The 288,358-nt window shown below is 40.9% G+C and overlaps 2 protein-coding genes across 3 annotated transcripts; both read right to left on the bottom strand.

The window, feature by feature from the left end:
- Window positions 1-16,782: 16,782 nt before the first annotated feature.
- On the bottom strand, window positions 16,783-34,100 carry ZNF518B (zinc finger protein 518B). Of its 2 annotated transcripts, XM_033427873.2 has the most exons (3): window positions 33,990-34,100; window positions 20,671-23,520; window positions 16,783-20,571 (listed from the first exon to the last, which is right to left on the bottom strand). In XM_033427873.2, exons 2-3 carry the CDS (start codon window positions 23,344-23,346, stop codon window positions 20,101-20,103), a joined length of 3,147 nt encoding a protein of 1,048 aa, XP_033283764.1. In that variant the 5' UTR covers window positions 23,347-23,520; window positions 33,990-34,100; the 3' UTR covers window positions 16,783-20,100. The 2 variants fall into 2 exon arrangements, with proteins under 2 accessions (XP_033283764.1, XP_004269684.1); XM_004269636.3 differs by having other exon boundaries at window positions 16,783-23,520.
- A 36,022-nt stretch (window positions 34,101-70,122) lies between these two features.
- On the bottom strand, window positions 70,123-238,566 carry CLNK (cytokine dependent hematopoietic cell linker). The gene is made up of 18 exons (XM_033427875.2): window positions 238,412-238,566; window positions 172,096-172,167; window positions 160,291-160,319; window positions 150,504-150,541; window positions 137,859-138,000; window positions 136,495-136,592; window positions 130,524-130,569; window positions 116,234-116,259; window positions 116,000-116,019; window positions 114,801-114,911; window positions 106,714-106,741; window positions 102,103-102,121; window positions 100,168-100,249; window positions 96,152-96,192; window positions 87,876-88,009; window positions 83,569-83,646; window positions 79,229-79,384; window positions 70,123-71,500 (listed from the first exon to the last, which is right to left on the bottom strand). Exons 1-18 carry the CDS (start codon window positions 238,486-238,488, stop codon window positions 71,354-71,356), a joined length of 1,344 nt encoding a protein of 447 aa, XP_033283766.2. The 5' UTR covers window positions 238,489-238,566; the 3' UTR covers window positions 70,123-71,353.
- Window positions 238,567-288,358: the final 49,792 nt, after the last annotated feature.

Raw genomic sequence — 288,358 nt, 5'->3', positions numbered from 1 at the left:
AATGTAAATTGGTACATCACTATGGAAAACAGTATACAGGCTTCATAAAAAACTAAAACTAGAGCTACCATATGATCTAGTAATCCCACCCCTGAGCATATATCTGGAGAAAACTATAATTTGAAGAGATACATGCACCCAAATGTTCACTGCAGCACTGTTTACAACAGCCAGGACATGGAAGCAACCTAAATGTCCATCGACAGATGAATGGATAAAGAAGATATGGTATATACACACCGTGGAATATTACTCAGCCGTAAAAAATGAAATAATGTCATTTGCAGCAACATGGATGGACCTAGAGATTATCATACTAAGCAAAGTAAGTCAGAAAGAGAAAGACAAATATCATATGATATCACTTACGTGTGGACTCTAAAATACGACACAAATGAACTTATCTACGAAACAGAAACAGACTCACAGACACAGAGAACAGACTTGTGGTTGCCCGGGGGCATGGAGTGATGGGAAGCGAAGGATTGGGAGTTTGGGATGAGCAGATGCTAACTAGTATATATAGGATGGATAAACAACAAAGTCCTACTGTACAGCACAGGGAACTATATTCAATATCTTGTGATAAACCATAATGGAAACAAATATGAAAAAGAATGTATATATGTATAACTGAGCACTTTGTTGTACAGTAGAAATTAACACATTGTCAATCAGCTGTACTTCAATAAAACTTTTTAAAAATATTAATTATAAAAGTAAATGAAAAATAAAAATATGAAGATAAAATTTTAAGTTATTTAAATGCAGGAAAATATTTAATTTAAAAATATAATTGAATCTTTTTTTTAATGAAAATAAAACTAACTACAAATCTAATATTCAACATCCATTTAGTCACCAAAGCATAGCATGTGTACCATGCTTCACACACGTCACGTTTAGATCCATATATACTAAAATATAGGAGCAAAATGAATTGTTTAATGTTGGGAAATGTTTTTCAGACACCATGTTTAACTCTAAGTGCCGTGGTAATTTGTGAATACCTCTGGGATCACATGCATAATGAGAAGCAATAAAATGGATGTTCTACAATCCTAGGAACTGGTTGGTTGTTATGAAAGAATTTACTACATTCCTGCTTTCTGAGCAGAAGAATTAGATAAGCTATCCAAGTGCATCCACAGCTCAAATCGTCCACATCATCTCAAGTAGTCTCCGAAGCAATAACCCACAGACCTGGCATTCAGACCAACCATCTTCTGTTCTTAGAACATAAGCAGGAGATGAGGCATCTTCCCTGGGGCCTGAATGGTGTTGGTCATGAGAATGGACATTGAAAGTTACGGGTTACACTTTGCCAGCTTGGGTTCCAAGTGACTGAGGTTCCCGCTTGTTCTGTGAATAAATTCATGCACATTTTGTGTTTGTGATATTTGAGGCTCCCTGAAATCCAGGTCCTAGTGAAGGCGCCCTCTTGTCTGGTTCTGAGGGTGGTCCTGGTGGGGTCAGAAAGACGTGTGGGCCTGCAGGAGAGGAACCAGGTGGGTGGGTGTTGCCTGCAGTCACCCAGATGTCCTGACCGGTGGTAGGAAGGAAGGGGATGGAGAAAAGGTCTTCACTGTTGTTCACTCCAGGCACTGGTCATGAGTGAGAGGTGATTTCATGTCAATTCATGTCTCTCCAGAACCACAGGCAGCCCGGCCAACACACCTTACCCAGGCTTGAGACCTCTTGTGTTTAGGATCCAGGATGATTCTTCATCCCAGCTGAGATCAGCTGGTAATTTAGCCCATGCTGGGAGGGTAAAAAATAATTCCTTGTCCTTATGGGAAGCCTCCTTTGGCCTTACTGTTTCTTTAAAGCAAAACTCAGCGTTTCAGTGCCTCACAAGGGGCCCCTCAACTCCATGCTGCTTCAGTAAGAACTTTACCGACATTTTGGTGGTAAGAAGGAAAGGGGTTTACAATCTAAGTAACATGACAGGGACTTCCCTGGTGGTCCAGTGGTTAAGAATCCGCCTTCCAATGCAGGTGACGAGGGACTGATCCCTGGTCAGGGAACTAAGACCCCACATGCTGCGGGGCAACTAAGCCCACGCGCCACAACTAGAGAGAAGCCTGCATGCGTGCTGCTACTGAGACCCGACGCAGCCACAAATAAATAAATAAATGCTAAAAAAAAAAAAAAAAAAAAGCTGATCTCTGAAGTAGTGAAACTTAAAAAAAAATAACGTGACAAACTTCACACAAACACCCCTTTAAGTCTTTCTATTCTTTCTCCCCAAATTCTCTCCCAAACCAGCCATCCTACCTCTTCCTTAACACCAAGCCCTCCTCCCCTCCCCTCCTCCAATCCCCTCTTCTTCCCCTGCTCTCACCATAACCCCTTCTAAGTAAAGCAGTTCGTATCCCCTTAGCTCTGGTTTGCATCTTCCCAGGCATCACCCAGCCCAGCACACACAGGAATTTCCCTGGGGTTCACTGTCCTTAGAAAATAGGGATTGGGGTAAATGAAGAAGGGGCTCTGAGACAGGCTCCCAGGACATGCGGATTCTAGTTGCGGTGAATTCTCAATCCCTCCTTCTTTCACCTGATACAGATTATGATCCACGAAGCCAGAGCAGGAGACATAGGACGCCCGGTCTCCAGTTTGGGAGTGGGCCGTCACCCAGAGGAGAATGAAGTTAAAATAATGGCATTCATGTACCCAGCCCACTTCCTCAAACTCCTGTTTCTCCTCGTGTTCACCTGTGTTCTGGAGTCCGTGGCTCACAGGGGTACCTGAGAAGTGATGCTTGGATCACCCTAAGAGGTTAGACCACCCTAACTAAACTCTATCACCCAAGAACTTTGTCCAAGAGCTTAACTATTTGGTTTGGGTTTTGAGCTGATTCTCCCCTAATCTGCATTTCTTGTCTTCATGGAGAAGAGCAAGCAAGGAAAAGTGTTTTGTGGGCTACAGGTGAAGGAAGGAGATTTATTTATGGAATGTTAGCACCTCTCCAGCCACACTGCAGTGAACGCTCCATCTAGAGCTGGACGACTCCGGAGAAGATTCTAATTCCTTCCTGGCAGTTGAGATAGCTGCTAGTGTGAAATATACTTCAAATCAATGTCTTTATTGCATCAGGTATTTTTATCTCAAATGAGCCGACATTAAGATCTGGAAATAAACACATGCTTTAAGACAATGTTTATCTACAGAAAATCTCGAGAGAATAAATCCACCCTCTAGCAGCTGAGTAGCATACTGTCTGTTTTTCAAACGTGTAATCACTTTTCCACCACTGGGCATTTTTCATGCTGTTTCTGCTGTCTAGAACATTCTTCACGAACTCTACCCTTTGTTAAAATTCATTTCAGCCCTTTGAAATATCTTCTCAGCCCTTCCTTCTTGTTTCTGGGGAAAACTGTTTCCACATTCCTCCACTCATCCAGAGATAAGAAGAGAGTGGTTTCCCTCTCTCTTTTTTTTTTGGCTGTACCACTCAGCTTGCAGGATCTTAGTTCCCCAACTAGGGATAGAACCCGGGCCCAGGGCAGTGAAAGCACGGAGTCATAACCACTGGACCTCCAGGGAATTCTCAAGGGTGTTTTTCTCCATGTCCTTTGGTCAGTCTCCTTTCTGCAGCTGACCTAACTGTTCGTGATCCGCTCTCAAATTGCCCCTAATTTGGGTGTGCACATCAGTATCTGTCCCTAAGGACTCAAAAATTGGTAAAAAAAAAAATAAAATGATGACAAAGGAGTCCCCTTTGGGGAAACACTGGATAAGTACTGTTCGTTGAATGAATAAGTGAATCACCAACCTCTGCCATCACAGTTTTGCAGCAGCCACTGGCCCTCCCACAGAGCCCTCTGCCCACTAACCCATAGGCCTGAACCAGGTGTGTCCAGCCTCAGTACTCAGTCCTCGTGTGGCCAGAGACTCACAGTATAAGTCTGGGCCTGGATAGTGAAGAAAAGTGAAAGAGTAACAACAAGTTTTAATTTAATGTGTTAGAAATGTCTAATGAGCTGTTGGATTAATACAAAGAGCGGTTTTATTAGCGTTGCTCTTCATACTCTGAGAATAATGTCTACAAAATCCTTGAGTGCCTCCAAATGCACTTTCCCCTGTAAATTTAAACAAGAACAAAAACAGGATGCTAAGAGAATTGACAGACGGCCCCCAAATCACACAGTGGAACCACATTTGGAAAATACAAGCTAATGGAATTATGAAGTGTAAAAATAGGCTAAAAGAGGAATTAAACTGTGTCAAGGATCTTGGGGACAAACATATCCAGCCCCTCATATTACAGATGAAATATTAAAGAACGAGAATAAGGAAGGGACTTGTAAAAGTTGTACAGCTATTGGTATGAGAGCAGGGAAAAAACCCATCACAGTCGGTAGACCAAAAGGAGGACATAATTGCCTCAGATTTTGTTCCCCGTGGGCACATGTGCAGTCTGACTAATAAGCCCAAGTAATGGTAGTGACACATCCAATTAATACAGCGCAGAAGTTTGACATGAACACCTTCAAGTGGATCCTTAGTCGCCTGGTCCTGCATCCATAGTTAGCTCACCTGGACCACGTTAATTAGAACTCTGTAGAGTGTGGTCTTACAGAGCTGATGTCTGGAGCAAGGTTTACTCTCACGGTGAAATTTTGTCTTCTTGTCAAAAGGAAAAACCCAGAAGGCAAGTTCCTCTGTTCCTTCTCTGGAACCAGAGGAGGTGGATGAGGAAGAAAACTGGGGACCCTTGGAGGAGGTGACGGTACCAGAAAGGACACAGGGAGCCATCCTTTATATCCCAGCTAAGCCACTCAGGTCGTGCAGTTCATAAGCCACTAATCCTTCTGAAACACATAATATATCTATTTTACAGCTAACAAAACAGTGGCTGGTAGAGTTTTGCCAAGTGCCCAGGAAATGATGGGAGGGAGTGGCCAAAAGAACACCCTCTCCTGTGTATCGAGCTATTGATGGGATCAGGGCCCTGCTTGGGTTTCTTGCTCCTGGTGCAGTGCTCTTTCTTCTAGAAGGTATGCGGCGATGAAAAAAAATGTGATTCATGAATAATACACCAAAGGATACTTTCAGGGAAAAGGCCAAAGAGAGTTGGAAAAGGCCCTCCCTATAAGTTTATTCATTGTGTGTCGACAACAGGATGCAAAGGAAGCAGCCTTAGGAGTCTGTCCCTTGCTGTTCCTGTATTGGGAATGGTGGTCTCGTTCTAGGTATCTGTGTACCTCATTTGCTTGCTTTTTTTCAGATCTCTGCTCAAATGTCACCTCCTCAGAGAGGCCTTCCCTGAACACCATATATAAAATAATTCACTCCCTTCTCCCTGATTCCTCTGCAAACATTACCCTGTTCTAATTTCAGGTGCAGAGCTGCTAGGAAGAAGGAGAGATTAAGTAAACAAATCGATGCATGTATTGCCCATATCTGCTCACAGGATGTGAGCACCATGAGGGTATGAACTTCACCACTGGATCCTCAGCTTAGCAATGCTTGGGACTTAGTAGGCGCTCAGTAAGTAGCCTTGAATAAATGAATGAAAATTGAAACCGGTTCATGGGATTTAGAGACTTCCACTGTGCTCTCTCGGAGGAGAGAGCTCCCCATACCTATTCTTGTCTCTTTGCCCATGGCGTTATTTCTCTCCTGGTTTCCTTTTCATACATTAGCTGCTGTTCCTCAACCTCCTTCACTGGATCTATTTCCTCACCCACCTCTAATATGTGTGATAAGTGCTTTACATTGTTACCCCCATTTAATATTACCCAAACTCATAGAGTTATGTAACAGATTATCCTGATTTTGCCTGCAAGGGACCTGGTCAAGTTGTTTGAACTGTCTAAGCCTCAAAGTCACAAAACTCCTCAGTGGCAGGCTAGGCTTAAGTCTTGACAGTGTTTGTAGCACGTTCTTGGGTTGGTATCGATGCAGGTCACGGTCTCAGCACAGTGACTGGGACGTTGGAGACTTGATAAGTGTTGACTCTTTAGTTACCACTGTTGGGCAGGGTTGGGGGTGTGCATCAGGATGGATCCTGGCAGGAAACAGATGGCATAGTTAAGAGTATGATCGAGGAGACTTGACTAAAGGAGCAGGGAGGTGGTGATTACCAGAACTCAGAGGGAGGTGCAGTTGTAGGCGGGGCCTCCAATAGATTTGAACTTTAAGACCTCAGTCCCTTCTAAGGCCTTGGAGAGTGAGGCTAGCAGTGTGTTCCACATGATCATAGGCTTTTGTAAACGTTTCAAAAGTGGGATATTTAAACCACAGTTGGCTAAGATCTCTGTCTCTTTCCACTTGGACTTTGCCTTCATCACATTTCCCTTCCTGTTGGGTGGAGTGTTTTAAATTTAGCTAAGGAGCTGTTGAGTCTAGTGTATGTTTAATTGGTGAAATGCATACCTATATCTCACCAGACCCAGTCACTTCCACGGACAGTTATTATAAGCATTGCCATATAGAAAAGGCCTCCAGAAGAACTCCTGGCACCTTTGGTGATAAGTCACCCAGCTATTGTGACACAAAGTCGCAAGACCATGGCCATATTGCCATAGAATGTGTCCTATGGATGGACCCTCACCACCAGAAGCATGTGGTTGGTGAAAGGGACAGAGGGAATTTGAAATGTACAAAGCCAGATGCTAGTCTGTGAAAATTCTTCCAGCCAACAGACATGTAAAATTATAAGCGAGGGTTCAGTTTGCATTGACCGCCCCCGCCCCGGTCTAAACAGAAATATTCTCCTATCAGAAATAAATTCCATTTCACTCTAGTCCCATTAAAAAAAAAAAAAGTTTGGCATGTTAATAATGCTTTGATGACAGTATTCAAACAGCTAAAAAATAGATCAAATTATTTTTCTGGCTTTTTCTATTGAAAATACTACGAAGGTAATGAAATTTCACGGTAATAAAGAGAAGGCAGATGAAAACTTACAGAAGAGGTATTGTGGAGGTATGTACGTGTCGACTGAAAAAAAACCACTCAACCTAAAAGTTGAGAATTATGTTTTATTTGGCGGGCAAAACTGAGGACTTCGGCCAGGAATACAGTCTCTCAAATGTCTCTGACTGCTCCAAAGAGGCAAGAGGGGAGCCAGGATATAGAGGAGTTTGTAACAAAAACCAGGTAATCAGAACATCAACAGATTACTGTTAATTTGAGAAAAACCAGACATCTCAAGTTAATGAATCTATTGCTTTTCTACATATGGGAAGATGCAAGAGTCTGGGCTTTCTGAAATCATGCCTTTGATCTGCAGTTCAGCTATCTGGGGCCAGTATCCTGCTTTTCTCCGTCCTGAATCCCCTCAGGGTGCACAGTTGGGGGTGGCTACAGTGGGCTGCAGGCTTGTTGGCTGCAACATCCTTTGCTTACTGGATTGCTGGCAACGTTTTTCATCCATATAGACTTTTTGAAATTTGTGTTACCTTTAAGACTTTTTTAAGATTTGAAAGTTGTAATTTCTCTTCTCATTCTAAAAAGATAATCATTTTACACCTAATTTAGTACTCTTTTCTTAAGGAGTGTCCAAAATTTGCGTAAACTTCTACCCTACAAAACTAGTTCTGCCCCTGGCTGTGGCTTTGGGAAGAAAATCATAGGCACTTCTAAAGGGGAACTTGGCAGTGAGGGAGCTGGAGGAATATATACTCTGACCTCTTTATCCCGTAACCCAAATGCAAGCCAGAGGGTAAGGGAGTCCAGTTATTTCCATCCATAGAGCTCAGCCCCTCTGGACACAAAGCAGGATAGTGGAGGGGCAAACCGGAATATTTCTAGCACAGTGGGAAACCTCGCGTTGTCTCTGAGCGCTATTTTAGCGAAGACCCTTCCTGGCAGTCTTCCTCCGCGCCTGCCCCCCACTCACTCCTCCCTGCTGGAAAAGAAATGATTTATGCAGTGAGTGAATTCGGGAGAAGGAATAAAGCGGAGGGAGGGGGATCAGCACCTCTGGGTTCTCTTTCACTGGTACCCGCCTGCCTACTGAGGGGCGTGTCCTGTGTGCTCTCAGGCAAAAACGCCAGCCGTTACCCAGCTGTGCCAGCGAATGGCAGGTGTCTGCCTAATCCGGGGGCGACACAGCAGAAAGCTCATCGAGAAACGATTTTTTTTTTTTTTTTTTTTTTGGTACGCGGGCCTCTCACTGTTGTGTCCTCTCCCGTTGCAGAGCACAGGCTCCGGACGCGCAGGCTCAGCGGCCATGGCTCACGGGCCCAGCCGCTCTGCGGCATGTGGGATCTTCCCGGACCGGGGCACGAACCCGTGTCCCCTGCATCGGCAGGGGGACTCTCAACCACTGCGCCACCAGGGAAGCCCGAGAAACGGGTTTTGACGTACAGAAAGTGGCAAGGTCCCTTCCAGCTCTACCCAATGATGATAATAATAATGGTAATGATAAATAGCATTATTATGATGATCTAGTTCACCCCCGACATTTTACAGGTGAAAAATGTATCTTAGGGCTTCCCTGGTGGCGCAGTGGTTGAGAGTCCGCCTGCCGATGCAGGGGACACGGGTTCGTGCCCCGGTCCGGGGAGATCCGTCCGGAGCCTGTGCTCCGCAACGGGAGACGCCACAACAGTGAGAGACCCACGTACCGAAAAAAAAAAGTATCTTGCTCTTAAAATAAATGTCCCATTTAAATATTTACTATGGCTAAGCTTTTTAGTATTTTTAGCTTTCCTTCAAATCTCAATTTTAATTGTATTTGAACATACAGATAACTTCCAGTTTTAGGGAACGCGGGTGTGAATTACCAGCAAATATAACTGCCAACAATGTCTTCTTTCATTTAATTTGAGAAACCTCTGAGTTCTAAAGCATAATTTCCGGGGAGTTCCCTGGCGGTCCAGTGGTTAGGACTCCGCGCTTTCACTGCTGACAGCTCGGGTTCAATCCCTGTTCGGGAAACTAACATCCCAGAGGCCTCATGGTGCAGCCCAAAAAAAAAAAAAAATCATAATTTCCTTTCATGGATTTCTTAGTGAAATGTCTACCAAAAGGAATAAAGAGGGGAAAGAATCATTCCCTTTTCCTTCTAAATATAATATGCATCCCCTTCAAAGACAGCAATTTGTATGATATTGAGACGGGAAAAAATGAAGGGACTTGCCAGGTTTATGATTTCTAAAACAAAGGGTAAAAGCGAAATTTGTTTTTCAAAGGGACGAATTCCTTCTGTTCCTCAAAAAAGTTCAGAGACAAATTAAGAACAACAACAACAGCGACAAGGAGGGCAGGTCCTGGCTGGAGTGTGGGTAGGGGATGGTGACTCTAGTGCCTTCTCTTTGGCCCTGAAGCACCTGCCGGACTCCCTAGGGATTTTTTTTTTAAAAATAAATTTATTATTTATTTTTGGCTGCGTTGGGTCTTTGTTGCGCGCGGGCTTTCTCTAGTTGCAGCGAGCGGGGGTTACTCTTCGTTAAGGTGCGTGGGCTTCTCATTGTGGTGGCTTCTCTTGTTGCGGAGCACAGGCTCTAGGCACGCGGGCTTCAGTAGTTGTGGCACGCGGGCTCAGCAGTTGTGGCTCACGGGCTTTAGAGCGCAGGCTCAGTAGCTGTGGCGCACGGGCTCAGTTGCTCCCTGGCGTGTGGGATCTGCCAGGGCTCGAACCCGTGTCCCCTGCGTTGGCAGGCGGATTCTTAACCGCTGCACCACCAGGGAAGTCCAACTCTCTAGGGATTTTTAAAACCATGAGATGAGCTTGGGGATCTCCAAGAGCAGCCCAGCCACACAATGCTGGTTCTAGGAGTTCATTATAAAGTATTATTCAAAACCCCTAGGTGAGACAGGTCCGTGATTCAAATTACCTTAGTAGGAGCCTCCAGGACCAAAATCCTTAGGGCGGGGGTGGGGGTGGGGGACTGGGAGGCATGAGGCACAGATTTCTTAGGATCAGCCTGTCTGCATTGCTGAGATCTCAGGGAGCTGGCTGCTCCACAATCAGATTCACTATTCATCCTTTAATGTTTGAGACGAAATCGAGGAATTTATGGTTGGATCTATTGTGCTTAAAAAGTGGTAAATTGCAACGTTAGGCATACAGTTGCTTTCTGTATCATTTCATAGAATAAATAAGAATGTTTGAGCAGCAAGGCTCTAAACTGCTTGAACCGACAGCTGTTGCTTGTTCTGTTTTTATAAAAGAGAACTTTAGGCTTTCAAAGCGTGGTCTCTGGAACAACAGCATTGGCTCGGGGAGACTTGCTGTGTAAGATTCTTTATTTTAGTGAGATCCTTTTTGATTTGTATGAACAGGATACCAAACTACAGAGTTCAAATCACAAGCTTACTCTTCACCAGGCCCTGAGAAGTCTTGCCCTCAGTCACAGCTAGCCTGTAAACCAGCCATAAGTTGACGGCACAGTGAGTCAGCTTTCAGGAGGAGTTCTGAGCAAGCTCTTAACCAACTGGACCACAACAGCATCGTGGGTCACCTCTTTGCAACCTGAATTTCTCTCTGTGACTCAGGGCCCAGCTTGTCCAGCCTAAGGACCCTCTCCTTTAACTCCCCGCTGTCTTCCTCCCTGCTGGCTCCTCCCTCCCCACCCCTGGTTTATATTACCATTAATTATAACCCTGCATATGCTGCCTTCTCTGATAATGTAGAGGAAGTCTCTCCCACGCTGGACCTGTGAGCACTTTTCCCTCTTTCATATTCTAAGAGCAGTAGCAATGCCATGGCAACGCCTAATCCCTAACATCGGATGGGGGTGTGATTGATGAGAGAATCAGAGCAGGTGTTCTTGAAAAAGGAAACAAAGAATGAGCTGGGTGAAAGAAATGAAGGGGCAGTGTACTAGACCAGTGCTTTTCAGACTGTCATATGCATAAGTCACCCAGGGACTTGCAGACTCTGATTCAGGAGGTCAGGGATGGTACCAGAGATTCCATAGCCCTTACAAGGTATCAAGTGATGCGGATGCTACTGGTCCAAGGACCAGAGTCTGAGTAGTAAGTTTTAGGCAATGTGAGGGCAAGAATCTTGCTCTGATAGTCACTGTGATATCAGGATCACGTGAGTCTTCCCCAGAAAAGATGTTTAACAGATAAGTACATAAACACTTACTGAATTAAACACTTGTATCTGAGACACCACACTGGGTGCTTGAATTCTCATAATAATCCTGCAAGATATAAAATGTTAGTTTAGGCTGTAAAATTGGGGCTAATGCTATATGCATTGATGCACAGAGAGGTTGAGTTACTTGCTCAAAGTCACACAGTTATCGTGGTAAATTGTTGCTTACAAATATTCCAGGCTCTCCCCGATATTTCCTAATCTCCCTTGCAGTTACGTGAAGCTGTTGAACTAATTCCACCCAATGGACCTCTGGGGACATGGCATGTGTCACCTCCTAGCTGAGGCAATTGAGAGCCAGCCCTCTCTCCTCTACTCCTCTCTCCTCTATTTTGTACTCTGCCATCTGAAACATATGGTCCCCAAGGTAAGGTGAGCAGGAATGCTGCCCAACCTGCAGTGGACTTCACATGAGGATACACATATCTTTGCTGAATTTAAACCAGTACAAATTTGAGTTTGTTATCCAATTATCCCAACTAGTGTAGGCTTGGTATTGCTATCAGCAAAAAAATTATATTTTGTATAATAGGTTTTTTGTCTGGGACCCTAGGTCCCCTAAAGGTGAGCATATTCCAAATACAGTCTAGATTAGGCAAGCCACAGTACTGCCAGTGGGTTGAGCCTGGATAATATCAGGTGCTGGGACAGTGAAAAATGAATGGCCACTGCCATGAGAAACATCTGAAGACATGAACACTTTAACAATAGCAGCACAGTGACTGTCCCCTACAACTTGGTGAAGGTTCATTCCCTGAAAAGCACCATTTCCTTTCTAGCTCTGTTCTTAACCCATATAAAGACATGTCCTCAAGCATGGCCAGGATGAATAAAACCTTGTTTTTTGAGGTTTCATGGGCTCCATTCATGAACTGAATGAAATCTTTTTAGAACAATTTAATGCACACCTTCTCAAGTGATTGACTTTACCACCTCTGTTAAATCATTCCGTAAATGGGGAATGCACTTTCTGTACACAATGGCACATGGATTTGTGTGTCCCATGTAATAATATAAGATGCATCATTCTACTTGCATTTAAACATCAAAAGGACATGACTACTGTTTACATTTTTCTAGGAATATGGAATTAAACAGAAAGGAGTAGCACAGTCAACTTAATAAGAAATGGAAAACCTGAAAACGTATATAATCATTACAGACATCAAGTCAGTATTGAGACTTTCCAAACTTCTCCTCTCCCATCCATGTTTTCCTTCTCTGCTAAAGATGCCTGTCCAAGATGTTTTTACTGGTGAGATGGCTTACCACTTCAAGGACCAACTGATCTCTCTCCTCTGAGACAATTTGCGTCAAATGGAGAAATAGGGAAAGTGACACAACCCATTCTATAATAGTAAAAATGGTATAAGGACAGTAATTGTAGAGGAAATTACAGACCAATATCACTCATATAATGCTTCTAATATTAAATCTGTAAACTCAGCAGTATATACATGTAAATAGAATCCCAGGGATACGAGGAAGATTTAACATGAGAAAAATGTCATAATACATGACATTAGGATTTTAAAGAAAAATTAACTCAAACATGTTATATAAATTTAGTTTTGGAAAAAATCCCTATGGTTAGAAGGGAATTGCCTTAAGCTGATAAAATGTACCTTCCAAAAACCTAAGGCAAAAATTATGTTTTAAATGGAATGTTGAAACTCTAAAGAACTTTTGTCACTTCCCACGTCTTTCTTTTAAGCTTCAATCTATTGTTTACGTAGAAAATACAAGGATCTCAATCTTAATTTTTAGTTTCTTATTACGTAGGTTAGGACTTTTCTTAGACTGTTGAATAGAAGAGGTGAGAGGAGCATTCCTATTAGAGCTGATGTATAGGAACCCAACTGATTTTTAAAATATTGAATTTGCACTTGGCAATTTTGCTAACCTCTTAGAATTCTCTTTCTTTCTTCCTCCTTCATGGCTGATTATGCAAACTATAGTTCTTATTGTTACTGTGACTGAGAACTTTTCTCAAAAAGAAAGGGAATAAATGATAAAACATTATTGTCCGGCACAACTTTATTTCTATTACATTTTCAAACCAATTATCAGACTAAATGGTAGTCACATGTTACCACTGATGCCAATCTTCCTCAAATGCATCTGTAAGATCCATGCTTTTCCAATCAAAATCTCGACAGGGATTGGTGGGCTGATTTTAAAATGCACATGAAATAGCAAAGGGCCAAGAATAGCCTTAGAATATCTTCTAGGAAGAGTCTTCTCATTTTGTATATACCTCTGTCAATGGTAAACCGTCTCATTCGAATTAACTTTGAAGATCACAAGAAACAGTGTGATGCAGCAGCACAGAGACCCCGCCATAGAAACACACAGATATGGAACCTGCATATATGGAGGGAGTGTTACACGCAGGGAGACAAGCATAGACTCCCAATAATGGGTGTTAGGACGACTGAGTTAGTAATTCACCTGGAACTGACTTTTCTGAGTATATGAATCTAATAGGATTCAGGTATTGTTTCATATTAAAAAAATTGGACCTAGATCCTTTTGAAAAAGATTTTTACAAACTCTATAACTGACAGCTTGTATTTTATTATGTCCACTATTGTATGGAAGTTTATTTTTAATATTAAATTTATTATCTTTTTGACCTCAAGGTAGGATAGACTATCTTTTTGACTTCAAGGTAAGGAAGAATTTCTAAAATAAAGCACGAGAAGCACCAAACCTAAAGGAAACCATTTTTTTTTCTTTATGGATTTTTAGGAGTGTCTATATTTTCTTTTAAAAGTTTAAAATAAATAGTTCAATGGTAAGGAATACCAGCAGTTCATACACGGAAAATGAAAATGTCCATAAACATTTGCAAAAGTATACTATCTCACTAGGGATCAGGGAACTGCAAACAAAAGCAATACACTGCTTTTTCAAGTTTAGATATTGCCCAATAGTATGTTGAGGTTCCTGTTTCTCCATACCTTCACCAACTCTTAGCAGACTGTTACCATTTCACAACCATCAGATTGGCAGGTTGCCTTCCGCATAAGCAGCTGCCCTTCACACACCTCCAGCACTCACCCTACAATCCAGCAGGTCAGAAATCATCAGTGGTTGATAGGCTGTTCTTTTCTTCTGTGCACAGTGGGGCTGCATAGCCCCTTTGGAAGGTTGTGTGACCACTTCTGGGCAGTGGGTTATGAGGGGAAGTGTTGTGCCTTGTTTTCCACCCATGCAAGACCCTCTCCTGTTTTTTCCTTGTCATGGTGATGGAGAAGCCCAAGTGGTTCAGATGGTGCAGCTACAAGAGAGGCCCCTCCCGCAGACTGGGTCCCTGACAGACCGTGGATACAGTGTGAATGAGAAATAAACGTTTGTTTGGTTGACCAACTAAGGTTGCAAAGTAAATAATAACCTCAAAAAGTCACATGTGCAACCATTTCTTTCAGGTATAGATAGATCTAGAAATCAAACTGCTTGCTGGGCGTTAATACAGAACCTGGCGCAGAACTGGCATTCCCTAAAAGTGAGTGAAACCTAGCCTAGCCTACCCTAGTTTTATTTATTTATTTTATAGATTGATTGATTGATTGCTGCATTTGGTCTTTGTTCCTGTGTACGGGCTTTCTGTAGTTGCAGTGTGCGGGCTTCTCATTGCGGTGGCTTCTCTTGTTGCCGAGCACAGGCTCTAGGCGTGCGGGCTTCAGTAGTTGTGGCATGTGGGTTCAGTAGTTGTGGCTCACGAGCTCTAGAGCGCAGGCTCAGTAGTTGTGGCACACGGGCTTAGTTGCTCTGTGGCATGTGGGATCTTCCCAGACCAGGGATGGAACCTGTGTCCCCTGCATTGGCAGGTGGATTCTTAACCACTGCGCCACCAGGGAAGTCCTGCCCTAGTTTTAGAGACACATAAATGAAACCCGATCCTTCTGATCAAGAAAACCAGACAAGTAGGCTAATATTTACAATACAGTATGTTTTCCCTTGTCCTGTCCTATTCAATAAACACTAGGCACATATGGGTAATGAACGCTTGGAAATGTGGCTAGGGTGACTGAAGAACTGAATTTTTAATTTATTAAAAAAAATTTTGGGGGGGCCTCACCACGCAGCTTGTGGGATCTTAGTTCCCCGACCTGGGATTGAACCCATTCCCCCCTGCAGTAGAAGCACAGAATCCTAACCACTGGACCGCCAGGGAATTCCCTGAATTTCTAATTTAATTAAAAAAACTGAGGCAGTGTAAATTCTTTCCACTGAACACAACTTAAGTGTTTTGGTGGGACTACATCTCATTTTAACTGAAAATTTAGCATCAGAATTGAAAAATGCTTTAAGTTTAAAATATATACCGGATTTCTGAAGACTTTAAAAAAGTGTGTATATAGAATATATATATATATATTATATACACACTCTGTTTTTAGAGAAAATATCAATAGATTTTATGTTGAGATTGAAAAATGCTTAAATAGTATTTTAGATGTATTGGGTCAAATAAAACATTTGATCTCATCTGCTCTTTTTACTCTGTTATGTGGCTAGTAGGAAGTCAAGATTACATATATGGATATTATTTCTCTTGGACAGCACTGCTCTAAGACTAACTCCAAATACGGTGTCTCATCCCAATGAATATGCCTGATACACGTTGGAACCTCAGGAAAGCAACGCATGCTGAGCCTCACCTGTGGCAAGAAAAGGCTCTATATATTGTAAAGCAAAGAGCTTTACAGATACCCTTTGTATCAGCTTTACTGATACAAAGGGTATCAGTGCTTCCTGCCAAAACACGGTCCTATCCATTACTTTACTCATCTTCATGTAAACCTGGTGAATCAGGTGTTGTTAACCTTTCCGAGCTTAAGTTTTCTTAACGATAAAAGGTGGATTAGTGACTGCTATTTCCCAGCTCTTTGGCCTTGAAGTCAGTTTCTGCCCCTCCCCTATTCTAGTCACACTATAGCCAGCCCTGAAGTCCAGGCCGATACAAATCCCCCTTTAGGCTTCTGCTGCCTTCTTTGATTGCTACTCCCCTAAATAACCAGCCAAAGGTGACAAGTTGTTAGACTAGATCTATAGGATTAGAGGATGACTCATCTCAACTCAGATACTAAATAAGCCAAATTGGTGAATTTCAGCAATTCCTATCATCTCCTCTTTATCTTTTCCTTAGGGTTTGCCAATATTCAACTGAAGTCTAAGGCTCTTCTTTTTTGGACTCCTTGGGTGCTGGGAATGAGATGAGGGACTGAATGCCCCTCTCCAAATATCCTCATACTCTTTCTTCTGAAGTATGTGTAGAATCAGATTTAAACAATCAATGGTATTTGGATAGATGGCATTAGCCATGCAATTACACTCAAATGGCCCAGCAGGCTCACTGACTACTTGGAAACTCTTCCACCCAAGCCCCACTTAGTTGAGAGGCTACACATGGAGGGCAGGACCCACACACATTCTCTGAATGACATGACCATGGCATGAAAATCGCCACTGCTGCCCAAACCAGCATCTCATCTCTTGTGAATGTAAGCCAAAGCAAAACAAAGTTACCTGGCCTCATTTCAGGGTATGCTTAGTTAACCAGCAGTGCATCAAATTCAAAATATACCTTTATGGAATTCAAAGCGCCTGTATTATGTAGGATGATGCCTTTATGTGGTTCAGAAATACATCACACAAGACAGGCTGTATAATTAATAGCCAACTTGCTTAACATTTGAAATGAAAGAACAGAGAAAATTTTATAGTTGCTTTATTTAACAAAATTTATGCCAACTTCTCTATCTATATACATACGTGTTTCAAAATCAGAGCAGCAGACACACAAACTGTTAATGCAGGACTTTTTAATAATGCTTAAAACATGTTATGCAATGTTTTGTTTTCTGCTCATACTGACGTTAACAGATTCAAAAGTTATTCCAAAGGCTGAGTGGCATCACGTCTTCATTTTCTGGGGTGGCTTAAGAAAGAGGGATGGAACTTTTGAGGGTTAATACATTGTGTTCAGTTTAGCTTAACCAAGAGCACTTGGCCCATGAGTGGGGCTCACAAAGTGTTTTGGACTGGGGATAAAAACTTGAGTAAAACAGAATCTATTTTGAGTATACTTTTTAAAAAAAAATTCACTGTCATATCATAAATATAACAATGTTGTCTCATTTCTTATCCCCCAAAGAAAACCTATTTTAAAAAATAAGTTAGAAATGATTTTAGTAGTAAGTACTATGAGTAACATTTACTGAGTAGAGACCCTTCAAAATCAAGGTAAGAAAGAGTAGACAAATACTCAACACAGTTCTGCCCCTACCTTCTCCAATTTTGTTCGTTTCATGACATTAAGCTACATGTTAACAAGCTATTTTCTAAAGTTCTTTATATAGGGAAGACAGCCATTTTTTGCTTTCTCATTTTTTTTTTATGACTTCCAGGAGGCCTCTGAATTCCTTACAAAGTACTGTAGTTCTGGAAATCTCAAAAAGCCTAGCTACATATTCTACTCACAAAATTTTCCTCTGTACAAGTACATAAGCTGAGTTTTAGGTAATACTTGAAAAACAGTTGATGCTGCAAAGTGTAAATGTTTCATGTTGACACTTAACACTCTGACCTGATTCATGGTTATCTTTCCTGAAAGGTCATGGTCTAGCCTTTCAGGAAAGATGCTACTAAGCAGTGAGGTATAGAAGGAGAAAAATAATAAAGCACAGCCTTTTCTTCACCTCTCAACACCTTAAGAGCCTTCTTTCATGATGGGGGCTGGGGTGGGGAGTGAATAACAGATCTACGCATGGATAAAACTTAAGAATGCTCTCCTTTATGTACTGAAGCGGTACACACAATCCAGTTCCCAAAAAGCACCATCTAGAAATGCACCGGGACTAAATACCGTACTGCAATGATCCACCGGGGTTTCTACTCCCATTTGTTCATATAAATCAGACCCATCACTTACTGTGCTTTCATTTTCTAAAAATGAGATCAGACCATTATAAAAATGTACTTCCAAAATAAATTATTTCTAGAATATAAAATGTTTTATATTTTTCCAGCCCACGTAACTTCATTATAAAATAGGAAATCAGAAAATTAGCTACTGCAAGTTTTCATATGGTAAAAAATATATGTGTACACATATATATATACACATATAAAAAACCCAAGTTTTAAATTTCAATAAAAACTAACCAATTAATCAACTTAATGATCATGTATTAAACTATACACAAGCCACGTTGAATATCTGTAATGAGAACCAACTACAAAGAATTACAATCTGATGTATCAGAGGATAATCTAAGGCTTTGCCACGTGGAAAGAAAAATCAGGAAGTCTCTTAACTGACTACCCAACACAACAGAAATCTCACTCACGCCTTTCTCAGATGTAACAGCCCCCAGTTTCATTCGCTGCCCTCAATTCCCTAAGGAAGGAGTCTTTAAAAGGGAGGAAAACACGTGAGTTGGGGCTGCTTTGTAGCTGTGCTGTGTGTGCTCTGCGTTATGGTTGGTTCCCCGCTGGGTGGGCAAGGGAGGCCTAGAACCCAGCCTGAGCTGCTTTTGTCAAGCCATCCATCTGCCCAAGCAGCCGCAACGGTGCAGAGGGTGGGCTTTTTTCTAGTGCACAGGAAGGTGCTGTGGAGACCAGCACCAGTCCTGACTCCTGCTGGCGGAGGGGTAGCTGGAGTGTTCTCGGAGCTGCTTCCCAGGGAAGGTGAGCAACAGGGAAAGCCTGACTGCGGCTGAGATAAATTAGAAGCAGGTTGGTAGCACTGATGAAAACCAGGGACAGTGTTCCTATAAGCTTAACAGAGGTGGTGGGAGGTGTTCATTTTGTTGATTCTTGCCTGTTTTTAGTATTTTCATCAGGGAAAACCTTAAGGGGCCTCAAGCAAGGGAAAGGGACAGGTGAGCAGGGAAGCTATCTCATTTCACAGGAGGGCCTGTTCAGAAAACCCACCAAGGGAGAGCAGGATAAGACCTGGCAGGGGTGGGGAACAGTGTCTGTGATCCACTGGTGATGAAGGAAGAAAGAAAACAGTGTGCAAGTTCCACCCGTGGTCTGCGATGAGTTCCCAAATGAAAACTGATAGTCTCATTAAAGCTACAACTTTCGTCACAATCCTATCTATCTTGATTTGTCTCCCCAAACTTTATCTCTGTTGAAAGATGCCTGTTCATTCACATTTTAAATTGATGACTTACTTGACTTTTGTGAGAGTGGTAAGGGCAAACAGGAGATAATTTTAGATATTCTCCCTCTGTGACCCTTTCTTCTCCTTTTTTTCCCCCCAAAAGGCACATTCCCTCCCCAGCTGTCATAAATCAAGGTATTTAAAAATAAAGCAAAAGCCTGAAAATGTTCCTTTCTTCCCCTAACAACACCTGCTGTTGTAGTAAATTCAGGCCAACCTTTGGAATTATTCTTTAAAAGGGTCAACAAAAGCCCAACTCTCTGTGCTACAGAGAACACTTAGCAACACTGCAGAGTGGGTGAGGGATTTAAAAGAAGGGCCACTTTTCTATAACCAAACTTAAGATAACTAACAAAGTAGAAAATATACTTTCCATTATGTACCAAATATTCAGGAGATGAGTTAATGCAAAAAAAAAAATAAGTGGATGTGTACACCAAGACCTGGGTTTAATTCTTCAGTAGCATTTTGTTATATAAAGAGCATGTGTAAAACATTCTAAACTTGCCCCTCCGAATGGATTAAAATGATTTTTATCTATGCAGAAAAAGGTTGCTGACCAAAGGGAAGTCTCAGATCCCACTGAAAATCTGTTCAAAGTTTCCCTTCGCCCCAGACAAATGCACACACGTGAATCTGTGTGCACTTCCTCGGGGGCCACAGACACCTTCTGATGTCCACTCACCAGGCTCAGACGCCAGGCTCTCCACATTCCCAGGAAGACCTGAAGACTGAACCAACCTCCCATCCCTGCAGTCTGTATTATCCTAGAGTCAGGGAGGGACACAAAACCAAGCAAACCAAACCAGAATCAATTAAAAGTAAGAAAAACAATTTTCTTCCAAGAGCAATTTTTCACTTATTTGCCCTTGGAAGAAAGAACATCCCAATCTCTAGTTGCTTCTATTAAATGCCGTTGGCCATGACTCATCCACTCTTCCTGGTCTTCGTAGAGCCGTCCACAAAACCAGCACTTAAATATACACTGTGATGAGTCATCGGGCAAGGAATCCACCACCTGGTAGTTGTTTTTATGAACTTTTTTAAGTTTCATTTTCAACATCATTTGCCTTTTTATCTGATTGGCTTCCTCCACATTCTGGTAGGTCAGCCGGACATGATGCCGCCTGATGCCTAACTGACACCTAGTCCTCTCTGATAGGACCACTTTGAGGACGTTGCCTTTGTACTTGTTTATTACCTTCATCACATTGGATACTTCTGGTGAGTCGACATCAGGATGGTTTAACACGATGACAGGCTGGTTCCGACGGGGGCATTTGATCAACTGGTCTGGTTTAGCTGCTATCAGTCGAAGTTGTCTTGCAACCTGAAAAATGGAAGGATCCTTGAAACAGCGGCTGGGATCAGCCTGAATTTTGCTTTTCTTCTTGGATGAGTTGACCTGTTTGGTTTTATTTTTACTTACAGGAAGACTTCTGGAAAACAGTTTCCCTTGCTTACTTATTTCACTGCTTCCTTGCTGTCCATGCAGGAGTCCAGTTTTTTTAACCATGGTGCTACAATTTGCACTCTCTTTTCTTGATTTAGCCCAAAGAGATAGATCATGATTCTGGGACATGTCTACCGGCCCACTTTCACTTGTCCAAGACTGTAAGTCCAAGTCTGTCTGTTTCACTGGGCAGAACGGAATGGGTTTTATTAACTGTGTCTCACTGCAGGGGATGCTGACAGGTGCTTCACATGTAGCCTCTATAACGTGGGAATTCTCAGAGGAATTAAGAACCCTCAGCACAGCCCCCTTCGGGATCAATACTGGAGGAGCCAAATGTGGCTTCCTGGCTACTCCGCTTTCGGTTTTCCCACTGCTGCCTTCTACAAGGTGCGGATATATCTGCTGATGAGTAAGCTGTCCATTAATACCAACGTCATCCTGAGGTTCCGGGAGAGTACCTGCAGAATAGCCAGTGCTGGTAAATGACACGTTAATTTCCTGAATACCTTCAGAGGCAGCTTTCGAAGTGACCTTAGATGCCTTCCCTACAGAACGACGATGTGCATTACTTGCAGCCAAAGATGAAGGCTTGCCACAGGATTCAATTAGCTGGGCTATCTTTCTGCGCAAGAGTTCAATTGACTTTATTTTGGACGTTGAACTATTCCACTTAATGCCCTCAGGGACGTTTTCAGATCCGGAGCTCAGAGAAAACACTGATGAGATGACTGGGCCTTCGAAGGAGTCATTAGCCTTTACAGAATTCTTTAAATCCAAAGGTTTATCCCCAGACTGTTGAGGTCTGATTCCATCTTCTCCCGTTACATTTATGTGTAAATACTCACTTTTATGTTGAGAGGAAATCTGGCCAGTATTTGAAACTGCCTTGTGTTCCTGTGTCTGGTTATCTTTCAGCTTCCTATTAGGGGGAACCATTTTTACAGGAAAACTGATCTCATTTCTAGATTCCACGTCCTTTTTACTTAGGGGCAGTGAGTCCTTTTCTCCAGAGAAGGAAATGGTTGCAGGCGATGCAGCAAGAGGAAATAACTGCTGTGAGTCACTGTGTAAATTTCTTCTATCTTCAGTAAAAGAAAAGGCAGCTTTATATGGAAAAGAGTTTGACGTAGTTCCAAGACCACTTAAAATACCATTTTTTATTAGAGATGATGGAGAATGACCTTTTAAGGCAATGGAAGGAAGAGCAGTTCTTTGTGGATATGTATAACCTTTTTTCTGCAAACCCTCAACTCTATCAGGGTTGAGAAAGGATCCTCCACCACTGCACACGCTAGAATTTGAGGTGAAAAAGTCATAAGACCTTACCCACTTCACGTTTTTAAGTTGTTTCTGAACTGATGATTGAAGATTATTGATGCCTGCAAGTTTTCCAACATTCCCTTCGATCATCAGTGACTTTGTTTGTTCTGCAGAAGCCATTTTTTCCTGTTCGCCTGAATCTTTCTCTTTAGTCACATGTTCAGAATTACCTCCATCACCCTCACCAGCGGCAAGGCAATTACTTTCTTCCAGAGGAAACAGTTTCAGCACAAGCTGCTGTGTTCCATTGACAACCTTCACATCTATCAACTGGGCTAAACAGTTTGCAGGGATGATTAGTTCCGCTGGTGCCACAACCGTTAATGGCATTCCCGGCTGAACAGGCTCTTTTGCAGGGGATAACACTTCCACCTCCACACTTTTGTTCTCAAACAGGTTGACTTCACTGGGCTCTGACAGCGTCACTTTATTTGGAATGCACACGACATCTTTTTGGTGCTCCTTTGATTCAGGTAATAACATTATGTTGTGCATTCTGTCTTTATTTGAATGGAGGGAGAATGCTGAAAGCTGATCTGACAAGTTATTTTGAAACGCAGTCCTTGGACTGGAAGCTTTTAAAAGCTCTGGGTTTTGCTTGGAGGCACTGATTCTTTTTGGCTCCAGCTTGGCAATGGTTTTGGGCAGCCGTTTTCCACCAGCCTTCTCGTGGACTCTCTTCCTGTGTTTGACAATGTAGTCATTTCTAATAGCACCATAGTCACAATACTCACATTGATAAGGGAAAATGCCTGTGTGTTTCACCAAGTGCCTCTGAAACTCCCCTTTAGTGTAGGAAATGTAGCTGCAGTGAGAACAAATGAATTTAATCTCTTCATGTTGAAGCGTGTGCTTTTTGTACTGCAGAGGGTCCTTCGTGGAAAATCGACATTTATCACAATAGTATTTGCCTGGCTTAAAGTTCCTTACCCTAAATTTGTTATTGACAGAACTTGAGATGGTTTCTGGTTTATTTCCTATGTGAGTAGCACTGTGATTATTCACAAAATGGAAATGGGGAGGGGCCACACCTAGGCTGCATTTGAAGCAAACATATTTGTCCTCCTTTTGGCTTTGGCCAGTATCCTTTTTCAGATCCTGAAGCGGAATCTTGTACACACTTTTACACTTTACGCATGTAGCAACGGTCATCGTGGCAGCCTCTGCCTCAGAGACGTGATACAAAAGAGTCTGAGCTTCTTGTCTATCTGGGCGAGTCGCTCGATTAGCATTAGGCTGTTTGGGCGACATGGTCAAGGAACTGTGTCCGTCATCCACTTGTGTGGTCCATAACTGCTGCCCACTATCCTTCATCTTCTTCATCTGCATTTCTAAAAGGAGGCCACTGAAACCCAGAAGGGCGTGACAAAACTCGTAGGAAGCACCCTTCAGTACACTTTGTGGCTGGCTTCCCAGGGACGCATTATCTTTTTCACAAACCACCAGAGTAGGTCATGATCCCCAAATATGGCTGTTTCCAATTCTCTGATACTCCAGGCAACACTAAAGGGGAAAAAATGGTATCACAAAGCATCATTAATACATGAACTTAAGGTTTAGCTAACGTATTTCCAAATTTACCCTAATATTTCAGTGATCTTGGGGATTTTATGCTAAATCTTGACCTACTATCTTGAAACACAGTGATACACAGTACAACAGAACTGGCAAATAACCAGCCTAAACTGAAAACATTTTCAAAGTCCGCCCCTCTAAAAGTCATTACTTTAGGCCAACCATAAACATAGATATACTGGGGTAATCATGGCAGTCATTCAGAATAGCCTTTGCTGAGTGAGTTATTTTTAAGGGTCACTGAGAGCATTCTAGCAACTTCACAGGTATAATTTCATAACAGCCTCACTAAAACCTTAGGAGGCTGGCATTTTAGTTTCTAAACACACAAGTTAACCAGTGGTAGAGCCAGGGTTCCCGCTCAGGTGTCCATTTGTTTCTATGTTATGGGGTGGATCCCAACTCTCTCTCTCATGTGCCCCATTTGCTTTCACAAGTGGTAAGAAGACAATACTATCCTGACAATACTAGGTAGACAAATACTTATTCCTTCAACATCTTACTGAGCATCTATCAGGTGTCAGGCACTGTTCTAGGCGCTACAGGGCAGTGACCAGAAGCAAATCCGTCCCTCCCCTCACAATGGTACAGAGAGGGAAGACAAACTGTGCATTTATTTGGCAGATGGTGGCAAGTGACTGGGGAAAACAAACCATAAAGCCAGGCAAGGGGGACAGGGTGTAACTATGTGATGAAGTTGTAGGGCTGGGGCGTGGAGAGTCAGAAAGGGCCTGAAGAGAAGCTGATGTTGGAGCAGAGACCTCGGGGCAGCCTGGGAGGAGGGCGTTTCAAGCTGAGGGAGGGGGAAGCTCTGTGGGAAGTGGGCCTGGAGCACTTGAGTAACTGCAAGGAGGCTGAGGCTGGGGGGCAATGAGCAAGGAAGGGCGGAGGGTACTGGTCAGGGGAAGATCTATGGTGCAGCATCATAAGGATGTGGCTTCTCCCCACGTGAGGAGGAGACCCGGGGAGAGACTGGAGCAGCAACAGAACATGACATGATCTGATCTATATTCCAGCCACTGCCTCCGGCGGCTACAGGGACCGGAGTCTCAGAGGGTGAAACCATGGCAGCAAGGACACAGGGGAGGGAGAAAGGCGGCCTGGAATGCAGCTCCTGTTTTCTAGAGCCAATACCACAATATGTGTAATGCAGTGATTTGTACATAAAGATAGGTAATTATCTGTAACTATGTATTCTTTTTTCAGAATACACAGAACTAAACAAAAACCATTCCAGTTTGGGACCTGCTAAAAGCCTTTCTTTTATGACCTTAAAAAAACCACTTTCAACCTGTTGAGCCTCAGTTTTTTCATCTGGCAATAAGAATTACGGATACTTATCCAACCTCTTCCACAGTCCTGCCATGATGACTAAGACGCTAAAGAATACAAGACAACACTTTTAAAATTTTAAAACACTTCCCTGAATGTCAAGAGGCGCACAGAGGCCTCAGTAAGTGCTTGTTCAACGATGGGCAGCGATACGAATGGGAATTAGCAGCTTCCTTCTGGCACCCTGCTAACAGGCCAAGAGCTGTACAAAGTAAGTCTGAAAGGCCGACCTGGGGGAGCAGAAGGTCTTGCTGTGGGGTGGAGAGAAACAATTATTGCGTATCCAGATCTAGCATACAACCTGCCTTTAAAAACATTTTTGGAAAGCACCGTAAGAACGTACCACATTGATGACAATCTTTATTTTCTTTTGCAGTAGTATCTTTTCCTATTTTGCTTTTGCAAAAGACAGTTGCCTCCTTTCAAAAACAACTCCCAGCATGCAATCACAAGCACCTAGGGACACAATCAGACTTGCCCCACCCCAAGTGTGTATGTAATACACACCAAGCGGGCAGAGGCCTGTGGGGTTGCAAGGTGCAAACCTATCCCCTCAATGTTCAAACACATACCTATGCAGGGGGACTGTGCACAGGACAGGACATGTGGATGCCTCAAACTGCAAACTGACAGGCATGGGCAAAGACAAGGACGGTCATTTTCCTCTGTACTCCTGGTACATATACAGCAGGCAGAGCTTTCAAATGAGTCACTGGGAGAAGCTGACGCACTTCACTTTCTGGATTTGTAAACTGGCTTTAGTGAAAGGAGACAGAAGTGATATCCAGAACTTCTGCACTAATGAAGTGACCTCAAGCCAGCCACCCATTTGTATCTGCTCACTCATCTGTGCTCACATAGATGAATGCTTAGCCCTGAAGTTGCAGACTTTTTATCATCTAAAAATGCTACTATTGTCAACATGTTCAAGTGGGCATCTCCGTCCTGCTAAAATAGAAGAAGCAATGGCTGCAACCAGAGCCTAAGAAAACCACTGGCCCAAGGAATGCAGAGGCTGAAAAGCAGCTTTAAGGGGATCTGGTCCAGTGGTTCCTGAATCTGGAGGAGCTGCAGAATCAGAGCTAAAATAGACATTCTTGGGCTTCATCCCAAAGCTCATGAATCTAAATCTTAGTGGGAGAGGGAAGGAGAAGAGACATTTATGGTTTGTAAAAGGACTCCATATGATTCTGATGAGAAGCCAGCATCAGAAATCACTGGTTGAAACTTCCAGCAACACTTCAATCCTTTAAAACATCTTCATCAGTTGGTCATGCAGTTGATGCTCTACTACTACCATGAGCCAAACTCATTCTCTCTTCGGGCAGCTAATTTTATTTTCACATAGTTGTTACTGGCCAGAATTTACCCTTAAATAAAACTGAAACCAACCTTCTTGTAACTTCCTTATATCCTGACCTTGGAGCTACAAACAACTTAATCCCTGATAGACCAGTCATTAATCTGCTCCTTTCCTGTCTCAATTCTGTTCACAAGAGGTGCGTACCAGCCGATATGTACACATCTGATCTACCAGCCTCATAATCCTGAGGGAGAAGAAGAGAAGAGGAAGAAGAAGAAGAGAAAAGAAGGAAGAGAAGAAGAGGTAAGAAGGGAAAGAGGGAGGGAGGGAAAAAGAAAAGAGGGGGAGGAAAGAAAAGAAAGTAACTTACTTGCCTGGTACAACCTGCTTACCAGCTCTTTTAAAAAAAAAAATCACAAAAGGCAGTTTTGCCATTTTCTCTCCAAATCCTTTTAAAACTTGGAGGTGTCATTCCTCCTGGAACTGAAGACTTGCAATCTCAGACTGAACGATAAAATCACATACCTTAGCAAGAAGAGGAGAGCATCCTGCTGCAGGAGAACTCTCTCTAGAGAACTAACCAAGCCCGCTTGGTGCCTCGGTAATGCAGAAGCCTCCTGGTGGTGCTTCTGCAAAACCATCTCAGCAGTTATTTTGAATTAGGAATCCACAGAAACAAGTGTCAATATGAAGCATGAGGCTGTGATTAGCAAATGCAGTTTAAGAGGGAGGCAAGACACTAGGCCATGACCCAATTACGTCACCTGTTTGAAAGTGCCTTCTTGGCTTTTAAACCATTCTCAAAATAACGCATGTTTCTACCTTGGTACTTCCCTCCGTCCAGGTGACAAAGATGTCAGGCTTCTTCAAAACAAGCAGACAAAGGTCTCTTTGGCCACTGCAACATGTGGAGCTAGTTGTGGGTGAAAAAGATCTCAGATGTAGCACCCCAAGACAGCGGTAAATGGACGCAGTGGCACATAAGAACTCAGATGGCTTTGATGTTGGCATTTATACTTGGACACACCTGAGTAAATGGGCTCCCAAGACCTTGTTCCCTCCATACACCTTTCTCTCCCTGGTTCACATTCATGTACAACCACCTGTGAAGCTGGGTCCCCTTGGCAGATTACTGTCCAGTGGACTGATGACCAAGGATTACATGAAACACTGTAGATAAAGGGCCGTGTGTGTGCGAGGTGCTGGGGGCACTAATCAATCAGGATTAACACCAGTGTCGGTGATCACCTACCTTCCACACTCACAACACCTGTTACAAAACCTCTGCATCTGACCTCCTAGAACTAGAGATGTACATTTTTTAAAGTTCATTTAGGAAGGTTCTCGAAAACACAGAAAATACTTAATATTATTAACTCTGGACACAATAATAAAATAGCTACTTAATGTTAAGTTGTCTGCTTTTAAACAGCAAAAAGTGAGCTTTTTAACGCAGAATTATCTCCAGCATCAGACAAAGGCGGCTTCCACACACAGAGAGGAGGGGCACAATGTGTGACAAATGTGCTTCCTCTAGACTGAGTCTTGTCTTTTCTGGGGAAAAAGCCTAAGGGCAGCATCCACTACTGGTGGGTTTTCCTTCTGCCTCTGAGCTTACCTGACCTGGCTTCTTAAAAATTTATCATGGGGACAGATGGAGAAAAACAGTTTGTTAGAAACCAGTGACATTTAGGGCTATAAAAATCATGAAGGTTGTGTAAGTTTTTATTAAAAAGGAAGCATTTGACTTCTAAATACCGAAAACATCAAGTGCTCAACAGAATCAGAAGAGCAGTAAGCAGGAAAATAGTGTTTAAAGCTACAGATTGCGGAGTCAGATTACAGGGTTTCAGATCCCAGCCCCATTGCCTTCTAGATGTCTGACCTGGAGCAAACCGTCTGAATCCTCACCTGTAAACCAGACAATAACAGCACCTACCTCACAAGGTTGTCGTGAGGATTAAATGGGACAGTGTGACTATAAGTGCTTATATAAGTTACTTACACATAAAACTATTAAGAGTATTCTTCTCCCTTTTTTATGAAGAAAATAGAAGAAATAATGCCTATCACATAATTAGTCCAAGGGGCTAAAATACAGGCTTCTTTGCTGCCTGGGAATTGCTTTTTCTGGAATACACAGTGAATCTCATTTTATAATTTTAATTATAGTTGCTTGGCTGTACAGTCTAAAAGATAATTTACCTCTAGGGCCAAACCATCCACCTTGCCTTAGTGGCAAAGGGGCCAACAGGTGATTATAATCACCATGGAAAAGATGCTTTAACTACAAGAGTGCTCATTACAACTTAGGTTTACATATAATCTACTGATAGTTACCGAACGACCTTTTCCTCTCCAAGCCCAGTTGAACTGTGAATTATCCCTGTAGCAAATAAGTGTGTCCCCACACCAGATGTTAATGAGAAAAGTTTAAAAAAAGTGGCTGGACAATTGAATCATGTGCATGCTACATGGATCATCACATCCAGCTTTTGTTCATGAGAGATGCCCAGCAAACTCAGCAAATTTTAGTTGACTGACTGTATCTTTTGGACATTGAAGCAAATTTAGGAAGCTCTTCCAGAAATCTTTGCATTGTGGCTTCTACCATATCCACGGCTAGGGCAGGAATGTATAGCTGCTCCACCCATGAGGAGCAGAGGGAAAATGGAGTTGGCAGGTTTGTCGTTTAAACTCTGATTCTGCCCCTTATTTGCTGGGTCCTTAAGCAAGTGATTTCTCTCTACTTATCGTCAGGAAAGGAAATAGGCTTTAATATCATCAAACTTAGAGGGTAATCAGGAGAAGCAAACTAGGATCATGCATGCAAAGTCCTCAGTCTGGTGGCACATGCACTCCAAAATTCTCTCTGCTCCTTTTGTCTATTTAGCCACAGATAGCAAAGGCTAGTCTAACTAACGTTTCCTAGTAACCAAAATTTTAAAACATTCTACCCCTAAATGACCATTAGCATGTAAACGAGTGATACCTGATCAGTGAAACAATGCAACATTAGGTATGTAAACTGCCAACGTTTCTCCAGTTAAGTTAGTATTTAAGAAGAAACGGTTGCCTCACTCAGCGAGAACTTTTCCAGACAATTACAAAGAATCAGAATTGAACTGAATGGTAAATAGATCTAAACAATGAAAAACATCAATGAAGTATTTTCTTTTTGCTAATCTATCTTGCACTTGAAATGACTGAACTGAAAACTGATGGCCGTCTTGATGGCAAAAAATACTTCCAAATGTTGCTGACAAATGTACACCTTTGAGATCTTAGATTTCCTTCTGAAACCAAGTGTAATGCTTGCAGCACACAAAGAGGCAAGAAGGCTGAACAAGAGCCCCTGTTCTGATTCCTCAGCTTTCCAGATGAAAAGTGCAATAGAGTGAAAAGAGCAATCACCTTGGGGTCTCAGGAGCAAGGTTTGAAACCAACGTTTTTGACTTAGAAGCCGTGTCATTCTGGACTCAACCTCTTTGAGCCTGAGTTTCCTCACTTGTAAAATGGGAATAATGCCTGATTTACATGGCTGATGTGAGGAAATGGTATAATGCAGCTAGCAGGTAGCCTTATGCTCGGCAGGCAAACTACATGTTTTGACAACAAATAAGTCAACATTTTTCTGTTTAAGATTCCTTCCAATGTAGAAGAGTCCAGTAATCCCAGAGAAGCAGAATCTTAGTTTAACAAACGAGCCTAATGAGATAAAGGTCTCTCTGGCTGAGTGCTCTGGCTGGAGGTGAGGATCTTCTCTCCCACCCTCCAGTCTACAAAGGGAGTTACCTTGGGACTGAATGACACTTCTGAGCACGTGAACTGGAACTACACCAGAGAACAAAGGAAGTTATTATTATAGCTTTTTTTTAATAGTTTAAATAAGAGACAACATTTCTAAAGAAAGAACATGACTAGTGCTAGAGTTTTTAAAGTCTAAAACTTACAGTTCTATACATGGAAAAAAATTTAAGAGGCAAATATGCTCTTGTTAGCATTTTTGAAAAAAGGTAAAAACAAGGTAGTACTACAAAAGCAATATTACAAAATTCTATGTTATTAAACACACCTAGTAACTTCAGGCCTCTAAAGGTGATAAAAATGAAGGACAAATGTGTCTTTGTACTACCCCCCCACTTTTGCCTTAAAATCAAAATTTTGTAGAAGAAATGGAGCAAGAGTTTAATAAAAACTATAATTAAACAAAGAAGAATTGAGATAATTCTAAATCAGTGATTCTTAACCTTGGCTGAATTAAGGTAATCAACTTGTCATAATATGTTCAGGATGTTAAACTTATTTAAAGAGGTCCCTATGATGTTTAGTCACCCTCCTGCACAGAGAATTTACCTGGGGAGCTTTAAAAATAATGATGCCTGGGCTCCACTGTGTTGGGTGGAAGGCTTTGGGAGTTTTAAAAGCTTCCCAGGTGGTTCTAATGTGCAGCCAAGGTTGAGAATCACTACCGGACATTACAGGTAGAGAGGAGCATATGGGGGAATGGCCAGGGCCATTATCAGCACTCCTATGCAATCTTTTATATACCAATCCAATCCACCCTTGGGTGCCTGGAGGGGAGGCAAGGCCACTGCCTTGAACTGTAATGGTGTGAGCAGGCAGGGAGACTCTGGCTCCTACCCTTGCTTATTAGCCATTTGACCTTGGAAACATCATCACTGATGCTGTCTGTGGAGTGTGTAAGGGCAGTAACCACTCTGCAGATTCTTGGAAACTGAAATGCGCCTGGCATGGTGTGAGTACAATGGGCATGAGCCAGGGCTGTTTACCCGACACCCGCCGCAGGCTGCTGTCTCTAAGGAGTGTGATCAGGAGATGGAGAGAGGGGAACGGGTGGTTTCAGTAAAGTGGTAAATGCTACACTAGTGACCTGATCGGGATGCTCTCAGTGGCTGGCTGTGTTGCCAATCCTGGAGCACCATGGCCCAAGTCAGGTGGAAGGGGTGTGTGAGAAGGCAGATTCATACATTACATCCATTACTCCTCAAAGTACCAATTACCTCCAATTACCTGCTTCTTGTAAGATCTGGAGATACTGTCGCTTTTCTGAGGTCATGGAGTTGGTCAGCTGGCATCTAGACTAAATTCTGTGTTTTCTGCTACCCTGCTGTGTGAGGGCTGTGAACTGCAGTCATAGTTGGGCACTGTTCTTACTGCCTGCCCGGAGCCACTGAGCTGCTGACTGAGTCAAAAGCACGGAGAGTCCCATGGGCTCTTCCTTCTCTTCTCAGGCACCGAGTCCCAGCCGGTGTCAACCTCAGGCCCTGGCATAGGCTTCTACGCTCAGAACCCTGGGAGGCAGCAAGGCAGCGCACAAAGGGCCCTGCAACAGAAGCCAGACACTTGGGTTTAAGTGTTGGGCCCGTGTAGCCTTGGTTTCTTCATGCACTTTTCTAGAAAATAAGGGGAATGAGCCCCCAAAGTGCTTCTCAAGCAAGGGAGCTTAAAAGAAAAGGGAAGAAAGGCTTCCCAGGACTCAGGTGAATGAATGAATCAGATTGTCCTTTTGCTGGGGTGGGCTCAGGGCCTGTGCCTTAAATTCTTCGCAGGTGATTCTGATGCCTCCCCACTCCCCACCCTATGATGAGGATGTCTCCATCTGGGGGGCTCTAGCCACTTTCACTCCCAGGATGGAACATGGAGATTGTAGCTGGCCAAGTCTGAATATGTGAACAAAGAAAATGCAGTCTATGCCCGGCAGCTTGAGAACAATCAAGACTGAGAAACATCACCGGTGAGGACCCTGTTTATCACAGTCAACAGCACAGGGCTTGGTCACACAAGGCACTCAATGAGCACTGGCTGAATGGAGTCAATGAATGAAAGAAACATCAGCCTTCCTGGCGACAATAACAATGTTCTTTGTTCTTTTTTTTCCTCTTAAACTGGTCCAGATCCCCTTCCTTTAAAGCAAATAGACCAGTAGACAGATGTGTGTTTTTTAATTGCTATTACTGGATTTTTAAAAATCAGGGAGGAGGCCCAATAAATAAAATAATGCCCTCCTTTGTCTGTTTTCACAACGCACCTTACAATGAATGTTTAACAGCACAACAAAACTGGATACCTACAAAAGTGTTATTTTACAAGGCTATGTTAGATCCAAGATTAAGAAAGAAAAAAAAATTAAAAAATGCATCCTAGGTTAAAGATAACGTCGATATAACTTAAAAAAGCCAAACATTTGTATTCTACCTAAATAGACTATATTGGGATATTGGTTTTTAAATCGCCAATTGCTGGGCCAGTATCTCCTGCTGTGCACACACATCAGGGGTTGGAATGAACTTTGCATACCTGACTCAGACAGAGATAAAGAAATACATTCTGATTCTCTCTGCTCTTTTATAGGAAGTACTGCCTGCTCCTGGAGACCACGGTTTTCTCACTCTTGGTGACTTCAATTCTAAGCTTAAGGGATAATGTTTAAGGGATCCAACACAACAGTTGAGCTGTGTAGACGTTTATTTTTAATCAGGACACAGTGCTCAGTATTTCACTTTCTAATTTTTCATGTTAGGTTGATCAACTGTTCATTATCCCAGTTTTTAAAATCAAGCGTATTTTCACGGGATACACGGAATAACCAACATATATAGAGGAATTTAAGTGTTTTATTTCATTCTCTCCTTTGGCTTTCCCTTTCCGATTTAGGCATTTTCATTCTTTTGCACCCTGCGTGGTTTCCTGGCCTCAAACTGCCCAAGGACCCCAAGGCAACAAGATAAAAGGGCAGCTGAGATGGGGGAGATCCCACAAAGAGTGACATCAGCATTTAGAACCGAGTCACACCTTCATCATTATCCTCCCTTTACACCCTCACCACCAAAAGATGGACAAGCCCATCCCCGGGCACATGCCCCAAAACTCCCAAGGAAAGACAATGCCAGTCTGGTTTTCAAGTTTATTGTTGGCACACACACCGACGGTACACGTTATCCAAGGCCGTCCACGTCTCACAGCGCGGCTGCTAGGAAGGGAAGGCGCGGATACAGTGGGTTTACAGCCTCGTCCCCAGGGGTCGTCCGGGCCCCTTCCAGGGATCGCAGGGGTTTCTTCTAACCACTGAAAACCGGACCACGTCAACGCTGACCTCCTAGGCCCTCAGGAGGCTTTAAAAATGGCCTCCTGACGACACTTCCTGCTCGGAGCCGACCGGTAGGAACTCTCCCAGGAGATGCATCATTTAAAACGCTGGGGGCGGGCGGAGGAGGCCGGGCTCGGCGGCTCCACACCGGCCGTCCCGCAGCCCGGACGCCGCCGCCAAGGGTCACGACCCGGCGCATTCGGGGCGAGCCTACAGGGTCGCGGCCGCGGCACAAAGGCGGTCGAGCGGGGGTCGCCGGCTGCGCACCCGCCGCCACCCCCGGACCCCGAGGTCCGTACTCCCTGTCCCCGGCCCGGCGAGAGCCCCCCTGCCGGGCGTCCCCTCCCCCCACCCCCGGCCCGGCGCCCCCTCCCCTCCCCTCCAGGCCGCCGCCCTCTCTTCCGCACCCAGCCCGGGGCCCGCTGCCGAGACCCGTCTGCCCCGGGGCCTCCTGCCAAGACGCCGGCCGGCGGCTCGGGCACGCGGGGCCGAGTCCCGCACCACCTGGCCCCGGCTGCCTGCCCGGCGCGGCCTCGTCCTGTCCTTGCCCCGCACGGCCCCGCGCCACCCCTCCGCACCCCGGCCCCGCCCGGCCCCGCCTGCCCCGCGCACGCGGACCCGGCACCCTAGTCCTCCCACTCAGCCACTCACCGAGCCGGGTCCGGGTCCCGGGAAGGGGCGTCTACACCGCCGGCCGCAGGCCACCGCTGCCGCCTCCGCGGCCGCCCGCTGTAGGTCCCTACTCGGGGGGCGGAGCCTGGCGGCGCCGCGCGTGCGCAGTGTGCGTGCAGAGGCTCGGCTGGAGCGCAGCTGGCGCCCGAGGTCCCTAAAGCTGCGCCCGCCCTCACCAGGTTTCAGCGCGGCGCGGAGCCCAAGACCCAGCCGAGCCCTGGTCCTGGACTCAGAGCTCGCCCGAACGCGTCCACATCCACTGCGCACAATGTCCATGCTTGGCCTGGATGTCCGCAAGCTCCGGGGCCTCCCTGCAAAAGAACTGATTCTGCTTCCATTGTTGGCCCAGCAGAGCGGTGGTGGGCCCCTGCTGTGTGCCCGCGCTGGGTCCAAGCGGAGGGGGTCTTTGCTCCCTGCCCTTGTGGAGCTTAAAGTCCAGTAGAAAAGGAGCTCAGATCTCCAGCGTCCAAATTCTTTCTCTTTTGAAAGCAGCAGTGAACGAAATGACCTTGAAGACTCAGGTTCGAATCCCAACTCTCCTGACTCCTTTACAAGCCTGCGCGACCTTGGGCGAGGAAGTCCTCTGACCTCTCGGAGTCTCAATATTTTCACTTTTAAAGGTGGGGGAAGATCAGACCTGAAGCCCAGAGCCTTATTTACCACGTAGGTTGTTTCGAGGGTCAGACGAGACAGTGATTGTGGGAGAACCTGGAGATGGAGTGAGCTTACGTAATGCCACCATTTTCTCTTGCTTCTTGGACTCTAGTACCGTGTGTGGGGGGAACCACTCCCCCCTGCTCACTTTCGACCTTCCAGAAGGAAAATATACCTAGAATAGACCCCTCCCTAAGGAAAGAAGTGGACCGCATTGCTAGAGTCCCCCTACTCAGTGACTCGGATGCCGCTCCCTACAAAATGCAATTTCTTCCTATTAAGAATAGATTATGGCAGAGGAGAGAAGTTTCTTCAGGAAAAACAGCCAAAAGTTTATTTCAAGGCTCCGGAAGGAGCAAGGCTGGTTTCCAGCACCTTCCTGTCGGAGGCCAGAGGTCAGGGTGCATAGACATGGGCCAGATGCAGGAAGGAGATGCAGGGCTGGGACAGTTTTTCAACACGGAGAAGTGGAGTTCAGGATGACAGTGCCAGCCACAGGACCAGCAGTGGACAAAAATGCCCACCACTGAAATAACAAGAGCTGGGCAGAGAGAATGACAACCCAGGGATGGAACACCGACACCAGGTCTAACCCCTGTGCTATGCTGCCATAGTCATTGCTGATAAGGGCGCTTCCTGGTTCTCTATCTCCTAGGGCTCAGAGAAGCTAGTGGAGCTCTTCTCGGAAAATTACACTTATGTCCAGTTCATAACAGAGAGAATGGAGCAGAGAGTTCAAAGTCACCCTCAAGAGTGCGGTGGGTTTGGGAAGGGCATTGAGAATCTAAAATGGCCACTGCCTGAAAATCTCTGGTGGCAAAATGAGCCAAATCAGAAAAACTGTTAATTTTAAGCGTTAGAAAAATTTTTCTTGAAATTTAGCCCAAATCATTGCCTCTCCGTGTAACATACACTCATGCATTACAGTTCTGCCCTCTTGAGTCACATAGAACTGACAAAAGAGTACCTCTGGATCTCCTGGAAATGCCTCTGGAGTTAGAGCTGGTTATACATTTCGAGCACACACAAGTTGTGAGCTTGCTCCCTAACCTGGCTGAACCTCAGTTTCTCCCATAAAATTCAGTGAAGAATAGGACCTACCTCACAAGCAATTGTCAGCATTAAACAGCAGAAGGCAGGTCCAGGCTTAGCATAGTTCTGACAGATTTATATTTCTCAGGAGCCCAATCAGTGAGGTACAATGCTTTGTGGAGGGTCTGGAAATGGGGTGTTTACAGCCTGGAAAAGGGCCAAGCAGGGAGGGATAGAAGCCACTCCTGTAGAAACCCTTGAAGTCCTATACTTAGGGCTACCCTTCCTGTCTTCTTCCCCATCCTCCAGCTTAGTTTGCCTAAATCCCTTTTCAGTGTTCCATGGATCACCCTCTGTTATAGGTTGGGTTATATCCCCTCAAAAGATATTAAAGCCCAGTGAATGGAAATGGGAATTCACACCTGTGAATGCAACTGATTTGGAAATAGGGTCTTCGCAGAGGTAGTTAAGGTGACATCATTAGGTGGGCCCTAATCCTATAAGATTGGTATCCTTAAAAGAAGAGAAGAGATTCAGAGGAGAAGGTCATATGAAAACAGAGACACACAGGGAGAAAAGGGCCAGGTGAAGACAAGCCAAGATTGGGGTTATGCTGCCATAAGCTAATGAATGCCTAGGGCTATCAGAGCTGAAAAAAAAAACCAAGAAAGCATCTTCCATATAGATTGCAGAAGGACCCCGGCCCTGCAGACTGCTAGTCTCCAGAACTGTGATACAATAAATTTGTTTGTTATAGCAGTCCTAAGAAACTAATACAAGCTCCCAGATATGATTGCCTAACATATAGGAGAGAGGAGGGAAGACATGTGAACAAGACCAGGCATTGAGGGTAAGGGCTGGCAGCTTACTTATTCATTCAACAAACATTTGTTGAGTGCCTATTTAGTGCAGGTGCAGGCTACATCTGAGGATAGAGTAAGGAAAAAGATAAGGCTCTGCTTTCTGGGAGCATTCATTTTGTTGGGGGCTGTAGATCTCAAACAGTTAATGGAATATATAATTAATATTAGGGAGTGCTAGAGGCCGGCGGGGGTGAAATAAAACTGGGTGGGGTGATGTGGAAGGGAGTGCAAAGCAAGAGAGAGGATGGTATGAAAGGCTCAATGAAAGAGGCTCTGAAATTGAACTCTAAGCCATGAGTAGGGCCCAGCACAGGAGGATGGAAAAGAGCTTTACACACAGGGAAGAGCATGGGCAAAGACCCTGAGATGGGCACAGGCTGGGGGTGTTTGAGAAAGAAGGAAGGGCGGTGTAGATTTACATCATCCTAGGCGCTTACAAACCCTGGGATCTTAGGGAGCCATTAACTCAGATTCTGCCAGTGTCTCAGAGAAAGGTACCTGACCCCATTTTGCCTTGGAAAAGGGCCAGGTCTCTAACAGCCGGGTCAGGAACTTCGTGCTAGTGTTTGAGGAGGAGGGGTGAGGACAAAGACATGTAAATTCCAGGCACATAAAGGCCATGAATAAACAGGAGACCCAAGGAAGCGGCTTTTCTGTTTTTGAACATTTTGAAATATTTCAAAAATGTCTAGTAAGTTTGAGCCTTAGTTTTAGTTTGTTCATCTGTTAAAGTGGGACAAAGGCCTCCTTGCCCAAAGTCTCCAAGCACAAATACCCAAATTCAGCTATCCTCCCAGTCCTGGGGCGCAGGGAGTGGAGGCTGCAGAGTCGAATCCCGGTCCCATTACTCATCTGTAACGGCTGTGTGGCATTGGGCAACTTACTGCGGGTCTCTGAGACGCTTATCTCAACTCTAAGGGAGTAACTGGGGCAACCATTGATGGAGGTTGTCGGGGCGAAGGGCGCCTGGGGTTAGGCTCAGATCCCAGCCGCCTCGTGCTTACCTGTGGCGCTGCCTCCTTCCCCAGCGCTGCCGGCTTCCACGGCCTTCGCCGCCGCCTCCGGAGCCGCGGTACACCGCGGTGGGCTAGGCCAGGAGCTGCGAGCAGCGCAACGGTCATGCGCGGTCGGTAGAGCCTTGGGAGGCCGCCGGGACGTCGCCCCCGCCCCGCCCCGCCCCGCCCCGCCCAGCCCGCCAGCGCCCCGTGCTGCAGTACTGCCGGCGGCCTGTGGAGTCGCTGCTCTGTGGCTCCGCATGTGTAGAGCTCTACCCCGCGCCGGCGCACGGGCGGCCCAGCGCTCTGCAGGCCGTCGGGGAAGTAGCCCGGGCGCCTCCGGACCGCGGACCGCCCTCCCCCCTGACCCCACTCCTGAGAGAATCGCGCTGTGCTGCTTTGCTTTTGTTTCTTTAGTGTCGCGGGAGTGGGAGCGTCAGCGTCGGGGGCTGGACGAGATCTCCGAGGACTCGATGTAGCGCTAGGCGCCGGCCTTAGTGAGGCCTCCCTTGAGTTCTCCCGACAGAGGTTTGCAGCAATCGCAACATTTGCATTTAAACAAATGCAAATGTCGCCCTGGAAGATCCAGAATGCCTCGGGGTTAAAGGCATTCCTGATGAGCCCTCCACCCCCCACATTTGGTAGACTTACAAATAAATAAGTGTGCGCCGCCGCCTCTGGGCCGTAAGTCCCACCAGGACACGCGTGCCGGGTGTTTTGCAGGTTGTTGAGGCACTGGGCACAAAACAGGCCCGTCTTCCAACACGAAGCTGGGTGGAGTCGTCAGCGTCCCCGGCCTAGATCAGCCCTAGGCAAAGCAAGGTGCAGAGGCGGGCTGGTCCCTAGGGGAGGGGATGGGTACAGAAAGGGAGGGGGGGGCAGGTGAGAAACGTTCAGAGCAATCGGACAGGGCTGCACTGTCCGAGCGGGTGACCCGCGGAACAGGGTAAAGTAATTCGGGTGGGCTGTACTCTCAGACTCAGCGCATGGTCGCTCGTGGCTCAGGCTGCGTTCTAGCCAGACGCAGTAGACGCCCGGAGTTTCAAAAAGGATAGGGGTGGAGGATGAGCTCACCATACTGCAGCATCCAGAGTGCTGCTTCCACAAAGCAGATGGGGTCGAGTCACTCCTCAGCTGCAAAGTTCTTGCGGGACCCTCCACTCCTGCACAGCCTCCAGCAGCATCTCTTACCCGCTCCTCAGCCTTTGCTGTCTGCCACACTGGCTCCCTCCCTCTGCACAGCTGATGCACCTGCCTCTCCTGTCTCAAGGCCCTTGCCCCGTTCCCTCTGCCTGCCACGTCTCTCATCTCTCTCGTTTCAACTCAAAAACCGCCTTTCTAACAATTTCATCTCACAGAACTGTAATTTCCCCTCACTCTGTCACATCTCTGTGTTTTATGTTCTTCATAATGAACTGAAATTACTTTTTATTCATTTACTTGAGTCTTTTCATTCTCCTCCACTACAAAATAAGTTATTGTCTGTCTCGTTCACTCTTGTATTCCCAGTGCCCAAGGTGGAGACCCTGGCACTTAACAGGCACCCACGATAGTTGAGTGATTATTTATTAATTCAAGAGGAAAAAACTGTGGTCTGAGTGACCAGAGCATGAAAGCAGACTTAGAATCCTCAGGTGCGAGAGTATTGACACTTAATTACGAATCCACTCTTTCATTTCTAAATTTTCTCATCTGGGAAAATTATGGGGATAATAATAGTATCTGCTTCATATGAGAATGAGATGAGTTAACTTTTGTAAAAAACTTTAAACGATGTTCATATTGAGAGGCATAGATAATTTGGCTATTGAATCAAGTAGGATAAGCTAGGTTACATTCTAGTAATAACCCCCAAATCTCAGTGGCTTAAAAAGACGAAGGTTTATTTTTCACTTATACTATATATCCATCTTCAATTAGCTGAGGACTCGGCTCCCTGACATCTTTAGTCCACAAACCAGGCTGACAAAGCAGCCGCCAGCTGATGTGTCGTCAGTTGTCAAAACAGGAGAAGGAAAGCTTGGCTTACCTGAGCACTGACTCTTAAAACTTCCAACCGGAAGTGGCAAATGACATTCACTCACATTTAATTGGCCAAAGCAAGTCACGTGACCGCACCTAGCTGCAAGAGACAGAGGAGGGCTGTTCTACCATGCGCCTCGGGGAACTGGAAATATTTTCTAGACAATAATAGCTATTATTATTACTGTTGTTGTTATTCATTCCTGAAGTCTGCTTACTAAAACACATGAGGTCCATATGCATCGCGAGTGACAAAACTCTGGGAAGGCTCAGCTTACGTATGGATTTTTTTTTCTTGTTCTTGTATATAGCCCCAAACTCTTGCTGTCTAAGAAATGTGTGGGTGGCAGGTGTCTTGAGATCCACTTGTTCACAAAATCTGGATGGTACTGGATGGTAAGACCCATGAGAACAAACATCATTTTTATTTTGCTCACCTTTGTATACTGAGAATACAAGTATGGAGGTTATAGTACCCAGAATTTATCTTTCCATTTTATCCAGGAACCCTGTAGAGAAAAATCTGGACCATTCATTTATTTAACAAACAAGTTAAACTGGGTGGAAACATTACTTCAAAGACGACTGGAACTAGAAATCCTCTTGGGGAAAAACTGTCTTTGTTAGGGAAAATAAAATTCTAGATCTTGACTTTGGGACCTCACTTTCCACACCTAAAGCTGAGAGTTGATTTCTTATGCAGAATGATATCGCTCCCAGGAATTCGAGGTTCTGAAGACTTGAGAGAAAAGATCAGAGAAGTGAGAAGGGGTGAAGACGGGAGAATTTACCCTAAGATGCCTTGTGACCTGTGATCAATTCCCAGGAGTTGGATGGTCACAGACTTTAAGATTACAATCAGTGTTTTTCACTGTTTTATGTAAACTTCCTCTGTTGCCCTGACTCTTTAGGAAAAGTCTGATACACACAACTCAGCATTCATGGTTATGTTGGAAGCTGCCAGTTTTCTCCCAATGTTTGCTTTCTTCTTCTTCCTTACAAGAAGCCTACTTTTAGCTGGGCATGTAAACCTGTAGCCTTTTATGAGCTCCTTTCCTTAGGAGTACTCTATAAAGCATTCATAGGCAGCCCACGGGCACTTGCCATCAGTTTAAGATCACAATGGTAGCAGAGTCTTCTAGTTGTTTCCTTTTTTTTTTCTTAGTAATAAGCCTCTTCCAATTTCTTTCTGCTCAAAAGAAAGATTAAATTTCCAAGTCTTGCTTGTAGGTAGGTATGATCATGTTACTAGGTTCTAGTCAAGGAAAAGCAAGTAGAACGAGTATACATGACATCTAGCAGTGTTCTTAAAGGAAGGCATGTGCAATTCTTTGCCCCTTTTTATATTCTGTTGGCTTGAGTAGAGGGATGAAGAGGCAACGGCTGGAGCTTTAACAGCTATTATGGACCATAAAAGTAAATATAACTTGTTGAGGATGGTGGAGCAACAAGGTAGAAGGAGCCTGAGTTCCTGACAATCATGGAGCTACCATACCTACCATTCAGTGATTATCCCAATTTAATTTACTTAAGAGGGAAATACACTGCTGTTTTGGATTTCCTGTCACTCACAACAAAACCCAATGTGAACCCATCCAGTGTTGCTGGGAAAAGTAAATGTTGGGAATGGGCAAAGCATGAGCCAACATGATATGAAGAATGAACAGTATGTGTTGCATGATCTACACTTTCAAATAATTCAGCAGAAGCAACAACTCAGAGGGAAAAGTCTGCAGAAGAAATAGAAGTGATCTTTCTCTTCCCATTCCAACCCCTTCAAAAATTCCCAGCTATAAATTGAGCACCATTGCATCTCCTACCATTGGGATTCTCTCACCATTTTTTTTTTTTTTGCTGTACGCGGGCCTCTCACTGTTGTGGCCTCTCCCATTGCGGAGCACAGGCTCTGGACGCGCAGGCTCAGCGGCCATGGCTCACGGGCCCAGCCGCCCCACGGCATGTGGTATCCTCCCGGACGGGGGCACGAACCCGTGTCCCCTGCATCGGCAGGCAGACTCCCAACCATCGCGCCACCAGGGAAGCCCCTCTCACCATTTTTATTGGAATCTTAGAGTAAAGGATGATATATCTTCTCTTCTTGCTGCCTTTAAAACAGACAACTTTGAGAGCTCTACATGCATATCGTGGTTTCTGATGGTCAGATGAGCACAGTCAGAATCAAGCTGTCAGCTGGCAGGTCATTCACTCAGCTAGATATTGCTCCCCAGTGGAATGGTGATCAGTATGAAGTTTTGAACCATTTCTTCATAATTGCAGATTATTTAGTGAATACCCAAAATAGCTAACAGACAAAATAAGAAGGCCAAGAGAATGCTGATGTTGAAATGAAAGAAAATGGGAGTAAAAAAATTATAATTTTTCAACATATTCAAGCCTCAAGATGAGATTTTCTAGTGACCTGAGTTGCAGGTATGTGATCCAAATTCATAGGTATTATATCAAGATTCCTCAAGTAATTAAAAATAATAAAAAGAAAATTATATCCAATATTATAATAATTTTATCCAATTTGGCTTTACATTAGTTGGAAATAAAGACTACCCACACCAGGGATGTGTTATTTGCAGAGAAGTACTTGCAAATACTAGTTGGAAATTCTTTCTTATCATTTTATAAATAAAACTGTGAAAATTATAGATAAGAAGCCAGTTAATTTTAAGTGAAAAATGCAAGAATTCCAAATATCCATTCATGAAAACTGTATTTTCAGTACTGCAGAATGTACTTTGTATTTTGATCTGTAGTTTATACAAACTGTTCTCAAACCAAAACATGACATCTGTTTTTTAAAACATAGTGAATTTATTTTTCTTTGGGAGAGGTTCATGTTCAAATCCTTAATGCTTAAAATTTTGATAACTTTCTTTTGTTTCATAGAAATTTTAGCATGTAGTGTGATAATATTAGTTTTTTTTTTATTGAGGTATAGTTGATTTACAATATTATATTAGTTTCAGGTGTAGTAATTCAAAATTTTTATAGATTACTACATTTACAGTTATGATAAAATATTGGCTATATTCTCTGTGCTGTACAATATATCCTTCCAGCTTATTTATTTTATGCATAGTATTTTGTACCTCTTAATCCCCAACCCCTATCGTGACCCTCCCCCTTGCCTCTCCCCACTGGTAACCATTAGTTTGTTCTCTATATCTGTGAGTCTGCCTCTTTTTTGTTATATTCACTAGTTTGTTTTATTTTTTAGATTCCACATATAAGTGATAGCATACAGTGTTTGTCTTTCTCTGTATCTTTTAATAGTCATGCATGCTTATGGCTAAAATATCCAATGGAATAGAAAGACAGAAATACAACGGTCCACACTACTCCATCCCTTCTCAACTGTTCATTTAGTAAATCAATATTGACTGAGGATGGCTACATGCCAGGCAGATATTATTCTAGGGGCTTCTAATTAACTCCACTTTTAATTCTTTAGGCTATCACGTAAGATTCGTTCCATATGGCTAAATAATAGGAGTATAATGTTCTTTTTTGATTTATCAATTTTAGGAATTCTCTGTTCTGCAACGATAAAAGAGGAATTACTTCTTTTACAGGAATCATCACTTCACCTCCCTGGAATTATCATATACAATCATTTCTTTTTTTGTTTTTCTCTTTTGGTTGTCCTTGCAATTTGCAATAATGTGCTTACACTTTAATTTGTTTTTCCACTATAGAGACAGAACTTTTGCTCCTAGTTTTATATGATGGAGATAACCACCTCCCACCCCCACCCAGTGCCTTTCCCCTGTCCTCCTCTCCATGCCCCCCTCTGGTTTCTACATCCTCAACTTTTACATTTTTACATTTTCAAGGCTGAACATTTACATTCTGTTCTGTAGCCATAAGTGTCATTGTCCCTTTCCTTTAGGTGGACTCTACAAGTGGAAAGTCAAAGTAGTTACACAATTGTGATTACATGATTGTGAGTTTCTGATTTTCATGGAATTTCTTTGCAGGTTTTCTTTCATTACTGAAAAGAAATATACTTTAAATCTTTTCCAACCACTGCATTCAATAGGATGTTCTAAAAAGTTCCCTCCCGCTCTCCCAACTCCCAAATCTCCTTCCTGACACCTTTTGACTTTCAGTTCTAATCTGCACTTGTGTCTATACCTGCTTCCCACTGGGCATCCTCTGATCTTAGTTCATTTCTTTCCTTTTTCCTTTGTTAAAACCCTGGATACTGGAATCCCTTAGTTTTCTGTTTGTTGCTTGCTTGTTTGTTTGCTTACTCTTTTTCTTGCCAGAGATGATCTCAAATAACCTACTAGAAAGAGTTTTAGATGTAAGTTTTCAGAAGCCTTGAATGTCTAAAGCTATCTTTTTCATCCCTTATATGATGCCAATGGGTTATTCTAGGTTGAAAATAAAATTTCATCAAAGCTTTGGATGACCAGCTCTATTGTTTTCTTGGCTTCAGTGTGGATGAGAACTTTGATACCTACTTCTATTTCCTTTATAGGTAAACTGTTACCCTTCCCTCTCTCTGGAACCTTTAGAATTTTCTCTTTATCATTTAGATATCTATCTATCTATCTATCTATCAATTGTTCTGTGCAATTAATATAGCTTTTCAATCTAGAGACTTATGTCCTTCAATTCTAAAATTTGCTTTTTTTAAAAAAAATTCTTGTTTTCCTTATAGTATCTATTTCTGTCATCATCTTCATTATTATATTATTATTCAGATAATGAAACTTCAGGATTGATCTGCTATGCCTCTCAATCTCTTATATTTTCTTCCTTTTTCCCTTTCTATTTACTTTCTGGAAGAATTCTTAGATTTTTATCTTCCTATATATATATATATATATAATTTTTTTCTATAGAATGTTATGAATGCAGTATATTCTTTAATCTCTCTGAGGATTATACTACTGAGAATTTTTTTTTTTAAAGGCCTTCAAATGCTTGGCTTATTTATTTATTTATTTATTTATTTTTGGCTGTGTTGGGTCTTCATTTCTGTGCGAGGGCTTTCTCTAGTTGTGGCAAGCGGGGGCCACTCTTCATCGCGATGTGCAGGCCTCTCACTATCGCGGCCTCTCCTGTTGCGGAGCACAGGCTCCAGACGCGCAGGCTCAGTAGTTGTGGCTCACGGGCCCAGCCGCTCCGCGGCATGCGGGATCCTCCCAGACCAGGGCTCGAACCTGTGTCCCCTGCATTAGCAGGCAGACTCTCAACCACTGCGCCGCCAGGGAAGCCCTACTGAGAATTTTTAAAAGAGTTTCTTTTGGTGGGGATCATTTTATTCTCTTGTTTTCAATGAGAAGTTTTCCTCAAATGTCTAGTGATCTTTGATTGTCTTCCATTTATTATAATGAAGTGTGAAGATTAGGGAACGTGGCAGGGCCTGATGACTCTGGGTGGATTGGGTAGGAGCTGTCATTTATGCTGGGAGACTCATGAAAGCCAGAATGTGAATTTCTTTCTTCTTGGGGCTTTCAACTTCCTTTTAGATTATGGGATATTTCAAGATATGGTCAGCATACTTAACAAGCACCCACATAGTTTTCACCCAGCTTTAGACACTCCTAATGTCTGTACTATATTTAGTTCAGATATCCTCCTCCTACAAGACAAAACATAAACATTGCAGATATTCCTGAAGCCACCTCTGTCCTTCCCTATACACATTGTCCCCATCCTTCCCTCGAGAAAATATCATCCCGAGTTTTGGATTTCTCACAAAGGGAACTGGTCTATATGATGTGTCTATTGGAGGAAAGAGGGTCTAGAGCTTTCTCTTTCTCTTCCATCATTTTGCTAATGTCACCCCTATCCTGAACTTTGTGTTTATCATTTTGATGAATGTTTATGTACCTTTACTACTTATGTATTATCCCTAAATAATACAGAGTACTGTTTCACATGTGTTTAACTTTATATACACATATGTATATGTATATATGTTACATATATGTATCTGGGTGTATATATGTTCATAACATACATATTCTGCTACCTCTCTTTATCTCAGTATCATAGTTTTGTTATCTGTTTTGATGCACATAACTCAATTTATCCATTTCAATGCCATCTGGGATTCCATTCTATGACTATATCATGAATATGGCTCTCTAATTTCAGAAATTTAGGATATTTCCAATTTTTTGGTGCTTTTAACAATGCTGTAATAAATACTCTTTTACAGATCTTTAGAAGATGTATTGGAATGGAGAGAAAATAGAGGCAGGGACAGCAGTTAGAGGAGATAATGAGGACCTAAGCTTGACAATGGCAGGGATGAAACAGATTCTAGAAAAATTTTGAGGCTATATATTAGCAGGACTTGGGGATCAGCTGGAAATGAGGGTGGGAATGGGGCATGAGGCAGAGGAAATCATCCAGGATGACTCTTACGTTTCTGCCTTGCACAACTGTATAGATTTTTGAACGATTTGCTGAGATAGCACATACCAAAGTGGCAACAGGACTATTGATGGGTAGAAAAAAGGGCAAGTTCCATTTTGGAAATAGTTTGTGTGCCCATGAGATATTTAGTTGGGAATTTCCAGCAGTTAGAGAACTCAAAAGTCCTTTCCAGCTCAATGATTTCATGATACTACCTGTCTTGGCTGCTTTAGAAGCACACTAGACACTTAAAAAGCGGATTATATTGGTATGGTAGACTGAATATGGCCCTCCAAAGGGATCCTGTTCTAATTCCTGGAACTTTACGTAGCAGAAGGGACTTTGCAGATGTGACCAAGTTAAGGATTTTGAGACGGGGGTATTATCCTTTATTACCCAGGTAGGGATGGGGTAATCACAAGGGTTTCTATGAGAGGGGTGCAGGAGGAGTCAAGAGTCAGAGAGAAGGCAATGTGATGAAGGAAACAGAGGAAAAGGGCTATGTGATATGGGGCAATGGGTCAAAGAATACCAGCAGCCTTCAGAAACTGGGAGGCACAAGGAATAGATTTTCCTGGAACCTTCAGAAGGAACCAGCCCCACTGATACCTTGACTTTAGCTCATTTTGGACTTCTGGTCTCCAGACCATAGGGTAATAAATGTGTGTTGTTTTAAGTGGCCAAGTGTCTGGTAATTTGTTACAGCAGCCATAGGAAACTAATACAATTGTCTTTTCAATGAAAATAATTAACTGAAGGCAGGGCTGGCTTCAGGGGTGTGTGACCTGAACAGTCAAAGGAGTCCCTGCACTTAGGAGGGCCCTATGTTTGGCTTAATACTCTGCTGTCACTGTCTTAAAATGATTAATGTTTTGAACAAGGGGCCCCACACTTTCATTTTGCTTGGGATTCTGTAACTTATGGAGCCAGTCCTAATGGAAGATATATTATGTTTTGGGCGTATCTTTCTTTTTCTTATATTTTCAGTCATTAAGAATTTTTCTATCAATAGGGAAAGTTTCAAAAGAAGTCTAGGGGATCACACAACTGAATAAATTACTTTGCTTTACTTCTAGTATTGAACATGGCCTCTGCCTTTATAAGGGGAAAATGTTGGAAGTTGAAAAGCAGCCATCTTTAGAGCAGGGCTGCTGTATAGCACAAGTCCAGTGACACTATTCACATGAAATTAGGTGTACAAAGCAGAGCTGGGACTAAATCCTAGCTCTATCATGTATCTGCTTTAGGATATAGAGCAGAATGGCCTCTCTGGCTTTTTGTTTTCACATCTCTAAAATGAGAAATAATAGTAGCTACTTTGGATGCCTTTGATTCAGTTGAGAAGGATGGTTTCACTTCCAGTGAACAGAAAACTCAAATTCAAGTAGGTTTAATCACTAAGGAAATGGATGATCTCATCTATCACGGGGTCCAATGGAAGGGGAACTGCAGGGTTGGTTGATCAGATTTTAGACCATGATCAAGGGCATGGTTCTCACCATCTTTACTTGCTCCCATCTTGGGTTTGGCAGTGTCATCCTTAGGCTACTAGCAACAGCCCAGCTACCTCCTCCAGACAACACAAAGATTGAAGGGAAAAGAGCATGACTCTGGCCATGTGTGTAGCTCTTGGTAGTGAGAAAAAAAAACTTCCTAGAAGCTTCTTGGAAGATTTCTCCTCATGACTTGGAACGGTCTGGCATCCCTAATTGTAGTTAGATCAGGACCAGAGCTGGCTTCATGTGCTGGTGACCTGTTGCAGTCACATAGGATCCTGTGTTTACAAGGGCCTTGCACTTGGTTTAATGCTGTGCTGTCACCATTTCAAAATTTTTCATAACTTTTGAATAACAAGATCCCATTTTTATTTTGCATTGGACTCTGAAAATTCTGTAATTGGTCCTCATTAGGACCCACCTTTTGAACCTGAGGATGGAACCACCGCTTGAAGGATGTGACTGTAGCCAAAATTTGGCCTCTGTACCCTGGTACAGAACTGAATCTTGGAGACAGAGTTTGGGGTGAAGTAGAAAAGAATAGGTTTATTGCTTAGCCAGGCAAAGGGGGCCACAGCAGGCTAAATGCCCTTAAAACTGTGTGTCCCAACCTGGAGGGTGTAGTGAGGAGTCTTATCGTAATGGTTCAAAGAGGAGGGTGTGATCAGCTTGTGGACATTCTTCTGACTGGTTGGTGGTGAGGTAAGCGGGAGTCAGCATCACCAACCTTCTGGTTCCAACCTTCTGTCTGGGATCTATGAGCTTGTGGGCAGCACACAGTTAACTCCTCCCACCTGGTGGGGGTCTCAGTATCTGCAAAACAGCTCAAAGGTATTGTTATGTATATGCCTCGAGGGGGAACCAGGACCCTGCCCCAAGGCTGCACTCTAGTTTCTCTTGACTGTTCGTCCCTTGTCTCCACATCCTCTCCCTTTCATGTTTAGCAACTGTTTGAACCCACCCTTTGGAACTCAGGGAAAGTCATGGAGGCTGAATGAAGTCTATTTCCTTTTGTGCCTAGGAGTCCCACAGGGTCCTGCTTGGTTTCATTCCTAACCGCTATGACAACCATTTTCCAATAACTGTGTGAGAATGGGGCATGGTTGGTTTCCACACAAGTTAGTTGAGTGAAAGCTCAGTGTTCAGTGTGAGTCAGGGTGCAGTGGTGTTGGATAACTGAAAGGACTCCCAAAGCCCCACAGAGTATATTCACATAGAGCTTTAATAAAGGTTAAGGATGTGGTGGGGCAGGAGAAAGCAAACACAGAGAGGCTGGGGACTTCCAGAAGCAGCTGCCAGGGCTCTTCTTCAGTCACATAGAAAGGGCTTCATTTTCAGATTGTGAACCACCTAAATATATACTGTATACACTTGTCTCAGGGACAGTAACATTTCCATTCAACATTTTACCCATCAGTCTGGGACCTCTAATTAAAGGGTTACAGTATTTCTAAGGACAGAGATTTCCTAGTTGTTCACACTTGGCCATAAGCATGGAAGGAGCCATAATCATAAGATCTGAGTCAGGAATTACAAAATCTACCTCACGGATACTGCCACAAGTTATCTACAGAGAGTAAATAAGATGACATTGCATCTTATTTATTGATTAAACAAGTTGATAAAACCATTGATAAATAACAGATGCTCACTATGTTATTTTAGTTTATTATTAAAGGTGAATCCTATTTATTTTTCTACATACAGACTTCAATTTTAGCTATTATTTTAAATGTGGTTGTTTTAAGGAATTTGGATAATGTTTTTAAACTTCAGTTTCAAACTGAAGCTGAGTTTCTCCAAATTCATAAAAAATTAGTCTTTAAAAATGCTAGGGAATTCCCTGGAGGTCCAGTGGTTAGGACTCGGCAGTTTCACTCACGGGACAGTGTTCCATCGGGGAGCTGAGATACCGCAAGATGCGTGGTGCAGCCAATAAATAAATAAATAAATAAAGCTAAAGAGCTAGCAGTTTAGGTTTCAGATTTTTTTAATTTTTATTTTAAGAGAAGAAAATATGGGGGATATACACTGTGTGTAGATTTGAAAAGAGATTCAGGAAGTGAAGAATGGTGATTGCTTGCAAGTATCATGAGACATTGCAGAGAGGTGCTGCTGTTAGTAAGTTGAGGAAATACATAACACCATTTTGAGGGATGCATTATGAGGTTTGGTATCAAAGGATGACTTTTTTTTTTTTTGTAGCCAATCAAGATAGTGTTCCCATTTTTCCATGTTACCTACTAGCCTTGTCAACATTCATATTTAGTTTTACACATTTGCTCTTCTAGTAATAGAATTTTCTAGTTTACTCTTTCTCTTGCACAATGCCAGGGTATTTTTTATGTTGTCGTCTCTTCCTCTCTCATCTGTCTCAAAACCATCTCTCCTTTCTCAAACATGTTCCTCTACCACCTCTATCAGATTTTAATAACCTCTAGTGCATCCTTATATAACCATAATATAAAAAGATAGATACATGTTGTGGGATGTAGTTGTTTTTTACAGACATAGAATAATTCTATTCGTGTTTCTCTGCAAGGTGGTTTGATCGCTTACAACCCATAATGAATATTCTAATAGGAAAACTGATACAGTGCTAAAACATTCTTTTAAAAAGTTACATAATACTCCACAGGCTGGATACAATCCTGTTACTTTAGCCATCCTTTTACTAATGAATTTTAATTTTTTTGCTTTGTTGCTTGGCAGACAGTGCTTCAATAAATACCCTTTATACTTCCTACTTTAGTAAATATACTTTTAATTCTATACAATTTAATTCTGTAGGATAAATTTCCAGAACTAGAATCGGTGAGTAGAAGGATGCATACATTTTTAATTTTAACACAGTTTGCCAAATTAATTTTCAAAAAGTGGCAGTAATTCCAGTGCCCATTGTTATTAACAATTTATAGAATTTCCGGCTTGCCCTCCCCTCACCCCCTCAACTAGCACTGGATGTAACATTCTTCTAAACTTTTTGCCGCCTGTTGGCAAAATGTTAACTAATTGTTACTTTAATTGTAATGTCCCTGCTAATTGTAAAGTTGAACTTCTTTTTAATGTATCTATGAGCATCAGAATTTCCCCTTTTATAACATTTTTATCCTTTGACAATTTTTTAGTTGGGCTTTTTGTCTTTATATTGTCAATTTACAGGAGCTATTTATATAGGATATGCTGGAGTTATTTATCTGATAGATGTGCTTTAAAGATTTTTTCACAGTCTATTCTTTGTTTTCTGACTTTTCTTATTGTCGTTTTGTTGTATTTAAAATATTTACATAGTCAAATATTTCTTCATTTCCTTTTTTTTCCTTTTGAGTTTCCTGTCTTGCATAAGAAACCCACCCACTGCCACATACCACTGCCACAAATGCCAAGGGCATGCAAATATTTTCATAGGTTTTCTTCTAAATAGTTATTGTTATACATTTTTAAGTATTTCAATCCTCATGGAAATTATTTTTTTATGTAGATGAAAGGAAGGATCTAACTTTCCCTCCCTGTTTGACTGGCAATTGTTCCAGCAATCTTTATTTAAACAAACCACCCTTTTCCCATTGACTTGTAATACCATCCTTATCACAGCATAAGTTCCCTATTTGTGAACTTCTAATATGTTTTAGTTACAGTGGCTTTATGCTTTTTAGAAAATCTAGTAAAACAAAATTGCCTCCTTACCTGCTCCCCACTATTATTTTTTCCACTGAAGTTTTCTTAACTATTTTTTGACATTTATCCTCCATATGAAGTGTAGTTTTTTTTGTTTGTTTGTTTGTTTTTCCTTTTTTGCTGGTCCCCAGGGGTATAGAACTGGACCAGTTTGATCAAACATCCTCTTTAATGACTGGTGCATCATCATCATAGTGGCTTGCTCTTCAAGAGCAACATCACTTGCTTGGGTTATTTCAATGGCCTCCTAACTGCTTTCCTTACTTCTGCCCTCATCCTTCTTCAGTCTATTCTCAACTCAGCAGCCAGAGTGATCCTTTTAAAACTGAAGTTTGGTTGTGTTCAAATCTCTCCAGGGACTGCCCATTCCACTCAGAGTCAAAGCCAGCTCCAGTTCTGCACGGTCCAGTTCTTATGCCTTCTCTGTCTTTATTCCTACTATTCTCCCTCTCAGCTAGTCATTCATTCATTCATCAAATATCTATTGAGTGCCTACTACATGTCAGGCACTGTTAGAGGCACCTGGGACATTTTGGTGAAATGTGTGTGTGTGTGAGAGACAGACAGACAGACAGGCTGGTTCCTTGGCTGTTCCATGAACTTCCTAGGCACATGCCTCCCTCAGGCCTTAACACCAGCTGTTCCCTCTGCCTGGACTGCCCTTGCCGCATAATCCACGTGTCTTATGTCATCTTCTTCATGTTTCTACTTAATGTCACCTTCTAGCAGAGCCTCCCCTGATGGCCCGATTTAAAATTGCCAACAGTCCAGCACTATTGGACTCTCACAATCTGCTAATTCATTTCTCCATGACACAATTTCCTCTAACAGACTTTATAATTTATAATCTCTAGACTTTATCATTTATGTTTATTGTCTTTCTCCCACCCTGGAAGGTGAGCTGGAGGAGGGAATAATTTTGTCCCTGCTGTCACCTTACTGTCTGGAACAGTGGCTGACACTGCACGAAACTCACTATTTTCTGAATTAAGGAAAGGATGAGTGAGGGACCTTGGAAGGCAGTTGGCCTTTTCTGTGCTTCACTTTTATTTTAAAAAAATTAGGGATTATAATGGCCACTTACTGACAGGCTTGCTGAAAAGATTTAATGAAACAGTACATCTAAAGTGCTTAAAAGAGAATTTGACACATATTAGGATTCTTTTTTTTTTTTTAGGGCTGAATTATTCAGAGGATTTTATTTATTAATTTTCTCCTATGAAATAAAGACAAAGTACCCTTAAACCAGACCAGATTGAAAGTGCTTCTTTTTAGTGTTTCATTTTATTTAATTTATTTTTTTATATAGCAGGTTCTTATTAGTTATCCATTTTATACATATTAGTGTATATATGGAAATCCCAATCTCCCAATTCATCACACCACCACCCCCCAGCCACTTTTCCCCATTGGAGGCCAGACGTTTGTTCTCTACATCTGTGTCTCTATTTCTGCTCTGCAAACCGGTTCATCTGTACCATTTTTCTAGGTTCCACATATATGCGTTAATATACAATATTTGTTTTTTCTTTCTTACTTACATCACTCTGTATGACAGTTCCTAGATCCATCCATGTCTCTACAAATGACCCAATTTCGTTCCTTTTCCTGCTGAGTAATATTCCATTGTATATATGTACCACATCTTCTGTATCCATTCCTCTGCTGATGGACATTTAGGTTGCTTCCATGACCTGGCAATTGTAAATAGCACTGCAATGAACATTGGCGTGCATGTGTCTTTTTGAATTATGGTTTTCTCTGGGTATATGCCCAGTAATGGGATTGCTGGGTCATATGGCAGTTCTATTTTTTTAGTTTTTTAAGGAACCTCCATACTGTTCTCCATAGTGTCTGTGTCAATTTACATTCCCACCAACAGTGCAAGAGGGTTCCCTTTTCTCCACACCCTCTCCAGCATTTGTTGTTTGTAGATGTTCTGATGATGCCCATTCTAACTGGTGTGAGGTGATACCTCATTGTAGTTTTGATTTGTATTTCTCTAATAATTAGTGATGTTGAGCAGCTTTTCATGTGCTTCTTGGCCATCTGTATTGCTTCTTTGGAGAAATGTCTATTTAGGTCTTCTGCCCATTTTTTGATTGGATTGTTTGTTTTTTTTAATATTGAGCTGCAAGAGCTGTTTATATATTTTGGAGATTAATCCTTTGTCTGTTGATTCATTTGCAAATATTTCCTCCCATTCTGAGGGTTGTCTTTTCGTCTTGTTTATGGTTTCCTTTGCTGTGCAAAAGCTTTTAAGTTTCATTAGGTCCCATTTGTTTATTTTTGTTTTTATTTCCATTACTCTAGGAGTTGGATCAAAAAAGATGTTGCTGCGATTTATGTCAAAGAGTATTCTTCCTATGTTTTCCTCTAAGAGTTTTACAGTGTCTGGTCTTACATTTAGGTGTCTAATCCATTTTGAGTTTATTTTTCTGTATGATGTTAGGGAGTGTTCTAATTTCATTATTTTACATGGAGCTGTCCAGTTTTCCCAGCACCACTTATTGAAGAGACTGTCTTTTCTCCATTGTATATCTTTGTCTCCTTTGTCATAGATGAGTTGACCATAGGTGCATGGGTTTATCTCTGGGCTTTCTATCCTGTTCCATTGATCTATATTTCTGTTTTTGTGTCAGTACCATACTGTCTTGATTACTGTGGCTTTGTAGTATAGTCTGAAGTCTAGGAGCCTGATTCCTCCAGCTCCGTTTTTTTCCTCAAGACCGCTTTGGCTATTCGGGGTCTTTTGTTTCTCCATACAAATTTTAAGATTTTTTGTTTTAGTTCTGTAAAAAATGCCATTGGTAATTTGATAGGGATTGCATTGAGTCTGTAGATTGCTTTGGGTAATATAGTCATTTTCACAATGTTGATTTTTCCAATCCAATAACATAGTATATCTCTCCATCTGTTTGTATCATCTTTAATTTCTTTCATCAGTGTCTTATAGTTTTCTGCATACAGGTCTTTTGTCTCCCTAGGTAGGTTTATTCCTAGATATTTTATTCTTTTTGTTGCAGTGGTAAATGGGAGTGTTTCCTTAATTTCTCTTTAAGATTTTTCATCATTAGTGTATAGGAATGCAAGAGATTTCTGTGCACTAAGTTTGTATCCTGCAATTTACCAGATTTGTTGATTAGCTCTAGTAGTTTTCTGGTGGCATCTTTAAGAATCTCTATGTATAGTATCATGTCATCTGCAGACAGTGACAGTTTTACTTCTTCTTTTCCAATTTGTATTCCTTTTATTTCTTTTTCTTCTCTGATTGCCATGGCTAGGACTTCCAAAACTATGTTGAATAATAGTGGCAAGAGTGGACATCCTTGTCTTGTTCCTGATCTTAGAGGAAATGCTTACAGTTTTTCACCATTGAGAATGATGTTTGCTGTGGGTTTGTTGTATATGGCCTTTATTATGTTGAGGTAAAATCCCTCTATGCCAACTTTCTGGAGAGTTTTTATCATAAATCGGTGTTGAATTTTGTTGAAAGCTTTTTCTGCATCTATTGAGATGATCATATAGGTTTTCTTCTTCAGTTTGTTAATATGGTGTATCACATTGACTGATTTGTGTATTTTGAAGAAGGCTTGCATCCCTGGGATAAATCCCACTTGGTCATGGTGTATGATCTTTTTAATGTGTTGTTGGATTCTGTTTGCTAGTATTTTTTTGAGGATTTTTGCATTTATATTCATCAGTGATAGTGGTCTGTAATTTTCTTTTTTTGTAGTATCTCTGTCTGGTTTTGATATCAGGGTGATGGTGGCCTCATAGAATGAGTTTGGGAGTGTTCCTTCCTCTGCAATTTTTTGGAAGAGTTTGAGAAGGATGGTTGTTAGCTCTTCTCTAAATGTTTGATAGAATTCACCTGTGAAGTCATCTGGTCCTGGACTTTTGTTTGTTGCAAGATTTTTAATCACTGTTTCAATTTCATTGCTTGTGATTGGCTGCTCATATTTTCTAATTCTTCATGGTTCAGTCTTGGGAGGTTATACCTTTCTAAGAATTTGTCTGTTTCTTTCAGGTTTTCCATTTTATTGGCATAGAGTTGCTTGTAGTAGTCTCTTAGGATGCTTTGTATATCTACGGTGTCTGTTGTAACTTCTCTTTTTTCATTGCTAATTTTATTGAGTCCAGTCCCTCTTTTTCTTGATGAGTCTGGCTAATGGTTTATCAATTTTGTTTATCTTCTCAAAGAACCAGCTTTTAGTTTTATTGATGTTTGCTATTGTTTTCTTTGTTTCTAGTTCATTTATTTCTGCTCTGATCTTTATAATTTCTTTCCTTCTACTAACTTTGTGTTTTGTTTGTTCTTCTTTCTCTAGTTCCTTTAGGTATAAGGTTAGATTGTGTACTTGAAAGTTTTTTTGGTTCTGAGATAGGCTTGTATTGCTATAAACTTCCCTCTTAGAATTGCTTTTGGTGCATCCCATAGGTTTTGGATCATCATGCTTTTGTTGTAATCTGTCTCTAGGTATTTTTTGATTTCCTCTTTGATTTCTTCCGTGATCTTTTGGTTATTTAGTAATGTATTGTTTAGCCTCCATGTGTTTATATTTTTTACAGATGTTTTTCCTGTAATTGATATCTAGTCTCATAGCATTTTGGTCAGAAAAGGTACTTGATATGATTTCAATTTTTCTTAAATTTACTGAGGCTTGATTTGTGATCCAAGATATGATCTATCCTGAAAAATGTTCCATGAGCACTTGAGAAGAAAGTGTAATCTGCTGTTTTTGGATAGAATGTCCTGTATATATCAGTTAAATCTATCTGGTCTATTGTGTCATTTAAAGCTTGTGTTTCCTTATTAATTTTCTTTCTGGACGTTCTGTCCCTTGGTGTAAGTGAGGTGTTAAAGTCCCCCGCTATTATTGTGTTACTGTCAATTTCCTCTTTTATAGCTGTTAGCAGTTGCCTTATGTATTGAGGTGCTCCTATGTTGGGTGCATATATATTTATAATTGTTATATCTTCCTCTTGGATTGATCCCTTCATCATTATGTAGTGTCCTTCCTTGTTTTTTGTAACATTCTTTATTTTAAAGTCAATTTTATCTGATATGAGTATTGCTGTCCAGCTTTCTTTTGATTTCCATTTGCATGGAATAACTTTTTCCATCCTGTCACTTTTAGTTTGTATGAGTCCCTAGGTCTGAAGTGGGTCCTTTGTAGACAGCATATATATGGTTCTTGTTTTTGTATCCATTCAGTGAGCCTGTGTCTTTTGGTTGGAGCATTTAATCCATTCACATTTAAGGTAATTATCGATATGTATGTTCCTATTACCATTTTCTTAATTGTTATGGGTTTGTTTTTGTAGGTTCTTTTCTTCTCTTGTGTTTCCCACTTAGAGAAGTTCCTTTAGCATTTGTTGTAGAGCTGGTTTGGTGGTGCTGAATTCTCTTAGCTTTTGCTTGTCTGTAAAGCTTTTGATTTGTTTCTCAAATCTGAATGAGATCCTTGCCCGGTAGAGTAACCTTGGTTGTAGGTTCTCCCCTTTCATCATTTTAAATATATCATGCCACTCCCTTCTGGCTTGTAGAGTTTCTGCTGAGAAATCAGCTGTTAACCTTATTGGAGTTCCCTTGTATGTTATTTGTCATTTTTCCCTTGTTTCTTTCAATAATTTTTCTTTCTCTTTAATTTTTGTCAATTTGATTACTGTGTGTCTCAGCATGTTTCTCCTTGGGTTTATCCTGCCTGGGACTCTGCCCTTCCTGGACTTGGGTGGCTGTTTCCTTTCCCATGTTAGGGAAGTTTTCATCTATAATCTCTTCAAATATTTTCTTGGGTCCTTTCTCTCTCTTTTCTCATTCTGAGACCCCTATAATGCGAATGTTATGTTTAATATTGTCCCAGAGGTGTCTTATGCTGTCTTTATTTCTTTTCATTCTTTTTTCTTTAGTCTGTTCTGTGGCAGTGAATTACACCATTCTGTCTTCCAGGTCATTTATCCATTCTTCTGCCTCAGTTATTCTGCTATTGATTCCTTCTAGTGTATTTTTCATTTCAGTTATTGTATTGTTCATCTCTGTTTGTTTGTTCTTCAATTCTTCTAGGTGTTTGTTCTTTAATTCTTCTAGGTCTTTGTTAAACATTTCTTGCTTCTTCTCAATCTTTGCCTTCATTCTTTTTCCAAGGTCCTGGATCATCTTCACTATCATTATTCTGAATTCTTTTTTCTGAATGCTTGCCTATCTTCACTTCATTTAGTTGTTTTTCTGGGGTTTTATCTTGTTCCTTCATCTGGTACATAGCCCTCTGCCTTTTCATTTTGTCTTTCTTTCTGTGAATGTGTTTTTTGTTCCACAGGCTGCAGGATTGTAGTTCTTCTTGCTACTGCTCATATATTAGGATTCTTGAAATGTAGTTTAGTATCATTTGATCTTCCCAGTCTCATTTCCTTGTATCCATATTATATATGTAATGTGTCCACACACAATCCATGAGTCATACTTTTTACTTTTTACATGTACCCATGAACAATATATGGTGTTGTTTTATGTAGCCGAAAAATTTACTGAGAGAATATTATATATTTGTTCTTGAGACCTATTTAGTTTGAAAGATAGCATCTAGCTCTTTCCTCTTCATGGGTATATAGTTTTCTTCCAAGGGAATATAACGTTTTGCTAATATAGACAATACTAAAGAAAACATCTTTGTTCATGTCTTTTTGTGCACATCTCGTCACAAATGTGCAAGAATTTCTCAAGGGGGTATCTAAAATGTGGAATTGTTGGTTTGCTGGTTGTTCTCCAACCCATTCTCCATCCTTATTTGACTGCTCTGTTCTGGGATGCTGATACCTGTGGACTATACTACCTACTGCCTTTAAACTGGGTTTGGCCAGTGAGAATCCCTGGCAGGAGATTTGAGGGATCTGGATATTTTCCCATTTGTTACAGTGCCATATATCTGGCAGTAGCCCCGTCTTTCCATGACTGCAGCTCCATCTGGGCCACTCCCCCTCCCCTGTTCCAGGTCTGACGGCTCCAGCACCTCTGTTTCCTCTTCTCTTCCAATCAGCCCAAAGCAAGGTAACAGGTTCCCACTATTTCTGGTTTATGGGTATTTTTGCCATCCATTATTTCCTCCTCCCTGCCTATTCTTAAGTATTCTTTTCATGAAAAGCTCTTGGTTTGAACATTTGGGATAAGTTCTGTTTCCTATAAGGACCAGACTAACACATTGGATTCATAGGTTGTGCTCATTTAAAAAAATTAATGTTTGCTTTAAAAAGTCCCCTAGTTTTGGAAATTCAAATAGTACTAAACATTTACAATGGAAAACAAGAGTCATCTTCCTTCTTCCTTATCTCCTTTCTCTAATTTGGCTCTCCAGGGGCAACCATACTCAACTGTTCTCATTTCTCTAATAACTAATAATGTCGAGCATCTTTTCATATATTTATTGGCCATTTATATTTCTTATTTTGTGAAGTGTTTATTCAAGTCTTTTTATAATTGACTTGTACAAGTTCTTTATATTTTTTAGATAAGAAATATATATCTAATATATGTACAATATTTTCTCCCCACCTGAGATTTGCCTCTTCTGTTTTGTTATTCTGATAATTTTAATAAGTCGGGGAAAAATACATTTGCTTTCATTATGTGACAGCTTCAAGCCTAAGTATCTCTTTTGAAAATTTTTTTAAAAATTTCAATTTTAATTTAAAAAATATTTATTAAAGTGATGATTTATAATGTTGTGTTAGTTTCAGGTATACAGCAAAGTGATTCAGTTATATATATATATATATATATATATTCTTTTTTTACATTCTCTTCCATTATAGGTTATTACAAGATATTGAGTCAAGTTCCCCGTGCTATACAATAGGTCCTTGTTGGTTATCTATTTTATATATAGTAGTGTGTATATTTTAATCCCAAACTCTTAATTTATCCATCCCTACCTCTCTTTTGGTGATGATAAGTTTGTTTTCTATGTCCATGAGTCTATTTCTGTTTTGTAAATAAGTTCATTTGTATCATTTTTTTTGTAGATTCTACATATAAGCAATATCATATGATATTTGTCTTTCTCTGCCTGGCTCACTTCACTTAGTGTTATAATCTCTAGGTCCATCAATGTTGCTGCATATGGCATTATTTCATTCTTTTTTATGGATGAGTAATATTCCATTGTATATGTATACCACATCTTCTCTACTCATTCCTCTGTCGATGGACACTTAGGTTGCTTCCATGTCTTGGCTATTGTAAATAGTGCTACAATGAACATTGGGGTGCACATATCTTTTCAAATTATGTATTTCTCCATATATATACCAAGACTGGGATTGCAGGATCATATGGTAGCTCTATTTTTAGTTTTTTAAGGAACTCCAGCCTCTTATTTTCTTAACAGTCTTTTTTGAAGAGTAGAAAGTTTTAATTTTGATGAAATCCAACTTATTTTTTTAAAATAGAATCCAGTTTATCAAGTTTTTTCCTTTATGGTTATTTGCTTTTGGTGTCATAAGAAAGAATCATTGCCTACCCAAGGTCAAAAGTATATTCCTGTTTTCTTCTAGCAGTTTTATATTTTTAGCTTTTACATTTATATCTATGATTCATTTCTATGTCTTTGTTTTGTTTTATATGGTTTGAGATTGAGGGTTTTGTTTTGTTTTGTTTTTTGTGGATATGGATATCTAGTATTTCCAGCACAATTTATGGAAAGAACTATCCTTTTCCATTGAATAGCTTTGGTGCTTTTGCCAAAAATAATTGACCATACATATGAGACTATTTATGGTTACTGTAGCTTTAATATAATGCCTTGAAATCAAGTAGTGTAAGTCCTTCAGCTTTGTTCTTCATTTTCAAGATTATTTTAGCTAGATTTAATTCTTTGCAATTTCATATGAATTTTAGAATCACCTTTTCAATTTCTATAGGAGTCTGCTAGGATTTTTAGATAAATATAGGGAGAAGTGACATTTTAACAGTATAGAGTCTTCTAATTCATGAATATGGCACCTCTCTCCATTTATTTAAGTCTTCTTTAATTTCTCTCAGCAATTATTTTAGTTTTTAGTGGAGAGATACTATATATTTTTTATTTAGTTTATTCCTAAATATATTAATGTTATTCAAAATGGAATTGAACATTATTTTCCGATCAATAGTTTCTAAGATATAGATATACAATTACTTTTGGTATATTGACCTTCTATCTTTTGGCATTTCTAAATTTATTATTCTAATAGTTTGTATTATAGATCTTTTAGGGTTATTTAACATATAGAAGCATGTCATCTCTGAATAAAGACAGATCTACCTCCTCCTTTCTTATCTTTATGCCTTATATTTGTTACTTTTTCTTGTCTCATTGTGCTAGCTAGAACCTCTAGTACAATGATGAATAGAAGTGGTGAAAGCACACATCTTTGCCTGTTTCTGATCTTAGTGTGAACATATTTGAGGTAACACAAACATCAGATTATCAAAGCAGACACACCAAATCAGAAATGTTAAGCAGTATTAAACTTTACTAATAATTTAAAGGCTACAAGTAGTCAAATTACATGAATGAAGCAAGCACAGATTCAGAAACATTGACAGAATTTTCTAGGTACTTTTTTTTTTTTTTTGCGGTACGCGGGCCTCTCACTGTTGTGGCCTCTCCCATTGTGGAGCACAGGCTGCAGACGCGCAGGCTCAGCGGCCATGGCTCACGGGCCCAGCTGCTCTGCAGCATGTGGGATCTTCCCGTACTGGGTCATGAACCCACGTCCCCTGCATTGGCCGGCGGACTCTCAACCACTGCACCACCAGGGAAGCCCTCTAGGTACTTTTTGCCACATTAGATTTTCTCTTGTGCTTTTTAAAGTAATGAGTGCCGTTCACATTACTTACACATCAGTGCACCATTTAAGTCATGAAATATGTGCAAATATTTTCCCCCATTGTGTTGTTTTTCATTTTGTTTATGGTTTCCTTTGCTGTGCAAAAACTTTTAGGTTAAATTAGGCTCCATTTGTTTATTTTGGTTTTTATTTTCATTACTCTAGGAGGGGGATCCAAAAAGATATTGCTGTGAGAAACATCTCTATTTTATACTCAGATAGTTATATGACATTTTCCAGAGAGCAATGCTCCATAAATCCATAGGCTCTAGGCTGTTTACTACAACCTAGTAGTAAATTACTATCCATCCTTCAAAATGTATTCTATAGGTAAGGATTTCCCTGTCAGCAAATACCATTAGATTCTTTGTCAGGAGTTTTGTTATTTTATGTTTATAAGGAAATTGAATTAGATCACCTGTCTTCTGTCTCTTCCAGGGGCTTCTCCCAGGTAACAGGGAAGAATGGATTAAAGATGCCACTTATTCCTTTCCTTTTCAGTGTTCTATATCTCATGATTAAGTATCATGTTAGCTGAAGGGTTTTCTTTGGTAGATCCCTTTAATCAAACTGAGTAAATTTTCTATTTCTAGCTTGTCAATAGTTTTATTATGAATTATTTTCAAATGCTTTTTCTGCAATTGTTCATATGATCAAATAATTTTCTCATTTAATTTGTTAATGTGGAAAATTACATTGATTTTCAAATGTTATCTCAACATTGCACTCCTAGGGTAAACCCTATTTCGTCGTGAGATACTCACCATTTTATACACACACACACACACACACACATATACACACATGTATATGTATATACACACACATTTTGTCAATACACATAACGTACAATTTACCATCTTAACCACTTTTTAGTATATAACACAATGATGTTAACTATTTGCACATTTTTGTGCAACAGATCTCTAGAAGTTTTTCATCTTGAAAAATTGAAACTCTGTACTCACTAAACAATAGCTCCCCATTTCCTCCTTCCTCTCAGCTCCTGGTAACCACATTCTACTTTCTGTTTCTACAAGTTTGACTACTTTAGATACCTCATACAAGTGGAATCATGCATTATTTGTGTTTTTATGACTGGCTTATTTCACTTAGCATAAGTTGTCAAGGTTCATCCATGTCATATAGTATGATAGAATTTCATTCCTTTTTAAAGCTGAATGATATTCCATTGTATGGATATACCAAATTTTCTTTCTTTATTCATTCATTGATTGACATTTAGGTTGCTTCCACCTCTTGACTATTGTAAATAATGCTGCAATCAATATGGATGTGTAAATATCTCTTCAAGATCCTGTTTTCAATTATTTTGTATCTATACCAAGAAATGGGATTGCTGGATCATATGGTAATTCTATTTTTAATTTTTGGAGCAACCTCCATACTGTTTTCCATACCAGCCAAACCTTTTCACATTCCCACAAACAGTGCACAGGGTTCCAATTTCTTCACATCCTCGCCCACACTTGTTATTTCTATTTTTTAGATAGTGAGCATACTAATGGGTGTGAGATTTTGATTTGCATCTCCCTGATGATTAGTGATGTTGATGATTAGTGATGTTTTCATATGCTTGTTGACCATTTGTATATATACTTTGAAGAAATGTCTATTCTAGTCCTATACCCATTTTTAAATCAGGTTATTTGTTTGTTATTATGGTTGAGTTGTAGGAGTTTTAGTATAATCTGGATATTTACTCCTTATCAGGTACACATGATTTGCAAATACTTTTTCCCATTCTGCAGGTTGCCCTTTCACTCTGTTGAGTCTTTCCTTTGCTGCACAGAAATTTTTAAGTTTGATATAGTCATATTTGTCTATTTTTGCTTTTCTTGCTGCTTATGGTGTCATATCTAAAATTCATTGCCAAATCCAGTGTCCTGAAGATTTTCTCCTATATTTTCTTCAAGGAATTTTATAGTTTTAGATCTTACGTTTAGTTCTATAATCTATTTTGAGTTAATTTTTGTATGTGGTCTAAGGTGAGGATCCAATTTCTTTTTTTGCATGTGAATATCCAATATTCCAAACACAATTTGTTGAAAGAACTGTCCTTTCCCCAGTATATAGTCTTGGTTCTCTTGTCAAAGATCATTTGGTTATCTATGCAAGGCTTTATTGGTGGGCTCTCAATTCTGTTCCATTGGTCTATATGTCTGTCTTTATGCCAGTACCACACTGTCTTAATTACTATTGCTTTGTAGTATGCTTTGAAATCAGGAAGTGTGGGTCCTCCAACTTTGTTCTTTTTTATTTCTTTTTTTTTTGTGGTATGCGGGCCTCTCACTGTTGTGGCCTCTCTCATTGTGGAGCACAGGCTCCAGATGCGCAGGCTCAGTGGCCATGGCTCACGGACCTAGCCGCTCTGCAGCATGTGGGATCTTCCCAGACCGGGGCATGAACCTGTTCCCCTGCATTGGCAGGTGGACTCTCAACCACTGCGCCACCAGGGAAGCACCTTCTTGTCTTTAATTATAGTCTCCATGCAGTTCTAAAATTACTTAGGTCAACAAGTTTTCTCCCCACTGATTTGCTAATATTCTGCTAAGGAGTTTTGTATCTATGCTTGTGAGACATGTTAATATGTAATTTTTTTTCTTTATATTATCGGAGTCAGGCTTATTTGCTTATTTGTTCATTTATTTATGATTGGGTTTATGCCTTATAAAAATAGTTGGGAAGTATTTCTTCTTTCTCTATTTTCTGAAAAAGTTCATAAGTTTGATATTATTACTTTTAAAAATTTTTGATAGAATCTACCATAGTCCAGAGGTTTTTTTGTCTGGGAAAGTTTCTAATTTCCTTTAAAGATGAAGTGCTGTTCAGATTTAAATTTCTTTTTGTATTAGTCTTGTATCTGTGGAGTTAATTTTTCAATTTCACTGGAATAAAGGTGTTTCTGCTATTTCTTTAATAGCCTTTCAATGTCTGTAGGATCTGTTGTGTTGTCTCTTCTTTTATTTCTTATGTTTGTAATTTGTGTTTTGTTTTACCTTTTTAAAAATTATTTTAGCCAGTTATTTATTAATTTTCTTAAACTTTAAAGAAAGCCAGGTTTTGGCTTTGTTGTTTTTCTGTTTGTGTTTTTGTTTTCTTGACTTCTGTTCTTATCTTCATTATTTCCTTCTTCCTACTTACTTTGGGCTTAATTTATACTTTCTTTATAGCTTAAAGTGAAAATTAGATGCTTGATTATCTACCTTTTTCTTCTAATATAAACATTTAAGTCTTTTAAGCTATGAATGCTTATATTAAATCATTATATTTAAAGGGTGGTTATATTCCTCAAATTTTGGCATATTGTGTTTCATTACCATTCATTTTGAAATATTTCTGGATTTTTGTTGTGTTTTCTTCTTTGACCATGGGTAGTTTAGAAATGTGTTGCTTAATTTCCAAATATTTGGAGATTTTTCCAGATATACTAGTGTTATTTATTTCTAATTTAACTCTTTTTCTTTTCTTTCTTTTTTTTTTTTTTCTAGTCCTTTAAAGATTATTAAACTCATTTTAGGTCCCAGAAGATGATCTTTCTTGGTGAGAAAGTTCTATGTGAACTAGAAAAAAAATAAATGTGTATTCTATATGTGTTTTGTGAACTACTCTGTAAATGACAGTTAGGTCTAGTTGGCTTTTGGTGGTGTTAAATTTTTCTATAGTTTTATTCATTTTTGCTTGCTTATTTTATCAGTTTCTGAGAAATGTATATTAAGATTTCCAACTATCACTGGGATTTTTTCTGTTTTTTTCTTTTAGTACTCTCAATTTTTACTTCTGCATATTTTTATTTAAATAGCATTCTATTCATGTTTTGTGGACTCAATGTCTTATCTCTCTGCTCATATCAACTGTATTTCTCTTTTAGTTTTCTTCAGCATCCCACATTTTATCTTTCCCTGTAATTTTTTTCCAGTTTGTAGGTTTTGTTTAATGTCTTTCATATCTTCTCCAAGGTCTTGACTTAAGAGTGAGGTACAAAAATGCTAGTTGGAACATGTATGTTTATGGGTGGGACTTCACTGTAGCATGATAGAGTGGGGATCAGGCTGTTTTGTTGGGGACCAGCACATGCTAGTATTTGTGGCAGAATTAATCTGTTCTCTTGGTTTAGGGTTATGATTCTCCTTCTCCTGGGAACAAAGTATTTCAAACAGGTTGGAGTTCTAAAACTTTGGAATGACACTTTCACTTAAACCCTATTTTTCAGCACAGCACACGCTTACCATTTTCAGTAGTATCTTGCATGTATTTTTTGTATTTAAATATTTTCTGAACATTTTCTGTAGATGTATTCTCTGGATGGACACCAGGGTGAGTGAGGAATAGTAGCCTGGCTGAGGAAGCCTCTGGTTTCTAGGGGAGGGGTGTTGATTAAAACTTATAATGACCATCAGTGAATCTCCTTTTCACCCAAGTCCCTTTACCAGCATTTAAGTGTTACTAGTGACTTCAATTTCTGAGCCTTTCCAGATTTTTGTAATGGAAATGTGGACTAAGAACACTGCCTACCACATCAATAAACAAAGGATGCTGCAGTCATCAGCAATTGCAGCCATCCCCAACAGTGAACCCTGAGGGAGTTCAGGATGGAAACCAAGAATGCCTGCCATTTGGCAGTCAAGTGCTGCAGCACCCCACCCCACCCACACCCCTCTCCCCGCAGTGTACCCTGAGGAGACTCAGGATGAGAAAACACAGGATACTGGCCCCAGACAGCTGAGGTGCATATCAAAGGGATGGTTTTAGTGAGCCTGGACTCCTTGTATCTTCCCATACACAGAAAAGCGCTAACTTCCTTAACTTGAGACGTCTGGTTTTCTTTTATTAACAGTAATCCTTTGCTCAGACTACCTGGTGTTGTTACAGAAACTCCTGTATATCCTGGCATCCCCCCTTCCTCCTCAGAACAGTTTTCTCAGCATTATCTGAGAGGCTGTCTCCCGGGCTCGAAGTCCTAAGAATGTCTGCCGAATAGGTTGTGCATTTTTTTCAGTTGACAGAAACCAGTTTGTTTCTTGTTGAATTGCCTCCTAGCAGGCTTACATTTTAGCTTTTTTAAGTTTTGTTAACTCAGTTACTATGCATTGTCCATTTAATTTCTCTCATCTGAAATTTTGTTGATGTCTTTCTTCATCTGTCATATTTTTTTCTATTCTTTTTATCCTATGTTCTTGCCTTTTCAATTTATTTATTGTCATTAAAGTGGTGTTTCCAGAGCGATGAAAGATAAGTTCATATATAGCCATGTTTTAACTGGAAGTTTTATTGCAGTGGGTACATATTTTATATTTTACTGAATACTGTGAAATTGCTTTTCAAAGTGCTGCATTGATTTATGTTTGTTTTGGGTTGGTCTCAGCCTATCCATACTGATGCTATTTTCTAGAAATGGCAGAGGGCACTCCTCTGGGCTACTTGTGGCAAGCCTCACAGACATTTCCCCAACTGAAGCCAATGCTGAGGCTGGACCAGCCCTTTTGGTTCTTATGATTGCAAGACACACCTCAGCAACTACTATCAGGGAACTTAGAAGAAACAAGGTTTATTACTCACATGTCCTGGAGGGTACAAGCCATGTCCTGCACCACTTAGCAATGTTCAGGGGGCAGGGGGAGAGGTGGGAGAGAGAGAGAGAGAGAATATGAATGTGTGAGCCTGGTGTTGCTGGTGAATTTAAGTTTCTTTCTTTGTAGCAAAGGAATTCGGAGATGAAGTGATAGGTAAGAATCAGATTTATTTAGAGAGAAACACACTCCACAGACAGAGTGTGGGCCATCTCGGAAGGCAAGAGTCAAGAGGCCTTGAAAGATGGCATGGTTAATTTTTATGGGGTGGGTAATTTCATAGGCTAATGAATGGGATTATTCCAACTATTTTGGGAAAGAGGCGGGGATTTCCAGGAATTGGGCCACCACACACTTTTTGACCTTTTATGGTTGGCCTCAGTCAGAACTGTCATGGCACTGGTGGGTATGTCATTTAGCAAGCTAATGTATTACAATAAGAGTATAATGAGGCTCTAGGTCCACTGGAAGTTGAATCTTCTGCCATCTTGGACCCAGTTGGTTCTAACCAGTCTTTGTCATGTACTATGGCTATATCATTCTTTTAAAGGTTGTGCCCTGCCCCCTTCCCTCCTGTTTCACTGGTGCTCTCTCTGCCTTTATTGGGGTTGATGGTGGGGTGTTGGGGTTTTGAGGGTTCACTCTTTATTGGTGAAATTAAAACAGAAGAGCAGGAATTAAAGCACAGGAAGGGAAAAGCAAGCAGTGGGTCAGTCAGTTATCTAGGTCCACCAGAGCTTTCCAATTAGGAAGACTCATGCGTGGGGCAGCCTGGCTCTTTATCTAGTTGTGTAGATGGCAATGTGTTCTTTCCATGATGGATGTCTTTGAAATGGATGCCTCAGCAGTCAAAAGCTTAATGTCAGGCACTTACATTATAATCAAAAAAGCTAATTGTCAGGTACCTACACTACAGGGTTCCAACTAATAGTTGACATTTCCCCAGAGCTACTTAATAAGTCATCTGTTCTTTCCCCAGGGAAGCTACCTCTATTTCTATTGTGTTCACTTACCCATTCAACAGGTAGTCACTGCTTCAGTAGTATAAGATGACCTAGAATAGTGCCCTAAAGATAAGAGTGCTCAAAAACAGACTGACAAGGTTTTTGTAATTCTAAAGTTTGCAGTCTAGGGCCATCCTTTAGCTCTCTACTTAGACACATCCCCTGGGCAGTTTTCCCTGATTACACCCTCCCCCACACATCCAGGCCTACCAATGCGATGGTGGTACGAGGGAGAGAATTACCAAATCTATTATTCTGCACTGCATGATTTTAATTATATGTGTATCTTGCCTGCTAGGCTCTTAGCTCTCTAGCACAGGGATTAGGTCTTTTTGGCCTTTATCTCCCAAATCCAGCATATGCTTGTAGGTCAAAAATTGTTCAAGAAACTTTGTCATAAAAAACCCAAAATTTGATTTCAAAAGGGCTTTAGAGGTAATAGAGAATGACTCAAACAAAATTAAACTGTATTTTAAATTTATTTTAATACTCAGTTTCAGATATATTATGACATTTAATTACTTATTTGCTTTAATTTAAGTTAGAGCCATAATGTGCAAAAAAAGAAAGGAAATGTACTTAGCTAGAACAAATATTCAGGATAAAAAAGTAGATACAGAAATATAGTGCTAATCATATACTGCATAGACTATCTTGTAAAAAAATGCGTGTATGTGTACACACACACACACACACACACACACACACAGAGCAATGAACTAAATTTGGCAATGGGGTAAAATTTGATTCCTCTATAATAATTTGAAGAGAAGATTTAATTGATTTCAGCTATGACATGGTTATTCACACACACATACCCCCAAGAGAGGCAGTTTTCCAAGTAGCTTTGGGAAAATTAAAAATTTTCTGGTTCAAAACTTTTTAAAGCCAATTCAATGAGCTTCATCAAAATATCTAATATTGGCCCTGCTCACAAGCACTTAGTGATAAGTGTTAAAGAAATACAACAAAGTAATGGGAAACCAACTTAAGATTGTCTTATTCATTGTATACTTATTTGTTGTCTGTTTCTCCCACTTAATTCACTGCTATTATTCTAATATCTACAAGAATGCATAGTAATGAATACATATGCAGTACACAAACAAGTGCTTATGACAAGATATTATTAAATATGAGGAAGATATAAACTGATCCAGAATGGAAGTTATTTAGTCAAATGTAATATCTTGAATGAATAGATGCTATAATCAGATAAAGGTAAAATTCCACTACTATATTGAGCCTAGGCAAGCGACACTTTACAACTGAAAATGAAATAATGGTTGAAAAGGGATTAAAACTCTTTGGAATTTAGGCATGCCAAGCCCAGATCACTGGACTTTCAATTACAGATTCAATGACCATCTAGACACTAAACAGAAAAATTGTGTATGAAGACCTTGGTTCCAGCCACAAGTATGTCACTCTAAGATTTTGGCCAAGGAGACATAGTTTCCTCAATTATAAAATGGGTTATGAATACCTGCCCTGCCTTCTTTACAGAATTGTTGTAAAAATCAAGTACAATTGACATTTATATATTCTTATTCTTTAGTAATCAATTACAAGCAAAATGTCCTTATTACAATCAACACTGAAAATTAGAATGTCACTGTGGCAGACATGGAGGTGGGCCCCTTGAATCTCTCTTGAAATAAGAACATGCTGATCAAAAAGTTATTTGTCGGCCTGCAGCTATAGCACCTTCTGGGTCTCCCAGAGCATGTGAAGGTCATGTTTTCCTGGGCAGCCTCTGGCAATGACTTGGCATAATGGTGACTAAGACCTGGCCATTTCTGCACAACACGGGGCACTCTCCTCTGTGGGCAGTCTTTGCTCTGGATCTCACCAATGGGCTGGCCAAGCCTCTCCCAGAGCTGCATCTCAGTCTGATGCTTTTCCTGCCCATTCCTCTCTCCTTCCCTGTTCCTCTCACAGGTGTCAGACTTACATCATAGCCTGAAGGCTCTCCTGTCTATTCCTATTCCATCTTCCCTTGATCTTTCTTAGGCATTGCCTCCAATAAATATTAGCACTTGTAACTCTTGTCTTGGCATCTGAGTTCCAGAAGACTCAACTAACGTGGTCCCCCAAATCCCAATCCTCTGAAGCAACCTCTGTCACTATTATGAATGTTATATTTCTTTCCAGAGATTTTCATATGTATAAGCATTGTGAGCATTTTAAGATGGCTCTACTTTTTCCTTTATCATCATCTCATGCACTTATGAATAATAGGTGATAAAGCATTTTTTAAAATGTAAGCCTCATACAGTGCTAACCACCACCTGATGTTCATGGACTTTAACAACAACAGTGCCTGAGGAAACTCTGAAACATTTCTTGAGAACACAGCATTGAATGGCATGGCCCCGGTGAGAAGTGCCTCAGAGTCATCTGTAATCTTTCAATAACTTTTTAGGGTGAGGGTCATATTCTTTCTGCTCTCAAGCCTGTGTCCTCTCTGCAGAGTCTGTTTCTATGCTGGTCCTGGGCTTCATTTGTATTGTTTTCATTGATATCTCTTGCCTTCTCATTCTTTCTGGCTTTACTTCTGCATTAAAGCTACAATTACATAAATACTCCATATATTTCACATGTAGGCTTTGGAAACATTTGAAATCATTGTGTACTATTAATTTCAATCAGCACTTTTTTGTTTTTAAACTTTACACCACTACAAGAGTTTGTTTATTTATATATTTTAACGTGGGTAAATCGGCATTTTCAAATTGTTTCTCTCTGTCTCTTTTAAATTTAACTTTTCAACTTGATTATAAAATTCCCTAGGGCAGAGAATGTACCGGGGAAGATATGCTTGGATGAAACTAGGCACATGGATAAAAATCTGGGATCTCTTCTTATATTGAGTAAGATCAATGATGTCTTTGAGCCTGTTTCCTCATCTGTGTTGTGAAACAGGAAGAAAATGTAATCCTCTTAGCTTTGAGTGGGGACAACATCATGACATGTGTCAAGTTCCTGCAAGATACTAGCACTAATTCGAGGACAGTTCTTTTCCTTTGAATGGAAGTCCACAAATGGAATTAAAAATTTATACTTTCACTCAGACTTAAGCTTCCTCCCTTTCTGTGAATTTGCTAATTCCACTGGGCTTAAAGCTACTCTAAACAGAGTAGGCTGGAGATGGTCCTATGGCCATTTCACACCATACTAAAAATATTTCTGATTTCTATCTTTCAAGTGGTGTTCACAAGTGATTTGTTTTTCCATACCACACCCTTCCCTAAAATTGAATTTCCAGAATTACAAATAAAATAGAGCTAACATTCACCAACATCTTTAGCATAAGGAATCATGAAAACATTGTAAATGCACAAGTCCAAACAATTTTGAAATAAAGAAAGGCAGCACCGAGTGTTATAAAGATCACAGATTTGGGACTCTTACCTAGACTTGTCAGTTGCCAGCTGCAAACATTGAAGCAATAGCTTCCTGTAACCTTTGCTGCTCATCTGTAACATGAGCATAAGGACCGTGTTTTTGTTTTTTTCTTTAGAAGATATTTTTTAAAAGCCAGTTTTTATTTTTTCATCTTATAAATATTTCTTCTGCAATTAGAGCTTTCAAAACCACAATTGATTTTCCAATTTCCATGATAGAATGTTTTTCTTTTCTACAGAATCAGAGAAGTAATCCCTTGAAACCACAGAAAACAATCTTTTGAAATAAAGGAAAAAAATGATAGAGGCATTGGATCCACTGAACTGAAGATGAAACAAAGACCAGGCTACATAAATGAGAAGTGTCTGTTGAGAGGGAGGGGCTGAGTCAGGTAACACTGTTCCCTGTGGATCCCAGTTTTATCCTTCCCGTCAATGAGTATAATAGGAAAATACTTGTAGTGTTCGATGATGTCTTCCACTGAGTCAAACTTCTGAAACACAGAAGAGAAAGTTAATGAAAATTTAGGTACCTTTGTGTCTGTCGATTAAAGTACAGCCTAACATGCTTCGTTTTATTTAGGGAAGAGTTTAACTCATTTAATGTTTTTTAGATTGTAAAGGGGTATCAGAAAATGTTTTTATGTGTTTTTTTTTTTTAATGGATGTGACAAAGAAGCCCTTGAAGGATCAGTGATAAGATTAAGGTAACGAAGGTGACCAAAAGTGAGCCCTCCGCAGCTCTCGAAACTTCCCACCCACTGAATGTTCACCAGAATCAGGTTACACTGGACAAGCTCCACTCTGTGGTTACATGTTCCTACCGTAAGCAGTTCGGATGGGTTAATTACACAGCAGTCAGCCACAGAGAATCCCTGGTGCCTCCCTTACCTTGTCCCCAACTGTGACATACTAAAATCTAGAAGATCAGGGCTTGACTTCACTTCGTAAATTAATGGGAAAGGTCTGCGGTGAAATCTCTCTCCTGTACACCCCTCTTGTTCTAAAGCATTCTAGACTAATCAGAAAGAACACTGATGGGCTTCCCTGTGGTGCAGTGGTTAAGAATCTGCCTGCCAATGCAGAGGACACGGGTTTGAGCCCTGGTCCGGGAAGATCCCACATGCCACGGAGCAACTAGGCCCGTGCGCCACAACTACTGAGCCTGCACTCTAGAGCCCGCGAGCCACAACTACTGAGCCTGTGCCCTAGAGCCTGTGTGCCACAACTACTGAGCCTGCACTCTAGAGCCCGTGAGCCACAACTACTGAAGCCTGCACGCCTAGAGCCTCTGCTCCGCAACAAGAGGAGCCCCCGCAGTGAGAAGCCCTCACACAGCAGCGAAGAGGAGGCCCCGCTCACCCCAACTAGAGAAAGCCGGCATGCAGAAACGAAGACCCAACACAGCCAAAAATAAAATAAATTAATAAAAAAAAAAAGGAAAGAATACTGATGACCACAGGGCTCCTGGTAGTTCTTGGCCAACTTAGGTTCCTTCCCTGGGCTTCTTGTGAAATAATGAGGTGACAGTGAATCATTACACTTTTATGTTTCTAGAGATGTACAGATAAAGTGCTGGGGTGATTTAATGGAAAGTAAGATGATTTCAAGTGTAGGGGAATCAGGAAGTGCTTTGTGGAAGATACAGACTTGAAATGGGCTACACATTCTGGGTGAGCCAAGTGGACAAAGTGGGTTTAAAGATCCTAAGAGCAGAGGAAGACGAGTGTGCAGGTGTTGAGAACACGTGGGCACAGATAGGAATTCTGATGAGTTTGGCTGAGTTCTTGAAAGGGGCTATTTGGAGATGATCAGGAAGAAAGAGCTTGCACGACCTGCCTTTTGTAACTTAGGGCAACACTGTGAAGTGAACAGGGAGGGAAGAGCGGACCTTCCCTGAGGAGCCAAGGGAACTGCAGCTCAGAGTGAAGACTGGCTTGCTTCACTTGTTACACAGCCAGAGGGCAGGACCAGGAATGCAATCTGGTTTTTCTGGACGTGTATCAGTTTCTTCCCTGATGCAGCTTTGCTTGTGGCTTGTGAACCCACTGTTCCAACAGAGCAGTGTACAGATGATGCAGCCTGAAGGAGGGAGCTGCATTGGGGACGACTTTGATTCTCTTTAGTTTTGTACATCCTCCCTCTGCCCAGCACAGAAACGTTTGCAAGCCTGAGGGATACTCAAGAGGGAATGAGATTGTCAAGGTCCGTGTCCTCATGGGGATTCATGCATTGCATTCAGGCGGGGGCAGACAGAAAGTAATTCCCTATCCAGATAGATCATTTCATTTAGGGTTAATTTGCTGTGGAAATAATCAACCTGGGGCTTGAGAACCTCACACAGTCCTCCCGGGGCCTTCCTGATATTGACCAGTCCCTGCATCCATTCCATTCCTGTTCTTCTTGGGAACTGAGTCAACAAACCTCGGCCCACACCCTTAAGCTCATTGAGTTGGTTTGTCTTTTCATCTGAAAAGAGTTCTGATTAAATCTGTAAGTAACTTGCCCCTCTGAGCCCGATACTGGATCTGTGGCAGAGTTTTCAATGAGATAACCTATTTGACCACCCCTAGTAAGTACACAATCAATACTAGTCTCTACCTGATGCTAAGGTAAGGTGGTTGTCCAGCAGGGACAGTAATTGTTCTGCTACAGTAGTTGTAAGTGGAGGGCTGTGGAGCCCAAATGCCTGAGTTCCAAGCAAGGCTTTCCCACCCACTAGCAGTGTGTCCTTGGGCAAGTTTCTTACACTCTCTGTCTCAGTTTCTCTGTCTAGGAACAGTGATGGTAATATTAGGACCTACCTCTGAGGGTCATTGTGAAGGTTCATTGAGTTGACATACACAGCATTTAGAAGGGAGCTCTTTCTGCAGTGACTGCTCAGTAAATGTCAGTCATTGCTATGACCTCCTCCCTTCCAAGTTTGCCAAGAACATGATGAAAGAGCCATGAAATCACTGTAGAAGTTTATAGACTCTCATTGTAAGCCTTTAGGAAGAAAGGAAGGACATTTTTGTATTTCATTTCTAGTCATAAATTAAGGACAGAATTTTCTTTCTCTTTCTTCATACTTGAAACAAAAAATAATTTATGAAAAGAGATTTTCCATGCAGAACTCTTCTACAAAATTGGGTAACCCACATGGCACAAAGGAAATTCTCTATCCTGGGATTAATCTTTAGAGGGAAAAAGATTAATCTTGCTTTATAATCTCAGTCCTGTTTTCTTTAGGATGGTCCCAAAATAGTGAACTCAATACTAATTATTTACAGTTACTGCAGGGATGATATTTTATATGAAAGTGTAATTTTAACAAGTAGTCGGAAGCAAGCAAGGAAGGAATAAATAAGTTATTCTGTCATTTCTTATTACTGACTTCTAGTGATAGGCTAACAACTGGTATATTACCCTAAAGATTATTTTTAAAAAGATTATAATTAAGCTCTTACTTTTATATTAAATTCCTTTTTTCAGGAGGACAGCAAATACCATCCTAATATTAGATCTTAAAATTTGTTTAAACCTTTTGTGATTGCCCTAAATACCAATGATAGGCAATGTTTCACTGCCAGAAAGCTTAATCAATCTGCTTGGATACACACATGGGAGTGAAAGAAGAAAAGAGAAAAAGAGGAAGATAGAGAGGTGCAAAGACAGAAGGAGGAGAGAGAAGCAGACTAGGCAAGTGAGAAATAAACTCATTGGTTAATTGTCTCTGCTTCCTAGTCTTTGAACTTGAATTTATCAACTAAACGTCTATCATAATTTTTTAGCAACTTATCACAAACATTTGCAGGACAAGGAACGATCCGATTAAAATTGCTCGCTTCTACTAGACTCCACAGAAATGTTGACAAATGTGATTTCTAAAACTTGGCAGCAGGTAAAGCTCTGCAGGTTATTCACAAGCAGGTGCCCTGCTGGCTGGTCCAGAGCCGCCAGTGTTCTACCAGGTGATAAATAGGTGCGTGCATAGATGGGCAGAGATTAACAGAGTATCCCCTGGATGGCAGGGACTCTGCCTTGCTCTGCTCTGTGTCCTCAGAATGAAGCATTGAATCTAGCATAATGTAGGCATAAAATTAAGGCTTGGCCCCAAAACTGAACAAATGAGAGACCCGGGCTGAAAGGTGGCCTCCAAAAGATATCCCATGTCCTAATTCCTGGAAGCTGTGAATATGACCTTCTAAGCAAAAGAGTGAATATTACTTTACATGGCAAAGTTAGGATTACATTAAGTATCTTGGGAGGAAGGTCTTGAGAGAGGGGCTGATCCTAGGTTATCTCTAAAAGCAGATATCCTGAATCCTGAATCCTCGTAAGATAGAAACAGAGGGAGATTCACATGGAGAAGAGGAGAAGGCGTGTGACCTCAGAGGCAGAGATCAGAGTGATATGGCCACAAGCCAAGAAAGCCACAGTTTGCTGACAGCCACCAGAAGCTGGAAGAGGCCGGAAGGATCTTCCCCCAGAGACTCCAGAAGAAGGGTGGCCTGTCAATACCTTGATTTCAGATTTCTAGACTCCAGAACTTCAAAAGAATACATATTTATTGTTTTAAGCTACCAATTTGTGGCATTTTGTTACAGCAATCTCAGAAAACGAATATACTGGGTGCTCCCTGAATCTAAGTTCAGACACGAGTTTCTAGCCACACGGCTAGCAGAATGACCCAAATTTATAATATACAGCAAAATGGACCTTCCCAGTCTCATTCTTTGCAGGCATGTGTGGATTTGCTGGCCTTCTGTGCTTGTGACAGGTGTCGACAAGCTGTGCCTTCCCAGGGGACCCGTCCAGGTTTCTCCTGCAATTCTCATGGCTCCATGTGAGCTTTTCATCTGTGTCCGGGACACACAGACCCAGTGAAAGGGCTTTAGGGTAACATTTAAGAGAGAAATGTTACTTAGCACCTGCCTCTATGTATCTGGCACTCTCTTTACAGCATCTCATCTTACACTCAGAATACCTCCCTTGGAATAGGTGTCACTGCATTGTATGTGGGGATAAAGTCTAAAGTTTGAAAGACAATCAAAAAGCCACAGGAAATCAAAATTATCCTTGAAAACCCTGTGCCTCATTACGTTTCTCCTGCAGAGTTGGACTAAGATGCAGCTTCTTTATTCAAACACCAGATGAAGTAGCTAGTACCTGGCTTGCATTTAGCAGAGCCTTGCTGTAGCAAATTCTTTATCTTTTCTTAGAGGTGGGAGATTCTTCCTCAGCAAGGCAAAGGGCTCGAACTGTGAAAGGTGTGCAGGAGCTGAGAACAATCTAGATCATCCCCCTCTTACACCAGGGCACGGCTTGTTCAGAAGAGAGGCAGGAAGAACTACCTGTAAATTGTGATTTTTCACCCAGGGCCTGGCACACAGTAAGCTCCATGGAAATCTTAGCTTTTTTTCAACTGAAATTCTGGGCTGTTTTCAAATGGGCTGGGGATCATTTGCATTTGCTATGATGCTATCTGAGACTATGTGAGAAAGTCAATATTTTTGCAGACTATATTAAACCACAGCTTTGGCATGTACTAGCTGTGGCTGTGGGCCAGTTACTTCACATTTCTGTGCCTCAATTTCACCATCTGTTAAATGTATCAACAGCACCTACCCCACAGGTTTGCTATGGGATTAAACCGATCAAGTTAATGAATAATTGTTAACTGCACAGAATAGTGCCTGTGCATAATAAACGTATGTAAGTGTTAAATAAACATGTGAAAAGGAGACTCTTGCTTGGGGGTTGCATGAGAGGAGAAAATTCCATAATAACACAAAAAGTGTTAAAATAGACATTTGAATTCTTTTTTTTTTCTTTTTTTTAGGTTATATAAATGAAAATTTATTTAGATTGAGAAAAAAATCTCAAAATATTACAATATTTTTGGCCTAAAAATACTACAAATATAAAAATCTAGGAAAATGATGTCTGTTTTATTTTTTTAATTTTAATTTTTTAATTGAAGTATAGTTGATTTACAATGTTCCAGGTGTACAGCAAAGTGATTCAATTATACATAGGCATTTGAATTCTTAAGGGGTCCTTGGTGACAATAATTAGAGCAGCTCACCTGAAAGCTGGTGGTCTAATCCAGGGGCTGTCATTATGACAACCGGCTGAGGCCTGCAGGGAACTGGCTGGCAATCTGATTCAACACTATTAGGAAGTTATCACAAGGTCACCGTTTCTTCTCTTTTATAAGCAGACCAAAGTATGGCTTGTTGGGAAAAAAGCTTTTTGGTTTTTTTTTAATGAGAGCATCTATGAGCTGGAAGAAAATACAGGAGGATAAAGGGATACTGAGCTGGAAATTCCATTAGCCATATATATCTGGACCTACGGGGAACCATGTTTTAGTTATTGCCATGACTCAGTGATAATAATGAAAAAAAATCATAACTAACATTTAGCGATATGTCAGTAATCAGTGTTCTGAGTGTTTTACATTCATTAACTCACTAATCCTCATCACAAAAGAAAAAATTGGCTACTTCTCTTTTTAGTTTTGCTGTAACCCTTTCTTACTGTGGCAATATTTGACAGATTTATGTATTAATCTATTTATTCACTCATGTTCTCCTTTATGCCAAAACATTCTCAGGCTGGAGCAAAGGATGGTGAACTGATCCTATGGTAGGTAGCCTAGCGGGTGCTGACCACACCTCTCCAGCCACATATGAGTCTCAGAAAAGGACTCTGGGTCAGACCCTGGGTTTAAGCTGGAATCTTCACACACACGCCTTCGTGAAGCATTTTGGTAGCCCTGGCAATAGTCCTTATTTTGATATCTATTGAAGAACAATAGATATTTGTGTGACAGTTCTGGTTTCATACTGTTCCAGTTTTCTTGGGCCTCCATAATAAAGTACCACCGACCGGGGTGGGGGTAGAGCGACTTAAATGACAGAAATTCATTTTCTCACAGATCTGGAGGCCAGAAGTCCAAGATCAAGGTGTCAGCAGGGTTGGTTTCTTCTGAGGTTTCTCCTTGGCTTGTAAATGGCCCTTTTCTCCCTGTGACTTCACATCTGTGTGTGTCTGTGTCCTAATCTCCTCTTCTCATAAGGGCACTACTCATATTGGATCAGGGCCCACCCTAGTGACCTCACTTTACCTTAGTCACCTCTTTAAAGACCCTATCTCCAAATACGGTCACATTCTGAGGTGCTGGGGGCTAGAATTTTTACATAGGAATTTGGGAGGGGCACACAGTTCAGCCCATAATATATACCAACAGATAAAATTGAGGTCTGGAGATGCTAAGGGAGAATCACTGAATTATAGAAGTCTAGACTTGAAAAGAACATTTACAGTTGAAGAAACTAAAGCTCAGACAAGTTAAGTGACTGGCCTGAGCTCACATACTTAGTAAATGGTGACAGAATTTGAGCTCTGCCTTTCCTTCCCTCCCTTTTTCCCTTCCCTCCTTCCTTCCTTCCCTCCCTCCCTTCTTTCCTTCCTTCCTTCCTTCCTAGAAGAATTGAAAGACCAGCCTCCGTTTGCCCTCTCACTACCTGTGCATCTCTAGCCATTTACTTAATTTTCTAAGCCTCAGTTTCCCTACATCTAAGATAGGGATGACCATTATATCAAAGAGTTGTTGAGGGTTAAAATAAGATAATGCAGACAGACCAAGCCTAGCATAAACACAGCGAAAATCAATCTCCTTTCCCTGTTCTCTCTGATTTATTTATACAGTTATTAATTAATGCTTTAATTGAGTCATTCTTTCACCTAGCCACCTGTTAGCAGATGTGTACCAAGCACAGGCATGCTCAGTGTAGCACTGGATGCTGTGATTGAGGTCATATTCAATGTAGGGACACACACCTACCTAACGCCATCAGATGTCATCAGAAATGGCTGCAGTGGGAGTTCAGCGATGGGTGGGGAAGGAGTGTGGCCTTAACGTGGGGCTCAGTGGAGGCTTTCTGGCAGGCAGAATGTAGATGTGTTTTACAGAATGAGTTGTCTTTAATGGGCAAAGCAGGATAGAGGGTGCATGGAAGGGTCAGGATTGGCTGCCAGCCCCATGAGCTAAGACATGAGCGGGAATGCTTGTGGAAGGGGCTGGAAGGATTAGATTACATTCTGCACCTCCAGGGTGGCTCTTTCCAGTGCTGCAGTCAGGGGGATATGGGGGTGACTCGGCCAGCATCCCCTAGTTCTCCCCATGTTGTTGTCCTTAGCCTGGAAAAGGGAAATCATTGGGTTATACACACCTTGTCTCCTCTGAGCCCTGTTCCCAGGGCAAACTGCTGATTCCTCTCCAGGAAGCGGATTTTCACATTGTAGACTTTGTTCCCATAAAACACCACCAACACATAGGGCTCCGCCCTGGATTTTGTGGAACAGTCTCGGACCAAGAAGGTGCCATCCTGAAGCAAAAGGAAGAACAATGATCTTCTCAGGCATCAGAATCAGAATCCAACCTCCCAACCGTGGCAGTAGTGAAGCTTGTATGCCTGAGATTCCCAAATGGCTTTAGTGTTTGGCAAACCAGTTCTTTATTCAATTTAATTCAGTAAGTATTTATTGAGGGTTAGTTTGCCTAAAGGGTTCTTAATTTTCTGAGAAGTGCACCAGTCAGATTACAACACCCCCTACTTCGAAATCTTCCAATATTCCCTGCTGTCCTCAGCAACACGCCGACAACTGTAGCATGATGTTCAAGGATAGATGCACCGGCATCTTCCCTCCTTGGGGGTGCCTCCTTCCATCTGCCAATGTTCCCATTTCCTGTTCTGTTGACGTTCAGGTTATTATCCTAGAGACAGTGGGAGCCATCACAGGCTTTGAGCAGGAGAGGCTTTGAACATTATAAGTTGCTACTCTGCGTGGGGAGATGTCAACATAGGACTAGGGTCCCCAAAACAGATGTGGGGCTTCAAAGTCACTGGTGTCAAAATGAGTGAAGAGACTGTATGAAGGAGAAGAAAATATAGGCTGAGGTGAGGTAAAAGGATGTTCAGGGTAAGCAAGAAGAGACAGGAAGTATTCTAAGGAGATGTCTCAAAGACAGACAGAAACCCAGAAGCTTCAGTGTCATAGAAGTGGAGGGGGGGAGAGCGAGGGTTTCCAAAAGAAGGTCAACAGTATGAAATAGTCTGAGGGATGTGAGTAGGCCAACTATAAATATAATATAAAGTAATCAGGCACACCCTGGAGAGTAGCTTAGGATGAAGGTCTGGTCGTAAAAGGCTAAGAAATGGAGCAATCCTCCTAAACATACACACACGTACAAGGTTTAGTTTTGTGGTTACATTGTGTCATTTATATGACGAAAAATACTGAAAAATCTGTAACTGTAATTGCATAGATTTCTGTGTAGGTGGTTATAAATAATCCATAAAGAATAAATCTAATTAGGTGTGTGTGGTACTTACTATCTATTCTTTATATAGATAGATATTATATATGATAATTTATATTTATAATAGCTGTTATATATATTATCTCCTCTATAGAATATATTTCATATCTATATGTTTATATATATCTGTAACTAATATTTATAGATATTATGTGTACATATATAATGATTATAATACTGTATAACAATACTATAAGTATATTAAATTTATAAACAATACTATAAAACTACAGTGATGCCATGATGATGCTGGCAGCTAAGGTTTACTGAAAACTGCTCTCAAGATGCCATGCACTTTACACACATTTCATTTGATCCTTACATAAAATTTGAGGAGGTATTTTATCCCCATTTTACAGGTAAGGGAATTAGGGTCTAATTGTCTAAGTGGATCCTCTCACACATCACAGCTAATCAATGGAATACCTGAAAGTCAAGGTGAAATTCTTTCTATAAATATACCAACCTCCAAGTACATAAAGTGGATTCAAGGAATTTTCTGGAACCTGTTCTGCCAAAAACATTCAGCTGTAATTAAAGCCTTAAGACTCAAGCACATTCTTTTTTTTTTTTTAAATTCTTTTCCGTTATGGTTTATCATAGGATATTGAATATAGTTCTCTGTGCTATACAGTAGGACCTTGTTGTCTATCCACTCTATACATAAAAGCTTACATCTGCTAACCCCAACCTCCCACTCCATCCCTCTTCCATCCCCCTCCCCCTTAGCAACCACCAGTCTGTTCTCTATGTCCCTGAGTCTGTTTCTGTTTCATAGATAGGTTCTTTTGTGTCATATGTGTATAACTGAATCACTTTACTGTACAGCCGTAATTAACACAACATTGTAAATCAACTATACTTCAATAAGAAAAAAAAATTAAAAAAAAAAAAGACTCAAACACAGAACATTGCCAAAGATCACAAAGGGAAAGGAGGCCAAGACATGTGGCCAGTTTTGGGGTTTATCATCTTAGACTCTGCAATGAGTTTGTCACAATGAATCTGGGCAGTCCTGCAATTTGAATTAAATTATCTTACATAAATGGGAAACACGTTTTGACAAAACTAACTGAGACAAACAAAATAGGAAAATATGAAGTCATTCAACTGAGTTTCTGTTTCTCAGTGCTTTTTGGGAGGAGGCAGAAACAGGCACAGAGAATGGGGCAAGGGAGCGTTGAAAGTGCCCAAACATAGCTGGAAGGACATTATGTGACATGTACATTGCCCTTCTAGTACCGTCCACACAGGGGCTCCCGGAAGCAGGTCTTCTAAGAGCTATTTTCCCTTGGGAAAGAGGCTAAGAGAGTGTGATCGACCGCTGATTAGCCAAGAAGAGACAGGGTCGGAGCTGGAACCACTGTGCCACCATTAGACCCAGCAGAGGTCAGTTGTGCATGAGATTCCCTGGGGAGAGGGAAGGGAGGGTGCTCCAGCCAAGGCACCACCCAGCCACCTATGACTCCCCTTCCAGAATGTAAAGAACTCTAGTGGCTACTAGAGGCAGCTGTGACTTTGTGAAAAGAGGACTGATCATGAATATAGATTCTGCCACTTTCTCTACCTTGTAATTGAAACCTTAGCATCGGTTTCCTTATCTAGAGCATGACATAGTTTCAATTCCTAATGTGTTCAAGATACTTTAACAACTGTATTAATTTCCTACTGTTGCTATAACAAATTCCTATGAACTTAAAGGACTACATCACAAATTTATTCTCTTACAATTCTGGGGGTTGAAGTCCAACATGGATCTCACTAGGCTAAAATCAAGGTCTCAGCCAAGCTGTGTTCTTTCTAGAAACTCTAAGGGAAAATGCATTTCCTTGTTTTTTCCGGCTTCTAGAAGCCACCACTTGTGCCTTTACCTGTGGCCCTCTATGTCTAACTCTGATACTGCTGCCTCTCTCTTATAGGGACCCTTGTGATTATATTAAACCCTCCCCAATAATCCAGAATAATCTCCCTATCTCAAGATTCCTAACTTAATCCCACCTGCAAATTCCTTTTCCAAATAAGGTGACATAGTCACAGGTATTGGGGATTAGAATGTGGATATATCGTGATGGGGGAGCATTTTCTGTTTACCATAGTAACTTACATATAATTTATCTTATTTAATTTTTTAATATTAATTCTAAAAGCTAGGCTTTATTAAAATTTTTTGAGGACCTATCATTTATTCAGCCATCCACTAATTAACTAACTCATTCATTTTTGTATTTCCTCATTCAGCAGTGACCATTGTATTGGTTAGTTGAGGATAGGTTTTGGTGTCACATCAGTCTTGAGAGCCTTTCTACCATTTCTAAACAATCTAGTATAGTTCTCTGCACATAGTAGAGTAGTTGCTTAATAACTATTTTCTATTTGTGATGATGGTTGCAGTAGTCATTTGCTCTGATCACAAATATCACAGGTTTCCTCTTTTTATGGTCACATGTAGCTTTGTACTTTTTTCACCCTCTTTGAAGTTAGGTCTGGTCATGGGACTTACTCTGGCCAATGAAATGTGAGCAAAGATGTGGCATATTAAATTTGAGAGGATGTGTTGAGAGGCAGTATGTGATTGGTGTGAGCATACATTGAGATGGAGCCTCTAGCAGTCTGGGTCTACCCACCCAAACCTGTCTTGAGCATGGAGCTTAAACAAAAAATAAAGTTCTGTTATGCTAAGCAACTGAGATCTCAGGGCTGTTTGTTACTACAGCATAACCTATCACATACTGACTATTACAGCATTCACGATCCCTGCTCCTTTCCTGAAGAAGTGAGACATAAAAACCCAACTGTACCTTGGGCAGACATGTAGGAAGGAGATGAAATTTGAACAAAGCAGAAGGATGGCACCTTCCATTGCAACCTCCATTTATACCCCATCTTCCACATTTGATCTCCAAAATAGTTCCTTAGGGTTGATTTTACTATTTTCATTTAACAAAGAAAGAAACCTGCATTTACAGATATGTAGGAACTTGAGAAAGTCACGCAGCTGATAAGTGGTACAACCAAGTCTCAAATCTAAAACTCTGTTTGAAAGCCCACTTTCAACGACAACCTCCCCAACGATGAGAAATACAGGGTGAGGCAGGAACTACATCAAAGCGCACTGCTTGTTACATCCTGTGACCTATGGGCAGAAAACCATAGGATGACTACAGAAACAACAACAGGAGAAGCCATTACCTTGTTCTTCTTCATCAATGCCTCTTCCACTGCCTGGCGACTGTATTCTCCAATGTACCATTCGTTGTGCCGGATATCCTGCAGTACAGGTTTAAATGATGAATATTTTAGGGTCAAAAGAAACGATTAATTATTAATTAAAATTTGTTTTTATTCCACTAGTGCCAAATCACAGTTGGATTTATGGGAGATACGCAGTATAAAATTTCTGTCCCCGGATCTTGAGTTAGACACAGAAAATGTAATGGCAGCTTAGGAATTACAAAATTGGCATGACAAAATCTGTCTGTCATTGAGAGTAACCAGAAATGTCACTCCATCTACTGAGAAAGGTGCTTTGGCACCAAACTCAAAATGGATAATAAACCATTTATCTGTCAATGCTGTCTGAACCTGTACCTGCTGAAGCTTATTGAGGTAGGATATATATTGTTTATGATCCCTGTGAGGCCCTAGGCACCATAGAAACAGCAGGGGAGGGGAAGACAGGTACAGATTGAGAGCATCTTTATGCAAATTGCCTAAAGTCCCATGTAGTAGTACTGGGATTTGAACCCTAGTCTGTCTGGCTTTCTCCTTGTGCCATACTACCTTATTTATACTAATTTATTTCTTTTGATTGTAAAATCCACATAACAGAGAGAAGGAAGGGCAGTCAGAGATGCACCACGGATCTGCAATGCCTTTACCGAGTCCCAAGGATAATAATATTAAATAATCCTTTGCATGAGTCCAACGTCTCCAAGGATATCCCTCATTCATTATCCCAGTCCATGCCTGCAAGAATCCTGTGAGGCAGGCATTGCCAGGACAGTGGAGGCTCAGGAAGTCAACTTCTGTTACATGTGGCAAGAACTAGGGATGTGACATCAGGTCTTTGGTCTCCCAAAGTACCTGGTCCTCCCAGCACAATCTTGATCCTTCCAATGATGGGTACAGCAAACATATGTGAGCGCCACTGGGAAAGGCATGAGTTAGCTTCCCTCCCAACTCTCCAGCCTCACTTCCTCTCCCTGCCCTGCTCCCCAGTCTGAGGACAAGCCAGATGTGCTTGCTGTTGTCTAGACACACACAGCTTCAGGGCTTGGCATGAGCTAGCCCCGCCGCCTGCCTGGAATCCCTCCTTCTCCTCACTCTCCTTCTCCCTGGCTCTGCCATGCTCTTCCATCAAGTTTTGGGGCAAAGTCACCTCTTATATGAGGCCTCCTTTGGAATGAATTCCTTTACCTAGTCCCTACCCCTAGCAGAGGGTTGGTGCCGGAAGGTCCAGAGGCAGGACCTGTTCCACTCCAGCAAAGCCAGGCAACAGGCTCCAGAAACAAAGGGCAGCTCAGAAAGGGCATCTCTCTGCAGAACTGGGAGCTCTCTGAGCTGATAGTGGTCTGCTGCTTCTGGGGGCCTCTCTGCCAGTCCCGGGGCTTGGCAGGGCTCCGTCATGGTGTGCTTCAGCTACTCTGATTTTGTTTATTTGTTCAAGCTGGAAGACACTTAGAGGTTTTATAACCCCGTAGTTCTCCAGGTGTGATCATGAGTGCTGGCTGGTGAGTTTAGGTGCTGCTCAAACACAGAATTAGATAACTCTGAATTACCTGGGGCGGGTGGGAAGTGGTTCCCTTTCAGTTCTCTTTCTAGCCCTTTGAATAATCCAAGAGGGGCATTTCATTTTGGTGCTATTTTGTCCTTAATAGCTCTCTGGTATTTCTAATCTCTCCTTATGCTGAGACTCATTAGCGAGTGATGGCATCCTGCTACAATTTTTTTTAACATCTTTATTGGAGTATAATTACTTTACAATGGTGTGTTTGTTTCTGGTTTATAACACAGTGAATCAGCTATACATATACATATATCCCCATATCTCTTCCCTCTTGCATCTCCCTCCCTCCCACCCTCCCTATCCCACCGCTCCTGCTACAATTTAATAGCCTTGTTTTGTTTGAGCTACAATAAAATTTTTTTCAAAAATGTGATAAAATATACACATCATAAGATTTACCACTTAACCATTTTCAATTGTTCATACAATACAGTGGCATTGAGCACATTCACATTTCTTTGCAGCCAGCATCACGATCCAGCTCTAAAATATTTTCATCATCCCAAACTGAAACTCTGTACACCTTCAACAACAACTCCCATTATCTCCTCCCCTAGCCCCTTGTAACCACCATTCTACTTTCTGTCTCTATGAATTTACTTATTTTACCCTCATATAACGAGAATCATATATTTGTCCTTTTGTGTCTGACTCATTTCACTTAGTATCATGTTTTTAAGGTTCATCTGTGTTGTAGCACCTGTCAGAATTTCATTCTTTTTTACAGCTGAATAATGTTACTACATTTTCTGTATCCATTTATTTGTTGATGGACATTTGGGTTGTTTCTACCACTTGGCTATTATAAATAGTGCTGCTGTCAACATGGATGTACAAAAATCTGTTTGAGTCCCTGCTTTCATTTCTTTTGGGTATATACGTAGAAGTAGAATGCTGCAATTAGTTTTAATATTACTTTCTGGGACTTCCCCGGTGGTGCAGTGGTTAAGAATCCACTGCCAGTGCAGGGGACACAGGTTCGATCCCTGGTCTGGGAAGATCCCACATGCCGCGGAGCAGCTAAGCCTGTGTGCCACAACTACTGAGCCTGTGCTCTAGAGCCTGCAAGCCACAACTACAGAAGCCCGCGTGTCACAATTCCTGAAGCCCGTGTGCCTAAAGCCCGTGCTCCGCAACAAGAGAAGCCACCACAATGAGAAGCACGTGCACCACAATGAAGGGTAGTCCCTGCTCACTGCAACTAGAGAAAGCCTGTGGGTAGCAACGAAGACCCAACACAGCCCAAAATAAATAAATTAAAAAAAAAGATTACTTTATATGTATGTAATACTGGTTTTCTATTTGGAGTAGTGATATAAAATGAAAAAAAGTTAACTTGATTAAGTATAACATTATTATTGATAGTACATGGATAGGCCACAGATCATAAAGGTGCGTTTAAATAGTTGAAATCAGGGCAATCCTTATTTAGTGCAAGACTTTCCCATGCTTGAGGAATCCAGGCTCTGGGAGGGATGTAACTTTTGGATAGACATCTAGTTAGGACCCTGGGATTCCAGCGCTTATGAAGGAGATGATGAGGAAAAGGAAACCAGGTCTGTAAGAAGGGGCAACAAAAGAATTATGTGCAAAACATTCCCCAAAGTCAAACTTAGCTGTATGAGACTTCTTTTGGAATTAAGGTCAAAATTAATGTAAATATAAGGACAACCAATGGCACTTGGGACGCTGTAGGGATTATGAGCAATTGACCACAGAGGTATTCTATGTACTCTGCTTCTGCTTAAAATCTTTTGCAAGCTCTGTAGCAGAACCCTCAGCATATGAGGATATGGGATGGAGACCCAGAAGAAGCATGTCTTTTTGTGCCTTATTGTGAAAGACTTTAATAAGTAATGTTGCAAGATAATTGAGGAAAGAGCATAGAATTTACAAAGAAAGTTTTATCCCCCCATATAGGTAAGTATAAGTGCAACGTGGTCTGAGAACTGATTGTAGGGATGGAGAATATTTTAGAAAGAGACCAGGAAATAAATGAAGGGCAAGCAAGAATCCATCTACTATCTATTTTCATCTCTCCCTCCTCTTTATGTCTCCTCTGGGGCAGAGACCATAGCTTCTAGCAGGTTGTCTGGTATAGAATAAGTGCTCAACACATGCTTCCTAGACTGTTCAAATGAAATGAGCATACAATACGTGGATCTTTTGTTGGAAAAACAATTGCAATATGTAAATACCCATCAATTCTAAAAGATTATTGAACAGTCAATAAATATAAAACAGTCCTAAATCTCTATTTTTTGGATTAATTTTAAAAAAGCACTTTAGAATCTGGAAATATGCAAGTTAAAGAGTCTAGTGAGGGCTTCCCTGGTGGCGCAGTGGTTGAGAGTCTGCCTGCCATTGCAGGGGACACGGGTTCGTGGCCCAGTCCGGGAAGATCCCACATTGCCGCGGAGTGGCTGGGCCCGTGAGCCATGGCCGCTGAGCCTGCACGTCCGGAGCCTGTGCTCCACAACGGGAGAGGCCACAACAGTGAGATGCCCGCGTACAGCAAAAAAAAAAAAAAAAAAAAAAAAAAAGTTATATAGCAAAATACTTTAAAAAATATTAAACCCCAATAATACAGAGCCAGAAGGGGAAAACTCAGATCCAGTCATAATGATCTCCTTTTAAGCACTGTTCAAGAAAGCTCTCTTTAGATGCTAAGTTCATCTAGAAAAATATTGCAGAGAAGTGTCTGTTTTACCTCTTCGTTAGACCTTGTGGGGAGAGGTTTCTTCCTGCTCGTGTATTTACAATGTAGCGAATTTTCCAGAGGGCCATAGCTGGCTGGAGACGGACATCTCTGAGGAGGATAGGACTGCATGCTTTCTTTATGATCTGGAAAAATAAATTCACATTTAAATATGATTGCGTTACAGTCTCAGACTGCGTCCCTCTGACAAGGAGCTGGAACCCATCCCTCCCTCCTGTGTCTATGGCAACCTTGGTCTGTACCACCATCATCTCACTACAGACAGCAGTCGCCTCTAGACTGTTCTCTTGCTTCAGCTTTTGCCCCTGTCTCTTTAGGGCATCCAGAGTCATCTTTAAAAAATGTAATTCTGACTTTGCCACCTCCCCGCCCCCCAGTACAAATCCTTCCATGATTTCCTTTACACCTGGAAGAAAATCCAAACGTTTTAACTTCTGTCAATAAGGCCCCAGATAATCTTTCTTTTATTTCTTCATCCAGCTCCCATCCTCCACACTGTTTTGGCTATAATGAACTCTGTTCAGTTTCTTTAACAAGCCAAGCTTGTTCCCAACTCAGAAAACACCATTTTTTAAATGTAAAAGAATAAATTTTTGTTTTAATGGAACATCATTTTTAACCTGAAAGAATGACTAACACAGACTATCATTATTCAGACTTGGGCACTTGGCAGATACTTTAATAAAAATGAACAAAGTAAGCCTGTCACTTCATGGAAAGCAACTGGTAGTATTTGTGGCCAATTTTAAAATTAGACTTTTCAAGTGCAAACTGGAATTTGGAAAAACTTGTATCTGCTACCGTGACTGAATAGCGTATCCACAGTTCGACTTTTCTGATGAGATTGGAGGTGTTACGTACAAATGTGATTTAAAACAATATTATGTACTAAAATAAGTTAACATAGAAAATATCTGCTCAGGTCTGTGAACCACTGTTTTCCAAGTGACTAATATATGATGCTACAAAACCATGCCTGTGTAAAAGATTCTTTAGAAGGGAAGATAGATAGATGGATTTTAAAGTAACAGAACACAAAAAGTTCATTGAAACACTTGTCCAGTTTTGATGTGGTATTTTCTCTACATACTTCAATAAAAATAACATTTCCACTGTGTCATTCCAGTAAACACTAATAAAAAATGAATTGCAAGAAATTAAGCCCACAAGGAAGGAGTGAGGTGTTAGAAGGAATACTTAAAAAAAGATATTTATAAATATATTAGTAATTTAAAGCAAGGATTAAGTGTATACAAATTATAAGGCTTTGAGGGTATAAAAACAATATCAAAATAAAATATTAGACAGTAATAACATATAAAATGGAAAAGGGGTGATTAGTATTAAGGCAGAATAATAAGCTATTTAGTCTTAATTCAGTCTAGAAAACAGTCTATTACCCAAGTTATAGTTCTGGTTAGTAGATTAATAAGAGCATTGAAAAAAATGGAATAGTTATATTCACACAGTATATTTTTGAGACAAAATACTAAATAAAACATTAGCAAATTTTTATATGCCAGTTATTGTAACGCAAGTTATATGTGTATTTATTCTGCTCTTTGTCATCAAAATGCCAAATTTCTCTGTAGGCTTACTAAGAAGAGCAAAGAATACTCCTGCAACATTGAAAGTTCTATTTCAAGGGTTCCAAGGTTTGTGGCTTTTAATGAGGAGTCTAAGAATATAGGGAATTACATGTATCAAAATGTTTGTTTTAGATAAGTGTTTGATCAATTAAAGTTGAAATTACATTCATCATAGTAAGTTAATTTCACTCACCAATTTATGACTAAAAATAGGAATAATGCTAAAGACATTTCTGTCTTTTCAAATTTTATTTTATAAGGAAAAGAGCTCTACTTTCAAACACAGTACAGCATCCATACCATCAGAGCAAAATCATCTTAAGTTTGCTGTATTGTTGGGAAGAGGATATGAACTTCAGAGTTTTAAAATTCAAGCATACTATTTATTTATTTAGCTAAACACTGAAGGTAAGCAATGGAAGAATAGAATTTGTATAACTTTCTAGAAAGAGAAAAAAAGAGGAGTAAAGAAGAAATGAATCCAATATATGGCAGGAAAAGAAAAAAAAGTCAATAAAATTGGCAAATAGGAGGCACAACAAAATATAAAAATTGATTAAAAAATATTAGTAATTACAATAAATATCAATGGTGTAAGTTTAACACTTAAAAATCAGGTGCAGATTGGTTTAAAAATTCCAGGTCTGTGCTAATTACACATCTGAAATATAATGACACAAAAGGATCACTAATGAAAGGATGGAGAACCATAGACCAGGCAAATCCTAACCAAGAGAAAACTAAAAGAGTTATTGAAATATAAAAAAAAGACTTTAACAACTTTATTTTAAATCATAGTGAATCAATACATAAAGACATTATTTAAATGGCCATAGCTATCTTTTCAACATGGATTGAAACAGTAAGAACATACTTCAGAGTAAAAAATAACCATTATCAGCGTTTCGTATCAGTTTGTGTGGCATACGTAATAGAGTTCAGTGATTATGAATTTTTCTTGATATTGTGGCAACTGATTTAATATATTTCAACTCTGAATGTCTTGCTTGAATATTTAAAAATCCTACTTGAAAAAGAATTTGGAAACAGCTAGGTGCATTTGTAGTCTATTCAGAGAACGAGTTAAAAAAAACAAAACAAACAAACAAAAAAACACCTTTGCCATGCTATTTCCCCTGAAGGCCTGGATGGATTTTTGCTTAATAAATGAATAAAATTCCGAGTATGTAATCCCCTACAAGTATTTAATTTATTTTGTTCTTAAGTAATGGCAGTAATCTTTGGAAAGTTTTCTTTATATAAAACATTGCATTTGAGTTTTATAACTGCAAGAAATAGGACTGTCCTACTTGGAGAATAGAGGCTTACATTAATAAAGAGGTTGACACAGGGTAAATGGAAGAACAATAAAGAGAACAATCTGTAGGTGGGCAATAAAATTAGCGTAGTCTAATAAAAACGGTATGGGTTGTAGAACCATACTGATATCAATATTTACTAATATTTGAAAATTCTCATGTATATAAAGCTCTTAGTACAGTGTCTGATCCACACTAGTCACTCAATAAATGCTACAGCTGTTAGTGTTATTAGAGAAACAGCTCTAGATGTTTCTTTTGAAACTTAGAATAAAACCATTGTTTTAAGCAGCTCTCCATACTTATCAGCAAATTTTAACCTTACCCTTACATAAAATTTAAAAAATAATTTTCTAAGTAAAGAGCCATATATTTCAAAGAACATTTATAAAATGCAGATAGAAAGGAAAACATTAATGAACAAAAACTAAAACAAACAAAAGAGAAAAGAAATCATCCACCACCCCAAATTTAGAGAGTAATGTTACTATTTTGGAGTATCACCAAACCTTTCTGGATTCTCTTCCAATATATCAAAATCATTTTCTTTTTGTCCTGAGATCCATCTACTTAGCCTCTTAATAGCTTAGCTTGAATTCATTTATCAGAGAATTGAGCAAAGTCTGCTTATCAAGTAGTAACTTAGCTATCAAGGGTAACTGAATATTTTCTCATTTGTTGGATAAGGATAATGATATCTACATTGACAGAGAAGTAGTTATCATGAGTCTAAGTGAAGAGTACTGTCTCCCTCATCTGAAGTGTTCAACTTAAAACCAGTAAGCTTTAGCGAGCCCACTAGACTCAGAACTCTATGTGTGCCTGGATTGTGTGCTATTTTCTGTACATCTAATTTCTGCAAAGCACTGGTGACCCAAGGGTGAATTTTTACCCAGGAGAATGAACATCACTCAGTAAGCTGATAGTATCACAGAGTTCAAGCACTGGGTAGTTAAAGGATGGGGTTGTCTCTATGCTGTACACTTAGGGCCCAGCCCAATGGGGTATAAACCATGTGATTGATGGATATTTGGGGTTTTTTTGTTGTTCTTAACATATTTTTAAAAATTAATTTTTATTGGAGTATAGTTGATTTACAATTTAGTTTCTGCTCTATAGCAAATTGAGATATTTGTTGACTAAAAAAGGAATTAATGGTATTTGAAGGCACTGGAGGCCAAAACATTTCCTTCGTCCACCCCAGGCCATTTTTTTAAGCAGCCTGTTTTTTCTAAGATGAGTAGAGAACAATCTACATGACCCCAGTACTAATGATCCACTCCAGCCAGAGGGTACTTGACTGGACTCATGTCTTTGAAGACCGTCCCACTTCACTAACACTGCTGTTCCATTCCTTAATTGTTCTTTATTTTTAGCAATATTTTCTTTTTAACATCTTTATTGGAGTATAATTGCTTTACAGTGTTATGTTAGTTTCTGCTGTATAACAAAGTAAATCAACTATAAGTATACATCTATCCCCATATCCCCTCCCTTTTCTGTCTCCCTCCCACCCTCCCTATCCCACCCCTCTAGGTGGAGACAAAGCACCGAGCTGATCTCCCTGTGCTATGCAGCTGCTTCCCACTAGCTATCTATTTTACATATGGTAGTGTATATATGTCAATGCTACTTTCTCACTTCGTCTCAGCTTACCCATCCCCCTCCCCGTGTCCTCAAGTCCATTCTCTACGTCTGTGTCTTTATTCCTGTCCTGCCCTTAGGTTCTTCAGAACCATTTTTTTTTTTTTTTTTTTTTTAAGATTCCATATATATGTGTTAGCAGGAAGTATTTGTTTTTCTCTTTCTGGCTTACTTCACTCTGTATGACAGACTCTAGGTCCATTCACCTCATTACAAATAACTCAATTTCCTTTCTTTTTATGGCTGAGTAATATTCCATTGTTTATATGTGCCACATCTTCTTTATCCATTCATCTATCGATGGACACTTAGGTTGCTTCCATGTCCTGGCTATTGTAAATAGAGCTGCAATGAACATTGTGGTACATGACTCTTTTTGAATTATGGTTTTCTCAGGGTATATGCCCAGTAGTGGGATTGCTGGGTCATATGGTAGTTCTACTTTGTTTTGTATTGTTGGTAGTTCTATTTTTAGTTTTTTAAGGAACCTCCATACTGTTCTCCATAGTGGCTGTATCAACTTACATTCCCACCAACAGTGCAAGAGGGTTCCCTTTTCTCCACACCCTCTCGAGCATTTAGTGTTTGTATATATTTTGATGATGGCCATTCTGACCAGTGTGAGGTGATACCTCACTGTAGTTTTGATTTGCATTTCTCTAATGATTAGTGATGTTTGGCATCCTTTCATGTGTTTGTTGACAATATGTATATCTTCTTTGGAGAAATGTCTATTTAGATCTGCTCATTTTTGGATTGGGTTGTTTGTTTCTTTGATATTGAGGTGCATGTGCTGCTTTTATATTAAAATAAAAAATAAAAAAAAAGAAGAGAGCAACCAAACCAATAAAGAAATCCACCAATGATAACAAGCACTAAAAAGCACTAAAAACTATACTAAGATAAACATAGAAATCAGAAACAAGTCAGTCGCAGACAGCAAACCCCAAGTCTACAGTTGTGCCCAGAATATACTGCCTCAATTTTGGGAACATTCATTGTCTATTCAGGTATTCCACAGATGCAGGGTACCTCAAATTGGTTGTGGGGATTTAATCCGCTGTTCCTGAGGCTGCATTGAGAAATTTCCCTTTCCCTTCTTTGTTCGCACAGCTCCTGGGGTTCAGCTTTAGTTTGGGCCCCACCTCTGCATGTAGGTCACCCTCAGGCTTCTGTTCCCACCCAGACAGGATGGGTTTAAAGCAGCGGCTGATTAGGGGTCTCTGGCTCACTCATGCCATGGGGAGGGTGGGGTACTGTAGTTATAATTAGAATGCAGGTTGAGTCTGAGGTGGCAGAGACCAGTGTGACGTTGCAAAAGCCTGAGGAGTGCCGTGTGTTTTCCTGGGGAAGTTGTCCCTGGATCACGGGACCCTGGCAGTGGCAGGCAGCTAGGCTCCTGGGGTCGGTGGGACAGGTGGCACATGTGGATAGTGACCTATGCTTGCACACAGGATTTTTGGGGGCTGAAGTAGCAGCATTAGGGTTTCATGCCTGTCTCTGGTGTCTGAGCTGATAGCTATGGCTTGCGCCCATCTCTGGAGCTAATTTAGGCAGTGCTCTGCCTTCTGTGCACACCCCGAAACAATGGTCTCTTGCCTCTTAGGTAGGTCCAGAGCTTTTTCCACACTCCCTCCCAGCTAGCTGTGGTGCACTTGCCCCCTTCAGGCTGTGTTCACGCAGCCAACCCCAGTCTTCTCCCTGGGGTCTGACTTCTGAATCCGGAGCATCAGTTCCCAGCCCCCACCCATCCCAGCGGGTGAGCAGACAAGCCTCAGGCTGGTGAGTGCTGGTCGGCACTGATCCTCTGTGCAGGAATCTCTCCGCTTTGCCCTCTGCACCCCTGTTGCTGTGCTCTCCTCCATGGCTCTGAAGCTTCCCCCCTGTCCATCCCCAGTCTCTGCCAGTGAAGGGGCTTCCTAGTGTGTGGAAGCTTTTCCTCCTTCACAGTTCCCTCCCAGAGGTGCAGGTCCCGTCCCTATTCTTTTGTCTCTGTTTTTTCTTTTTTCTTTTGTCCTACCCAGGTACGTGGGGATTTTCTTGCCTTTTGGGAAGTCTGAGGTCTTCTGCCGGTGTTCAGTAGGTGTTCTGTAGGAGTTGTTCCACGTGTAGATGTATTTCTGATGTATTTATGGGGAAGAAGGTGATCTCCACGTCTTAGTCCTCCACCAACTAGAAGGTCCCGACTCTCTATTTGTGCAAGATTTTGTCTTTCAGGTTAAGACTCTGGATTCCTCTTTGATCTATGATTCTGCTTCTCTATCTCTGCAACATTTCCATTCTCAAAACCCCCATCAGTAAAGCCCTTTCTGGGCCCGTTCAGGCCTTGAACCTTCCACCTGGATACTCCAAGTCTTTTCATTTTCATACACCAAGATATGGCCTCTAGGACTACTGTTCCTATCATTTAATTTCCAGGGATTGAGCCATTGGGTTAATCACAGCCCCCTTCGCTCATCGCACTTTAGAAAAGGAGTTCTTTCTTGGGAAACTCTTATTAGAAATGTGTACATGGGCCAAATTAGTTTTCCATATTGGTTTTGCAACCTAAGGCCCAGATGGCATAGGGCAGAAGAGAAATAAAGACATGATGGAGGCCAGGGAGGAAACTTTTGGTCTCACAGTATCAGTTAGGTGGAGAATCCCTGGAGAAGGAAAGGGAATGCAAAAAAGAAGGAAGGATATTAAAATGTGTCAGTTGCCTACTATGTGCAAAGTGAGGGCTCTGTGTGTGTGGTGTGTGTGTGTGTGTGTGTGTGTGTGTGTGTGTGTGTGTGTGTATTAACTCTGAGAGTTAATATCATTATTTGAATTTTATGGATGGAGGAGGGTGAAGCTCAGAGAGGCAGAACTGGGACCAAGGTCAGTAGAGCCCTCGGTCTTCCCACTGTATCCCATGGAGTTCACTTTCTCCAGCCCTAAAGCCCTCTCTTGTGGCTCAGAAGAAAGAGATCAAAAGATTAGACCTGAACACAGAATATCCATGGCATAGGATTGAAGAAAGAAAGAAAAAAGAACATGACAGATCTAGTTTGGGCCAAATAATACTAACAATATCAAAACCCATCATCAACAGTAATATAACACTATATTTATATGCTGCTTTTGATATCTCCATGGACATGGTATGCTTCTGATTTTTATCTTTACAATCAATTAGTAAGAGAGGTCAGTTTTATTTTCTCCATTTCACAGACTCTTCTTAAGATAAAGTTATTTTACACCGAATGGATTGACAAAAACTAAAAGTTTGCCAAAAAACAACTGTTGGAAAGGATGGGGAATGATGGGGTCTCACACGCTTTTGGTGAAACAAAGTGATACATCTACTTTGGAAAATACATCTAGTGCCACTGAAGAGAGGAATATTCTAAGACATGGCCATTTCACTCTTAGAAAAAGAACTTATCATATTAAGTACTTGGGAAAACATGTACATATTATACACAGGGGAAGACATCAACGATATTGTTCACAACAAACTAACATTCATAAGAGGAAAAAACTGGAAACACCTAGGTGATGGTATTTAACTATGGATAAACATTATATTAATGCGATGCAGTGCTGCCTATCAATGAAAACAAGCGAATTATATCTACATGCATCAGCTCAGAGACTCTGAGATTCACAAAAGCTAAGTCACGATGCAGGAATATAGCAGTGTATTACTTAACCTACTTATTTCTATAATTCTTTCATAAAGTGTTCTTACCTCTGTTTTGTACTCTCTGGTTGTGAGTCACAAATGAAGAGCTAAAGGAAATGTTACAATTGAAAGAACGTTAGTATTTCCCACGCTGGGTCAGTACTCATGGCCTGTCATATTTACAGAGCACTTTATATTTTACTGGATGAAAAATTGTCTGTTTTGTAAGGTTGATAAAATGCTGGTTCCTTCCTTTCTCAATACAGATGAACATTAGATATGGAACAAAGCGACTTAACCACATAAGTTCCTTCCATGTCACTTCAGTGAGCACACATCAAAATTCTTTACTTTTGGAAGCTATGAATTTAGACTTGTGTTGTAGCTACAGTCACTATAGAAAATGCTATGTGGCTGGATGGGGCTCCTACTCTATAGTAGTTGTTTACCAATTGAAGGAGAGTCAGCCATAGCAAAGAAGAAAAGAAGAGAAATTATTTTATTCCTTCTTAATGTGAGCTAGGTAAGAAAATTTTGAATTATTACAAGGAAATTGATAAAGAAAAAGGGATTATAAAAACATAATAAAAGGCAATAAAATGATATGCATAATAAAAGGCAATAAAATGATATGCATTTCTAAACACACAAAGACTGTTTACTGGGACTTCCCTGGTGGTGCAGTGGTTAGGAATCCACCTGCCAATGCAGGGGACATGGGATTGAGCCCTGGTCGGGGAAGATCCCACATGCCGCGGAGCAGCTGAGCCCATGCGTCATAACTATTGAGCCTGTGTGCCACAACTGAAGCCCATGTGCCTAGAGCCCATGCTCTGCAGCACAGAGAAGCCACTGCAATGAGAAGCCCGCATACCACAGCGAAGAGTAGCCCCTGCTCACCGCAACTAGAGAAAACCCACGTGCAGCAATGAAGACCGAACATAGCCAAAAATAAGATAAATAAATAAATAGATTTATTAAAAAAAAGACTGTTTACCAATGGCTTTACTTGGCACTTTACTTAATGTTTGGCTTTGTGTAACATGCAGCTCTGATTTTCTGGTTCATTTTGTATTGTTGTTGGCATTGTCATTTTAAACTTTAGTTGCTCCTACAGTTAAATCTAATTACATGGAGCATGCTCTATGCCACGACTGTACAATTGAACAAAGCCTCTGGGTTAATTCAATGAAATCTAGCCCTTTTCCAGCACCAATGAAATCAACTGAGTACATATCTGGTTTTTGTTATTTCCACAGAAGCCTGGGGTCTTATGATTTGCTTGGTAGATAAAAATGCCATTAGATCATTGAACCACCACACTGTGCTGTCATCACTGGTTAGACTTCTCCTGCTATCTAAGCCTTGGATTCTGTTAAAATCAGGATCCCTTTACTAGGAGTCAGTGTACAATTTTTTAAATATCTGGAAAAAAAAATCACAGATAGCAAAATTTCACTGCCCTAATTTTTCAGGATTTTTAGAAAATATTGAGAGAATAGGGATATCCTCTGAGGATATTCTAGGTTTTGTGTACAAAGTTTATAAAAATATAAGTAAAAAAAAAAACTACCTAAACTGAAATAGAAATAATTCTTTCATTTTATAAACATTTATTGAGCATTTACCAAGTACATGATATGTTTTGGGGGATATCAAATGAATAAGACATGGCCTCTATCCTAAAGCAGCTTAATTTATGGAGGGAAGACATGATTATACCATAATCACAATTTGGAGTAAACACCACAATTGAGGTGAGCAGAGCAGAAGATCCTGTGGTAGCAGAAGAAGGTCACAATCCAGACAAAATAGATTTGATTCTCAGGAAAGTCTTCCTGGGACATATGCTAACTGAGCTGACTTCTGAAAGGTGAATAGGAGATTGGTGAGGAGTAACGGTGTGTTCCAGGTAGAGGGAACAGCAGGTGCAAAGGCTCAGAGGCAAGAAAACATGGCTTATTCTTCAAGAGACCAGAAAGTAGTTCCTTATGGATGGAAGGTAGGGTATGAAGATGTATCATTAGAAGGCTACTGTTTTATTAGAAGGCTACTGTTTAAGCAAGAGTTGATGGTGGCTGGTTTATGTTGGGAGCTGGGGAAATGGGTAGAAATGGATAGACTCAAGACCCATTTTGAGTTGAGATTTGAGAATTTTGGGAGTTTTTAATGATTTGGATGGGACGAGTGAAGATGGGAAAGACAGTATACCATTTACTGAGGTGAGAAAGTTTGTAGGAGGAGAGCGTTGGTCCAGAAATGAAAGTAGAAATGAAGAGTTCAGTTTCCAACACTGAGTTTGAGATACCTGTCACTGATTTAAGGAAAACTGCCCATTGGGTAGCTGGATATATGGGTCTGGGGCTAAGAAGGGTGGTTGGGACAGAGGATAGAGATTTAGTCATTATCAACATAGAGTTGACCCTTGACACTGTAGGGATGGATGAACTGCCTACACTCTTACTGATAGAAAAAAGGACATCAGAAGGATCTGAGGAATACCAACATTCAGAGTTCAGTTTTGGAAAAAGCCTAAAAGGGAGACTTAGAAGAAGCAGCCAGTTAAGAGAGGAAGAAAAATCAGGAGACTTTGTTCAATTAAACAAACAAACAAACAAAAGAAGCCAAACCACACTGAATAACAACTACTACAGATGTGGGCCCAACTAAAATCTCATGATCTTTTCACTATAATATGATGTTTTTTGTTTCCTTTCAGAAAATTACATTAAGAAAGAGTATGTACTTATTGTATGGGCAAGAGTTTTGTGTCAGATTGGGTCTTAAACTGAAAACAGCCTAATAAGAGTTATGAAACTGCAGTCCTAATGTCCACAGATCAAAGACTGAGAACAAAGTTGCTGAAGGTGTGAAATAGGACAAGAAAGTGAGGGAGAGGAAGGGAGTGGGGGATGGAGACCATGCCCCTGACATACAGGGCCTGGCAATGGCATTGAGAGCTGGTGGTTAGCGGGCACATGGGCAGGTTGAACAGGTCTGGCCCTGCTCTCAGCTTCACATGGAAGGTGAGTGACATTGCCCAAGGCCACACGGTTTGTAAGTGAGGAAGCCAGGCAGTATGATTCCAGGGGCTCCCTCTTAAGCAAAACTCTATTCCATCACAAACAGCGTATTATTAAATAATAAAAGAGCACCTTAACTGTGGGCAGGCACTAAGGAAAGTCAAGATTTATGGGCTGCATTTTTAAAATCAAGTCAGTGTAGGCATCATGGGCTACTGAAGAGTAGAGTTGGACTTGATTTCAATGGCAAGAGACTCAGTCTCTCTGGGCCTCATTTATTCCCTTTGGGGAATGGGTCAGAACTACCTCTTGTATTCAGGGTGGCTTTAAGCTGTGGTCTGATGGATAAAGAGGAGTTTTCCAAGTAGGGAGAGGGTGGAGAGAGGGAAATATGGGGGTGTGCTGTTATAGGCAGAGGAATAGCACATGCAAATGTCCTGTGTTGGGAGGCGGTGGAGAGTGACATGAACTGAGCTGGAGCCACTGGTCAGACTGGGGTCAGGAGGGTCTGATAGCACTAATTTTGGAGACTGTATGTTAAGGAAGCTACCACTAATGTACATGACCTTGGCCAATGAATCACCAGCCTGAGCCTTACTAGTCTCCTTGACTCTTCTGTTGGGATGACATTTGTCACAATAACCTGATCAGGCAAGTATTTAATCAGATAATGGCATTTTCAACCCCTGGCCATTTATAAAGTGCTTTTCCAAAGTAATTGTCAGCTTCTGTGTGTCATCCACTGAGACTAGTTAGAAAAGCCAACTTTTCTTCCAGGGTTGACTAGCCTCCATTCCAGTTAATCCTCCCTACTTAATATCCATGTTTTCAAATATCGTCTCTAACATGCAATCAATCGCTTATAAAGTGCAGGAAGAGCAATGTTATTAACTTCAACAACAACAATGATTCACAGGTTTCCCTGGGGCCTCAACACGGGGCCTCATTATGAAAGGCTAGAGTTTCTCTTTCTCAGGAAGCCTCTGTGAGTCATCATCCCAGACAACACATAACCTGACCCCCAAGCTGGGACCCAGCAAGGGATTCCTGGCTCCTTACCTGGTAATGGCAAGAGAAATCTCTTGAGGACTTTGGTTTTGTGACAGGTGAGATAATTCAGGCTTCATCTGATGATGAGGAACTGTGTAAAGGCGTCACAGAATTTGGGCAGGTTGCAAAAGGAAAATGATAGGGGACCATTAGAAGTCTAGCGGAACTGCTATAATTTCATCCAAGTAATCTCTGATTATTAAGAGTAAGCTGCTCATGGTTAGTGGAAACTGTAACCCACGTGTTCTGCAATAACCGTGGCTCCTGGGACTGGCTTCTCCCTGAGGCTATAAAAATTGCTTTGAATGTTCAATAATATTATAAAAAATATTAAATTTGGAACTCATCCTTGAACTTGCCAATATATAGAATATTTCATTGGAAGGTATTTGGTATTGGAAGGGCTTGAAGTGGAAGTGGACTGAGGTTGAATTCTCCATTCAAATGAAAACTTACATAGAAACATAAACAAAAATGTTAAGCTTAAGAACTATTCTGAGCAATGTAGGGTAGGGGGATGCCTGATGCTGGCCCAGGCACACCTGAATTCTCCTATCTCTGCAGTGATAGGGCAGGAGAGCTCCCAGGATTCTATTATAGACCAGCGGTTTCCGCCTGGTTCCCACCAGACGTGAGTTTTCTCAGTTGTTCCCCTTTGATCTTCAAGTTTTGAAAAGTTTTGACAACCACAGGAACTGGATTTATTCAGTAATTACATATGTCATCGGTGTTACCACTTTTTATTTCCTTTTCATCCTGGATAGATTTTAACTAGCCATCCAGAATTACCAAGGGCACATAATAATACTATGATAGGGAATCCCATAAAACACTCTTCCAGTTGCAGTGGTAAGTAGTAAAGTTAAGGAAGCATAAACACTGACATGTCTTAATTTTGGCTGTTACTCTGTGCTGTGTCCAAGGTTGATCACAAACTCAACACCTTTGACAGAAGGGCTGTCATTACTTGAAAAGTGATTGGAGTCAGTGACTGGTCCACTAGTCAAACATCCCATAAAATCATTTCAGGTCATCAACAGCCACCTCTGTGAGCTGATCAATGTCACGTTGCTGGGTTTATAATCACTGAAGCCTGAGGCAACAACTCCTCAACATTTCAGTAGGATGCTGAGCTTTATTGTGGAAAAGGGTACAGTTTCCTTTAGATTTTAAAATTATTTAGAATTGCCAACAGACCCTCACTCCTCCATCAGAAACCCTTGGGAATCCACAAACCCAGGTTAGGTCCCACTCCAGTCTAACTTTCTCAATGTAAAAACAGCAGACTTGAGACTCACAGAGTCAGTGCAACTTGATCAAAACACACAGTGAGCTGGTGGTGAGCCTCTGAAATCTTAGCCCAATGTTGCTTTGTCAAACTAGGCTGCCTGTGTTAACTCTTTGGGCCATAGCTCAGGTCCTTTGGCTCTGGACATCCTTCTAAGTGAATGGTGAACAGTATCCCAAAGGTGGGCATGAAGGTATCACCAGATTAGCATCCTGCCATCTAGCAAGTGTTGGATTGCATGCTTCCACAACAGTGACATCTGCAGTGTGTATGCGTGCACGCATGAGGGCTTATGTGTGTATGCACGGGTGACATCAAAGATGGAGAGACCAAGAGCTTCTCTGGAGCAGCAGGCCAGCAATGTCTTTCCCAAGTGGCAGGGGGTGACAGTGTGCCTCCTTGTCAGTAGCCTGTAGCTGAAGAAAGACCTCTACCCCACCCCCAATTTAAATCACCCTGTTCAGACCACAGGACTCCTGAATAGACTCTGAGGTCCTGGATCCATCTGGATCACGTCATCATACACCCACGTACGTGTCCATACAGCCCAGGCCCTGAAACAAGTAATCGTTTAAAAAAATGACTAATGCTATTAACCTGGAAATAGGACTTAACCTAATGATATTAAGATAAGAAAACAAATATAAATAGTTCACCTTTCTCTGTTCCAAGAACCTGTATTGAATTAAAAAAAAACAAAACATTGAGTTACTCTTAGTGACAGAGAATTTTACATTATACTATGTATGTTTTTAGAGCAGTTGGTTAGTTTTTTTAGGATAGATTTTTAAAAATCTACGAATAATCCTCCAAAAGACTAAGCAAAAATAAAAATTTTATACTCTTTGTGTGATGTAACAGGCAAATATACAGTCTGCTGATGGGACTATAAATTGCTTTGACTCTTGGAAACCAATTTAACCATAGCTATTAAGAGCCTTAGAAATACTCTTATTCTTATCCCCAATATTCCATTGATGAGTTTCTTTTTCTTAGACAACAACCTGAAATCTGGATCAAGTTCCATGTACAAAGATGTGCAGTACATCATTACTTATAATATTGAAACACTGGAAACAATCTACATAAGCCTCTAAGTGAGAACTATTAAGTAATTTTTGGTGCTATACTCACTATTGGAATGTTAGAAATGCATTGCAAGTATTTACGTAGAGTATGGAATAAGATTACTCTGTAAGTATATCTCAAAGTTACATAAAATTGTTCAGGATTAAAAACTGGGCTTATGACATATTTTGTAGAAAAAAGGATTTGAAGAGATATGATAAAATATTATATTAATAGAGGTTGTGTTTAAGTGATGAAAGCCATAGTTAATTTTCTTTATACCTGTTTTGGAATTTTTATTTTTAAAAATTAGCATGAAAATATTCACAGTATTCTTGTTAAATGTAGCCATTTCTCTTCTCAAACATTTTCATTCTCTTTTTTTCCTTAATAGTAGTAGAATTCTTGATCATTCTTCATTATGAAAGTCTATGTGCTTATGGGACTTGTATTCTTGAGTCCTATTATATTCTTGAAGAATCAAAATGCCTTGCAAGAAGTATAGTATTTGCTGAAGTATTTACTTAACTGCAAATAATTTTCTAAAGTCCATTTCATGCATTGCATCAGCTGAGAAAGTCCACAGGTATCATTTGGACTAAAGCTTCTTAACTTGGGGGATGCAAGAGGTCCTTGGATGGCCTCGTGGGGTCCATGAACCTTCTGACATGAAAAGCTGAATTTTTTTCCTCTATAAATATGCGCATTTTTTTTCTGGGGTGAGGAAGTTTTATTATACCTTTTGTCAAATTTTCAAAGGGGTCTGAGGTCCATGAAAAGTTAAAGCCAGTGGTTTGCAGATGAGGTCCGAAGAGGTGGTGCCATTTGCTCAGATTCTCAGAGTTATCTTGTGGCTGAGCTGACCCTGGAGCCCAGGTCTCCTGACTCACATTGGCTTCATAGACAAGAATCACTTATCAATAAATAGCTTAGAGAGGCACTGTACATCTTTTCTAAGGCTAACCAACAGACAAGCCCTTTTTTTTTTTTTTTTTTTTTTGTGGTACGCGGGCCTCTCACTGCTGTGGCCTCTCCCGTTGCAGAGCACAGGCTCCGGATGCACAGGCTCAACGGCCATGGCTCACGGGCCCAGCCGCTCTGCGGCATGTGGGATCTTCCCGGACCGGGGCACGAACCCGCGTCCCCTGCATCGGCAGGTGGATTCTCAACCACTGCGCCACCAAGGAAGCCCAGACAAGCCCTTTTGTTTCAAAGAGCTTGGCATCCCCTAGTTTTCTGGAAAGAGGACATACATTTCATCATGGACAACAAATAAAGGCAAAACTATAGGCTATGTAAAAAGGGTAATGAATGAATCCATTTTTATGGGTGGTTTGAAAGCTTCCCCACTGAGTCTTCCTCAGGACTTTGAACCTGGCAGTTCAAAGTGCTCAATCATTTGCGGCTGTGGTTCTCAGGCTTGTCAAAGGAGGGGAGAAAGCCTTGCTGTAAAAATAGCCTGGAAGCCATCTGTCTGGGGGAGCAATTTTTTTTTATTGAATTGAGACCCAGCCAATATTTTGCTTGAGGACTCTGAATTTAAAATTAAATGCAATTAGAAAAATGGAGTGAAATCCCTCTAGTTTCCCTACTTTAACTTTTTTTGGTTAGAAAATTAGCATATTCAAGTTAAATAGTAATGCCTTCTTTATTATTTCTCACCTTCCCTCCCTCTCATCCTTTCCTCCCTTCCTTTTTTTTCCCACTATTTCACCTCAGGGGTGCCTCTGTATTCTCTAGGGCAAAGTCATGGGCATGGGGCTTAGATCGGGACTCTGGGCTTTCTAGGGTGGCTCCATCTGCCAGCTGTGGGAACCCTGGCAATTCTTGTCACCTCTCTGAAGCTTCTTTTTCTCTTAGGGTTTTTTTTTTTTTTTAATTTCTCTTAGGGTTTTTTTTTCTTTCTTTCTTTCTTTTTTTTTTTAAGAATTAAAGGACACAATAAATTTCTACTTTTTGAAAACTATAAAGTGCTATGTGAATTTGAATTGGGGCAGGTGGCACATCATTTCTGCTGGAATGAATTCTGGTCCCCAAGATATAATTTGAGCAAGCACTTAACACTCACACAAGCATGGCATGTGCCCTATGAGATGGGCTTTTGGAATAGAGAAATGGCCTTGACTCTCAGCACAAACAAACAAAGAGGAAGTGTCTTGGCAAAAGATAAGGAGGAAGAACGTGTTTTTCCACTAGGCCTTGTTGTTCTTTAGATAATATCAACTTCTAGCAGAAGGCCAACCAAAGTTGCAAGAAAAACAAAGAGTCCTGCATGGTCCCTGCTGTTTAAGACTGACCTCTCCATTTCCTTCTTGCTTGTTTGTGATTGGTGGGGCTATTGTCCTTTTAGACTGACTGGTGAGTTATGGATATAGGTCATCTTGAGTAGCTGCCTACTCGGGACACATAAACCAACCCATAGGAAGAAAGAGGTGGAGTTCTTCTAGATGTGTGGGTTCCCCAGCAGCAGAGAACCACCCCAACTTTCTCCTTCCTGGTGGCACTTGGGAAGGCCAGCAACTCCCAGAAGAGGGTAAGCTGAGTGAAGTCTTGAACAGCGCCTCTCATTTAGCAGTCACGTGTTTTTCTCCTTGACGTGATTGTCTTGTGGATTAGAGGTCATAAATATCTTGTTTGACAGACAAGCTAGAAATGTGACTCTTAATTTTAACATTGTCATAACACCAGAAAGAGAGAGAGAGAGACAGAGAGAGAGAGAGAGAAAGAAAGAAAGAAAGAAAGAAAGAAAGAAAGAGAGGAAGAAAGGAAGGAAGAAAAAAGGGAGAAAGTAAAACCGAGCAGGAGCCTGTGGGGCTCCTGGGCACAGAAGCCTTTCTGTGTCCCCTGTTCCTTGTTCATAGGGAACAGACTCCAGACTCCATGACCTTCTCTGAGTCCCAAAGGGCAGATTCAAACAGTTGCTAATCAGGGAAGGGTGGGGATACCGAGACAAGGGAGGAGCAGTCAAGAAACAATAGTGCAGCCTTGGGGCAGGGTCCTGGTTCCCCTTCAAGGGATACACATAACAGTATCTTTGAGCTCTTCTGCAGAGCTAAAATCGCCAACAAATGGAAGATGTTAACTAGTGGATGGAGCATTCTTCATTCCAGAGAGAAGGTCACAGTTTGATAACCTCGAAAACCACAGAAACATATCAGGAGACCACCTGAGGCCAGGTTAAAGGAATGCAGGCCCTGCCCACACCCTGATCCTTATCAGCAACCCTGCCCTTGAACTATTGCTATAAAAACTCCTCACCAAATCCTCCGGCACACAGTTTTCATGTCCCCCTTTGCCTGGCAAAGCAATAAAGCTATTCTTTTCTATTTTACCCAAAACACTGTCTCCGAGATTCAATTTGGCACTGGTACACAGAGTCTGAGTTTTCAACATCAAAAGAAAGAAGGAGAGAAAGAAAGAGATCAACCTTTACGTTCTAGATGATGTAAGAGCAAAGGTCAAATACTAAGATAAGAACCAAATCCCTTAGGAGGCCAGTGGGAGTGAAGTGAGGACCTACCATCTGCTTAAGGAACTTCTCTGGGGGCTTAAGAAAGTAAACATCTAAGAGGGCTCTAAGATAGTTCCATCTTACCTGATCTTCAGGCCATTTACTGGGCCTCTACTGCTCACCTGGTCATTTACTTGCTGACTCGGACTGACTGACTTTGTCACAACAGCTTTGCCAAGTTGAGGATACCCACCTCTATTTTTTTATTGGGAAAACAGAACAGAACGGGGTGGTTGGGTGGGGGCAGGAGGATTTGCCCAAGTTCACAAAGTAGTTGGTGGCAGAGCGGGAATCTAACTCAGGTCTGTGCAATTCTGTATCTCATATTCCTTCTACTCTGCAGTCCTGTCTCTCTTGTGAAGAACAAATAGCAAAGTATTACACAATTTCCAACATTTATTTCTGAAATGCTAGAGGCTGGAAGCCCTTGGTAGAAACCTGATGTCCTCCATGGATCATGGACATGGTCTTCTCATCACTGTACCAATAAACACAGAATATGGTGGCAAAATGGAATTTGATTTAAAATCTTGAGCTTACTTTGTTTTGCTTTAGTTTTATCACCTTTAAAATAGGGATATTAATACATATTGAGCATTTCTATTATGATAATTAAGTATCTTGCCAATCACAGACACTTTGCACAAAAATTCCCTTCTTTGTTTCTTAGGACACAATTGCTACTTACCTCACTTAAGTTCTTTAAGCTTATCTGTCTGCAAGGAAAAGAAGTATGGTGTTACATAAAATATAGTTCATAATGATCAAGATAAAATCATTCTGAGTCCTTAAAAACTCTTTGATTACATTTTCATTGCCAAATTAATAGCCCATAGTCCAGTGTGATATTTATCACTGTTCTATAAAATTAAAGCCTGTTTATTTTTCTCATAATTTTCTAAGCAAAAGAAGAAGTTATGAGCCAATATAAAAGGTGGTGACAGAAAGGACATGAATAAACTTGCTTCTCACTTTAAGAGAATTTAATAACATCATCATTTCTCCTGACATTTGGTTTTCCATGTCAAGTTTCATTAGCACAGAAGGACCTGCTATTATTACCTTCATTTTAAAGCTCTTCATTTTTTGCTTTGAGGGAGTATAAAAGGTTTTAAATGTGAAGTTGTGGTACAGCTGGACCCCAGGAAGGCATGCATGAGAGAAAGGATGCTGATAATTAAAGGAGATCTGAGACAGGAAAAACACGAAACTGCATGATAGGGAAAGAATTCAACATGGCATTTGATAAAGTGGACATCAGACCATTGGAGGGGTCTCAGAAGAAACTCCAAGGCCTTCATTTATATTGACAATTGAGTCAATTAGCCTCACTAAACCTCATTTTTCTCATCTACAAAGTGGCACAGGGATATTCATCTTAGAGGGTTATTGTGACGATTGCTAGAGATAGAAAGGAAAATGTTGGGCATCTAGTGGGCACTATTGTCAGAATGTGGGCAAAGCCAGATGACGAGGTTATGAAGGGAGTTGGGTGGGTGACGTGCACATCTGTCCACCTAGGTCTGTCTGTGAAAAGACTGGAACTGAAGAGATGCCAGGAGATTAAGGCTGCAACAACAGTCCTAGCTGAAGGCTGTTGATCTAGAGTTATAAAGGTCTGTCTGTAACAGGTAAGATGATCCCAGCAGCACACAGCACTCAGATGCTATACCCTGGTCTCAGATCTCCAAGCCAGAAGCAAGTGTACTGAGGTCCCACATTCTTAAACCTGTTTCATCAGTCCATCTGAGATAACACATCTTCACCCTGCCTCCTCCTTTTAACGGGGCAAGTGGAAGATAAAGAGGAACAATTAGAAGTAAAAAAGTAAAACAGACACTCATAATATTAATTCTTTTGGGGTTAAATTGAGGCTAATCTCAGTGTTTTTAATGTTTAAGAAACTCTGGCATCTTAGGAATACTGATAGATTGGCCATGTGGCTTCAATTTAAAAGGGGTGATTGATTTTAGACTTGTGATTTTAAGTTAATAAGAGTCAAGCTATGTTCAATTCTATTTGCAAACCATTCAAACTGTTTAAGAGAACTTGAATTTTGCTATATTTATATATTAACTTTATTAGATTTATAAAAATGAAATGTTAAAGTTTTGCTTGTTAGGGTTTAAACCTGCCCTGTCAGCATTAGAGTACTTAAAAAATCAATTACATTTAGTGAATAAAGGTATTTCAAATGTTTAAGGAGATTTAACTGAGTTCCTAAATGTCTTATGTCTTAACCTATGTAATGTAACAAGCAGAGTGACTGTCTCTCTGTTTAGGTAAACGCACTCCACTTGTGAACCAAGCAATATACTTTATAGATGGAAATTTGAGGCTTCAGGAAAGTTAGCCTTTGGAATTCGTAACTTTAAAAAGTTGGATTATTAAGTGAGAACCCAAGTAATTTTAAGAAGTCCATTCTGTGCACAACAACTGTCCTTGGGCCTTGAAATGCCTGTGGTGACAAGATCCCCATGAGCTGGTTGCTCCCCTCACATGTAAAACGGAGGCCTTGGGCTTTAGGGGGTCTCTTCAATGAAATTTATGAAGACAGGGAGACCTGCACAAAGTGACGGAATGGCGGAGCAGGGTGGACTCTGGCCTCCTTCCCCATCACCACCCTTCCTCTCTGAGAGCACCTTCCCACTCATAAGTCTCCCCATGATCGGCTGCTGGAGATGGCCAGTAAATAAAACATGGTCATTGATCACATAGAAGAAGTTTTCCACATCCTTTCCTGTGCAAAGTAGGTGCTCAGTGTGCATTTGAGGATAATGCTTTTCACTCTAAAAATAGCCCTTCCTGAGCCTCTCTTAGTTTTTGGCTTAGTTTCAAATGAATTGGATTTGAGTCCTTGCTCTGTCATCTCTGAGCGCCATCTCACTCAATAAGTGAAATTTCCTCTCTGAAGCTTCATTTTCCCACCTGTAAAATGGGTAAATGCAAACGGAAATAAAGAGGATTGATTAAGGTTCTCATGAAATAATATATGTGAAAGCTATTCGGAAAAAATAACACCTTACATCTGCAGAACACTTTTAACAGTCACACCCTCTTTTAACTTAAACTTTTTGTTCTGACCTAATTGTAGGTCTCATGCAGTGGTAGGAAATAATACAGAGACATCCCATGTGCCCTTAACCCAGTTTCCCACAAAGGCAACATCTTGCAAAACTATGATGATAATAAAGTTTACACTTTAAAATCAATAGTTTCCATTCACGAGTGTGAATTTGTCTACCTTCTTTGTAATCCATACTTTCTCTCTTTTTATGGTTTCTTGATATGTATAATGATTTTTTTCCACCACCCAAATCATCAGAATATGCATTTGTGCCACTAAGGTTGCTTGAACTGATGCAGTGTCAGCATCACTAGTTGAAAAGGTAAAACCATAGTTAGGCAAGTGAGTGTTTTGTTGGTAAAATATCACACACTTTAAATTTTGGCCGAATCCCCCACCTTGGGCCATGAATTTGCCGAAGTTTAAAGGAAATTTCATGGCTCGATGACCAGTCTGCAGTTCTATGTCCTCATCGGAAAATTAAGGTTTGTAGCATTGCTTTTTGCACAGCGCTGAGGACTCTAACGTGGGCCATGTGTAGCTAGACCTACAGCAAAGGACGATTGCTCTCATGATTTCTCAGGGTGAGTTTTATTTGGTGCATGGACCATGGTATTCAAATTACAATGGATACATAGTTGGAAACTTTTTTTTTTCTTCTTTCTAATTATGTCAAGGAGACAGTTTCCATGTGGCGGTTAGTATATCCTAAACATCACTCTAACTTTACTTTTCTTCCCTTCTAACAGAGAAAACCTCCCCCAGGCTGAAAGTTTTGCTCTGAAATTATGTTGTGGTTGTTTATGGTGATGATATGTTTCCCTCTTAAATACGTCTATTTAAGTAAAAAAAAAAAAAAATAAGCTGACAAAATATATAAAGTACATCATAATAATGACCCATAAGTGGTTGAGAATGTCTAACCAACATTCCCCAAACGTCAACGTTCTCTCCTAGTTTCAAATTGTGAATGAATGTTCTAAATGGCGTTTTCCTTAACTGAGGTGCTTCAATTCAGCAACTGTTTTGTGAAGTCAAGACTTAGCTATAAAATAGAGAAGGGCAGAGCTGGCAGAGACCAATGGGGGCTGAAACACAATAGCGGGGACCACCGCTGTCATCCACAGTGAGCACGGCCAATTGTAAGGCTGCAGCTGTCTTCACTGATGCAGTTGATCCCTGGACGTAAATCACAGCCTCCCAGGGAGGGCGATTCATCGCAGGGGCCTAGGGAGCAGCTGTTAGGAAGGCAGTGGGCACTATTCTTCCTGCGTTGGCCAAAGAAGCTCAGATCTCCAATCTTCTTTCTGTTTTCATGGAAAGTGAACCTTACAGCAGCCTCACGTGGTCATTCACATGTGGTCATTAGTAACGGCCATCTGACTACCTAGATGGGCCCAACTAAAAATGAATTGAAACCTCTCTTAAAGCAAAGCTCTCAGTTTCTTTGTTGGCAAATATTTTCTCCCATTCTGTGGGTTGTCTTTTTGTTTCGTTTATGGTTTCCTTTGTTGTGCAAAAGCTTTTAAGTTTAATTAGATTGCATTTTTAAAATTTTTGTTTCTATTTTCATTTCTCTAGCAGGTGGATTAATCTCCAACATATACAAACAACTCATGCAGTTCAATAACAAAAAAAACAAACAACCCAATCAAAAAAATGGGTGGAAGATCTAAACAGACATTTCTCCAAAGAAGACATACACATGGCCAAAAGGCACATGAAAAGATGCTCAGTATCTCTAATTAGTAGAGAAATGCAAATCAAAACTACAATGAGGTATCACCTCACACCAGTCAGAATGGCATCATGAAAATATGTACAAACAATAAATGCTGTAAAGAGTGTGGAAAAAAGGGAACCCTTCTACACTGTTGGTAGGAATGTAAATTGGTACAGCTACTATGTAGAACAGTAAGGAGGTTCCTTATAAACACTAAAAATAGAGCTACCATATGACCCAGCAATCCCACTCCTGGGCATATTCCCAGAGAAAATCATAATTCGAAAAGATACATGCACCCCAATGTTCATTGCAGCACTATTTACAATAGCCAGGACATGGAAGCAACCTAAATGTTGATTGACAGAGGAATGGATAGAGACGATGTGGTACATATATACAATGGAATATCACTCAGCCATTAAAAACAACGAATTAATGCCATTGGAAGCAATGTGGATGGGTCTAGAGATGGTCATACTGAGTGAAGTAAGTCAGACAGAGAAAGACAAATATCATATGATATTGCTTATATGTGGAATCTAAAAAACATGGTGCAAATGAACTTATTTACAAAACAAAAATAGAGTCACAGATGTAGAAAACAATCTTATGGTTACCAGGGGGGAAAGGGGGAAGAGAGATAAATTAGGAGCTTGGGATTGACATATATACACTACTGTATATAAAATATATAACTAATAAGGACCTATTGTATAGCATAGGGAACTCTACTCAATACTCTGTAATGATCTATATGGGAAAATAATCTAAAAAAAGAGTTGATATAGGTATATGTATAACTGATTCACTTTGCTGTACAGCAGAAACCAACACAACATTGTAAATAAATTATATGCCAATAAAAATTAAACAATAAAATAAAATAGAATAAAGCAAAGCTCTCTTAGTCTTCGTGGCATTCGCAGTGTCTTGCACTGGGCTTTGCATGTTTTTGCCCTCTCAACAGTCATATACCAACTCTATAACTTTGACCGAGTCACGTAACTTCTCTGAATCTTAATGACATTTTGTGCCCAGTGGGTAGGGAAGTGATTTTTACCAGGTTCTTATTATATGCCTCTACTGGGCTGGGCACTTTGGCCTTTCCAAGCCTTAGAAAATCATACTTTATTGGGCTGCAGAAAGGATTCAATGAGATGAAATGTAACTATCCTCTGGTGAAGAGACCCAGCACAGCTCTCATCACATCTAAGAATGATTAAACACTGTAAACTACAACTAGAGACACTGCAAAGTTACAAAACACGAAAGTCTAAAGATTCCAACACCACTGACATGGCTGACAGTAGGCTGGTGTGATCCAGACAGCAGAGGGGCTCATCTGGAAATCTGGAGAGTATTATTTTAGACACTAGAAGCTTGGACACAGACAGGTAAGGCCTAAGCACCTTCGAAGCTTGAGTGGCAGAAATATCCCTAGAATCTGGGTCCCTCTGGGCGCCTAGCCCTGGATGTACATCAGATTCATCTGGGGAGCTTTGAAAAATACTAATGCCCTATAGTGATGCTCTCAATTAAAACAGATCCTGGAGAACAGTAATTTTTAAAAAGTTTATCTAATTATTTCAATGTAAAGCCAGGATGAGAAACATTGCCCTAGAATCTATAGCTTCTATTTCAAGACAAAATAGGGTTATGGTGCCTAATTCTGTCGGGTACAGATGGGAGATGCTGTTTAAGTGTTTTTCTTTCTTCTTTCCTATGCTGTGACAGATATTATCCTAGTACTTTAGAAAAATCACATACCTCCTCACCACAATTCTATCTCATGGGGCTGGTTATTTTCTTTTTACCAATAAGGAAAGCAAGACTCATTACTGTTTAAGAGCTTCCTGAAATTTTACAGCCAGAAGTGGCTCAGCAGGGATCCAAACCCCGTCCTTCTGGGTTCCCACATCCTACTCTTTCCAATGTAAAGAAACAGAAAGAAAATAAAAATCTTCTCTTCTCCACACTGAACAACCTCATCATCTTTGATATTTATTCATCTTATTTTCTTTTTTTTTTTTTTGCAGTACGCGGGTCTCTCACTGTTGTGGCCTCTCCCGTTGTGGAGCACAGGCTCCGGACGCGCAGGCTCAGTGGCCATGGCTTACGGGCCCAGCCGCTCTGCGACATGTGGGATCCTCCCGGACCAGGGCACGAACCCGTGCCCCCGGCATCAGCAGGCGGACTCTCAACCACTGCGCCACCAGGGAAGCCCCATCCTATTTTCTATCTCCTTCTCTGAGTTTGGGCCAGTTCTTGTCATATTAGACGACTTGGTCAGGAATTTTAGGGACAATGCATTTCACATTTCCAATTCAGATGATGTTCTATTACTGTTGTTGTTTCCAAGACACTCATTCTTTGAAAACAGAAGTCAAAAGAGAGGAAATCTGGTGACTCTTGGTCTGGCTCAGACCCTCTGGAAACTGCCTCGCGGGGTTCTAGGACATATGCATACTGCAGTGAGTTAGCCCCTCCTTTTGAGGTCAAAGGGACAGACTTCTTTCTAAATATATTATATGTGGTGGCAAAGGCACCAATAGAAAATGGCTCAAGGTAGTAACTGTAACACACGTTGGTAATAAGTATGTGCTAGGCAGGTACTGATAAGCACTTGATAGAAATCATCTTATTTAATTCTCACATTAGCCCAGGAGGTAGGCAGTAGGCATTATTCTTAACCTCGCTTTACTGCTGAGAAAAGCCTTGGGCTTAGAGAAGCAAGTCATATGCCTTGGGGCAGAGTTTCCCAGTCTCTGGCCCACTGACCTTTTGGGTCTCATTACTCTTTGTTCTGGGGGAGTTCAGCACACTGCAGGGTGTTTGGCGGCATTCCTGGCCTCTACCCACTAGATGCATCCCCAGCACCCAAGCTGTCACGACAAAATGTCTCCAGACACTACGAACTCCCCTGGGAGCAAGGACATTTCCGTGCGCTCCCCCCCCATCCCCCCCCCCCCCCCCCCCCCCCCCCCCCCCCGCTCCCAGTTAAGAACCACTGCCCTTCCTCTGCTAGTTTATAAGAAGGAGAATCTGCGTTTCGAGATGGGGACAGGGGAGAGGGGAAATTGCACGAGGAAGAGCAGGAGAGGTTTCTGCATGGAAGATGGATGTTTGTGTGGGCTTCTAAAGGACAGAAAGGGAAGAGGCATTTGCCAAAAAAACTAAGGGGGAAATGGCATTTTCGGCTCTTTTACGTTCCGCCATCAGAACCAGTGATGAAAGGGTTTTCCACAGAAGTGCCAAATGTGCCTGATATTTTGAATTTCTGTATGCACGAGAAATGCTCACTGACGAAATAGTGCCCTGCACCTCACCGGCTGATCCAAGCTTGCAGTCAGAAAGCATCACTTACTCTGGGCAGCAACACGAGGGAAACACCAGTCTCTGTTCTGACTTCTAAAATAAGGTGATTTTGGAAATCTAAACTCTCTCGGGGAAAAGAAAAAGAGGTCCTTTCGTGTTTGTGACATTTTTTGATCAGAGCTGGCTGCTCGGCTGCCCGGTGCCCCATACATTTGGGAGCGGGGCTCTGGCATCAGCACTTAATACCAGAGGGTTGGATTTTTTATATTTCTTTGTCAAAAAGGCAATCATGTTTTTGACAAATGGGTTTTCACGTGCGCGGTTATACTTCTCCGGCCTGGGAGATGGGAAGCTGCGTGCCGATATTGGTCCTCATACAGTCGAACCCCTTTCAGTTCCGGCAATGATAACATTTTCTTTAATAACTAATTCACATCGTAAGTGAGCCATTCTTCCAGTAACTGATTTTATTACAAAGAAGGTGTATTTTCCATTAAGGAGTCAAACTGCAGGTTTCTGAGATGCTTTCCCTCAAGGTATGGGATGGCTGTCCCCACCACGTTGGGCAGCCCATTTAGAGAGGCGACTGGTTTGGTTATTGTTGCTCTCTTCCCCCTGCCCACCCGTTCCCTGGTCATCTCACCACCAGCAACAGCAAGACTCTCACCTGGACTCTCTCTGGACTTCGGCAAAGGTGTACCTCTGAGGGAAGAGTGGCTTGCTGCTCGCCGGCTCAGGGGGCAGGGGCTGGTACTTCTTTGGAAGAGTGATGGGCGGCCTGTGTGAAGAGTCACAGTGGGGACCTGAGAAGGTTTGCTGCACAGATGGCTCCTCAGACCTGGCATTCACACAGCCCTGCCCGCTGTGCCCTCAGCTTTGGGCTGGAAACATCAGTTTTGGGGGTGGGGGGTGGCAGCTCTCTACAAGGAGCTTCGAATGTCAGAATACTCATTCTTCTAATCAGCTTAAATCTCTCTCCTTGCAGCTTGCCCTTTGGTCTGGTTCAAGTTTTTAGAGTGTTATGTACTTTTCTATAGGGTGTCATAGCTTTATCAATCTGCCATCTGTTGAAGTTTTAGGAGGCCTGGAGTAAAAATATGATTACAGCCTTTCCTTTGCTCCAGACTAGAAGACATGAGCTTTTGAATCTCCCCAAAGAAATAGGAAAATGTTCCAAAGTCAATGGGTGCCTCACTCACCCATTTATTCACTCATGCCCTCACTCATTCACAAAGTGTATCGGGCACTGTTGGTAGATGCTGGAGATGCAGCAAGGAAAAAGACACAGTCCTTGGCTCAAGATGCTTCCCTCTGGGAGGGCAGAGAGAGAAGTGGTGAGAAGACGACCAGCCAGGGAAGTAAGTGCTGTGATGGAGGTCCTCACGGGCCCAAGCAGAACAACAGAGTGACTAACTCAGAGCCTAAGAAATCAAGTCAGTTGCTTTTGCCTCCATATATATAAGTATAATAATATTTGCATTTGTATATGTATTATATATATAAATATATATATACTTATATGATTATATACTTATGTACTCTAGGTCCCTTGAAGGCATTTCCCAGTGCCAGGACTCTCTGGCAGATTTCTGTACTAAAAGGAAGGAGAGATTTCTGTACTAAACAAAGGGAAAGAAACAGGAAGCAGGGAAGCAAGGCATTCATTAAAGATCGATAAGTGGAGGTAGATTGAATAGATGACTGTGAATGAATGAATGATTAAATGGATGAATGAGGCTTATTTAATCTTGTTCATTGACCAACTCATTAGCTTTCAGTATCAGATGTTTGTGTTTCTCTTTCTCAAATTATAGAACTAATCATTTAAGTATATAGCAAAACAAAGTTCTATTTTCAGTGTCTTACCGAGGAGGTGGTAAAGGAGTCTGCAAAAGGAAAGAGAATCAGAAATTAAAGTCCTGGTTCTTTGAGCAGAGCTAAATGGTTAGTGATTTTTTGGTTTACAGGTAGACATGACAAATCCCAACCAAACTTCTAGGATATATATTTCAAGTGCCACCTAAGCTTTCACATTGTCCATATTCCTATGCTTCTAAAACAAAGGGTGGGTAACAAATGCATTTCAATGCTTTTTCTTACCTTGTTTCCCTTTGTGGGTTTGTCTCCTAAAACATAAGAAGGAACATCAGTGAGTTTATGGAAAATGTCAACAAGCTATTTTCACATATGGTTAAATGGAAATCATTCCTCTTTGAATAATTTTGGTGATAACGCCAATGAACATTCGTTGAGCTCTTATTAGATACCCAGCACCATCTAAATATTTTAGTTATGTGACCTCATTCAATGCTTGCCTTTGTTCTGGATGCAGAAACTGGGGTGTGGGGAAGTTAAGTACCTCACCTCCAGTCCCCCAGTTAGTAAATTGTAGAATGAAGATTTCATGGCATGTGGTGTGACCCCTAAGGTCCTCTCTTAACCATTCACTCTTGATTAACATTCTTTTATATATACAGTCATCTTATTAATTCAAGTCCCTGCCTCACACCTTCATCGGACATTTCCAAGCAGAGGAAAATAGCATCACGAAATTTTCCAGATGGAAGGGTTTTCTAAGACGCCAGAAAACAACTGTTTTATTTTACGAATGATAAAGTTAAGGACAAACTCGGTAGGACAATTGCCCAAGGCCACCCAATCCTAGAACAGCCTGAAAGAGGCCCGAAAAGGATTTTCCCAACTTCTAGGTAGTTTTATTTCCACAATTCAATTCTACTCAAAGACAGTTATTGAGCTGCTACTCTGAACTGTGCACAGGACCAGGCACTAGGGATAAAAAAGACAAATACAACACGATCCTTCTCCTCAAGGTGTTTACAGTTGTTCTGTTTACAGGCCAAGTTCCAGGTTCTGGGGACATAATTGGAAAGGTGAGAGGCACTGTCCCTGCTGCCATAGGGCTTATAACTAAGAGGGTAGACATGCACTGAAAACACTATTAAAATCGTGATGATAATTTCAAGAAGAGAAGGGCATGGTATTGAAGGAACACACAGGAGACTTAAGTTAGTCTGGGGTGTCAGAAAAAGCTCTTTGAGGAAGTAATGCTCACTTATCTGTAAAAATGGATGTGACCTAATAAATGTTGCTTTATAGGGGGTGGGAGGAGTCAGTGAGACAATGTCTGTATCTTATTGTAGGAGACTTAAAACTCAACTGAGCACTGGCTGAGCCTCCTTTCCTTATTTGTGAGACAACAAGGTTGGATTAAATCCGTGTTTTTTAACTTTGCTATGAAGAGTCCATTGTGGTCCCCCTGGGGACTCCCAAGGAAACTGCAGGACTGCAGGATGGGGCGGCTGGTTTCTGGTTCATCACCCCATGTCACTGGCGGGACTCTACCTCCACTCACTTCCCACTGGATCTCCTCTTAAGATTTCTTTTGGGGAAAGGTCCAGCTGACCAAAAACAGCACAACACAACATATACTGTCCTGGATGATTTTAAGGTTCTTCCAGGTCTAAAAATAACTACTTCATTGAACAAAATTACCATTCTCCCTATTTTGTTCTTGGAAAACACTTTTAAACAGATAGGCTAGACTTCTCTGCATGAATTCAAACACTGATGGAAGACATGAATCGTAGATGTTCCAGGCATTGTAAAAACACAAAATATGACCCAGAACGTATTTCAACAACTGTGGCCACCTAGTTGATGTTAGATCTTTGGTTATTTCAATGATATTACTAAAAAACTTAGGCCACAGGATGCTTCTTTAAGGCATGAAATTAGAAAACAAAACTAACTTGCCCTCATTTTATTGTGCATTGGTTTCAGCAGTAGAGCTCCCTGTGGAACTACCTTATGGCTTATTCTGATGACTTTCCCTGTGAAGCTAGATGTTGGCTGTCTAAGACATCTTTTTTCATAGCTACCACTATAACTATTGGGGATCAATTCAATTCACTGGAAAAAAAATTCAATAAAAAGACTGAGCATCTGGAATTCAATAGGAACATTCCATTTATTGCTTCAGAGATATGTATCCCATTTGCTTCAGTGACTGTGAGTTTAGAAAAGGACATCTATCTTGCTTTTATTCATTTACTTATTATTGAGGCTGTAGTGTATGTCAGGCATGGATTCATTTTTAATACATTTATTGATGTAGGTTTTGGGGAATATAATGTCAAAAAAAGTTGCTATTCTCATGTAAACTTACATTCCAGTGGTAGGAGATAGAAAAGAAATAAACAAAAGTATATGATGTCAGGTGATGACAGGTGCTACAAAGAAAAATGAAGTAGGGTGAGCGAGAGATGGCGGACGGGGCTACTATTTTTCAGACAGACCCCAGAAGGCCTTTGTGGATAGGTGATGAGAACAGAGGCTTGAAGAAAGTGAGGGAACACACCATATGAACACCTGGGCAAGAGTATCACTGACAGGGGGAGCAGCAAGTGCAAAGACTCAGAGGTGGGATGAGCACAAAGGGGCACTACTGTCCCCACGGTGGTGGTGGAGGGGTGCCCAGATCACACAGGGTCTTGTAGGCTGTGGTGAGAACTTTGCCTTAACGGTGGTGCATCTTTTCCCTACACTGTCTGTGAGTCGTGTGCCTTCATTATAATGTAAGGTTTTCCGGCATCAGTTAGTATCCCCCTCATTTAAAAACTGTGTGTGGGGACTTCCCTGGTGGCGCAGTGGTTAAGAATCCACCTGCCAATGCAGGGGACACTGGTTTGATCCCTGGTCTAGGAAGATCTCACATGCCGCTGAGCAACTAAGCCTGTGTGCCACAACTACTGAGCCTGTGCTCTAGAGCCTGTGAGCCACAACTACTGAGCCCACGCGCCCTAGAGCCCTCACGCTGCAACAAGAAAAGCAATGAGAAGCATGCGCACCACAACGAAGAGTAGCTCCTGCTCGCCGCAACTAGAGAAAGCCTGCACGCAGCAATGAAGACCCAACATAGCCAAAAAAAAAAAAAAAAAAAAAAGTAAAAAAAAATCTGTGTATGCAGATTCCACTCCTGGGTATATACTCAAAGAGAAATGCAAACATACATCCATACAAAAACTTGTACATGAATTTTCATAACAGCAGTATTCGTAAAAGTCAAAAGGTAAAAAACCACCCAAATGTCCATCAACTGATGAAAGAATAAACAAGTATGTCTGTACTATGGAATGTTATTTGTCAGTAAAAAGGAATAAAGTACTGATACATGTTACAACATGGATGAACTTCTAAAACATTGTACTCAATGAAGGAAGTCAAAAGACTACATATTGGATGATTTCATTTATATTTTAAAAATCTAGAATGGGCAAACCCATAGAGATTGGAAGTATATTAGTGGTTTCTTGGGGAAGGGCAAGGGTTGAGGAACGGCTTCTAATGGATACAGGCTTTCTTTTTCGGTGATAAAATTTTCTAAACTTAGATTGTGGTGATAGTTGCAGAATTCTATGAATATACTAAAGTCATTGAATTGTACATTTTAAATTAGTGAATTTTATAGTATGTGCACTGTATCTCAATAAAGATGTTTAAAATATTTTTTAAAATGTGTTTCTGATATTATATGCAATATCAAAAATCCTGAAGCCTTCAGCTATGTCAAATATATCTAACAGCAGTAATTTATGCCATGAGCTTCTCTTATTTATTGCTTAGATAACTGAAATGTTATAGACTAAGAGGTAGAAACGAACTTCAGGGACTCCACGAGGGAGAAAACTAGATCAAACAGGTGAAATAACTTGTCATACTGTCATACAGCTTTGATAATAATTCAGATAAAATTCAACCATATTTTTTTTGCAGGGGTGGGGCTTGTTCAAGAAAGTAATAACAACTCAGGTATTTGACATACTGGAAGAAGATGAGATTTGGAGCTGAGTTTCTTGAGTTTGAACCTTGATTCTGCTACTACTATGGGTAGGGTCAAGGCAGGATCTCAATAAATATTAATGAAATAAACAAATGGATTGAGGAACGGTTGCAATTTCTCATCTGGAAAAGTGAGACATGGTTACTCATACTTCATGGGACTTCGTATGTGGAATAAATGAATTGATGAAGTTCACGTGATGGCTTTGAATGCCTCCCCACTGTAACTAGTATTATTGTGTAATGGAAGATTAGAGGGAAAATGGCAATCGACCCTCCTGAGGAGGTACACAAATACCCCAAATGCTATGAAAAATTCCCTGTCCCATCAGAAGACCCAAACAGTTTTTATTCGAGATAGTTCGCATCTTGACATTCAGTCAAGCAGTTTTCACTAGGAGGAGGCTGGCATGCTCGCCATCTGTTGGCTGCATGTGTAATTAGCACCATCTGCCGAGACTGTGTCCTTATTTTGCTCTTCAGTCTGCAGTAAGGCAGTTTTCACTTCTGCTGAAAAATGTATTGCTTCTTGGGAGATAATGTAGTGAGCTGAACACAGCATTGCTGTAGAATCTATTACCTCCATAACTTGTTAGGGTGAAGTCATGAACAAGTTCTCAACCTCAGAGGGTTCTGTGAAGTTAGAGTATCGCGAGACCTGCATGTGGCATTTCGGGGTGGGGGTGGGGGGCTGGGAGGGTTACTGGTGCCAGCTTATAGGAGCTGGTTGTTAATTTTTCAAGATTTTGCCATGCAGGTGTTAAACACGGCCATTATTAAAAAAATAATTATGTAAATGTACACTTAATTTATTTCAAAAACAAAGGTAGCATCAGCTCAAAACTCATGACTTCCTAGTTATTCTACCACATTTATCTGTGCTGTTGAAGTTATTTACCTCTACTGTGTCTATGATGGAAATACTAAAAAATGGTATCTCTTCCCAACTACCTGTTCAATGATCATGTTGGTAGCTTGAAATCTGCTGTAGGGGAAGTATTTACACCATGGAAATTGGCAAATGCTGCAAATTAGGGTTTGATTCATTGCTTTACTGCTTGTCTATACTTAAAGAGATGGAGAAAATGTTGACAAAGCAAATTAAATATAAAAGTGTGTTGTGTCTGTACGTTGTTGCATTACATTGTAAAAAGAGGAGAATTGAGGAAATATACTTCTGATATTGAAAAACTGTCATCTGACTCAGCTAAGAAGCTGTTCATGTAATTACGTCAATTGCAATCATCGTTTGGCTGCAGATACAAGAGTTTAGAAAAAATCAGTGAAAGCACTCTGTGAAAATCAATTGGCTATATAAAATTTATGACAGAGTGTTGTATATTTTACTATTATTTTAAAACTCTGTGCTATATACATCCTTTTATCAGTAAAATTTATAATAGGTCTATATATGCATGTATGTACATACTATTTTTTTGAGGTGCAACATTTTCTTTAATATGTCTGTGGTGAGCATAATTACTTTTTTAAAAAATAAAGACTATTTTTTTAGAGCAGTTTTAGGTTTACAACAGAATTGGAGGGAAGGTACAGAGATTTCCAATTTATCACCTGCTCCCACACATGCATAACCTCCCCCATTATCAACATCACTAGCCCACATGTTACATTTTTTACCAAGGATGAAGCTACATGGATACATCATAATCACCCAAAGACCATAGTTTACCTAAGGGCGCACTCTTGGTGTACATTCTATGGGTTTGGACAAATGTATAATGTACTCATCATTATAATATCATACAGAGTATTTTCACTAAAAATCTTCTGTGCTCTATGTATTTATCTCTCTCCCCAACTCAGACTCTTGGCAATCACTGAACTTTTTACTGCCACCAGAGTTTTGCCTTTTCCAGAATGTCATATAGTTGGAATCACATAATATGTAGCCTTTTCAGATAGGCTTTTGTCACTTGGTAATATGCATTTAAGTTTCCCCCATGTATTTTTGTGTTTTGATAGCTCATTTCTTTTTAGCACTGAATAATATTCCACAGTGGAATGTCTGGATTGTACCACAGTTTATTTATTCATTCACCTACTGAAGGACATCTTGGTTGCTTTCAAATTTTTGGTAATCATGAATAAAGCTGCTATAAACATCTGTGTGTAGGTTTTTGTGTGGACATAAAATTTCAATTCCTTTGCTAAATACCAAGGAGTGTGATTGCTGGATCACATGGTAAGAGTATCCTCACTTTTGTAGGAAACTGCCAATCTGTCTTCCAAAGTGGCTGTACAATTTTGCATTCCCACCAGCAGTGTATGAGAGTTCCTGTTGCTCCACATCCTCACCAGCATTTGCTGTTATCAGTGTTTTGATTTGGGCCATTCTAATAGATGGATGGGGTATCTCATTATTGTTTCAATTTACATTTCCCTGGTGACATATGATGTGGAGCATGTTTTCATATGCTTATTTGCCACCAGTATGTCTTCTTTGGTGAGGTCTCTGACACATTTTTTTTTTTTTCCCCCATTGGGCTGTTTGTTTTCTTATTGTTGAGCTTTAAGAGTTCTTTGTATAGTTTGGAGAATAGTCTTTTATCAGATGTTTCATTTGCAAATATTTTCTCTCAGTCTGTGGCTTGTGTTTTTATTCTCTTATATTGTCTTTTGCAGAGCAGAAGTTTTAAAATTTTGATCAAGTTCAGCTTATCAATCATAGATCACGTCTTTGGTGTTGTAACTAAAAAGGCATCACCATACCCAAGGTTATCCAGGTTTTCTATGCTATCTTCTGTGAGTTGTATAGTTTTGATTTTTAATTTAGGTCTATAACGCATTTCAAGTTAATTTTTGCAAAGGATGTAAGATCTGTATCTAGATTTATATTTTTGTAGGTGGATATCCAATTGTTTTAGCACCATTTGTGGAGAAGACTACCTCTGCTCCATTGTATTGCCTTTATTGTATTGCTTCTTTATCAAAGGTCAGTTGACTCTATGGGGGTCTATTTCTGGGTTCTCTGTTCTGTTCCACTGATCTATTTTTCTAGTCCTTCATTAATACCACACTGTCTTGATTCCTGGAGCTTTATAGTAAGCCTTGATGTTGAGGAGCATCAGTCCTCCACCTTTGTTCTCATACCTTTTTTTCAGAGATTTGGACATTACACATTTACCGCTGCTTGTGATCTGGTTTTAGTGCTACTACTGATGTGCCACGTGACTTAGTACAAGTTGTTTGGCTTCTCTGAGCTTTGGTTTCCTCATCTGTGATTTAAATGGTTGGAAGAGAAGATATGTGGGTTCCAAGAATTTGTTTCTTGATAGGAGGGACAATGATGCAATAGAGTGGTCACAAATGGGATCGTTGAAATCATTCGTGTTGGGTTCTAATCCCCCCTCAGTCACTTACTGAGTAATCTTGGGCACATTATTTAAATGTTCTGGGCTTATTTCCATGTCTGTAAAATGCAGATAATGAAGTGCAGTTCCTTGGATGGCCAAGCTTAAATAAAATGATACTTGTTTTTCAATTAGCTCCTAGTCAATTTGTGCTAAATATACGCAATACCCTTTATCTATGAAATATGATCATCACAATCAACGCTTTTGGAAACATACCATCCGTGTAATGTTCTGTAATTAGAGACATAGACTCTGAACAAAACTGGATAAAACCTGGCCTCAGTCGCCGTATTTATTATGTCTAAAAGTTTTATGATGTATAAAAGTGAACCTTTAGGATTTCATGTCCTGATGATTAATTGCGGAAGCGTCCAAAGAAGCAACTTACGATCCAAGTGGCTAGTGCATATTTCACAAGGCCTGCTTGAGAAACCTCTCCACGTCTGTGGAAACTTTCAGAAATTACTTCCAGCAGTAAATTGCTGAAACCATTCTTTGGGTTGAGTGGGGAGGGATTAAGTTAGGCAAAGCCAAGGATGTGGGAGGGACCTGCCAGATTTAACAGTTCCTCAAATAAGGTTGGAAAGTGCAGTTTCTTAGGAACATGTACGTCAACAGCTGCACCTTGTTAGTGACAGATGTGGGATGGAAGCATCTTTCTTAAACAAGCCCAGGAGACATCTTTTCCGCTGACCTGGGTGTCTCAGGAAAGGTGGGCAGGCAGGGTGAAGGGAAGGACTGAGGCTTCAGAGGCGATGACATGGGCAGTGGGGTGGGTGGATTTGTATGTATGGACCATATCCATGGATTCACAAAATGCTAGAGGCCGTTGTGTTCTCCCATATTTCTATAGATGGGATATTAAGGGCCAGTAAGGGAATATCATTTGCCTAAATTTGTAACGGAGCAGGACCCTATGGGATCTTCCTGGGACAGGCCTTCCGCCATATCCTCTGCTTTATCTTCTCTGTGAAGTACATAGATAAGAGTATTTGATGCACATTTCCTGAGTTTTTTTTACGGATGTGAAAACCCTGCACCACACAGAAGATGTTAACTACTTGATGACCATGAGCACACAGCCCCCAGGCCTCCTGGAGCCTAAGGACTGGTAATGTTAACCCCTGTGACACTGCCCTGTTCCTTCACCATCAGCCAATCAGAGAACTGTGCATGAGCTGATCACATACCCTGTGACCGCCCACCCCCTCGCCTGGCTTTTAAAAATGCTTTGCTGAAACCCTTCAGGAGCTCGAGGTTTTTTACAGGATGAGCCACCAGTCTCTTTGCATGGCCCTGCAATAAACTTTTTTCTGCTCCAAACTCCTATGTTTCAGTTTGTTTGGCCTTCCTGTTCATCGGGCACGTGAACTTGCACTCACAAATTCATAGCACGAACAGAGACGGAGCCAGAAGCAACCAGGCTTCTTGACTTGCCTCTTGCGGGCCTCTACCTAATGGGATCGCATGGCTGAGGATCACAGGCTCGTCTCTAGTTGGTCCTATGACAGCCTGCCGTGCTTATCTAATACGCTTTTATTAAAATGGGTTAAATTTTAGAGTTACTTTAGTGTTTACTATGCATCCACTGTGTGCTCAGCACGGTGCCATGTGTTTGCTGTAAGGAAAACAATGTTTAGTAAACTTTGGTCTTTTGATTGAGGAGCTTATTTTTATATTCATTGATAACAGATTTATTGTGTATGCTCCACACCAAAGTAGATAGAGCATGAGATGGTTTCAGCCTACACAGAGAGGCAGGAATACATTCCAGTGTAGGGAGAATGGCAGAGGGTAAAAGAGGGAGGAATGAATTCCAGAAACCATTAGTTCAGTTCAGTATCCCTTTGTCAAGTCCATCACGTGTCAATAACCATGCTATAGGATTTGCGTTGGTTATAAACTTTAAAACAGACAGATGTATTACAATGTAGGTGCGTTTCCTCCCTTTTAGAGATAAGGAAACAAACTTAGAGAGGTTACCTTCCTTGTAGATTTCACATTTGGAAAGCGGTAATGCTGGGATTTGAACGCAGGTCTCCTTGTCCCCAAATCTAACATTCATGCAACCATATTTTAGCTGCTGCTACATCTCAAACATAATTAACTTCCCCTGAGGTCATTGTCTCACACCTCAGCCCAATGTCCGTTGCTGTGTGAATCCTTCCTAGGATTCACAGTTCTTCTGCAGGGGCCGAATTAAGTATGTATGTACTTTTTTGAGTTCCAACAACACTTCGTATAGACCCGACCAGACTGTGGACTCCTCGTGGTCTAAGGTCTTCTGTGACTCAGTGCCCTGGCACAAAGTGATTTTGAATAGAAGTGGCATTCTCCCCTGGCAGTTATCACACGATGTTGTAACTGCCTTGTTTTCAATTCTTCTAATTGTGGCTACTTTATATTTCACTATTGAAGAGTGTATTTGTTACTCAAACGCTTTTTCTTTTCTCTGTGTGTTGGTGAGACAAAATACTGTCCTGTAGTTCCATTAATGAGTGATTTTACAACATTTATAACATTGGCTTTGAACTGAATATTGTATCAATGCCTCTCTCACTTTTCTTTTTTCTTTCTTTCTTTCTTTTTTGCTCCCAAATAAGGGTATATGACCTCTATCACTTTTGAGCCACTGGCTGTGTCTGAAATAAATTTAAATCTAAAATAGTAGGAGAATAATCTTAAATTTATTTCTTATTATTTCTAGGCCTGGGGCCTAAAGCTTGTCATTCGTTAAGGAAATAATCTATAGGATGGCAAATTCCACCATTTTTTGTGATGTTTTGTGTTGCCGTGTTCTGCCACTAGAGGACAGTATCATCCCTCAATTCATGTCTTTTGCACTAAAAATTGCATCGTTTGGATGAGTGGGAAATCAGGGAACAGGGAGAGTTTGCAGAAAAAATTTTAGATACTAGCAAATATAGTAAAACCATGGAAACATTGCCATAGTTGACAAAACTTGAGTTCTGGTCCAGGCTAGGACCGCTTGCTCTGTGACCTTGAGTGAGCCCCTTCTCTTGCCAGGCTTCTTGGCATAAAATGAGGGGGTAAAACCAGACTAACTCTAAACTCTTTGACACCTAAATTCGAATAAAATCAAACTAGTAGAAAGGTCTTTTGATGGCATTATGTAGAATCTATCTTGCTTCTTTTCAACCAAGCTCATGTTTCTGGATATCCGTGTTTAGCCATCTATGCATAATTCCTTCTTCTTCTCATGGATAGTTCATTGTATTTCATTATAAATTCATTCTTGTATATGATATGCTTTTTACCTCAAAGGAAACTGGCTTAGAGTTTGTGCTTGGTTCACATGGAAGGCAAAGAGAAACTCATTTTAGGCTCACTTATTCTCAGCATTAAGAAGCTAAGACACACCATTTTTGAATATTACAGCTATCTTCACCTGAAGAGACAATTTCTTCTGCAACTGTGGTTAATGCTAATTAATGGTTCATCATAAACAACTTACACTATATACATACTTTGCCTCCAAATAAACTTTTACCCATTTTTAGGAATGAAAAAAAAAAAAGAAAAATACCAAGCTTCAGGGAAGATAAGTTCTTGAAATCTGACAGTTTCCAGATAATGTCAGAATATGATTGCAAGAAAAATAATATGAAATGTACATTAACATAAATCTACAACTGCTCAACTTGATGAAAAATATCACCATAAAATTCTGCCATTACTGAACCACGCAATATGTTTTTCTCTATGACATTTTGTGAGAATGAATAAATTATCTGAGAATGCGTTTGCATCAAAAATACAGAATTTTATAATAAACACATAAATCATTCAAGCATTTTCCAGCAAGATGCCTGATCCAAAAAATGGGGGTATTCATATTACTTTTCCCCTTTTCATCTCCTTTCTCTCTACAGTACCTTAGAGCTCTGGGTGGTAATACAAAACCATCAATTATGGAAGTGCAGGAAAAGAAGACATAAAGAAATAACTCTTATTGAAGAAGTTTTCCATGCAACCTACAAGCTCAACTCCTGTGAGTCTTGCTTTCACTGAGGTCATCTCTGCAGTTATGATTTCAGTCTACTTTAAAAAAGTCATATTTTATAGCCATGCTACTTGGATATCAGCCAACAACCCTTATTAAATTGACAGCACTAACTTAGCTCTGAAAGATGTGTCTTTCTTGCACTCCCGGAGGAATTTCTTTGCTCTTTTTTTATTTTGGGTAATTAATTTCACATAAAAAAAGCGTGATCGCCTTTTTGCTTAGGTTACCGGGAAGCTTAGAGAAAAACTAGCAGTTTAATTGTGATAGAATGTAGTGATGTGTGCCCGAGCAGCCTGAATTTTATCTTTGCCTTAGTCTTACAGTCTATCTAGATACTTCCTACGATTTAAAAAATTTTTCTTCCATTTTACCATGCAAGTTTTTGTTGACTACTCCAAATATTTGTAAGCTGAGGCAAAGTGTAGATGAATATATGGATGAATAGGTGTGATGTTGGGATTTATAATAAGAAATATATATTTGGTCTTCGTCCCTGTGTCTGGCACAGAGCTCCTAAATCCCTTGGAATTTCATAGTGATGAGAGCTATCAAGGTGTCTTTTGTTATGTTAAGGAGGTGACTTACTTCTGGACTCCATCTAATGATGGGGACTGTTTGTCAGTGGTGGTTAGCCGAAGACCACGGGATCAAAGGGTTAGAAGAACTTACAGTCCCCTACGTCTACCCTCCCTTGCCCCCCCCCCGCCCCCGCCACCGTCCCAGGGAGAGGAGAGTGGCTTGAGATTGAGTTCAGTCCACAATGGCTAATGATTTAATCAACCATGCCTATGTAATGAAGCCTCTATAAAACCCCAAAAGTTTGGAGTTTGAGAGATTCAGGAAGCATGGAAGATCCCTGCCTTTTCCTCATACCTCCCCTTATATGTCTCTTCCATCTGACTGTTTCCGAGTTATATCCTTTTACAATAAACTGGTAATTTAATAAGTAAAATGTTTCTCTGAGTTCTGTGAGCCACTCTAACAAATTAATCGAACCTAAGGAGGGAGTGGTTGGAACCTCCCATCTATAGAAACACAGGTGACAATCTGGGCTTGTGACTGGCATCTGAAGTGGTGGTGAGGTACGGTCTGGTAGCACTGAGCCCTTAACTTGTAGAATTTGGTGCTGTCTCTGGGTGGATAGTGTGAGAATTGGGTTGAATTGTAGGATACCCAGCTGGTATCCAGAGAATTGCTTGATGGTGCGTGGGTGGAAACTGCCCCCCTGCATATGTTGGAATTGGAATTAGAACCATCCTGATAGTGACACAGACATATTAATATATGTAGAATAGTGATCAAAGAAGATTCTGCAATCAAAGAAATGAAGGTGCATGTCTATAGTGAACTATTAAAAAAAGAGGGGAATTGTGAAATCCATTTCTTGTCTGCTTTCTCCCCAGGACTCATTTCTCAATAAATTGCCTATAAAACTTCTATTAGGACCTAAGACATTTATATATCAAATGATTATGATCTGCTCTGGGATGCCTCTGTGCTCTGCTCCTTTTCTCTGTCAAGAGGCATGAAAAAACTTCCTCTACATAATTCATGTGGTCTTCTAAGGATTAAAATACATCAGTTAATGGAGAAAAGCTCTGAATCAAGTGCTGTGTGCATGGAAGGCATTTCCATGTTTAAGGACTAAAGAGGCACTGATAGGAAATCTCCCCTATTTTGAGGGGTTTAGGAGTGGTCTAGAGGGAAGATAGACAGGGATCTGTCAGGCTGTGAAGGATGGAGAGGAGAGATGGAATAGGGAACAGCTCTTGTTTCCTGCCTCTGCTAATTCAATTGAACTGATGAGTCAGAAAAGCCCTGCCCACTTCCCATTTCAAGAGGAGGAAAGTAAGACTCGGAAAGGTTAGGTGCCTTACTTAAGGTAACACAGCCAGGGAGTAGTAGAGCCTGGGCTTGGGCTCCTCTCATTGCTCCTTCCACCTTGCTTCCCTTTGTGCATATCTTCCCTTTGTGCCTCCAGGTCCACTGTTCACCTTGTCCGCCCTGCTCCACCTCACTCTCCATCCTGGGAGACCAACCAGCACATGCAGGCTACCTTGCCCTGTGGTTTCAGGTTGGGTTCAGCCATTAGGAAGTCCGAACAGGAGATCAGAGGAAAGTTGGAGAGGGAGGTTGGGGCATGTATTCCCTTGAGTCCCACCCTGGGAGGTCCACATGGGCTGGTGGTGTTTCCTCAACCAATGGTCACTGCTCCTCTCAAGGTGGTGAGCTCCTTCTGGTTTTCTGTAGCTGTCCCCTCATCCTTTTGGGCTTAGGGGTGGTGACAGCACCACTGCTGTTGGCCCCAGTTTCTGCATCACCCCTCATTCTTCTCCTACACCTCACACACCTTAGTCAATAGTTCCTTTGTAAATAAACCTCCTTAAATTATCCTAATTTGGGTGAGTGCCATCTGTTTCCCCTTAGGACCCTAACTATTACACTTTCCCATTAAAGAAAATGTGATGTTAATAATATGTTATAGAACATAGCATCAGACACATAAAAGTTGATTTCGATGTTTCAGTTACTGGGAAATGTAAATCATGGCATTGTCATCTTTTCTAACTGAACATTGTAAGAGAATATGGGGACATTGGGGGAAATGGTGAGAGAAGCTATAATGTATAGGATCCAATTAAATTTCTTTGGCTGTCCTCCATTTGTGCTTCTAGCACTACTGAAATTGATTATTTCCTTTCAGGTTCTTACCTGTATCTTTATCTCCAAATTGAGTTGCTTTGCCTGAAGCTTTAAAATCTATTTTCATGTTAATTAATCAGCATTTTAAAATTAGATTTCTATCTTGCAATTTTACAGAGGGGTATGCTTAGAGAAATAACTTAGTTATGTATCTGATGCAACCCATATGTTTCAAAACAATCTCTTTCCCAAATTGCACAACATGGAATATGACTTTTCACGATCAATTTCTTCATTAATAAGGTAAGGTGATAAAAAGGCATAAGACGTGAGAGACTCTTTCCAAAATTAGTTATTTCATGAAGGTTAAGTCAATAGATAACCTTGTTGAAGAAATCTGTGACCACAGGCAAAAATGTAAGAGGATCTTGGAAGCAAAGAAAGATGCAAATATACTTATATTTCAAACTTTGTGATTTGACTTTACCTTTAACATGTTGGCTTCTGATATCCCTGGAAATGGGTTGTTCCACCTGTAGAAGACAACGTGGCACCATTATTTCTTAAATTGTGACTATATCATCTCATGACCTGCCACTCAGTATATAACTGTAATCTGATGATTCCCAAGGTAAAGGCATAAGTCCCTGGACTCATCATTCTTATAGATCACCCTATGAGTATGGGAGGCAATCAGTCAATACGTGTAAATACGTGTAAATACGTGTAAATACATGTACCACCGTGCCAGCAATGAGGGTAGTGGCCTCAGGTGGTAATTTGGCATAAAAATACTTGGTTTGAGATCCAATTGAGATCCAATCCAATCTTATTGCTGTGAAACTTTGGAAAAGCATTTACCATACTATGAGTCTTAGATTTTTCATCTTTTTAATAGGGAAAATATTTAGTCAATCATGTCATTGAATTATTGTGAAGATCAACATTCATGATCAAGTCCATGAAAGCGATGGAGCAGGCAGTTCAGTGTGTGGCCTCGTGTGGATGCCCGTGTTGGGATTTCACGTCCATCATGTGCTGGCTATGAGAACATGGCCAGTCATTTAACCTTCTAAGCCTCAGTTTCCTCATCTGTGAAGTGGAGGTAGCAAAAGAACTGATACCTCACAAGGGTGGCAGGACTACATGAGACAGGCAATGTGCCTAGAACGGGAAATGACACAAATGAAGCTGAAGAATTGTTAGCTGTCATTATTAATAGTATTAAAGGTGTTGCTGAACTATTAAGGGATGGCTGTACAATTATTAGGCATGAGAGTGAAGAAGATGATAGAGACATCCTAATGATGTCCAATGCCTTTGAAAGCCTTTAAGCCTAGATCAGTATTGGGGTCTATGATGGTTAGTTTTATGTGTCAAATTGACAGGGTCACAGGGTATCCAGATATTTGATTAAACATTATTTCTGTGTGTCTGTGAAAGTGATTCCAGATGAGATTAGAATTTGGATCAGTAGACTGAGTAAGGCATATTGTCCTCCCCAATGCCAGTGGGCATCATTCAGTCCATTGAGGGCCTGAATAGAATAAAAAGGCAGGGGAAAGGAGAATTTGATCTCTCTGCCTGACTGTTGACCAGGGACAAAGGTCTTCTGCCCTCGATGACTGAGATTTACATCATTGGTTCTCTTGGTGCTCAGGCCTTTGGACTCAGGCTGGAACTTATGCCACTGACTTTCCTGGGTCTCCAGCTTTCTGATGGCAGATTGTGGGACTGAGCCTCCATAATCACTAATTTATTTATATGTATGTGTGTATGTCTATGGCTATATATGTCTATATGTTTCTGTCTTTCTATTGTATCTATCCTATCATCTATCTATCTATCACCTATCTGTCTATCTATCTATCTATCTAACTATCATCTATCATCTACCGCCTATGTTTCTAGAGAACCCTGACTAATAGAGAGTCTCAGTGTTACACTTTATTGGTGCCAAGTTGAGTTGGCCAAGGTGAATGGGGAGGAAGGGTCACTGAACGCCCTGTTACCTCATGTCTTAATGTTCAACGTCCACCTCTTCCTCTGTGGAACATTGAAACACCTTATTTATGCTTGGAAAGTGGTGGCTCTTCTGCTGGCCAAGTTAGTCAAGGCTTGAGCGTGGTTTGGGTTTGCTGTTGTTATGGCTTCCTTCGTCACACCATCAGCTTCCAATTCCACCAGGGTATGGAGGCTGGTGTGCTGGGTTTTTATTTTATTTTTTTATAGTAGCTTTTTTTTTAAAACATCTTTATTGGAGTTTTGCAAAGTTCTTGTTGCATCCTCAGCTTTCAGCCTTCCCTGTGCACCTGCCCTGCAGAGCGGGTCTCTCCCAATGCCCTTGCCCACCTGCCATTGCTAGCCCGGAGCAGGAGAGGTTCTCCATTGTCTCTGTCTCAGCTGGGCCGTGCGTGATTAGGGTATTAGGGATGGGGCTTCCTTAGTGTTTCTGTTCTTTTCCCCTTTGGTGGCCAATGTCCACTTTCCCTTTTGAACATTTGGATCCATTTGGATCTTTCGCATGAGAGAGTTTCTTTGCATTGCATCTTCCGCAGGGGGAGGTACCCTCTGATGATATTAGCATAGGATCCTGGGCCTAGAAATATTTCCTGCCCCTCCCCCAGCACTACTCCCATTTTTCTATCAAATAAATATTTACTAGTGCCTACTTTATACCTGTATCAATGCTGGATTATGTGGGAACAAAGAGGAATAAGAACTTGGATGGTGAAGGAAGACTCAGACATGCACGCAGTTCTGAGTTTACAACATATTATAACACACGTTTAATTACAACAGAAGTTTTTCAGCCTTAGCATCATTGAGAGTTGGGGTCGGATGATTCTCTGCTGTGAGGGCTGCCCTGTGTTTTTGCATTATACTGAGCGGCATCCCTGCCCTCCACCCAGCACGTGTCAGTAGCACTCCCCAAGTCCTGACAACCAAAAGTGTCTCCAGGCATTGTAAATGACCACTAGGGGTCAAAATGGTCTTGGATCAGAACTACTGATTACAGTGCAATATGTTACTGATGTCAAAGGCTGCTTTGCATTGCTTCCTCCAGAAGGCTTCTTAAAAGCCTCTGGCTGGACTAAGTGATGCAGCTCCCTGCTCTTTGCATCCTGTGTCACTTCTGTCTTAACGCTTTGTATTACATCAAAACTGCCTGTTTGGGCCAATGCCTCCTCCATTAGACTGTGGGCATTGGCTAATTTTTTTTTACCCCCACTGTTGAGCGTAGTGCTTTGTACACAGCAAGTGCTCAATAAATGAAAAGTTGGACAGTGGTCTAGTGGTTTAAGACAGTTGTAACCAGTCTAAGGAGTCATCGTAAGAACTGGCCCCTGTAAGGATTGTTGAAGATCCATTTCACAGAGAGTTTAATCTCAACATAAATGTGCAAAATGAATTAGAATTAACTCCTGAGAATGAGGTTATAATAAAAAAAATCTACTTACCATAAAAACTTGATTATTCAAACATTGATTATAAAAGCAAAATTCCTTTTTTATCTGAATCGAGGCCAAGTCCTTATATAATTAATTTATAAGACAACTTCCCTCCTGGCCAAAATTGTGCTCAATCTCCCATATCCTTTTACTCACAAGATTTCACTTGACTTAATATGTTGAGATTATAGTTCCACTTGCAAAGTGACCTAACTAAAAGAAGAAATTTGTAACAGAAAGCTACAAAGATAATATGAAAAGATATAAAGTAATACAAATGGAGACAAATTCTGGCATAGTTGTTTTAAAAAAAATTAAATAAGAATTATTATTTTTTTAAAAAGCATTCTTCTCATGAAGGTTTACTTACATGGAAAGGGGGATTATTAGTGATTTTTAGGGAAAGAAAAACTTAACTTTCTAGGTCGGAATTTTCTATTCTTTATAACCAGATAAGAACTTGTGTCTTTAGCCTCTGGCCCAATGACTCTAAAATTCCTATTGTTCCCTGAATATGCTTCATGCTTTAGTGATGAGAGCCCTGAAGTGTCCTCCTCCCTGTCAAACAGCCCCCTGTGGGGCTGCCCCAGTTTTACATCTTGGGAATAGTAGCAAATATTCACGTGACAACTTTGAGGAACAGACTGGAATAAGGGTTCCATGTGAATAGAAATCAAACTGGGAAAGAAGACTGTGTCTCTTTTCCTGTTAATATTTCGGGCTATTCGTATTTCAAGGTTCAGATCAAATGACTGAGAGTTTGTTTGTTCATTTCTATCCAATTAACCCACATCTGTTGAAAACTTCTTACATAAAGGCACTGTGCTGGGTACTGGGGCTAAAATGGTCCCTGTCCTCATGGAGGTGTCATTTAGTAACTTTGTGCCAGGCACTGTGTTTTGTATGTATTATCATAAAGCTATGAGATTTTATAGCTGAGACAGTAAAGGCTCAGAGAAGGTAAGTATTGGAGCCATTAAAATAGGGATTATAACATTTGTCTTGCAAGGTCATTTTAAGGATTAAATGTCATTCATTCATTCATTCATTGCCATCTATCCTCCGAAAGACCTTCCATGAGTGCCCTGCTTTCATTATTTTTTCAAAGCACTCATCACTTGACATATTGTCTTTGTATCTATTATTTACCTATTTATTTATCACAGGCCTCCTCCCACTAGATGTAAGTTTCACGAGAGCAGGGCCTTGGTGGTTTACTGATGCCTATAATTTTGTCTGGTCCATGGCAGGCACCCAACACATACGTCTTGAATGAATTTGTTGAGTGAATGATTCAAGTGTTTAGCTTGGTGTCTGTGTAAAGAGGAAGTGTTCAGTATTTTATCCCTCATCTTGCTCTCCCAATCTCTATTGGCTGTGTTCTGTGTAAATGACATTATTTGGTAAAATTTGTAGTTTCCTTTTCTTGTCAATATTTAACAGAAACCCTCAAGTTAAGTAGGTAAACTATTTGAACAGATAATGCACAAGGAAGATGTGTTATAAATATTCAAAAGCATGTTCACACTCACTAATAAATGTGCTACAGATTTAAAAAAAGAACAGTGAAGTCTCTTTTTTGTTTTTTTAAATTATGATTAAAAATGTGATATCCAGTTTTGGTGAGAATTCTATGAGGTGGAAATTCCAACATAGGGCTTCTGGGAGGGTAAATTGAAATGATTTTTCAGGAAGAAATTTAACAATATGTACTAAAACCATTTAAAATGTTTTCACTCGGTGGTTAAGTAAAATAATTAAAAATCTTATAATGGGGAGTGATGTATCTGTAAAGATTATGCTTATTAATGCTTGTTTTGTCACATGAGAGATTGTTTTATGACTGAAAGCTAATGTGAAAAGGAAAGAAAACTGGTGTATGCTATATAATAAGGACTCCCTTGTGCAAAACTTATCAGCATAGAAAACATTGACATGAAATGTACCCAAAATGTTATGACTAATAGCCCTGCACCCCCAGGGATGATTAATTTGTATTTTATGCATTTATGCATTAAGAAAATTAAACATTAGCAAAAGTGTTATTACAAATAAAATTCTATATGTGTTTAGAGCATTTACATTTACAAGATATTTTCATAAGATTATCTTTTGTGGTCTCAACAGCTTTTTGAAGTAAGCATGGCAGAGATTTTTATTCTTATTTTTTAGATGGGTTTACAAAGAGGCTCAGAGAGGTTGTTTGACTTACTGTCATCCCTTGGTATCTGTAAGGGATTGGTTTCAGGAATCCCCATGAATATAAAAATCTGTGGATGCTCAAGTCCTTTATATGAAATAGCATAGTATTTGGAAATAACCTACACACATACTCCTGTATACAGCTGACCCACGAATAACACGAGTTTGAACTGTGTGGGTCCACTTACACTTGGATTTTTTTCACTAAGTACATACTATGGTACTACTCAATCCTTGGTTGGTTGAATCATCTCCAGATTACTTATAATACCGAATACAATGTAAATGCTATGTAAATAGTTGTAAATACAATGTATATACTACGTAAATACTTGCTGGCGTGTGGCAAATTCAAGTTTTCCTTTTTGGAACTTTGTGGAATTTTTGTTTTTTAAATCCTTGGTTGAATCTGCAGATGGGGAACTGGCAGATATGGAAGGCTGACTGTACTTATTACCACATAATTAGCAGTTGGAATCTTTGGGCCTAAAATCTGGGCAAAATGATGTTATTATCAAAAAGCTTTGAGTTTAAATTCTGCTTCCGGAGAACAGGATGAGCATTCGATGAGGTGCAGGGGAAAGCCTGATGCCTGGCTCACAGAAAATCTTCAACAAATGTTCTTCTCCCTTCTAGGCTTACTCTACAGGACGATGACCCCACCAGTCTAATCCCCCTGCACCTCACTGAGCTTGACCTGCTCATCACCTAACAAGATGCCTTGGGAATGAGAGATGGGGAAGCTCTAGGCTGCTAGGATGTGCTCTCCATATGTTTGGTTCATATGGTCAAGCCTTTACTCACTTCTTCCAGCCTCATCCGGGTTTGCCTGTCTGTGGGGATAGAGGTCTTGGCATCTAAGGAAAGGGGTGTGTCCATCACACCCTTGAAATAACGTGTATCTGTGAGAAGAGAAAAAGTTTAAGTTCATACTTTACATGGCTCAGCATATTATAATTTATAAACTATTTGCCTATCTACAAACTCATTGAATCATCACAATATAGGTATGAGGCAAGTAATTCTACTTCCACTTAACGGATGAAGAGACTGAGGTTCAAAGAGGAGAAGTCACTTCTCTTGGTCCATACACGTAAATGTCAAAGTCTGGACCTGAACATTCTTCATTCTCTTATCCACTTGGAGAATCCTACTCATCTGTCAAGGCTTGGGCTGTGTCATGCCCTTTGAAAATCTTCCTAGACACCTGCACACCACCCTGGCTCTCTTTTCCATGTCATATACTTAACATATGCTTAATTATATACTTAACATAATTATATACATTATCTACCTAACTTATTCTATCATACTTATCTGTTTATCTGTCTTTCTGCCATTAGATTGTGACCTTCCTGAGAACATGGATTATGCTTTGTTTATCTTTATGTCACTTGATCAATCTTAATGTGATAACTGGCACACAGTACATACTCAGTAAATGCTTGCTGAGTAAATGAAGAAAGGAATATCATTATTATTTACAAGGTGATTCTCCCCAGTAGAGTCATTTTAGTAGATCAGGCTCTCAGAAATCACAAATGCTTTCTCTTTTCCCTTACAGCAGTGTGCTTTACCTAATGTTCAGAGAACTTGCTGGAGCTGCCCAAAACACCCCAGTTAGAAAGAGGCAAAGGTGGATTTGTAATAAGCTCTTCTTTCTCCTAAAAAGCTTGGTTTTGTTGCCATGCCCTAGTTGCACTCATATGCTGGTTACTGGCAAAACAGATCAGCCATATTAAAAAGTCTTCCCTTTTACTGTAATCTCCTCTATGCAAACTTTGTCTTAACAGGGATGTTGCCCACATTCCTGCTGGTCAATGTTCTGTCATGCTCATCAGTTGTTTCTAGGACTCAAGATGAGCATCATGATAATAATAACCAATAGTCACAGAGCTCTGACTCTGTGTTAAGTCCTCTGGTGAGAACTCAGCATGCATCATACATGTGATCTTCAAAAAACACGCTGGGGGTAAGTTCTCTTATTATGAACCCTGTTTTCTGATAGAGAAAATGATTTTTAGATGCTTGCTCAAGGTCACACAGCTAATAAGACATAGAGGCATGATTTTAAACTAGAGCTGTTTAATTCAGAACCTGCAGCTTTAGTTGCTATGCATTATTGCAGCACAGACATGCATTTTTAGATTTCAGCCCCCAAATGTTACCTGCATATTCAGATTCCTTTATAGGCCTGGCTGGTAAAATTTTCACTGATTGCTGTGCTTCTACCATGTGAAACTCAAGGTCTTCATAGTCCTCGTCTGTGTGGCCTTCTGCTCCATCGAGGACTGCTGCTAATTTCCTTCCCTAAGGAGGGAACGTTTGAGTGAGTCAAGGAAAGGTACAATAATGACAAAGATTATAGACTACCATGCTAGCTAGGGGAGTAATACGGATTCTCTTAGCTTGGAGTTAAAGATTTGAGAGTCTGGGATCTGAGGCAGTTAAATTCTTGTAGTAGGCAGAATTCTAACGTTATCCCTAGAATGACATCAGCGTTATGATGGTGTGAGACACTCCCTTTGTCTCTCCCCTTCAATCTACAACTAGTAAAACATCCATAACTCAACAAAGGTTCCTCTGCCCAAGACACCAGGACTCCAGAGAGATCCACATGTTTGTACATCTGAAGGTAGGTAGATCGGAATACATAGAGAGAGTATAATCAGGGGAACAGTAGAGGTGGTGCCCATAATCCTGACCCCCAGAAAACCTGGTGGCAGCAGCAGAGGTGGTACACGACTCTTATTTCCTGGCTACAGTGGTGCCCATGGCCATAAGGAACTGGGCAGCAGCAGCAGCAGCAGCAGGACCTGCAAATGCCAGGTGTGTGTGTGATTCTGGCACCCCCTGCCCATGGCTCCCCATCCCTTGCTACAGTAGCATTGCTGATAACTCAAGCAACACTGGACATGAAGATGCCAGTAGCAGCAGTGACATTGACATCAGCAAGGCACCAGTGATCCCAGAGGCATAAGCTGCAATGACAAGGGCACCAGTGAAATCTCTGGTAGAGGCAGTGGAGGGTGGAAACTGCTGATTCTCAAATAGGCAGCTCAGATAAGAAAAAACAAAAACGTGCTATAGCAGCACCTACTGAAAAACAAAAGAAAGGTCTCTAATTACCAATCTGTGGAACTCTTAGAATCAAAGTAATCAAAGCTTTACCTAAACAAGAGAGGTGTTTACTATTTCAAATGCACTGGTAGAGGAACAACTCATCAAGCACCATGAAAAACCATGGTAACACAGTATCACAAAATGAATATGACAATTATCCAGAAACCAAATTTAAGTCACAGGAGACTGTGATCTAACTGGTAGAGTTAAAAATAGCTGTCATGAGGAAACTCAACAAGCCATAAGAAAACTCAGAAAGGAGTTCAATGAGCTCAGGAATAAAACCAATGACAGAAGGAATACTTTACCAAAGAGACTAAAACTCTAAAAAATAATCAAACAGAAATTCTGGAGCTTGAGAACTCAGTAAATGAGATGAAGAATACATTAGAAAGCACTGGGAATAGAGCAGATAATGTGGAAGAGAGAATCAATGAGCTCAAAGATAGAAATTTAAAAATGATTCAGGTAGAAGAGGAGAGAGAACTAAGATTTTTTTAAAAAATGAAGAAATTCTATAAGAATTATCTGATTGCATTAGAAAAAAGCACCATAAGATAGCGGGTATACCGGAAAAGGAAGAGAGGGAGAAAGGAGTAGAGAGCTTATTTAAAAAAATAATAGCTGAGAACTTCCCAAACCTGAGGAAGGAACTGGATATACAAGTCCACGAAGCTAATAGAACACCTAATTATCTTAATGCAAAAAGACCTTCTCCAAGACACATTATATTAAAACTGTCAAAAGTCAATGATAAAGAAAGAGTAATAAAGGCACTCAGGGGAAAAAAAGACAGTAACCTACAAAGGTACTCCCATTTGGCTATCAGCAGACTTCTCAGCAGAAACTCTGTAGGCCATGAGAGAAAGGAATGACATACTCAAAATACTGAAAGATAAAAACTGTGAGCCAAGAATACTCTATCCAGCAAAGTTATCTTTCAGATATAAAGGAGAAATAAAGGCTTTCCTAGACAATAAAACCTGAGGGAGTTCATGACCACTAGACCTGCCTTACAAGAAATGTTGAAAGGAGCTCTTCTACTTGAAACAAAAAGGTAAAAGTATACAAAACTTTGAGTAATGTGATAAAGAGAGAGAATCAGAAAATTGCAACTCTATATCAGAATAGGTTGTTAAACACTTAATTATAGCATAAAGGTTAAAGGAAAAAACATTAAAAATAACTATAGCTACTTAAATTTGGGAATGAACTCACAACATAAAAAGGGAAGTTTTTGTGGCAACAAAAATATGAGGGGGAGAAGAAAAGGATACAACCTGTATAGACAAATGAACATAAGACTAAACAACATGCTACTGAACAAATATTGGGTTAATGGAAAAATTCAAAGGAGAAATAAAAAAAAAAAACACATGAGGACAAATAAAAATGAAAATATGACATACCAAAACCTATGTATGCAGCCAAGCAGTACTAAGAGGGAAGGTAGCAATACAGGCCTACCTCAAGAAATAAGAAAAATCTTGAATAAATAATATAACCTTATACATAAAATAGCTAGAAAAAGAAGAGAAAACAAAGCCCAAAGTCAGTAGAAGGAAGAAAATACTAAAAATTAGAGCAGAAGTAAATGAAATAGAGAAAAAAAGACAACAGAAAAAGATGAATGAAACTAAGACCTGCTTCTTTGAAAAGACAAATGAAATGGGCAAACCTTTAGCTAGATATACTAAGAAAAAATGAGAAGGCTTAAATAAATAAAATCTGAAACAAAAGAGAAGTTACAACAAATACCACAGAAATACAAAAGATTATAAGAGACTACTATGAATAGCTATATGCCAACAAATTGGATAACCAAAATGAAATGGATATAAATTCTTAGAATTATATAACCTTCCAAGATTGAATCATGAAGAACCAGATTTTCTGAATAGACTGATCCCTAGTAAGCAGATTAAAGCAGTAATCAAAAACATTTCAAAAACAAAAGTCCAGGAGACATTCAAGATGGAGGAGGAGTAAGACGTGGGGATCAGCTTCCTCCCCACAAATGCATCAGAAATACATCTATATGTGGAAAAACTCCTACAGAAAACCTACTGAACACTGACAGAAGACCTCAGACTTCCCAAAAAATATATACATTTTTTCCTTTTGCTCTTTTTGTGAGTGTGTATTTGTATGCTTCTTTGTGTGATTTTGTCTGTATAGCTTTGCTTTTACCATTTGTCTTAGAGTTCTGTCTGTCATTTTTTTTTTATTATAGTTTTTAGCACTTATTACTATTGATAGATATATTTTTTGGTTTGGTTGCACTTTCTTTTTTTATTACTTTAAAATTTTTTAAATTTAAAAAATTCTTTATTTTAATAACTTTATTGTATTTTATTATATTTTCTTTCTTTCTTTCTCTTTCTTTCTTCCTTCCTTCCTTCCTTTCCTTCTTTCTTTCTTCTTCCTTCCTTCCTTTCTTTCTTTCTTTCTTTCTTTCCTTCCTTCCTTCCTTCCTTCTTCTCTTTCTTTCTTTCTTTCTTTCTTTCTTTCTTTCTTTCTTTCTTTCTTTCTTTCTTTCTTTCTTTCTTTCTTTCTTTCTTTCTTTCTTTCTTCCCTTTTCTTCTGAGCCATGTGGCTGACAGGGTCTTGATGCTCTGGCCAGGTGTCAGGCCTGAGCCTCTGAGGTGGGAGAGCTGAGTTCAGGACATTGTTCCACCAGAGACCTCACGGCTTCATGTAATATCAAATGGCAAAAGCACTCCCAGAGAGCTCCATCTCAATGCTAAGACCCAACTCCACTCAACGAGCAGCAAGTTACAGTGCTGGACAGCCTATGCCAAAAAAACTAGCAAGACAGGAACGCAACCCCACCCATTAGTAGAGAGGCTGCCTAAAATCATATTAAGGTCACAGACACCCCAAAACACACCACCAGACGGGGTCCTGCCCACCAGAAAGACAAGATCCAGCCTCATCCACCAGAACACAGGCACCAATCCCCACCACCAGGAAGCCTACACAACCCACTGAACCAACCTCAGCCACTGGGGGCAGACACCAAAAACAACGGGAACTATGAAACTGCAGCCTGTGAAAAGGAGACCCCAAACACAGTAAGTTAAGCAAAATGAGAACACAGAGAAATACACAGCAGATGAAGGAGCAAGGTAAAAACTCACCAGACCAAACAAATGAAGAGGAAATAGGCAGTCTACCTGACAAAGAGTACAGAGTAATGATAGTAAAGATGATCCAAAATCTTGGAAATAGAATGGAAAAAATACAATAAACATTTACCAAGGACCTAGAAGAACTAAAGAGCAAATAAACAATGATGAACTACACAATAAATGAAATTAAAAATTCTCTAGATGGAATCAATAGCAGAATACCTGAGGCAGAAGAATGGATAAGAGACCTGGAAGATAAAATAGTGGAAACGACTGCCACAGAGCAGAATAAAGAAAAAAGAATGAAAAGAATTGAGGACAGTATCAGAGATCTCTGGGACAACATTAAACGCACCAACATTCGAATTATAGGGGTCCCAGAAGAAGAAGAGAAAAAGAAAGGGTCTGAGAAAATATTTGAAGAGATTATAGTTGAAAACTTCCCTAATATGGGAAAGGAAATAGTCAAAAGTCCAGGAAGCACAGGGAGTCCCATACAGGATAAATCCAAGGAGAAACACACCAAGACACATATTAATCAAACTATCAAAAATTAAATACAAAGAAAAATATTAAAAGCAGAAAGGGAAAAGCAACAAATAACATACAAGGGAATCCCCATAAGGTTAAGAGCTGATCATTCAGCAGAAACTCTGCAAGCCAGAAGGGAGTGACAGGACATATTTAAAGTGATGAAAGGGAAAAACCTACAACCAAGATTACTCTACCCAGCAAGGATCTCACTCAAATTTGATGGAGAAATTAAAACCTTTACAGACAAGCAAAAGTTAAGAGAATTCAGCACCACCAAACCAGCTTTATAACAAATGCTAAAGGAACTTCTCTAGGCAGGAAACACAAGAGAAGGAAAAGGCCTACAATAACAAAACCAAAAAAGTTATGAAAATGGTAATAGGAACATACATATTGATAACTACCTTAAATGTAAATGGATTAAATGCTCCAACCAAAAGACACAGACTGGCTGAATGGATATAAAAACAAGACCTGTATATATTCTGTCTACAAGAGACACACTTCAGGCCTAGGGACACATACAGACTGAAAGTGAGGGGATGGAAAAAGTTATTCCATGCAAATGGAAATCAAAAGAAAACTGGAGTAGCAATTTTCATATCAGAAAAAACTGACTTTAAAATAAAGACTATTACAAGGGACAAAGAAGGCCACTACATAATGATCAAGGGATCAATCCAAGAAGACAATATAACAATTGTAAATATTTATGAACCCAACATAGGTGCACCTCAATATGTAAGGCAAATGCTAACAGCCATACAAGGGGAAATCGACAGTAACACAATCATAGTAGGGGACTTTAACATGCCACTTTCACCAATGGACACATCACCCAAAATGAAAATAAATAAGGAAACACAAGCTTTAAATGATACATTAAACAAGATGGACTTAATTGATATTTATAGGACATTCCATCCAAAAATAACAGAATACACTTTCTTCTCAGGTGCTCATGGAACATTCTCCAGGATAGATCTATCTTGTGTCACAAATCAAGCCTTGGTAAATCTAAGACAATTGAAATCATGTCAAGCATCTTTTCTGACCACAACGCTATGAGAGTAGATATCAATTACAGGAAAAAATCTGTAGGAAAACTACTAAATAACCAAGAGATCACTGAAGAAATCAAAGAGGAAATAAAAAAATACCTAGAAACAAAAGACAATGAAAACACGATGACCGAAAACCTATGGGATGCAGCAAAGGCAGTTCTAAGAGGGAAGTTTATAGCAATACAATCCTACCTTAAGAAGCAAGAAACATCTCAAATCAACAACCTAACCTTACACCAAAAGCAATTAGACAAAGTAGAACAAAAACCCCTCCAAAGTTAGCAGAAGGAAAGACATCATAAAAATCAGATCAGAAATAAATGAAAAAGAAATGAAGGAAACAATAGCAAAGATCAATAAAACTAAAAGCTGTTTCTTTGAGAAGATAAACATAATTGATAAACCACTAGCCAGACTTATCAAGAAAAAAAGGGAGAAGACACAAATCAATAGATTTAGAATTGAAAAAGGAGATGTAACAACCGACACTGCAGAAATACAAAGCATCATGAGAGATTACAACAAGCAACTATATGCTAATAAAATGGACAACCTGGAAGAAATGGACAAATTCTTAGAAAAGCACAACCTTCTAAGGCTGAAGCAGGAAGATATAGAGAATATAAACAGACCAATCACAAGCACTGAAATTGAGACTGTGATTAAAAATCTTCTGACAAACAAAAGCCCAGGACCAGATGGCTTCACAGGCAAATTCTGTCAAACATTTAGAGAAGAGCTAACACTTATCCTTCTCAAACTCTTCCAAAATATAGCACAGGGAAGAACAGTATCAAACTCATTCTATGAGGCCACCATCACCCTGATACCAAAATCAGACAAAGATGTCACAAAGAAAGAAAACTACAGGCCAATACCACTGATGAACATAGATACAAAAATCCGTAACAGAATACTAGCAACAGAATCCAGCGACATATTAAAAGGATCATACACCATGATGAAGTGGGGTTTATCCCAGGAATGCAAGGATCCTTCAATATATGCAAATCAATCAATGTGATATACCATATTAACAAATTGAAGGAGAAAAATCATATGATAATCTCAATAGATGCAGAAAAAGCTTTCAACAAAATTTAACACTGATTTATGATAAAAACTCTCCAGAAAGTCGGTATAGAGGGATGTTACCTCAACATAGTAAAGGCCATATATGACAAACCCACAGCCAACATCATTCTCAATGGTGAAAAACTGAAACCATTTCCTCTAAGATCAGGAACAAGACAAGGTTGTTCACTCTCACCACTATTATTCAACATTGTTTTGGAAGTTTTAGCCACAGCAATCAGAGAAGAAAAAGAAATAAAAGGAATCCAAACTGGAAAAGAAGTAAAGCTGTCACTGTTTGCAGATGACATGATACTATACATAGAGAATCCTAAAGATGCTACCGGAAAACTACTAGAGCTAATCAATGAATTTAGTAAAGTAGCAGGATAAAAATTAATGCACAGAAATCTCTTGCATTCCTATACACTAATGATGAAAAATCTGAAAGAGAAATTAAGGAAACACTCCCATTTACCATTGCAACAAAAAGAATAAAATAGCTAGGAATAAATCTACCTAAGGAGACAAAGACCTGTATGCAGAAAACTATAAGACACTGATGAAAGAAATTAAAGACGATACAAACAGATGGAGAGATATACCATGTTCTTGGATTGGAAGAATCAACGTTGTGAAAATGACTATAATACCCAAAGCAATCTACAGATTCAATGCAATCCCTGTCAAACTACCAATGGCAATTTTCACAGAACTAGAATGAAAATTTTCACAATTTGTATGGAAACACAAAGACCTCAAATAGCCAAAGCAATCTTGAGAAAGAAAAACGGAGCTGGAGGAATCAGGCTCCCAGACTTCAGACTATACTACAAAGTTACAGTAATCAAGACTTATGATATTGGCACAAAAACACAAATATAGATCAAAGGAACAGGATAGAAAGCCCAGAGATAAACCCTGACACATATGGTCACCTTATTTCTGATAAAGGAGGCAAGAATATACAATGGAAAAAAGACAGGTTTTTCAATAAGTGGTGCCGGGAAAAGTGGACAGCTACTTGTAAAAGAATGACATTAGAACTCCCCCTAACACCATACAGAAAAGTAAACTCAAAATGGATTCAAGACCTAAATATAAGGCCGGACACTATAAAACTCTTAGAGTAAAACATAGGCAGAACACTCTATGACATAAATCACAGCAAGATCCTTTTTGACCCGCCTCCTAGAGAAATAGAAATAAAAATGAAAATAAACAAATGGGACCTAATGAAACTTAAAAGCTTTTGCACAGCAAACGAAACCATAAAAAGACGAAAAGACAACCCTCAGAATGGGAGAAAATATTTGCAAATGAAGCAACTGACAAAGGATGAATCTCCAAAATTTACAAGCAGCTCGTGCAGCTCAATATCAAAAAAAAACAAACAACCCAATCCAAAAATGGGCAGAAGACCTAAATAGACATTTCTCCAAAGAAGATACACAGATTGCCAGCAAACACATGAAAGGATGCTCAACATCACTAATCATCCGAGAAATGCAAGTCAAAACTACAATGAGGTATCACCTCACACCAGTCAGAATGGCATCATGAAAATATGTACAAACAATAAATTCTGGAGAGAGTGTGGAGAAAAGGGAACCCCCTTGCACTGTTGGTGGGAATTTAAATTGATACAACCAGTATGGAGGTTCCTTACAAAACTAAAAACAGAACTACCATATGACCCAGCAATGCCACTACTGGGCATATACCCTGAGAAAACCATACTTGAAAAAGAGTCATGTACCACAATGTTCATGGCAGCTCTATCTACAATAGCCAGGACATGGAAGCAACCTACATGTCCATCAACAGGTGAGTGAATAAAGAAGATATGGCACATATATACAATGGAATATTACTCAGCCATAAAAAGAAATGAAATTGAGTTATTTGTAGTGAGGTGGATGGACCTCAAGTCTGTCATACAGAGTGAAGGTAAGTCAGAAAGAGAAAACAAATACCGTATGCTAACACATATATATGAAATCTAAAAAAAAGTAAAAGGTTCTGAAGAACGTAGGGGCAGGACAGGAATAAAGATGCAGATGTAGAGAATGGACTTGAGGACATGTGGAGGGGGAAGGGTAAGCTGGGATGAAGTGAGAGAGTGGCATGGACATATATACACTACCAAATGTAAAATAGATAGCTAGTGGGAAGCAGCCACGGTGCTTTGTGTCCACCTAGAGGGGTGGGATAGGGAGTTTCGGAGGAAGACGCAAGAGAGAGGAGATATGGGGATATATGTATAGGTATAGCTGATTCACTTTGTTATAAAGCAGAAACTAACACACCATTGTAAAGCAATTATATTCCAATAAAGATATTAAAGAAAAAATGAGCAAATCAAATACAACAATACATTAGGATCATACACCACGATCAAATGAGATTTATTCCAAGGATGCAAGGATAGTTCAATCTGCAAATCAATCAACACGATACACCACATTAACCAAACGAAGGATAAAAAAATCACATATTGACTTCAATAGATGCATAAAAGTATTTGACAAGTTTCAACATCTGTTTATGATAAAAACTGAATAAAATGAGTATAGGAGGCATATACCTTAACATAATAAAGGCCATATATGACAAACCCACAGTTAACATCATACTCAACCAGAAGGGTCTTAACTGAGATCATGAATGTAAAATTTTTAGCAAAATACCTGATGGTCAGCACTCACTAAGCACTAGTTGTAAATATTATTATGACTGCTACTGTAATAACAACTACTATTAAAAAAAGCTTGAGATAAGAGAAGGTCACCAATCATGGTTTGTTCTCCTCCCTTTAAAGTCTCTCTAATATTTGTTAAGCACTTTATATGTGTTAGGTGCTTTCTGTACTCTATTTCATTGTATAAGCAGAAATATCTATGAGGTGATTTTACTATAGTGTAGGAACCTGGAATTAGATAGGCTTGAGTTTAAATTCTAGGTCGGCATTATTCTCATTCTGAAATATATTTAGACAAGTGCTTTTGTAGTCCCAAGCTTCCAAGTGTATGTCTTTTTTTTTTATCATCACTCTATCAAAGCAGTTTGGTAAAAGTAAAGACTAGTTACAGGATGAGTCTGCTTTCCAGGTAAGCAATAGCATGGGGGGACCTCACCAGGCCCCTATCTGGAGGACATTTTGGGCTCCACTTCGGCTCAAGGCAACTCTGCTCATTCAATGAAGAGGTATAGAGTGCAATTTAGTAAATCTGTGTTCTTCATGGGACAGCATGAAGAAGGAGATGGACCCACTGAAGACAACAATTTTGACTTTCAATGTGCTAGCCCTTGATTTTCCCAAGTGCTTCCTATGGAAAGCAAGGCTTGAGTCTTACATGAACAGAGGAATTAGGCAAGTTTTGAAGGGCCCGTTTATCAAACGTAAGGAGTTCAGGTGCAGGAGACCAGGGAGCGACATAGTGATTTAAGAGCAGGAACAGGTTAGAAGGGGAGAGCTTGGTGACCCAAAGGAAAAAGATTACGTCACTGAACACAAAGTTGGAGTAGAAACATTTGCATATTTGCGCTCATGCTGTGCCCCCAGCAACAGGTCATTATAGCCCTGAAACCCTGCCTACTTGGTCAGGTCTCAGGAGGTAAGCAGGGATCAGACTGGGAGTCCTTGGATGGGAAACCAGGTGAGACTGGTCTGCTTAGTGTTAGCATGGATCCAAGATGGAGTCATCCTATCCTAGATCTAAACTGTGAGTCCACTTTATGACCTTGGGGAGGTTACTTAACCTCCCTTACTTCAGTCTGTAAATTGGAGAAGGCTAAAGTTACCTTATTTGGTTGCAGTCAGAGATTAATTGAGCAAATTGTATATAAAGGTTCTACTTTGGTGCCTGCCCATGACAGGAGCTCAGGACATGTTAGATCCCTTCTCTCTAGTTGACGTGCTGAGTATCAGCGGAGCTGAGTGCCCATGGCAAAGCAAAGATGCTGGGAGGTGCACTCCAGGAGTTTTCACAATTGACCTGGCAAAGTGAGTGAGGTGACTGGGCTGTTCTCCTCCAGAACTGCACACAGAAGTGAGCTCTGAGTTGAAGCACCAGTATTTGACTCCTTTGGGATTTGACAGATAGACATTTTTGCAAGGACATCATTTTTATACTATTATGGCAACCAAGACTCCTCAGAGCATAGTCTCTTTGGGAAAGCCTTGGACCTGCTGGAAGAACTGGAGATGTGAGACAGAGCCCATCTTTAATCCCGTCACCTTGCTAGACTTCATGGGCTCAGGGCACAAAGGGACGCCAGCAGGAACAGCAACCACCGCTCCAGGTCTGAAGAGAATCTACATCAGACCCTCAGAAACTTGTCCCCAGGACCAAATATAAATATTTTGGTTTATTTTTTCCCAGAAAGAGAAAGGGACAGAGTTTTATTTTAAATATAATGCATTACATCTATTTATCTGTTAACCTATCTAGTATCTGTCTACTGTCACTATCAGGGTTCTTACTAAAAGCTCAGTATATATAAGCCTTATACTTTATAAAATATTTTGTGACTGATTGATTCATTGTGTGTATGTGTGTGTGAGTGTGTGTCCTGGGATGAAGAGCCATAGCTTTAATTTAATTTTTTTTTAAAACTTTTTTATTTATTTATTTTTATTTTTGGCTGTATTGGGTCTTTGTTGCTGTGTGCGGGCTTTCTCTAGTTGAGGTGAGCAGGGGCTACTCTTTGTTGTCATGAGTGGGCTTATTGCAGTGACTTCTCTTGTTGCGGAGCATGGGCTCTAGGCATGTGGGCTTCAGTAGTTGTGGCACATGGGCTCAGTAGTTGTGGCGCACAGGCTTAGTTGCTCCAAGGCATGTGGGATCTTCCCAAACCAGGGCTCGAACCCATGTCCCTTGCATTGGCAGGTGGATTCTTAACCACTGTGCCACCAGGGAAATCCAAATTCTTAAAGAAGTCTTTCAAATAGTAAAGAACCAATGATTTTACAGGTAAATCCTGTCTATCTATCTATCATCTATTTATCATCTATCTATCTCTATCATTTCTATCTATACCATTTATCATCTATAGATAGGTTAGTTAAAAGTATTCAAATTATGTAAATTATAATTTAACAATTAAATTATTTATAGTATTAGATATCTGCTTTCATGTTATAAATTTAAAATTTCCTTGTCATTAAACTTCTTTGTAAATATTATTAATGACTTCATAATATGAATATATCATAATACATTCAATGATTCTTCTATTATTGAATATTTAGCATGATCCTAGTGTGTTGCCATTTAAAATATATTATAAAATATAAATGAGTATTTAAATATTAATCCAAATTTTAGCTTCTTTAATTTAAATTCCCAACCATAGAATTATGGGGCCTAAGAAAATGGACACTTTTATATTTGTTAGTTAATATTATGAAATTGCTTTCCAAAGAGTTTCTTGCAATTTAAAATTTCACCATGAGTTTTAGGAAGTGATTTTCTCATCACACACTTGCCAGCACCATGTGTTGGTATTTTCACCTTATTCAATCTTCACAATGGCCATTGTGAGTTAATTGTTGTCTTTATTGTATAGTTGAGGAATGGAAATGTAATGTTTTTCCCTTTCTCTATATTAATGCCTCAATATTTATTTATTTTTCCAGTTTTACTGAGAAATAATTGACATACATCACTGTATAAGTTTAAGACATACAGCATGATGATTTGATTTACATATATTGTAGGAATACAGTTTTCTACCCAAGAACTGAAATGCAGTTTTTTCTGCCAGGGATTTATGCCATTTGGAAAAGTTTAATTGTTTAAATTCACTAAGTACCTTGATAAAAGCCACTTACTTTGTAAATATCAAACACTGACAAAATAGGTAAGGAAAGCAGCTGACTTACGCCATCAAGAAGAGGCTCATTAATAGTCTGGTACTGGCCTGCCAACAAAAAGAGACCAAAATGTTATTGCAAAACATTGGGAAGACTGGGCCCTTGTTTTTCTCCAGAAATCTTGTGCTCATTTCAATTAATTTTTCTTGACTGTAATTGCTCAAAATGAAGTGCACATTTCCATGCTTCTCATTCTATCAGCTGCTCTTACATAACAGGGGCAATGGAAAAGGAGGAAAGAGAATCAATTCCCGACTAAGAAGTCTTTCCACAGCAAGCTAGCCTTCTCGTTGAAAGAGAAACAATGTTAGAAGGAACGCTGCCCCCCAATCAGTAGCACCCAAAGTGATGACTCAGCAGCATCTCAGCCAATGACCACATGTGTTTTCCCCTTGCCCTCTGGCACACATTGCATTTGCAATAATCTGTCCACACATTGTCTTCTTGAACAGAATCTACATATTTTAAGAGTAGGGGCCATATCTACTTATTCATCTATCCCTGGCTTGAGGTGCAGGGCCCTCTTGACCAAATCAGTTCTTTTTTTTTTTTGCGGTACGCGGGCCTCTCACTGTTGTGGCCGCTCCCGTTGCGGAGCACAGGCTCCGGACGCGCAGGCTCGGCGGCTATGGCTCACGGGCCCAGCCGCTCCGCGGCATGTGGGATCTTCCCGGACCGGAGCACGAACCCGTGTCCGCTGCATCGGCAGGCGGACTCTCAACCACTGCTCCACCAGGGAAGCCCCAAATAAGTTCTTGATAGGAGTTTGATGAATAAATCTTGTTCAGCAGATGTTTCTCGACACTCAACTTCCTCCCTTGGACTTGTTCTATGAAAGATTGCCAGAAGGTCATCTGGTGTACTCAGTGCTCGATGTTTTACATTTTACCCTTAGATTATGCAAAACCACCAAAGAATTGCTCACATGACCTGCAGGTTTTTTTGCTTCCTCATACACTTCATTTTCCTAAATTGTAGTATAATTTCACGCTGTTAGTCTGAATTTGGGAACATTGTAGGCAGAAAATGTTCTTACCATGTTCTCTTTATTAGCACATATATGAGAAGTTTCTAGTAGGTCTCAGGACCAGAAACTGCACACTTCTTTGCTTTGATTTAATGGAAAGCATCAATCTTAAAAGAGATCACATTTCCCTTCCTCCTTTAGCTGTTAAGACTCTCAGGACAAATCTCTAGCCTGCGTCCAAATAGTGCAGAGGACCATGGTATGATGTGTGTTTCTACCTTTTGGTCTGGCTTCATCATGTTCTTAAATTTTGTCCTTTCACCCTGAATTCTCTTCCCATACCAAAATACAAAATTAAAAGCTGTGAATTTGTGCCAGCATGCCAAAGTCTTCTGTAGGGTGTAATGTATAAATTAATGAAACTTTGGCTCAGTGGAAACACAGTTCTATGGAATTTTCCTAGGACCAGTACATGGGGGAAATGTTAAGCCAGAGCTAATCTCCTTGAGATAATGAGCCAGGAGGAGGAGAATCCTGTCTGCACCTGCCACCAGTTACAGTCTATTCTGGTGGTAGGACCAGCAGCAAACACTACCCCGGGGCACTAATAACATCTCCCTGTCCCAGCACAATTACACCCATAGTGAGATCCCTGGCAGAGAAACCTACAGGTTTTCCAGCCCTTTAGCAATTTGTACTCTCTCATGAATTGAGTTAAATTAATAATGTCACCCATTAAACACCAGCTGGTCTGGCAGGCACAAATGAGCACAGACTTACTGGGGATCCGCTCTGGCACTTGTGATCTAGGAGAGCAGCTCCACTGTCTAATTCAGGGTTCAATATCATTTCATTTTAGGATATTGGCTTCATTGAACATAGTCATTATACCCACATTCTCATGGAGAGCTGTGAGGATCTCTTCTTTCAGCAGCATTGCAGTTTCAGACCCTCCTGGATTCCCCAAATATGCTACGTGCCACTTCTGGGTCTTTGCTCGTGTTGATTCCACCTGGAGTCCCTGCCTCCTCCATTTTGTTTTCCAAAATGCTCAGTAAACTTTGAGATCCTCCTGGGGCTTCACTTTCTGACCACTACAGGTCACTGTAATCTCACTGAATCAGTTACAGCCGTCATTTTCTGTTTTACTCACCGTTATGCAAATAAAAAGAAGCAGCGTCTGATTACTTCTTTGCTGTTTAAGTCCACTGCCCTTCTATAGGGAAGGAATGATCTTTTATCTCTATCTCCCTCAGTACCTACCTGTGTTATGAACAATGCAGAGTTCTGCAAATGCAATTTTAAAAGCATAGTTTTAAAACTGTAAATCAGCACGTGTCATTCACGGCCCATGAAACATAGTCCAGATTCCCTGCCGTTGCTCCCAGAGGCCAGCACAGCCTGCCGCCTGGCCTGTCTCTGATCTCATCTCTTTCTAGTTTCTTCCTCCTCTGAGCTCTAACCATGTCAGCCTCTTTTTAAGTTCATCCAGTACATCTACCTCAGAGATGTCGCATGTGTCCCCGAGTCCAGAAAGTTCTCTCCTCAGCTCTGCCCAGGCCTGGATACTTTTCACCCATCATACTGTGTCTGAAATGTCATCTCCTCTGGAGGACACTCCCTGACTACCAATCTCAGCTAAAAATTAAAGAGCACCTTCCAGCCCCTGTCATCACTAGCTCAGGCGCCTGGCAGTGGTGAGAATGCTGTGTGCTCACCAAACCCCCTTTCCTCTTCCTGTGGGCGCTCGGCTGGCGCACAATTCCTGGCATCCCTTGCACTGGGCGGTCTTGGCATGGAGCTATGGACACTGGGATGAGACAGGTGTGACGGATTCCACTCCAGGCTGGCCCGCTTACTCTCCACCTCTCATTCCTGCCTCAGTGGCTGGCCAGAGGCAGAGGACCCCAAGGCCCTCAGGGATGATGGAGGCCACTGGGTAAAAGGAGAGTGAATCCCAAATGAATGTTTGGAAAAAGGCCTCCTTCAATTTACATTGGATTGTGATGTGAGCAAGAAATAAACCTTTATTTTATTAAACTACTAACGTTTGTAGTTTATGCATTATAGACGTTAGTCCTCCTTGATGAATACACCCTGCTCAGCTTCTCCTTAGCATGTAAGAACAAAACAAGCCAATGAATATATCACACAGTTACAGACGGTGGTGCCTGTCTCCCCCGAGGCAGTGGTGAGATTCCAGGCTCTTGATCACTCCTGTAACCCTGTGTATGGTAAGTGACAATAAATGAGCAGTCGGCTGTGGAAACACCCAGAGCTTGGAACCAGCGACAGAACTTTCAGTAGAACCTGATCCCCTCCCTTGCTGAGCGAACTTGAGATTGGCGCTCCCTCTTGCTGGGCCCAGATCCTCACCATAGTAACAGTCCCCCAAATTCTTCCCAGTCTTTGAGTCTTCCTGGAACTGAAGGATAGATTGGCTTCTCAGAGAGAGCCGTTTTTTAGAAAGATGAGGGAAGCTGCTTAGTAGCTTTCCACATCACCATCCTGGAAGAGTGATGGTGATGCTGTGACAGTGGAGGGTCCCTCATCGCCCTCTGGAACCAAGCAGCCACAGAGAACAACTGATTTCTACGTGACCCTCAAGGAAACATCTTTTTACAAAAGGCAACATTTCCCTAACAGTTATTTTTAAGGGGGAAGTGAAGATGAATATGTGTCATGTAAAGCTCGGGGGGTTTCCTGACTGACAGAGGCAATTACCCCAGACTTTAGTCGTGAACATGGACACCTCACGCCTGCAGAGGTGTGACAAAGGTGTACAACCAATGCCCATCAAATTTAGGTCCCCTGACCATTGGCATCTTGGATGCTTTATAAAAAAGAAAGAAAGAAAGCAAACTTGGGCCCCGGAACAAATCAATTGCTTTTTACACAAGCTCCTATGGTGATACTTATTCTGGTCTCAGAAGTCTGAGAATTAGTGACATAGAAGCTCTCACTCTTGTCCAGTGGAAGGTGAGCCATGTGAGTTAAATAAAGTGAGGAAGAGAGACTCTCAGGTTATTTTCACGTATAAACACTTCCATGAACTTAAGCCCCTGGAGGTGCAAGGCTGGTGCCTTGTCTACGTCCCCATTTAGTACCTTTAAAGGGGCAGGGTAGCTGGCTGTGCACCCAAGTGCTATTGCCATGGGATAGGCAAAGGTGAAGAAAATCCAGAACTAGTCCCATGAAGAGAATATGCTTCCCTGGTGTGAGAAGAAGGGTAAAAGTAGGAAGCCTGCAGAGTTCTAGAACTTTCTGTTTCTCTAGGAAGGGAAATGAGTTAACAGGCCTTTCAGATGATTGTATTTCTAAACCAGACAGGTTCCCCAAGTGAAACCAGCTTCTGCTTTCATTTCAGTCATGAAACTTCAGAGGGAGAGGCACAGGGGGAGAGAGGAATGGTGAGCGTTAGGGTTGCCTCCAATTCCAGAGGCTGCCAGCTGGACTTATAAATATGTAGAAAAAAACAAGAGGCCAGTGAATCCCAACTTCCCATCACTAAGTGCTCCAGAGCAGAGACCATTGTGTCTCCGCATATCCATTTTTCCCTTGCTTCTCTGTACTAGAACTCCTCCTGGTTGGCTGGGTACATGGCCACCTTGAGTAAGTCCTTATTACCTGTCCTAATCTTCATGTGGGCATGAGTTCAAGTTTTGGTTGATGGAAGAGGTGGAAAATCAACTCACCATTTCCAGGAAACTTTCTTGAGGGAAGTTATTGTGCAGCATTCATTCCTTCTTCTCCTTCCCTTCATCCCTCCTGCAGCCCAGAGCGCAGACATCACTATTTTAGGTGATGGTATGGAGGCCAACTCGAGGCGGGGAGGGATGCAGGAGGGGCAGGGTCTCTGAGCACCCTGAGGAGAAGAGTTGCCAGACAGCCTTAGACTGCTTGCCTCTGGTCTTGACTTACATAAAAAAAATACATAAACATTTGTCATGTTTCAGCCCCACGATTTCCTTTTTAAAGTGTCTTGCAGCCTTAAATGTTTTTTTTTAATCAGTCTTGGTGCTCACCAATAATGTAGCAGAGCCTCTGAGCAAAGGCATGGACACATGTTTCACAGAAGCTGAATGAGAAGTTCTAGGTTCAAATCCTGGCCGTTTCACTTTCTGGCCGTGTGACCTCAGGCAAGCTTGTAAGTCGGGTGGGAATAAGAGTATCTACCCCAAATAGCTGTTGAGAAGCGTATATAAATAACTCCCTGGCTCAGTGCGCCACTAAGGAATTGCTGTGTTCTGTGTTTCATGTCTTCTCAAGTTCAACTTCATGGCCAAATCTTTTTCACTCAATCCAGATCTTTAGATCTTCAGATCTATATCTTGGTCATTATTTAGTGCCCATTTTCAAACAAAGTATGTGCCTTTTCCAACATTCAACTGTGTTGACGAGCACCAGTCAGTTCTTCAGAAGGGTTCTTCAAGCTGAGGTCCCTTCTAGCCGTGAAGCTCTGGGATTCAATGACTGAGAAAACCGAGGCTGACAATATTTGGTGCCTAACTTAACACGTGTGCTATGATGGATCTGAGCTCTACACTACTGGTGTCTTTACAAGTTCCCTAACTTCACTTGGGCTTCATTTAGCTGATCTATACAGCAAGGATAATAAAATCTGTACCTTACAACTAAATTAGATAAGTTTATAAAAGGTCTGGCACAAAGTTATGTTAGTTTCTTTTCATTTTCTCTCATTCGCAGATCCTAGGGCTTGCAGGTATCATGAGAGAACCAGTATACAAACTCTGAGCTCCACACTTACAGCCCTTGGTTCTTTCCTCTGCAAGATGCTGCCTTTCTCCATTTTTATCTTTTAAAAACTTGAAAGTATTTGGGGATGGAGGGCATTGGCCTGATCTTCCTCTCACTATGGTGGAGTAGGATAGTTTACACTCTTTACCCTGGCAGTTCCCAAACTTTAGAACATCTTCAGCTTGGCATCGATCCATGGTTATAGGGAAAGGCAGGAAGGAATTTGCCTAGAGTTATTTTCACTGTCTCTGACTAAAGGATTATGATGTCCAATAAGCCTTGACTATGACTTGTATAGTCAAGGGGAGCAGAGAAGGAAAAGGGAAGAAAAGAGGGAAGTAGGAAGGGAAAGAAAGAGACAGAAATAGAGATATAGAATATATATACACACATATAATGTATGTATGTTATATATCTATTATATATTGACTTTGTCATCTATCATCTATCTGTCTGTCTATCTAACTATCTACCTATGTATCTATCAGCTCAGTCATCTAGCACTTCTGGGAATTTTGGTTTTATTCACTGAACCACAGTCTCTTGATCTGAAGATTATAAACTGTGAATTCCAAGACACAGATAGTCTAAACTCACAGTTACATGGGAAACATGTATTGGGAGTTGTGAGAACAGGCTTAATGTTCTCACTAGATGGCTCTTGGAAATTCACTTCCCTTTTCTAGTTCTTAGTTTCCTCATCTGTAGAGCACAGTTTTAGAATTTCAGACTAGCTGAGTCCCCAGAAATTTTCGTTTTTATTTCCTTTTTTAAAAGCTTGTGGCCAAAGCTGGTTAGAGTGTCTGTCACATTACGAAACTACCACAATTGGTTGAATGAATGGATGGATGGATGAATGAACGGTGATAGTTAAGGCAGCTGCCTTTTGGTGGAGACAGCTTTGATAGTTTTCATCCACCTATCTATATATGTTTTTGCTTCAGCCAATGATTCTCAAAAGACTGTCCTAGAACTACCTGAATTAGAATTATCGTGTTAAAGGTAAGGATTCTCTGGCCTCACTATAGCTCTACCAAAGCATAAACCCTGGCGTGGGCTTGATGAGACGCATTTTTCACTGCTGTCATTCTGATACATGATGAATTGTGAAGACATTGTAAATCCTTGGGCATATCAACCTTAGATGATTTGAGTACTGGCTTGTGCTTATAAGAACTGGGTGGACACCTTTTCCCTGCAATTCAACTGTTAATGTTTCAATTTGTTTCTGTTCACCAATTTCCTCAACATCTTGGAGAGAACCAGCCTCTGATAAATTAACACAGGTACTGAATTATCTAGAAATGGCCAGAAGGAGGCACTGGATGCTCACATATTCCATACCCGCCTTTCCTCCCTCTAGTCCTAAAATTTGTATTAATTTTTCTTTTAGAAGTGGGAAAAACCAACGTTTAAGATTGATTTCCTGGGCTTCCCTGTTGGCACAGTGGTTGAGAATCCGCCTGCCAATGCAGGGGACATGGGTTCGAGCCCTGGCCCGGGAGGATCCCACATGCTGCAGAGCAATGAAGCCCGTGTGCCACAACTACTGAGCCTGCACTCTAGAGCCCGCGAGCCACAACTACTGAGCCCATGCGCCGCAACTACTGAAGCTGCATGCCTAGAGCCTGTGCTCCACAACAAGAGAAGCCACAGCAATGAGAAGCCCGTGCACCGCAACGAAGAGTAGCCCCCGCTCGCCGCAACTAGAGAAAGCTGGTGCGCTGCAACAAAGACCCAACACAGCCAAAAATAAATAAATAAAATAAATAAATTAAAAAAAAAAGATTGATTTCCTTAGGAAAAAACAAAACAAAACAAGTGTTCCTGGACAAAATGAAATTTCTTGTCTGTCTGAGTCAACCAATATACATCTTTATCAGTTTTTATTGTGTGTGGTAACTTAAGACAGAAAGCCTCACTTTCTAAATAGGGCTATCCTCTCAAATTCATTTTTTATTAAGTGGAAGGAGAAAATCTCCCGAGTTTATTTTATGGAAAAACATGACCCTGTTCTCTATATATCAACTTCATAGAAGATGTTGGTATTGACAGACAGATTGTCCAAGTTTGAATATGTGTCTGTCTTCTCCAGGCCTAGAGAATTTTTTTTTTGATAGATTGTTTTTAGTATACAAAAAAATGCTGCTGTAGAAAAATTATAAGATACAGGTAAGCAAAAAAGAGGAGAATAAAAATCACTATAACGTCCCCATACCAAGATAACAACTATAAATATTTGATTACAGAAAATCACTAACAACACATACACACATGATATAATCTATGTATATATGATCAAAATGTGTGCACACTGTTTTCTTGCCTGCCCTTTCATATAATAGCATGCTATAACATACCCATCACTGAATATGCTTCAACGTCATCATTTTTAATGGCTGTGTAGTATTCTTTCATATAGGTGCCCTACCACATTTTCAACAAATCCCATGGTAAAAAATTGCAAACAACTTTAAAGTATCTGGGAATGTTATAAATAGCACCACGATGAGCAGTCTCTTATGTAAATCATCATGTGCATCTTTAATTATATCCGTTTTGTTATAGTGTAGTAGACACTGGCATTGGTGCCTAAGCTTGCATAGGCTGGGGTGGTGTGGTTTGCTAAGTATTTTTGTCAGGGTACAGATCTGAGTGCCTATGGGCAGGTCTGGGCAGCTTTATCTCAGCTGACTTTTGGGGGGTTTTGATTTGTTTTCTTTTCCCTGCTTGTGTCTCTAGAATGTTGTTAATGAAATGGAATCCCACCTGTCAGTTTTTTTCCTACCTTAAGGCAGGTGGAGAACGAGCCCGAAGGGGGAGGGGTACAGGTCGCATTTATAATTCACCAGTCACCGAATCAGGTTAGCAACCTCATTTCCAAGCACCATCCCCTTTAGAATTCTCTACAGTCCCCCCAAGACTTTAAGTGGTTGGTAGGAAGGTCTGAGAGGTGACAAGTAGTGGAGGGGTGCTACTTTTGACACCAAGGACTCAGTACAGTTTGGAAACATCTACCTTGAGAGAATGTAACATTTCCTAGGACCTGAGAAGCTTCAGAAGAAAAACACGTTCTGCAAGAGGGATTAGAGCTGGGTGCTCATTTGTCTCTTATTTATCTTCCTACTTGCAGCATTGATTTTGCTTTTTCCTCCTTCTCCTCCCTGCTGTGCAAGCCATGCTGGGTGGCTGGGGGCTGCTTATATCCTCCAACATGTGCTATGATGAATCCTGTGAATTGATTTGCAGATGACATCACTCCCAATGCATCTATTGCTTCTTTGCACACGTCCTGTATTTCTCTCTCTCTTTTATTTATCTCTCTTTTATTATGGGCCGCACAGCTTGTGGGATCCTAATTCCCTCACCAGGGATCGAACCCAGGCCCGTGGCAGTGAAAGCGCAGTGTCTTAACCACTGGACTGTCAGGGAGCTCCCTTTTTCTCTTTTTTTATGTCTCATTCCAGTCATTATTTCTAGCCACCAGTTTTCTAGTTAGTCCTATGGGACTTTCCTTGATATAATAATACTCCAATATGAGTATACTTTATTTTACTTTACTTTATAAAGTAAGTATATAGTTTATTCAAACTTTAATGGCGTCTTACTCTGTGTCTAGTAACAGGAACTGGGCTCTGAAAAGAGATGCAGGAGAAGCATAAAATGTGGTTTCTGACCCATTCACTCACTCAACACATATTTTGGGGGGAGCCCATTATGTACAGTTTAGTTGAACAAACACTAATGGGTAGCCACAATACTGGCATTCAGGCAGACTTATACCCATTTTGCAGTTGAAGGAACTGAGGCCCACAGGGATCTGTGCTTCACCCAAGGCTGCACAGCTAAGAAATGGAGAGCCAGGATTCCCGCGCCGTCTGCCAGCCTCCAAAGCTGTGGATGTCACACACTTCCAGCCTGGGAGCCACCAGAGGGAAAGACCCTAAGTCACCAGTGTCACCTTGAACCGGCCAATAGTTTTATCCAAAGAAAAACAAAAGAATGGAAAGAAGAGTAACAGACTCCTGCTAACATTCCCACTGCTTAGGTGTCTGGGGGGCCCTGACTCACCTGTGACACTATGGATTCGAGGCCATGACCTAGGGCAGAAAAGAGAACCAAGGTAAGCGTCAGCTGCAAGCGATTCACCATCCTCCCCAGAGGAGTGGGTAGTCATCAAACGCAGATCACAAATCAACTTATGGGACACTTCCTTTATGTTTGTGCTGTTCTAGACCGAAAGGAACATCTCATTACAGAGAACGTAGAAAAATGCATGGAGAAGAAAATAACAGTCAACACCACAGGTGATATTTTGGCGAGTCTCAGGCACATATGTGCACGCGTGTATGAAGATGTCTTCATGCATGTCAATATACAGAAGTCTAAAAACAATATAAAAGAATGTATAGGCTCCTGATGTTAAAAATGCATTGTAGATCTTTGTTACTCGAAAACATGGTATTTATCAGCTGTGTGATTTTTGGAGAGGGAAATTAGGTTCCTGCTCATTTTTACAATTGTAAATTATGTTGCAGTGTGTACCTTTGCTGCAACATGATATCCTTTTTAATCTGATCTCTGAGTGTTTCCATGGAGAGACTCCATCAAGTGCAACTGCGATGAAGGTGTCTGATAATGATAATGTGGGTCTCCTAGGCCCCTTGTTTCATATCACTCAGGTGCCTTCTGGATGGGTTGAATGAATTTATATTCTTATCTGCAGAGTGTGAAGTGATCATCTCAGCATATCTTACCACCATTAAATCCACGACCATTTAAAACAACTTTTCCTACTTGCTTCCTTATTTTATCTGTTTCACTTCCCTGATGCCTAGTTAGATTAACTATTATTTATTTCAAATGGTTTTGGGCCGTTTGCATTTCTTCGGCGGTAAGTTATCTGGAAAGACCAACGAGGTCTTCTCCTGGCTGCCGCATCCCGACTTGGACAGTGTGATTTTGAAAGCACATTTCCCCTAGATTTGGGGCAATGATCTGAAAAGCCCTGGGGCAATGGAAAGCTCAGAAGGATGCGGCTTCTGTGAGCTTACTGGTTTGTGCCTTTAATAATCCCTTTGCATGGCACCTATCCTCTGAGGCTCTCAAAGTGCGTCACGGGAGCAATTAATTGAGCATCACAACACACGCCAGGTGTAAATATTTATGAGGCCTCATTGGTGGCTGCGACACCAGGCACAGAATAGTTAAACTAGGAGATAATAGTCACCAGGAGATCACAGCCCACGTGTCCCACTTCCAGCTCAGACTGTTGCTCTCTGCTCACCACGTTAATACTCAAAGTGATTCTGTTGGGTAGCTCTCCCTGTCCCAAGTTTATAGACGAGGGAACAGAGGACTCAGAGGGCTCCATGACTTGCCCAGTCCCACGGGAAGCAAGAGAATTGCCACCAGCCTGTTGGACCCGCAGATCCTTGTTGCCTCCTGGGGCCCTTGCCTGCAGGCAGTGGAGAGTCATGCTTTGGAGGGATTTTGCAGCTGCCGTCTGGGATGCTTTGTGGTTAGCTCTTGGCGCTCTTTCAAGTTACCTGAGATGCTGCAGAAATTAACAGTAAATCAGTCAGGAAGGAGCAGATCGTTTATCTGGGTCCTGAGAGATCTCTTTTGACACTTTCCACTCGCAGCCCCTTCCCTGACATCTTGGTCTTTGATTAGAGCCTCAAAAGACTCCCCAGACTTGCAGCTCCTGACATGTGACATGGAAATGATATGTTTCTGCGACTGTGTACAGGGAGCTTGATGCAGGCAGGGCAGGCCAGGCCACGGACAGAAAGCAGCACCTCAGAGCAGGCAGGTTGCAATCCTTAGCCCAGGGACTTTGAATACAAGGCACCCTCTTCCCGGGACCCTAGGAGGAGCTTCAGGGCTTTTGTTTGTTTGTTTGTTTGTTTTTGTTTTGTCATATTTTATCATGACACATCAATACATCCAGGATTTATTTTTCAATCCATTGACATATATCAGAATCATGTTGAAGATTAGACATGAATTGAGTTTTAAATCTGCTTCCACCACTTGACCTTAGTCTATTATTTCAAAGTCATTGTCGTTTCCTTCAGCATGTCAGCCCTATCACAATGCCCGTACTTTTCCATTGGATGACCTGAGATCATGTTTTTGTTTGTTTTTTCCTTAACTTTTTATTTTATATTGGAGTATAGTTGATTAACAATGTTAGATTAGTTTCATGTGTACAGCAAAGTGATTCAGCTATATATATACAGATATCTATTCCTTCTCAAATTCTTTTTCCATTTAGATTGTTACATAATATCGAGCAGAGTTCCCTGTGCTATACAGTAGTTCCTTGTTAGAACTAATCTATTTTAAATACAGTAGTTTGTACATGTACATTGCTTATATGTGGAATCTAAAAAAATATGTTGCAAATGAACTTATTTACAACAAATCAATAGACTCACAGACTTAGAGGATGAACTTATGGTTACCAGGGGAGAAGAGTGGGGGCGAGGGATAGATTGGGAGTTTGGGACTGACATGTACACACTTCAGGTTTTAAATTAGGATTTCATCCTCCTTCCGACCTTGGCCTCAGCTGACTTTTATTTTTATTTTATTTATTTTTCCCCTCATCTGATTTTTAGAATCAAAGATCACTAACGTTGAAAGTGTGTTGGAGGTAATGTCCAATTCGTGGTTCCAAGTTTCAGATTCTTGGAGGTGGGACTGAGGTCTTTGGACAGCTTAAAAAGGGTGGATCTGAAGGGAAAATGCCTGTTCAGGCACAAGCAAGGCTCAGTTCTGGCTGGTGGGATTTCCCCACCTTGCAGATGCAGCTAAAGCTTAGAAGAGAGAAGTGACGCGTCTAAAGTGGCACAGCAAGAAACTGAGCACCGGGATTGGCCTTATTAATTACTAGCCGATGCAACAACTCAGCCCACTGAGTTCCCTGCATCTGGAAGCTTCCTCCTAATTGTAAGGCTGTCTGGAAGCGGTTTATCTGCTGACTCCTCTTGGCGGGGCCCCAGAGCGATGGTGCTCATTCATATGTCGTATCCTCTGGGACGGTGCACCCCAGGGCCCTCTGTGTGTCACTGCAAGCCAAACGGATTAGCAGAGGAAGCAGTGGCAGAGCAGGGAATGATGTTGTTATTTCAGCTGAGCCTGAAAGCGGAGAGGGAGGCTGGAAGGAGGGGTCTGGGGAGGCGTGCCGGACTCCACGGCTCTGTCTGGCTGGAGTGCAGACAATATCTCGACACCGGCAGCTGACAAGCACTCTGAAAAGGCTCCTGTGTTAACACTCTTTGCAGCCTGACAGCCCAGGGTGATTAATGAAAGATGCTGCTTGCAAACTTGCTGGAGATTTGATGTGTTCTCTCAGTGCTCAAGGAAGGCCCATGTGTTAGCAAGCTGCCTCTTGCCAGGGAATTACAAAGATGCTCCCCGGCTTCCTTTAGTCAACAGCATCCATCACACGGCCACATGTGAACGAGCTGCAGCTGGATGGTGTGTAGCTTGGCAGCCATCCTTCTGCCCTTCCCACCCGCTTGCTCCTTTCTGCATCTGGGCCTGAGTGAAGCAGGTCTCCCTCTCTATTTCTGCTTGGACAGGCAGCCGTCCACGTGGTGGGCATGGAGCATGAACTGAACAAAGCTGGCCTCCAGAGGTTTGTGGTTTTCAATATTTAAGGCTCATTTTAAATGAAGATGTTCAATTTCTAAATTATTTTGAATTTTTAATACTTCTTAATAATTTAAAAGGTTTAATAATTTTTAAAGGGTACTAAATTAAACTCCCCCCACCCTCGCTGCCTGGGAGAACTTGATCTGACGGAATGGGCAGAGTGCACCCATGTTCTCTTATCTATGGGAACAGAGTTTGGATGGTGTGTTATTCCAGTCCCATAGAGATGGGACTTGGTCCTGTCTCCAGGGTCAGGCTCCTGGCATGGAGACTAATTCCTCATCACATCCTTGAGTCTGGTGTGTGTGGGCCCCTCTGGGTCTCCCCAGGCACCCGCCACTGGTCCAGAATGCGGCAGCAAAACCCTTGGGGAATGGTTGGGGTGATTTCATCCCCCCCTCTCAAACCTCCAAGATTAACTGGCTCAGCTCCATACCTCACTTTAAGCTCTGCCCCTGAAAGGAAAAGACTAGAATAAAATTCTCTCATTTGGGGGAAGATGATTGATCTTTTTAAGAGTCAGTAAACTCATTTTCAATATAAACCAGAAAGAAATGAAAATGGAGGTAAAGTTTCTAAATTCATTCTCATCTTCCTGCTCTTTGAACATTATCTACTCCATGTTGGGAATTGTGCACTTTACAGAAATCATTTCACCCAAACTTCCTAGCAATTCTTGTTGGACAGTATCTTTATCTCAGCGTTAGGGCTATGATGGGATGTTTATGCTGGATGGGACCACAAGGTGGCCTTTTCATTTTGCAGATGGATTGACAGAGGCCCAGGTCAATCTCATGGGGGAGTCACTGGTGTCATGCGTCCCATCCAGCCTGTCTGATGGCAGGCTCACCCTCTTCTCTCCACCTCTCTGAGGGAAGGGTAGGGTTTGCATCAGGGAGCCATGGGAGCTAAGGTGTGGAAATGCACAGTGAGCTTGGAGAGTAGGTAACCTGAAGGATAAGCTGGAAGGACTGTGTCAATCTCGAGGTGTCATGGAGCTTTGCAAGGCAGAGGATAAAGGATGCTCAGAGCCACATGTTAGGAAGGTGATTCAGGAGCGCATAGGATGGAGTGGAAAGGGAAGGACTGGGATGTCACAGTCTTAGTAAGAGGTAGTGACAGGCCTCAACACTGGGTGTTTTTCTTCCTCCCCATGTGGCCACCAAAGCTCTCTTCTGATCACCTAGCACCTGCCTGGTGGAACTCACACTTGTATCACCAGAACAGAGCACAACGCCATTTCTCAAACCTTCTACACCAGGCCCCCAACTCCTAAAAGGGAGACCAGGTACGTAAGGCAGTGCCTGGAACATGGCTTGTACACAAAAATGTGCTGTTGAATGAGCATGAGGGAGAGGATGGATGAGTGGATGAAGGCAAAGTGCACAGGTGCAGGGAAGCGCAGGTAAGAGGGCATCCCTCAAGTAAGACAGCCTTGAGCCACACCGCAGTCCCTGTCTGGGTCTATACACAGACTCACCCTCCCCCAGCAAGGCCTGGAGCGTGCCCAGCACATTAGGAACCTGATACACGGGTGTGCACACCTCCCACACAAATCCCCCTGGGAATAGGTTCTTCACTTTCACTATAGATTCAATGTTGGAGAACATCTCCCAACTCCATATTCCTTTGACGCAGATGAAATTCACACCAAGGTGGAATCAGATCAAGACTCATATTTAATAAGTGAAAAGTGGGTTCATTCTCTTTTTGGGGGGGTGATGGAAATACTCTTTTTTAAATTGTAGTATAGTTGATTTATAATAATTCTGGTGTACAGCAAAATGATTCAGTTATATATATTCTCTTTCAGATCCTTTTCTATTTTAGGTTATTATAAGACATTGAATATAGTTCCCTGTGCTATACAGTAGGTCCTTGTTGTTTATCTATTTTATATATATATAAAAAATATATATATATAAAATATATATATATATAAAATATATATATATATATAATATATATATATATATATCCTTCCCCTTTGGTAATCATAAGTTTGTTTTCTATGTCTGTGGGTCTATTTCTATTTTGTAAATGTTCATTTTATCATTTTTTTAGATGCCACATATAAGTGATATCATATGATATTTGTCTTTCTCTGACTTACTTCACTTAGTATCTCTAGGTCCATCCAAGTTTCTGCAAATGGCATTATTTCATTCTTTTTTATGAACATACAATATTCTAATGTATACATGTACCACATCTTCTTTATCCACTCATCTGTCAATGGACGTTTAGGTTGCTTCCATGCCTTGACTATTGTAAATAGTGCTGCGATGAACACTGGGGTGCCTGTATCTTTCTGAATGAGAGTTTTTGTCTTTTCTGGGTATATGCCCAGGAGTGCGATGGCTGGGTCGTATAGTAGTTCTATTTTTAGTTTTTTAAGGAACCTCCATACTGTTTTCCATAGTGGCTGCACCAATTTACATTCCCACCAACAGTGTAGAAGTGTTATGGATTCATTTTTTGTGAAAGATGTCCTTGACTAGTTCTAAGAATCTCCTGTGTTCTATTTTGTTTTTACAAAAAAAATATTTGGGAGGATGCATCTCCCTGAAGCGATCCCGAGGGAAACATTGACAGTGTTTGGCATTATTCCGAACCGTAAAAAGCTCAAACCCCCCATGACCCTCTTGGCTGGGGGAGGTCCAACCCCACTCCTACCCCCTCAGCACCCTGCCCTAACAAGGCTCTTGGGCCTTCCCTCCTCTGAGCGCCTATGGCAGCACTGCTGGCTCTAATAGCATACTTAGTATAGTTAAAAAGCAGTGTAGAGTTATTAATTTCTTATAAAAATTTTATCTTAAATTTTACTTGGGTTTTTTCTTTCTTCAACTAGATTTTAAGTTTTTTGAGGACAGAAAGCATGTCTGGTAAGCTGTAATCCCTGTGTATAAGCTATCTGTGTTCCTGACAAATGTTGAAAGATGAAAACAAAATTATTTGGCAGTTTGATGGATATTCGGCAGACGAGTGAGTGGAGCAGAGCAGGATGCCTTGCTGTTCTACTCTAACTGCAGTGGGCAGAGCAACTCCTGAGTCCACCATCCCCTCCACTCTCTCTCTGTCTCTCCCCTGCTTGTTCTGTCTTCTCTCTCTTCTTCCATTCTTATCCCTCTGTTAAAAGTTTCTTTTATCATCTATTTCAGGATTCAGTCTATGCCAGGCACTGGGAGTAGTACAACCTCACAGCATCCTGGTGCATCCCGCTGGGTCCTGACTTTATTCTTCCTCCTTCCCCACTTTGTACTCCCCTCCTTTCAGCAATGTTTACGGAGCATCTCCTGCATAGGAGCTCCTTGTGGACAACCACAGAAAGATGGCGGGACACCACCCTATTGCATGCATCCTCTGAAAGCATCCTCTGTAAAGCTCTAAGCTTGTGAACTCTTTTGGGAGGACACTTTCTACAGGGGTCCAGAGGGAGCAGACACCCAGGGCAGCTGCAGAGAAGTCAAGAGAAGACCAGCAGCTGTGGCCGTCCGGCACGAGCTGTGACCTCAGGTGTGCCTGGTCAGGAAGGCTGGCACAGGGGCCTCCCTGTGCACAGAATAGAACAGGGAGGCCGTCTCCTTGAGGAGTGGCCTGCTGGGATGTGAGAAATGACAGCCACCTGTACCTTGTCCTCTGGAGTTAACTATTGCTGCAGGTCTTAGTGACAGCAGGGAAAAATCAATAGTCCATGAGGTGATGAATTGGGAAGGGTCTGAATGTGGGAAATGTGAGTGATACTGTTAGGAATAACTCCATCAGGAATGGAGGAGAAAGAGACTTGCACTTGGAGTGTGAACCTTGGCTTTGCTCCGTTCTCGAAAGTGGACTTGGGAAAGCCCTCCCCCTTCCGTTCCTTAGCCTCCTGGCTGGGCTCCCACAGGCCTGCATCTGCTTCTGTCCCACTTGTGGCACAGTATCTTGTGATCTATTATACATGCCTTTTTATGTTTGTCTCCACAAGAGGCTGAGCATCTTGATGGCAGGTGCTATGTCTTCTTTATTTTTGATTTTCCTGGTCTCCAAAGCAGGGATCTCTCCCAGGTGGGGACAACATTCTCTCCCATCTCCCTCCCGCTCTCTCACACTGGGTCCCTGTCTTATATCGTCTTCCCTCCATCTCATTTACATAATGGGAAGGGGCAGAGTGAGAGCTGGGCCCAGAGGTCTCTTGCTCCAGCTCCAAAGCTTGCCCTCTTGATAACGATGCTTGATGCTGCGGTTCTCAAACTTGAATGGGCATCATAGTCACTGGGAGAGCTTGTTTAAACCCAGATGCTTGGACTCCAACACCCAAGTTTCTGATTCAGTAGGTGGGGCCTGAGATCCTGCCTCCCTAAGCAGCTCCCATGTGATGCTGACGCTGCCGGCCCAGGGACCAGCCCTAAGAATCGCCGCTAGGAGGCTTCGTAGCTATGGCTGTGGATTTTCTTCTCAGGAGTTTAATGCATGTGCCCCTGCTTCATAGTGGAGAGTCTTGACATGAGTAGATTTGAGACTCATAGGATTAGAAAACAAAATTCACATGCGGCAACTTGGAACCCAGAAAAGGCCCTCAATCTGAAGTCAGACTCGGAATGCAAATCCAGCTGTGAACAGTTACCAGCTCTGTGACTGTGTGACCAAGACATGTCACCTCTCCCAGGCTCTCTTTCCTCATCTGTGAAATGGGAATACTATTACCCACTTCAGAGAATTATTGTGAAGATTAAATGCCACAGTTCCTCTCATGGTTTCTGGTACTGGTTAGGCATTCAGCTATTGATAAAAGTTTGGACTTGACTGGAAAACATCAATCAGGATGTTTCTGTTTCTTTCCACATGGGCACAGGGCACAGAATAGAAGTGGGTATTGGGGATTTAGCAAGAGAGATTCCATGGGACATTCTAGGAAACATTCATCTTAATATTGTTGACAGGTTGGGGGTAATGGATGTGCATGGGATCATGTGTTTTTCTTGGTTAGTCTCCTGGGCTCTATCATCTGTGTGAAGCCCCAGCATGGAGCTTTATATTTTCCTTTGTACCTTATGGGGAGGTCCACGCATGTTTGAGTTTGGGGGTGGGTGGGGAAGGACAGCCCTTCTGCATCTGTCGCCAGAGTTGACCCCTACACGTAACTAAGGGATGGCAGTAGTGAGGGCAGTGACGTGGAGTGCCCGGGTTGTTTCAGAGATTAGTACTAATGATTATGTCCACTGTTTACTATATACCACACCCAGCTATTCAGCTTCGAGGAAGTTATTTACCCTCTCCAGTCTGCATTCTTCTCTCCTATAAAAGGAAACCTAGTAAGAATGTGGTCGCTAGGATGCAGTGAGACACTACCTATTAAGCTCTTTCTTTTTCATTTTTTTACTGGAGTATAGTTGATTTACAATATTGTGTTAGTTTCAGGTGTACAGCAAAGTGAGTCAGTTATACATATGCATATATCACCTCTTTTTTAGATTTTATTCCCACATTACAGAGTATTGAATAGAGTTCCCTGTGCTATACAGTAGGTTCTTATTAGTTATCTATTTTATATACAGTAGTGTGTACATGTCAATTCCAATCTCCCAATTTATCCCTCCCCCTTCTTTCTCCCTTGGTAGCCATAAGTTTGTTTTCTACATCTGTGACTCAGTTTCTGTTCTGTAAATAGGTTCATTTGTACCATTTATTTTTAGATTCCACATATAAGTGACATCATATGATATTTGTCTTTCTCTGCCTATTAAGCTCTTAAAACAGCGCCTAGCCCGTGGTGAGTACTCAGTGGCTATTAGCCTTTGTTATTTATTGAGAACCTCCTATTTTCCAGGCACACTACAGAGGTCATGCATTTATTTCCCAAGCACAGGGACTGTTTTAGGTCCAACAGATCCCTGGTGGTCAAAATAGTCTACTCTTGTATTTTTTGTTTTCTTTTGGCTGTGCTGCACTGCCTGTGGGATCTTAGTTCCCTAACCAGGGACTGAACCTGGGACCTCAGCAGTGAAAGCACAGAGTCCTAACCACTGGACCGCCAGGGAATTCAATCTACTCTTGTTTTTCTTTTTTCAATGTTTCATTTTTATATTTTCTTTTTTTCATATTAGTTATCTATTTGATACATATTAGTGTATATATGTCAATCCCAATCTCCCAATTCATCCCCCCCACCTTTTCCTCCTTGGTTTTCAAATACCATTTCTAAAATACGCAAAGCATTGCGATGGTAATGGGTTGTCGGAGTGAGGTCGCTGCTGAGCTAGCAAACAGGTCAGCTGAAATTTCAGTCCAGCACCCACAGACCCGTTCTGTTCTGCTGCCCTGCCCACCTGTAGCACTGTCCTTACTTGATCATCATCAGATGCTGATAAGAATTATAATTTGTGTGGAGAACAGAAACATCAATTTCATAGTTATGAAGGTATGATGGTAGATCCAATACGTAGTTTTCACACATTTTGATTTGATTTATAGATCTCATTTACTAATTTATATTCCTATAATACTTTCATTATAAAATATGCAAAGGTACAGAGATTTGTGTGTATAAGGGATTTTTTATTTTTAAATTTGGGTTTATAAATAGTTTGGAACAGGTTGCAGAAACATCATCTGTTGCTCTTTTTAATATATCTTGAGCATGCTCTGATGTATCCTGAAATAATTTGCTTTGGAAAAAAGCACTGTGCCCTCTCTCTCTTTTTTTTTTTTTCAAATGTAACTGTAAATATTACTTTGATGTATGTAATTGCTGCAACCATTTCCATTTGAAGGAAGACTTCTAACCCTTCCATCTCTCATCTCTTGCTATTGTCAAGAAATAAGAAAAACCAACTTAAAATGCAGCATTCAACTGTGTTTAATGTAAACATTGAAGAAGTCTGAGAACAGCCACAAATTTTCCTTTGCTTAATGCAATCTTGAAAATATTTCAAGTATTCTGTTTTATAGGCACGCGTCCACTCTGCTTAGGGAAAATATTTCTTCAGGCACATCTTAGCATGTCAAGATTGCTTCTGGTACCTGGCACTTAGTAGGAACTGAACAGATGTTTGGCAATTGACTTGAGCTGAAGTTCACTGGGCTGCAAGGGTTGGTATAGCAGTCAGAGACCCTTGCGTCCCTCTAGGCACAGAGACAGCTCTGGAGGGCTCGGCAAGGGGGTTCTGGCTGGGTGAGGGAGGCCTGCAATCCCTCTGAGCATTGGGGTGCCGTCCAGGATCAGACCTTGGCCAGTGCAGAGCTGGAGCTGGCTTCAGGATTGGTCCCTTGTCAGTCATTTCATCAAGTAGCTGTCCTTCTAAGCTCTAAGCCTTGGTTGTGAGCCCCTTGGAGACAGGACATTGCCTCTCATCTCTGCATTTTCAAGAGCCCGTGCAAGTCCTAATGCCATAATTGCTCAGTAAATATTTTGCTCAATTGAAGGACAAAGAAAAGAAACCAAATGCGCACAAGGTTCCCTCTAGTCTCCTCGCTTCCGAGACCTGGCTGTGAACTCATGGCCTGATCCATCCATGATTCATCACTTAAGTCATTCAGCAGCTGTAGGATGTAAGCTTCCCCCTGGCTGTCTCTTGGGCTGTTGAGAGACCTGGGTGGGTGGTGGAAATAGCCCTGGTCTGAAATGCTGTGGACACCTGGGGGCCTGTTTTTAAAATTTCTTTCAATTAAAAATTTTTTTTATTGGCTGTTTTTCCTTGCATCTGATCTTTACTTTTTTTAAATTGAAGTATAGTTGATTTACAATGTTGTGTTAATTTCTGCTGTACAGCAAAGTGTTTCAGTTCTACATATATCTACATTCTTTTTTTATATTCTTTTCCATGGTGGTTTATCACAGAATATTGACTAAAGTTCCCTGTGCTATACAGTAGGACCTTGTTGTCCATCCATTCTATGTATAATAGCTTGTATCTGCTAACCCCCATCTCCCACTCCATCCCTCCCCCATAGCCTATATCTGCATCACATACTTGCTGGCAGTTCAACCTGAGTCAAGTCCTTTCTTGTTCTGGGCCTTGGTCATCGTGTAACCTTTAAGAACAATGACAGCAATACAATTTTATCCCATTTACATTTCGTGTGTGTGCGTGTGCATGCGTGTGCGTGCGTGTGCGTGTACGTACGTGAGTGTGTTTGTGAGGGTGCATGTGTGTGCACGTGCTGGTCAGCTAATTTGCCGCAGCATCAAAATTTTTACTCCTCTATTAACAAAGAAGGAAATATTCTGACCTAATTTCTGGCAGAGGAAAGTTCTGGAATTTCAAATCACGGGATTCTTCTTTTGTTGTTTTTCTATTGCCCCTGTGATGAAAGAAAATAGATTATAGTCAGGAAATTGTAAGAAGAGAGGGGAAAAAAGAATAATTAAGTGCATTCCTTCATAGAAACAACCACCCAGTCAGATGTAAGCAATTAGCATCTCGCACGAAATTCGAAATCTCTCTTTGCATTTCCACTGGGGTTAAACAAAATCTGAGTTTAAAGTAATCCAATTACTTCAAACATTTTTTTTTAATGTAAGTGCTTTATTTTACAAGTGGCAATAGCGTGGAGTAGAATAACCGCCCCCATCAGAATGAGGACGTGGGCACTCCCACATCAGGGAGGTCACAGCGGTGCCCTCCTTAAGCTCTCTGATTGTCCATGACATCGCTCTGTACAGCGAAGAGCATCACACCTGGTTAAAGGGGGGCTGTCAAACAAAGACAGTGCCTATGTGCTAAGGAATGTCCTAGATGCTTTCCTATGTTAATTGAATTCGGCCCCAAACTAGCAAACATCATCCGGTTTAGGGAGGCAGATGATTTAGAAATAGCAACTTGGATTAAAATAATTTGTATTGAACTTCTGTATAATTTAGTCATTTTGTGATGATATTTTCTATGAAGAGATTAACTTATTTTAAATTGAGTTAATTTGTTTAAATTCAGTAAGACATTCTATCATAAACCATCTCTCGTTCATTTCATTAGCCAAGTTTAATATACTTCCATTTCTTGTGCAGGCATTTCGTGAGCTTTATCAGACATTTAAGGATGATCCTTTCCTCCACAAATGTTCCTGGCAGCTACCTGGGTAGCTCCTCTGACCCCTCTGCCCCCCTGCTTCTCTCCCCTTGGGCCACACCTGCTACTTCTTGGTCCTTAGATTTTCTCTCCTCCCTCCCCCAGTTCTCTTCCAGGGACTGGTCCCTCTTTTTTCAAGCACCTGTTGTCTTCCTTCTTCTCCTGCATCTAACTCATGCTTCTGAGTTCAGCTCACATCACTTCCTCAGAGAAACCTTCCTTCCCCTCTGAGACGGACCCCTTCACAGAACTTGTCTGAACTTTCATTGTCCTTTGGTTTAACACGTAGCTTGTATTCATGTCTGCTAAGCTGCAGAACTGCCATCTCCATGAGGGCAGGGACTGCAGGGCTCTGCATGCCCAGGGTTTGGGTCAGTGCCCGACCTGCAGTGGATGTACATGGCTGCACATGTGAACAAAGGTCTCCAGGAAATACCAAAAGATGACTTGAGACTCTATCTCCAACTAGGATTTTGTGTGAAGCCTAATGATTGCAGCATGATAAATACAAAAAATAGTGAGTTGTTTGGATATATTTTGTCATTGTGTAAATTGATCATCTAGAAAGATGATGGCATTATTCTGTTATTTTTCTTTTTTTTTGTTATTCCATGATTACACAATTATTTCATCATTGTATTATTTCATATATTTTATTATTTCATTTTAAAAAAAATTTATCTGTGTTAAAGCTCTAGTCGTAAATCTATGTCTGCATTCTGACTTCATTTCTAAGTTCTAAACATGAACACCTAACTATTTTTGGGACCTTTCTCACTGGTCCTCTGGTCCTCTGTCAGACCCAGGCCCTTTTCCTAGTGAGTTTTCCTAGTGAGCAGCTCCATTGCTCACATAGTTTCCCAACCAGCAGCCTGGGGACTCACCTTAAGTCTTCTCTTTCCTCTCCTCTCCATCCTCACCATCTCAACAATTTGTTACCAGGTCCTAACAATCGATTCCCGAACATCTTCTCTCTCCACTCCCATAAGTGATACCCGGTCTTAGTTCTACTTTTAGAACTAAGTTCTCTCCAGTCTGGACTTTGGTGTTGGCCCCCTAGCCACCTGGGCTCCAATCCACCCACCAAACTGCAGTAAGAACAACCATCTTTCTAATTAGCAGAATATTATTGAGTCACCTCCCTGCTTGAAAATCCTCACCACGCCTCTATTTCTGCAGGACAAAGTCCACACTCTTTACCATGATAACCAAGATCCCTGCCCCAGTGGCCTTGAATACAATTTCTGTTGTTTGCGTTCTCATTTCCTGCCACCTCTCCCTCTGCCAGGCCCCTGCGTTGTCCTCTTTCTGCGTCATACTTTTGTATGCTCCCACATGATCGATTCCATTTTTCTTTTGCCTCCATTGGATCTGGCAAAATACTTTCCATTCTTTAAGATTTAGTTCAAATATTAGTTCCCCATGAGGTCTTCTGTGCTGCTTCCTCTTTCAACCCTTTTAGTATTTTTGGTATATCTCTGTTTTACCATTCATTCATTTGTTCATGAATCCATTCATTCATTAACTCAGCAAGTAATATCGGATCTATCTTGTGCCAGGCTGTATGCAGTCATTAAAGAAGACACATGAAGTCTGCCTCATGAATCTTTTATTGTTGTTGGGAGATAGGCCATAAACAAGTAAATAAACAATCATATTTTTATCATATTGCCTTGTATGTGCCTTGTATGTGTTCATGTTCCCCTAGAGTAGGGGAAGGAACACAGGCTAATTTATTACACAGAGAACTCAACACATCCCAGAAAAGTGGGAAGTGCTGTAGGTTTTTGGGGAAACTGAGGCACAGAGTGTCAATGGGTGAGCCAATGAATTGTTCTTGAAATCACCTCTTACTCCTCTGAGAAAGAGCATATCACCTCACAGGAACCAGCTTCTCTTCTTAACTATACACCCAACACTTCTTGTTCTACACTTTTCGGAGATCTCTGATTTCCTTTCTCTCTCTCTCTCTTTTTTTTTTTTTTTTGGCTATGTTGGGTCTTCGTTTCTGTGTGAGGGCTTTCTCTATTTGTGGCGAGTGGGGACCCCTCTTCATCGCAGTGCGCGGGCCTCTCACCGTTGCGGCCTCTCTTGTTGCAGAGCACAGGCTCCAGATGCACAGGCTCAGTAGTTGTGGCTCACGGGCCCAGTTGCCCCGCGGCATGTGGAATCTTCCCGGACCAGGGTTCGAACCTGTGTCCCCTGCATTGGCAGGTGGATTCCCAACCACTGCGCCACCAGGGAAGCCCTCCTTTTTCTCTTTGACACCTCCCTCCTGCATGGTCAGTTGACAAAACCCATCCAGTCCTCCTTCACATGTCTTATTGCTCCATCCCTTTCTTACACCCCCTCTGAGTCTGCCCTCTCCAGATCCTCTTTACTTTTCAAGTAGATCTAACAGAAGCCAGTTCTGCGTAGTTGAATCAATACATACTGACTGTAGTGTGTTGAAGAGGGTCTATAAAAAAATGTGTCTGTCTAGAAATGGTGAATTATTTGGGAAGAGGTTCTTTGAAAATGTAATCAAGGTAAGATCTTGAGCTGAGATCGTCCTGGATTAGGGTGGCTCTATATCCCAGGACAGGTGTTCTTAGAAGAGGAGAAGACATGGAGGAGAAGGGCATGTGAATGTCCCACGTGAACATAGAGGCAGATGTTGGAGTAATGCTGCCACAGGCCGAGGAGCATCTGGAGCCACCCAAAGCTGGAAGAGGAAAGGAAGGATGCTTCCCTAGAGCCTTCAGAGGGAGCACAGCACTCTGAATTGATTTCAGACTTCCGGGCTCCAGAACTGCGAGAGAATACGTTTCTGACGTTTTAAGCCCTGGTTTCTGGTAATTTGTTACAACAGCCCTAGGAAACTAACACACAGGACATCTAACCTGTCCCAAGGTACAGAAGATGCATCAGACCCAAAGCTCACGCAGGTCAAGACATTAGGTGTAATGATAAAAGGAAAAAGAAAGGAAAAGGAATGGGTCATATCTTTAAGTGAGGGGGTAGTCAAGGAAGGCTTCTGCAGAGTGATGAATGAGGATGTACAGGCATTTGCCACACAGATGACATGGTGAACTGGGAGGTGGAGAGTAAGGCGGGGCAACCTATTTTGAGAGTTAAAGATGCCTGCTCCAAGCTGTCCTGGCCATTTTCCTCTAATTTCTCACCTTTACCTGTACTCCCAGGTACACGCAACATGGCAGGTACAGTCTGACCAGCACAGAAAGAGAACTACCATTTCTTCTGTTGTGAAACTACACTTCTCTTAATAAACTTTCAGATCAAGTTCAGCTTTTTCCAGAAGCTTCTCATTCTATACACTCCCATTGAGCTTGCAGATTTCTGAGAAATCACACAAATTGCTCTTAAGCCATAATTCTCTTTCAAGGGCCTGTGCAGCTGGATTGCTGACTCCAAGATCATGAATAGCAATAATGTATAATGTTATAATTATGATAATAACAACAGCTTGAAACTGAGGTAAGATTTACAATTTACTGACCATTGTTTGCCAGTTCACACATATTAATCCATCAAATGCTCACAACAGTCCTATGAGGTCAGTCCTAGTCTTTCCCCAGTCCTGTTGGATTTCTTTATCTCATGTTCTGTTTATGCTCCATCTCCTGAGGAATTGCCGCATATTAGGCTCCTGAGGAAACACTCTGAGAAGGAGATGATGGTACAGGAAGTCCATTAGGGTGAGATCTTGGTATCCGCCCCTGTGGAGGGAAGGGAAGGAAGCAGGATTGGGCAGGGGGAAAAGTTGGGCGGTGCTCTTGGATTGGTATGATGTCCCTTCAAAACTACTCCAAGTTGTGGTGGGGACTGTGTTTTGGTACTCCCAGGTGGACCAGTTAGTGGATGTGAGCTGCCCCAGGTGAGGCAGCTCCATTCAACTGAGACAATTCCCAAAGGAGGTTGCTATGGCGAAACTCCCAAAGTCTAGTGTAACATCATATTGCATTCTGACTCTTTAGAGTCTGAGGTCCTATGATCAACATAGGTCTTGGCTATATTTTTCATTAGGAGAGAATGAGGATGGAAGGAGGAAGGAAGGAAGGGTGTGACCAAGGGCAGTATGATCCTGAGGGCAGGTTGTCCCCTAGGAAGGAGTGGATAAGCAAGTCAGAGAGATGCTAGTCTCCGTGGAATGTGATGAGGTGTGGACACAAAGGTTAAGAACACACACTTGTACTTTATCTGGGTTTGAATCTGGTTCTGCCAACTGAATAAGTCACTAATTTACCTCATCATCTCCATTTTACCCACAAGGAAGGGCAGAGTTATAATAACTCCCTCCCTCACATGTTGATTGCATGTTAGTGATCATTTTCATTATCTAGGACCCAATTCTTACTCAAATAATTAAGGAATAGCAGAGGTGGACAGCCAGAAGCACCAAGAAAGACAGTCGATAATGAAAGTATTTCAGCCAGGGCAAAAGTGTGGGTTATTAACTCACAGTTTTCATGGGTCAGGATTGTAAGCGTGACTTTGCTGGGTCCTCTGTTTTATGGTCTCTGTTGAGGTTGCAGAGACCTCACAGTGTCAGCCAGAGTTGGAGTCTCATCTGAAACCTCAACTGGGAAAGGATCTACCTGGTCCTAAGCACATGTGATTGTTGGCGGAGTTCAGTTTCTTATGGCCTATTGGACTGAGAAGATCACTTCCTTGGTGTCTGTTGGTGTGAGGATGCCCTCAGTTCCTTGCCACATGGGCCTCCCTGATACGGCCACTTGCTTTATCAAAACGTGCAAAACCAAGAAGACAAGAGGAAAGTTGCAATCTCATGTAATGTAATCACAGAGATGACGTCTCATCACTTTTGCCATCTCCTGTTGCTTAGAAGCAGTCACAGGCCTCGCTCTCAATTAAGAGGGATGGGGATGGATTATACAGGGAGGGACATAAGTACCAGGAGAAGAGGTAATTGGGGGCCACTTTAGTGTCTGTCTGCCACATAATATTGCTCCCTCAATGTAGAAGTGTGAGTAGAGGCGACAACAGTTAGTAACATTCAGAAGTTATTTGGCAAACCTGCAAACCAAATAAGCTAGAATCTTTCTGCAGCCTATTTTACAACCTTCTGTGACTCCTGAAAATGTCAGGCCTGTTTTCAAAAGTTTTTCAGTTAATCCCAGAAGAAACTGGTTCTCCAGTTCTTTGCTGTTGCATGTGAGGGGTCATTGTAATTATTTTTGCAGCAGCATGCTATACTTCTAACTCCCTTAAAATAGTCACTGCACTAGTTGTCACAAACAACTTCTCCAAGTGATGGATATCTATTTTGTTCATTCTGTTTGGTCATTAAGCCAAGGGGGTGGTATGTACAAACTTCCTTCAAGTTGTGTATTCCTGCACACAGTTTCTTCTAAACCTAGGAAATGTTTAACACTCTCTCTGAGCATCTGAGGAAAGCCCAGGTTCTTGGGGATTTGACATGCCATAGCCTGGATGATGGATACCTTTTATATGCTTGCACTGCTGAACCCAGAAAAGTTGAAGGACATATGCAGGCTTCTAGCCACACAGATTTTTTTTTTTTAAAGTTTGAGTTTGAATATATTTACATAGGGCTGATTTTCTCAAGCTCATGCAACCTCCCCATTCATTCCCGACTCTCTTGCACTTTTAGATTGCTTGAATGGGCCCTGAAGATTTGAGCTGGTGACCTCCCCAGAAGAATTTGAGAGGAAGGTCCATTCAGTAATAAATTGACCACAGTGGAGAGTTGAAATGAGAGAGTTGCTATTACTCATGACTTTGTGATGGTTAATTTTACCTGTCAACTTGGTTAGGCTATGGTGCCGAGTTGTTTGGTCAAACAGCAGTCTACGTGTTGCTGAGAAGGTATTTCTTAGATGTGATTAACATTTAAATCAGCAAACTTGGAATAAAGTGGATGACCCTCCCTAGTGTGGGTGGGTCTCATCCAATCAGTTGAAGGCCTTAAGAGCAAAGGCTGAGGTTTCCCTTCCTGAAGAAGGAATTCTGCCTCAAGGCTACAACATAGGAACCCTGGCTTAGTTTCCAGTCTGTCTGTCTTGTCCAGCGTCTCCCATTTGTGGAACTTATAGCTACAACCTTGGACAATAATGTCAGGGACAGCCACCTGGAGAGGAAAGAGAGTTTGGTCCTGTGACCTTAGGGTTAGGGTTAGGGTTCGGGCCCTAAATATTTTACTGCCTCACTGTGTTATCTCAATCATGTTACTTAACTATAACCCGGTCATGGTTATGCCATGTGTAAAATCAGAGTTTGGGACTGGCTGGTGTGTCCCCTGAAGCACCATTACTCTATGTATCCTGAACAGTTTCCTGTCTCTGTATTAAACAAAGGGGAATAAGAGTCCTGATTCATAAGCAGATGAAAGTCTTGTGGCAAAGTTCTAAAAACTACGGCATAAGAGGGGTGTGTGTATAACATGCTTTGAGAACTTAGTGGCAGAATGAATTAACTTAAGGGTCCTGTGCTCACTGAAGCTCCCTAGATCTTTCACCTGGGTCTCAAGAGCTCCTTGTCAGTTTCCTTGACATCAGTCTCTTTCTACTCAAAGATCCTCTGCTAATTTTATCTCACCCATCATTTCAACTCTCCAGTTTTGTTTTACAAACCTATGTTCCAGGCAAACCGAACCTCTTGCTACCTGAAACACAGCACACTGAAACTCTCTCTTCTCACGTGGTCTCTTCTACCTGAGATTCATTTCTCTCTCTTTCTCTTCTCCTAACTTTTCCATATCATCAAATTCTCCTTGTTCTGCTGGGCCCAGCACAGATACCATCTTTTCCAATTATGTTTTCCAAATGTGACTAGGCAGATGTCCTAAGTCCCTCTGTGAGCTAGAATGGTGCTTGTTCTCTATCTTAGTGGATGGCAGCCATGTTTCCAAAGCCCCCAGCCCATCCTGGACCCGGCCACTCTCCTCCTGTAGCCTCTTTGACACCTCCTGAAAGGCTCTGTCCCATGGTCTTGTGAACAAAATCCTCTCAGACTTAAGTCCTCTACTGAACTGAATTGAAATTGAGCAGTGGGTCCTGGTGCCATCCTTCAGTCAAATATTTATTGAGTAGCTATTATGTGCTGGTTATTGTCTTATGCCTGGAGACACAGGTGGACAAGACACAAAAGGTCCTACCCTTGTGAAGCTGGCAGCCTGTGAGTGGGAACCAAGCTAATGAGCAAGAAGCTCACCTCCTCTGTCTTTCTTTCTTCCCCACGGCTTCCTATCTTTGTTGACTCCTGATTTGAATGGCTCCCTGGCTTCAGGACAGTCCACCAGGCTCTTCCCTGAGTTTCCCTTTGTACACAGCTATGACAGCTGCCTGTACATTCATACCTGGCCAGCTACCTCTGGGCTTCCTTCAGGCCTCTGGGAGCCGCTTGGGCTGCACTTCTTCTTCCCGATTCTCTGGACTCAGGAAGAGGCTGTGGGTTCTCTGATGAAATGGATCAGGCTTCAGTTTTCAGGGGCTACCACCTGCGTGATCATGATCGGTGTGTACATCCCCCCACCAAAGCTCTTAATTCCTGCTATTCCCCTCACACAGACTAGCAGCAAACAGTTTCTCATGAGAAGATCCATATATGGAGGCAGGAATCTCTGGAGGGAATTACTAATTCTTGCTTATTAAGGCAGAAAATGGAGCCGGAGTATTCTAGCATAGACCAGCTCTGCCTGTGGGTTGCAGGTGCAGAGTGGAGGGTGGTGTCTGAATGTAACTCTTTGCTCTCCCAGAGTTACAGCTTCAGAGAGTCCCAGAGCATGGGGCTCCATGCTCGGCGTCGCCTCTGTGCTCTAGAATCTGCAGCCCCTTATGCATATCATCTGCTTGAACCTGTTAATCTTACAGATGAGAAAACTTGGGCCCAGACAAGTAAAGTGGCTTGCCCACGCTAACCAGAGGCTGACACAGAAGATTCTGGATCAGCTCCTGTTTCCATGCGTGGTGCCTGAGGTCCCTTTCATTTCGCCTGGGCTTCCTCAGTGCCTGTCTTCTAATTAAGCCTCTTTGTGTGCCTTCTAAATAAAATCTCTTTTTCTTTTGAATCTCCTTGAGGCCAGAAAGACAAAAGAAAGATAACCTAATTTAGAAAACAAGAAAGTAATCCTGAATCCTTTTATGTTCAGGTTTCAAGAAACCCTATGAAACCTTTTCTCCTGTTTTTTTTTTTGGTTGTTGTTGTTTAAATTTTGATTCAGCAAAAGGAAACAAATGAACCAAGAAATAGAAGCCTTACATATCTTTTCAAATGCTTTCTCCTTCCCCCCCCCCCCCCCCCCCCCGTCTTGATTGTCAGAGGATGTAGCTTCTAATAGGCCATCAATGTATGTAATGAGCAAACACAATAACAACAGTGAATTACCCTTTTTATATGTCCATAGATGTATTCATAGTGGAATTTAATTTATAGATGGTCATGCCTGAAAGATTCTGGATGCATGATAGAAAGCAACAGGAAAAAAGCAATATGTTTATCTTTTAAAAACCTTCAGAACAAAAACTCAATGTGTGCCTGGTTAGTACACACTCCATAAAAACCCAAGAGCAAAAGGGTGGTCGGCAGGGGCTCCAGGGAGGGACCTTGTGCTTAGAATGTAGAGAATGAGGCTCCTCACGACAGTATCTTTTCCTCCATCTCCCAGTCCAGCACTTCCTGACTCCAGAGGGCCAAGAAAAAGGAAGGGAAATCAAGGCACAGAAGGGAAATGGGGTGAGAGAGGAGGAAGTTTTATAATGTGACAATTCCTGGGCTTGGCGTCACCTCTGTGCTCTAGAATCTGCAGCCCCTTATCAGTAATCCCTCTCCTTCCATTACATCATTTCTCCTTTTCTTCAACCTGTCCGCCAAGCTGCAGCTGGAGTCCTCATTCTAAAATCTGGTGTTTCCACTGCCTAAGGTTACAGTCTATGTTTTGAACGTGGTACACAGGCCTCTCATGGTCTGGTCCCTGACATTCTCTCCACAGTTCTCTCTCTACAGCCCCAACTCTGCACCCTAATGGCAGCTGTCATGCACCATTGGCCTGTCCCTGAATGGGCCTGACCCCTCAAATCTCTGTCTGTATGCAGAGAAAGTATAAACATCTCCAACTTTCTACAAGAGGTCCACGGATGAACACAGTGCAAGGTCTCGTTCCACACACATCTTGTTTTATCCTCTCAGCAACTGAGTGTTGACAGAACTCAAGGACCCTGCCCACATCTCTCAGTGAGAAGATGGCATTCCTGTATTTCCTGCTCTTAGTACGGAGCCCCACCCACAGGAATGGTTCAACACAGCTTGGAGGGACGTGACAGAGCTGAGCTTTAACACCAGATCTTTCCATCAGGGTCCTGGTGAGGGAGCATGAGTTTGAAATCAGGAATAGTGGACAAATTGACCTAAAATACTACTTAGTGTTTCAACCACTTTCCTCAATTCTTCCTGTTGATACATTATATTTTATAGGTGGGAAAATAGAATACCCAGAGAGGCCAAACACGTTGCCCGTGGCCACATAGCTATAAGTGCCCAAGCTGGGATTCAACGTCAGGCCTGTCTGACTGAAGGACCATTTCTTTCTAGTACATCATGCCAGGATTCATGGAAATGGGGGGTGAGCACGATCCACAATCCCAGATTTACCCTGGAACTCATATGCTGTCCATTGTACCCAATTGCTTTCCCACGTTGATGAGCTCTGAGCCCCAGCAGAACTATCTTAACATACTGTCTGGTGACACTGGTTTCCAAAGCACTTATCAAAACATAATCAAACATGGAAAAGTCAGGGTGGAATCTAATTGTTATAACACATCCTCTTATCTGTGCTTCCCAGGGACTCTTTAATGGCATCACTTAGCACTGGGAGGTGTTTAGATTTTGCTATATTTTGAGAACATTGTGAGAATTAAATGAGAGAATGCATGCGAAACACTTAGTGCTTGAATCCAATACTTCCTCAATAAATATTTGGGCTGCAAATCTTTCTCAAAATTAATTCAACAATACGTTTTTTTCCCTCTGAGTGCAGGATATGGGCCAGGGATTGCTCTTGGTGTTGGGATATATCAGTGAACAAAATAAAGATTCCTAACTTTCCTGGAACAAAACAGAAAAGGAGTTTTACCGTTGTGGGGGAGAAAGCTGACAAGCACCATACAGAGAAAGACATGTGGACAGGTGTGACTATTCCATGGGGTGGTCAAGGTGGGCTTCCATGAGGAGGTGTGCAGGTGTCAGCTCTGGGGTATCTGCAGGAAGAGCAACCAGCCCCAGGGATGGCTGGGGTGAAAACCTGAAGACAGAAGGCCAGTTGAGCAGTTGAGTCAAGGTGAGGGGGTCAGCATGGCTGAAGAGGACTGAATGCAGGGATGGATTGGGAAGACCATCCAATGGCCTTTTGGTGAATGAGGTCAGATGGGGTGAGGCATTAAATTTTTTCTCCAGCAGAAGCCTGGGTGAGATGTAGGCAGGGGCCTAGTGGTAGGGAATTTGTGTGGGGTATTAGTCATCTTGGGTGTATGGTGTGTAGCACATTGGTGAGTGACTCAAATAATGGTAAACACTGTCATCATGAAGAAGACAGGTGCCCTGGGTATGTGAAGCTTATTTACAGAGGCTCCTGGAGCTGAGCTGCCTGTCTTGTTCTGCAGACATTTCTGATACCATGTGCCCCAGGAGCCCCCATCAGAAGACTCCTGCTCGGCACAGAGCTCTAATTTTCCAGAAAGTTGAATATTATTGGAGATAAGCACATGAGCTTTGGAATCACCTAAGTGACAGTGCCTCATTTTCAGCCTAGCAGTCCAGTTCGTCCCCAGTGGGATAGGTTTAATGTGACCTTGGGTAAGTAACCTGATCCCTCTGTGCTGCATTTTCCCCATCTGCAAAACAAGGTGGATAAAAACACTTCCATCATAGAACTGTTATGAGAATCAAATGAGCTAATACATGAAAAGCCTTGTTACTTACTATTGCTTGTCACGTGTATGCATTCTCCTAATCAGGAAGGTCATGTGGTCACTATTAGCTCTGGGCACAGAACTTGGAAATGATAGTGACGGAGATGGGAAGAGTGAATGGGGGCCAGTGCAGCTGTCTGTGCATGGAGCCCCGGGAAGTATGAAGGGGGAAAACTAGGGTGCAAACTTTTAGTTACTGAGCAGCTTTACTGTCTTGTCACAGGGCTGGTCACTTTATCAATCCTCACAGTGATACTATGATGAAGGCATGACCATCCCCACTTGACAACGAAAGGAATGATCTTGAGGTCAAACAACTTTCCCAAGGTCATCTAGTAACTGTCAGTGTTCAGAGAAAGCCCTAAGTCTTTAAACATAAAGTCAGTAATGACGGGACCTTCCACACACGGTGATGCACTGGAGTCGGCTCACACTACACAGCAGAGCTGAGTGTTAAAAATGTCATGAATTTTGAAAGCCAGTTGTTAACACAGTCTTCTAAAAAAATTAAATAAAATTACAATTGAATACACATATTAAAAGCAAATGTAATAAATACTTAAAATGCATCATTTCCTAATTATTTTACCACATTTTACTACTACCTGCAGTCTTGGTGCTATTTTTGTCTGTCATATCTGTAGGATGGAAATATGCTACTGTGCATTTCATGACCTCACATTGGCATTGATTTTGGCCGTAGTTGGAGCATATATACCACAGACATTGGCATGTGCTACAGATCAGGGTTTGACTTACTGCTTTGTTGTTAAATTAACTTAAAAAAATGATGGAAGAAATGTTGATAAAGCAGATTTAATTTAAAAGTTACGGACTTCCCTGGTGGCGCTGTGGTTGAGAATCTGCCTGCCAATGCAGGGGACACGGGTTCGAGCCCTGGTCTGGGAAGATCCCACATGCCTCAGAGCAACTAAGCCCGCAAGCACAACTACCGAGCCCACGTGCCACAACTACTGAAGCCCGCACACCTAGAGCCCATGCTCCACAACAAGAGAAGCCACCGCAATGAGAAGCCTGCGCACCGCAACGAAGAGTAGCCCCCGTTCGCTGCAACTGGAGAAAGCCTGCAGGGAGCAACGAAGACCCAACACAGACAAAAATAAGTAAGTAAGTAAATAAATAAATAAAATAAAAGTGAGTCATGTCTGTAGTTGTACCATTGTGAATAGCACAAGAACAGAGAAGATATTTTCCAGTATTCAAAACTAATTTCGAATTCAGCAAAGAAGGTGCTGACATCATTGATGAATCAGTGAAGTTCTGGCATCCTTCTTTGTGGTTTCGCTTCTGTTTTGCTCATTAAAGTAAAGGAAAATATTAATCAATATTGATGTCCGAACTGTAGTCCCTTGTCAATTGCAACCAGAGGTTGGCTAGAGATATGAGTTTAGCAAAAATCAATAAAATCATTCTGTGAGAATCAATTGGCTATATGGGATGTATTTTAAGAATACTGTATATTTGATTACTATTTGTAAATGGTATGCCATACATCTTTATATCAGTAAAATTTATAACACAACTTGTGTACATATATAAGCATACATTTTTTCCCCCAGGGAGCCGTTTGACAAACATTTACTAAAATTTACCAGAACACCACTGGCTAAGCCACCCTGAACCGTCACCATTTACGGTGTCCTAAGGCAGAAGGAGTTCAGCTTAGGTGCCAGAAATAGCTGGTATGTGGCACATCTGTGATTAGACCCTAGGTTTCAGCCCAAGTCATTGATTTTACTGTTCTGAGTCACATGTTTTTCATCTTGAAAGTGGGAACAATAATAATGCCTTGGCAGATGGGATGGGAAGCTGGTGCCCAGTAAAAGTTAATTCTATTCTCCTTTCAAGTGTAGGAACACAAAAGGAACAAAAGCCCATAGAATCATGTCGCCTTCCTCTCCTCTGCCCTCCCAAAGTGAATGTAAATCAGTGGGCTTCTGTAGTCCCTCCCTAATACGTGGATGACTTCAATACTTGTTTCGCTGTACTTCGAGATCAACCCCCCTGCCCCCAGCATCTTTGTTTATAGCTAGAGGAGCTGTTAATTCAGGGCAGATCTAGGTTCAAATACCATTTTCTTTCATCCCCCTTAAAAAAAATCTTTGTCAACTGATTTGGGAGCAAAACAGGAGAAAAGTCCAAAATTCCCTTGTGATCTACAATGTGATTACAAAGGAATTACAAGGTGTGGGCTTCCCACCGGTGGGACCACAACCTGTTGAAGTGGGGAGGCTGCTGATTGGAAACTACTTTCCTATTTTCATCTTTTTCTGTACTAGGCACTTAGTAGCTACTCACAACTCTCCAGTAAATTAAATTCTAATTAGGTAACAGTTAATGTTTGCTCAGAGCATTGCAAATAAAGACTTTAACTAGTGATTCAGGAGCCAAGCCAATCTTTTAAAGTGGAAGGTTTGACTTCCCAGTAACTTCTAATGTGTTTTTCTCCACCTGCACCATGTAGGCAGAAAAAAGAGAGAGGGAAAAAATACATTTTATACTGCTCTGGCAGGCTCATTCTGTGGTTTGAACCTTTCACATCTCTTCTGCTATGTATCCAATCAGGAGAAAAATAATAGCTTTTGTTTTTGTTTTTAATCCTGGGCTGTAAGAAGAGGTGTGAGCAGAGAGAAAGGATGAGCAGAGTAGGTTCCATATGGTAGAATCACTAGCTTTTTAGTCATGAAGGAAAGAGTAAAAGAGTTTATTCAAAAGAATCAAGATTCTCAAGACAGTTTCTTAAACATGTAAACACAAATTTATCATATGACCAAGAAATTCCACACTTAGGTATCTACCCGAGGGAAATATCCACCCAACCCAAAAACTTGTATACAAATGTCCTTAGCAGTATTTTTCATAGAGCCAAAAATAGAACAAAACAAAAACTAAACATTCATGAATTGGGGAATGGATAGACAAAATGGGATATATTCACGCAATGGAATACTACTTAGCAATAGAAAGGAATGAACTATTGCATATGCTACAACTTGGACAAACCTCAAAAACATGTTAAGTGAAAGATGCCAGACACAAGAGATTACATATTGTATGATTCCATTCAGAACCTAGATGCGAGGTTGCCTGGAGCAAAGGGCGTGGGCTGGGAGACTGGGATTAATAGTAAATGGGGACAAGAAAATTTGGGGATGATGGAAATGTTCTAAAACTGTTTTATGTGATGGTTATACAACTTGGTAAATTTACTACAAACAAATCATTAAATTGTATACTTGAAATGGGTGAATTATGTGATATTCTACAGATAATGATTTAAAATTTAGCAAACAGTAAGTTTCTATTTAAAAGAAGGTTTAGGAGAAAAATGACATATTGCCAGCATCCTTAAGCTTTGATCATCAGCGAATGTCCAGGCTCTGTCCTTGTCCACAGAAAACCTGTGAGTAGGTCCATGCTCTGCACCACCGCTCACCTCAGCTGAAACTCCCTAAAGGCTTAGTCTTTGTGGCTGTACCTGCTGGTAGGCAAACAACCATGGACCAAGAGCTGTAATTCATTCTAATAACACCCAGCTATCTCTGAAGGCAATCGCCCGGGCTTTCATGCTAAATTAGAGTTAAGCATAGTAATCAACTGTAAGGAAAATGAACTTACTCCTTTTTTAGGAGCTTTGTGTTTTCAAACCGGTCAGACTCCTCCAGCTGCTGCCAGCAAACCAGGGATGGGTATCAATGGGAGATAGACAGCATCTTCGGGACTGTGTTTAGGTAATAATGATGTGGTCAAAACCTTGTTGGAATAAAATTGAATGTTATGGGCTTCCGTCCTTCTCAGAGCACCTTGGCTGTTCTCTGTGTGACAGTGACCTCACTGATTAGTTATTAGAATTGGCTTCATCTCTGCAGGAAACACAGACGTGTATGTGATGGTAAGGGGGGAGGTATAAAGGGAAAAGAAAAGAAAGGAAAGGAAGGAAATAAAAATGAATGCATTATAAATGCATTGGAATAGATCTCTACGATACTAAAAAATACGCCATAAAAAAACAAAACGTAAACAAATAAAAAGGTGTTTAACAGTATGCTGTGTGTATAGAGTCACAGGGAGTCCTCTCAGAGGACTGGTGTTCTTGTCCCCATTTTGCAGATGCAGAAACTGAGGCCATGAGGCACGCACACCTTGCCCCCTAGTGATGAGTGGCAGCTGCCGGCAAAACTTATTCCTGTTTAGCCCAAAGCTCAGGATTCTTTCAGCAATGCCCTGTTTTTAGTATTCACTGATGGATTCTAAGTGGCACAAAAAGAAGGAGGCTAAATCCCCAGCTCTCATTTTCTTTGCACACAAGAATGTGGGGAATCTGTACCTGGACACTCCTTCTTCCCCTTGGACATCCCGGCTAAGCAGGAAATTCTATGTATCAAGTTAAAGGGAAGCATGCAGCCATCTTCTTACATCTACCCCCCTTAGAGCTCACTACTCATTACTGCGAAAACGAGAGACTTGGAGATCAGAAATGGAAAGCCGTACACCCAACCCGCACAAGGCAGAGCTACCTCCATTCCTGAGGGCACCATTTTACTGGGCATCTGTGCCTTTTTTGGGGGGAGGGGGGATCAACTGCTTTATCCTTTCCAGTGGAGTTTTTGTACCCAGAGTATCCATGTTAACATTGATGCCAGAAGCCAGGTATTGTAAAGTCACCTCACTCAGACACTGACTTAACTGTCCCAGAATTATCGCTTATTACGTCTGGAGCTGCTCTGTGGGGCTCTCTCTAAACTCAGTGTCCTCCCCTCTCGTTTTCCCATAAAGGTGCCATGCCCTCCACCCAAGGAATGTTGCATCTCATACCAATAGAGTTTCTCCTGCCCAGCTTGTAAGGCAGCCAGCTGATTCTTATTTTCAAATCTTTCAAAACTAAGATCCAGTTCTGCCTTCTTTAGTCTATCTTGTCAGCTTGCCCTGTTAGGTGGTCTCTCTCCTGGATCTCATGGTCTGTGTTTGTTCCCTCATCATGTTTACCATACTGGATTGTTACTACTGCTTTCCTTGTCTGTTTGTCCCTTGAAAGAGAGTAGAAACATCTTCCTGGAGAGGGCAGAATAGTAGCAATACATCTGAGACAGGGAGATTCTTCAGGATGGGGACTGTATCTCATTTTGTTTCTAATTCACAGCCCCAAGCATGGTTACTGGCAGATAACTGATATTTATTAAACATTTGTGGAATAAGAAATAGATGAATAATATAAACACTGACCTATATAAAATAGATAACCAACAAGGACCTACAGTATAGCACAGGGTGCTATACTCAATATTTTGTAATAACCTACAAGGGAAAAGAACCTGAAAAAGAATATATATACGTATATATATATTCACACACACACATATATATATATATATATAACTGAATTACTGTGCTGTACACCTGAAACTAACACAGCATTGTAAATCAACTGTACTTCAATAAAACAAAATAAATAAATTAAAAAAAGTAATGGATGAATGAGTCTATAACTCAATATAAGAAGGCTAAGTGTCATTGAGGCCTTTCCATTTAGGGGTGCTTTGAGTCAAGGGCATAAGCTTTGCTCGATAGAGTTGCAGCCAGAAATGTGGCTCATGTCTGAAGTGGACCACATCTAATGAAGACCTACAAAGACCCACAAATGTTAGCCTGGGATCTCTAGCCTTTGAGTTCGTTCTACCCTGATATTCCCTAAACCAACATTAGATTCACTGTTATTATTCTGTCTTCTCCAGGAATATGCTAAAAACAAAATGCCAAGAGAAGGATGTTGCACGTGTTGAAAAATGGACCACTCACTTTGCACCTGGGGCCTGGAGCCTGTGGCTTCTCAGTGAACTGCCTTTGTGTGCAATGAACAATTTCCCAATTGCAGCCTCTTGTTCCATGATTAGATGATGGGGCTCCATAGGTAAGAGATGAACAATTCTAAGGGTAATTGAACACTCCACAGATTTTCACAGTGGATCAGCACCGAGCCGTTTAGCCCAGGTATTTCTGTGTTTGTGATGCTGAGAAATGTACACCGTTGAATGATTCTCATCTGGGCCAAACAGGACTTGGTATTGCAGTCCGGGTCATCAAAGCAAGTGGTTTGAGAGCAATGGCTGCTTAAAGACTAGAAAAAAAAAGTTTTTGTTTGGAAATTTGAGTCCTTAAATTCTAGGCCTTGGAAGGTTTCAAGGAATAGAAAATAATTAAATGTCTTTGAGCTCTACCCCTTTGTTTGATAAATGCTGTATAGATTGTTAGGGGCATAGCCAGCCTGGAACCCATAGGTATTATTTCCATTCTACAGCTGGGGAAACTGAGGCTTCGGGCCACCTAGCTTAAAAACGGGTGATGTTGGGAAGCAAACTTGGGTCACCTGATTTCAAGCCCCATGTTTTTTCTAGACATTTATGTTACTTTGTTCATTCTTGGGTTCATCCTCGGAGAGCTTACAGTTCATGAGGAGACCTGACTGTGCAACAGGTCAAGGTTCACTGTGACACAGGCATGAGGACACAGACCCAAGTAGAGAGTCTCTTTATGATCATTGGTCCAAATGATGTGGGACAGAAAGGGGCCTTCATACCACAGCAAAGATGTCTCCAGTCTGGCTGCGTTTCCCTCAGTTCTTTATTGAGAAAGAGCATGAGTTTGGTATCAAAACCCCTTTTCATGGTTTGGTAGAGGGAACCTCAGTACAAATACATAAAAAAGTCTATACTATGAAATTCACCTATTTTAAGCATATGATTCAGTGACTTTTATTCTGTAGGTTATACCTCAATAAAGTTCTTAAAGTATTATTTAAAAAATCTATACTATATACGGTTCTCATCATGAAGAATGGATCTTCCTTAACTCAATTAACTCATTGATTAGTTTAATGAGCTCCTGACAATAAATCTCTCTCTGAGTTTTTAGAAATATATACCTGGGTTGAAGAGGGTTAATGGACCATTTGCTCCAAGTTTCAGAGTGTGCAAAATTGGAGAGGCAGCCCCCTTACAGAATGATCTTTTAATACAGCTTTGTTCATTTCTTTCTTCAACAAATCTTGTCAGTGCCTCTGGGTAATTTAATATGATGGTCAGTCTGAGAGTTCTGGAGTCTGACTGCCTAGTTTAAATTTCAGCCTCTAATTTTGTAGTTGTGTGGACTTAGAGTGAAGGTCAGAACACACTTCTAAACCTCTGGTTTCTTGTCTACAAATCAGGTGTAGTACCAGTCTCTACTTCACTGGATATATAGGACTAAATAAGATGGTGCCCACACGATATAAACACCCAGTGCATTTTAGATACTATTATATTTAAGTGTCAGGCACACAGTGATATAATACTTAAAAATAATTGTGCGTTGACCTCTAGGGATTCTCAGTTTAGAGGAGGAAATAAGCAAATGCACAAGCAATTTCAATGCCCTGTGGAAGTTCTATGTATGGAAAATACAGCTGCTATGGAAGGAGACCCAATCTTAGAAAATCTTTTGTGGAACCTCAGTCAGGATGGCAATGTTTAGACTGAAAGGATAAAAAGGCAGACCAGTGAAGAGGGGTATGGGGATGTGTTAAATGTGACACTTGCAAGGTATGTGTTTGACTTGGAACATTGAGATGTGCTTAAGACGTGAATTCCTGTGAAATGAGAATATCCCAGTGATTGCAGCCAACCAGCATTTGGAAGTGCTTTCTCTCGTCTCCACCCCCAGGTGGAAAAGTACAGAGCCCAAGTAGTTTAGGCTTATAGCATTTAAACAATGCAGAGCATTAAAGCTAGAGGGATGTCAGCAATGCTGGGACAGGTAAGCGCTGATGTGCTTTGCTGGACCCTAATCTCAAGACATCTTAAATGATAGACGTTCCATGAAGAGAAGCAACCTAATGTCAGGTGGTTTTGTTTTACCAATTGGATATGAAACACCACAGGCAGACCTCCTGCAGGACTTCTCAGAGACTTCATTGTGTAAACTTCAAGCATCATGAAAGTCAAGAGGGAGGGTTTGTCTTGCTTTCCATAGTATTTGGTTATAAAGCAACTCTTTGTTCTTCAGCAGATCTTTAGTGACTGGTATCCAAAGGAACACATTGGGAAATGGTGAATCTGCCCAAATTCCTTGTCCTGTGATTAAGGAAATAGTCCTACGGTGGGGAAGTGACCAGCCTGACATCTCCAACCAAGCTGGCGGCAATTCCCTGCTGCGCTCAAGACTTTCTTGATTTCACTTCACTGATTACTGGGTGGAGAGATCGAGATGTCCTTCTTGGTAGTTTCCAAGAAGAATGAATTGCAGTGGTTTCATTGGGCAGTAAAATAATAACCATCATAACACTGTGAATGCGAATGAGTCTTTTATGCCCAAAGTCCCAGGCGCACAAGGAACACGCAGGCATTGCTCTCCAAGAGGCCTTTGACTTGGAGATCTCCTGCGTCTGGAATCGTAAAACCACCCAAGATTTTAACAGAAAAATCAAGCAGGCCCTGGGGATGTCTGATGGGATTTGAAGATCGCTATTACAGGGAGACATTAATCAACGCAACTGAAAGCGTTCTGCGCGTAAAGGAGAGAGTGGAAGCAGACGTGAAAGGCTGAGGTCACCGTGAGGCCATTTTAACAAGTTGTGTTTGCTTTTCTCGCTGCTTCTACATGGAGTTCGGCTCTTCTGGGCTCCTTTCTCTCCTTCCAATCTACTGTTTCCTTTAGTCCCAGTGAGATCATGTGTGAACTTTGGAAATGAAGAGAGAGGTGTTTATTGTACTAAGGGTGTGTGTGTGTTGCTTGTGCTTGTGTGACAAAGAGAAGAGAGAGAGAGACAGAGAGAGATGGAGATAGAGAGACAGAGGGAAAGAGACAGCCAGAAAGAGACACAGAGACAGAGACAGAAACAGAGACAGAGATACAGAGAAACATATACAGATAAAGTGAGAGAGAAAGAGACAAAGAGACACAGACAGAGAGAGAGGCACCCAAACCAAGCCTCCTTTTGTTGACTCTGTACCAGGTCTGTTCCCTGTAAACTCCCAGTGACGTATCTGAGGGCTAACGTGGTTCAGGAGAGCGGGGTCCCATCTGGGGAGAAGGGTCATTTAGATCCGGAAAGGAAGCCAGCATTCGTGACCTGCCCTGGACCAGGCACACTCATTCCTGCTGCTCATTCCATTTAACCTTCATGGTTCAGGCATAGGAAGGATTCTTCTTATCGTCCAACTCTAGCCACTGAATGTTGGGGGATGCCCTTGACCTGTCTGTACCTACCTGGCTAGTAGGTAGCCGTGCTGCCTTCACACTCAGGTCTCTCCACTCTGAGCCCATGCCTTTCCCACTGTGCAGTGACCCATCCTCTAGGGCCAGCTCTGCCTCCTTCCTACAGAGTCTGGGGGAAGTTACCCTTGAACACGGGACTCAATCTGTACATCTATGGGATGAGGATTTCTCTGCGGGCAACGGTCTGATTAAGGTTTTTTATTTCTAAGAGGCTTAGATTTTGGACAGACAGCTCATGCCTCCACCTTGCTGTTTCTCATTCATGCTCTTCCCACCTATCTTCTTACTTCATTGACCTGCATCAGCCCATCTTACTTCCTCTGAATTTCTTGAAAGGTCTTTAATTTACTCACACATTCTTTCTTTCCCCTCCCGACAACTGGAGGGCCAACTCCTCCCCCTTCCCCCTCCCCTTTCCTTTTCTTTAAAAAATTAATTTATTTTTGGTTGTGTTGGGTCTTTGTTGCTGCGTGTGGGCTTTCTCTAGCTGTGGTGAGAGAGGGCTTCTCTTGTGGTGGAGTATGGGCTCTAGGCATGCGGGTGTCAGTAGTTGTGGCACGTGGGCTCAGTAGTTGTGACTCACAGGCTCTAGAGCGCAGGCTCAGGAGTTGTGGCGCACGGGCTTAGTTGCTCCGCAGCATGTAGGATCTTCCCGGACCAGGGCTTGAACCTGTGTCCCCTGCATTGGCAGGAGGATTCTAAACCACTGTGCCACCAGGGAAGCCCCCCCTTTTTTCCTCCTTTTTTTAAATTTGACTTTTAAGTTTTTATTTATATAACAATTTAATTGCAAAAATAATTCATGGACGTTGTAGAAAATTAAGTAAATAACTACAAGGGAAAACAAAAAAATAAAAATCAGGCAGTGCAAATTTTGACATATTCTGGCTTACAGCAGACACACGAATAAATGACAATTATTTTTGGTAAAAGATATGTGCATAATTAAACATGCCTCCATGAAATCATACTTGATGGCTGCATAACATTTCAGAAAATGGCTTTTAGACTATATTTTAACAATTTCCCAGATTCATGATGTGTGCTTTCATAAGTGCCTTTGTCCTGACACTCATTACGTATGGGTTCTTTGAGCAGGCTTTTTGACTTCTCTGTGCCTCAGTTTCCTCGCCTGCACCACAGGGAGAGCTTTGTGCCACTTTTCTTCCATAGAACCAGGTCTAGAACCCAACTTTCATAGTTTCTGGTTTTCTTGTGCTGGGTAAATGTCACCTAGTGTCAGAGGCATGTCTGGGACAGCTGTGCCTTCCTCTTCCAAGGAGCTTAAACATTTTTTTTCCCCTCAGTTGTTGGCTGGAAAGTTGACAGGCACAGGGAATGGATTTGTTTTACTGGTGATGTTATGACTTTCTCAGGGGCCAGGACCAGCCCCAGGAGTGTGGAGCTGTATGCGGCCCCAGGCTGTGGAGCACAGTTACCTTCTTTATGTAGAAGAGGAGGTTCACCACACACACACTTCCAAGACTAGCCTTGTGGCCAAAGACCTGTGAATGCCCAGTGTTCTGAGCCTTCAGAGCCTGGGAAAAATGAGAATCCTTTTCTGCTAGCCTGGTCCTTCCTCCCTTTGCTCGGGCTTTTGGAGAAAAAGTCAATTATCCATGTAAACCTCTGTATAGTTACCTATTAATAACCTCTACCTAGTTTGTTAGCATATAGTGTCATATTGATTCATTTATTCAAACAGTATGACCACTTGGGTCCTCGGTTAGAGGTGTAGCGGATGCTATTGGTGCCCCCAGTGGACCCCTTTACTGCAGCAGTCCCCAACATTTTTGGCACCAGGGACTGGTTTCGTGGAAGACAATTTTTCCATGGATGGCGGGGCGGAACGGCTCAGGTGGTAATGCTAGAGATGCTTTTTTTTTTTTTTAAACATCTTTATTGGGGTATAATTGCTTTACAATGGTGTGTTAGTTTCTGCTTTATAACAAAGTGAATCAGTTATACATATACCTATGTTCCCATATGTCTTCCCTCTTGCGTCTCCCTCCCTCCCACCCTCCCTATCCCACCCCTCCAGGCTGTCACAAAGCACCGAGCCAATATCCCTGTGCCATGCGGCTGCTTCCCACACTAGAGATGCTTTGATCGTTTGCCGCTCACCTGCTTTGCAGCCCGGTTCCCAGCAGGCCGCGGACTGGTAGCCGTCTGTGGCCCGGGGGTTAAGGACCCCTGCTTTACTGGACCAGTGCACCCTTCCTCCTGCCACTGAGAGGTGACTGCTAACAGTTAAGATTTGCACCTTTTTGGGAGGGTTGCCTCTGACTGACAGGAGGCCCCTGGCCTGCTGATGCCTGAGAGGTTGGGTTCCCCACTCCCACCCCCATGGGCAACCTGAGCCACTGACTGACTCAGCTCCCTACCTCTTTGTTGAACAGTCTCTATGACACTTACGCTTGGGAGTTTCCTGCGGGATCAGGGGTCAGGCAGATTTCCGCATAACTCTCCCGGCCCCTCCCGGTTTCCTCCCCGCTGCACGATGCACTCTGTCCCTAAATCACTCACACATGAATCCCTGTCGCAGGCTCTGCTCCTAGAAACTGATATTCGCACAAGGTTTGGCAGACAATGAGGTGGACTTCAGCACCGTCTGTCACTTGGAGAGGATCCTCTTAAGGGCCTTCCCACACCCCTCTTTCTTGTGCCCCTCCAATATGTTTCCAGAAAGCAGCCTACGGATACCTTAAAACGTATCTGTTTATGTCCACCCCACTCCTGAAACGTTCAGTGTCTCCTTGTACTCAGAGCAAAGACCACACGGACACACTGCTTGGCTTTTTCAGTCTTCACAGGCTGACCCCTATCTTCCTCCCTAACTCAGGCCATACTGACGTTTCATTTCCTCAAAGAGGCCATTATCCCTTCAAATTCAAGGTCTTTCTCCATGTGGTTCCCTCAGATGGGAAGTTTACTTATTTATTTATTTTTCTACACTATTTGTTTAGTTTTCCAATTGTCCTCCAGATTTCAGCTCAAGGTGACAGTCTAACTCAGATGACATCAACATAAGTCACCCCTGGACTTCATGCAATTTGGAGACATTCACTTGTGAGATTATTTACTCTCTTTTTCTCTCTGAATTAATGTTCATTTTCGAAAAGGCAGGGTTTGTTTCTCCATTGCTCACCAGGATATGACAGCCCCTAGAAAGGTACCTGGGACATTGCAGAATGGAGCAGAGGGGCGGAGGGGCTTTGGAGGCAGGGGGAGATGGATTCAGTTCCTAGCTGCTTGGGACAAACTGTATGGTGTTGGCCATTGTCCTTCAGTGAGGACAGCAGTGCCAGCCTCCCTCACAGGCTTGTGCACAAGGCCTTGCTCAGTAACTAGTGGTTATAACCACTAGTGGTTTAACTAGAGCTAAACTGGCCTTTGCTTTAAGGAGGAGGGGTAAGGTGGGCTCACCTTCCCAAAACATACCAACAATTGAAATCCAAGGCAATAGAGTGTTCTCTTGGGAGATCCCTGACAGTTCACCCGTTCTGGGACCCAGAAGTGAACTCTGACCCAGAGGGGTGAGAAGGCACTAACAGCTCTCAAGGCTATGAGAGAGGATGCCCAGAACTAGAAAACCTCAACCCAATATTTAGAGTTTCAGCCAACCTCAGAGAACGTGCACATCCTATTTCCCATTCACACAATCTCACAGGCTGGGCTGAGCATCATTCCTTTTCATTCATTCATCCATTCATTCATTCATCTATTTATCCACCCTTTCATGTTCATAAGCTCATATGTTTCTTTATTAATTACACCAGTAAATCATTACTTATGGGGAGCCTACCACAAGCCAGGCAGGCACTATTGTCCTACGTATGTTATAGTGGGCCGCCCCTTAAAATAGGTCAGCAGAATTGAGGGTGATGTTTACGCCCATGCACATTTATCTCCATGCACATTTGTTGAATAAATGGATGGGAAAATGAGTAAGGGCTGTGATGAAGGTATTTACAGAAAGTGTAGATGAGAAACACAAAAGAAAATGCCCTCTCCCATATTACATCAATCTTGCCAAATGCCAGAGCCGTTTTAGGGAATCAACGTTTCCTGACCCACTCTCACTTCCCATCAGAGCATAATGAAAGCCTTATTTCCGGCCTTCCATTTCCCTCCTGCTCCTCCTGGTGTCTACTCATCTTAGAGTCAACATGATGAGGTCAGCTCCTGAAGGACTCTAAAGGATCTAAGTACCGTCTGAGTGACCCCTGCCTGGAGCATATTGATTGAAAAGCATTTCCACGCTGTCTAAGGTACGCATCATCTCTCATAAAGGCTGAGCTCCAGCTGGCTTCTGCAGGAAGTCATTTAATTGTGTTCTGTTCTAGGATGGGCAGCAGTGGGTAAAGCAGAAGCCTGGAGACTGGAGACAGGTGGGAAAGGGTATAGATATTGTCTCTGCCTCAGATGCTCAGATGAAGAGAAAGAAAATGAAATGGCTGGAGAGGAAAGATCACAATTAAAGGGAGCTAGAAAATTTCCAGATCATGTGTAGTTGGAAAATAAGATGAGAACACTTGGTATATCTATATCTAGTCTATCTATGCCTATATCTATATTTATATCACCTAGACATATAGATCTGTATAGTTATTTATACCTATTATCTATCTATCTATCTAATCTATCTATCCTCTATCTATCTCTATCTGAAATTGTCAGGAACTTGGGGTAAGGCAAATAATTTTTTAACATTACATAACAATTTCAACAATTTTTAATTACACATCTGATAGTAATTTACTCCAGTCCCATCACCAAGTAACAGGGCAATAGAGGAGAGAAAGAGAAATGAAAAAATGAAAAGGGAAATTATAGTGTCTGGCAATTAAAAAACTTCTATCTCTTTTCATTCTCAAAATCTCTTGGTGACATGATAATTATTTCTACATTTTAGCAAAGCTCGAACCACAAAAGGATTTTCCCAATTGTTCTTCAAATGTCACACAGCTAATGACAATGGAATAAAAACTCCAATGTGTCTGCTTCTGAGGTCTTTCTATTTGAATCCCTAGCCTCTTTTTCTGAATAGAGAGCTCGATACATATGTCACTTGATTCACAGATTGCGTTGCAACATTAAACGGTAGTTGACAGCATGGACGGCCCTTGTGTAGGGTGACCACCTGATATCTACAATTAAATGCCTGACAGGCATCTAAAAATTAAAACATTCAAAATGTGACTCTTATTATTCACACCTCTATCTCCACAGGCTTTCTTGGTTCTATAAATGTCACCTTCTTTCACCCAGTTGTGCAATAGAAGAGTCCAGGAATCATCCTTGACCATCTAATACCCCCAGACCAAGCCTTCACCATTCTTGGAGAGTTTCCCTCCAAACCAACTCCTGGATTGGTCCACTTCTCTCTATCTGACCTCCTCCACACCCACCATCATCTTTGCTGGTCTCCCGGTCCACCAAGTGTTCACACAGCATCTTTAACCCTTATCAGAGCTTTGTGTAAAGGAATACAAAAGAACAAGGTGCGGAACTTCTATTCTGTCCTGGCAATCTGTGTAGCATTTCAGACATATCACGATATACAACCTTCATTGAGCATATCTGACCTTCGTGTGACTATTTGCGGAACATTTGTTTCTTTCACCATATTGTAACACTGAGAGGGCTTGGGCTGGCTCTCTTTGTGTACCATGCATCCTATGTTAGACCCAGTCCAGCCCAGTGTCTGACAATCATGCTCCTCTTTTTTTGATAAATGTTGTTGGTGCACATTGACTGCACTTTTCAAACACAACAGGTTCACGGTTTGTCCTCCAGAATGTTCCTACTATTGAAAGAGTCATGGCACATAAACCATAGGACAGTCATCATTTTTATTCGCTTCTCACATAAAAATTTTCCAGTTTTATTTCCACCACTTTTAATGTTCTCACGACTTTTGCATTCATCACATATCATGAACTAAAGAATATTTAAAAAATACCTCAAACCTAGACCCAGATAGGCAAATATGGCGAGGCTACTCACAACAGAAGCATTTTAGATCTAGAATTTCTTTTCTTTTATAGAATGAAAGCTAAGTTAAAGGTTCTTAAGTTGAGGCATGCACATTATCTCAGGTTGAGAGCATTGTCATTTGTGCTGTTAATTATGATTATCATCCTCACCATTGTTACTAGTGGCTTGTGGCTTTCTCAGAGGATCTGATGAGAGCTAGTGTTTACTTAGTACTTATTTTGTGCACGGTGATACGTTAACACTTCATCTACATTCCCTTCTTTAATTCTTATTCCCTATGTGGGAAGTTTGATTGTGATCACGGTTTGCAGGTGAGGGAAATGAGATAAGCAATTTGATGGAAATGGTACACCTGACCCAAGAATAGCTGGCCTTAACACTAATGTCCTTTCCTCTTGACTGCAATGGCCTCTTGGATGTCTGCAAGTTCTCCAAAGGCTAAGAATTCAGTCATCTTTCTACTCCAAGTTTTTATAACTGCTCTACACCATACCACACAGTAGGAATGAAATTGGCCTGAAAGACATACATACAAGAAGCAGACATAATTTTTATAGGAGCAGCAATTACAATATAAAAAGTGCTAGACATCATTATGTGCCTTCACGTACAATATTTCATTGACTCCCAGGGTCAGTCACATGAGGTTGGTTGAAGTGGGACAAGTCAAACAATGTTGGGTGCTCTGTCACATAAAGATGATGGCCACGCGTTGTGTTTACATATTCCCATGAATACTTAGAACAACCAGTGAGGTTAGAATTAGAACTTCCATTTTACAGACAAGGAAAATGAGACCCAGGGTGGTTAAGTTATCTGCTAAGATCACACAGGTTGAGCTGGGTTCAGACTGGGTCTCACCCTGAGCCCTGCCCTTAATCCTTGTGTGACAACCCCTCCCCTTGGCCAAAACTTATTCTTGAAGGTGCCAGAGCTTAGAAAAGGGAGTCTGAGCCAGTGCGGATTTCAGGGAAGGCTTCTGAAAAAATAGGAGACACTGTGGAAAGACTAAGGAGGAAGGATGAATAATCGTCTTGAAAAATTTTCCCACTGGAAGCTTTGGATATAAAAGAAGACAGGGGAGACCTTCAAGATGGCGGAGGAGTAAGACGTGGAGATCACCTTTCTCCCCATAAATGCATCAGAAATACATCTACATGTGGAAACACTCCTACAGAACACTTACTGAATGCTGGCAGAAGACCTCAGGCTCCCCCAAAAGGCAAGAAAATCCTCACATACCCGGGTAGGGCAAAAGAACAAAGAAAAAACGGAGACAAAAGAATAGGGATGGGACCTGCACCTCTGGGAGGGAGCTGTGAAGGAGGAAAAGTATCCATGCACTAGGAAGATCCTTCACTGGCGGAGATGGGGGTGGCAAGGAGGGGAAGCTTCAGAGCCGTGAGGTAGAGCACAGCAACAAGGGTGCAGAGGGCAAAGTGGAGAGATTTCCACACAGAGGATCGGTGCCGACCAGCACTCACCAGCCTGAGAGGCTTGTCTGCTCACCTGCTGGGACAAGTCAGGGCTGGGAGCTGAGGCTCAGGCTTCAGAGGTCAGACCCCAGGGAGAGTACTGGTGTTGGCTTCGTGAACACAACCTGAAGGGGACTAGTGCACCACAGCTAGCAGGGGGAGTCTGGGAAAATGTCTGGATATGCCTAAGAGGCAAGAGACCATTGTTTCAGGGTGCATGAGGAGGGGGGATTCAGAGAACAGCCTAAACAATCTCCAGAGACGGGAGCGAGCTGCAGCTATAAGTGCAGACCCCAGAGATGGGCATGAAATGCTAAGGCTGCTGCTGCAGCCACCAAGAAGCCTGTGTGCAAGCACAGGTCACTATCCACATGTCCCCTCCTGGGAGCCTGTGCAGCCCGCCACTGCCAGGGTCCCCTGATCCAGGGACAACTTCCCTGGGAGAACACATGGCGCGTCTCAGGCTGTTGCAATGTCATACTGGCCTCTGCCACTGCAGGCTCACCCCGCATTCCATATCCCTCCTTCCCTCTGGCCTGAGTGAGCCAGAGCCCCCTAATCAGCTGCTCCTTTAACCTAATCCTGTCTGGGTGGGAACAGGTACCCTCAGGTGACCTACACGCAGAGGTGGGGCCAATACAAAGCTGAACCCCAGGAGCTGTGCAAACAAAGAAGAGAAAGGGAAATCTTTCCCAGCAGCCTCAGGAGAAGCAGATTAAATCTCCACAATCAACTTGATGTACCCTGCATCTGTGGAATACCTGAATAGACAACAAATCATCCCAAATTGGGGCGGTGGACTTTGGGAGCAACTGTAGACTTGGGGTTTGCTTTCTGCATCTAATTTGTTTCTGGTTTTATGTTTATCTTAGTTTAGTATTTAGAGTTTATTATCATTGGCAGATTTGTTTACTGATTTGGTTGCTCTCTTCCTCCTTTTTTTTTAAATATATATATATATATATTTGTTTTCCTTTTTCTCTTTTTGTGAGTGTGTATGTGTATGCTTCTTTGTGTGATTTTGTCTGTATAGCTTTGCTTTTACCATTTGTCCTAGGGTTCTGTCTGTCCTTTTCTTTTCTTCTTAAGTATAGTTTTTAGCGCTTGTTATCATTGGTGGATTTGTGTTTTGGTTTGGCTGCTCTCTTCTTTCTTTCTTTCTTTCCTTTCTTTATTACTTAAAATTTTTTTTCAATAATTTATTTTTTTAATTTTAATAACTTTATTTTATTTTTTTCTTTCTTTCTTTTTTTTCTCCTTTTTCTGCTGAGCCATGTGGCTGACAGGGTCTTGGTGCTCTGGCCTAATGTCAGGCCTGTGCCTCTGAAGTTGGAGAGCTGAGTTCAGGACATTGGACAACCAGAGACCTCCTGGCTCCATGTAATATCAAATGGTGAAAGCTCTCCCAGAGATCTCTGACTCAACACTAATACCCAGCTCCACTCAATGACCAGCAAGCTACAGTGCTGGACACCCTATGCCAAACAACTTACAACACAGGAACACAACCCCACCCATTAGCAGAGAGGCTACCTAAAATCATAATAAGGTCACAGAAACCCCCAAACACACTACTGGATGTGGCCCTGCCCACCAGAAAGACAAAATCCAGCCTCATCAACCAGAACACAGGCACAAGTCCCCTTCACCAAGAACCCTACACAACTAACTGAACCAACCTTAGCCACTGGGGGCAGACACCAAAAACAAAGGGAACTACGAACATGCATCCTGTGAAAAGGAGACCCCAAATACAGTAAATTAAGCAAAATGAGAAGACACAGAAACACACAGCAGTTGAAAGAGCAAGGTAAAAACCCACCAGACCAAACAAATAAACAAGAAATAGGCAGTCTACCTGAAAAAGAATTCAGAGTAATGATAGTAAAGATGATCCAAAATCTTGGAAATAGAATGAAGAAAATAGAAGAAACGTCTTACAAGGACCTAGAGAACTAAAGAGCAAACAAACAGTGATGCACAACACAACAAATGAAATTAAAAATTCTCTAGAAGGAATCAATAGCAGAATAACTGAGGCAGATGAACGTATAAGTGACCTGGAAGATAAAACAGTGGAAATAACTACCACAGAGCAGAATAAAGAAAAAGGAATGAAAAGAATTGAGGACAGTCTCAGAGACCTCGGGGACAACATTAAACACACCAGCATTCGAATTATATGGGTCCCAGAAGAAGAAAAGAAAAAGAAAGGGACTGAGAAAATAACTGAAGAGATTATAGTTGAAAACTTCCCTAATATGGGACAGCAAATAGTCAATCAAGTCCAGGAAGCACAGAGAGTACCACACGGTATAAATCCAAGGAGAAACACGACAAGGTACATATTAATCAAACTATCAAAAATTAAGTACAAAGAAAAAATATTAAAAGCAGCAAGGGAAAAACAACAAATAACATACAAGGGAATCCTCATAAGGTTAACAGCTGATCTTTCAGCAGAAACTCTGCAAGCCAGAAGGGAGTGGCAGGACATATTTAGAGTGATGAAAGGGAAAAACGTACAAACAAGATTACTCTACCCAGCAAGTATTTCATTCAGATTTGATGGAAAAATTAAAACCTTTACAGACAAGCAAAAGCTAAGAGAATTCAGCATCACCAAACCAACTTTACAACAAATGCTAAAGGAATTTCTCTAGGTAGGAAACACAAAAGAAGGAAAAGACCTAAAATAACAAACCCAAAACAATTAAGAAAATGATAAGAGGAACATACATATCTATAACTATGTTAAATGTAAATAGATTTAGTGCTCCAACCAAAAGATATAGACTGGCTGAATGGATACAAAAACAAGACCAGTATACATGCTGTCAACAAGAGACCACTTCAGACCTAGGGGCACATACAGACTGAAAGTGAGGGGATGGGAAAATACATTCCATGCAAATAGAAATCAAAATAAAGCTGAGTAGCGATACTCATATCAGACAAAATAGACTTTAAAATAAAGACTATTAGAAGAGACAAAGAAGGACACTACATAATGATCAAGGGATCAATCCAAGAAGACAATATAACAATTGTAAATATTTATGCACCCAATATAGGAATACCTCAATACATAAGGCAAATGCTAACAGCCATAAACAGGGAAATCGACAGCAACACAATAATAGTAGGGGACTTTAACATCCAAGTTTCACCAATGGACTGATCCTCCAAAATGAAAATAAATAAGGAAACATAAGCTTTATATGCCACATTAAACAAGATGGATTTAATTGATATTTATAAGACATTCCATCCAAAAACAACAGAATACACTTTCTTCTCAAGTGCTTATGGAACATTCTCCACAATAGATCATACCTTGGGACACAAATCAAGCCTTGGTAAATTTAAGAAAATTGAAAACGTATCAAGTATCTTTTCCGACCACAATGTTATAAGACTAGATCAAATAAAGGAAAAAAAAAAGGGAAAAAATACAAACTTATGGAGGCTAAACATACACTACATATAACCAGGAGATCACTGAAGGTATCAAGGAGGAAATCAAAAAAATACCTAGAAATAAATGATAATGAAAACATGATGACACAAAACCTATGGGATGCAGCAAAAGCAGTTCTAAGAGGCAAGTTTATAGCAATACAATCCTACCTAAAGAAACAAGAAGCGTCTCAGATAAACAACCTACCCTTACACCTAAAGCAATTAGAGAAAGAAGAACAAAAAAAAAACCAAAGTTAGCAGAAGGAAAGAAATCATAAAGATCAGATCAGAAATAAATGAAAAAGATATGAAGGAAACAATAGCAAAGATCAATAAAACTAAAAGATGGCTTTTGAGAAGATAAACAAAATTGATAAAACATTAGTCATACTCATCAAGAAAAAAAGGGAGAAGACTCAAATCAATAGAATTCAAAGTGAAAAAGGAGAAGTAACAACTGACACTGCAGAAATACAAAGAATCATGAGGGATTACTACAAGCAACTATATGCCAATAAAACGGACAACCTGGAAGAAATGGACAAATTCTTAGAAAAGCAGAACTTTCTGAGGCTGAACCAGGAAAAATAGAAAATATAAACAGACCGATCACAAAAACTGAAATTGAGACTGTGATTAAAAATCCTCCAACAAACAAAAGCCCAGGACCAGATGGCTTCAGAGGCAAATTCTATTAAACGTTTAGAGAAGAGCTAACACCTATCCTTCTCAAACTCTTCCAAAACATAGCAGAGGGCGGAACATTCCCAAACTCATTCTACCAGGCCACCATCACCCCGATACCAAAACCAGTCAAAGATGTCACAATGAAAGAAAACTACAGGTCAATATCATTGGTGAACATAGATGCAAAAATCCTCAACAAAATACTAGCAAACAGAATCCAACAATATGTTAAAAGGATCATATACCATGATCAAGAGGGGTTTATTCCAGGAATGCAAGAATTCTTCAACATACACAAATCAATCAATGTGATCAAAAATATTAACAAATTAAAGGAAAAAAAACATATGATCATCTCAGTAGATGCAGAAGAATCTTCTGACAAAATTCAACACCCATTTATGGTAAAAACCCTCCAGAAAGTAGGCATAGAGAAAACTTACCTCAACATAATAAAGGCCATATATGACAAACCCACAGCCAACATCGTTTTCAATGGTGAAAAACTGAAAACATTTCCTCTAAGATCAGGAATAAGATAAGGTTGTCCACTCTCACCACTATTATTCAACACAGTTTTGGAAGTTTTAGCCACAGCAATCAGAGAAAAAAAAGAAATAAAAGGAATCCAAATCAGAAAAGAAGAAGTAAAGCTGTCACTGTTTTCAGATGACATGATACTATACATAGAGAATCCTACAGATGCCACCAGAAAACTACTAGAGCTAATCAATGAATTTGTTAAAGCAGCAGGATACAAAATTAATGCACAGAAATCTCTTGCATTCCTATACACTAATGCTGAAAAATCTGAAAGAGAAATTAAGGAAACACTCCCATTTACCATTGCAAAAAACCCAATAAAATACCTAGGAATAAATCTACCTAAGGAGACAAAAGACCTGTATGCAGAAAACTATGATACTGATGAAAGAAATTAAAGTCGATACAAACAGCTGGAGAGATATACCATGTTATTGGATTGGAAGAATCAACATTGTGAAAATGACTATACTGCCAAAAGCAATCTACAGGTTCAAGGCAATCCCTATGAAACCCAATAGCATTTTTCACAGAAGTAGAACAAAAAAATTCACAATTTGTATGGAAACACAAAAGACTCCGAAGAGCCAAAGCAATCTTGAGAAAGAAAAACGGACCTGGAGGAACCAGACTTGCTGACTTCAGAGTATACTACAAAGCTACAGTAGTCAAGATAGTATGGTACTGGCACAAAAAGAGAAATATAGCTCAGTGGAACAGGATAGAAAGCCCAGAGATACACCCTCGCACATATGGTCACCTTATTTTTGATAAAGGAGGCAAGAATATACAATGGCGAAGAGTTAGCCTCTTCAATAGTGGTGCTCGGAAAACTGGACAGCTACATGTAAAAGAATGAAATTAGAACACTCCCTAACACCATACACAAAAATAAACTCAAAATGGATTCAAGACCTAAATGTAAGGCCGGACACTATAAAACTCTTAGAGTAAAACATAGGCAGAACACTCTATGACATAAATCACAGCAAGATCCTTTATGACCCACCTCCTAGAGAAATGGAAATAAAAATAAACAAATGGGACCTAATGAAACTTAGAAGCTTTTGCACAGAAAAGGAAACCATAAACAAGATGAAAAGAAAACCCACAGAATGGGAGAAAATATTTGCAAATGAAGCAACTGACAAAGGATTAATCTCCAAAATTTACAAGCAGCTCGTGCAGCTCAATATCAAAAAAACAAACAACCCAATCCGAAAATGGGCAGAAGACCTAAATAGACATTTCTCCAAAGAAGATATACTGATTGCCAACAAACACATGAAAGGATGCTGAAAGTCACTAATCATTAGAGAAATGCAAATCAAAACTACAATGAAGTATCACCTCACACCAGTCAGGGTCATCATCAAAATATCTACAAACAATAAATTCTGGAGAGGGTGTGGAGAAAAGGGAACGCTCTTACACTGTTGGTGGGAATGTAAATTGATACAGCCACTATGGAGAACAGTGTGGAGGTTCCTTAGAAAACTAAAAAGAGAACTACCATACTACACAGCAATCCCACTACTGGGCATATACCCTGAGAAAACCATACTTGAAAAAGGGTCATGTACCACAATGTTCATTGCAGCACTATTTACAATAGCCAGGACATGGAAGTAACCTGTGTCCACTGACAGATGAATGGATAAAGAAGATGTGGCACATGTACACAATGGAATATTACTCAGCCATAAAAAGAACTGAAATTGCATATTTTTTAGTGAGTTGGATGGTCCTAGAGTCTGTCATACAGAGTGAAGTATGTCAGAAAGAGAAAAACAAATGCTGTATGCTAACACATATATATGGAATCTAAAAAAAAAAAAAATGGTTCTACAGAACCTAGGGTCAGGACAGGAATAAAGACACAGGCGTAGAGAATGGACTTGAGCACACGGGGAGGGGGAAGGGTAAGCTCAGACGAAGTGAGAGAGTGGCATGGACTTATATATACTACCAAATGTAAAATATATATCTAGTGGGAAGCAGCTGCATAACACAGGGAGATCCGCTCGGTGCTTTGTCTCCACCTAGAGGGGTGGGATAGGGAGGGTGGGAGGGAGGCACAAGAGGGAGGGGATATCGGGATATATGTAAACGTATAGCTGATTCACTTTGTTATAAAGCAGAAACTAATACACCATTGTAAAGCAATTATACTCCAATAAAGATGTTAAAAAAATTCAAATAAAAGAAGACAGTCACTTTGGGAGGTATTTTACAAGTTATCTCAGGTCAATAGGCAGATCCAAAGATCCTACCGTTCCCCGGCCAGCTTGCTGTGCACACACAGCTCTTTGTAACCTGGGAACGAAGCTGACGTTAATTAGTCCTATTTACTGTCTTTGCCTGTCATTTCCCCTGCAACTCAAGCTTCATGCTTTCTACCTTTCTTCATTTGATCTAACGGAAGAGAAAATAATATTGCAGTCCAGATCCTGCCTACTGGGCTTATGCTGCTCTCCGCAAACCTGTGCATTTGGAGTGCTAATTGCTTTTAGTACGTTCAGTGGTCCCACTGCTTCTCAGAGGCACCTCCGTGCTTCCAGCGCTCCCAGTCAACCTTTGGTTGTTTGAAATCCCTGTCACCACTCAGCCTTCTGAAGCTCTTTAGCTTCCTTCCTGGGCAGAGCTTGGGAGAACAATCTGACTTTTTCCTCAGGTCCATTCAGATTAGTGAAAGTCATCAGAGATGAGGAAGGACCAGAGAACATAGTTGCTGGAAGGTACTTTGGTAAAATGCGAGGTTGGACTGGGTCTTCTTCAGGGGAGGGTTATTCCCACCTTAAAGATGAAAATCTAATAGGTTAAATACCTTCCTCCAAGTCACACGGCCAGAAGGTGTCAGGATTAGAACTCAAGGGAATACCTGTCTCCAGAGCCCATGTTTTCTCTTCTAGACGAGACTGCTCTGGGCAGCATCAGGCATTATGAGAGATGCAGCTAGAAAGGTGTCAAGGGTACACGAGACATCATCCCTGTCCACAACGTGGGAAAGAGAGGTGACCAGACCTGTAACTCCTACACAGGAACAAATGTCATCGTCATGGTATATGACATATGATCCATGAGAACACAGAGATGGAAGTGGGTAATTCTCCTCTAGGGCACCTGGGGAGGCTTCTCAAACAGTGACATGGGTTGAATTGTGTTCTCCAAAAGATATTTTGAAGTTCTCACCCCTGGTACCGGTGAATGTGACCTTATTTGGAAATAATGTTTTTGCAGATGTGGTTAGGATGTAAGTTGAGTTCATACTGGAGTAGGATAGACTCAATCCAATATGACTCGTGTTCTTATAAGAAGAGAAAAAAAGAGAGTCAGACACACAGAGAGGAGTACACAATGTGAAGTCACAAACACACAGAGGGAACATGGCCGTGTAATGATGGAGGCAGAGACTGGAGTGATGCAGCTACAAGTGAAGAAATGCCAAGAATTTCCAACAACCACCGGAAGCTTGGAGAGAGTTCTTCGTTCTGCAGACAACATTGATTTCAGAATTCTCATCTCCAGAACTGCTAGAGAATAAATTTCTGGTTCTTTAAGCTATCTAAAATTATACTAATTTGTTATAGCAGCCCTAGGAAACTGATACAAACAGATATCACCTAGGTGGACCTTGGGGTCTGAGTGGTGTTGGGCAGAGGAGTGGGGGGGAGGCTATGGCAGGAGAGGAAAACAGTGTGCCAAGGCATGGGGACAACTTCCCTATCATGCATTGAGAGTTTGTCTGGAGCCGGAGCATGCAGGCAGGAGACTGCAGGCCATGAGGGTGAGATGCTAGATTGGGACTAAATTTCGAAGGGTGGGGTTTAGCAGGTAACTCAGTTCCTAGGCAGGGCCAGGCAACTAGTTCTGGTCAATAGATTGTGAGCAGGAGGGAACTGTGTCATCACTGCCCAGCCTTCTGTCTCCCAGCCTCGGGTACCTGCTTCAGATGGTGAAGCTGCAAGATGTGAGGCTGCACGCCTGAACCACTGCGTGGAAGGAATCTGCCCTGGGAACTGCCGGACTTGCCACACGCTTTGTGTGAACAAAATGATAAACCTTTCTGTGGCAAGCAACAGATCTTTCTGGGGTTTGTTTGCTACTGTAACAAACTAACGAATGCATATTTCAGATGTTTGGAGGCAAAACATCACCATCACACATACGTCCTACATCTCCAAAAGACCCCGGAACACGTTGATCATTCCTCTTTTATTGCCCATTCCCACCCACAGTCCCTTAAACATACTAAGCACTCATCAAATTAACCAGAGGATTAAAGCTGGAATGATCTCAGGCTTATCTAGCTGAATTCCTTCCTTTTATCTAAGCTCCCACTGCAAGCCCAAAGCAGGTCAAATCAGGGTCCTGGTCTCCAGAATTGGGTGGGCACTTGGGTGTGCTCTGTTCTCTACAGCACAGCCCATTGTCCAGCTGATGTTTCACCCAATAGATGTGCCCATGAGACTTCCCGTTGCACGAAGACATTCCCTTGCCATATCAACAGCTGCTTTGATCTTGTGAGGGTTTGTAACCGCTGCAGGAAAACTTTTACTATCAAATGTGGCTTATCTGTAAGTGGCCATGTGATAAATTGCATAAACCCGGGCACTTTTGAGAGAGTGAAAGAGGATGCTATTCATAATTACTCTGGGAAAACTTTGCGGACTTGGAGTATCTTGGGCAAGTTGGGATACATGTTCACCCTGCTCAGAGATGGTTTTGGTGAAAAGCAGGTAAAGTGATGAAATGGTTTTGCCCAGGATTGTGTAGTCCAGGAACTGGTGTGTGTACCTGTCTTTATTAATTACAGACTCTGTGAACTTGGACAAGGTTCCAGTAGCTTGTCTGTTAATTGGGAAGAATGATTAAATCTCACGACAACATTTGTGAAAATGTATGTGAAAGTGGCATATTAATTCTAAAAAGCTATAATGCTTTAATTTATTATTAGCATCCTTGCTGTTGACATTTGTGTAATGATTTTTGTTCCTTGGTGAATTAAAGTTCTTCACCTGTGTTGCTTTCTAGAATCATCTGGGAAGACTGATCAAATAAATGCTGTATAGTCAGCCCTCTGTATCTGTGGGTTTTGCATCCACAGGTTCAACTGACCACGGATTGCAAATATTTGAAAAAAAATTACAGAAATTTCCAAAAAGAAAAACTTGAATTTGCTGTGCACCAGCAACTATTTACATAGCATTTACACTGCATTTACAACTACTTACATAGCATTTACATTCTATTAAGTATTATAAGTGATCTGAGATGATTTAAAGCACAAGAGAGGACATGTGTAGGTTATACGCAAATACTGCATTACTTTATATAAGGGACCTGAGCATCCGTGGACTTGGTACCTGCGGGGTGTCCTGGAACCAGTCCCCTGTGGATGCCAAAAGATGACTGTGTAAGTTTGTTTGGATTGGTCCTCCTCTGTACATCTGTGTCCATGTTTCCCCTTTTTTAGGGATGCCAGCTATATTGGATTAGGACCCACTCTAATGACCTCCTTTTACCTTAATTACCTCTTTAAAAAGCTTATCTCCAAATACGGTGACATTCTGAGGTGTTGTGGTTTAGGACTTCAACATATGAATTTAGTGGGTGTAGGGGACACACTTCAGCCCATAATAGATGCCTTCCTCCAACAGAAATGTTGGCACATATCAAGGGCAAAACCCATTGTAATGAAGGAATTTTAAGAATACTCTTGATCTGGTGAGTTAGAGACATTTCTGGCTAATGCAAAGCATAGTCTAACATCAAATTTTAAGCCCTTTCTTGCCCTGATGAGTGAGGCTGCGTGAAACTGATTGAATGACTCTGAGCCTTTGCCCAGCCAGCCCTCTCCTGCTGGTGACGGGAAACAGTTTAGACAGAATGTCTTAACACTGACACAGCGAATCATACTTTGTCAGTGGCTTTGGCTCTTTGTGAAAAACACTTTCTCGCTCAGGCCGTGCCTGACTGGTCTTAGGGCTTGTGTGTGTCTGCTGGGCTGGCTGGGTTGGGGTTCTTTATAGCTCCCTAGCTTAGGAGACTCCTGATGGCGTGAGATGGCCATGTGAGCTTTTAGCAGGATCTCCTTTGAGACTCAATTTCCTCATTAATCATATGCATCATCTCTGCATCGTATAAGTCACAAAGTTGTCATGGAGAACAAATGAAGCCATGGATTTGTAGCTTCTAGATCTGCACATGCTCATGTGGTTACTTAAAATTAATTAGAACAATTAGTTTCTCCATTGCACTAGTCACATTTTAAGTTTTCAATACCCAGGTGTAGCAAATGGCTACCCTATTGGAGTGTCCAGATTTAGAACATTTCCCATCATTGCAGAAAGTTCTACTGGAAAGTTCTAGGAGCTTTACATAGCTTTTCTCATGAAGGATATTATTTCCCCTACATGGGTGAAGCATCCGAGGTTCAGCGATGTTAATCTCTTTTTCCATGTCACGTACAAAGTAGAATGACTGAGACTCAACTCCAGAACTGCCCAATGTCTAGGGTCTGGGTTCTATTTCACTACAATGCATCCAATTTTTAGCTTAATGAATTATTTCTCTTCGGTCTTTAGAGTCAACAACACTATAGTCTAACTTGAAAGGCAATGAGTAAGCTTCTGGTTTCTGGAATCTTCTGCTGAGGAGGTTATCCAGGACTTTGCTGTATTGGGCAGGGGCCGGGCTTAAATTTTTGGAAGAAGTCTTAAAGGTCTCTCTCTCTCTGACTTTCTGTCTCTGTCCTTATGTCTCTCATTCTTTGTCTCTCTTTGCAACACACATACCCACACGCCTTGTGTATCACAATTCTTCCTCGAAGAAGTTAGCAGTGCTAACTGCTGTGCAAACTTAAACAAGCCTCATAAACATTCTTCACTTCCATTCCCTAAATAAAATAGGGATCCTATTGCTGGGCCATTAGCTCTTCTCAGGAGACTTAAGATGCAGACTACACAGAGCTGTACAAGGATGACCTGTTACTATTGTTCTTACTCTTCCGTCATCACGCTTCTGCTTTCTCCCAAGTGCTGCAGGCACTTGCTTTCCCAGCCCAAGAGCTATCTTGCAGCAAGAACTATAAACAGCAACATGAAACCTACTTATAGGCAGATGAAAGGCAGATGCTTGAAGCCAGCAGGGAGCGCTCGCCTGCGAGCCTGTGCTTCAAGCTTCAGACGCAGACCTTCGCTACAGCTGGAAGTGAAGCCACAGCTAAGAGGAGCTCATGGCTGCTGCTTCTGGAAGCCTGCTCACCCGCTCTGAGCATGGTGGGGCTATTTTTCATGTGAAAAAAATTCAAGTATTAGATCAGAATTATGATTTTTGCCCTGATGTCTTAAAGCTATAAGTGAATAAGATTGTGCTTTGAAGCCTGATTTATACCTCTAAGTAGAGAGGAATTGGCCTCCTGAGGGATGGCTAGGGGTGTGTGGCAGGGCTCACTGAGTGGAGTGGGGTTTCACAGGCCCCTGGAATGGAGGGCTGGCATGGGGGGATGGGTAGTTGCAGTGGCATTACCCAAGTTATGCTGCTTGGAGCAGAAGACTCAGGGTGGGCAGAAACAAACAAATGGCTCCCATAATCTGGGTCATTGATTCAATCTGGGTCTGCACCAAGCACCACTTCAGCAGAAAACAAGAGTTTACTTGGAGTGAAAGGTCAATTGCAGATACTACGCTCACTCCACGGGATCCCCCATTGCACTTGGGATAGAGTCCAAACCACGTCAGGTGCGTCTGTATTGGGCAGTGTGATGTGCCACCCAAATCATCCTGTGGGACTGAAGGAGTCCCCCTCCACCCTACCCCCAGCTGCTGGGCATGATGCTTGCAGACAACTGTCAGACCTCTTCATCTGAGCAAATGAACGTGTGAATGAAGGAATGAATGACAAAAGTGCATCCTTCAAATACACCATCCATTAATTTGGTATTCTCAAGAATACAACTATAGTCACGAATACATGAAAAACAGTTTTTAAGAGTCAATTTTGGGGACTTCCCTGGCAGTCCACTTGTTAAGACTCGGCGCTTCCACAGCAGGTGGCATGGGTTTGATCCCTGGTTGGGGAACTAAGATCTTGCATGCCACACGGTGCAGCCAAAAGAAATTAAAAAATAAATAAATAAAAGAACATCTTTAAAAAAAGAGTCAATTTTGGGGAAAAAAAAGGCCAAGTGTACATAAGAGTAAAAATAAATAATCTGACATATATATATAGCTCTTTGCATTTTCAGCTTACAGTGCCATACACATTCAGACTTCATGTTCAGTGCCTGCTGCCATGTACCTGACACCTGTCCCAGAGTTGCTCTGGGATAGGCAGAGATGGCTAAGACATTGCACTTGCCTTCAGGGAGTTTCTGATTGAGATGCAGGGGCAAAATGAACAAATGTAAAGTCAGGGTGAGCAGCAAGAGGTTGTCCAGTAAGATGTGAAGGAATAAGGGACCCTTTTTTGCCGGACAGTCATTTGATTTACATCATAAAGGTGGATGCATTGGGGAAAGGAGGTCATTCCAGGCAGAGTGGGCTATTGGGACAGAGGCAGGGAGGCAGGATGGATATTAGAACGAAAAAACAGGGCATCTCACTTTGCTAGTGTGAGTCCCGGTACTGCCACCGATGGGGCCTGTATCAATTTGGGTGAGGCATGGAATCTTGGAGCTTCAGTATCCCCATCTATTTAACAGAAAGGGGAAATATAAAGAAAACAAAGCAAAAACCACAACCTATCTCACTGGGTTGCCCTGTCATTTCATAACTGGGTGGCTCTGGGAAAGTCACCTAACTTTTTTTTTTTTTTTTGCGGTATGCAGTCCTCTCACTGTTGTGGCCTCTCCCGTTGCGGAGCACAGGCTCTGGACACGCAGGCCCAGCGGCCATGGCTCACGGGCCTAGCCGCTCCGCGGTATGTGGGATTTTCCCGGACCGGGGCACGAACCCGTGTCCCCTGCATCGGCAGGCGGACTCTCAACCACTGCGCCACCAGGGAAGCCCAAACTTTTTAAACCAACAGTTGCCTTAACCCTAAAATGGGAATAATTATACCTGCCTTGATATTCTCATAGAGCTCCTGGGAAGACTAAATAAAACAGTGGACATTGAAGGACATTCAAAATGTTAAGTGCTGCAAAGCTCTAAGTCACACTTAAAAAAAAATTATTTTAGTATATATCTGGCAAACCCACATTGATGGATGGCTAATGGAACTATCAAGCTATATGTCCACACACAGGAAGGCAGACAGATAGACAGACATGATATTTAAAATCAGCTGGTCAACTTTAGGATGTAAATTTTCAGGATCTTGACTATTATCATGGTTTTCTTTGCTGATTGTATTTCTAACTTATGTCACTTGGATAAGAATGGCTCTTCCTGAAAGAGGTAAATACCTCTTCATAGTTTCTCCTCCCTGGGATGGCTGCCGAGGGAGGAACTCATTATGACGTCAGTCATGAGATTCCATCTTTAGGTTCCCTTCATCTTTCAATCAATCGCTCTGGCAATAACTCCATCAACAAATGTCTATTGAAAATACCATATAATATCACTTATATGTGGAATCTAAAATATGACACAAATGAACTTATCTACAAAGCAGAAACAGACTTAACAGATATAGAGAACGGTCTTGTTGTTGCCAAGGGAGGGGTGGGAGAGGGATAGATTGGGAGTTTGGGATTAGCAGATGCAAACTAGTATATATAGAATGGATAAAAAACAAGGCTCTACTGTATAGCATGGGGAACTATATTCAATATTCTGTGATAAACCATAATGGAAAAGAGTATGAAAAAGAATATATATATATGTATAACTGAGTCACTTTGTTGTACAGCAGAAATTAACACAACATTGTAAATCAACTATACTTCAATAAAATAAATTGAAAAAAATTCTATTGAAAGACTCTGCTGTGTCAGGGTCTGTGCTGCACAGTGAGGATATAACAGTGACCCAGAGAGATGTCATCCTCATTCTGATGGCGTCTACTGTCCAAAAGCAATGAAATAGCCTTTTGCAGTTGCCCAATAATGACTGATTTCCTACCTATTGCTACTGTCTCAGAATTTCTTACTGCCACCAGGATAGATGCTGATGTAACAAAAGATAACACACTAGGAAAAGACACACTGTCATGTGCAGGCATATAATAGTAGAGGATAGTCAAAGGGTGGGTGGCTACACCAGTATCCCTACAGCCTCAAAACTCCTCCACTTTCTAATATGCCCCCAACGAGCTTTCAAAATTAGGTTGTAACATTCCATAGCAACAGCACAATTATAAAGTCTCAGTGTCCCAAAGGAATGTCCAAATGTCCCAGGGGAAATTCCACCTTCACTGGGCATCACCCACACGGAGTATCTTGTGGTTCCTCAGTTCTTTGACACTCCTGTGTTTATCATCATACTTCCCTAGATCATCATACATGGAAATCCCTTTTTTTCTGTTGTCATCGTCAGTGACAACGTCAATCTCAATACAACTTTAGGTTTTGCATTTAATCCTAAAGTGTCCATTTCCCTTTAAGTCTGTTTACACTATATTCCTATCTACTAAGTGGGGAGGGGGCTTCCTTATGTAGCGCTTCATTGTTAATAAGTCAAAACCCATTCTGTTTCTGGGATGTTCTTTTTACGCATTAAAAAACTTCAAAAAAAAAAAAAAAAAAGGCTGCATACAGCAGGCCTGAAACTGGGCTTGTGTGTTGAGGAAACAGGCATTTCGAGTTACTGCCAAGGCATTTTACAATGGGACAACCTGCTCCCACCCAGAGTCTGGACAATCAGATAAGGACCTGAGCTGATTCCTGCTACAAGTTCCTGCTTTGCTTTTCCCAGGGAACCTTCTAATATAACCACTTAAAGCTGAGTCTGTGAAAAGTTAGTGACTTCTGCCCCAACCACCTTGTAAATAATAGGTACTTGCTACCCTGCTCTCCGTCTCTTGCTCTCCCATGACCTGGGAGAGAGGACTCCCCTCCCCCCGTTCACTGTACGCCTATGCTGGGATCTCTAAGTTATAAATCTGGTGACTCTACTTCCTTTGTGTGGATGTATTGAAACTGTGCCTCCAATCAAAATCACCCCGGGGTTTTCACTTCCCCAGGGTGGGAGCCCGGATGCCGAGGGAGCTCCCTGCTGACTCCTAGTGGGTGGCTTGTGCCTCGTTGTTCAGCATGTCATCATCTACATATTCTTTTTTTTTGTGTTATGCGGCCTCTCACTGTTGTGGCCTCTCCGGTTGCAGAGCACAGGCTCCGGACGCGCAGGCTCAGCGGCCATGGCTCACGGGCCCAGCCGCTCCGCGGCATGTGGGATCTTCCCGGTCCGGGGCACGAGCCCGTGTCCCCTGCATCGGCAGGCGGACTCTCAACCACTGCGCCACCAGGGAAGCCCATCATCTACATATTCTTAATTTAACACACCAGTTTCACTTTTTCCTAACACAGGAAGAAGGGACTGGAGAAGGTCAACATATTCTGCATAACATAAACAAGAATTTGGGCAACATGGGAGCGAGAGGGTAAGAAGGAGACACAGAGGAGGTCAGAGGCAGGAGTCAGGAGGAGATTAAGAGGCTGAGCAATATGAGGGCTGGGGCAGTGGGGAAAAGTGGCCCCAAGGAATGAACATCTATTATGAGATTTAACTTGTGTGTGGCATAGGGTATGGTGTTTCTGTTCCCTTTTACTCCTAAAACTTCAGCCACAAGCTTTGCTTCAGGCACCAGGCTTGTCTTGGTCGTTGCTATGGTGAGAAGTGGGGACAAAAGAACAGCTGGGAGTCTCAGGATGATGATTGCTCACATTTATTATGTGTCATTATAGTTTAACGCTGTGCTTTTCAGGTGACTGGCCTTATTCTATCACATTCCATGTATTAACTCAGTTAAACCTCACAACTCAATGATAGGTGCTGTTATCCTCTCCACTTTACAGATGAGGGCACTGAGGCTCAGGGAGGTCTCATCCCTGCTAGTAGGAGGCAGAGCCCAGGTTTGGGTCTACACCCCACAGGCCACAATATAGTGGAGTTTTAGGATGGAGACCAGGGGGAGGCAGGGGAGGCATTCACGTTGGGAACAAGATTTAAGGGGACACACACACAAAACAGTAATCAAGGTGAGCATAGTTTGAATGCAAGTTTTAAAAAAATTAGTTCAAAAATCCATTATGAAAAAATATCACATATCAAATAAAGACAGGATCAATATTTCTGATTTTTCTTTTCCCACTGGCTCCAATGTGGCTCAGCACAATCCTAAGTGGAATCAGATTTTCCTGCTGCTTCTTAATTCTTGTTCTCCATTCTAAACTAGGGAGGGCTCTGAGCAGATGCTTATGCCAGGATTTGTAAAATTCTCAGGTAGGGCTTTGCACTTTTACAAAGCGTGGAAAGGATTTTCGTGCAGATCCTTGCTAGATGGCGAGGGTTAGAAGATGCCAGTTGATAGCTGGGTACCTGTCATGTGTCTTCCCGCATTTGCACTTACTATTTGCTCTGGCTGTGATTCCTGAATTAACTCTTTAAAAAAAAACCTTTTTGATTGTGGTGAGCCCATGAGATCTACACTCAACAAATTTTTAAGCACACGGTACAGTATTCTGTCCAACCATGTTGAACAGAAAATTTCTAGAATTTATGCATGTGGCTTAATTGAAATTTTATGCCCATTGATTAATAACTCCCCATTTCCTCCTCTCCCCAGCCCCTGGTAACTACCGTTCCACTCTTTGACTTTATGAATTTGACTATTTTAGATCCCTCACATAAGTGAGTTCATTCAGTATTTGTCCTTCTGTGATTGGCTGATTTCACTTAGCATAATGTCCTCCAGGTTCGTTTATGTTGTTGCATGATGCAAAATTTCCTTCTTGCTTTCTTAGGCTGAGTAATATTATGTTGTATGTAGATATCACATTTTCTTTATCCATTCATCCATCCATGGACATTTAGGTGGTTTCCACATCTTAACTATAGTGAATAGTGTTGCAAGACCTTGGGTCATAAAAAGGAGTAAGGTGAATAGTGAAACAAAAAACTTTCTCCAAAAGACCTTCCCTGATGCCCCTCGTCTCTGGGTTCCTGCTCCAGCCTCAGGCAGGTGGTCTTCTCCTAGAGGCCAAGCATCCTGTGCTGTTCTCTGTCATAGTACTTGTTGCCTCTAACAGCTAATGAAGGGGTGTGAGGATACACCTGAAGGCATGGTTGACAATGTGTTTGTGTCACTGTGCTAGTGTCTAGTTGGTGCTAGACAACTCTCTAGCTATAATAGAGAGTTCACTAGATGCCTGAAAAGTGAGTAAATGTGCTTCAAGGAAACTTTAACCTGTATATTGTTCTAAGGTTCTATATGCCTCTTGAAATACCAATTCCTCTGCTTTTGAGGGTGAGAACCTTATAAATCAACATGGTAAATAGAAGTAACACAGTCTCTAAATCAGATAGACCTGAGTTTACTTACTGAACTGCTTCATCTACCTTTGGAGACAACAATACATATAATCCTCATTTGATCCTTTGGATGATCCTATGACATAATGTTTGTATCAGGCACATACTGGGTAACTTAGAAGTAGAACACGTGCACACACACACACATGCACACATACCAACACACATATTACAGTTGTATGTATAGATATCCATTTTGAAATTTTCAAATTCTAATTGCAGTTCTGCTAACTTTAACGCTTCTTTTAAACAAAACACAACCAGAAGCGAATCAGAGGCTGAACTTGGCAAGGTTAAGATTTATTTTTAAACCCAGACAGCTTTGGAAGAAGAGACAGTCTATGTCACTTATGTGTCAGCTCTGGAAATAGACCCAAGACTTGAGGTGCAAAGTGACATGGTCCAATGATGGGTTTCAAGGACATGCTATCAGCTTTGGAGCAGATGAGGCCAAGCAAATCTATTTCGTCAGGACAAAGTTTCTCTCTGCCGGTGAACCTGGCCTATGGAGGACAGAGTGGAGGAGGCAGAAGTTGTCCACCAAGCTGTGTGCTTCTTGGCCGAGAGCGTGGCTTCCCAGCCACACTGCTTTGATAAAAGTCCTGCCTCCTCTGAGCCATGCTAGTGTGATGGAGGCAGGCTGTCTCCTCTCACCTGCTTCTTTCCTTTTCGTCTATGTAAAACTGAGTGATTTCACAGGCGAATGCACCTTCCCACGACTCACAGGAACTCAAGCAGCCAGCATTCAAACCATTATTCCTAACTACTGTCCACTCACACCAACTTTATGCAGATGTTTCTATAGGAACTGGGTTGATCCCAGCATTATTTTCAAGACTATGGATTTGGGAATATGAAAAAAAAATTGCTGAACTAAGATTCTTGTTGTCAAGACTACACTGAAGAAAATATTCTCAAGACGGCCTTTCTGAACCTTCCTCCCCATACTCAGGCAGGTTTTCCTAGTCTTTTTGTCGCTATCACTGAATATTGTACACACTTTGATCCCAGCATTCCCCCTTTCTTGGCCCAGGTGTTGGGTCTCACCTCATTAGCACCTACTGGGTGGGTCCAGGTTCTGTGAGGCACAGGAGACATGGCTTATTCTAGACTGGCCTTGAGTTTACCTCCAAAAAGTTGCTGTCCACCAAGAAATCATTCCTTTTCTCAACTGTTTCCCTCTGTAACTCTTCGGTGAAAAGTGGGGACTTAGCCACTGCAGTTATAATCTCAGGCTTGTTGGGAAACCTTCAGAGTCGTTCACTACTTTCTCTTATCTGATTATTTTATATGAAGCTTCTGAGCTGCTGGATTATGAACTTGAATGTTTTTAGGGATGGGAAATAGCTAGACATCTGTCCTCTTTGGATCTTGAGTTTATTACGAGAAGATATTTTTTCATTGGTTTGTTATCATTAATTCTAATGAAGAAGAAGATGGCGATTTAAGACAGAGCCTTTTGGAAGTTGTAAGGGCACTTAGTTTATGGACATACTTCTAAGTTCTATGGTGGGACTAGTAGGAAAAGGCCATATTAAATCCACCTACAATACAGAGCTGAGCCTCTCATCAGCAGTGCCGGGAGGGACGTGCTCCATAACAAGCACCTACTGTGTCCTCGGTGAGGCCTTTCCTGTCTATCCCAGTAATTCTGACAGATTGCTATTATAATCACCATTGCACAGAGGAGGAAGTTGCCTGTAAAAAAAAATACTTCATTTATGCATTCACGTGACCCATACAAGACACTCTTCTAGGTGATGGTGATGTAAGAATGATGAATACACTATTTACAACAGCCAAGACATGGAAACAACCTATATGTCCATTGAAAGAGGAATGGATAAAGAAGATGTGGTACATGTATACGATGGAATATTACTCAGCCACAGAAAATAATGCACTAATGTCATTTGCAGCAACATGGATGGACCTAGAGATTATCATACTAAGTGAAGTAAGCCAGACAAAGACAAATATCATATGACATCACTTATATGTAGAAAAATGATACAAATGAACTTATTTACAAAACAGAAACAGACTCACGGACTTCGAAAACAAACTTATGGTTACCAAAGGGGAAACATAGGGTGGAGGGATAAATTAGGAGTTTGGGATTAACATATACACACTACTATATATAAGATAGATAATCAACAAGGACCTACTGTATAGCACAGGGAACTCAATATTCTGTAATAATCTATATTGGAAAAGAATCTGAAAAAGAATAGATACATGTATATGTATAACTGAATCACTTTGCTGTACACCTGAAACTAACACAACATTATAAATCAACTATACTTCCATATAAAATAAAAATTATATTAAAAAAATGATGAACACAGACACGTTAGCAGTCCTAAAGCTCATGGTACTCCAACTTGGATCCTCAAAAGGCCAGTATGGGTCAGATTCTAAAAAGAAATCTAGGCTTCTGGATTCTAAGTCAGTACCCATTTCATTACATCCAATTTTACTGAATCCACTTGTTCTGCTGTGACCTCTCTCTGGATACTAGATCCTTGCAGTTCACCTTCTTCATTGATCAGAAACCAGGAGAAACATCATCACGCTTCATATCTCACTTGTATCCTGGTGCTATAGGACAGGGTCCTCACCTTGTTACTAATCTTCTCAGCAATACATCTCATTGTACAAATTACCATGTAATGAGTCGTCACATTGTTTTGGTCCCATTGAACGGATTAAGACTTTCGCCACATATTAACTCAAGTGACGTCATAGGGTTGAAATCTTGTGAGACATCTCTGCTTTATAGATGAGGTAACAGGGCAATTTATCTTAGTCTCAAATGTCACTAAATGCTGGAGGTGTTACTTTCTTATGATTCCAAGTTCAAAGAACCAATAATAAAGAGGCATTTGATGCACTTCCCATGTGGTTTACATACATTATATCATGTAACCATTATCTAGCAAATGATGGAGGAAAGATTGGGACTGTGGTCTGGTTGATTTCAAGGTTTAATCTCTCTTCACATAATTTCTTTTTACAGCAGCCACAGTCATTTATCTTCATGATCAAACATGTTGCCATTTCAAGCATCTACCGTATAAAAATGGTGGCGAAATTTGATGCTATTGTATCCCTATTTAGATAAGGAAGTTCAAAAGTCAAAGAATAAAGCTCTTGCCTGGATTCAAAGAGCTTGTGAGTGTCAGAGAGAGCATGAAGGCTTAGGCTTTCTGGTTCTGAGTCAATGGCTGTCCTGTTGTTCTAGTCTTCTAGACTTTAGTGCCCAAAGCTTGAGAAAACAAAGCAGCTTAGTTTTATTTACTAATAATCCATTTAATAACCAAGCTAATGCCCTTACTTTCATCCCTCAAACAAGGGAGGTATGGTTTTCCTGGGAGGACAAAAACCAGTGGTCTTCATTGGCTTAGAAGGAAGCATGTTTTCCAGACATCACTGAGCATTCTCTTCCTAGGAATAAATTTTCCTTCTATGCGTACCTGGCAAACTCCTACTGGTCTTCAGTATAAGCCCTGAAGAAAACTTTCTGTGATTCTCACATAGGTTTCTGCACCTCTCACCTACTCCTCCTACCTAGGTAGATGCAGTTACCCTTATTTTTGTGATCCTCCATTACCCTTCACTTTCCTCTGGCACTTAATATACATCGTTGTTTGGAAACTCTTTGCTTACTGATCCATTGCTCTACTGGCTCCATTGGATTGTTAAATTTGGGACTGAGATGTCTCCATCTCTTTGTCCCTAGCAGCCAGCACCGAGCCTTGCACATAGGAAATAAATGGATGAATGAACGCACAAATGAATAGATGATGGGTTGAATTAACATATGGATGAATAAAGAAGAGAATAAAGGGCTGAATCAATGTCTTAATTTAGACACTGCTAACTGACCCTATTTTAATGACTGAATTGTAAAGAGACAATTAGATATATCTACATATGCATATATTGCTTGAATATACTGATATTTATACCTATATCAACATTATGTACCCACATAAAATTAAAAATCACCCTGATCCCACATGCAGAGACCACAACTAACACTTTAGTATACACCCTTCTAGAATTTTATGAACCTAAAATGTTATAGTGATCTTTAACATGAGTGCCATTTTGGGCTGCTTTTACTTTTTGAAAATGCCTTTCTGATTTATCTTTGTGTTTTACATGAATGTGTTCCTATTTTACAATCAGAGGAAAGAAATTTTTTTTAAATGTTATTTTTTATATTAAAAAGGCTGGTACGATTTAGGGTTTCTCTTAAATTGGGGCTATAATAATTGCTGAGAATAGTTAACATCTATGAAGGATTACCATGTTCAGGATAATGTTCTAAGCATTCTACATATATTAAGTCACTTAGTAGTCAGGACAACTTAATAAAATTATTATTATTATTATCTACTTTGTATAGATTAAGAAACTGAGGCACACAGAGATTTAGTAACCTGTTCAAGGTCACACAGCTGATAAGTTACCAAAGATAACTTGATTGATTAAAAGGAAAGAGAGACCTAACACTGGTGTTTTTTACATACTTTATCTTATTTAATGCCTCTTTTTATTATGCTAGGTGGAGTATTATTATCTCCTGCTGATCCAGGAAACTGTGGCACAGAGAGATGACATTAATAGTCCAGGCTTCAAGTCTTAAGAGCTGCCATATCCAGTATTAGAGCCCAAATTCCATAATCATTCCTTACCAGCATTAAGGCTATTCATGTATTTTAGGTTTATTTATTGATATGTTTATTTGTTTGCTCATTCATGCATACAAAGATTAATTGGTAGTACATATATGGACCTGTTAATATAGGCATATAACAAGCAATGATAGCTTTGCACAGACTGCTATCTGATACTGTTTTCCCATTTTAATATATAGGGCAGCCCTAGAATCCTCAATCTCTGATGATTAAAGGTAATGAGATTCTGTATACAAATATGGATAGCACAAAGTCTGCAAGTAGTAAGAGCTTAATTCATGTTCATTGAATGAGCCTTTGCAAAACTATGATAAATCATATTAAGTAAAGAATACACCAATCTCAGGGATGTGTTACTTTATATAAAAATAAGAATACCCTTAATGAAACTGAAAACATGGAAATTCTCTTTTACTCTATTTTTAATTAAAATTTTATCAAAATATAATTAAAAAAATTGAATTCCGTAGGGAGAATGTCTTTTATTTCTTGCAGCATAATAAACAAGGTACCCTAACTGAACCTTCCATAGGAAACAATTTTAAAAAAAACAACTTATTTTTGCAGTCGATTGCTGGCAAAAGTAAGAACTGCTCAGAGAGAGCCCAAAATTTAAATGAAGTAAGAACTCAGAGATGGAAACAGAGCACTGAAGGCAGCCCTCTCCTTGATGGTGTTGCTAAAACAGGGGAAAATGGTCTTTGATTTTCATGGCCTCCCAGAATTCAGAGAATTTGAAATATATTGAGAATTTGAGATATTCTATGCTCAGGGTCTAGGAGGAGACCCTGCCCCATGTAAACTGGACTCTAAAAACCTACAGTGTCAGTGTAAGAGTGAACTAGAGTTAAGCCTACCTTCCCTACTCTCAAACATTGGTGCAGAGTGATGGGGACAATTCTTTTCCCCCTGAGAATCTGTTAATACACGTGGATTTTCAGCCTAGATTGTCTGAAACCCTTCAACCTGAGAATTTAGAGTAAATAAAACCTGTTTTTGTAGTTCCTTCAAAGACCTGACAAAAGCAAGCATAAATCCTCTCTGGAGGAGCTCACCTTCAACTCAGGCCTCAAAGAATTCTCACAGATTAATTTCTAAGAAAGATGAGCATACAGACAAAATCAGAAAACCCTTAAAATAACAAGGCACCAAAACAGGAGATGGAAGAAACAATAGACAACAGAATCATCTGCTCCTTCTTTAGATGTTAAAGTTATCAGACAAATTATACAAACCAATTGTGTATAGTATTTTTAAATAAATAAGATGAGACTTTAACATAAGAAATATTTTTTCAGAAATGGTGAAAAAATCAAAATAGAGAGTCAGGATGTCTCGTGTATCCAAAGCAGGAAAAGTAAGACAAATAAGCAAGATAAATAAGTTTCACTCATCACATCGTAGCGAAACTGCAGAACATCAAAGAGAAGACCCGAAAAGCATCCAGATGGAAAAGAAATATCACCTTCAAAAGAATGACAATTATATTGATTGATTTTTCAATCACAACAGTGGTTGGCAAAAAAGTGTAGAAAAATAACTTTACGGTTTGGAGAGAAAATAACTGTCAACCTGGAATTGTATGTCCAATGAAAATATCATTTTAAGCATGAGGGAAAAATAAGGACATTTTGTTTTCTTATAATGGGCCTTGACACAAAACAAAATTTCAAATTGTGTTCTCCATACTGAAAGGAAGTGATCTTCATGAGAAGGTTTGAGATATAAACAGAAAAAAATGACCAAAGATTATGTTAAATATTTGGGCAAATATTCTAAAGGTTTGACTGTTTAAAACAATACTACTGAGTCTTAAGGGGTTAACAAATAAGAGAATTAAAATACATGACTACAGTAGCATATAAATTGTGAATAGGTGGTCAGAAATAAAGTATTGAAAAGTGCATGTATTGTTCTAAAAGAGGGTTAAATAACCTTAGATGTTGGTAATTTAATTATATCTTAAAAATATCTAAGGAAATCCCAAAAATAAAATTAGAAGGCATAACTAGTAAACTAGTAGAGGTATAATGGAGTGTGAAAATAATACATACACACACATGCATGCACATGTGCACATCAAACCAAAAGAAGGAAAGTAGAAGACCAAAAAGAGAAATGAAAGAAAGAAAAAGAAATGGGCAGATAAATAGAAAGAACAAAATAAAGCGTAGAAATAAATTTAAGTAGTTCGGTAATTAGAATAATTGTAAATTGAGAAAATCCTTCATTTAAAGACAATTTTACTTCACTGGATCAAACAATTCACAGTGCAGTCATATACTTTTTACATTTTTTATAAGAGACATGCCTAAAACATAAGGATATGACAGTTTGAGTATAAAGTGATGCAAAAGATGTACTATTAAAATACTAACTAAAAGAAAGCCATCTTGTCTATATTAGCAGTGGGCAAAATAAATTTTTTAGAAAAAAAGCATTTTTCTTAAGAGGGTCACTGCATAATGAAAAAAGAATTAGTTCACCAGGAAGTATAATATTTGAAAATTCTATGTTCCTAATGACATATGTATTTGCAGTAACTGTCAGGAAAAAAAAAAAAAAAATTCACAATCCTACGAAATATTTTAAACATCCAGTCTTGTAAGCTGTAATAAGATAAAATATAAAAGATCCATTAGAATAAAGATTTAAATAAGATAATGAACAAAATTGTTCTTATGGATATTTTTAAAACATTGCATTCAATTTTGGTGGTGTATACCTTCTGTTCAAGCACACATGGAATATTGCAAGAAAATTGCCCTATATTTGAACATTAAGCAAGTACTAAAAATTTTTTTAAAAATAATATCATGTAGACTATTTTCTATGACCACTATATAGTTAGGTTAGAAAATAGTGACAAAAGGTAATTTAAAAATCCAACTTTATTTGGAAATTGCAAATCACAAGTCAAAGAATAAATTATAATAGGAATAAAAATATTTAAATCTGAACAATAATGTAGAAATATAACTGAAATACTTATATTAGAAAAGAAGAAAAGCTAAAATTTAATTGTTAAAGCACCTAACTTCGTAGATCAGTGAAATAACAAAAGCATAATGCCAAGAATGTAGGCAGAAGGAAATAATGACGATAAGAACAGAAGTTACAAAAATAGAACATAAAACTGTAACAGAGAAGAATAATGAAATTCATCACCTTTGGCAAGCTTGATTAAGCATGAAAGGGAAGTCATTAACAGGCAAAATTAGAAATGAAAAAGAAGACATAACTATAGGCACAACAGATCAAAATTATAAGAAAATATCATGAAATAAATGAATATGTAAAAATATATAACAACAAAAATTACTCATGAAGAAATAGTAAAACTGAACATATTTCTATAACCAACAATGATATTGAATCAATAGTTGAAAATCTTTCCCAAGGAAATCCTTTTTAAGACCGTTTTATTGGTAAATTATTACCCATTACACACACAGTCTCTTGCTGAGAATAGAAAATTTGGAAATACTCTCTAACTCATTTGATGAAGCTAGCACAAATCCGAGCCAATATCCAGCAAGGAAAGTAGGAGAAAGAAAAATTATAGGGAATTCTCACAAATACTCATTAATGATTCATTGCACCAATATACTAAAAATTAATATGTCATGATCAAGTTATATTTATCCCAGCAATTAAAGTTTTGTTTAACATTAGAAAAATCATTAATTTAAATCATTACATTAACAATAAGGGTAGGGGAAATATATAATCATCTCAATAAATACAGAAAAAATATTGATAAAATTTTATACTTATTTATAATTAAGGAAAAGACTCTTGGCGACCTAGTGTCTTTAACCTAATATGAAGGCTACCGAAATCTGTAAACAAGACTAATGCTTTGTGCTGAAATATTGAAAGCATTCCCTGTAAGAACAAGGGTGCTTACTATCAACCTTTATGTTTATCATTGTTTGGAAACCCTCAACAGTACCATCAGGAGGAAAAAAAAAGTATAAAAAAGGAAAGGAGACAATAAAATTAAATTATTTACGGATGATATCATCTACATAGCAAACCCAAAAGAATAAACTGACAAATACTAGAACTGATAAAACACTTTGCAAGCCATATATCATCTATAAAAATGTACACACCAACTACAAACATGAACACACAAAATCATGACATCTTGACATTTATAAGATCTTTAAAATATGTAAAGTGCCTAGAAACAAATCTCTCAAAAGATGTGAGGGTCTCGTCCTTTGGGGGAGAAAATTATAAAACATTATGGAATTATGTTGATGTTTGTCTCTGTCTCTCTCTCTGGGAATATATAGTATGTTCATGAACTGGAAAACTCAGTATCATAAATACGCCATTTCTCTTCAAAGTTATCTACAGAGTCAGAGTAATTCTAACCAAAATCCCAAAAGGTTGTGTATGTGTATATATTGACAAGCCAATTTTAATGTTTACATTAAAGAATAAACATTCAAGAGCCAATTCATTGATAAAGTACAAATTGTGGTTTGTAAATTCCTAGATACCATGATTTGCTACAAAGTTATACTAATTAGGATTTGTGTAATTGACATGGGGTGGATACATTAATCATGGCACAGTAGAGAAGGCCCAGAAAAAGATTCATTTGTATAAGAAAAGTTGGTTATGACAGAGCTGGCATTGCTGATCAATGTAGAAGGGGTAGGTAGACTTTTTAATACGTGATGCTGAGTAAATCATCTGTATGAAAAAAACTATCCTCCCCTACTTCATTTTACCCGCAAATTAATCAATTCCAGGCTAATTAAAGACAAATTTTATGATGTTTGGAATTCAATATAGGAAACCATCTTACTGATTTCCTGGTAAGGAAAGTTTCTTTAAGCAATACACAAATTCAATAAGTCAAAAAGAAAAGTTTGTGATGCTCAACTGCCTCAGAATTATGGTCACCAAAACAAAGTAAATATCTGAAAAGGTGTTTAACCCCATAGTGATCAACAAAAGGTAAAATAAAACCACCCACCAGTTTGGTAAACATGAAAACTGCTAGTATGGAAGGCTGATGAGATGGCAAAGCCAACGGGCCACTTACACACACTTGCGGGAGTGCAAAACGGCCTGCTCACTTTGCAAACGGTGGCATAACCTGGTGAAGTTACAGCTGTGAATACCCTGTGTCCCAGAAATTTCCATCCTAAGCATATACCTTTATAAACAGGTACTCTTGAATATATACTCCAAGACACAAGCTAGAATGTTCTGAGCAACACTGATGTAAGAAAAATCTGGAAAAGAATCCAAATCTCTATTGACTAGATGGGATGAATAAATAGTATTATATGCACATAAGGAAATCTTATATAGGTACAACCTTGAAGGAATTACGGCTAGCCACAAAAACATGGATTATCTTTGAAATGCAAATTGGGGTAGTCATAAAACAGATTGTAGAATGATAATAGCTAATACGTATAGAGCTCACATTATCTTCCATTTATATATGCATGTTATATAAATTAGCTCATTTAGTCTTCACAAGATCACTACAAAGGAAGCACTGTTATTATTTTCAGTTTGCAGTTGAGAAAACAGAGACAGCAATGTTTACTAACTTGCTCAAGGTCTCATGGAGGAACCAGTGGAAACAGTTGTCAAAAACCAGGTAGTCTGGGTGCAAAATACACACTGTAATATGATTTTTTGGCCTAAAGTTCAAAAACAAGCAAAACAAAACAAAATTTTTTTAATGATACAACCATATGTTGTAAAATTAAAAACGAGTGAATGATTAACACAAAATTCAGGACAGGTGTTTCCTGTGTGTTTGGGGTGGTGGTGGTGAGGAGTTGTGATCACAGAAAAGTGAATGAAAACTGCAAAAATAATAGTAATTTTTTAAAACTGAGAATGAGTTTTTCACTCATATATCTGAATTTTTTTTGTTCTTTATACCTCATGCATATTTATTTTATGACTATTCTTTTGTTTCTATTCAGTATTTTAAGAAATCGCAGAAAATAAAGGAAGAAAATGAAACCTTGCTGAAATGGCAGAGAAAGACTTCATGAATTTTCCTCATAAAATTTCTTGTAAGGACTTCCCTGGTGGTCCAGCGGGTAAGACTTTGCACTTCCAATGCAGGGGGTGCAGTTTCGATCCCTGGTTGGGGAACTGAGATACCACATATTGTATGGTGCGGCCAATAAAAAAAAAAAAAAAAAAAAAATTCTTGTATCTTTGCTGATAGAATCCTTAGAAAAGTCCACAGAAACTTACCTGGATATAGAATTTTCATTATTCAAAGAATTTTTGTTTAAATGAACAACAACGGCACCAAACGGCAGGACAAATATCTCTAATTGCAGCCTATCCAAAAGGTAACATGGCAGGGCAGCAAAAATCCAGCCCTCTAACATGGGATTTTAAACATTGTAACCCAGATTCAGGCCTTTATCCTCCTTCAGGCTGTGGATTGAAGTTCTTTCTTTTCCCTGTTGATAAAGAGCTATGGGAAATAGCAACCTAAATGTCCATCAACAGAGGAATGGATAAAGATGTGGTACATATATACAGTGGAATATTACTCAGCCACAAAAAAGAATGAAATAATGCCATTTGCAGCAACATGGATGGACCTAGAGACTCATACTGAGTGAAGTAAGTCAGACAGAGTAGGACAAATATCATATGATATTGCTTATATGTGGAATCTAAAAAAAGGGTACAAATGAACTTATCTACAAAATAGAAATAGAGTTACTACTACTACATGCTATTAGATGTAGAAAAAAAACTTATGGTTACTGGGGGTAAGGGAGGGAGAGATAAATTGGGAGACTGGGATTGATGTATACACACTACTATATATAAAATAAATAACTAATAAGAACCTACTGTATAACACAGGGAACTTTACTCCACACTCTGTAATGACCTATATGGGAAAAGAATCTAAAAAAGAGTGGACATATGTATACGTATAACTGATATACTTTTCTGTACGCCTGAAACTAACACAACATTGTAAATCAACTATACTCCAATAAAAATTAAAAAAAATAAACAAATAAAAAAAGAGATATGGGAAATAAATTCTACCACCCATCATGTCGTCAAGAAATGCTCTCTCCAATTATTTATATTGTTTTTAAGCAACAAAATTCAAATTGTCAGTCAATTTAGTGTTACCTTTATAGTGAATCTTGATAGAGCTTTTCCAGCTGCAGTAATTACTTCAGAAAGTCTATCCCTGCTCTCTCCTCCATTTGCTACTCGGCAGCATTTCATCACTCAACTGTCACCTCCTCTGAGGATGTCTTTTCCAATATCACCATACCCTTCCTCAGGGTTTGTTCCCTCACAGAATAACCAGTCCCTCCTCTGTGTCCCCTTAGCACTCTGCACACACCTGCAACAAAAATCTCCTTATTAACACTCTGCTTGCCTATTATTAGCAGTGTGTTTTATCATTCTCATCTAGAGCAGATGTTCTTCAAGGTGGGATATGTAGTCCTATGAATCTCTAAGCTGAATCCTGAATATCTAACAGCAAAGGGTCTTGTGTGAGGTAATAATTGCGATGATGATAAAAGTATGAGACAACATCTGTCCTGGTCATCTCTTGCTACATAACGTAGCACTCCAAAGCAGCGGCTTAGAAACAATTTATCATTCTCTCTCCTGGTTCTCAGTTGGATGGGTCTTGTCGTGTTGTTGTATTCAGAGGGTTATCTCAAAGCTGGACTGAGCTGAATGCCCAAGATGGCTTCCTGATTTTAAGTCTAGTCTAGTGCCTGGTGCCCCTCTGCCCCCCGTCTCTCCATGGGGTCTGTTTCCCTAGGGCTTCTCCACAAGGCTGGAGCTTCTCACGGCATGGTAGTCATAGCATGTGACTGATGGAAGTGGGCTGCCAAAGGCAGAAAGCAGAGCTGCCTGGCTGTTAAAGCCTCTGCCCAGATTTGACAGTGTCCCTTCTGCCATATTGCATTGGTCAACACTGCCACAGCCCGCACAAGTGAAAGGAGGTGGAGAAATTGATTCACTCTGAATGGGGAGCGTTCAGGTCACGTTGTACTAGAACATATGGGATGGAAGATATTGTTGTCGCCATGTTTAGAAAGTACCATCTGCTGCAACATCTATCAAATGCTTCCCATTTGCCAGATACAGTGCTAAGCATACTGCATACATGGCCCCTTAATCTTCTCAAAAACCCTTTTAGTTACTATTACTATTTCCATTTGATAGATAAAGAAAACAAGGCTCAGAGAGGCTAAATGATTGCCTAATATGGCACAGCTTGGTAAGCACCAGAGCTGATATTGCCATTAGATCACTACAGTGCCCACCCTCCTAATTAATGAAGTATTTGGCCTCCTCAACACGGAAGCTAAATAAATGTTTGACTTTAATATCCCCCTTCTTGGATTAACTCAACGGAATTATTTTTAAGCTGCTAAAATATCCCCCTCCACAAAAAAAATAATAGAGAAGAATTAAAGTCAAGAATGGAGAACCAAGCAGGAGACACTCATGCTTTTCTACTTGATATTTAGCCTCTGATAAAACTCATTTGCTCTTGTTTGTGACCTGATCTCTCTTTTCCAGGAATTCTGAAATTCCAGGCACCTAGGCTTTTAGGAAATTCCTTTTTCTCTTTCCATTGGGTTCATTTTCCAGGATGTCCTAATATTGGCCTCAAATCATATCCATCCAAAAGTTTTGGAAATCTTTAACTTTTTTGGTTATCAGGTGCATTTGGATATGAACAAGTGTTTTTACGAAGTTGACTTTTCTCTCTTTTTATACCTTATTTGTGGGAAAATGTCAGGTATGTGTAAAATAGAACATGCAAGCAATTGGCGGTTTGGCCTTTGTGGAGTACCCAATGGCAAATTCTAGGCCTTGTTTCCAGTTTCTCTGCACATTTATATAATTAAATAGTATGTGATCATTATAAGCTGTCCTTGGGGGTAAGCTTCTCCAAATACTTCCCTGGCTCATAAGATTCCCTGGGGGGGTAGGTTTTGCTCATTACCAGGTAACAGAACAGAGCATCTTAACATATGGACATGGTTAGATGAATAGAGTTTGTCAAACTGGTTCATGGGTTGTGTTATTTTTCAGTAGTGGAAGAATATAAAATATGAGTGCCTAAATGATGGAAGAGTGCATAGCTATAAAAATAACGATAGTAACATTGGAAAATATTTATGATACATTAAAGTTAAAAAAATAAGATGCATAGTTGTATAAGAAAGCCGTAAACCCAATAGCCAATAGTAGTGTTGACCCCTTTTCAGTGGTTTGATCACTGGTATTTTTTCTTTACATATAATTTTAGTATGTAAACTTTTTCTACATTGAATATATATTACTTGAATGATAATAAACTCAAATATTAAAATAAGTCACAACCTTCTTTACTCTTTGTAATATTTTTAAAGGCTATAACTATAAAAGTCCAACCTTGCGGCTAGTTAGCAGGAGACAAAGCTTGTTCAGCTGGAAGTTTCCCAAGTGGTGGTAGGTGAGTTCAGTCAGCTAGTTCCATCCCCAGCTGGCAATATTGCCATTAAGAGAGAAGAAAGGCTATCTTAAAATCTCCCATCCCCCATCACTACCCATCTTCATGGGTCTCAGGACCAATCATACCTGCTGCTCCTGCAAAGGTATCTCTGGCCATGTCTGCAACCTTGGGTGAACTCTCATCCTGTATCTTGGCTATGTTCTCTCACAGCTTGTAGCTTTTTAATTGCCAGCCGGCCACGAAGCTGAATCCTAGCTATGTGACTTTGATAGCACCAGTGTATGAGCCGGGTTCCCCTGAGAGTTGGTTCATAATTACTACTGGGTAACTGGGAAGGCAGCCACACTGACTCCTCTGCTGGATGCAAGACTCTGATCTCAGAATGCCAAAATTGCTGCTTCTTGTATCCCCAAGATTCAGTGGGATTTACACTTATTAATTCCTGCAAATCAAAATGCAGCTGCTCCCTGAGGTCAAAGGCAGCGGTGTTCACATATATCAGGAAGGAAAATAATGACCTGGGGTTTACATGAAATTGTATCATTTTATCATAAAAATGATATGATACATACATATTGAGGGAAATATCATTTATTGGGCATTTCCTGTGTACCAGACATTGAACTGGCCCCTTTCGAGAGGAGCCCATGTCCATTGCCACCCAGTGATGGAGTGAATTTCATCAGGCAAGTTTTCAAGAAGAAAATATGCCCCTCACAAACAAAACAGTCATTCAGTTTGGGAATGTGTCCCTGATGAGATATACACAAGGATGATTTTCCTTATTATTGTGAAGCAGCTCAATTTGGCACAAAGATCATGGATTTTGGAGTCAGAGAGATGTGGCTTTAACAGACTCTGAATTGGGGAGACTGTTATCCCAAAGCAGGCGGTCTTATGTGGCAACATGGGAAAGGTGTTTTAGTGTTGAGTAGCCAGACAGCATGGCACAGATCCTCATGCAAAATGATTAGCAGAGTACCTGGCCTGTAGGCACTACCGGCCTGTAGAAATTTTTATTCTGTCTACCCTTTCATTCTCATAAGTAGACAATGAATTCAAGTGAGAAAAGTATTGTGGGAAAGTATCATTATTTTGCTTAATGATTGATTAACATTGACTTGAAGCTGGCTTTGTTGATGTCAATACAGAGAGGCACTTTCTTACACTTTTTAAACTCACTGTCTCAGAAGGTAGTTGGCTGTTTATCCTAAGACCTACTCAAGAGGAGTATCTGAATGGTAAGGGATTTCTTTTGGGGTTGATGAAAATGTTCAGACATCTGATAAGGGACTTGCATCTATAATACATAAAGAATATAAAAATACTAAAATTGAATGTGGGTGATGGTTGCACAATTCTATGAATATACTAAAAACCACTGTATATTTTTAAAAAATGAGAAAGCCTTCATGTGGGAACAATCTGATCAGTCATTTCTGTTCTATTTTTGTATAGAGTCCAATCATCTAAAAACATATTTCCAGAACAGAAATGGGTAGAAAACTTTTGGTGGTAAAATGAACTTGGGTAACTCAAAGTTGAAATAGGCTTTGTAATTGGTTTTAAACACAGTATACGTTTCTTAATAAAAATTATGTGTGCATGATGGAAAAGAAGGAGTCTCAATTTTATCTGTCAGATCTATTGCTAATGGGGTTACAACCACGTGTGGAAGCTTGAATTCCATACCGTTAATACTCTCTCTTTAGGGACACACTCTACTTTTTTAACCATCAAAACTCTTTCCAAAATAGATGTGAAAGACAAGTTTCCCGAAGCAAGAAAAGAAATAGTAGATTTTGTTAGATAATTTGATTGTACCTGTGTTTCTACGTAATACTAGAATATCACAGAATAATTGTCCTACATGTGACAGGACACCTAGCATCGCATGCTGGGGGCCATAGTGATACAGCCTATTGTAATACTCCTAGAGTATAAAGTTTTAAGTTAAATCTCGGCAATAAAACTGCCTCATAAAACTTTACAGGTAACCACTGAAATGTCCAACACCAAGGTCAAGAAAAAATAAACCAGTAGGTAAAATACAGATCCACCATTTGTTATCTAAATTCCTTAGGGCTAGGGATTCAGAATATTTTGGATTTTAGAAAGTAATATTGTGCATGCATTGAATACTATGTAATGTCCCCAGTAAGCTCTGGAGCAACACCTGGTCTTTAAAAACATTAATATTTCTGCAGTGAAACATGTGTGTTTTCACACTAAGTCGGATAAATGAAGAACATCCATGACTTCACCTCATCGTAGGTCAAGTTTTGTCATCAAATTAGTTATGAAAAATTTTCAGTATTTTGAAAACTTTTGACTTTGAAATTATGGCTAAGAGATTGTGAACCGTATTTAAACACTAGACTTAAAACACCTTGCTTTTGAAGAGGACTTACTAATGTGGGACAATGTTTATAATATAAAGCAGTATTATTGAATGAAAAACTGAAAACAACATAAGTTTTAAAAGTAGGCTTCCTGGGATTTCAAAATATTACACAAAGATATAGAACAATGACAAGGAATCGGTAACAAAATAGTGGTTATTTCTGGGTGCTAATAGGGTAATTGGTGATTTTCATTTTCTTCTTGGTACTTTGGTATATTTTCTGAAATTTCTATGGGAACTAGGAATCATTTTAACAGTGAACAAAGTGAGTTTAGTGTTATACCGTCTCAGTATGTTTCAAAGTTGGGGGCTCTGGCTCCCCCATCAGTCCCCAATCCGGGAGGTCAGAGGGCGTCCTCCTCTTGAGTTCCCAAAGGAGCCTGGCCAGCGAGGGCGTTTGCTTACTGGAAAGGCCTAGAAGCGATCACTCTAGTGGTCTCTTCCAGAACACTCAGAACCGCAGCACCACGGTTCTTATCTGTTCTGTCCAGAATGATGGAGAGATACTGGAAACCAAGCCCAGGACTCCCGTAACTAGCCCTGAGGGCGTAATGGGCAGTGGGCTGGTCTGGTCAGTCTACTCTAACTCCACCGATATGCTCCAAGGAATGAGGCTTTACGTAGTTTAATTGATTGCTAAGGAAGCTTTGAGTTTGGTTGCAGAGACCGTTAATGCAGAATAGCTTGCTAATTTCAGAAGCAATTTAGAATCGGGACAGCCAGACTCCATAGCATTTGTGGAGTTTTCCCATCACTTTCAACATAATACTAAACTGCTTTGCTTAATGTACGGCTAATGTTCTTTGAGGGCAGGGACTAGATCTTATTCATCTTTATAATGGAGGTGCCTAGCTCAGTGCCCAGTGCAGTGTATACTATTCAGTAAATGCTTTTGACCCAACTGATACATTTAAAGGGAAATGCATGTGCAAATGCTCGTACTGTGTGTGTGTACCCATACGTGTGTGCATGTGTATAAATACATAAATCTATTTCTATATCATCCTTTCATTTGTGTTTATTCATTCCTTCTCTGTAAAAGTGCCCAATGGGAGAGAGTAAGGAATTAGCCATAGTTAAAAAGGCCATTTAGAATTTCACTTTATAAAATCAGAATTCTAGGTTATAGAATTGTCAGACATCTTAGACAAGCATTTTGCAAGGCTAACTGCAGGTTAGACTCAGTTGTGCATTAAAAGAATGGCCCACTGTCCAGGTATTCTGACTTCTTTGATCTGGGAAAGTCACTGAAATTGCTGTTGTTTAGAGGTTCCTTGATGATTCTAATGTTCAGTCAGATTTAAAATCTACTGCCTTGAATTAACTGGGTTAATGATTTTCACAGAGGAAGGATTGCTCCCCCCAAGATATAGCAAAACAAAAACTTGTGTGTATGTATGGTGTGTGTATTTGTGTATGTGTGCTTGTGTGTGTGTGTGTGTGTGTGTGTGTGTGTGTGTGTGTCTGTGGAGGGGGAGGGAAGCAAATTTCCAATTTACGCCCATGCAACATCTCATACGTAACTGCCTTCTCTGAGTCATATCTTGACGAATATTGGAGATACTTCTGCAGTGTGCCAGGATGGAGACAGCTCTGGGAACCATTGCTCTACAGTCAGATGCTTCTCAAACTTTAATGTGGCTATTAATCAATTGGCGATCTTGTGAAAGTACAGACTTGGAATCAGCATCCTTAGAGGAGAAAACTACTGTTTATGAAATTATGATGATTTGGTCTGTTTTCTGGTCTATGTATTGGTAGCTTCATATCTGACATGACTCTAAAGCTGAACTCATAAAACTACACTTTGGGAAGCTTGATGAGAGCAATTGCCAAGGGGCCACAGTCTGGGTGAAAAACAAATCTACCTAGAGTCACGAAACGGGGATGCCTCTTCTTTATGAAGGAGACAGCTGGCACAGGGTGGAATCACAGAGAGAAACAGAAGCAAGGACTGAAAGGCAGGGATACATGACCTCAAAGCCAGATGGCAACCTGTAGCAAATATTGCCTAGATTGTCAAAGTAACCCCACTTTGCCCCCAAAGAGGGGTATGAGTCTAATGCTTGGGCTGCTGCTTCTGTTGTCACCCTGGAAAACAAGCACGTGCCTAGGGCCCACCTGTGACACCCAGGCATCACCTGGTTACCCTGGGCCACCCCCAGATTTCCTCTAGGACCGGGGATCCACCCAGAAGCCAGGCTGTCCTCCTCTCCAGGCCAGATCCTACTTCCCAGAGGGAGGGTTAATATCCAGGGTATCAGGTACCTTCCTGAATATTGTACAGCTATAAAATGACAGGGAAAAGCAAGGGATTGACACTAGGTTTGCCTGCCTCTGAAACTCGTGTTTCTCACACGACTGCTCATTTTACGCAGAGGAGAAAAACAGTGCTACCTTTCCAATTGGCAAATAAAGCAAATACATAGATGAGTAGATCAATTTTAAAATTAGTGTACCCAACTTTCTCCATTGAAAGGTCCTTTGTTTTCATCATAAATATCTCTTAAAACTTGGAGGCCAGCTATCTTTTTATAATACTCATAATCATCTGGAATGGGATGAAAGTTTTGCTGATTCAGCTACACATTTAGATATCCTAAACCGACCACATTGCCCCCTCTGGGTGTTCCACAAAGAGAAAGTTGGATTCCAGGCTCTCTGCTGCAGGAATAAGTGTGCAAACTGCTCTTCTGTTAGTTCTCATTCCACACCCTGGTGGGAGGTGACGGATGGCATTTCTGGGTGCCCTCCTGGCATTCTGGTCCTGTTTATCTAGTCTCTGCCTAATCCCACATCCCCAGCTGGGCTGGGGGAGAACAAGGGAACTGCCTGCAAAAAATCTCTGTTAGTGGGACAGCTATTTACTAGACACTCACACATCCTCAAGCCCGGCCTTCCCACGGGGGTACATTGCATCCTTAGTGCTCTTCCAGCAGCTGACTCCGTTCCCCACTACGAGATGGGAGATTCGTGCTCAGGGCAACATCGCGGTACTTACTGCTTGTTCATCTTTCTTGGCACCCAGCAAATGAGAGGGAACTTCAACTCAGCCTGTGGAAACAAAAGCGAGCTCATTACTGGGCCTTACCCATCATGTTTTAATTCTGGTGAACATGCTTCTGTCGCTTCCTGTTAAAATGTGATACAGGTGCCAGCTTAGAGGAAACGACAGAAAGAGAATCAATCCAGGTCGATAATTGGTTTATTTTGGGAATGGGTGGGTGAGGGGACTTCTTCCCTGACATGCTGTCCTCTTTCTGTCAGCATTCATCCCATCTGCCTCAGGGAGCTGAGCAAACCTATCCTGAGCGAGCCTGGTTTTCCCTGGCTTGCAATTGTGTGCTTCCCCTGGGCACTCAAGGCGTGTTAGCCCAGGCTCTGCTCTGGGGAGTCCACGTACGTGTAGCAGAAGGAATGCTTTTCTTTTCAAAGTGCGACTTTGCCATGAAATATTTATTGGAAGTTACATTTATATACCGCTTCACATAGGACACAACATTTTATTTGTGGCTTGTATTCACTTGCGTAGGAGAGATGATTAGCCCCATTTACCATATAAATTAGCAGCAGAGACCCTGGGAGTATTCAATAAGGGCTTTACATCAATAATCACATTTAATCTACACAGAGAAGCTAGGCGTTATAAAGGATATTACCCATGGGATCAGTTGAGGTTCCAGCAGGAAACAGATGGCACCCTCAAATTGGGTCATATGAGAATAGTTTAATAAAAAGACCGAAGAACCTAGGGGTAAGACGGGAATAAAGACACAGACCTACTAGAGAATGGACTTGAGGATGTGGGGAGGGGGAAGGGTAAGCTGTGACAAAGTGAGAGAGTGGCGTGGACATATATACACTACCAAACCTAAAATAGATGGCTAGGGCTTCCCTGGTGGCACAGTGGTTGAGAGTCCGCCTGCCGATGCAGGGGACACGGGTTCGGGCCCCGGTCCAGGAAGATCCCACATGCCACGGAGCGGCCGGGCCCGTGAGCCATGGCCGCTGAGCCTGCGCGTCCGGAGCCTGCGCTCTGCAACAGGAGAGGCCACAGCAGTGAGAGGCCCGCGTGTCGCAAAAAAAAAAAAAAAAAAAGATGGCTAGTGGGAAGCAGCCGCATAGCACAGGGAGATCAGCTTGGTGCTTTGTGACCACCTAGAGGGGTGGGATAGGGAGGGAGCGAGGGAGACGCAAGAAGGTAGAGATATGGGGATATATGTATATGTTTAGCTGATTCACTTTGTTATAAAGCAGAAACTAACACACCATTGTAAAGCAATTATACTCCAGTAAAGATGTAAAAAGAAAAAAAAAACAAAAAACAATGTGGGCAGAGTGTAGGGAATCCACAAAGGACAGTGAAGGACCTGAGGGGCCTGTTACCATATCTGAACCTGGAGGCGTCTGGGGAGCCAGTGGTCATGTGAACCCAGAAAGAGGGCTGGTGGGAAAAGAACTGTGGCTTCTAATTGAGGGACCCGCAGGGAGGGGGCTCTGGAGGGCAGAATAAAGATATGCATCTCAGGCTCCTCCTGCCCTGAATATCTTGCTGCTGCCGTTTCCCATTGGCCAAACTCAACAGGAAGCCAAGGGTGCGGAGCCATTGGCATGGTTCCTATCCATCAGCCTCCTGGGGCTCTCAGCTGAGTGTCATGGAGTGTGGATCTCACTGTTAAAGAGAATGAGACTCATGGAGGTTAAATTATGTGCCCAAGATCACCCATCTGCAATAAAAGCCCAGATCCACAGGACTCAAACATTCCACTTCTTAGCCAGTCACCATACTGCCCATTGAGTTGAGACACTCCTAGATCATTCTGCCACCCATGTGTCCATCCATTCATCCTTTCATCTCTCCAATCGCCATTGACTGAAAACTAACTTTGTTCAAATATTGTGCCGAATAAGAAACATCCCTTTCCCTCCAATCATGCCTAAAATCAGTTTAAGGTAGATTCTGCATCCCCCATGATGGTTATTATCAAAGTGCTTTATAAAACATGCAGATAAAACAAAACAAAATGAATCCTAGCTCTACCTTGGACAGCCAGGGGAATCTTCATGAAGGAGATCATACTGAAGCTGGATCTTGCAGAATATGTCAGCATCTTCTTGGCTTAGAATTAGGGAAGGTGTTCTGGGCCAATGGGGTGCCATTTGCAAAGATGTGAAGATATTAGAATACATAGTGTGATATGGAGGCTTTGCACAGCTTGGTGGGACCACAGAGGCCAGCAGCTTGGATGTTGGTAGCATGTGGAAAAAAGCTTAGGAAGGTCCACTGGGTTTTTACAAAATATCTATCTATTTATTTATTTAGGCTGCACTGGGTCTTAGCTGTGGCACGTGGGATCTTCATTGCGGCATGTTTTTAGTTGTGGCATGTGGGATCTTTAGTTGTGGCATGTGGAACCTGGTTCCCCGACCAGGGATCGACACAGTCCCCCTGCATTGGGAGCAAGGAGTCTTACCCACCCGACCACCAGGGAAGTCCCGGTCCCTTGGATTTTGGTTGTCAAGGACCATGTATGACAAAGGATGGGATCTGGACTTGAGCCGTGAGATCTTGGACCAGTAACTGCAGGAAAGTTACTAAAGAACTGGGACTAAGCTCCAGGTCCTTAGACACCCTGTGTTCTACCCCACAGCATCTCTCACCATGTGCTTCTAGGTCAATGAATGACACAGGGAAAGGGGAGGCTGCTGTTAGGTACTCATTCACTGACCATTCTGTATGGATAGGGTGTGGAGTTATCTAGTTCGTGGCCTCTTTGTAAGTTGTCTTGTCCATGGGGGTGGGGAAGAGGACTTCATCAATGTAATACAAACAATGGACATCAAATACTGGAAGAGTCCTGGACTGAAAGTTGAGGGACTCTGTTCGGTTCCAGTGCTGTCATTAACCAGCACTGGACCTTGTAGCAGCTGCTGGCATCTCCTCATTTATAAATGGTAATGTCCATATGATCCTTTTCTGGTATTATTTTAAGTGTGAAATAAGCTGGTACCTCTGAAAATACCTTACAAACTATAAACATTATGGAAATACAGATATGCAATTCCTTGCATAACAAAGTTTGCAAGTCGTTTTAACATTGGTCATGTTATATCTGGGTATCTCGGGTTATTGACATTGATTTGTGGATATTACTGTTTAGAGGAATGAGGTGACTTGATTATAGTCATACAGGTCAATTTGCAGCCCCTTCCCGACTTTGGGAGCATTTATGACTTTAAATGTCTTACATATATAGTCTCTTCATTCCTTTCAGTGCATTGACCAGCAGGGCTAAAGTTGTGTTGAAATGAGATAAAATAAGTAGATCTTTATAGAGGGCTCCCCGTGTGCCTGGTTCTTGGCTAGCGCTTATGTACAGAGTGAAGGAATCGCAAGGTACAGGACAGTTTCCTCGAAGGCTTGCTGCCTTGGATCAGTAAGCAGTACTGGCCACAGGGAGGTGGCCGGGGAAGCTGCTTTCCCACGCTGCTCTGGCCATCCACGGTGTAGCCTTGAACAAAGCATTTGGAATGTTCTGGGCCTCATTTTTTTTCATCTGAATAATGAACAGGTTGGACCCAATAGGTTTCTTCCAGCTCAGATTCCTCAAAAAAGTTCCATTTAAAAACTACAATCCCTCCCTACTTGGTGATAGAAAATGGCTTTAAAAAGTTGGAAGTAGGTTATTATGTTTCTCACATTTTATCGTCTTCTCTAATAGAGCTCCTTGCAGAGCAAAATTGCAGAAAGACTTTGACAAAGTGTGAACACCTAGGGCATCAGCGATGGTCAGGGAAGACGCTGGGGAAGGAATTCTTAGCTTTTGCTTTATATCTAAACCTTTGTAAATTATTCAATCTGCAACATCAGTGTTTATTAGGTTTGTATTTTAAAATCTTAATAAAAGTTCAAAGGAGATATTTTACTAGCAGCTTTTGAGAGAGGTGAGCACTCTATTGTACAAAAATAATTTTAAAATGTCATGAAGAGAGTCCAACTTTGCTGGCATTTGAAAAGCAAAATTTGGGGACTTAGTGACCCATATCAGAAGATGAGTCAGCCAAATGGTGTCATCAGCACGACAGAATGGATAGCACTCCACAAGGTGAAGAGCTCTTTGCTCTACTCAGAATGTCTAAGTCCTGTCTGAGAATGCGACGGTCTTATCTGATCTTAGTCACTTTGTAAAGGATGTGGTGAGAATGGGATGTGGTGAGTCAGACAGAATTTCATGCCCATAGGTTTTACAAACGTAACATATTATAGAAAAGATAAGACCTGTCCCTTCCTGACATGCGTATTTAAAAAAACAAATGGAATGAACATTGAACACCGACTATGTGTCCTCAGCTTCTATCACAGTAACCCGATATGATCTGTATTATCATCCTTATTTTATACAAAACCAAATTGAACATTCACAGGTGGTAGGTAGCCTGCTCTACAAGTTGGTACTGCAAACCATTGGCCTTGAAATGTTTTAGTTACATGTTGAGATACCTATCTACCTGCTCTGAGCCTCAGTTTGCTATCTTTAAAATGGGTGTAACCCAGCAGCCATCTGTAGGGCTCTTGTTAGGATTACATGAGAACATAAGGTATCTAAGACATAGAGAAATGGTGATTCACATTAACTTAAACTTTTAAGCTTAATTAAATGCCGTATATCACTTTTGGGTTTTAGTCTCCAGAAATGAGAAGTGCTTACCTGTAGTTCATGACCACCAGGTGAGGGAAGCATGGATCCTCATACTTATCAGAATGACCTGGGAAACTTTAAAAAATATTGATGGCTCCAAAAGTTTGAGTCAGTTCTTCTGGGCTAGAGCTCAGGTATTGGTATTTTAAAAATGCCTCAGGTATTTTAACGGGCAGTGAGGCAGAGGAAGTGGATATAAGAACATCAGGCCACTCATTTCCGTCTGCACTCACCACTCACCGACACTTCTTACCCTTATGGAAAATACCAGATAACCACACTTCCATTCTCCTTGCAGTCCTAAGCTCATCCTAAATGGAAATACAGGAACTGCCACCGCTCATCAACAATCCTCCATACATTTAGAGCTATTTCTGAGTTAATTTTCAGTGAAATGTTGAAAGGAAATCTACCACATCCCAAAATTTATGACACAGGTGAGAGTGGGAAAAGCCACCAGACAGCAATTTCTCAAATGTCTCAAAGACAGCAATCAAAGCTTCAAGTAACCCTGACCCCTACTTGGGGCATGATAATGGGAGGTAGGGGGAAGGACTTCCAGGCTAAGGAGTCCCCCAGGCCTGCAGGTCTTTCTCCAGGAAGCTTCAGGATCTAGAGATGATCTGAGATAAAAGAGCATCATTAGATGCCTGCCTTTCTTGCCTTCACTCAGGGACCTCGAGAGGCTGTGGTGCCCCAGAAATGGGGAAATCTCATTGTGTTTTGCACATTCATTTTCTATAGGAACAGAGGCATTGATTTCAGGTTCTCTTCCTAGTTAGCCACAGAAATAAAGCCAAAGCACGGCTCTTGCTGTCAAAGGGAAGTGACGCTCAGGTGCCATCGGTCAGTCACAGCAGGGCACTTACTACAAATGATACTAACATGTCCAGAGTTGGCTCTGCCCTGGGGATGCTGCCTGCATCCTGCCTGCACCAAGAAACCACACCGTGCCTGCAAGGTCCCACGGTAGGGAAGCGACTGGGTAAGAAGAGACCCTGGGCCCTCGAGGTGTCCACGTAAGGAGGCCACCTTTTTTCATAATGCCTGTTCACTTCTCCAACAAGGGAAAATACTGACTGCATTAAAAGGTAGAAGCCAATGCAGATCTAATCATAAATACCAAGCTGAGTGCTAAAATTGCTTGAATGTACACCAGGCTTCAAAGCCTAAGCAAAAGAGCTGGAATATGCTCATGATTAATTTTGCCATAGAAATCTATGGTTTGATTTCAAGAATAGAGTTCCCATGGGGTTTATAGGCCCCTAGGCTTCTGGGGCTCCTTGGAGGTCCAAAATGAACCCCAGTTTGAGAAACACAGTTCCATCCTATGTTGCCTCCCTATAAGGCTCTTTCACCCCCCTCAAGGTATAAAGAGGGTCATGTCAAAGACAGGTGCACAACATGGCTGAGGTCCTGAGAGTAAAGGAGTTCCTGCCCTAATCATCCATTTTGGCCAAATAATCCCACCATTTTGGAGATGATGATCCCAATAATTAGCTCACTTTGTAGGTTGAAAAGCATTTGGTAAAGGCCATGGATTTGATGGTTAAAACACATCAATATTTCAGAAAACTGAAATAAAGGAAACAGGATTCTACAGACTGGGAGCATGCTTAAGACCTCCAAAGAATGTACATTAAATATGGGCATTAAAACAGAATGGCCGTTTCTGAGCCCATAACCCACCTGGGGTCTCAGTGGATGTGTTAGGAAAGAAAGACTTTTTTAAATAAATAAACTGGATTTTGGGGAGGCTCTTAATCCAAAAATAATTAATACCCCTATGGTATCATAAACAGTTTAAACAATTGGAAACAAGTAAAGCAAAAATCATATTTCCTTGTTATCCTGGAGAACTGTTCTCCACAGGGACTTCACCCATGCTACCAAACTGAGCTTGCAAAGAGACATTTTTATCATAAATATTTCTGCTGCATTTCAACCTGATCTGAAATTAATATTTCATGAGGGGAAAACAATGCTTTTTATAGTAAGGACATTTTTTTTTGCTCTCAAACATTTCTCACTTATTCCTCGAAGATGAAGCCTATAAAAATACTGGCCTCTGTTTATTGCATAGTTTAAGAAACATCATTCTAATAATGACAATGTACCTAAATAAATATAGGAAATGACCAGAAGCAAACTAAGAATTGTTGAAGAAGATATTAGACTCAGTCATAAAGCCAAGACGTAGCTGGGCAGCTAAACCTGGGTCAAGGCTGGAGGAGAGGGTCTAAATTAAGGGTTGATGCTTTTTCCCATTAAAACAAGAAAAGAAATTAATATAAAATACATGCAACATACATCTGATTCCCTGAACAATCACAACTAACATATGAACAGTGGTGGTTGTCATTTGGAGTTGAGGGAGGGTGTGAAATGTGTATATTTTGGGAAGAGGGCCAGGAAGTGTGTGTGTGAGTGCACACGCACGCCTGGTGCACGAATTTTGAGCAAACATGTTGAAACCAAGATTTCTCAGATGCAGATATTTATTAATTTGGTCACAACTGTATGTAATTTTCCTCTATTTTCTTATCACAAATTAGAAAGTTACATTTTAGAGATACTCATACTTAGAGAAAGATATATGCTGATTGGATTTCTAATTCTATACCCTGGTCAGACCAATCAGCTAAATTTAATTAAATATAGCATTTAATTTTATTGCATTTCCAATGAATGGAGGCATTTGAAGTCAAATGGATTGTTATTATAGATTTTTCTTGAGGGATATGGGAGATTTCTTTCCTAGTTTTTCTGCTATTAAGTATGGGCATATATTAAGGAAAAGATTTTGCAACTGTCTTGGTAACAAGTAACTTCCCTTAAATATCTCAAGGCATTTTCATGTGCATCCATTTTTTATTTTAAATGATTTTGAAAACACCCTTAATGAACTGATGCAATCTATCATTTCGGAATTTATCACTCTTGGTGCTTTTGTTTTCAAAAGCCATCTCCTTTTCTCTTCTGCAGAAAGCGTTGCCTTCTTTCAGTAGTAAGATTTTTTTCTTTTCCGTCTCCCCCTTATTTTGTAGTAAATAGCTTCTTTCTTTATCATCTCTTTTCCTCATTCACTCATTTTGTTTTCACGTATGCCTTTCTTCCCTCTGTCCTCCCTTCCTTCTTCCTTAATTTCCTCTTCCTTTCCCCCCATCCTTTCTCTTTCTGCTCTCTTATCATTAAAGTTATTTAACTGTTCAAAAAAATGAAGCTGTAGGAAAATAAAATGTAGATTACCAAGAGCCTAGTTTGATGTTTTCTTATTTTTTTCAAAGTTTAACTGTTTACCTTGCCCCTTTTTTCATTTAGCTCTCATAAATGATGCTAGAAGCATGCTGATTAGGGGCAGGTACTGCCAGGCCTAGATTAATCAGAATATCCCCAACTGTGATGAATTCTCCATTGATTGATTAATGCATTGGGGCAGAACTGAAGGCAAATTTTAGAGAAAAGAAAGATATAAGAAAATAAACTGAGATTCAGGGATGGATCTATCTATTTATCTATCAATCACAACTTACAGGCCAGCCTACTTCCCATGAACATCTCAAGTCCAATGGTGAAAGCACCGTCTTTCTTTAAGCAGTCATTTACAAGACACCTGCTGTATACTAACCATTTCTGAGGAACTGTTTCACCATAAGAAGGACTTCAAAGAAGTTTGAGGGAAACTTAAAAATCCAAAGAAGAGGCATGAAAAGCCAGGACTAAGAGTAATATAATTTAATAATAATAATGATGATGATGATGATGGTGATGACACCATTTACTGAATGCCAGAACCCTATGTAGGACATCCTGTTTAATTTATATTCCATTGTAAGGCAACAATCCAAGTGACCCAGATTTTTCAATACTGAACAATTCTGTCATTTTTTTCAGGGAGAGTCCTCTTGAGCCAAATCTGTCAAGGGAACAAATGCACAATATGGATTAAGATGAGATCATCACTTACTTTGTAACTTCAATGCATTTAGAACGTAACTTCTGAGTTGAACTTCCTCCATGTAATTAATGCTTTCTTTGTCCCTTCTTCTATTCAGGATCACTCCCCTAGCCAGATGTGAGGCAGGTCTCTAAACCCAGGTACGTTGAGCTGTACAGTGAATTGTACAACTTGAGCCTCATTTTTTTTCTAATCAGAAAAGTGGGGATATAAATCCTCATGCTCCTTTGCTCAAAGGATGATTCTGAAGACCAAATGAGATCATGGAAGTGAAAGTATTTTGTAAATTATAAACTGTTAGACAAGTCTAGTTCAACAGATAATTATTGAGTAAGTTCTATGCATCAGTACCATGAAGGATGCAGGATATGTAATTGGCAAGGAAAGTATTCTAAAGGAATTTCTACCATTTTTTCATGAAATCTTTGTGTTTTTCAGAGGAGTAATACATTTCGAGAGTTGGAAGATACTACCAAGACTTTGATAAATGGCTGACTAAAATAAATGCAAAAATGATGAGATTAACTTTCTGTAGAAATCACCTCAAAATAGGACTTCTTTAGATCAAAATCCTTAAGAAGAGACAAACCCCCAAAGATTCTAATGACGGTTCATCTGAATATAAAATAAACTCATGACTCATAAACTCATAACTGTGCTAAAAGTGATTAATATAGCCACCATCATTTACTTTGCACTTAATAATTGCTAGACACTATAATATGCACTATATTGTTTACATACTGCATCTCACTTATCACCACAAATTCAGAAGGTAGGTATTGCAATTCCAGTTTATAAATGATAACCTAAAGTTCTGAGAAGTTAAATAACTTGTCTAAAGTCATCCTGCCAGCAAGTAACAGTCTGAATTCAAACCCAGGTTATCTATTTCTCAAAGGATGGATGTGGTGGTTTAGTAGAGAGAGCTTGGGAACAGAAGTAGGAGTTTGGGATAAGGAGAGTGTGGAGGTGTTCTCTGGGAAGTACCAGAGAGATGGAGCTGCTCAGGAGATCCCTGGACTTGCCCAGGAGTAAGAGTGTCCTGCTCTGTGAATATTCATAAGCAGACTGGCTCCCAGGTGCCTATCAAGGCATCAGATCATCAGTAGCTGGGCAAATCCAGCTATTGCACTGACAGCTCTGACTTGGCTCTCAACTTCTGACAGGCATTTGATATCCTCTGTAGATTTGCCTCCTGGGAGGGAACTTAAAACTAAAATATACTTTATTTTATTTTTTATTGAAGTATAGTTGTTTTACAATGTCTTATTAGTTATCTATTTTATATACAGTAAAATAGATAACTAACAAGGACCTACTGTATAGCACAGGGAACTGTACTAATAATAATCTATAAGGGAAAAGAATCTGAAAAAGAATATATATACATATATATGTATATATGTGTTTGTATGTATGCATATGTGTGTATATATAGTAGGTCCTTATTAGTTACCTATTTCATATGCAGTAGTGTGTATATGTTAATCCCAACCTCCTAATTTATCTCTCCCCCCTTTCCTTTTTGGTAACCATGTTTATTTTCTATGTCTGTGAGTCTCTTTCTGTTTTGTAAATTAGTTCATTTGTATCTTTTTTTTTATATCCCACATATAAGTGACATCATATGATATTTGTCTTTCTCTGTCTGGCTTACTTCACTTAGTATGGTAATCTCTAGGTCCATCCATGTTTCTGCAGATGGGCTTATTTCAATCATTTTTATGGCTGAGTAATATTCCATTATATATATATATACACACACACACACACACATACACACACCACATCTTTATCCATTTATGTGTCAATGGACATTTAGGTTGCTTCCTTTAACACTTGAATGAAGTCACAGAACATGGATGTATACACCAGAATACCAGAGTGAGACAATGTCCTGAAGTCCCATGAACTCTGAGTTCCCTGCATAAAATTAGTCTTCTGAATCTGCAAAGTTGATGATGAAATGCAGATCCTTGGGGACTCCACAAAAGCTCGACACTCTCAGAGGCTGGGCTTGGGCTACTAGCCATGCTTCATCTCTATCTCATGCTAAATTCAACAGCGAAGACACCACAATTAAGGGCTGTGCCCTCATGCACATGGATATTGAACTTCCATGTTATGTCCAGACCTTTTGGTTCATCGTAGTTTGTAGGGCAAACAGCTATGCACAGAGCCATTTAAACATGGTAGAATTCTAATTCCCATGCTTAGGTGTTTGGGAAACAATGTTTCAGTTAGCATCACCAGTGAAATACAAAAAACAAAACTCACATACATATTTTACTATTGCTTATGGTATATCTGGGAGTCCTAAAATGCTTTTGATTAGTTGAAAGGAAAGTGATGCTGTGATCATGATTCTGAATACATCCAGCAGGGCATTGATGATGTTCAGTGCAAAGAGCAGGGGCTTGGGATTTCCATAGACCTGGCTTCTCGTTCCGGTGTGAAATCGACAATGTATGGAGTTTCTCTGAACCTTGGTATCCTGTTTTATAGAGTAAGAATAAGTATATCTACTAAAAAATGAGAAAGAGTGAGTATGCACCGTCCAGTGCATAGCAGGCACTCAAATGGTCATTGCTATTTGGAGGGCATGATTAAAATTAAGTTGAATAAACATGGTGATGATTCCCAAAGTATCCTGTCCACAAAAGTAACAAAAAGAAACAAAAATCACAAAAAATTTCTATGATCGCTGTTTCCCACAAGTCTGTTTTTCATGATTATTTTTCTTTACTAAGCTACTCATATCTAACCTTTATAACCTGATGTTTCTCAGTCTTATTGATAACTTACTTCCCCAAATCACTGAGAATTATGTTTAATCTGTTAAAAATCTTAAATATAATTAGATTCAATTAATTATCTCTGTTTAGTAATTCACCCCTTTTGACCATTCTCTCTTTCTCATGCTAGGACGGGTAGGCACAGCTTGGAGCAACTGTACAGAGCTCAGGTCTTGGTAGACCTTGGCAACTACGTGCGAAGGTGAATCTCACTGCTTTATGTGATGGTATTCATAAAAAGATACTGCCAGATCTAGCTCAGCTACTTGCTGTGACCTTGGCAACAACACTGTACAGCTGCCATTTATCCATTTCCTGAATGTTTCCTCTGTGTCAGACACAATATATACATTCACTTTCATCCTCATAGCAATCCATAGCATGTATTAATCCACCCAGTTTCAAACTACAAAATACCAACCAAAGCTAACCAAAGCTCAGAGAGGTTAAGCCACTTACCCCCAAACAATAATGAAGTCATACACCACATTCATATTCACTTTTGACTGATCTCAAAGCCTCCTCTCCATGTCACCATACTGTCCATCCTCATCAACTTTTTGAGCCTCAGTTTCAACATCTAATATTGCTCTGCCTACTTCATTAAGTTAAGATCATTAAATTAAAAAAAAGTGTCCAAAGACTCTGTCAATTCTACAAGGCTATGTAACTGTGTTATATTACTATTCTCTAATGAGATTATTAAAATAAAATATTCATAAATTTATCTGTATTAATAAATTCCATGCTAATTGTGAGCACGTTTTAGGAAGAAGGCCAGAGTTGATGTAGGGTGAGGAAAGGAAAGTAATGGAGAAAGAGCCAACATTAATTGAGCACTTACTAAGTATTAAATATATACCATATGTCATTTAATATAGATATTATATTATTGAAGCTAAAGAGTTGTCAATACAAGTGATATGATCTTGCTCCATTATGAAGATGCAGGAATTGAGGATTTCAGGGAATAAGGTAGCATATATGGTCAAGCTACAGAGTTTGGATCCTAATCAATGTAGTCAGATGTTAAATCCTACTGTCTTTCCAAGATAACACCTGACTCATGGCAAAGTGAGCTAGAGATGGGGTCCTGGGTATAAAGCCAGGGGTGACCAGATGGTACAGAAAACCATAAGCTTTGGTTTTATAATGGTTTTATTCACAGAATCATCTGAGAGGGCTCCTTGGAGAAAAGAAAAAATAATGTCACCACTAGGAGGGCTGGTGTCAAAGATGCCAGGAATGGACTCGAGGTGAACTCTGTGAAGCTGCAAAGGAACAGTGGCCACCGTTCATATTAGTGAGAACCAGGTGCAAATCAGTGTAGTTTTGAATTCTGTTACTGATATTAGTGATTGGACAACCTTGGACATTAACTTGGACCACTCAAGTTCTTCTTCTGTAAATAGGGAAAACAATATCTAAGTCTCAAGTTTGGGTATAAGGGTTAAATGAGCTCATGTGCATAGACTGGTTGGCAAGAGACATAGTTAAATAAACACCAGTTGCCCTTCTTGATTCTCTAGGGAAAGTTTTATCTTAAGTTTCTCAGAGGATTTCTGAAGCTTTGTCGTTTCTCTGCTGACCTCCAGTTCGCCTGACTTACAATTGATTTCCTGATTTTTGAAATGACTATTCCCTGTGGTTTGGGTGGCCCTTGGGAATCCAAAGGAACAGCATCGCTGAGGGAGATAATTAGGTAAGTAACATTGGTACATTGTAATAAAATCAGTTCTGATAAAGTTCAGCTACATCAGTATCTTTTAAAGTATAGATACTTGGATGACACTTATTCTCTTTTCTGTCTTATTCCAGCTTACTATTTGTTTGTTCTCTCTGAGAAGAAGAGGCATCTAGAAGAGATACCTCCTGGTACCCATAGAGGGTAGGCATTTCACCCCAACTTCACTCTCCTGCTTGGGTTCCTCACCCCTGCAGAGGGAAAATGGTTAGTATGATTAAAAAGTCCACACTCCTCCAGACCAACACAGAAAGAAAACCATCTCAATTTAGAACATTTGAAAAATATACACCCACAGAGGCTCCAGGAGTTAACTTCTACTTTCAATGGCCCACTTTGGATAGAGGCTGCCTTTCTAGATGGCTGTCGTAATGAAGGTCAGCCAAGAAAGCCAGCAACTAGCCTGGTCTTCAGATTTTTAGTAGCCAACAGTTAGGGGGTTCAAGCTCCAGGAAGGGAAGATTGAAAACGTTTCATCTTTCAATTTTTATGGGTCAGTATCTTGATTCCTTCTTCCAGCAGAGGAAGGAATCTTTAAAAACTGATGAAGGGAGCTGGCTTTCGTTATGTCCGTCAGATGCTTTATAGAAGGGCCAGCATTCCATGTTAGAAAAACCTTTTATTCTTGACATCAGCTCTTTCTTAATGATCCTCTATGACAGTGAGATGACCACTCAGACGAGGCTGGCCTACGTAGTTTACCTGAACAGCGTGGGGATCGCAAACGGCCTGGTGCTGAGATGTCCCTTGCGTCGGGGGTCTGTGGCAGCATCACGGAGAAGTCCAGCAGCCGGTAATCCAAGAGGCAGGGGGTTAAAATATTCTCAGTGGTAAGCAGTGTCCTTTAGCAGAAAGCTCCTCCTAGGTCCGTTTTAGGTTTGGTTTCCTGTGAAATGCAGCCACAGAACTTGGGTGGTGTGACCTGTGTAAGGGAGGGACTTCCTCTTCTTGAGTTCAAGTGCAATGAACAAAACTACAGGAGGCTGAGGTCTCCCAACCCAAAGAGCGTCCTTAAAGACACACAGTATCCTCATATGGCACTTTGACATTACCAGAGCGTCCTGAAGCTTTGCTGAGCAACATGGAAGCATACGGGTTTTGTTTGTCTTGTTTCACATACACATGAAACACGGATTATCTTGTGACTTGATGCTGCCAATGGCTTTCTGAGACCCCCCGCCCCCCACCACAAGTCACATGGACCAAATCCCTCATGTGTGATGGAGAAAACTTGGGGTTTGGGATAAGAAATGCCTGGCTCTTCTTGCTGTACTACACATCAGTTATGTGATCTTGAGCAAATTGCAGTTTATTTCTCAACTAGTGTCCCTGCCTGTGATTGAGGGATAGTAGTATTTCTATTTTAGAGATATTCCAAGAAATGAACAAAATGATGTTCATTTGTTCAGTAAATACAAGGAGCAAGGTTTGGGGGCACATATTAGGTGCTCAGTATATTTTAATTTTGCTCCACCTTAATCCTGGTTCATTTAAACTGACAGCAAGTCCTTGTCAAGTGCCTGCTGTTCTCTTGGTGCTTGCCACGTGATACTCTAGTTTTATACAAATTACTGTTTTATATGAAATGATGTTGAACTCCAACATTATTTCAGATATACTCAAAGGCAGAAGTTTATATTTTCTTGGATATATAACTCTGATTTTGACTTATCATATGTTCCAAAGGTAACACTAAAATAAGTACTCATTAAATGTTACTTATATGCCAGGTACTGTGCTGGGCAATGTACAGGCATTATTCTACTAAATCTTCCTGATAATTAGGTGAGGAAAATATGTTTAAATCCCTTTTGTAATTGTGAATGCTGAAGCCTAGAGAGATTCCATAATTTACCCACTTTATCAATTAGCTTTTGCTGCATAAGGCGTTTAAAGCAATAACCATTTTATTTAGTTCGCTATTGTGTGTGGTCGGTAATTTGGTCTGGGCCTGTGTTAGTTTCCTGGGGCTGTGATAACAAAGTTTCATAAGGTGGGTGACTAAAACAACGGAAATGTGTTGTCATGCAGCTTTGGAGGATAAAGTCTGAATCGAGGTGTTGGCAGCGTTGGTTCCTTCTGAGGGTCATGAGGGAAGGATAAATGGCCGTCTTCATCTTTACACAGCATTTTCCCATGTCTGTGTCCACATTTTTCCTTTTCTTTTGGCTGCACCGGTGCAGAATATGTGATCTTAGTCCCCGGACCAGGGATGGAACCTGTGCCCCCTGCATTGGAAGCGCAGAGTCTTAACAGCTGCACCACTAGGGAAGGCTCACATTTTTCCTTCTTTTAAGCACACTAGTCACATGGAATTAGGGCTTTTCCTAATGACCTCATTTTAACTTGATTACCTCTTTAAAGACCTTGTCTCCAGGTAAGGTCATATTCTGAGGCATTGGAGGTTAGGACTTTAATGTATGAATTTTGCGGGGGGGGGGACACAAGTCAACCCCAGAGCAAATTTGATTTATAGTTTTGTTTGAGAAACTGATTTCTGATGAATAACCGTTCTATGTGAAAGGTTTAATTCTTAATTTACTTCCTCTCTCTAAAGCCAAGACAATGTGTTGGAGGGAAAAAAAAAGAAAGATAGCAAAGTCTGACCTAACCTTACCACTTTCCTATTATTCTTCCTCTCGTTTTCTTTTGCAATTTTTTGAATAAAACAAATTTAGGTGATAAATAAATTTTCAGGTCCTGGATAAGCATCCCGATATTGTGTGGTGTTGGGATTCTTCCTTTCAGTCAGTGGTGACTGCCAACCAAGTTCAGGCTCCTGTCACACAGCTGGTTTCAGGGTGGTGTCAAGCCTGGAGTTGCACTGTGCCACTTACATAAACATGCCGGAAACACAGGAGGCTGTCCACCACCATCATGGTAGGTGTGTTATTTTATAAACTCCTGGTTGAAGGTACTGTCTCCTGCAATGGATCAAAATCTCTGTATTTTTTACTAATTGTATGGGAGCTCCTGTGTCGAAACCTGGGTTAATTGGCTCCAGCACTTCTGATTTATTATAGCTTAGCACCTGTTTATGTGGGTGCCTTGGGCAGTCTGACTGCAGGCCCCTGAGAGGGGCTCACCTCAAGTTAATTGCCTTTCCCTTCAGGACACACCCTATGAGCCCCCCATGTAGCTGTGTTCACCCTTTTGCATCACTCTGGCATTTTTGGAAGGGGAAGAACCTTAGCTGAACTTAAGTCTTGTCCCCTGCTGGATTTCAGGCATGCTCCCTTTCACCTGGGTCTGTGTCGCCGTTGGACAATTTCCTGGCTGCTAAGAAGTAGCTTCCTGGGGAAAAATCTCAAACACAGACACAGCTGACATTCAAACACATCTGGTCATATCCGGGGAACTAAAGCAGGTGGGACTATTCCCATGGAAGTCTCTTTTTCCCAGAAGCGGTCTTCAGATTTTCCCTGCTTCCTCGGCCAACCACCGTGACACATCCCACAGAAAGGCAGACCCCAACATAAGGAAATCCAGGACTTAGTGTAATAGCTCACAGGTCAGAGGTAAAGGGCTATTCTGAACATAACATGGTTCCTGACTTTTGGCTTTATCTCCTGGCCTACTTTTGTTGCATCCACACCTAAGTTCTTTAGAATTCACAGAGGTGAAGGTGGTAGTAAATGCCGAAAGAGCTTTTCCCTAAAATCTGTGCTCAATTTCCTTAGACTCCTCTAATTCTTTATTCACAGAAATGATAAGAGGTTTATCAACGAATGAATACCCATTAAATATGAACTTATTGCTTAGGTCACCTTATTTTTCCCCAGGAAGGGGTTAACATGAAAAATTAAGACCTCAGTATATACTAGACATTGTTCTAGGCACTTTGCATAAAAGCATAATTTAATCACCACAATGATGCCTCCATGTTGGTATCATAATCGTTATTACCCATTTGAATACAAAAGCAGAGTCTCATCACACTGGTGACAGGTTCACTTGTCCCTACTGTCTCCAGGTGTCCCTTCCTGGCTTTGGCACCATGATGGCTCCAGAACATCAGTGGCTTTGTCCTATGAAGGCCATGGGACAGGTAGAGACTACTGTACCCAGTGAAATGCCAGTGAGAAAGAAATACTTAAAAGAAAGCACTGTGCAATGAATGAACGATTCAGAATAAGAGGACAGAGAGTGGCCTGGGATGTATGAGATGGGGGTTTCTTTAGGTAACGTGTTTTGGGGTTGAGTCTTTGCAGAGGTCACATTTCAGCTGAAGCATGCGTGGTGAAAAGAATCCAGCCAAACGTAGCTCTGGAGAGAAGAGATTTTTTAGTAGAGGGAACCAAGAGATAAGCTTTAGGGGTATATATATCTTAATAAATTTTACACTTCTTGAGGCTGACTGCAGTTGTTTCTCATCTTTGAATACATCACAGTACCAAGAACCCACCTTGCCTCACCCGGCAATAGTTGAACTGAATTGGCTATAGACTAAACCTCTAACTTTAAAATGAAGAAGTAGAGTCCTTTTGAGGTGAAGTGACCAACCACTCTGGTGAGTTGGGGGAAGAACCAAGACAGTAACCCAAGTTCCAATCGCTTAGCCAAATCTCTTGCCAGGCCAGCATAGCTATGTCTCCTAATTCTATATGAAAATGGTGGCCATAGCTAGCCATTTATCTTGAGCAGAGCCTTGTTTAGACAAATCCGGCTAGGAATGTGACATCATCCCCACCCCCCCCACACACAAATCTGCTATAGGTCGTTTGCTAAACACTTTTCCCAGAGGTTAAAAACTGTAGTATTCTTAGACCATTCAGGCAAAATTGCTCCCTATCCACGCATGGCCTGAATCATTGCCAGCGTCGCTAAATTGACAGGGCAAAGGACCGCATGCCATCTGTCTTCACATTGGTTGAATTTAGGTATTGAAGTGAGAATCAAATTAAGAAAAAGGAAAACAGCACAAACACTGCTGTGGAATCCTTGATGGGCTTCGCTCAGCCTGTATGATTAACAATCTTTGCGGGGGACAGTGGGACAAGGCAAGGCTCAGAGTAGAGGAAGACAGAAATAAAGTCAAGCTCCACATCCAAAATGGACTTGGACCTTTGGCTTTTAAAAAAGTAGGAACGGGGCTTTTAATCTCTTTAATTCTCTCTCTCTCTTTCTCTTTTTAAGACTGCCTTTTCTAAGAGGAAGGAGAAGGAAACTAAAATTACTGTTGTCGCTAAGACAAATAGGAATAATAATAGCTGATATCAGTAAAGTAACTACCATTTTCAGACTCTCTTCCTAAACTTTGTTTTTCTTCATATGTATCTTATGCCTCTTTGAGACTCAATGAAGTTCAATTACAAGTCTTGGCCTGGGATCCACAGCTGGTAAGCCATTGAGCAAGGACAAACTCACATCTCTAGCCTTCATGTTGCTTTTGCCCCAACCAGTGGTTTTTCCATCTTTAAAAGGAGGAAACAGAGGCACGGCAAAGTATAGTCAGGACCAAATTCACAGTTAGCAGCTATAAAGCTGGTCTCTGTTCTTGAGGCTGGAATTGTCTGCACAGTCCTTGCTGCTAGCTCTGTGATGGGAACCTTCTGTGACTCTGGGATTTTCTAAGAGGCAGTGGGAGCACAGCTCTTTAATGATTTCATGTCTAAAATCCTGCAGATACTTTATAGCAGCCAGAGAAAACCTAATGTCCTTAGCTCAGGCTACTGTAACAAAGTTCCAAAGACTAGAGGTGGGAGTCGGGGTGACTTATAAACAACAGACATTTTTTCCTCATAGTCCTGGAGGCTGGAAATCTGAGATCAGGGAACCAGCATGGTTAGGCTCTGGTGTGTCCCCTCTTCCAGGTTGCAGACTGCTAACTTCTCATTGCATTCTCACAGGGTGTAGAGCAGAGGGAAGAGGCAAGCTCTCTTGTGATTCTTATACGGGTGTTAATCCATTCATGAGGATTCATGACCTCATGTAAACATAATTACCTCCCCAAAGCCCCACCAACAAATACTACCACACTGGGGAATAGGATTGCAACGTACAAATTTTGAGAGGTCCATTACAACTAGAATCCTAAGAGGAAGGTTATAAAAATGGAAAATGTAGAGGAAAGAATTCTAAGGCACTTTAAGGAGAGGAGAAGGGAAAGTTCTTGAAATGCATGCTTCAGGCAGGTGGACTATGGTCCCTCTTGAAACCCACCATGTAGAACATCTCTGGGCACATAGTAGGTGCTCAATTAATATCAATGAAGGACTGATACAAGCCCCTTGAGGCCTGGGCTTGATCTGTGTTGTTCATGCTCTGCTCTCAGCACCTGGAACAGCACTTGTTCAGCTTTACAGATTAGCAGATGGAAAAGAGATAACAAAGGGTTACATAGATTTCTCGATTTATGCCAAATAATTTGAATATCAAGCCTCCATTTCATTAATACCAGGTCTTAGATGAAGGCGTGGCTCCTATTCTGAGAGACTGCCCATTATGAATTGAGGATATTCTAATCAATTAATTAGAGGACAAAATTTTCATTATAGGTCTATTGTATACGTAATAGAATTTTCAGATGGGAAGCATGGTTAATTCTGGGCCATCAGGGAAGCTGTTGGGCTTGCAAGACTGCTGCTTTATTTGAGTGTCCTTTTTAAAAAATTAATTAATTACTTAATTTTTAATTGAAGTATAGTCAGTTTACAATGTGTTAGTTTCAGGTGTACAGCAAAGTGATTCGGTTATATACTATATTATATATTCAGTTGTATATATACTATAACTGAATATAATATATAATATATAACTGAATATACATAAAAACATATATATAAAAGTATATATATATTATATATATATATTATTATAAGATATTGAATATAGTTCCCTGTGCTATACAGTAGGTCCTTGCTCTTTATCTATTTTATATATAGTAACGTGTATACTACATGAGCTTCCTTAGCCATCTCCCCTGCATCTACCCTGATAGCCACACCTTGGGCCTCTCACCTCCAACATTGAGCACCCCGGTTGCTGCTGAAGCATGAGATGCTGCAGGACTCACCTGGGCCCAGGCAGAACAACTGGAAGTACAGGGGAGTTAGAACACTTTGGGGTTTATCTTTGACATTGGGAAATGTAAGCTGGTGGATAAGCACTTTCCCTTCATCCCTGCAAAGGGACTGTCCAGAACACAATGGCTGGTAAAGGTACTAGGAAGGTAATATCATGAGAGAGTGAGATAGAATAATTACTTGGACATGACATAAAATGCTCACTCAGCTCACTGCCATCTCACCATATGGGCACTCCCTCCTAGCCTGTCCTATTCCCACTTCCCCTCATTCCAGCTTCCCTACGATCAAATTCTCCAATAAAGCAGTCAACCATAAATGCCTTAAGCTCTGTTTTCTGGGGAACTGGGTTAATACAGGTTCCCTCTATTGTTGGTTTTACAGCATTTTCTCTGGATCACTGAAACATGTTAAAAGGAAGATTTCAAGGCCCCATCCAAGACGTATGATTCAGAATCTCTGGGTTTTGGGTATAGTGCTGTGCATTCTAAACGAGTTCTCCTGGTGATTCTCATGCACATTACAGTCTGAGAACCAGTGCTCTAGTTCTGAAACTGAGGAAGAAGAGCAGGTTATTTGATCAATGTTTGCCATCTTACTTGGAACAACGGAGAAATAACTATCTCTAGTCTCTTCCCTCAACCTGTGATACACTTCTTGCCACAGGTGAATGATTACAGATGCATGGGATTGCAAATGAAATCTTAAGTAAATCCCATTCCAGAAAAGTCAACAAAATCACCAGAGGCTACCACAGAGTTTCAGGGCAGTAAGGTCATTGCCACTGGCCCCCTGTCTGCTCTCACCCCAATGTTATCCACGAGGAATTGCTGAGCTGTTGCACGGTTCATTTAACATCTGAAGTCTGGGGACGTGGATGCTTGAACAGGTAGACTTCTTGAGAACTAAGGCAATCTTATAAAAGTCTGCACAGCTGACTTAATTTGGAACGTTCCCTGCAGAATTAGCCTTGGGGTAGCCAAGAAATTTCAGCCGATCATCTCTCTTGGTAAGCAAAAGAAGCTACTGGTGGTATTTATAAGTGCAGTGAAAAGAAAATTACAGGGGTGAATAAACTTGTGAGGGAGAATATAATGATTGCCTCTTTTCCCCCAAATAATTCACTTTTTAAGTTCAGGGGTTCAACAGGAATGGCTTCTCATACCTGAGCGCCTTCCTTATGTAGTTAGCAGGCCCACTGGGCACGTACAGGATAAATTTGCTTTTGATTTTCTTTCTGTTGGCTACTTTTGGGCAGAGCTATCTAATGTGGTAGGTGGAGAAGGGACTAGGGAGTCACACAGAAATAGTTTCAAAACCCAACTTGGCTCTCATTATCTTGGGGACAGGGACTAAACTACCCACCATGTTTAAATTTCAGTCTACTCATTTGAACGATGGAAACTTTGTTTCAGCTTGTGTGGGTTGTGAGAATAAAATGAGGCTAATTATAAAAGGGTCATGACATGTTACAGGAACTTAAAAAATCATAGTTAAGTGCCATCGTCATTTTCATCATCATGATCATTAAACTGGGCCAAGAAGACAGGAGCAGGATATGCATCTATGGAAGAGTTGATTGTTTTGTGTTCAATTCTGTGGTATAAATAGGACTATGGAAGTAAAAGCTAAAGGAGAAAGATTTTTGCTTGGAACTAAAACCATTATCTGAGCTAAACAACAATGGAATAAATGTTAACTCAGGTGGTGGGTCAAGCAGATTGCCTTTCCCAAAGTGGGTGGGCCTTCTCTAATCATTTGAAGACCTGGATAGAACAAAAAGGCTGAGCAAGAGGAAACTCTTTTTGCCTGACTGTTTGAGCTGGGGCATTGGGCTTGTCCTGCCTTTGGACTTGGACTGAAACACTGGCTCTTTTAGGGTCACGAGCCTGTCAGCTTTCAAACTGGAACTTATACCGTATTCTCTCTTGAGTCTAAGGCCTTTAGACTTAGACTGGAACTACACCTTTACTCTCCTGGCTCTCCCTCCTGCTGACAGCAGATCTTGGAACATTTCTAGCCTTCATAATTTTATGAGCCAATTCCTTATTATCTAGATAGCTAGCTATCTAACTTTGGAGAACCCTGACCAATATACTCATGGATAAAGTTTTTGCATTTTAAATGAGATTGGATGCATTCAGGGTGGTATGGCCATAGACTAAAGTTTTTGCATTTCAATAGGAATTCAAGAGGAAACAGGTTTGGCAAAGGGAAAAGTACCTACTTATGGGATTTAAGGCATGAGCTAGAGATGAAGGTGCTGACTTTGGAGGTAAAGAAAGTGGAATTTCTATGATGATTAAATGAGATAGCCTATGTAATGCATCCAGCACTATAATTATTCAGTAAACCCTAGGAGACTGATGTGATTGCTCTACAGAAAACCAAAGGTCATAGTGAATAAAAAAGATACCTAGTATATGGAGCCAGAAAAGGAACCCAAGCTTAACTTCAAAGGCAAATAAATATCTATGGTGACTTTGCAGAGACCCTGGAATTATCCACTATTTTGCATGAGGGGCGTAGGAGGGTTCTTATTATGCATTCACAGTGTTTCATAGTCTCTAAAAATTTAACACTCATTACCTCATTCAAACCTCAGAACCCGCTTGTGATGTAGGTACTATTTATAATTTTACCGATAAGGAAGCTCAAGACTTAGAGAAGTGAGTTGCTAATCATGCAGCTTGAATGCAGTGGTGATGCTGTAGCTCAGACTTCCTGACTCCAAGCCATGTGCTTCGTCTCTATTCAGTGGGGTTGGCTTTTAAAGGAAGTGAGGTTCTTACAGAAACTGGTAAGGCAACGAGCACAGGTGGGGAAAATTACCTACAAAAAGCTCTATGTCTTTCATAAAGTAAAAGAAACGCAGTTTTGTGCAGACTATGGCAAACAGGAATATGCAAATACTATAGCGGATGATATACAATGATGTATATATATATATTTACACAGAGACTTTGTATTTAGAAATTAAGTCATTTAACTGGTGTACCGCTTAAAACATTTTAGCAAATTGTAGTGATTTAAACTTGCTGAACAATCAAGCTGATCACTTTTGGTGCCTGTAAAATATTTTGCCAGCTTTAACCGTTGCCTAGTCAAAATTTCTTTAAGCCCTCAATTAATTCTTCCATTTCTTTCATAAAGTTGTCCATGAGGCTACCACTATCCACATTTCCTGGCCAGGACTAAGATATATTTGTTTCATTTCTTTTTCAACACTTCGACAAGGAGATGCTTAAAATCATGCCACAGATATTGCATCTATTTCAGGCTTTGTTGCATCTATTGCCTATGGACATAAACCAAAATTCTCTCCTTGAAAATATTACCTCCCTTGCCTCTTTCCTAACCATGTGGTTAAATGTCCTACATTAAAGGTGTGTGTCCCAGACCTTCTAAACCAGGCTGAGAATACGGATGAAAACAGTTATTCTTTGCTACTACCACAGACATTTACTAAATTCCTGTTCCTTTCCATGTCCTGTGCTAAATGCTAGAAGGACAAATAAAACCCAGTCCCTGCTCTCAAGGAACTTGCTGTGAGGTAAGAGAGACTGCAAATAAACAGATAAGTTGTTTGGTGAATGAGCAAATAGAGAGATGAATAAGGATTTGGTGATGAACCTGGTAATATGTGAGAATTGATCATAATAAAAATTTACACAGTACCTGCCATGGTCCACCATGATAAGGGCTTCACGTATATTGATAGTAGCTCATTTGGTCCTTACAATAACTCTGTGAGGTAGGTTACTACCATCTCTGTTTTATAGATGGGGAAACTGAGGCATGGAAAGATGAGTAGCCTGAAGTCACACTGCAGGTATATGACCTGAGATCTGAATCCAGGTAGACTGGTCCACAGTCTGTACACTTACTTGCTATCCTACACCATCTCACCTAGTGGTTAGTGGGGGAGGGAATGGTTAACCAGTAAGAGGAAGAACATTCCATGTAGAGAGAGCTGCCTAATTTGGGGCAAAAGGGACCAGGAAGGCAAGACAGGGATGGAGACCTGCCTGTGACACACAGGTAAAGAAGACACAAGTGCCAAGGAGTGAGGCTAGACATTTCAGCATATTTATCTTGCCTCTTCCAAGCAAAGACTTCCCTGCTTCATTCTGAAGACAACAAGAAGCCATTGAATAATTTTACCTAGAAGATTGGCATGATCTGATTTCCATTATCCATGAGGTCATTCAGAGGACATGTGAAGGAGAGTCTCTGTAGCTAGAGAAGAAGTGGGGACACAAAGCAGAGACCAGAGAGGAGACTTTCACAACTGTCCAGGTGCCAAGGAACAGAAAGAAGGTGCGGGTGGGAAGAGGAGAGGGCCCAAGATGGACTGGGAAACACGAGAGAAGTAGAATTAGAATTGATGGGCCATGCAAGCGAAGAAGAAGAAGATGCTGAGGACTGGGTCTGGGTTAGATGGGTCTCAAGGAACATATAAGATGGAACAGGGGAGGAAGATAATCCTATTTGGGAACATTAGGGATGGAGGTACCTGGGAGCTCTGCCTGGGATGATGCCTGCACACCACGGGTGGATACAACGGGATCAGCATCTGGATGGACGCGCTGAGAGGCAGCAATCTGGGCAGAAGTGGTGACTGGGGGCTTGCACAACCGTGTTTATAGAACTGGGATACAGACAATTGGCTATTTTTCAAGGAAGGAGGTGCTGGAGATTTGTGGGACAGCCAGAGTCCTCTCTATACCACTCCCTTACACTGTCATTTGTTGGATATGAGTCTGGAATTCTGCCACTGGCCAGGCCTTAATCCTATATTGTAAGTTAGTAGCCCTAAATGAACTGTTACCTATAAAGCACCTAGACAGGGCCTGGAACTTAGTCATTGCTGTACTAGAGCTTATTAAGCAAAATAAATAAATGAAACCACATCTAGGTGGCAGCTGACCTTTGTCTTCTCCCTTGATACCTGCTGTCCTTGGGCGGGAGAACAGAGAGAGGAACCTGAGGCAGGACCAGCATCTTAGAAACAGGCTGAAGAAGACCGTGAGAAGGACCAGCCAGAGAGAGACAAAGAAGAACCCCAGCAGAAGCTCACGTCACGTCAGGTACGCTTCTTTCAGGAGGTCATGTCAGCACGACCCAATCCAGTCTGGAGAGCAATGATGTTAAACATGGAAAAGCCTCCATTAGATTTGAACTCTACACCAAAGGTAAGAGTTGGAATGTACTTTGCAGGATTGTTAGTGATAATAGTCCAAATATTTGTCTTTTAGACCTGCTGGGTTCAGCTTTGAACACACAGCCACAAGCCATAACTACACCACTGGCCCATATGTCAGAAGTGGGCTACTTTCCATTTCATTAAGAGTTTCAATAATCATTTATTGAGCATCTAATATGTGCCCAACACTGGGTCAGTGGATGGGGGACATACAGAGAGAGAACAAAACAATGTCTCATAGGAGACACATACATTTGGATGTTCGTTTAATGTGTAAGCACAGTCCCCTGCTATGTGCACTCATGGTTCTTGACTTAAGGACATTTGTTTTCTGGAATTCTGCATTTCTTAGTATAATTGATTGAGAGAGACATAGAAACTTTCTTGCTCCCCCTATTAAACCGTAAGCTCTAAGACAGCAGAGTCGTGTCTGTGTCGACACTTCATCATGTCCCAAGTGCCTAGCACATGAACACATACAGAATAATGAACACAATTTCAGGAAGTGCAATGAAGAAATGGTATAATATTCTTTGAGAGTGTATAACGGGGGAATCTCATATAAAATGAGGGGGTGACCAGAAAAGACCTCTCTGAGAAACTAACAGCTTAAAAGAGATTTGTAGGAAGAACAAGGATTTAGCTAGAGAAGAGAGGGGAGAACATTCCAGAGAGAGAGAGAGACCCCCAAGTGAGCAGGGTTAGCTGCATTCCATCTTTCTCATGTCAAATTGTGGTTTCCTTTCAGCTTCTGTAAAATAACACTTCAGGAAATCATATTTTCTGTTTTGTAAAATGACTCACATAAAAGAGCGATTTTGTTGTCATTGGCATTAAAAATAAATTCAGAATAAAATAACGTGGAACCATTTCTATTTCCACTCTTGATTTTTTAAATATGAAATGATGGAACTGCAAGTTTAATGTTTCTTATGGCATTTTAAAAATGGATTTTTTTTTCTTACTGGCTGATGTCAGCTGCCTACCCTGAGGCCTTGGGGACAGTGCTGCCTGCAGCCCCCTTCCCTCCTTCCTCCTCGATTAACCATATGCTGCAGGAGGTTTAAGTCTGCCATCCCCCTCCCCCAGGTTGGGCAGGGTAGAGCTGCTAGGACAGCACACCCGCCCCTGTATCCAGGATATGACATCTCTGTCCAGGGCAGCTGGTACAGGCAGAGTCTCTGTACCCACAGGGTCCAGCCTCCCTGTGCCTGAAGTTCCAAGCACGCTGCTTCCTGGTGGTGGGACTGGGGAAGGATTAATTCTCTGAAGCTCAGAGCCCGGAACTGAGAAATATAAACACAATTATAAAAAATGTCTGGTAGACTGCCTGGCACACAGTAGATTTACAGTACATATAAATCAAAGCACACCTGGTCCCTGCTGCCTTTCTTACTTTTGTTAAATTCCCCCCTAAGTGGGTCCAACTGGATTTGAGACCCTTTAGTTCCATGAAGAAGGAAGGGAACTCCCAATAAACTCATCCAGATGGACACAGGGGTCAGGCATATACACTTGATCTACAGAGACGTTTCTGGGGTCACAAAGCAGAACTTCCTGAATCAGATGGTATTTGCCACTCAGATTTGTTCTTGGACATGAGTCCATGGGGGGCTGGATGAGAGATTTAGGTGGGCGGAGCTGGACTCTACTGGATGACAGATTTTTTTTTTTTTTTTTGCGGTACGCAGGCCTCTCACTGTTGTGGCTTCTCCCGTTGTGGAGCACAGGCTCCGCAGCCATGGCTCACGGGCCCAGCCGCTCCGCGGCATGTGGGATCTTCCCGGACCAGGGCACGACCCGGTGTCCCCTGCATCGGCAGGCAGACTCTCAACCACTGTGCCATCAGGGAAGCCCTGGATGACAGATCTGATGGAATAACATTTCCCTTGGGTGCATCAAGGGCTCCAATGTCTCTGTGGCACCAATGTGGTCAGAGTGGCATCTAAATGCAGAGTCTAGGATGGTTTGGTCCAATAACAGACAGTGGGTGCAAGAAAGTGCCTTCGTGGAGCAAGGAAGGCAGGGGTGGCCTTTGGAGTGGGCATCAGTAAAGGGTAGAAGAGAGTAAGAAGATTTTATCTGGACTTCATTATGTAAATGCTTCATTATAAGCATTTACATATAAACTCACATAAAACACTCCCAGGGAACAACCAGTGAAAATGAGGTCGAAGGAATAGAGTCTACAGGAAGTGGAGAGAAAGAATGAACAAAATACACGTTTACGTTGTTAGGACTCATTTGTCCTTCCCCAGCTGGTGTGACCTTGGGGCATACTAGGTACACTTAGACACTGTATTACTTTTCCATTTGCTGCTATAACAAATTGCCAAAAACTTAGTGGCTTAAACAACACAATTTTTTATCTAATAGCTCTGGAGGTCAGAAGTACAAAATGAGTCTCAATTGAGCTAAAATTCAGGTGTGGGTAGGACTGTGTTCCCTTCTGGAGTCTCTATGGAAGAATGCATTTCTGTGCCTTTTTAGCCTTTAGAGGTTGCCTACATTCCTTGGTACATGGCCTCCTTCTGCATCAAATCCAGCAAAGTTGAACAGAGTTGTTTGCACACTGCATCATTCTGACCGTTTCTTCTTTCTCCCTCTTTCACATTTAAGGACCCTTGTGATTACATTGGGTCCACTCAGATAATCTAGGATGATTTCTCTATTTTAAGGTCAATTGATTAACAACCTTAGTTCCATCGGCAACTTTAATTCTCTCTTGCCGTGTGACATAACACATTTATAGGCTCCAGGAATTAGGGCATGACATATCTGGGGGGCTGCTTTTCTGCCTTCCACAGGCAGTGTTGCATAAAATCAAATGTGCTTTTACATTGGGCCAAGGGCATGCAAAAAGTATAAGGCACCGAACTACTTTCAGAAGCCAAGGGCAGCGTCACTGTTCATGAGCCATGTGATCTGTCAATTCATTTTATTTCACGGTTCCCTGTTTCTTCACTTGTGTATCAGCAGCCCTGTCTGGAGACAGAGTGATTGTCACACGAGAAGGAAGGAGGAACAGGGTGGGTCTGTGTTAGTCTTGCTCTGTTCTCTAGCTGGGGTAACACACTTGCATATTTACAAAGATATTTGAGACCTCCTCCTCCACAAGGAAAGAAAGTAGGAGAAAGGTATGGGGGAAAGCCCACCTGTCTCAGAATCTCAAAGTCCCAGGTGAAGTGTGTCTTTGGGCAATTTACCTCCTTTCTGCTTCTCAGTTTGACCCTCTATAGAGGGGGTCATGTAGAGTATGAACTCCTGGCCCTCCAGTTCTCTCCCAAGGGCTGGGCTTCTATCATTGTAAATTCAAGGCTAAAGCGGGCCATTTAGGGGAAGTCCCAGGATTTGTTTCTGTGTTGAGCTGACTCCATAGGGAAGTTTCCTGCCGAGGGCCACATGCAAGGGCTCCCCAGTGTATGCGGAGAAACACCAGTATAAACACTAGTGTTTCACTGGGCAAGGGGCGAACTTTATTTAAATTCCTCCTGAAGCATCTCTGAATACATCCAGGGTCTGATATGAGCTGTGGGGACATGACTGGGAGAAGAGAAGTTATGTCATTTGTGCACATCTCCCGTGGATGTCATGGGCTGTCCCATTCATTTTTCCTTATTTGATCCCTCCTCCAAATCTTTTTTTTTCTTTTTAATTAATTAATTAATTAATTAATTAATTAATTTTGGGCTGTGCTGGGTCTTCGTTGCTGCATGCAGGCTTTCTCTAGTTGCAGCGAGCGGGGGCTACTCTTCCTTGTGGTGCACGGACTTCTTATTGCAGTGGCTTCTTCTCTTGTTGTGGAGCAAGGGCTCTAGGCATGCAGGCTTCAGTAGTTGTGGTACATGGGCTCAGTAGTTGTGGCTCGCAGGCTCTAGAGCACAGGCTCAGCAGCTGTGGTGCACGGGCTTAGTTGTTCCATGGCATGTGGGATCTTCCCGGACCAGGACTCGAACCTGTGTCCGCCGCACCAGCAGGTGGATTCCTAACCACTGCGCCACCAGGGAAGTCTCTCTTCCAAATCTTTAAATGTACATTGGAGGGGTTTTATAGTTGCTTTTGTCCAGAGAAAATGTGGAGCCAAAGTTACCCTGCTGACCATTGATCAGGCCAAAGCACCATGTACCTCCTTTTCTTATGTGAGGTCTCTGAGCTACCCCTGCTAATGCCTGGGGTCATAGGATTCCTTAGGACACAGCTGAGGTTCACTCATTTATTCATTCATTTAGGTGACCTGGTTGCCACCCTCAAGTGTCTCACAGCACAGAGGTAGAGATTGATGGTGATACAGTGTAGCATGGGTTATGATGGAGGAAAGTGCAAGGTATGTTTAGACCCAGGGGAGTTGCCTGAGCCAGTGTGGAGATGGTTAGAAGTTTCCCAGGGAGGAAAGGATGCGCGTGCTAAATGCTGAAGGCAAAGTAGGCCTTTGTTGGACCAAGATGGGATGCAGGGTTTCCAGGCAATGGAACAGAAGTGAAAGATGGCTTTGCTCTTTCAGAGAAGAGTAGGTGGTTCCCTCTGATAGCAGGAGGTAGCAGGAGGAAACTTGGCTTATCGGACAGCATTCAATGCTGATGTCAGAGAGACCTGGGCTCAAATCCAGTTTGCATCTGTGTCACTTACTGCTAAGTGTTTTATACCTATTAATTCTTAATTTTTTTTAACGTTTTATTTTATATTACAGTATAGTTGATCAACAATGCTGTGATAGTTTCAGGTGTACAGCAAAGTGATTCATTTATATGTTTTCCCATTTAGGTTGTTACATGATAGAGTTCCATGTGCTATACAGTAGATCCTTGTTGGTTATCCATTTTAAATATAGCAGTGTGTACATGTCAATAAAAAGAATGAAATAATGGCATTTGCAGCAAAATGGATGGACCCAGAAATTGTCATACTGAATGAAGTAAGTCAGACAGAGAAAGAAAAATATTGTATAATTGTCATTACTGGGTGAAATAAGTCACACAGAGAAAGCGAAACGTCATATGATAACACTCATATGTGGAATCTAAAAAGAAATGATACAAATGAACTTATTTACAAAACAGAAACAGACTCACCGACTTAGAGAACAAACTTATGGTTACCAGGAGGGAAGGGTAGGGGGAAGGGATAGTTAGGGAGTTTGGGATTGACCTATTAATTCTTTAAACTTCTCAACTCTTTGTATGAGACACTACCCTTCCCATGTTCTATAGATGAGGAATCTAAATGCAAAAATATATATATATATATATTAGCAACTTGTCCAAAGTTACCTGCTAATTAGCAGCAGAGCTGGGGTTCAGATCCAACAATGCTCTTAACCAGTGGTGTCGATAACATGTACAACATACAATAAGCTCAAAGTGGGGCAGGAGGGGCATTGCTGAGCAGGAGAGGTAGGCAGAGGCCAGATCTTGAAGGGCTCTGATTGTCTTTTATCCAGTGAGTCTTTGAGAACCCAAGCAAGGTGACACGGTTAGATTTCCATTTTAGGATGATCCTGCTTGTGGCCAAGTACAGGAAGATTTGGAGTGAATAAGGCAGCATTCTGTCTTTGCGGGATATTGAAGGACATTTTAAGTTTGTTGAAAGAGATTAAAGAGCCTTCATTTATAGCCTTTACAGTGTCACAGGAAAAGGACATTTAGTAAAGGAAGAGAGACTGCCAAGGTGTCATGGAGACTACTCGTATGATTATGTTATAAAGCTGTCTTTCCAGGGTTTTTCTATAAGGTCTGTTGAAAAGCCAGGCTTAACTCAATTTGGATGAACATAAAAACAGCATTAAAACACTCTACTTAAACAAGGACACTCACTCAATGGTTTTAGTGACTAAGCTTCGTATTAATAAGATTCCTTTCATCATGGATAGTAGTATGGGGTCAGACAGAAATCAGGAGTTTTGAATTTGAGGCTTATATCAACTCTGTGTTTCCATTTGTAAAATATAAAACTTGAAAGACACAAAAATTATTTTACTGGAAGGGACTTTACATAAAATATTTATAAAGCTGATGTTTGTTGAGTGCCTATTATAAATATGTCCAGGCGCCATACTCCTAGGAATTTTCTTGTTTAATCATTAGAACTGCCACGTGAGTTTGGTGTAATTTCGCCCCCTATTTTATAGGTGAGGAAACAAGGAAATGGAGTCTTGGGGAGATTATGTCGTTTTCCCAAGAGCTCACAGCTAATTTCAGACTTGTATCTTTTTGACTCTAAAATTCTTATTTCTTGTTCTTTCAGTTTGGTGACATTGGTATATTGATAGCAAAAAAGGCCATAATTCTCATCCCTCCCAGTAGCTGGGTCTTTGACATGTGATTTCCCAGCTCCTCCCATCAAGAGGTAAAATGTATTTTCCCACCCCTTGAATCTGGGCTGCCTTGTGGCTTGCTCTGGCCAATATTGAATGTGACAGAAGTGATGCCATGCCCATTCCAAACTCAGGCCTCAGGAAGCTATATATATACATTTCTTAGTTCTCTTGAAACACTGCCAAGTACTTAGTCTCTGTCAGCTTGGGCAGCTATAACAAAATACCAAAGTCTGGGTGGCTTAAACAACAGACATTTAGTTCTCACAGTCCTGGAGGCTGGAAGTCTAAGATAAATGTGCCAGCCAATTTGGCTTTTGGTGAGTGCCCTCTGTCTGGCTTGCAGATGGTGCATGTGTCCTCATGTAGTAGAGAGAATGAGCTCTGGTCTCTTCCTCTTTCTATAAGAACACTAATTCCATTATAGGGGCCCCACTCTTATGATCTCATCTAAACTTAATTACCTCTTGAAAGCCCCACCTCCTCATACCATCACATTGTGTGTGGGTTAAGACTTCAACATAAATTTGGGGGGGGACACAAACATTCAGTCCTTAACATCCCCCAGATAAACAATATCAGCTTAGATTGTGGAAGATGAGAGCCTCATGGCCTGGGAGCCCCAGCATCCCAGCTGATAAATGCAGACATGTGAGGCCATCCCAGTTCAGCAGACACCCCTGCTGATGTTGCGGGTGCAGGCGTGAACCCAGCTCGCAACAGTGGACCCTGGCCCAGACCAGAAGAACTGCTCAAACAGCCCTCAAAGTCCCAAGCTCAAGAAGTGCTTTTAAGTCACTAGGTTTGGGGTTTGTTTGGTACATAGCATTTTTTGATAACTGATATGATAACCATTTGATTTACTATACAGGCTGGGACATTTCTGAAGTGAAAGGAGGATTTATTAAGTTCACCAATAAACAAGGAGAGCTAACCCAGGTCTCCCTCTCTCTGGAAATTGTAAATCAGGCAAGTGCATGGATCTAGGCTGTGGGCAGTAACACACCCCTTAGATTTCTGAGCAGCAGAGTAAGGCACTGAGAGTGGTTGGTCCTCTGTACTCATCAGCGTGAGGGTGATGAGGGACCAGGAGGGACAGGAGTCAGAGAGACTGACCAGAGCTGAGGTGGTCCTCCAGCTTCTTAGGTGGGTGGGAGGGGGCAAAAGTGAAGCTGGCCACAAACAAAAATAGAGGGGAAAGGAGTGGGCTAAGAAACACTCATAAAGAAACAAAAAGACACCAGCCTTCTCTGTGTGTTTATTTATTGGCACGTGTTTCCTATCACAGTCCTTTCGAATAATAAGAGCTAATGTTTGTCTGACACTGCTTATGTAATAGACACTATTCCAGCTAGTCAAAAAGAATTAACTCATTTCATCGTCACAACAAATCCTTGAGGCAGACGCTGCCCTGGCCCCGATTTGACAGCCAAGGACACAGATGCTTTGGAGAGGAAGGATCTTGACTGAGCAAGTCACAGCATCTTTGACAACAGCTGTGATGTGTTCAACCCCAAAGTCAGAGCACCCTGCTCTCTCCCAAACTGCCTGGGTGCCTCTCAGATACTTGGGGTAATTGCTGTCAGAGGGATGTGCTGCTGCCCTTGGTTATGTCTATGTCTCCCTTTAAATTGTCACTTCTTCAAACTCAGGGCCTGTCTTATTAATAAGACAGACAATTGTAAACATATTACCTGCTTGATAAAAGCCAAATGAATGATGTGACGAGAGAACATCACAGAAGAGCCAGGTAGGACATCTTATTTGCTTTGAAAGTGAAACCAGATGCTGGAGGCATGTTTCCATTCTGAGGTCTTTGACTATTAGAATGATTAATATTTATAGCCCAAGGGTCTGACTTTGCCTCTTGGGTGATTTCCAGCTCCAGGTGTGAAGGTTCTACCTCTCATCTCAAAGAGGAGAATCTATAGACCAATATAACAGATGTAGAACTTGTTACCCACATACTCATCTCTCTCTAAAGGTGTGAGCTGGTGGCTGACCACAGGTCTGGGACATTAAAGCATCTCTACTCTCAACTGCTTTGTGGCACCCACATTATGGGCTTTGGGGGCTGGGAGGCACCAAGCTTCTTTAACGCAGTGTGGGACCTGGTGTCCAACACAAGTTCAAGAACCATCGGTTTTTCTTAGCAAAAACAAGTGCTCTCTGACTCTGGTCTTTAATTTCACAGAAGCCCTTCTAACCTAATACTGCTGGGTCACAGAACATTCTCTCCCAAAGAACAGCTGTCAAATAATTTTGAGATATAATAATATATATTAATCCATAAAATAAAAGTTCTCAGAGAATATTGGAACAGAGCATCTTGAAAACATACTGCTTCACCAAGTTTTTTGTTTTGATAGGCTGGTTTAGTTCCTCTTAAAAAAAGGAAAGATATTTTTTATTATCCTTCTTTTTTTTTAAATTTCAAATACTGAAACCTCTGTCTCTTTCCTGGCCCATTAGAGTTTGAGAAGCACTCTTCTAGATAGCCGTGTTATGTTTAGCATGGGCTTTATTGTCCGTGTGCTAAACTAGACCTGTGACTCCCACCTCTACACCACCATCGTGGAAAGGATAAAAACAGAACTGGGTTTAATCCAGCTACTCCGTCTGCAAGGTGTGTGACCTCAGGCAATTAATTCACTTAACTTCCCAGCCCCAGTTGTCTCCTTTTAAAAATGTGTATAATATGCTTTACCATGACTCTGCAAATTAGGACATATTTAGAATAATCGTATCTGTAATGGATGCAGTGTACTATCTCATTCATAACAATACTCCACAAATTTATTTCCAACAAGATAACAGCATACTCACCATTGTCAAAATAACACTTAGTTTCTCTTTCTTCCTTCCTTTGTCCTCCTTTTCTTTACCTTCTTTTTTCTTCTTCTTTTCTTAAGCTTCTACTTGTTTGGCAATCTCAGCTACCCAGAGTATAACTAAGAATACTGAATTAAGTTTATATTTCTTCAGCAGCACTACAATTATTATGAAACCCACCATAAGTCAATTCCTTGCTTGTTGTATGGTAGATGAGACCCTGTGTCCTTAGCCCAAGCATTTGACTTTTTGTCTACCCACAACTATCAGGGATGGTTATCTTCTTCCAATTCCCTAGAACATTATGAACAGAAATTATGGATGCGGGAAAGGCAGCTGCTGAAAAGTGCATTAAGAGCTTGCAGTTGCCTTTCAGAGAGAAAACAAAGCTGCCCCCAGTAGCTTGGAATTAGGGTCTGAGTCATCAAGAGGAGATGATATATTTTCCTGAGTGTCTACTGTGTGAAAGAGTAGGGAAGTTTTTAATGATATCTAACCAAAAGTTGAGCAGGCAAGATTATTTTTAAAGTTGGAATTTCTGAGTGAATGCCACAGAATTAAGGTCTCAGCAATATTAAAACAAAAATAAGCTGTTTCTATCTGAATTAATTCTCAGGAGTTTTCTTCTTTATAAGTGGCAACATTTGCACTCCCTGGCTCAGGAAAATTTCTATAACTTTGTTTTTCTCTCTTTTTATTTCACTTTTTTTGGGGTTTAGAATTCTGGTAAAATCAAGTAAATTGGTTAATAAGAAATACATAAATGTATCAGTTGAGGCCAAGTATGTGAGCAATTTAGTATTTTTACAGGAGAACCATGAAGAACACCTCGAGACTTCTGCTTCTGGGAAGGTGGAGTAGATGTACTTTGACCTATTTTTTCCACTCAGTTCAACTAAACACCCTAGATGTTACATCAAGAAAAACATAAGAAAAGTCTGCAGTGTGTGAAGAGGATGATGGACTGGTTAGGGACCTGTAGACCCAAAGAGAAACAAGGTAATGAGTTCCCTGAGTTTTTTTTCTGCTTCATATGTCCCAAACTTGGAGCTGAAGAAACCAGCCACCCAGAGATGCCAACAGGCACAGATAAAAACCACCCCCCCCCCCAAAATCTTAACAGAAGTCTGCCCTCTCTACCCAGAGGAGTAGGAAAGGGGCATGCTAGTAGGATACATATATATATATATAACTGAATCACTCTGCTCTACATCTGCAACTAACATGATATTGTAAATCAACTATACTTCAGTTAAAAAAAAATATGAGGAGTTGAGAATACCCATATTCAATCTTAAGTACCCTCACTTAAATGAGAGATTTGAAGAAAATTGAGGTAATCCTGAAAATATGAATAAAAAATATAAATATTAAAAAAAGACTGTGGTACTGGGAGAAGGATAGACACATAGATTAATGGAACACTACAGACAGAGAATCCAAAAATAAGTCCATGAAAATATGCCCAACTGATTTTTGACAAAGGTGCAAAAGAGAATCCATGGAGGAAAGATAGCCTTTTCAACAAATGATACTGGGATAATTGAACATCCAGAGGCAATTAAAAAAAAATTAAACTTAACCTAACCTAAGGCTCACACTTTATATAAATATTAACTCATAGGCTTAATCATAGGCTTAAATATAAAATTTCATAGGCTTAAATGTAAATTATAAAACTATAAAACTTTTAGGAAAAAATAGGCCAAACTCTTTGAATCAGGGACTAGGCAAAGAGTTCTTAGACTTGACACCAAAAGCATAATTCGTAACAGGAAAATTGATAAATTGAACTTCATAAAAATGAAAAACTTCTGCTCTGTGAAAGATTCTGTTAAGGGGATGAAAGACAAACTATAGAGTGGGAGGAAACATTTGCAAACCGCATATCTGACAAAGAACTAATATCTAGAGTATTTAAAGAACTTGCAAAACTCAATGGAAAAAATTCAGTTAGAAAATGGACTAAAGTCATGAACAGACATTTCACAGAAGAGGATACACAGATGGCAGGTAAGCACATGAAAAGATGTTCAACACCATTAGCTATTAGAAAAATGCAAATTAAAACCTCAGTGAGATATCACTACCTACTTATTAGAATGACTAAAATAAAATACATAACTGTAGAGAGTCCCTGTATCATTTTACATTTCAGTGATGTATGAGTGATCTAGTTTCTCCACATCCTGGACCACCCATACTTTGCTAGTGGGAATGCAAAATGGTACAGGTACTCTGGAAAAATGTTATACTGTTTCTTGAAACACTAATGTCTAACAATTGTGCTCATGGGCATTTATCCCAGAAAAATGAAAACGTATGTTCACACAAAAATGTGTATACAAATACAGGTTATTATTCGTAATAATCAAAAAACCTAGAAACAACACAAGCGCCCTTCAATGGGTGAATGGTTAAACAATCTGGTACATCCATAACATCAAACACTACTCAGTAATAAAAAGAAATAAAGCATGGATATATGCAACAACTTGGATGAGTCCTCAGAGAATTATGTTGAGTGAAAAAAGACAATTCTAAAAGGTTACTTATTGTATGATTCCATTTATTTACCATTCTTAAAATGAGAACATGATAGAAGTGGAGAACAGATAAGTAGTTGCCAAGGGTTGAGGAGGAAGCAGGGCTTGAGAAGAATGGGGATGTAGCCATTAAAGGGCAACAAGAGGGATCTTTGTGATGGAAATTTCTGTATCTTGACTGTATCAATGTCCATATCTGAATTGTGATGCTATACTATATTTTCACAAGATATTACCATTGCGGGGTGGGAACTGAGTGAAGGGCACACTGATGCTCTTTGTTTATTTCTTTTACAACTGCATGAGATTCTACAATAATCTCACATTTTAAAAGTTTGATTAACAAATAAAAAGAACACATTGACATATTCCTCTCACCAGGAATATAGGCTACTTCTGGATTGTGTTTTGGGGAAAGAGGTTGAAAGAAGTGTAGAGAGAATATGTTATGTGCTTGTAAAGGTCTACTCCCTAGAGGGAAAGGCAAAGATAGGTTGGCACATTTATTCATTCATTCATTTGTTCTTGCAGTCAATTTGTCCACTCATTTATATGCTCATACATTCATTCATTTATAAACATTTTTATTCACTTGTTCATCTTATCTTTCACTCAAACAGTAATTACTGAGACCAACTGTATATGAAGTATGGTACTAAGCACTAGGGGAATGGGACAATGAGCCTGACATGGCATCTGAATTTAGGGAGCTCACAGTAATTCAGTTATACATTCCATCAACCAAGTTCACTACCAAATCAACCAACCAACCAACCAACCAACCAAACAACCAACTAACTAAACAACCAAACAACCATTCAACCAATGTTGATAAATTGCCATTTTGCTTGGCATAAAAATATGACTATATATGTCATTAATTTGTAACTGCTTATTGACTGCATAAAAAGCATGCTTTCAGAGCTGAGTGCCAAATGATTAACCTTCTGACAACCTAGGAAATAAGGTAGATAGAAAGTGAGAAAGGGGAGTAATTCACCAATTCTTTGCAGAGGGATGAGTAAAATCATCCATTCATCAGGATAGAATATGATTATCCCCAGTATAAAATCCAAGCTCCTAAACAGGAATCACCGGGATCCCAATACGTGGCCCTAACCTCCCTTTCCTGCCTCATCTTCAGCTAGTTCAGCTGGGCTCCCTGTGTTTTTCATTCTCTCTGCATGTGCTTTCTGCAAAGGAGTGTTCTTTTCCCACTTGTAAATCCAAAGTCCCACTGTTCTGTAGCTTTTGGCGGCTTTCCGGTTACTGCACAGAGGGAGAGTGAATGGCTATGCCTATCTGGTCCCTTAGCACTTAAGTATAGGTGTTGTTAAGGTTCTAATCATGTGCCAGGAGAACACATGAGGCTCAGGGATCAAACGGATGGAGTTGATAGAGATTGAATTTTACTTTTCCCACTTACTGATTGTTTTAACTCAGGAAAGCTTGTAAACCTCTCAGAATCTCTGTCTCCTTATGGCTTTATGGAAGCAAATGCGATCATGTCTCAGAACGGATATGAGGTTAAGACAAATAACACATGGAAAATATTCAGAAAACTGCCCAGAATGTGTGTAGGACTAGGAAATGCTAGTTCTTATTATAGTAAGAGAAATCTTTTTTTGCATTTCTGTCCACTTCCTTTTTCTCTCCAAGCAGGGACTATTTCTTATTCATTTTAGTATTTTGAGTCTTGCACAGTAATAATAATGTTACAAAAAATCATTGTGCGCGCCATTCAGTATATTATTTACTGGTACAGAGTAGATAATGTTTATTGAAACAGCTTGTTTGGAAATCACTAAATTGTAAGACTTCTTGTGTCTCTTCCAGTTATATCACATTTATCTATGTCAGCTGAAATTCTATTGCTCTCTGGAGGGGTCCGAGGATACCCCAGTGGCCAGAGAGGTTTTGGTTATTTTTGAGTGTGGATGGATACATGAGTTTGCCCAGAAATTATAGCATAGGATATTTTGTGAGATATTTCAAACATGAATACAAGGTATTGAGGGATACTCTCAGGATAATTACTTATTATGAGGAAGGAAACTGTATAAAGGTTTATATATATGAATTTATCATGTAAGTTATGTAGCTATCTCTTTCTTGCTTACTCCTCTCCAGCCACACTTGCCTCCTTGCTTCTCCCTAAACATGCCAATCATGGTCCCATCTTTAATCTTTATACCTGCTATTCCATCTGCCCAGAATCTTCTGCCACATATCTGCATGGATAACTTCCTCACCTCATCCTTCAAGTCTTTGCTTAGATGTCACCCTTGGGAGAGACCCAGGCTGCCACCCTATTTAATTCTACAATATGTACTCTCCATCCTCAGAATTCCATTCTTTCTCTTTCTTCTCTACCTTTCTTTCTTCTTATAGCTCAAATCACCTTCTGGAATACTATATGCCTCACTTGGTTATTGTATTTGTAGTTTCTTTTCTATCTCCCCTATTAGAACATAAACCTCACTAGAACAGGGAACTTTGTTTTGTTCTCTGTTGTATACTAAGTGTTTAGAAAGGTACCTGGCACACAGTAGGTGCTCAATATTGGGTGAATAAAAGAATAAATCAGATGGGGTTTTGCAGAGGAAATAGCCCCAATGAGGAAAAGATGGGTTTGCTTGGAGACCCTCCCAGGAAGAAGCAGTTGCAGCCCAAGGCTCCAGTTACCCATTCTTTCTCCCCCAGGCCCCCAGTCCCTGGGGGGGAAGGGAGCTTCTCCTTTTCCTGGTGACTCATCTGACCTCATGCCCAGAACCCATGATATCCCTCAGAACAGGCTTAATAATGGGGATAAAAGAAAGGCCATTCAAACGCAATGTTTGAAAATGAAGAATTCTAAGACCCAAGAGGATGTTAGTGGGAGAACTGATGTGCATTACTTCTGAGGCCAGGGTTTGCTGGGTCCTGGGGAAGAGGATGGAGATGAAGACACATGTGAAAACAGGACACCTGCAGAGAAAGGGGTTCAGGGGAGAGGCCTGTGGGTCGGATTGGAAGGAGAGGTTGAGGAGGGGGTGACAGCACAAGAGGATGTATCTTTAACTTTCCATCTTTTGAGCTCAGAACCTATTTCCCTTGTGAAGTAGAAAAGCCAAAGCAACTAGACAAGGGGCATCATTCTCCTCCAGGTTCTCGTAACACCCTGGATATGGCAAAGGGATCCTTTTGGTAAGGAACTGCTTAAGCCAGAGATGACTAACTGTAGCCCAGGGGTGAGACGTTCTTTAAAAATCGTTTAATTGTACCTAATCAGTTTACACAGGCACACAATCTCCACTTTGGCAGAATATCCACTTTCTGTGGCTTTATACCAAATGAGGGAGTCACACTTTTATGTCGACATTTGGTAATGTGCACTGACTTGCCTGGAACCTAAGCTTCACTTGGTGCTGTATGAATTCGAGGTAAAGATGGGTAGGTGTCTGAAATGAGAGGAAGAAAGTGTCTCCCCTCCCTAGTCTCTGACTTGGCAGCACCTGCAAAGACAACTGTACCTGCTTCTTGGTGTTGAGAAATAACTACACCTTAGATGGGTCTCAGCTGTAGAAAGAGAAAACTCTACCCTCACCTCCCCCACTACCTCCACTCCCCAACCAAACAGATACTCTGTGCAACATGTAGGAACTAAAGTTAAGAAGGAAGAGGTCTACCAGTTGGGGTATTATGAATATATTAGGGTGTGTCTTAGTTTCCTAGGGTTGCCATAAAATAGTGTCATGAACTGAGTGGCCTAGGACAATAGAAATTTATTCTCTCACAGTTCTGGGGACCAGATGTCTGAAATCAAAGTGTTGGCGAGGTTGGTTCCTTCTGAGGGGCAAAAGAGAAGGCCTCTCTCCTAGCTTCTGGCAGTAGCAGGCAATCACTGGCTTCTGCTTTATCATCCCATGTGCATTCATTCTACTCCAATAGGACTTCATCCTAACTAACTGCATCTAAGACAACCACATTCCAAAATAAGGTGATATTCTAAGATACTGGCAGTTAGAAATTCAACATGTGAATGGAGGGGGGGGGGACAGTGCCACCCATATGTGGGGTAAGTAAGATTTCTATTGTAAAATCATTAAAGATTAAAAACCAACTGCTCCTTTAACCTTATTTTATACAAGAGAAAGTTAAAGCCCAGAGATGTATGAGAGTGACATGGAGTAGAAAGGACTTGCTCATTTCAGAATTTTAGCCCCACCTCTTATAAACCACATGACCTAGAATCACCTATTGGGACTTCATCCTCCACTTGGGTATGACAATGCCTGCTTGGCATTACCAGGCATGGGGAATAAAGGTCAAATGGGACCATTGCCATGAAGATGCTTTATCAACTCTAATAGACATAGAAGCATAAAGGGTAATTTCTTTAAGGTCACAAGCAATAGGTATCTATCAGCAGCATATCAAGTCTGAAGTTCTTCCCTTTGACACAGCACGGTCCTGGCCACCCCTGTCTGTGAGAGCCAAGGCAGAAGTCTGAGGCTTTCATGAACACGAATGAGAAATATGTCACAGAGATTGACACTCATCCCATAAAAAATTTGGAATTTGACTGGGCTGAGAGATCCAACCCAGCCCTGTGAAGAGCTCATAAATACCAGGTACCTTTCCTCTTTGGTAAAATTCTCAACAACATGATTGCTCATTTGCCAGCTTAAGGCTGTGAGGCCCAGTGAGAGTAAATAAGCACACTTTAAGGGTGAGGTGAATAATGAAGGTCAGTTTGAGAGTCATGGAAAATTCTGTGGTGGAACTCAAAGCCACTGAAAGATCATTTTGTAGGAAACAGTCAGACCAGGGTTTTCACCAAAACTATTCACTCACTAGCTCTGTTAATGGCAGGGACAGAGGGGGTCAGTTTCAGTAACTTCCTGATTCATAGCTCCTCTTCTGTTAAATGAGCGTAAAGCTATTTAGGCACAGTTGGTAGGACATAGCCTGGCTCAGCCATTCCCGAGTGATTGGGCAGTACTCATGAAAATAAAGCACGTATGCAGCCTATGAGCCAGCAATGCCATTCCTGGAGATAGACATAGGGAAAGTCACACCCATGTGTGAGGGGACAGGCACAAGTATGATATTGACTGCAGTGCTGTTTGTGGGCTCAGAGAAGTGGAGACGGCCAAGTTTTCCATTGTGAGAGGAATAAATGGGTCAAATACTGAGGATGCAAATAACAGGGCACTAGGCAGCAGCTAGAAGAAATGAACTTGAACAGTGGTTCGCAAACTGTGGTACCAGGACCAGAAGCATAAGCATCACCTGAGAACTTACTAGAAATGCAAATGAATGGCCCCACCCCAATACTAACGAGTCAGAAAATCTGAGTGTGGCCTCTCTAATGGCTTTAACAAGTAGAGGTTCACAAAGATATTAAAACAGTCTTAGGTTAAAAAGTAAGAAAGAGAGGAGGTTTACTGTTCAATGGATTATTTAAATTAAAAGCATGCACATGCACAAAATTATATGATAGAGACCCCCATTCTAATGCGTTTCTTCCATATGAGAAGTTAAGTGTGAGAAGGAATGAGGGGTAAAAAGAAGGAAAGAAAGAAGCTTTGAGCCTTGTCTAAGCAAATGCTGATATGGTACAATGATCTGGGAAGTGGTTTTTACTCAAATTTCTGTACCTGGTATTCTATATAAACAAATAGAAAAGATGGGAAAGATAACTAACAATAAGCACAGCACTGCTCAAGTCCTTCCCTTGTGTTTTGTTGGACATGGTTCTCAGTCCTTAGTGTGAACCACCTCGCTGGATTTTCCCAGTAACCCAATGACACATCATAAAATGTCTGTTTAAGTAATGGGGAGAACAATCAAGAAGGCTTGGGAAACTTGTTCCAGGTCACACTGTCAAATCCTTGCCAGCTTCAAGATTAGCTCAGTGGTTCTCAACAGATCTTGCCCCCTAGGGGATATTTGACAATGTCTGGAGACATGTTTTGTTGTCACAACTGAGGTAGGGCTTCTGACATTTAGTAAGTTGGGATGAAGGATGCTGTTCAACATCCTAAAATGCACAGGACAGCCCCACACAACGGAGAGTTATCCAGCCCTGGATGTCAGTGGTGATGAAATTGAGACATCCTGATACATCTCCTACACAGAACCTCTTTCTTGTGTCCTTCAAACCAGTTTTATTTGGCAAATTGTGTTTAGAAGAATGCCTGCATGCCCTGGGTTTTGAATTAGGTCTTGTGTTGAGGAGAAGCAGCATAAATGAAGCAATATTTTATCTTTGTGTATATGTGATATAAATGCATTTGTATAGTAGACCTTAGTTTTGGGAAATAATCTGACTTAATGCCGAAAACAAGATGTCCAGGCTCTAGCTTGGTCAAGAGACACTTTTATCAACTAATTCCTGCAGATTTGCCATCTACTCAGTCGTTCTTATCTCTTTCTCATAATTTCAGCATATATATATATGTGAAATATATATGTGATATATATATATATGTGATATTATTCTCTATTATTGTGTACTAAGTATTTCCAAGTTTGATCACTTTATAAAGCAATTAATTATTCTGTGGAGCCATATTTTTGCCATAAATCTCAATCCATATGCAATATCCATATTACATATTATGATTTTTGTTAGCTTCCTGAAGGTACGTAATCACGGTTAGTATCTCATACTCAAATCTTTGGGTCATTGCTAAGTGAGAATATTTAATACCTCTTCTGAATTTGTCTGTTTGTATCCTGTTTGGCCCTTTGTAACTTGGAATACAGGTGTCTCTGTACCTTTTAGATAATCTAAGCTCTTTGAGGTCACATCTGAATTATATTTTCCTGGTTTGTACTCCATGTTCATTAAACCTTGAACTATAAGAAAAATGCTAAAATTTTTGAAAAAAGGTAATTTATATACAATTACCTGCCCCATCTGCCCCTTTTCCTCCATGATATTTACTTGGCTGTGTTTCATTCAACGTTTAATGTATAGTTCTTGCAAGTAAGAAAGATTAGATAAATATGTGTGAAAGAGGCAGACTGGAAATTTACCAAATAGTTTTTACATGCAGCCCCAAGCTAATATTTTCACTGCCATTTGCTTTTGAAAAAGGAATGAATTTGAAATATAGACAGTTATTAATATGACTCAAACCTCTAAGTTTATCCAAGTAAAACACAGGATGCTGATCAACACAACATGACATGTGGAGCAGAAACCAACAGGTGTGGCCAGTGGGTGTACTGACAGTGGCTGTGTGACCCTAATCATACTACCTCACCATGAGTATTTCTGGGCACCCAACTCTGAAGTGAGAGGTGTGCATACCCACCATCTATGGCCATTCTTGCTCTAACAGGAGCTCACCATAGCAGCACTGAACTCACATTCCTTCTGCACCAATGTGCCCTGCAGTTTTTTTCACTAAATGATACCACCATCCCCTTAGGTATTCTACCCAGAAATCTGAGAGTCATTTAAGACTCCTCTGTTTTTCTCACTCTCAGTATCAATCTATTAATAAGTCTCATGATGATGTCATCTCCAAAATGTATCTCAAACTCTGCCTCTGATCTCCTTGCTCCTCATTAAATTCATCCTCCGTTAGTTCCTGTTAGATGAGTATAATGGCCTTGAACAGAAGTGATGCATTATTTAATTTATAGTCTTATTGAAGTATAGTTGATGTACAATATTATATAAGTTACAGGTGTACAGTATAGTGATTCACAGCTTTTAAAGATTATACTCCATTTATAGTTGTTATAAAACATTGGCTATATTCCCTGTATTGTAAAATATATACTTGCAGCTTATTTTATAACTAAGTGTTTGTACCCCTTCATTCCCTACCCCTAACTTGCCCCATCCCCCTTTCCCTAACCCCACTGGTAATGACTTGTTTGTTCTCTATATCTGCGAGTCTGTTTCTTTTTGTTATATTCACTAGTTTGTTGTCTTTTTCAGATTCCACATGAAAGTGATATCACACAGTATTTGTCTTTCTCTGTTTGACTTATCTCACTTAGCGTAATGCCCTCCAAATCTATCCATGTTGTTGCAAGTGGCAAATTTTCATTCTTTTTTATGGCTGAGTAGTATTCCATTGTATATATACCACATTGAAGTGATGCAGTTTTAATCTTGCCTTTGAATACAGGTCTGACTGTTTCCGACCTTTCCTTTTCCCCTTTTCCAAAGGGGACTTTCAGCCACAGATGACATATTTTCTGTTCTCCAGGTTGAGAAACGGGACCACAACTGAAGTCAATGTTTCCCAGTCTTTCAGCACCTTAACATCTGAGGGAAAACAATAACAGCAAAAAAAACCCCACACCTTATATGCCTCCTGAATTGGAAGTCTAAAACTACCAAGGAGACTTTCCTAAATTCCTAGTCTCACTTGATTATGATCACCTCTAGTCCTCAACTCCTGTATATGTTAAATCGTTTCAGTTTATGAATTATCTTTCCATCGCACACCCATTGGATTTTGGCATCAGTTCAAGAACGGAATGCGGTCCTTCTTTTAATTTACATTCATGCGCATACACGCAACATCTGGGTGTATAGTAGACTTCACTGTCTAACTATACTTAGTTAGAGAGGAAGACTAGAGTTATCTACATTATGTCAATAAAACTTCAAATAAAATACCAGACATCCTTCTTCTTAAATAGTCTCTGGCCATCCAGCCATAGGGGCTTCTCACTGGATAGTTCACAGCTCCAAGTCCTCTGGCCTCATGCTATCAGGCTACACATTCCTCTCCTCTCAGGCAGGGGCTTTAACCACATCCTTTGTGCCTTAACTCCTGCTAACACCCAGTCCTAGGCATTCTTTTTAACCTCAAATAGCTTATCGTTGTTACTTCAAAGGAAGATAGTTTCTTCCTAAAAGAAACTCTCATTCATGTGTTAAGATAATAAATTATGGTTCTCTTTTAAAAGGGGCTGAAGATTTCAACTCAAGTTAAAGTTTTCTAATAATTTGAGTTTGATATTCACCTTACAGTTTTTTTTTATTGAGAACTTATGAGTGGGACATCATTTTGTTGCCAGGGGTGTCATAATGATGTGCAAAACCCAGCAAGAATTCTGCCCTCAGTGTAGATTCTACATATTTAGTAGGGACATTTACCGTTCATGTGTAATTACAAAAAGAAGGCTTTGCGAGAGAGGTATTCAGTCCTATGAGATAACACCACATACAGATCTGACCTAGACTGGAGATCTGAAAAGGCATCCACGGGAAGTGAGGACGGAGGTGATTTTGAAGCAGTGGTGTGTTGCTAAAAGTTTAACAACTGGGTCTCTGGGGGAGCGGGAGGGTAAAAAGCCCTGTTGTGTATCATTTGCCAGGTTCCATGGTATAAATCGTCTCTCTATGTCTGTTTTCAGGTTCGTAATGGGGTGTGTCTAAATATGGTTTTGGAAAGGAAAGTACAGAAATTGCCATCGTATAGCATTTCAACCACACAAAAATGACCTTAAGAGCATAGATACTGTGTGATATCACTTATCTATGAAATCTAAGCAAAGCTGAATTCATAGAAACAGAGAGTTGAATGGTAGTTGCCAGGGTCTGCAGGTGGAGGAAAGGGTGGTAAAATAATCAGGAAATGATGAATTTTGAGTATTTATTACTTTTATTTTAATATAGTTTATTCATGAGTTTATATAATTTCATTTTTTAATAACAGCTCTGTTTAACAACCAGCATGAACCACTCCTGGAAGTTTAATAGTCAACCCTTGGGAGTCCATATAAGCTATATCCAGCACAGGACTGAAGTTTGAGTGAATTTAAATAAGCATGGGAAGTAAACAGGGGTAGCAGCATGTACAACAGCCCTGTGATAAGAGGGAGCTTGGGAAGGTTGCTAAGGTTTTTTGTTCTTCATCCTAATAGCAAGTATAGCTCCTCCAGTTTTACAGGCTGTACTTGGGAAATGCCTGCTGTGGGAGAGTTGTGTGTGTGTGTGTGTGGTTCCCATTGTCACTGAATGGTTTTGGTTGAATTTAGCTAAACACAGAGAGGGATTCAAGCTCTGAATGGGGACGAGGTGCCCTGCAAACCCCTTTCAATTCTGACACACCATAGCAGTCGAAGAAAAGACTGAAGTTTTTGAGGACAGATAGAAGAGATGAGAACTGATGCATCAAGAACCTGGAAATGGTGTCTTGCACATTACAAGTAGATATACAAATATGCCAGCAACTTGAGGCAAAAAAAAAAAAAAAAAAAAAAAGCCTTATCTTTCAAATAAATAGCCACAGGAAGCAAAGAGAGTCAGGTGTTTTTTCTCTCTCTCCCTCCTTCTCCATGGGCTCCTATTTTTGAAACCTCACTTCCTCAAAGTGTCAGACAATTATATCTGCTCATACATTTTTGCCAACATGATCGTAAAAAGGATAATGTGAATTATTTATGCCATTCCCTCTTGAAGGGAGTGAGTGGGACAGTAAACCCTGCAACATTTCCTTTTAGGAAATTCCTTGTGCAAGAGATTTCAGAGAGCACAACCAAAGATTAAGAAAAACTGCTGAAAAGCCTCAAATAGAAGAAAAAACAATCTGCCAGAGGTGCCCCTTCTATTTACGGCTGTGGCTATCGCATTGTCTTCTATGACCCCCTCTGCCCTCCAGGTTTTAACCACAGCCTTTCTCGGGGTGACTCTGAAGCATGTGATGTGCTCTCCCCCATGGCAGAAGCCCTGAAGTTAGCACATCTCCGTGTCTGCCTCTGGACCCTGTGCCACAACCCACTTCCTGGGCACCATCCCCTTCAGGTCACTGCCACTGGACGCTCCAGACAATAGCCCACCTTCACTGTCCACTTGGAGTTTACTTCCTCATCGGTCTTGCCTGTGGGCAGCCTTAAGAGAGATGGCTTTGAAGACAGTCAGATTTTTGCTTCATTATGTATTAATTACGTGACACTGGGAGCTAGAGAAGCTAGGGAACTTCTCTGAGCTTCAGTTTTCTTATCTATAAAATGGGTACTAGAATATTCATTTTCCCCCCCAAGTTAGGAATAGAGGAAATGAGTATATCAAAATTCCTAACACCATCAATGAATAATAACATGTTACCTTCTATGATTATTATTTTTATCTGCACTTGCCCTGCATCTGTGTGTTTTTCACAGACCCATTAACGTACTCATCCATCTAAGTGTCTGCTATGTGTCAGGCACCATGCTGTCCACTTTCCCTTGCTGGCCCCATAATTTATAGGAACTATTTACCTGATACGTCTTATATTTTGTCCAGAGGTACTTTCATCACTTTTCAGAGAATATTAGCCTGTGTTACTGCCAATCTAACAGATCTACCAGACAATGAATGGTGGTGCCCCTTGGACCCAGAGAGTTGACTTTCTTGCATAACCGCCACACATTGGTGCCATTCTCCTAGAGAGTCAATTCTGGATGCATGTTGCCCATGCTTACTTCCTTAAAGTGTATTTTTAACATTAGCCTATGGCTTTTACTACTATGTCATATGATAAACATACCTTTTCATTTTTTTTTAAGGAGTGCTAATAAGAGGAGACAGACTACTACTCAACAAGCATCTACAGTGTGCCTGCACTACAGTGGGGTTTTATAGGCATTAACTCATTTTCTCCTGACAACAGCCATTTGCAGAGACATCTTTCACTTGGTTTTGTAACTGAGTTAGCAAAAGGCGAGAGCAATTAATGAACTTGTCCCCAATTCCGGGATTTGCCAAGCCTGAACCTGGGCTGCCTGACACCAAAGCCTGACCAATTTGCTGCCTGCAATGCTATCGATCTACAAACAATCTTACAGCTCTACCATTCTGGCTTTGAACCAAGACTTATCACCTCTCAGGCATGATAGCAGAAGCAAAAGCATTGCATTGTCAGGTGAGGGAATCCTGATATCCCTCAGCTCAATTTTTCCCTCCTCTTTATTCAGGTTTTCTACTATGCAGGTCAGATTGTTGACAATTTTTTCCATAGTTGAGGGAAGCTTAACAACAAAAAAAGCTTAATGGACTCACTGTTGAAGACACAGAAATTTAGCAAGAAACACGGCTAAACATCTTTCAACTGCATTCACTATGCATCTTCTAGATTATGGCTAAGTCCCAGCTGCTATAACAAACAGAAGCATCGGATTTTCTTCACTGTCAAAATGTTTTGTGTCAGTGCTTGTTTGAAAATCTCTTTCCTTTCTGGATTCCCTGTAAGGATCTTGGTCTGTAAATGTATTGATCTATTTGATGGGTGCAGTGGTCAAGGAGAACCAAATCAGGTTGAAATGCCTAGTAACTACTCCCAAGGACACAAAGTTGCTTGCAGGAGCCTGGAGTCTGCTGGCTTTGGGACAAAGTAGGTAAGAGAGCAGAGGAGGGGCCACAAGCCTGGCTCACACCTGCTGTTGACATGAAACAGTTGCATGACCCTGTGGTGCTCTTTCCTTATGTTCACAAAGCCTAAGCTTAGGGAACTTGTCTCCCCCTCCCCCAGACCAGGAATCTTCCTTCCTAGGGTAAAGGTAACGAATACGCCATTTCTTTTCTTTCTTTATTTGTCAGCATTCTATATAAGATCGGGATGCTGATCTTTTGTTATGTACATTGCAAATAGCATCTCCCAGGATTAGGCTTGCCTTCTCGCTGTTCTCATGGAATCTTTGGACGATCAGAGGTTCATCTTCCATTTCATATTGATTGGTAGTGGTTGCTTGGAGCATCACTTTACAAAAAGTTTTGAGACCATGGGCAACTCAGTAGGAAAGGGCACCGTGATCTATTAAGAATGTCTGACAACCATGAGGGCCCCCAGTACTGTCACTTTATACCCTGGAATAAGCTAGCTAAATA

Source organism: Orcinus orca, chromosome 4 (assembly GCF_937001465.1).
Source record: "Orcinus orca chromosome 4, mOrcOrc1.1, whole genome shotgun sequence".
Lineage (NCBI taxonomy): Eukaryota > Metazoa > Chordata > Mammalia > Artiodactyla > Delphinidae > Orcinus > Orcinus orca.
The sequence above is the reverse complement of the archived record's forward strand: the minus strand, read 5'-3'. Positions and strand labels throughout refer to the sequence as shown.

What these genes read in the sequence shown, in the direction of transcription:
- ZNF518B (XM_004269636.3), bottom strand. Translation starts at nt 23,346, where the DNA reads ATGCAGATGAAGAAGATGAAGGATAGTGGGCAGCAGTTATGGACCACA.
- CLNK (XM_033427875.2), bottom strand. Translation starts at nt 238,488, where the DNA reads ATGAGCTCGCTTTTGTTTCCACAGGCTGAGTTGAAGTTCCCTCTCATT. An exon ending in AAAGGAATCTGAATATGCAG is followed by an intron (nt 136,593 to 137,858) that starts GTAACATTTGGG and finishes CTCTTCTCACAG; the next exon opens with ATACACGTTATTTCAAGGGT. An exon ending in CCAGAGAGTACAAAACAGAG is followed by an intron (nt 88,010 to 96,151) that starts GTAAGAACACTT and finishes TTATTTTTCCAG; the next exon opens with ATCATAAAGAAAGCATGCAG.